At 42.7% G+C, this 282329-nt stretch overlaps 25 protein-coding genes, 2 long non-coding RNA genes and 1 pseudogene across 35 annotated transcripts in view; 13 read left to right on the forward strand and 15 right to left on the reverse strand.

The window, feature by feature from the left end:
- Positions 1–13217, forward strand: part of fscn1a (fascin actin-bundling protein 1a) — a 15800-nt gene extending 2583 nt beyond the window's left edge. The window contains 5 exon segments of the mRNA XM_068718764.1: positions 8137–8293; positions 9480–9601; positions 10399–10485; positions 10488–10565; positions 10966–13217. Coding sequence (XP_068574865.1) covers positions 8137–8293; positions 9480–9601; positions 10399–10485; positions 10488–10565; positions 10966–11174 — 653 coding nt within the window. The 3' untranslated portion in view covers positions 11175–13217.
- A 7171-nt stretch (positions 13218–20388) lies between these two features.
- rnf216 (ring finger protein 216) lies at positions 20389–36331 on the reverse strand. Of its 2 annotated transcripts, XM_068718450.1 has the most exons (17): positions 36244–36331; positions 35261–35388; positions 33998–34128; positions 32539–33864; positions 32297–32373; positions 31788–31896; positions 30973–31134; positions 30763–30874; positions 30402–30535; positions 29916–29966; positions 29208–29345; positions 28841–28989; positions 27953–28031; positions 23170–23267; positions 22205–22427; positions 21434–21503; positions 20389–21351 (listed from the first exon to the last, which is right to left on the reverse strand). In XM_068718450.1, the coding sequence occupies exons 2-17, from the start codon at positions 35325–35327 to the stop codon at positions 20954–20956; spliced, it is 3324 nt and encodes a 1107-aa protein (XP_068574551.1). In that variant the 5' UTR covers positions 35328–35388; positions 36244–36331; the 3' UTR covers positions 20389–20953. The 2 variants fall into 2 exon arrangements, with proteins under 2 accessions (XP_068574551.1, XP_068574552.1); XM_068718451.1 differs by lacking the exon at positions 36244–36331 and having other exon boundaries at positions 35261–36237.
- Positions 36332–37001: 670 nt separating this feature from the next.
- On the reverse strand, positions 37002–38589 carry LOC137878580 (uncharacterized). Its single transcript, XR_011103629.1, has 3 exons — positions 38347–38589; positions 37575–37705; positions 37002–37416 (listed from the first exon to the last, which is right to left on the reverse strand). It is a non-coding gene; the product is annotated as an uncharacterized lncRNA (long non-coding RNA).
- Positions 38590–39508: 919 nt separating this feature from the next.
- Positions 39509–54752, reverse strand: smurf1 (SMAD specific E3 ubiquitin protein ligase 1). Of its 2 annotated transcripts, none has more exons than XM_068718356.1 (18): positions 54501–54752; positions 48226–48264; positions 47687–47795; positions 47259–47392; positions 47082–47147; positions 46875–46950; positions 45706–45917; positions 45522–45606; positions 44839–44985; positions 44242–44470; positions 43786–43889; positions 43112–43226; positions 42747–42925; positions 42399–42536; positions 42096–42216; positions 41760–41961; positions 41273–41348; positions 39509–41176 (listed from the first exon to the last, which is right to left on the reverse strand). In XM_068718356.1, the coding sequence occupies exons 1-18, from the start codon at positions 54553–54555 to the stop codon at positions 41077–41079; spliced, it is 2187 nt and encodes a 728-aa protein (XP_068574457.1). In that variant the 5' UTR covers positions 54556–54752; the 3' UTR covers positions 39509–41076. The 2 variants fall into 2 exon arrangements, with proteins under 2 accessions (XP_068574457.1, XP_068574456.1); XM_068718355.1 differs by having other exon boundaries at positions 41273–41357.
- A 3701-nt stretch (positions 54753–58453) lies between these two features.
- On the forward strand, positions 58454–67241 carry LOC137878685 (myosin-16-like; annotated as a pseudogene).
- A 936-nt stretch (positions 67242–68177) lies between these two features.
- wipi2 (WD repeat domain, phosphoinositide interacting 2) lies at positions 68178–75343 on the reverse strand. Of its 2 annotated transcripts, none has more exons than XM_068718658.1 (12): positions 75113–75343; positions 74207–74289; positions 73321–73490; positions 73041–73137; positions 72409–72506; positions 72023–72115; positions 71799–71869; positions 71573–71680; positions 71182–71346; positions 70394–70501; positions 70124–70218; positions 68178–69673 (listed from the first exon to the last, which is right to left on the reverse strand). In XM_068718658.1, the coding sequence occupies exons 1-12, from the start codon at positions 75184–75186 to the stop codon at positions 69561–69563; spliced, it is 1275 nt and encodes a 424-aa protein (XP_068574759.1). In that variant the 5' UTR covers positions 75187–75343; the 3' UTR covers positions 68178–69560. The 2 variants fall into 2 exon arrangements, with proteins under 2 accessions (XP_068574759.1, XP_068574758.1); XM_068718657.1 differs by having other exon boundaries at positions 71567–71680.
- Positions 75344–79350: 4007 nt separating this feature from the next.
- On the forward strand, positions 79351–87503 carry mmd2a (monocyte to macrophage differentiation-associated 2a). The gene is made up of 7 exons (XM_068718933.1): positions 79351–79709; positions 82896–82977; positions 83640–83800; positions 84426–84500; positions 84582–84683; positions 84856–84925; positions 85768–87503. The coding sequence occupies exons 1-7, from the start codon at positions 79681–79683 to the stop codon at positions 85966–85968; spliced, it is 720 nt and encodes a 239-aa protein (XP_068575034.1). The 5' UTR covers positions 79351–79680; the 3' UTR covers positions 85969–87503.
- Positions 87504–87555: 52 nt separating this feature from the next.
- On the reverse strand, positions 87556–94695 carry ap5z1 (adaptor related protein complex 5 subunit zeta 1). Of its 2 annotated transcripts, XM_068718340.1 has the most exons (18): positions 94579–94695; positions 94001–94138; positions 93478–93658; positions 93110–93260; positions 92873–92985; positions 92596–92770; positions 92373–92426; positions 91456–91596; positions 91163–91200; positions 90448–90610; positions 90119–90297; positions 89821–89963; positions 89528–89646; positions 88937–89064; positions 88737–88834; positions 88512–88644; positions 88065–88279; positions 87556–87977 (listed from the first exon to the last, which is right to left on the reverse strand). In XM_068718340.1, exons 1-18 carry the CDS (start codon positions 94617–94619, stop codon positions 87725–87727), a joined length of 2463 nt encoding a protein of 820 aa, XP_068574441.1. In that variant the 5' UTR covers positions 94620–94695; the 3' UTR covers positions 87556–87724. The 2 variants fall into 2 exon arrangements, with proteins under 2 accessions (XP_068574441.1, XP_068574442.1); XM_068718341.1 differs by lacking the exon at positions 92373–92426.
- Positions 93685–114256, forward strand: card11 (caspase recruitment domain family, member 11). Of its 3 annotated transcripts, XM_068718338.1 has the most exons (26): positions 93685–93822; positions 96106–96301; positions 101327–101526; positions 101728–101865; positions 102360–102536; positions 103551–103699; positions 103875–104054; positions 104676–104822; positions 105830–105955; positions 106048–106242; positions 106394–106549; positions 107054–107117; positions 107219–107406; positions 107627–107733; positions 107884–107924; positions 108046–108169; positions 108282–108483; positions 108859–108985; positions 109073–109316; positions 109883–109964; positions 110201–110296; positions 110503–110620; positions 111196–111378; positions 112015–112136; positions 112656–112771; positions 113890–114256. In XM_068718338.1, the coding sequence occupies exons 3-26, from the start codon at positions 101337–101339 to the stop codon at positions 114092–114094; spliced, it is 3477 nt and encodes a 1158-aa protein (XP_068574439.1). In that variant the 5' UTR covers positions 93685–93822; positions 96106–96301; positions 101327–101336; the 3' UTR covers positions 114095–114256. The 3 variants fall into 3 exon arrangements, with proteins under 3 accessions (XP_068574439.1, XP_068574440.1, XP_068574438.1); XM_068718339.1 differs by lacking the exon at positions 93685–93822 and having other exon boundaries at positions 96062–96301; positions 113834–114031; XM_068718337.1 differs by lacking the exon at positions 93685–93822 and having other exon boundaries at positions 96064–96301.
- LOC137878172 (uncharacterized) lies at positions 103917–105570 on the reverse strand. Its single transcript, XR_011103593.1, has 3 exons — positions 105508–105570; positions 104689–104810; positions 103917–103994 (listed from the first exon to the last, which is right to left on the reverse strand). It is a non-coding gene; the product is annotated as an uncharacterized lncRNA (long non-coding RNA).
- Positions 114257–116478: 2222 nt separating the features above from the next.
- Positions 116479–124346, forward strand: chst12a (carbohydrate (chondroitin 4) sulfotransferase 12a). The gene is made up of 5 exons (XM_068718826.1): positions 116479–116540; positions 118909–119499; positions 120192–120344; positions 120481–120660; positions 121025–124346. The coding sequence occupies exons 2-5, from the start codon at positions 119125–119127 to the stop codon at positions 121571–121573; spliced, it is 1257 nt and encodes a 418-aa protein (XP_068574927.1). The 5' UTR covers positions 116479–116540; positions 118909–119124; the 3' UTR covers positions 121574–124346.
- Positions 124347–126446: 2100 nt separating this feature from the next.
- On the reverse strand, positions 126447–133181 carry c1qtnf6a (C1q and TNF related 6a). 2 transcript variants are annotated; one of them, XM_068719025.1, is made up of 3 exons: positions 132868–133181; positions 129202–129405; positions 126447–128855 (listed from the first exon to the last, which is right to left on the reverse strand). In XM_068719025.1, the coding sequence occupies exons 2-3, from the start codon at positions 129395–129397 to the stop codon at positions 128302–128304; spliced, it is 750 nt and encodes a 249-aa protein (XP_068575126.1). In that variant the 5' UTR covers positions 129398–129405; positions 132868–133181; the 3' UTR covers positions 126447–128301. The 2 variants fall into 2 exon arrangements, with proteins under 2 accessions (XP_068575126.1, XP_068575125.1); XM_068719024.1 differs by having other exon boundaries at positions 132883–133180.
- A 3004-nt stretch (positions 133182–136185) lies between these two features.
- Positions 136186–144514, reverse strand: il2rb (interleukin 2 receptor, beta). The gene is made up of 10 exons (XM_068718357.1): positions 144255–144514; positions 143279–143370; positions 142706–142859; positions 142522–142588; positions 142196–142289; positions 141685–141830; positions 140994–141174; positions 139885–139987; positions 139724–139802; positions 136186–138608 (listed from the first exon to the last, which is right to left on the reverse strand). The coding sequence occupies exons 2-10, from the start codon at positions 143355–143357 to the stop codon at positions 137847–137849; spliced, it is 1665 nt and encodes a 554-aa protein (XP_068574458.1). The 5' UTR covers positions 143358–143370; positions 144255–144514; the 3' UTR covers positions 136186–137846.
- Positions 144515–150021: 5507 nt separating this feature from the next.
- Positions 150022–154611, reverse strand: LOC137878181 (SUMO-conjugating enzyme UBC9). The gene is made up of 7 exons (XM_068718359.1): positions 154283–154611; positions 153935–154020; positions 153746–153829; positions 153191–153263; positions 152631–152740; positions 151650–151729; positions 150022–151430 (listed from the first exon to the last, which is right to left on the reverse strand). Exons 2-7 carry the CDS (start codon positions 153998–154000, stop codon positions 151367–151369), a joined length of 477 nt encoding a protein of 158 aa, XP_068574460.1. The 5' UTR covers positions 154001–154020; positions 154283–154611; the 3' UTR covers positions 150022–151366.
- A 1397-nt stretch (positions 154612–156008) lies between these two features.
- Positions 156009–158385, reverse strand: LOC137878603 (3-mercaptopyruvate sulfurtransferase-like). Its single transcript, XM_068718963.1, has 2 exons — positions 157713–158385; positions 156009–156765 (listed from the first exon to the last, which is right to left on the reverse strand). The coding sequence occupies exons 1-2, from the start codon at positions 158299–158301 to the stop codon at positions 156467–156469; spliced, it is 888 nt and encodes a 295-aa protein (XP_068575064.1). The 5' UTR covers positions 158302–158385; the 3' UTR covers positions 156009–156466.
- A 291-nt stretch (positions 158386–158676) lies between these two features.
- LOC137878212 (3-mercaptopyruvate sulfurtransferase-like) lies at positions 158677–160846 on the reverse strand. The gene is made up of 2 exons (XM_068718407.1): positions 160231–160846; positions 158677–159661 (listed from the first exon to the last, which is right to left on the reverse strand). Exons 1-2 carry the CDS (start codon positions 160817–160819, stop codon positions 159357–159359), a joined length of 894 nt encoding a protein of 297 aa, XP_068574508.1. The 5' UTR covers positions 160820–160846; the 3' UTR covers positions 158677–159356.
- A 3412-nt stretch (positions 160847–164258) lies between these two features.
- Positions 164259–174875, reverse strand: si:ch211-256m1.8 (uncharacterized). The gene is made up of 4 exons (XM_068718406.1): positions 174819–174875; positions 169422–169884; positions 168916–169317; positions 164259–168603 (listed from the first exon to the last, which is right to left on the reverse strand). Exons 2-4 carry the CDS (start codon positions 169866–169868, stop codon positions 164701–164703), a joined length of 4752 nt encoding a protein of 1583 aa, XP_068574507.1. The 5' UTR covers positions 169869–169884; positions 174819–174875; the 3' UTR covers positions 164259–164700.
- A 9160-nt stretch (positions 174876–184035) lies between these two features.
- LOC137878688 (uncharacterized) lies at positions 184036–189366 on the forward strand. Its single transcript, XM_068719069.1, has 4 exons — positions 184036–184479; positions 184587–184988; positions 185451–185548; positions 185771–189366. Exons 1-4 carry the CDS (start codon positions 184036–184038, stop codon positions 189354–189356), a joined length of 4530 nt encoding a protein of 1509 aa, XP_068575170.1. The 3' UTR covers positions 189357–189366.
- A 2402-nt stretch (positions 189367–191768) lies between these two features.
- Positions 191769–192926, forward strand: LOC137878117 (mitochondrial ribosome and complex I assembly factor AltMIEF1-like). The gene is made up of 2 exons (XM_068718235.1): positions 191769–191854; positions 192677–192926. The coding sequence occupies exon 2, from the start codon at positions 192714–192716 to the stop codon at positions 192924–192926; it is 213 nt and encodes a 70-aa protein (XP_068574336.1). The 5' UTR covers positions 191769–191854; positions 192677–192713.
- A 163-nt stretch (positions 192927–193089) lies between these two features.
- mief1 (mitochondrial elongation factor 1) lies at positions 193090–195809 on the forward strand. Its single transcript, XM_068718232.1, has 4 exons — positions 193090–193236; positions 193379–193559; positions 193879–194150; positions 194311–195809. Exons 1-4 carry the CDS (start codon positions 193090–193092, stop codon positions 195148–195150), a joined length of 1440 nt encoding a protein of 479 aa, XP_068574333.1. The 3' UTR covers positions 195151–195809.
- Positions 195810–197710: 1901 nt separating this feature from the next.
- On the reverse strand, positions 197711–202086 carry napsa (napsin A aspartic peptidase). Its single transcript, XM_068718234.1, has 9 exons — positions 201922–202086; positions 201413–201566; positions 201034–201157; positions 200565–200683; positions 200228–200427; positions 199858–199980; positions 199282–199426; positions 199039–199137; positions 197711–198389 (listed from the first exon to the last, which is right to left on the reverse strand). The coding sequence occupies exons 1-9, from the start codon at positions 201987–201989 to the stop codon at positions 198228–198230; spliced, it is 1194 nt and encodes a 397-aa protein (XP_068574335.1). The 5' UTR covers positions 201990–202086; the 3' UTR covers positions 197711–198227.
- Positions 202087–203974: 1888 nt separating this feature from the next.
- LOC137878114 (uncharacterized) lies at positions 203975–211730 on the forward strand. Its single transcript, XM_068718231.1, has 18 exons — positions 203975–204059; positions 204317–204497; positions 206361–206459; positions 206669–206818; positions 206910–207062; positions 207196–207306; positions 207414–207533; positions 207720–207806; positions 208475–208570; positions 208654–208728; positions 208884–208994; positions 209102–209221; positions 209408–209494; positions 209738–209875; positions 209959–210033; positions 210342–210381; positions 210600–210654; positions 210938–211730. Exons 2-18 carry the CDS (start codon positions 204492–204494, stop codon positions 211680–211682), a joined length of 2268 nt encoding a protein of 755 aa, XP_068574332.1. The 5' UTR covers positions 203975–204059; positions 204317–204491; the 3' UTR covers positions 211683–211730.
- Positions 211731–212128: 398 nt separating this feature from the next.
- On the forward strand, positions 212129–215310 carry atf4b (activating transcription factor 4b). Its single transcript, XM_068718693.1, has 3 exons — positions 212129–212291; positions 213383–213841; positions 213939–215310. The coding sequence occupies exons 2-3, from the start codon at positions 213487–213489 to the stop codon at positions 214928–214930; spliced, it is 1347 nt and encodes a 448-aa protein (XP_068574794.1). The 5' UTR covers positions 212129–212291; positions 213383–213486; the 3' UTR covers positions 214931–215310.
- A 1445-nt stretch (positions 215311–216755) lies between these two features.
- Positions 216756–223152, reverse strand: si:dkey-110g7.8 (GTPase IMAP family member 8). Its single transcript, XM_068718882.1, has 6 exons — positions 222860–223152; positions 221530–222085; positions 220764–220861; positions 220526–220657; positions 219114–219704; positions 216756–219026 (listed from the first exon to the last, which is right to left on the reverse strand). Exons 1-6 carry the CDS (start codon positions 222888–222890, stop codon positions 218953–218955), a joined length of 1482 nt encoding a protein of 493 aa, XP_068574983.1. The 5' UTR covers positions 222891–223152; the 3' UTR covers positions 216756–218952.
- A 1044-nt stretch (positions 223153–224196) lies between these two features.
- Positions 224197–229529, forward strand: adsl (adenylosuccinate lyase). The gene is made up of 12 exons (XM_068718965.1): positions 224197–224489; positions 226174–226377; positions 226577–226621; positions 226924–227003; positions 227139–227310; positions 227417–227463; positions 227676–227766; positions 228184–228253; positions 228353–228500; positions 228682–228862; positions 228952–229128; positions 229240–229529. Exons 1-12 carry the CDS (start codon positions 224346–224348, stop codon positions 229324–229326), a joined length of 1446 nt encoding a protein of 481 aa, XP_068575066.1. The 5' UTR covers positions 224197–224345; the 3' UTR covers positions 229327–229529.
- Positions 229530–230290: 761 nt separating this feature from the next.
- tmem150b (transmembrane protein 150B) lies at positions 230291–233307 on the forward strand. The gene is made up of 6 exons (XM_068718694.1): positions 230291–230481; positions 231002–231061; positions 231170–231237; positions 231521–231648; positions 231763–231940; positions 232840–233307. Exons 1-6 carry the CDS (start codon positions 230357–230359, stop codon positions 233049–233051), a joined length of 771 nt encoding a protein of 256 aa, XP_068574795.1. The 5' UTR covers positions 230291–230356; the 3' UTR covers positions 233052–233307.
- Positions 233308–252211: 18904 nt separating this feature from the next.
- Positions 252212–263907, forward strand: pdgfbb (platelet-derived growth factor beta polypeptide b). 2 transcript variants are annotated; one of them, XM_068718952.1, is made up of 8 exons: positions 252212–252972; positions 257644–257740; positions 258886–258942; positions 260349–260542; positions 260658–260840; positions 261332–262139; positions 262414–262564; positions 262708–263907. In XM_068718952.1, exons 1-7 carry the CDS (start codon positions 252907–252909, stop codon positions 262545–262547), a joined length of 1539 nt encoding a protein of 512 aa, XP_068575053.1. In that variant the 5' UTR covers positions 252212–252906; the 3' UTR covers positions 262548–262564; positions 262708–263907. The 2 variants fall into 2 exon arrangements, with proteins under 2 accessions (XP_068575053.1, XP_068575052.1); XM_068718951.1 differs by having other exon boundaries at positions 252213–252972; positions 261332–262184.
- A 5235-nt stretch (positions 263908–269142) lies between these two features.
- csf2rb (colony stimulating factor 2 receptor subunit beta) lies at positions 269143–278970 on the reverse strand. Its single transcript, XM_068718972.1, has 15 exons — positions 278899–278970; positions 276380–276572; positions 275695–275815; positions 275400–275581; positions 275116–275270; positions 274125–274269; positions 273689–273821; positions 273444–273598; positions 272689–272822; positions 272434–272608; positions 272109–272205; positions 271845–271911; positions 271672–271751; positions 271193–271364; positions 269143–270487 (listed from the first exon to the last, which is right to left on the reverse strand). The coding sequence occupies exons 2-15, from the start codon at positions 276483–276485 to the stop codon at positions 270089–270091; spliced, it is 2121 nt and encodes a 706-aa protein (XP_068575073.1). The 5' UTR covers positions 276486–276572; positions 278899–278970; the 3' UTR covers positions 269143–270088.
- Between the last annotated feature and the right edge of the window lie 3359 nt (positions 278971–282329).

Genomic DNA, 282329 nt, shown 5'->3' on the forward strand with positions numbered 1-282329 from the left:
GGCCCTGTGAACACACACTCGGCATCGTGTGCTCGTGTGCCATCATTCAAATGTAAAACAGCCTGAAACTGGCACAAAGCAGAACGGCTCCAGTCAGAGGAGGGGAAGGATGCATTGTGAATGCCTTAAAAAAACAGTAAAATGTTACTAAAATTATATGTAAAATCCTTTAATCCAGATGCTTTATAAGAATAGATACTTGGCTGCTTTAAAATAGTATTTTGAAGTGTGCATTTCCCTGCTCTCACTCGATTTAAAATGCAAAACCTTAGTCATACATACCAAACAGAATGTCTATAATCACTTTCAGTGGCACAGCCATGATGGCATGGCAACCCCAAATCCTCAGGGTCCTCTGAACCCTTCAGACACATTCATGGTTCCTCATATAGTTCAGATATTAACTGGTTAATAGTGTGTGTGTGTGTGTGTGTGTGTGTGTGTGTGTGTGTGTGTGTGTGTGCTAATTTTCTCCATGTGTGTCTGGTTGTCAGCTGTCAGAGTGGGCAGAGATACAAGCTTGTCCCTCCACCTCCTTCTTTCCTTCCTTTTCTTCCCTCCTAACTTTTTCCATATCTTCCTCGCCCTCACCTCCTTTCACCTTCGCTCACTTTGCCTCCCTTCTTTAAAACATTCTTCTTTTTTTTTCCATCTCTTTCGTCATTTCCTAATGCTGTCTCCTGTCCCCTCCTCTCTTATGTCTCCTCCCCCACTCCTCCACCCTTCAGCCCTGGCTGCTGCTGCTGCTGTGTACCGGTGGAATCAGTCATGTTGACGATTGAAAACAATCAAAAGCCCTTACATTATAGGTCCCAGTGATATTGTCTATCATGCTCTGAAAACGTCTTTGAGTGAGCACAGCTCTGACTGTTGGCTGCAATGCATGATGGGAATAATACACACTGATGCTCTCTAAATCTATGTTGAGTGTCTGGTGAAGGTTTAGTGGTTCTGCCTCCTCTTTTCACAAAGTATGAATCTTCTCTCCCTTTTTCTGCCCTCTGTCACACCCCGAGCATGGTTTTGTTCTGCCTCCCAGCTTTATTTACTTGTTGACGGGGCATTCGTCCACATGTCTCTCCATCAGCTGTTACTCCTTATTCCCCACACGCTCAGTCTCAGACACAAAATGGAGGCCAGTCTTGAAGCTGGAGGTTGAATAACGAGGGTCAAACCAATGAAAACGTTACAAATGCTGCCGATTATAAAATCGGATCCGTTTGAATTATACGATGACGTTCTCTGTACTGAGAGCATGAACTTCACTTTTAATAACACCCCAGTGAAATATTAGATTTCTGCCTGTGGGACGTTTTGCCAAAATCAGATTATGACTCGAGTGCCACGGCAACATCCTGATACGTAATACGAGCAATCTGTTGCATGTGCAACCTTGTGTGTGTGCATGATACAAGCAGAACTTGTTAAGACATCAGGGCTGATGTGTTGACTTGAAATATCAGAGCTGGTGTAAGAACATGTTATGTGGGTGCACCACTAATCAGAGGTCAGTAACCGTATATGATGCCTTGCTCAAGGACACTTCCTCTCTACCACTCTGCAGCTCAAACCTGTTTAAAACGAGCCGGTCTGAATCTTTAGAGGAAGACCACGTTCTCCCGTCCAACAACTGGATCATTGTGATGTGGATTAAATGTTGAGGGGAATTAAACTGGCTCCAGATGTTTTTTTTCAAACCGACAGCTGCTCTAAAGCTATTTTTCTGGCAGACCTCAGCCAAGATGGCAGCTGAAGCTGGAGCCGGCTTTCACTAGCGGCCGTAGGTTTGTGGGTCAGTCCCTAAAGCTGCAAAAAGACTTTATTTGGAAGTTTACGCCTCTCTGACAGCTGGTGGTGTTCTCATTGACTTCACTGAACCTCTTCTGCGTCCCAACACCTCGACAATGAAGCTAGTAAATAAAAGGATATAAAATACAATCCTAACAGATGGGAAGGATTGCCAAACTCTGTAATAAGACCCATGTTGCATTTTCCTTTAAGTAGCTCTAATTGACAATATTAACATGCCTCATTTAACAACCTCAGTTTGGAGTCCATCTGACCTAATTTGGTTGTAATATGTGGAAACTCTTAAACTCGTCAGTGTATTTTATTTCTCTGTTGTTCCACCAACATCTGTCATCATTGAGTTTGAACTCTGACTCACTAAAAACTACAAAGGAGGCTTTTAATAAGCCAACATGTTCACATCACGTGTCATGTGATGCGATGCTATGAATTGGGATTCTGTTATGAATTTCAACCAAGACCTTTCAATTATTATGGTATTTATTGAAGCATGTAGGGAACATCGTGTGTGTGTGTGTGTGTGTGTGTGTGTGTGTGTGTGTGTGTGTGTGTGTGTGTGTGTGTGTGTGTGTGTGTGTGTGTGTGTGTGTGTGTGTGTGTGTGTGTGTGTGTGTGTGTGTGGAGAAATGAGTGTAATTTTCCCATAGATTCCACATTACATCACTCCTCTTCTGCTGTTCCCACACTAGTCATTAGTCTGACTCTGAGCTGTTGCTCGTTTCCTCACCATTACATCCTCACTCCTCATCCTGGAACATGGATGGTCACAAACTCCCTGAGAGACTGTAACGGCCCTCATGTGGCCCCAGACACAATTATCAGTCCGTTAGCCTGCAGCTCAACGGCCTTTTAAGTGGCCTGTTCTGCCCCTAAAAGTGAGAGTGAGGCCTGAGCGTCGGTTAGTCAGTTAAAGGATGAGAGGCCATCGTAGATCCTGTCGGCTGCTGGTGTGACCGCTGAGTGCTGACTGCTCTTGGTAAACGAGGGTCCTCTCTGCCTCTGCATGCACAGAAGCAACGGGGAGGAGATGAAAATCCTGTGGTGACGAAAACTAGGTGCTTTAGTTTTTAATTGCTGTATTAGTTAAATCTAAATATCTCTATATCCTGTTAGTCAGAACTGGAACCAGACAACACTGTCTTGGTGCGTTCGCTTGCATGTGCACAGGCGTCGTTTTAGAGACGATGGCGGCAAAGCAAATTCCAATTCTTGACTGGGGGGTGAAAGGTTCTACTAACTTGTCAAACGAATGTGTTAATTTATTCAACAACCAAATGAACCTGGACGAATAAACAAGATGGGGAATTTATGAAGTCTTGGAAAGTGAAGAGACCCGGGCATCTTTGAGCTAGACGGGAAATGTTCAACATATGTGAAATGTATACACGTCACATTTTCATTATTAAGCTGACGTATAACTGCATAGTTTCTCAATTACTCAAAATATCAGCTGATTTAGAAATGGCAACCGTACGTTCAGTTTCGGCAACCAAAAGCTGATCCCTAGTTGCCAATCTGGCAACCACTTTTAGAAGTTAGTGGCTAGAACGGGCTGCTGGCTGTAGCTTGAACAGTAAAGAGAATGAGATAATTTCCCGAAATGTCAAACTACTCTTTAACAACTGACCTTTGCAAGTTTCAGTTAAAACAACCGCTATTTGTTCAGATTACTGCTGGAAACCGTGTGTGTGTGTGTGTGTGTGTGTGTGTGTGTGTGTGTGTGTGTGTGTGTGTGTGTGTGTGTGTGTGTGTGTGTGTGTGTGTGTGTGTGTGTGTGTGTGTGTGTGTGTGTGGTGAGAGCAGGAGACAGAAACTGAGGATTCAGCCCTGACACCCTCTCTGTGTCCTTCACCCCCCCGCTGGCAGGAAATGAGATGCTCGACCTTGGCTGGTGTGTGTGTGTGTGTGTGTGTTAATCCCTGCAGGGTAGAGGGCGACGATTTGCTCCATCAACACACACATTCACCCAAGAGGGACGCAATCAGTCCATGCATCCTTGGTAATGTTGACTGTCTGCGACAGCATGTGCATGTTGATGCTTTAATGTGTTTATAGGCCCTCAGAGTGTGTGTGTGTGTGTGTGTGTGTGTTGGGAGCGTGCCAGGGGAGCTGCCTCATGTCGACAGCACCGTGGAGCCTCTCCTCCTTAATGTCGTCTACTTTATTATAGGTTAGACTTCAGTGTGTCGCTCTGGGTGTGTCTCCACATTATTCTCCTCTAACTCACAGTCCAACTGTTCTTCAGTCCAGTTTTTGTGTTTGCTACACACTGAACACAGAATGAGGTTGAAATCAATTTACCAAAAGATTTGGGGCATCCTCGGGCACAATACTGTATCTCACATGTCTGACCCCATTATTTATTTTTTGCATTTTGTTGGAGGAAGTGGGAGTATTACAGTGGTGTGTGTGTGTGTGTGTGTGTGTGTGTGTGTGTGTGTGTGTGTGTGTGTGTGTGTGTGTGTGTGTGTGTGTGTGTGTGTGTGTGTGTGTGTGTGTGTGTGTGTGTGTGTGTGTGTGTGTGTGTGTGTGTGTGTGTGTGTGTGTGTGTGGAGATCAGAACAAAGGCTGATGATCTGTCTCCCTGTTTGTGCCCCAGCTGGTCGCCTCCTCAGTCCGGCCTGCTGAACAATAGGACAGACACACACACAACTGCACTTGATACAATCGCGTCCGTTCACAGCAGGCCTCCAATACTGCCTCACAGTAACAGAGGCCAACAATCTGTGCCTACCGCCATCAGGCAGAATGTGGTGGGTGGGGTGGACAGAAAGATAGAGGGCTTGTTTTGCGAGCGTGTGTGTGTGTGTGTGTGTTGGGCTCTGTTTGGTGTGGTTAGGGTGGATTCTGGATGTGTGGTCACTTCTTCTGATGTGGTTTTCTGAAGAGGGATGCTGAGCGTGTGTGTGTAAGTGACCCTCTTCCCTCTGCCTCCGTTAACCCTGTGAGCTGCTCAAAGTGATCATCATGGACATATCTAGGCAACACACACACACACACACACACACACACACACACACACACACACACACACACACACACACACACACACACACACACACACACACACACACACACACACACAACCTGACAGGCAGCCTTGGTCTCTGGGTCACTGAGGCTCTACAGGCCTTGGGGTGAGTGTTTTGTCTCCGTCAGTCTTGTATTTTCATGTTGTGTGTACCCGCCAGTGTTTTTCTTGTGTGTGTGTGTGTGTGTGTGTGTGTGTGTGTGTGTGTGTGTGTGTGTGTGTGTGTGTGTGTGTGTGTGTGTGTGTGTGTGTGTGTGTGTGTGTGTGTGGATCAGACGCTAAGCCTTTGACTGAAGTGGAAAGAGACGAACACTTCCTCCTATCCACCGACAGACTAGTCAAATATCGTCCTAAATTCTTCAAAACATTCAGGCATGTAAATGGTGTTGACATGTTGAGTAAAAGCCTCTTTGACAGCACTAAAAAGACTCACTCACATGAATTCAAATAAAATAATTTTTGTGGAATAGTTTATTCAAACCAGCTCGGTGGAGGAAACGGTGATAATCACTTCACAGTACAGCATGTAAAACGTGTCTTTTGTTAGTTTCCTGGTTTATTTTCATATAGTGAAATGTTTTTTTTCCCTTCATCTCATGTAAGAGAAACGTCAGGATGATAACTGACTTCATTGTGTGTGTGTGTGTGTGTGTGTGTGTGTGTGTGTGTGTGTGTGTGTGTGTGTGTTCCAAAAGGATAAAGATTGATACTCTCTAATGTCTGTACGATGATAATAATAAGCTCCGACCAGCAGCCAGTTAGCTTAGCATAAAGAGTAAATACGATAAAAATGTAATGATTCCTCTAATAGATTCTATTAATATTGTACAATACTGTACGTTTTTCTTCAAATCTTAATTTCTGAGTCAAACTGGTTGATTAATAGACTGCTAACATCTAAAGAACGGATCCTTTAATTACAGGTTTAGAATCATGAATAGAACATCAGAGCTTATTGTTCCTCAGACTTTATGTAGCATTAAGGATTAAAGTAACTTGAGGCGTGGGTGAGTCAGTGGAGGTGTAACATCATCAGATGTTTACTCTCCGTCCTCCACAGCAGTAAACGTCTCCGGTGCTTCTGTTCTGAGTGGACGTGTTGGACGATTAGAGGAGAGTTCAGTTATGTGACTGATGACCCTCTTTTCTCCTCATTTGTCCTCCTCTGCTCCTCTAATGCGTTCCTCTAGTCTAAACGCTCCTTGTCTGCTGCAGCTTAACTTACATTTCATCTTGTTTCACTCCCCCTCCGCACCATGTGGTTCTCATTATGGTCACTTATATTTTCCTTCTCGTGTGTGTGTGTGTGTGTGTGTGTGTGTGTGTGTGTTCATACGTGTGCAGCCCCACATATTTCTGCAGAAACTCAATCCTTCCACTGAGGCCGGCGTTAGTTGACTTTAGCGAACGCTCGACAGGAGAGAAGTTTTATGTTTTTCTTTCTTTTTCTTTTGGGACGAACACCTTGCGTAACACTTTTCTGTGACTGTGATCTTACTTTTAATATAAAGCACATCTTTGGCTTGAGTTTGAGATGAACAGTGTACAGCTTGTATTGAGACACCATGTGTTGGGAAGGATGTTGTGAAACTATTGTGTGACTCTCTGAACGTTATCGGACTGGAGAGCAGGGCTGAACTTTATGTTTACATTTGTTAAAAACAAGGCCCTCCTCAGAGTCTTTCATATTTACTTTGGACCTTCATTTGATTTAGAAAAACACTGCAACAAACAACATGTTAAACATGTCGACGCTATCTCTGTTGGTACAAATGTTTGATAACTTGCATTCATGTTTTTCACTGACATATTAGCACTAAGAGCAACCATTTCATAATATCTGAAAAAAAATGAAATCTGTAAACACTCCCTTGCTATCCTCCCAAAATTACACTGTTTTAAGCAAAAGTAAAAAGTCCCATCAGCTGAAAAATATCATAACCAAATAACCTGCTTCCAATTTTGACACACATGATGACATCGTTCATCATCTTGAGCATTTGAGGGCAGATTTTTTCTTTTAATGTATTCAACATTTGAGCCGGTCGTGAGGCTGTAGCAGAACAAGAGAACACTGGGGGAGGGAGTCACACATGAAGAGAGAGACGGACGGAGAACACATGAGCGCTGGTTTGTTTTCTCAAACACATCTTTCTTTCTTTCTCCCTCTGCACACATTTACACAGCAGTCCAACAGACAGTCCATGTTTCTCTCTATTCAGCCTCGAGCTATAAGTCCATCCACGCCATGACCTCATCATATACAATAGCACACTGTGTGTGTGTGTGTGTGTGTGTGTGTGTGTGTGTGTGTGTGTGTGTGTGTGTGTGTGTGTGTGTGTGTGTGTGTGTGTGTGTGTGTGTGTGTGTGTGTGTGTGTGTGTGTTACATCTGTATGTATCTGTGTATGTCTGCATTAGTTGATTCATGTTTGTTTACCTCTTTGTTGCTCTTAAGTGCTTTAGTGGGGTTGATGAGATTTTAATGAGGTCTGCTGTTCTGTATACATGCAGTCGGGTACACACACACACACACACACACACACACACACACACACACACACACACACACACACACACACACACACACACACACACAGGCCTCTTTGACTACAGATTTAGTATCATTAGCTCGAGCTGCAACTCACATTTGTAGCAATTATTTTCATTATTTAAAGATCTATTCATTCATTCATGGTCCATTAACTCCAATGAAAGAAGTGAGTGTAAACCCGGATTATGACCGATTCTTTCACTCCAAATTCACCAAATCATATCTCTACTAGCTTTCTAATTTTCGTAATGCAGAACACGACATTCACAACAATTCCAGATCAGGTGGAGAACAAGCGATGACAACAAGCACACGCAGAGCTGCTAGCATGTTGCTTAATAATAATCTAATTAATTGATTATCTAAATAGTTTAAGATTAATTTTCTGTTGACTGTTTCAGCTCTATCTGATGCCAGTGAAGATTATTGTGACCTTGTGTTTTTTTTCTGTGTTTAGTGATCGTCCACCATGACGTCTAATACTTTGAAGTGTGTGTGCGTGTGTGCGTGTGTGCGTGCGTGCGTGCGTAGCTGTGTGAAATCCTTCACTAATCCAAGCCCGTCTGATGTTGCTCATTTAGTATGTCTGATCCCGACCAGAGGATGTGTGTTTGGCATCTGGACTGTTAATGGTCATCCTCTGCGTCTATTTGCAGCCCTCACATGTGCGTTGAGCTAATGTCTGACCCACTAGCCTGTATTTTAACTAAATCCCTCCCTTCCAACTGTCTGACCCCTCTCAGGTATGGACCTGTCAGCCAATCAGGACGAGGAGGGCGACCAGGAAGTGTTCCAGGTGGAGATCTGTCGCGAAAACCGCAAGTGTGCGTTCCGCACCGCCGCTGGGAAATACTGGACCCTGACTGCTAACGGCGGCCTGCAGTGCACCGCCTCCAGCAAGTACGCATCACACACATCACCGCCATGTTGCACGTCTGAAACCTTACGACTCGCCACACCTGCTCCAATCTGTCCGCTCACTAACCTCTCAGCACCAGTGATTGTGTGTTAGAACCTGATACTGGGCCGTCACAGTCTGTAGTCCCCTCCCCAGTAATGTGAGCAGTGCTATGATGTGTGTGTGTGTGTGTGTGTGTGTGTGTGTGTGTGTGTGTGTGTGTGTGTGTGTGTGTGTGTGTGTGTGTGTGTGTGTGTGTGTGTGTGTGTGTGTGTGTGTGTGAGAGAGAGATTGGGGGTGGATGATGTGTGTGGGAGGTGAAGAGTGAGTGAACTCATCTCATGGTTGTGGGAGACTAAGTGCATGTGTGAGCAACATCAACCTGTAGAGGCCATTTTCTGTTGTGTGCAGCGCTCGGCCAGAGTGCTGGCTGTTAACCCCTGACCTCTGACCCCTCACCCTGTGCTCCCTGTGAGGCCCCGGACACATTCAGAAGTGGAAGCTTAGACTTTTACGACGTCCTTAAGCACTAAGTAGAGCACTTAGCTCCTTTTTTGTTGTTTAAAAAAAAAGGTCTTTTATTTGAAAGTCTGAGTGTCTTTAAAGATAGAAGCTGCAGATGTGCAGCAGTGAGAAACATACAGTATACAGAGGTGATACAGAGAACAACAAATACCTGATCCAGCATGAGATTAGTCAGAGGGCCATGTGTCCTGAGTTAACGCTCCATTTTTTAAAGATAAAACAGAGCAGAGCGCTCTGCAGGAAGTCTACCAAACTCCTCCATAACCTCACAGATTAGACCACAAACATCTTCTCTTTCACATTGTTCTCTTTCAGTGCCTTGAGGGAACATTTTGTAGAGTGTTTTAGGGCTTCTCTCATAAAAGATACAGGCCGTATGTGGCAGCTACCTGAGAAAATAAAACCCTGCTCTGTGCCAAGTGAAAGGATTAACAAGCTACTTGATTCAACTTACCCAACAACAACAAGAGGCGCTTATCCCTCTACCTTGAGCCGACCGATCCAATTACCCGGCAGTTACTTAAGTTCTGGATTAAACAGCTGGGTGTAGTTTTCTCAGGAAGGTTACACCCGACACTCACGCAAGTGTGCTACTGGATATCTACCTGCCGTGTCCATTTAATTATACTCCTCCTCTCCCGTGCCTCTACTTTCTCTCTGCAGGTCAGCTAACTGCTACTTTGACATTGAGTGGCGTGGGAAGAGGCTGACTCTCCGGGCCGCTAACGGGAAATACGTCGCTGCCAAGAAAAACGGCCAGCTAGCGGCCACCATCGACTCTGCCGGTCGGTGAGATTTGTTGATTCAGCCGCTCAGACAATGACTGACTAACTGATTTACCTTTCAGCAGTGGTGGGGGGGTTCAGTACAGTACAGTGCAGGAGTTAAATCACGGCTGAATGTTCCAGTTGATTCTGGGCCTCAAAGGCTCCAGAACAGAATGGAACCGTTTACTCTTTTGACATGTTGATGCTGAGTTTCTTTTTAAGTTAATCATTTAATTGGAAGCATCATGGGTGAACTCCTGTGCAGAGATTTAACGTGTTAATTAGTGATCTTTAGAAGACTTACATTTAATGGACAGATTGATGAGATTGGTATTTATCGTCTCATCAAACTCTCAGCTAAAAGGCAAATATACGTACAACTCAAAATTACTCAAACTACTCCTTAACAACACCAGCTCATACAGATGTTACGAACAGTTAATGTGAACACGGTGCACCGTTTGCGAGACTCGGGCATCACGTCAGCAATAAGAGGAGAAGACGAAGTGCTGGCTATGCTGGATCAAAGCTGAAGCTTTCACTTTGTGCTGCAGTTTCTGATGAGGGAGCCGTTTGCTAGCACAGCTCTTTTTAGGGCACTTTTGAAGCCAAGATGCTTTGCATACATTTTTAATGAGATGCATGAAAACTCTGCTCTCAGCTCAAAACTGAGCTGCAATACAGTGCTGGTAGTTTAATTATTAGGGCCGAAGTGTTGTATTTAAGTCACTAAGCATATAGTGAAATAATCTGTCGGTGTTGTTGCGTCTTCAGTCGTTTTTTTACACACGTTGTGCCCTTTCGTTTGTCTCCAGGCGAGTCCGAGGAGTTTCTCATGAAGCTGATTAACCGCCCGATCATCGTGCTGCGCGGGGACCACGGCTTCATCGGCTGCAGGAAGGTGACGGGACGCTGGACTCCAACCGCTCCTCCTACGACTACTTCACCCTGGAGTTCAGAGACGGAGCGTACAGCCTGCAAGGTCAGTTCAGGCGCTCAAACTATCGGCGTCTTGCTGAAGGACACGTTGGCTCTACTGTGGGACGTAAACCTGTGTGCAGCAGCATTACGGAGCCAGCAGAGAGGGACCTCCTGCAGGCATACAAGGGATTAAATCATTATGGATTTATGTTTGGGCCAAAAAGAGGGATTAGATTTGGATAATTTCCTCGCCTTCACATTACGCAATTCAAACAAAGCAATTTTAAGCCGCATCTTTTGTTGTTGGCTCCTCCTTTCTTTCACACAATTCCCCCCCCCCCCCCCCCCCCCCCCCCCCCCACACACACACACACACACACACACACACACACACACACACACACACACACACACTAATTTCCCTTTTTCCTGTCTCAAATCCATCTGCTCTCCTCCCTCAGACTCCACGGGTAAATACTGGATGATCGGTAACGAGCAGTCGGTGGTGAGCAGCAGCGACGCGCCCGTCGACTTCCTGTTTGAGTTCTGCGACTACAACAAGCTGGCGATCCGCCACGCCGCCGACAGCAAGTACCTCCGCGGGGACCACGCCGGCGTGCTGAAGGCCAACGCCGACGACCTGGAGACCGCCACGCTCTGGGAGTACTGAGGGAAGCTGATGAGTAAAGTGTGGCGACGCAGCACAACCCGTCCATACATCCCCCACTCCCCCTCCTCATATTATATCCTTATGACTTTATATGTTGATGAACTGCACAGAGAGAACAGGACGGATAGGAGACCCTCCTTTCCGTCCGTCTATCCCTCCATCTTTTTCCCAGCTCTGCTCTGCAGCGTCGACCTTTATCTGTTGCCATAGTTAGCGTGGGGCTGTGCACTTTTTTTCTGCTCCGATCTGGTTGGCTGCTCGACCTGTCACTCACTCTCTCCCTCCTCGCCTTAGGATTGGGCCGTCTCCCTCTCCCAGAGCAGAGCAGAGCCACGTTTTAAGAGCCCCCCCCCCCCCCCCCCTGTCTCTATTGTCTGTGTGAGCAGCACACGGTGGCAGTGTTTATGCTATCTGACCTGGTCTGCTAGATCTGCTTCTACCTGATCTAATCTCCCAAAAACAGATCCACCACCGGATAAAAATCTGCTTCAGCTGCTTCCTGTTAGCTGGACGCCCAACATGGAGACGGTGGGTCTGTTTTTGGAGCGTTTGCATCACGTAGACCAGGCCGAGTATGTTTGTGTTCATGAGCTGTGTGATGACTCTGTGATATAACTGGATCTGATGATAAAGAATATAGAAAATGATGTAACTTACGGGTTTAACCCCCCCCACGCCTAATCATCTCACCTGTAACATACTCTAATGTAACCCCCCGTTTCCTGTGTTGTTCTCTAGCTGTGTTCTCATTGGACCAAACAGGAAGTAGGAAGTTAAAACACCTACACCCCCCCCCCCCCCCCCCCCACGTGCTAAACCTATTGTCCTGAGAACAGTTTAAAGAAATTTAAAAATAGAAACGGTGCGGTCACTGTATGTTTACTGCACTCACTCGTCGTACTGGAAGAGAAGCAGCCCTCCCTGAAACAGTTGGATTTCTTTTTCTACGTCCAAGGCACAGACATTATCATGGGTACAGTAGGTAGTGACATGATTTATAGACCCTTTTTGAATCCTTCAACCAAACCTAGACCTCAGCCTTTATCTCGACCAAACCTTTGATACTGGATTAACAAACCGTCATCTCACACACACACACACACACACACACACACACACACAGAACTGAGAAAACTGGAACCTGGTGCTACTAACTCATAACATGTTAAGAAATGTTACGGTCGAGCATCTCGCACTGTCTGGACTAACAGATGGTGATTTTCGGCTGCGTCTCTGCACATGAAGGGGCTGAAAGAGTTCCCCTCAATAACCTTAATCTGCTGCTTCTTTAGTTTTACTTTCTGTTTACGTATCACAGTGAGATGTGACCAAATTGTTTTTGCTTTTGTTGGATTTTTTTTGCCGTTCCTGACTCGTCCTTTAAGGTCGGACGAGTTTAACTTAACTTTTTAAAAAGGCAAAGAAGCAGACTTTGAATTAGTTGTATTGTTTATCTGCTATGCAGCACAAAGCACTCTTTGGTTCCCGACCCTTCAGCTTTCTCCATAGCACACCGCAGCAGTGGTTTATGTCTACTTTTACAACACAGCAAACATTACCTTGGCGCTTGGCCCTAAACTATTGGGCTCTTCCACCCACCACCACCATCATCATCGTCATCATCATCAAGCATTCCTCTGTTGTGAAACCTACGTGTGGTTGTAGCCCCGTGGAATGATACATGATTGTAGCCAGCTCCTCAACAAGTCTGTCCAATTTTCCCTCTGAAGTTTCGATGAAGGGTTGAGAATGTCGAGAATAAAAGGAGCTGTTGTCTCCGTGGAGACCGAGGCTGAGACAAACGGATGTGGAAGAGTAAACATGTGGTAATGACTGTGCCTTACTCTCCAGTTTTTGGGCAGTAGGAAAATGAAAGATTTAAAAAAGAAAAAAAAAAAGAATCCACATCTTTGCTTTGTATAACTGGAACTTCTTTTTGTATTATTATTTTGTATCATTTTTTTGATATTGTGGATTAACCTCTCTTGTGCCATTGGTTCACCTGAAATCCAACGACCAATAAAACTGGGATTTGGAACGCTACTCGTCTTTTATTGTTTCTTTCCCTCTTTGCTTGATGATCGTTTCCTTTATTAAACTACCAAGTAGCCATTTTGTTGGCTGAAGTGAGAACTGTGACTAGCAGATATTATTAGCTGTAGCTAATTAAGATAACATTAGCTCCATGAGTTAAAATCTTTCGTCTCAAGCAGGCTTATTATTTTTAACTGTTCCCGTTTATAAAACGAGAACTCTTTAAAGAGCTCTTAAATATGTGCTTGATTGGTACACACACATTATATGGCACTAAAAGATTGAAGCTAAAGCTACATGTCCCAAACACAAAGTTAGCATCCTCACTACAGCTGATTATCTTTGTAGAAGATGTTGAATAAAGACGCAGCATTGATCTTGTATTGCAGTGTAGAACTACCGCCGTGGCTAATCTTTGATGGCACAAGTTTTTTCATGAAGGCGTTTAGCGAACCATCAACTGAAAAAATAAATATATTTTGTGCATCACTGCACATTTTTCCTTGAATACAACAGGACAAGGAGGCCAATGAATAGAATTTAAAATAAAACTTTTGACTCTGCAAAGCGTCTGAGCTGGACGAGCTTCAGGATCTCAGGCTAAATTATTTTTGTTCTTGCGTGATGATTTTACAAAACACAATGATCGTCATAGTTCAGCCTTCTCTTGCCCTGCACATTTTCTCATTTAATCCTGGTGCTCCACACTTGGTCTCCTGCCAGTTTCTGACCACAGCGGCTCCATGTGCTGTCCCACTTACACACACACACACACACACACACACACACACACACACACACACACACACACACACACACACACACACACACATATGGAAACACGCACATTTTTCCTGTCTCCTGAATAGACCCTTTGTGTTGAAACATTTACTCTAGTGCAGTGAAAGGGCAACCCCCCTAAAGATTCTCACACACACACATGCATACATTCAGGGCGGTAATGTAATGATGGAGCCTCTAGAGCAGGTCTCTAATCCAACTCCCACCACCCGTCAGGCTTGCAGATCCCAGAGGAACACCCAACATGGCAAAACAAACAGCCCCCCTCCTTCCATATAACCTCCTCCCCTCTGCTGCCTCATGTCCCCTTCCCACCTAATCTCTCTCTCTCTCTCTCTCTCTCTCTCTCTCTCTCTCTCTCTCTCTCTCTCTCTCTCTCTCTCTCCTCTTCTGAACAACTTCTGCTAAAAAGATGAGTCACTCAAAATATGACCCAGATCCCAGAAATGGGTGCAGTGGTTTGTGGGTAAAGTGTGAGGCTGCAGGCAGTGTTGGCTGCTTGGCCCGTTTTCAGAACAAATGAACGAGGGACTGGGGGGTGTGGGTGGAGGGGGGGGGGTGGTTAAGGGAGGAAGGCTGTGTGCGAAATGGCCGCCATCTCCTCTCCACCCATATCTGAGTCCGCCTACACCTCAACCGACCACCTTGTTACCATGGAAACAGCAGCTGCAAGAAGCCGTCTGAATCAAAGAGGCGAGCGAGTGTGTGTGGCGTCGTCAGGGTGCCAGAAATGTCAAAAACATTAATTACATCCAAAATGTGGGCTGATGGAGGCCTAGTGAGGCTTGTGTGGTTTGAGTGGGTGGGGGTGTGTGCAGAGTTTACGGGGGTTAGGATGAGGAGCCTAGGGAGCAGGAGGAGGAGGAGGAGGAGGAGGAGCAGAAGCAGAAGGAGGAGGAGGGCGGGGGGCGTCTGCCTTTGATCAGAAAAGACCTCATCATCGAGGAAACAGCACAAGGCCAAACTCTGCTGAACTACTCCCAGTCCTTGTTCCTCTGATATTCCTCCCATCTACTCAACTGCAGAGTGTGTGTGTGTGTGTGTGTGTGTGTGTGTGTGTCGTCTCTTCTATCTTTCATCTCCCCGCCTTTCTACCGGCTTCCCTCACTCTAATCAAATCTACGTCCACCAGTGTTTTCCCTCACGTGGCCGGGCAGTGAGTCAGTGGGTCAGTGGGTCGGTCAGTAATCTCTTTAGAGGACGTGAAGGAGCAACGTGAGTCTGTGCCGGATGAGCAGCAGGTTGACCCAGTATGACAGATGAGCCATCATTTCACATCCACAGTGTATGTTGTGTCAGTTCTAGGTAAGTTCTAAGTAGTAACAATGCACCAGTGCTGTTGGGCTGTATTTAGGGACAGCGGTGCTTTGAGCTAACGTGCTCACAATGACAATGTGGCAGCCATGTGCCAATGTGTGAGACCAGGTTCAGGCAAATGATTAGGAATTTGGTGGTGATCCAGATGTTAGGTTTTCCACCGTGAGATGTGATGATTGCTTTTCAGCCAGATCAGTGAAGCTAAGGGTGATAAAGACTTCATTTCAAAACCTTTAGCATTGTTTTTTCTTTCATGTAACCAGGCAGTTTTATTGAGTGTTGATGGGGAGGAGTGTAGCGTTGTAAGAAACACAAGGCCAACAATGTGAGAGCATTTTAGTGTTATAAGACCGTAGTGAAGCAGCCTACATGTGAGCAGCTGTGCTGAGCGGCGCAGCTGCATGAAAAAATCATTAGAAATATACACACTCATTAAAGAAACACACAAACAATAACAAACACAAACAGTGCCGGCGGAGGTGGAGCAGCAAAAATCGTCTGGGGAGCAAATGCTGCCAGACACCAGCGGTCCTCGTGGACGAGGCAGCAGAGGGCTTTAATATGCATGTGTACACACACACACACACACACACACACACACACACACACACACACAATGTGTGACTCTTGGGGGTGTGAAGGTTGTCTCGGTCACCGCAGATGATGCAAAAATATGTGTGTGTGTGTGTGTGTGTGTGTGTGTGTGTGTGTGTGTGTGTGTGTGTGTGGACATTGGTACTGTTACAGTCACACTAGCTCTCACAGAAACAGGAAGCAGCAGCAGAGGTGTGTGTGTGTGTGTGTGTGTGTTTGTCCCTCTCAGGTTCCCCAGGAGATATGCAGGTCATGTCTGGTTCATATTTTCGTCTCTACAGACAGAACTGCAGCTCAAATGTGTCTCATAAAAAGCCATTCTAGGCATCAGCTACACCAGCTATTCAGTGAAAGGGCTGACCATGTATTTCCAGTGGTTTCAATAGAGAACAGTGTTATTTTACACTATTCATATCTCGACAAGGCAGTTTAAGGTCAAGGCTGATAAGGTCCGCTTCATACACAATTACAATTAAAGGTGCTTTACTTATTGTATGAAAGATATGCAGCTGAATAACAGAGATAAGACAAAAGACCAACAGTAGAAAAACAACATAAGTTAGGAGTGGGCGATACAGATAAAATCCCATTTTAAATCGTAAATATTTTGTTGAATTTTTTACATATAAAGGAATGTCAGGTTCTGAACTGGCATAATTATCAGACAAATCAACATACTTCAGCACTTTGATTCAAAGCCTGCTCATTGATCTGCAACATGCTGGTATACAATGCTAGCATGTTGATGTTTAGCATGTATGTTTAACATGCTCACCATCTTAGTTTAGCTTGTTAGCATGCTAATATTTATAAATCAGCACTTAACACAAAGACAGATGAAGCTGATGAGGATGTTATTCATTTTGCAGGTATCTAGTCATCAACCGAATAATTCTTCTTTTTGCCAGTCATTAGGATTCATCCTCTGTGTGCCATGAATCTGTGGTGAAGGATACTCAAGTTGACGGCAACTACGCTTGTTACTGTACGTGCAATAAAAAAATTGCGAGTAAAAAGCCAATACTTTATCAATACATCTGTGAACATGTAAACGAAAGTGAAACCTAATTCAATCAGCCATCGCCGCAATGTTTACAAAAGCACAGCACGCACGATCAGCAAAAACCTTCTCTGCCGACTAAGACAAAGCAGCCAAGAGGACAGGAGGACAGAGGACAGGAGGAATGACTGATACTGACAGATGTCTGTGTCAGAAGTGTTATTTATTTTACTAACATTGGTTTAAAGTGAGATATTAATGACTTCATACAGTGACTTTGTTGTTGTAAACATTACTGTTTCTGCTCTATAAACAATATTTAGATATATGTTAAATATAAATTCTAATCCTGTTCAGAATGTATTTGTTCTTAAAATTCTATTTATTTATCTATAAAGAGTATTGATAAAAGTAGCTCCAAGTTGTACTAAAATACCAAAATAACTCCTTTACCTGAAGGCCACCGTAGTTCTCCAACACGTTTAGAAAGGGAGGGGTGAGCAGAGGTGGTTGTAGTCTGCAACACACCAGTAGATTCCACTAAATCTTACACACTGTCCCTTTAAGACCCTACAAATGATGTGCATCTCCAGCGAGTGAGCTACAGGTTTCTAACTATAATCTATATCCATCTAACTGTATAATACATGTCATTAGTTTGAGCGACAGCATTGCCAGAAACCTCCTTCATTGAGCCTTTATCACGTCAGTTAAGACAGTCCTTTGTTCTTTCAATTAAACGAGTCATTAGCAGATAATACTCTATAATACTATCCGACTGTAATCCATGACCCACACGCCCGTCTGGAGGGCCATGGGGGGGTTCCTCAAGGACTAGAGAAGAATAAAACTGCGCTGGCTTATTGAGAAAGGCATTATTGTTTTCGGGGCTCCAGGCTCATTACGGCGCGTCCTCCTCATGTCGCCGGAGAGCAGCAGTGACAGTGAGGGCGAAGGGTCACAGGCCGAGGTCAGCGCTTACAGAGGGTGATTACAGTCGGCTGAGCAGCCAGCGTGTTTACGACGGTCATGGGAATCACACTCACACACACACTGATACAAACTCTAATGTGAACCTATTTTACACTTTAGGATAATTGTATTGGGCCCTTTAAACCACAGAGAGCTTTCCTTTAAAGCTTGGTTTCATGATCACCTTTGTGGGATTTCTCCAAAGTTTTTAAGTAACTTCCAAGTCAGCGTCTGATGACGGCAGGTCATTGGTCAAAGTCAACTGTTTAAGTTCAGATCAGATGGAGGTCTGGTATGTCCCAGATGCTCTCTAAGTACATTGTGTGTTTGAGTTGGTACCAATTCGGGTGAGTGGTACGATCCTACCGCAGAGCAGGTAGTTCATCCAGCTGTGTGAGAGGGATGTAGATCCGGGACTTAGCCAATATCTGAGTAAGCAATAAAACACTTACACATTAAATCTACAAACCTTAATCTTTCAGTAAAGCAAAATTGTATTTTTGTAGAAACACGTGACTTTTTTCATTAATTAACGTTAAGTAAACACAATCATTTTTGACAAATACGCTTATAGCAGTAACAGTAAAACTACTTAGTTCACTATTTCTTTCTTTTTTTTAAACTCACTAGCATCATGAGTAACATTAGCTAAGTGCTCAACATTAGCATGTTTTGTCCTTTAGTAAGATGCTGAATATTACCATGAAACTTATACTTTGAACATGAAAAACACATTTACATATAGGTGCTTCATATTCACAAACCACTAGAACTAATCTTTACATGTGCCTTAAATAACTTCATCGCTAACACACAACATAGCTAACGTTAGCACAGTAGCAGTGAGAAGCTAACGTTAGATTACCGAGGAGATGAAATTAAATTATTCTGGTGGACTCCTGGCTTCTGCTGTGAAACGGTTTCATGTTCATCTGATAACGACTTTAATAACTGTTTAGTTCCTTTTCTTACTGTTTCTCAACTTTAGTGAAGCTCAATGTTGTTACGTGGAGCCAATACTTCCGGCTCAAGATGGCGACCCGGACACACGACCACGCAGACTCCCTCTCGCGCTCCGAAACTGCACTGCAAAACTTCCGGTTAGTTTTAATAAGGTGGGAATAAATGAAACAAAATATACATCATATACTAAGTTATCACACCTGTAGTGTATCACAACAGAAATACAAGCATTCAGTTAAAACCTAGGTTAATAATTCAATTGTTTATAACTGTATTTATTTATAATTTAACCGGTTGTTCTTATATAGAGTCTGATGTGGTTATATCTGTTATGCTTGCATGGAAACATTAATTCTTGTAACAGTGTTCACCAGGCAGCGAGGTTATGAAAGACACATTTGTGTTGCACTATGGGAAGTGTTGGGTCCAGGGTTTGAGGAGGACTAAAGAAAAAGGTCAAGATATCAGCCTTTGACTGTCAGCTGACATTAACATCTGCTTAAAGCACTGCTGTGCCTAAGTAAAGCATCACACAGACTCTTGTTAAATTTGACTGTATGAACGAGCACCGCTAGACCTCTGGAGTACTGCTGGTGTCTAGTCTGCCCACTAAAATAATTTCTTCTAGTGTCATTGTAGTTGGAGGAATAAGCACCCATTTTCTATATTCAGAGGCCATTAACTGTCTTTTTATTTCCACAACTTTCCGTCACGTAGCTTCAGTTAACGCTGTGCATGGATTTAGAATTGATTTTAGAATACAGACGTTCACAGTAATAAACTGCTATGGACTCTATAGAAGCCCCAACATGTCCTTGTGTGTCTTTGTTAAATACAACACACATCATTTCATCCATGACGGCTTGGCTGGTGTTAGAAGATGCTGAATACGATTAAAGTCTAATTCTGGCTCTCATACAAACACAGTCTGTCTCTCACCGCCCATGACTAAAACCATTAGGACCCCTGGGTTATAACGGGGGTTCACCGTGCTACTTTTATAGTCTGCATGCAGAAACAAGAGGCTGCGAGAGTGTGTGTGTGTGTGTGTGTGTGTGTGTGTGTGTGTGTGTGTGTGTGTGTGTGTGTGTGTGTGTGTGTGTGGCAAAATGATTCGTCACGCTCACAGCACACTTGGCTGAACAAAGAAGTCCACTCTCTAGGTAACATCACAAAGCCCGGATGTTGCAACGCCACGATTGGTGGAAAGCACCCCCTCTGTCATGTGATTGGTGCATAGCCCGGGGGCTCAGTTATCATGAGTCAGCCCCTTTTTCTGCATGAGACAAGGGAGGAGGGAGGGGGAGGGAGAGATAGAAAGAGAAAGACAGAGAGAGAGAAACATAGAGAGAGATAGAGAGAGAGACAGAGAAACAGATAGAAAGAGAGAGACAGACAGAAAGTGAGGGACAGAGAGAGACAGAGTGAGAGAAAGAGAGAGGAAGAGAGACAGAGAGAAAGAGAGAGAGACAGAGAGAGACCTTTAATGGAGGCAAAGTTGAAACTTGTATGAAGCGAAAACTCATAGCAATGTGAATGCGATGCTATGTGTTCATAGCATGAAACTTTATTAAAAAATGGTGTGGTCTCACACCTGTTACACAAAAGATACAGAAGGGAATGCTAACTTTTTTTTTCTTCTTTCAATTATGTACTCAAAAATATCAGTATAAACTGGAAATAAATTGTCTCAAGATTCTAGACCGTTCGTGAGTTCAACCCAGATGTATAAACAGAAGAAGATGAACGAAGAACATGTAACGTGGGGATCCTCTTCGTTATTGAAGCTCAGCGAGAGAAGGCAAAGTGTCCTCACGAGTGTGTGTCATTTCCACAGATGCACTTTATCATTTCAGTGCGTTTCATCAGCTCGACGCGTTCTTCTGCGTCGAGTCCCAAAAAATCTGCACGAGCACACGAGCTGTGAGAAATGATGCGAGTAGAAAATGGTGACGCACACTGAAAGAGATACAAAATAACATCAGATCTCCAAAAAAATAAACAGCACTGAAATGAAAAGTAGAACTGCAGAGAGCGAGGTTTGTAATTCTGAGGACGAGCCGATCCCGCCGGGGGAGGGAACCCGGTCGCCACAGAGCTAGAAGCGTCTGTAGTAGCGGTGCGGGGGTCCGTAGTGCATGGGCAGGTCCATCATGTCCATGTTGTGGTGATGAGGGTTGACGGGAGGGATGTGGTGGTGATGGTGGTTGTTGTTGTTATTGTTCAGGGGGGGCAGGTGTTGTAAGGGGGGCACGTAGGGGGCCGGAGGCAGCCGGGGTATCATCACCTGGTGGTACATCCCGGCCTGGGGCGGAGCCGGTGGGTAGCGGCCGCGCGGAGGCACGAACAAGGGAGCTTGCACCGCCTGCGGGTGAGGAGGGGGGGCCGCCGGGTTCGGGTTCGGGTTCTGCAGGTTTTCGTGCGGAGGACCCACACGGGGCCGCTTGGCTTCGGTGATGGGCTCCGGAGGAGGGCCGACCCGCTTCCCTGAATTATCTGGAGAGAAGAAATAAAGGTAAGTCGTCGATGAAAGAATAAAGCACCAGAGAAGCTGAACAGAGGGACACTCGGTACTGACCTGCAGACTTCTTGTTCAGCTCTGCCTCTCCTTCCTTCTGAATATCCTGAATGATTCGCTCGTCGTCTTGCTGTAGAAACAAACGCACACACAGAAGTTGTTAGCATTGCCAATAAGATGAAGACAGAAACTGTTTTATCAAAGTGAAATTAACTCTTGCAATGTGACAACCTAAAATAAAACCTCTAGCCTTAGTTTAAACACGAGCTATGCCTGTACCTCGTATGCATAAGTATAAATCAGCTTTAGCCAACATAGCGCTTAATTAGCTGCAGGCAGAGAGGTCAGTGCTGCTGTGGAGGGCGGGACTAAGTGATCATAAAGGTGAACTGTGTATATTTGTTTGGTCAGAACTTCCTTTACTTATTCTTGACGAGGACAACCCTAGATTAGATAATGATGAGGCAGCAGTGGGCCCCTTTCTCCAGCCCTCTGTTGGCCCTCTGGTTACCAGTAAATATCCTTTATTTTTGGCAAAGCCTTGGAGACTAGCAGTTGGCCGGCTGTGGAGCCTCTCTAGAGCCGCTGGAGCAGCTCCAGCTCATTAACTGCTCGGGGACTAATTGTTGCTTCAGGTTGCCAGTGATACTGTGGCCAGGTCACTGTGGGCCCCCACAGAGTCAGCTGCTCGGGGTCAAAGTGCAGCGAGAGTTAGCGAACATGTTTGTGAGTGTAACCGAACAGCTGGTGTCATAACAGTGTCTTCCCGCTAAGATTTACCAGGCCAGACGAAAGAAAAAAGGCTCAAGTTCCTCAAAACAAAGCGGTTACCGTGGGGTCCGTCCAGAGGGAGCACTTGCGGCAGTGTCGGCAGGGAGCTCCAGGAGAGCGTGCGTGCTGGCAGAAGTGGTTGTAGCCCGTGATGGGCTCTCTGCAGAGGTAGCACATGAAGCTGCCGCAGCGGCACGACATCCGGTTGCAGCCCTCGGACTTCACCAGACCCGTCCCGCACTTCACGCACTTCCTCACCCGAGCTGCCGTCATACGCTCCTCACTGCAACATGTGGACGGACAGACGGAGAAACAAACAGACAAACAGGGCAGTGAGAGACAGAAGAAGTGAAATTCAACAAAGAGAAAAAAATAATGTCAAAGAGAGACATGACAGCGCTGCAAAAAGCTCATCTGACTCTGTGCAGATAGTTTAATGAACTTTCTTCTTTGTGTTTTTTAATGTTAAAGTGAAATGAGAAAATTTGTCTGAAAAACTAAACGCCATCATGATTCTTTTCGTTACGTCCTGTTAGAATCATCAGGTCAGCGCTGCTCAGACCTGCTCCACTGATCTCTCTACTGGGCCACTTCCTGCCTCGTTCAGCACCAGGAAGTAAGAAGCTCTGTGTACCGCTCAAAACAGGAAGTACTGCCTGTGGACCTGCTGGGCCACAGGAAGCAGCTGGCCTCTCCACTTCCTGGAGTGTTGTCCGGGAAAACTGAACTGTTTACCCAGCATCCTCTCCGAGGGAGGAGGGGAAAATTGCCCGCTAACATGAGCTCATGGGTTGAAAACATTGTGGATAATTAGGAGTAATGCTGTTTGAGTTTTACGTTGTTTAAATGTATTCTGTGTCCTGCGTTTCTGATCAGAAAAATGTACTGTTGTAACAGCACCAACTACATTATTATTATTATCGTTTATTAAGATTCTCAGACCCAATCCCATCAAAGGACATACATTAAGTCGGTTGAGTGGTGGAGAGTTGATAAAGGGATTTTGTTTCTATCAGACCACTTACAAGAGCACCCTCATGCGGATCTCGTCCCTCTCCAGGACCTGCTCACACGTCTTCCCCACATGCTGCTTCCACTGGACGTGGCACTTTCTACAACTCTCCTGAAGAAGAACACGAGAAAAGAATCAGACAAATGTCGCATGTAGGGATTACGTAGAAGGAAAGAAAGAAAGAATCAGAAAGCAAAAGAGTGAATCGTTTCATTAGAATCTCCCTGTAACATTTATTCACTTGTAGGTTTTTGTTTCTTCTAATATATCATCAAATACCAAGAGATTAACCCACATTTCCACACCCACCCTCTTTTCTGACACTATTCCAGTTAGTGCTGAATAAGAGGAGCCTCCACACTCTGCTCTATATGCTGCTGGTGCTGCCACTGCAGGATTTAGACAGACACAGCTACTAGGTGTGGCTCTCTCTGCAAATGTGTGTGTGTGTGTGACTGCAGCAAGAGTGTGATTTGATCGCTGCTGACTGCTTGGTTGCCTAGAAACAGCAACTCCATCCTCCAACCTCCTTCGTCGTGTCAGCCCGAGACGTTCAGCTAAAGGACGTGCTCTCTCTCACTCTCTCACACACACACACACACACACACACACACACACACACACACACACACACACACACACACACACACACACACACACACACACACACACACACACACACACACACACACACAGCTAGGGGATGCCTCCTTGCTTAACCCATGGCTAAGTGGTGTCACCATAAATATTTGAACCGCTCATCTAATATTGAAGAGCGTGGCATATGACAGCTGATGCAGCACCAGTATGATCCATCGCTCCACGTCAACCTCCAGTCTGACCCTTAACCTGCGAAGGAAATCTGCATCGGTCATAAACGCACACCTTAAGTCCTGTGACCTCTTTACACATCCTTCAATCCCTGTGTGTGTGTGTGTGTGTGTGTGTTATTTTGTCATTTCAGCTACCACGGGCTTAGAGCTCTATTCACTGAGACAGCTCTCTGTGTGTGTGTGTGTGTGTGTGTGTGTGTGTGTGTGTGTGTGTGTGTGTGTATATAAGGTCAGCTAGAGGGTGGGGAGCTGAGTTGGAAAACCCAGATTTTCGTTGGCAATTGGAGGAGCGGTTTGGTTGCAAACACTAAAAGACGTTGGTGGAAAAAGACAAGGACCTTTAAAGCCAGAACGTGGCAGCTTCAAGCAGAGGAAGAGCCCTTTAACAAACCACGAGACAGATGATGAGTAGACCAACTGTGTTCACATTTTTGCGGCGCTTCTGATTTTTAGGGAGTGCCCAAGCAGTGACATCCATGAAGCGTAGTCGTGAAGCATGGAAACAAGTGTGACCAGGATCAAGCATAGTGAGAAAACTCTCTCTGGTCTCTGATACCAGTCAAACGTGGGTCTTTAGAGGCCGGGCAGGAGGGGGTAATGTGAAGGCCGAAGGGCGCAGCACTGGACTCAAGTGTCTGGAAAAGAAGCCGGATCACACAAAGACCGGGAGACGGGGAGGAGGACAGAAAGCAGAGCGGTGAAAGATCACCCCCTGGTGGTAAACCTACAGACCAGGAAGAGGGACGGCGTGAGAGTGACGGAGAGAGTGAGTGTGTGTGTGTGTGTGTGTGTGTGTGTGTGTGTGTGAGACCCGTTTGGCAAGTTGTTGAAAAGCAGGAACACACCTGAGTTCTTATAGAGCGGCTAAAAATACAGCCAGTGACGTCGCAGTCGACCCTTGCACGGGGCGTGTCTCCACACACCCGGTGGCTGATTTGAATACAAGTGAGTGTGGCTGAAGTGTGACGAAGGTTGTACACACACACACACACACACACACACACACACACACACACACACACACACACACACACACACACACACACACACACACACACACAAGTACGCAACTTCATGATGTACACATGGCAGCAATGTGAGCAACTTGAATCTGGGAAATTACATGTTTCGCTGTTTTACTTGAGTCTGCATCCATTCATTCACTCCAACTTGTCCCCCACCTCGATCCACTCCACTCTCTTGGGTCCTACCCTCCTTCCTCCCCTCCCACCCAGTAACACCTTCCTCCAGCTTCATTCATACTTTGCCTCTCCTCCTCCTCCTCCTCAGGATCTCTTTCTCTAATTCCCCTCTCGCGGTGCGGGCTGCAGCAGCCCTTATAAGGCAGTGCAAGCAGCTTGCTTCTGATTGGGGGGGGCTGCGTCGAGGGTGCGGTGGGGTGGCTTTTACTGCAATCATCAAATCTGAGTGCAGATTTGAGAACGCAGCTACTCGCAGACACACAGAGAGACACACACCGATTCGGCTCTTCTTGTTTGCACTGCGACGGCCTTCCAGCGGCCTTACATTTCACATTCCTCCACTTTCATGAAGTAATCACTCGCAGGCCGGGAACGAGCCTGACCAAATGTCCTCATAAAGCACATGTGGGAAACGTTAGGAGGGGGAGCCAGGGGAGAGGAGAAGAGAAGGGAGGAGAATCTGGGTCAAACTTGACCTGAACCACATTTGAAACAGAAGAGGAAGTGTGTCCAACCAGTAAGGATCCAGTGTGAGGGGAGTGGAGAGTGCAGCCAGCCAATGAGGCGGCAAGGTGGGAGAAAGGCGGGTGGGCTCACGGATGTGTGTCAGTTACATAATGAAGCCCCTCCCTGCTCGTAGACCGAGCGGGCTGTGAGGCCGACTGTACAACAACCGTCTTCTCAAAAAAAAAAATCAAAACAAATAAATATAAAAAAACAGAGATGCAGTAAAGCTAGTCGATGTAATTCTGATATTCTTGTGACCATCTCTGAGTTTGCGAGGTGGAAGTGTGGGGGGGGGACCCAGACTCTCCTCACAACACTCACCACAGCAGCTACAGATTCACATCCTGATTCCTACACAAACTAAAGAGGAAGCACGTTGTGTTAACTTTCTGTAGCACTTGACTTACTTAACAAAAAGTCGTTTCCTTCATAACTCTAAAGTGTCCATGTCAGACCGCTGAGTATGATACTGTAAACATATTCTAACAGCCGGTCTACATCCGCAACTGTTGCCGTCTACACCGCAGAAGAAAAATATTCAGAACAAGGATCAGCCCAAAAGATATCTGGAGCACGTCTAACTTTCTTGTATCTTCGGTTGGGTGTGTGTGTGTGTGTGTGTGTGTGTGTGTGTGTGTGTGTGTAATGGGATGCAGCTGTACAGGCACACTGCAGGGCAGCCACTATAAACCTCTGGCTCCACCTACAGGTTAGTGGAGGGAGCAGCAGGAGAAAGGATCAACATATCTGTATCTGGGTTTATTTGATTATCAGGGCTGTCCTCAAACAAAGAAACTCTTAGTCAACCAACACTCATACAATGTTGTTGACTAATGGATAGGTTGATTTAATCGAGTTTCTCCACAAAGAATCACACAAGAAACTCATCGACTAAAGAAATCTAAAGAAGTCGACCGCAGCCCTGATGAGTATATTTAAGGTTAGGGTCAGGCCCTGTTTGTCTTCCAGCAATGACTGAAATGACGACATACAACTTATACAGATATTATCTCATAATCTAGTTGTTCATAGAGAAGCCACTGCAAAGAAATTGGTTTTAGGAAATAGATGACTAGTGTGTTGCCAGAGGAACTAAAGGAGCCTTGAGCAAAGTCAGCAGATGTGAAATAACACTTTATAGTCTGACCAGAGACAAAAGATCTCTGTGTGCTGCCAGAGCGTTATGTAAACGGGTCATTCAAACACTAACAAGCTTAAAGGGGGAACACATAAAACTGTGTTTTTTAAATAATTTTTTTAAAAAGGTCTTGGGGAGTACTCGAGGCTACGCTAGCCGCAACTAGCATAGCACAATCGAACCTCTGTCAACGGTCGAGTTGCATCGCGGCTTAGAAAAGGCGCAAGATTTTAACAAGGAAGAAGAATGCTTGTAATATAAAAAGACGATTTCTCTGGTTTTATGTTAATAAACACAAGAAATGGAAACCCTTTGTCCTAATATCGATTCTAGTTAGTTCACATATACTGGAGAACTGGTGCCAAGAGGTGAATATACACATTGACTATGTTGGAGGTGTTGATCTCCCTGTGTGTGTGTGTGTGTGTGTGTGTGTGTGTGTGTGTGTGTGTTTTGAGTCATGTTGTGGTGTGGCAGAAACGAGTGTGAGACACAAGAACAGAAACAAAAAGAGACAAAAGAAGCACTGAGAGAATGAAGGGAGGGTTGCGTTTGTGTGGTGTGGGTGAGAATATGAGTGTGTTTGCGCATCTCTTTGCCAAATAATGGAAAAATTTCAGACTGGAATCCATGTGACAGCCTTGGCAGACACAAAGCAGCGCCGCCCCCTGCATTCCTCAGACAGAGGGAGGAGGCCCGGAGATAAACACAGAGGGAGGGTGGCGACCTCGCCAGATGGAACCGTTTCATCGTCGGCAGAGACGCGTTCATCAATCTTCTTGATCTGGACAGACTTGATCTCCGTCTCGTGGCCGTCACCGAGATGATTTATGCCGAGGTGGATGCTGCACACCGAGCTTTCCGGTTTCGCCGTCACGACGGACTGAATTATTCATGAGGTTGAATTCAAATCCAGGTTCAGGCTCCCTTTTGTACAGTATAATTTGATCCGGACAAACGGCCATATATGATGCACGTATTGTGCATGAGAGTGTTAACCTACATATTCCTTTACAGTTACGGTCTGTAGAGGAGGAGCAGCAGCAATACAACAGCCTGGCCTCCCCAGAACCTCAAAGTGTTTAATAAACTAAATAAATACTGAGTGGGACTGACCTTGCGGCACCGAGGGTTGGGACAGCTGAATAGAGACCTGTCTTTGTCCAACAGGGCTGGGAAATTGCAAAACGGGCATCTGAGAAGGAAAAGGAGGGTTAAGGAGTGAAATGTATGATGCAGCTGTAAGCGACACACACAAAAGAACAGATAAACAAATCCCACTGTGAGCAAACAAACTTATTTAAGGTCTTTCATGAGATCGCCATGAAATAACATGCGTCCTTACTGACTAGATTGAAAGTTCAAAATGCTTTAAAAGCCAGAGACAAACATTAAAAATAAAGTATTAATATGACTCATCAAAATACAGCGACTGGGTGAACCAAACCTCACTGCGTGGAGACATAAGATTGACAAATGAAGCTGAACAAGCAGCTGGAATATTAATGTACTGGTCCAGGTACAAGTGAGACTAAGTCCGAAAGGATTAGGGATGCAACTAACAACTATTTCCATTGTTTTCTTGACTTGTCAAGGTTTAAAGCTTTAAAATGTTGGAATATATTGAAAAACGCCATCACAGCAGAAGAAACGCAGCACATCATCACATTCATCACTCACTGTGGGAACTTTGACCATTTTGCTCCTAAATTGACTTTTTTTTATTGATTATCAAAATTGCTGCCAATTCATTTTTGGTTAACTAATCGATTGATTCTTCACACTGATTGATTGCGTCTGTTCTATAAAGGGTGCAAACATCATGGAACAAAACACATATGAAGCAATGCATACATTTACAAAGTGGAATCCAGCTAAACCACATGTAGACAGTTCAGTTACAAGACAAACGTCTCACACACACACACACACACACACACACACACACACACACACACACACACACACACACACACACACACACACACACACACACACACTTACCGCACAAGCTCATCAGCACAGGTGGCAGCGACGGCCTCCTCCGCCTGCCTCTCGTAGTATTTACACAGTATGTTCTCTGGGAGGACTTTCTCCAGCTCACACACTGGGTAGGAGCACAGGCAGCCGCCCTCCATGCAGCTCAACTCCGACTGCAACACGCACAAAGTTATTAGAAATACAGCCAGGTACGTTCACAACCACCTTCAGCCAACACACACATGAAAAAAAAAAAAAAAAACATTCATTATAATGCAATCCAGTCTGAGATTGTTCTAAAGATGAACCAGCACCAGAGAGGATGTATTATAAAGCTGTTTTTTTGCATTGGATCCTAAATAATATTTATTGTGTGTGTGAGTGTCCGTACATTTCCAGAGCCAAATACTGCCTCCTGAGCGTATTTGACGAGGCACTCTTGACAGAACAGGTGTCCGTCTGAACACTGCGTCATCTTCTCAAACGCAAACTCCCCGAAGCAGCAGCCGCACTCGATCAGCTGGCCGTCCTGCACAAAGAGTCACACACAGAGATACTTTATGAAGCTCTGAGCTTTTCAGGGATCGTCTTTTGAGAGTTAACGGATTGATTTCATTCACGTATTATCAAATACAGAAACTAGAATCCAAGTATGTTAGAGTACAAGTACAAGTGGTACTAAAACCTACAAAGCAACTAGTCTACAATATATTCTACAAGTAAACGGCTTTTCAGGCACTTTAAGAAAACCTCTGACTTTCAGCTGTTTGCCTTTGAGGGAAATACTGGAGGATCCATTCTAAAACCGGTCTCAAATGCAGTGTCGAGTGTAGCCACAATAATAACAAGGTAGCCGTCCTAAACATACATTCAGCAGCAACCATGTGACCAACACTATCCTGAACAAGCTCACCAAAAGCCTATGAAAGTATGGCCTTTGGTCTTCACACAACATTCATTTGTACTGTATTGTGATAGGATAGTTCTTTTTGCAAATTCAATTGAGAAACCTTTTTTTTTTTTTATTTAAAACAATGATACGTTACGAGCCACAGTGAAGGTTACATCCGTTTAGCTGAGGTGTGTGTGTGCTTCCTACCTTCTTGTACTCGTCCTCATTGACCTGCAGAGCCAGGAGGAAGTCCTCGTGCTGAGGAGAGAGAGAGCACTTCAGGAAACTGGGAGATGTGAGAGCACTTTTTCTGAGCTCCTAGAGAAGAGTGCTACAACTGAAAGCAGCCACGTCTGGATAAGAGGCGAGGCCTGTGATATTTAGCTCTTTGTACAAGCAGCAAGATTCATTTCATATTCCCCTTCATTTAGAAATCGTTACAATATGAATCCAATATTCCCTTTGATAATATTACTTTGATGAAAAATAAAATATGCCGAAAGCAAAATACCCTTAACTCAATGTTCTATATAGCATAAAAAAGAACTTATGACTGTATATGCACAATAATATAAAGACAAAAATATGAAGTTGGATGAAGTCTGAAGGCATGAATGTAATACTGGGTGACGTGTGTGTGTGTGTGTGTGTGTGTGTGTGTGTGTGTGTGTGTGTGTGTGTGTGTGTGTGTACCTCTGCCCATTCCTTAGCCTTCTGCTGATAGAATGAAAGCTCCTTCTGCACGGAGGCTTCCAGAGTGCTGTACGTCCGGCAGTAGCGACGGTCGTTCTCCAAGAAGTACATCCTCTTGTCAAACTTCACTGATCCTGTGGGACAAAAAGGAACCCAGTGAGTGAGACACCCACAGCAAAAAATAACATCAGTACACCAAAACAGATTTTATTGGAACCTTGGAGATCTCCGTCCTCCCATGATGCACCTGCAGACCCGTGGTCAAGCTCCGTTACTGAAGCTCTTCCAAATGAATGAATAGCTGCACGAGGTATTCACATGCAAGTGTGCAAAAGTGGAGAAAAAAAAAAAGTTTGTTCACCGTGCTCGAAATGAAAGTTGACGCAGCAGCGCTCAGAGGAGGTTCTGCTCCGTCGTCTCTTTCCTGAGGGGTCGCCTGAATCTTGCCACTTCTTCAGCGCTTCACATAAGGCCTGCGAGTCAAAGAGACACTTAAAGACCGCGTTCGTAAAAGTAGAGAAAGGGTAGAATGGTGACTGCGTTCCTCGGTGTGCTATGGGACGACGGGTACCTTGCGTGTGATTGCATAGTGTCCCTTCAGAGCATTGAGGGCCCATTTGATGTCCTGACAACTGAGCATCCGGAAATCTGCCATGAGCAGGTCAGCGGCCTGCATCACAACCTCGGGTCCCAGCGTGCCCAGTTTGGTATAGTCAAACAGGTCCTCGGTCACCTGAAACGACCCGTGACAGACGCATGAACACAGGGGCCAACACACTGAGATATCGGATTCTGAGGCGTTGATGGAGCGGTAAACAAAGCGACGAAACAAAAAATACATTTAGTAACTGCGATTTTAAGACTTTTGATTTTTTTTCTAACTGTACGCTGGGGGCAGGAGAGACTAAAGGTCTGTTTCTGCTTTTTTGTGTGAACAAGTCAGAGGTGAGATTCTTTCCTGCTCTATGCTTTCATATGTGTGTGTGTGTGTGTGTGTGGTACTTTGCGCATAATGCAGAAGTTTTTTCAGTATATTCACTCTCTTCCCCACTACAGTACGTAGTCATAATCTACTCACACCAAGAAAAGCTCTGTTGCGAAACTGATTTAAGCTTGATTGACGTAATAATGAGGAACGATCTATCCTTCCTTGTTTTTCCAAACCGTCATACTGGTGAGGATGTTAACCGCTGACTTACATTGACCCACATCACTACAACCTACCTTAGAATAACTCAAGTTGGGTGTTTAAAAATCAGCCTTTTTACTTTTTACTTATCAGTAATGTCTTTTACAGGTTTTCATTCTCTTGTAGTATTGACAGACAGACAGACAGACAGACACACACACACACACACACACACACACACACACACACACACACACCTCTGTCTCGGTGTCCCCACACTCCAGTAGGATGCTGGTGGGAGCTGCTGTGGCTGCTGCAGTACCTCCCCTCGGATACTCGGGGTTCTCCAACAGCAGGTTACAGATACTGGAAACAGCAGAGGGGGGGGGCTGCGTGTGAACAAAGCTTACACCGACAAACACACAGTTACAGGTGGGATGGTGCTTCAATACCTGTCCACCAACACACAACTGTGCCCTACTGCATATGCGGCAATCAAGTGTACACCTAAATAATTGTTCTGAGAAGAAAAAAAACACCAATATATACTGTATATATAAAATATTATAGTTTGATTGATCAGTCAAAATGCCTCCAGTAGAAAGAAGTATCATTGAGAATTTAGAAATGCTTAACTGAATATTAATAAAGAAAAGTCACCTGCATCTGAATAAATCACGGCAGTAAATCTAGAAACCTCATCAGGTACCTATTTCCTCATGATTTGATATGAAGTAGTGGGAGAAAAAAGGCAGATGCTTCTTACACATTCAAGTCTTTCACATTATTCTTTTGGATCAGTTCTGCTACATAGGCTTCGTGGACATCTGGGAAGAGATCCAACTGTAGAGTCGAAACAGGCGGAATGTAGTTGGGACAGAGGAGGTGAGAGACAAAGTTACACCACAATTCAAATTTAACTTGATATTAACCAACTGATGAGCTCAAAAGACAGACAGCAGACAATGCAGACCACAGCGATGCATGGATCACTTGTGTGATACTCACAACACCAGTGATGAGGGCTCTGACGTGGGGCTGCTGCTCCGCTCTCCCTTGTGACGCAGAGGGACCGGGCCTCGCGTCCTCTATTCGGGGAATGTCCTCAGGTACAGGAGGGACAGCCACCAGACCAGGGGCGGGATTGACTCTTTCTGGGTTTGGAGCCGGAGCCGGAAATCGACGAGCCTCTCCGCTGTTGTGGAGGACTGAAGCAGTGGGAGCGTGAGGGACGGGAAGGTTAGCGTTCACCCTGACGTGGAGGCTGCGGGCCGGTGGGACCCCGCCAGAGGCCCCGGCCTGTGGCGGAGGATTGGGAACAGCTTCCCCAGGCGCCTGGCTCCCCAGGATGATCCGGTGACCTGCCTCCGGAGGTCCGAGTCTCTCCGGGGCCGCAGCTATTAGCACTGCGGGGGGGGCCACCTGTATCACCTGAGGATGCTGCGGGGCCTGGACCGGAGGCTGGGCCGGGGCCTGGGCCAGGAGCTGTGGTTGAATCTGAATGAGATTGCCCTGCATTAGATGGAACGACAGGGGGTTCTGGGGCCTGAGCAGCAGCTGGGGTTGGGCTATGAGAGTGGAGGCCTGGATGCTCGGCTGCTGGGGCAGAACGACTAGTTTCACCTCCTTCGCCAGGGCGAGGCGGGGCTGCGGGACGCCGGTCCCGCCGGTCTGGAGCTGTGTCGATGTACCGGGCTGAGACGCCGTCCGTGTGCGAGACTGGGACTGTGCAGACGAAGTGCTGGCCTGAGGATTGTCTTGTGACTGAGTGTTTGTACCGGCCTGTTCTTGAGTCTTGGTAGAAGAACTAGACGCAGTCGCACAAGAATAGTGTGTGGCACTTTTAGAGGTGCTAACCGTCGCGAGTTCTGAAGGGCCGGCTTGTGGCTGCACAGGCCCAGATGTGCTGGGCTGAGGCTGACTAAGTACAGGTATAGGTGCTCTGGATGTGTTGGCATTTGTGGAGGTAGATGGGGTTTGGATGGAAACTGCATGGAGTTCCTCTTTTGTATGCGCTGACGTACCGGCCTGTTGCTGAGAGTTTGTGTGAAGTTTTGGCTGAGACAATGTGTGCGATGAAGAGCCGGGTTGTTGTTGCTGCTGCTGTGCGTGTCCTGAAGTGCCGGACTGCACCGGTGTCTGTGTCCGTATGGCTGTCCTCACTGCAGAGGAGTTGGCCTTGGCATCTCTGGAGGTAGGGAGGGCGGAACCGGGGTCCGCTGTGGGAACCCCAGAGGTTGCGCTACTGTGACCCACAACTTGAATTAGGTTGTGCGAGGCCCCGCTCCATTTTGCTGCTGGGCGAATCACGTGTCTGCGTGCAGGAGTCAGCGGCTGCAGGAAAACACAGGAGGAGATGATTGGTATGCAATTTCTGATAACAGTAAAACAAAACGATAAAACGTTCACCTTTTTTTGTACAAAGTAAAATGCACTATAAAATCTAAGAGCAGGGTTCATCAGTCACCTCCAATATGCTGATGTCGTCATCATCTGCATCGTCCGGGACTAACACAGGGCTGCCAGGTATCAGAGTCACAGGCTCCTCGTCCGAATCATCGGAAATGGTGATGAGCTCCCTCTTACGGGAACGGGAGCCTACACGGACACCATGTCAAGTAAATATTACACATGTGTATAATGTGTGAGGCTATTTGTGTCTGTGTGGTAAAGTGCGTTAGAGAGAAGGGAAAACAAACTGAACAGCAGCAAAAATTCTTTAATCAAAGTTATTTCATAAATTCTTCCAATAGAAAGTGTTATGGAGCCTTTGCCACGCTGAGATGGACATGACATCCTCTAGTTTGAATAATAAGTACAAACAAAAAGCAAATTTGTTTTAGCATAATCTGGTACCTTCCTGTCAAAAATATATGAAAGTAGGTATTGTAGCTCAACCAGTACTGGATGTTTGAAAGTAAAAAAATTATAAAAATAATAATGATATGTTGGCCTATGTCAATTCTCTTTACACAACCCAAAATATAAATACATATTTTTGATAAGACTCCCTTAAATTTGTATTTATTTGTGTGCAAGGATTACAACCCTGAAAGCAGGACATTTTACAGTTAAAAAATAAACTTGTCGCTACTCTCTAGTGGACAAACTACAGAATAGTGATACTCTTAAAAAACATATCTTTGTCTTTTCTTGTAACTTATCAGCTGCAGATACTGACATGTCTGCAGTGAACTAATATCGGACTAGAGGCCTTCTTTTTACAAGGTTATATATTACATGTCAATGCAAGTGCCTTTGGATAAAATGCCTAGATGGTGATTGTGCCTTACACTGACTAACATTTCACATGTACAATTTGATCTTTGCAATACAAAGAGGGCTAGTTTACCACGCTTTGGTATAAAGTTTAGATTTTTCATTCATACTGTACTTAACCGAATGTACTGATATGTTCTGTTCATTAAAAGTCAAAGTGAGAAAAGCATTATTATACTGTAAATTGTTGACTTCTTTGAAGTCGAAGCCTGAACAAATCTGTGATTTTTGAAAACATTACATTATCATGATACATTCATGTCAATGTCTGTGATGTAAAACTAAAAAGGGACATTGATGCCAAGCTTTTTGTTATACTTGTTATAAACCAGGGCCAAAATGACAAGTGTGTCAGCCTCATGTAGAAGCTACACAGTGCAAGATGTCATGTCACACAAACTGGCACTAAGATACAATGCTGTGGACACTGACTCATACAAGTGTGTCTTACCTTGGCTGCGGTGGACATTGAAGCTTGCCAGGTGAATGACATCATCATCACTGCCTCCATCTGCCATTGTGAAACTAAGCTTACCCTGAATCAGCCCACACACAGAGTCACTGCTCAATCAATACCATCTACACGCACACGCAGACACACACACACACACACACACACACACACACACACACACACACACACACACACACACAGTTAAAGTTCTGGTATTCCCCTTGAATTTCGACAGATGATTGCACTTCAAAATGTGTGACTTGTTATAACATTTACCAAACACGAGGAAGGTTGGACTCCACCCTGTTACCGTAAATCACCTTATCACGCAGCGCTAATAAATAATTTATATGCGACTATCCAATGGCCTGCTCACCTGCCATGTTAGCAAGAGAGAACTAAACAATGAGGAAGCTTAACATCAAACATAAATCTAAAGCATGGGGACCAGGGTAAAGGGGTTATGGTCACCATCTACAGACAACATTAGCTATCTTGTATGCGTTAGCCAACCCAATAGGAATGTGTAGAAATATCCACTCCGTCATCTTCACTTGCTAACCCAGCCCTAGTTAGATCTGATCAAAGTTGGCATGAAATCAATGTAAATCTTCAATGTTGTTAAAACAGCAGACGCTAACACTGCGAGGAGCTGTCAATGTTGCAATGCAAGCTACATAAACTCACATTTTACCCATCATCTTGACATCACTCGTGACACTGTAACGTTAGCTTAACACCCGAGTTACTGTTGTTAAAAACAAACATGTCAGAACAGCATTGGATCATTTCCGCGAGGACACACAGAACAAACTGCTCTCCGCTAAGCTAATGTTAATTAGCTTGGCTTGCTAGCTAGCTAGTAGGTTAAGTAGTTAGCTCACTTCTGCCGTGATTTCTGTCCATAACATTGCTTCAAACAAACCGCATACAGTCTAATATCCAGGTATGAATAACACACATGCAGACATGTACATTACCGCAGCTTCGTGTTGGATAGCCAATACAAAACGTCTTCTTTGGGGCGACTGACAAACCGTGAATATCGAAACAAACTGCCAAAACAAGAACAGCAGCGACGTCACGCGTACGGTAACAAGTCGCTACGTACAGGCGCGGGGCTTCTGGGAAAGGTAGTCCCTTAAGGTTGAGGGTCTCTTCGGCATTGTAGGCACCGCGGACAGAGGACAGATTATATTTACATGTACACACATTTTGAATCGCTATGGTCCCACGCGAAGGAGAAAGAAAACAACATATATAATATAATTTATTATATTATTTTTCAGTTCCATTATATTGTGTATATATACAACATATACAATTATATTGTATATATACACAATATAATTGTTTAACTGAAAAATAATATAGAGTAGTCATTTCAAATATCAAAATCACAAAGGGACAAAACATCACCAAAGGCCATAAAATCTTTATTTCCAAATTTGATAGGCCTACATTATATTTATAATTAAATCTATCAAAAATGATGTTGAAATTATAACTGCACACTAATTCTTTGGTACAGATTTTGTCTCTTTGGACAGCAGGAAAGGTTGTCCCAGAATAGTATGTAAATGATACACGAAGGTTTATTAAATGCATTCATATACAGATATTTTTGTTGCTTGATTTAGATCATATATACAGAGCGAGAATAACGCACACAACACATGGAAGGTATTTTCAATTTAATTTTCTTTTAATATAATCTTATTTACATTGTTTGTTTTCATAAACGTTTAGTACATAGTAAGTTACAATACTCTTGCATCCATTACACAGTGAACTCAGAACCTAGAAAATGCAGATTGAAATGGTACTGCTTAACAGTCTTCAATAATCAACCTCCCAACACATTTAGACGTCTTCCACATTGCTCGCTCATCATTTAGATATTTGATTTCATTCACTTTGTTGGAGGATCAATGGCTGCAAAGAGACTTTGTTCATTCACGGTGGCCGGCCTGCACTGGTGTCCGTATGGCTGGCCTCACTGCGGAGGAGTTGGCATCTCTGGAGGTAGAGGGGGCAGAACCGGGGTCCGCTGTGGGAACCCCAGAAGTTGCGCTTCTGTGAATCACAACTTCAATTTGGATGTGCGAGGCCCGTTCTGGGCGAATCACGTGTCTGCGTGCCGGAATCAACGGCTGCAGGAAAACACAGGAGACGCAAGTTGAAAGATGATTGGTATGCAATTTCTGATAACAGTATAACAAAACACATAAGACTAAACAATAAAACGTTCACCTTTTTTTGTACAAAGTAAAATGCACTATACAATCTAAGAGCAGGGTTCATCAGTCACCTCCAATATGCTGATGTCGTCATCATCTGCATCGTCCGGGACTAACACAGGGCTGCCAGGTATCAGAGTCACAGGCTCCTCGTCCGAATCATCAGAAATGGTGATGAGCTCCCTCTTACGGGAACGGGAGCCTACACGGACACAATGTCAAGTAAATATTACAAATGTGTATAATGTGAACTGAACAGAACACTTTTCATGACGTCATTATTATGTTGATTCAAAACATTCTTGTTTATACTGTTTATGTTGGTCCCATCCAAACTGTTGGGGGGGGGGGGCCAGTGGGACAGCCACAGAGTCAAGAGCCATGGCAGGAGATTCAGAGACTACAGACTTTCATTGACTTGAATTTAAAATTTTTGACTTCTTTGACGCTGAAGCCTGAAAAAATCTGTCATTTTGGAAAACATTACATTATCATGATACATTCACCTTGATGTCTGTGATGTAAAACTTAAAACTGACATTGATGCCATGCTTTTTGTTATACTTATTTAATCAATTTTGTTGCATGTCAAACAGCAATGTTGCTTGGAATTAGCAACTCCAACCCTGACACTATGTCTAGTAGGACTGGTATATAAACACACAACCAGGAACCAGGGTTAGGTGTAGTTTGAAATGTTGTAAAACCAGGACCAAAATAACAAGGAAAGTGTGTCAGCCTCATGCAGAAGCTACAGTGGCCGCACAGTGCAGGATGTCATGTCACACAAACTGGCACTAAGATCTACTGCTGTGGACATTGACTCATACAAGTGTGTCTTACCGTGGAGGTTGAAGCTTACCAGGTGAATGACATCATCGTCACTGCCTCCATCTGACATCGTGACACTAAGCTTACCCTGAATCAGCCCACACACACGCACACGCACGCGCGCGCGCACGCACACACACACACACACACACACAGTGTCACTGCTCAATCTATGAGCTCGATCGAGATAAACCAGGCGTGTGCAGAATCGATCACCGGCGATCGGCGCACAATGCATGCCGGTTAAATTTGTGTCCGACTTGATCCCGACTTGCTCTGACGTCATGCAGACGTTGGCAACGATAACCTCACGAGAACGCAGAACTTTGCTCTCCTCTGACCGCATGACCCCAATGCATGATGGGAAACTTCTGGCTGTCTTCCGATCAAAGAGCTGATTGGCTCTTAGATTTGACAACAAACAACACGTTAAGTAGAAACGATAGATTGTTGGCTATTAGTCTCATGTTGTGCAATGCTGTGGCTGCTAATAATAATAACATCTAAGTTTGTTTATTTAGCATCTGTAAATAAAGATATTTATTGAGAAAGCCTACATCCAACTTGATGTCAACATGTTTTCTGTCAGAGCCTTGGAATGTGTCCATCGATTAACGATTGTGAAGCATCAGAAGACGTATTAAAAGAAAAGCACAATTGTCAGTGATGGAAACTTGCAGTGTTGCTTTTCCTCCGTGTGTAGCCTATTTATGTAGCTGTGATGTTTGGACTGTTGGTTCAGTTTTTAAATTTCTTAAATTTACGGTTGTATGATTTAGAAATGACACTATCTTCACATATATTTATTTATATACATCTTTAAATAAATATGACATCCAAGAACTAAAATATGCCCAATATTATATTCCCAATTATAATAACATAGTTAAATAAATAAAAAAACATCCAAACTTAAAGACCACTGTGAAAAGTAGATTTGTTTTGGAAACTCCCATTTGTGTGACCTCAACATATTGAAAATACATTTGTTACATTTGTGAGATTAAATATAAAATATCATAAACATCTCACATCACAGATTTGCTTCCAACGCCCCAGAATAGTATGTAATTAATACATGAAGGTTCATTAAATGCATTCATATACAGATATTTATTTTTATTTGGATAGTAATATATACAGAGCGAGAATAACGCACACAACACAAGGAAGGTATTTTCAATTTAATTTTCTTTTAATATAATCTTATTTACATTGTATTTTTTCATAAATGTTTAGTACATAGTAAGTTACAATACTCTTGCATCCATTACACAGTGAACTCAGAACCTAGAAAATGCAGATTGAAATGGTACTGCTTAACAGTCTTCAATAATCAACCTACAACATATTTAGACGTCTTCCACATTGCTCGCTCATCATTTAGATATTTGATTTCATTCACTTTGTTGGAGGATCAATGGCTGCAAAGAGACTTTGTTCATTCATGGTGGTCTTGAGGACAGGGACTACTTTCTTCTAACATCCAGGCTATGGAGAATAAGAGATGGGCAGAGAGACCTCAGGGCCACAAAGAAAAAAAGGGTGAAATGGATGGTGAAACATGTACGAAAAGCTTATGAGATTTTATTATACATGTAACATGAAACCAAAAGAATTCCTGAAGCCGAGTCCTTCTCTCCATCCTCGTGGCTCATTTAGTTAAATATCCAGGTCATGCCCTCTGACCTCTCCATAACATCAGTAGAGTTAAGATATGAAAATTAGGGCCGGGACGATCTTTCCCTTTCACGTCGAATAAATGTAACATGGCATTTAAAACACCAACACACTTATCATACACTGACAAAAGTATTTCTTCCCAATGATATGAAAAAAAAAAAAAAAATAAAAAATTCAATAAAACCCACTTTGTGGATTACTTGAATTGCAAGTGAATTGACCCTTCAACTCTGGTAGAGGGGGTGATCAAGAGATTAGTGTGTGCTCTTTGCAGAGCAAATAGCAGCTTGGTCAGTAATCACTTAGTAATAAATAATAAAATATCAGAGTGGATCAGAGTGGTAGCAGATACAAACGGAAGAGACAAAAGGTTACCAAAACAGAAGAGCAGGCTCATTTGATCATTTTTACAGCGTAACCGGGTGCTATGCCTGACACACACACACACACACACACACACACACACACACACACACACACACACACACACACACACACACACACACACACACACACACACACGTTCTGGTACACGACAGTGGTTAAACATGAAGCATGAATACTACTCAATCAGCTCGTCAGACAGACAGACAGACAGACAATCAGTCTCCGCCTTGTTCTTCACACGTCTGAATTCAAGGTCTCTGTTCCCAGGCTCGCACGTGATTGGCCGATTCTGTCCTTTTTGACTCAAGTCAAATTTGCTGTGACGGTAGACATTCTGAAGAATGACATCATAGCTTGTTAAAACTGAAGGATAAAAATGCTGCTTCAAAACATCTGAAAATTTTTAAAATACTTTATTTTTTTGTCTGTTGTTTTTTCTTCTTCTTTTTAATCCTTTCCTCTCCCGCTGTGCTTCCTCCTTTAACCCCCAACAGTTCGGTGGTGAAGAGGTGGCAGGAGGCCGCGTGTTCCTTGTGATGCTCGGCCGCTCCGTATACTCCGTGTATACTTGATATTCTGCTGATGTCTGTGTGTATATATGTAAAAAGTCAAATAGTTTGTGTGCAAGTGCAAGCGCAAGTGTGACCGTGTGTACGTTGGTTTGTGGATCGGTCACTCCACAGCGAAGCCGCAGGTCTCCTCCACAGCCGTCAGCAGTTTCTCGTAGAGCTTCTCGTAAGACTCGTAGGGAGGGACGTCTATCCGGTTAAAACTAGGGACGGAAAAGGAAAAAATAGTTACATCAAAGCTGACTCTCCTGCTAATATGAAAAGAGAAACCTGCATCCTCTTCTGTTACGTGTCCTCACCATGTGTGAGCCTTGGGCAGGTTGTCTGTGTTGGCGTCTATCAAGTGGATGGTGAAGAGCCTTGGTCCTGCAGAACCTGTAGAACCTTACACACATACATTCTAGTTATCACTGCTCTACTCTGGTACACAGAACACTCTTCAGTCAACAAATAGTAAACGATCACATAAATTAGGTGATGCCTTCAATGTCATGCTAATGACACAACAGCACATTAAACTGTGTCTTCTAAAAAAGTGTGGATTAGCATTTGTACTTCTGCATTTTGTTGTTGTTGAGAATTAATTGAAAAAGATTTGAAAAATCAAAAAAAAAGAAAAAAAGAATGTTCTGCTTCTAGCACTCAAACTTCATGTTTGTCACACTGGTAGAATATATATCCCCACACTTAAATCTATGCAGAGAACATGTACATGAACATAGTCATTGATGTGAGTACAGTGTGTGTGTGTGTGTGTGTGTGTGTCTGAGTCAGTGCATGTCCCACCCTGCAGCGCTTTGAACCCTTGTAAAGGGACTCTGGTGGAGCCCGTGACGAACTGCAGGAGGCGTCCTCTCCTCTCCTCGCTGAAGGCCTCCACCGCCTGCCAGAACCACCGCACCACGTTGCTTTCACTTGTGCAGTGCTTCAGCCGCGTGTTCGTCTTCCAGTCCGCAAGATCGATCTTCCCCAGTCCACCGATGATCAACTGGAGGCGAGAGGTTTGAGGAAAGCGGGGCGGGAGGGTTGAGGGTGAAGAGGAATAAATTAAGAAGAAGCAAATGCTGGCATGGCAAACATAATGAATTAGGACTTAAAATAATAATATGGCAAGTGATGTACCTCAAGTTCTTTATGGTCGAAAGGTTTGAGGAGGTGCTGGGGGATGAGCTCACTGAATCCCTTCTGTAGAGCCAGAAACTGGGCTTCAATTCCACGCATAAACCTCCAGTTCACATAAAGCCTGAGGGAAAAAACACACACATCGTGCAGGCTAAATAACTACACTGTAATAAACTGGCAACAGCATTGTGCACAGTGGCTCTTTCTGCTGACAAGGCAGTATATCGTTTACCCTCTGTATCAAGGGCATAGTTCGGACAACACCCATATCTACGACGGCGCAACACTGTCTCACTCTCTCACCTGACGTATTCTTTTTTGTTGTCCTCAGTGACGGGGATATTGCGGCCATTAGGTTTGAGTTCATGTTGTAAGAACTTCCCAAAGGCATTGTGCTCCACGCAGAATGTGTGGTCGAGGACCGAAGTGATGTCGTTCTCTCTGCACGAAAAGCATGAGAACAAGTTAACACACACACACACACACACACACACACACACACACACACACACACACACACACACACACACACACACACACACACACACACACACACACAAAGCGCAGGAAAAAAAATATGAAAAGATCTAGTTCATGGTGTAAAAGCACTCTGCTGTCAGACTCGACTTGTGTGCCGGTGCGTTTGCTCACAATATCCACACGAGGCTCTTGTGCAACTCCGGGTCGGTGGTCTCCAGGTCGTTGAGCTGGATGGGTTTGCCTAGCAGCTGTTTGTAGAAGGGAAGCGTGAAGCTCCCGTTGATGTAGTGACCGTGAAAAACAGCCAGGCCCATCACGCGGCCCACAAAGTGGAAATATGACAGGTGGTCCTGAAAGAAGAGTCACACAGCCGGAGAGACATTCAGAGGCGGTCACATCGGATCACCTCACTCAGGTTGAGCGTGGAGTGCCGTGTGTGTGTGTGTGTGTGTGTGTGTGTGTGTGTGTGTGTGTGTGTGTGTGTGTGTGTGTGTGTGTGTGTGTGTGTGTGTGTGTGTGTGTGTGTATACACTCACAGGGTTGATGGAGGAGTCGGGGTTGATCTGTAGTGTGTAGATATTGTCTGTGGAGTACTGGAACAGGCCGTAATAGGGGTTCAACATTTCATGACACAGCAGGTACAGCCACTCCCTACAGACAACCACCACATTATTAACACATGTTAAAAACTCTCAGAGACACATTAATTAATCATTGAACAATGAGCAAAACTGCAAAATATATGATGTAGTCCCTGGGTCCGCTGAATTCCCCCCTTTTTTTTTTTTTTAAACCAGCAGCTCTAATGAACAGATGTAGCACTTTAACACATAGAGTTGCTTTACGTTGAATATTTCCTCCCTTGAGGAGACTCTGCAGCTGCAGGTTAAGTCCACTAACTGGACGTTAAGGAAATAAAACGTTCAAATTGACACAACCAAAAACAATGGCAGAAAAATAGGCTGTGGGAATTAGTCCATAACACTCCCTAAATTCTTGTTAAAGTATTTTTTAGCGATATGGCGTATTTTTGAGAAGCTGTAAATGAAGTGGGAATTTCATGTATAAAAATATAGACTTATGAATGTATACTTGAACTCTACTTAACAGGGGGATGGACTCATGGGATGTGGCTTATGAAAAAGCAATGCTTGGAAAAGTTTGCTGACAAACATGGATGTGTGCTCAGAGATGTGAGGTAGCATATTACCTGGCCACACCCCCATAGTCGAGGCCCTCCTCTCCTCTGAACTTCACCATCAGACGCTTCTTCAGGTCTTTGGGCCTCATCTTCATTATTTGCCGATATGACTCCTGATAGATAGATAGATAGATAGATAGATAGATAGATAGATAGATAGATAGATAGATAGATAGATAGAGATACACACACACACATTATCAGAAACCAAAAGGGACCCACAACACAGGCCCCTGATATCAGAGATGTTCTATTAAGCAGTTTATTATTATGCACATCAGTGCAGCTTTTGAGCTATTCAGAGAAAGACAATTTCTGGTTGTTGTGACTGGTGTATGAGTCGGGAGGAGTGTGTCTGCACCAATGTTTATTTTCTCAGGAGCTACCCACTCTATCCACACTGCTTTCATAGATCTATCTGCGTGAGCGAGACGGCAGCATGGTCTGGTTTTTGGAGAGACCCACCTCAAAGATCTCCTCCCGGGACACCTCTATGCGACAGTGTCCTGCTTGAGGCTGCTGCAAGGACAGCTCGTGGCGGAGCAGCTTTAACTTATGGACCAAGTCCCTCTCGTAGCGCGCCGCCACGTCTCCGTCTCCTCCGACTCCTCCGCCGACTCCTCCGCCTACCCCTTCCTCACCCCCCACATCCATCAGGGGAGCTTGTGAGGACTCCTTCGCTTGGGACTGCTGGCTGGAGGGGGGGAAGAAGAAGAGGAGGAGGAGGAGGAGGAGGAGGAGGAGGAGGAGGAGGAGGAGGAGGACAGGGAAGAGACAACATGACAGACTGTCAGTTGACAAAGACAGCAAAGAAAAAAAAGAGCAGTCCTAATCTAATTACAGACATTCGCTCAGAGCAGCTAAATCTACTACGATTCAGTGTAATCAGCAGCGCTGATGACTGTTAGTAGGTCATGTTCAGAAGCAGTCCGACTTCAGCATCACATCCGTGAGAGATTAGATTAACGACAGATTAGTCTTGAAACCACTTCTTTGGTATGCGTCATGGATGTCTGCCACCCAGGTGTTGATTGACTTTGCCATGAGTATGCGTGCGTGTACCTGATAATGGTGTGTAGGCGCGGGTCTGTGAACTGCGTGGTTCGGTTGTTGTGGTCCACAAAGTAGATCCGGCCCGACACCGTGCTCCGGACCTCCCAGCCCACTGGCAGCGGGCCAAGCTCCTCACAGCTCACACTGGCCAGGTCCCTGCACCGGTAACAAGTGAAGCAGACCGAGACTTCAACATGGGGAGGCCGCAGCCGTCAACCAGACCGGTCTCAGTATTGACCCCACATACTGTACGTTCTTAACCCCTCATACTGATCTGAGCCCAGGCGCCAGAGGACGAGGGAAACAACATGAGACTCTCTCTAAATCCTAAATCTGTTGGTGTGATTAGTGTAGAACAGAGTCAGGAGAGCATGGAGCAGGAGAACGGTGCATCAGGGAACAGCATGTAGTAAGCAAGTGGGGGCTTATTTTCATAAATTGCTGAATATATATTCAAATATGTAATTTCCCAGTCCCAATAGAATAACCCTTTAAATTGCAAAGCTTTACAAAGATGCAGTATAGTTGCTGAATAATCTAGAACGCATCCCATGTGTGGTGATTTCTCCTGTTCTTTCATTCTCTTATATTCTCAGCGTCTGCAGCTGCAACGACCTAGTTTGTCGGAGGGGTTTATTCAAAGTTCATTTTGTGTTTGGACTTGACTCGAGTGAAGTGAGGTGTGATCGTACCGCGGTATCCGAGGGTCGTGCCAGGTGCTGACGCCCGTCTGTGTGTGAAGGAAGTACACCTGGCCCTGCACTGTCGTACGTTGCTCTGTTTTAAAACAAAGAAGAAAGATGTCACGTGACTTTATAAATGCAACATGACATATTTAGAGATGTCTGAAAACGTCAAGAGGAGTGTGTGACTGACCATATCCCTCTGGCAGGTCAGGCGGTTGGTGCCCATGCGGTCTGTTCTGAGGGGTGTGGCCATGGCCTCTTGAGTCCTGCCCTCTGATTCGCTGCGTCTGAAGGCGGCCCTCCTGACCGGGTGAGTCGAGTCGACAGTTCCCGCCCCCCGCCGCCCCAGTGGGGTCAGAGTAGGGCAGCGGCTCTTCACTGAAACATCCCTCAAACACAGGCCTACAAAACACACAAGCACACATGCCACTGAAGTCACATATTCTCTGTTTTACTGAAGCAGCAACATCTGGCTCTGAAAAGTGAAGTGCCTTAAATATACACATTCTCTCTACTGGCCAGCAGGGGGCGACTCCTCTGGTTGTATAGAAATCTATGAGAAAATGACTACTTCTCACTTGATTTATCACCTCAGTAAACATTGTAAACATGGGTGTATGGTCTCAATCGCTAGATTCAAGTCTTCTTCAATACAACATTATGTTGATTTAGCAAATTATGGTTCAATTTAGAGATAAATCAGGGTATGCTTTAGGTCGTGGCTGCCTTGGGATTGACAGATTGGGAAAGAATCAAACAAATGGTTACTACGACTAAAGTGATCTTGCAACATGACAAAGCACCCAAAACAGGTCTCAGTCAAACTCCGCATGGGATCCCAACATGGCGAAGAAGAGCTGTATTAGCATCAGACTGAATTTAATCAGTTAACACAATTTTCACACCTGGTTTGCGTTACCTGCGATCGACAGTTGTCTCTACATTATACAGACGGATAAAACCTGAAACTAAATGAATAAATGCAACGACTGAATAGTGAATTGTATGCTAAGGACTTCACAGTCACCAGATCTTAACCCACTTATGAGCCAAATGTGGGAATATCTTTAATAATGTTAGCGATAAAGCCGTCAAGAAAATATCAACCAAAGTATTTCGAATTTTACTACATTTGAGGCTGATATTTGCAAAAGTATTTTAGTTTATTTTGTTGCTTCATTCAGAAAGCACAGACTTTGATGTTACCAGTAACTAAAACAAGACCATGGCTTTTCCTCATCTCTCTCTAAATGTTACAACTGAGAAAGCGATGCAGAATAATAATAATAATAATAATAACAGTTTCTCTTAGAGTTACTTTATAGCGCTGGCAGCACACACATCTGTCGACACACTCACCCATCGTTTTCTAACAGTCCTCTACAGTCCACCACGGGACCTCCGCTGCCGATGCGGTCTCTCGTCTGTAAGCTCACTGGAAACAAGCAGGTGGTAAAGGTCAGAGAGACGATGGGGCGACGCACGTGGTGAGACAAAGGTGACGCGTGGAGAGAGGCGACGGGGGTCATTTGCACCCATAATACATCTGCGTGTGTCCGGCCTTACCTACTATCTGCCCCCGCACCGCGTCACTGTCCGACGGGTTCAGCTTACATAGATCTAGACGCTGGTCTGGAAGAAGAGGGAAAAGGAAACGTGAACCAAAAGCTTTTCTTCTTTGATTAACGTCTGTGATTTGCATTTATGTGGGCGGAGACAAAAAAAGAAAAAGACAAGACTTACATCCTGTGTCTTTTAGCCTGCTGATGGCGTTGGAGAGCAGTCGTATGCAGCCCAGGAAGCCCGCCCCTTGTCGTTTATGGATCTTCTTGTGGTTCCATATGCTGATGGTGATGGAGTCTGTCTTTCCGATGTAGCTGAAAAACAGATGGAACATCCTCATGCGTCTACTCCATGTCTTTCAACGCAGTCTGGTATCAGTGTGAGCAATCTGAATTAATCTTTTATCACCCAACCACGAGATGAATAAAATAAACTTTGTGAGCTCAAACATAAAGTGTCCCTTACTGTAAGACGAGCCCTCATTTCTGTTTGAAGATAAAGGACCAAATCTTTTACTTGTATTGTATATAACCTTCTATTGAAAGAAAGCCAGTAAGAAAACATTCAAAAGGTGATGTCGTGCATCAGTGGTGGTGCGGGAGACTCACAGGTCATAGTGCTGATTCCATTTGGGGTCCAGTGTGCTCTTGACTGTGTCTGTAGAGTGGCATTGACCCGATCCGTCCACCACAACCTTGGCAAATGGATCTGGCAGGCCTGCAAATGAATTGTTCACATCCATCACATTGAATCGCAAAGAAGACGATATCTAAGTATTAGAAATATTGGCTTAAGCACTGTGTATAACATATCTCCATAAAAAAAGCTAAGCTTCTGCAGACATTTAGCAGATTTCTCTTCTTATCTGCACCATCACTGAGACCGGCCTGCTATTTGAAAAAGCTCTAACCCAATAACGGCATATTGTATTTGGTTGTTGGTGCATAATGTAATCATGTCATGGGGATGGACATGAAGACTTTTATCCTGGAGGTCTTAGGAATGTTATCGAGTGACAACAGGGCCAGTTTGCTTACAGTGTTGGTTTTGATGGCGCACACAGACCCCCATTGACACACATCATCTCATCATGTAAACCAATCGTCATAACGGAAGATTAATGCGCAATAATAAAAAAGGTACTTACGAAAGAAGTCTTTCTTAGCGAGGTTCTTGGCACATAATACTGCAAAAGAAACAATCATTATGAACAAAACTGCCACACACACAGATATGAAAATGATCCGGCTGTGTAGGCTGGTATAAATGTATGCTGGGGCACAATAAACTGTGTAGAGGAAGAATGCCCGTTTGGATTTAATATATGAATGCCAGAGGATGGTAATGAGCAGCACAAACTGATGTGACGTGCAGAGAATGAGCAGTAAAGTATAGGCTAGTGTCAGACACACACACACACACACACACACACACACACACACACACACACACACACAGAGACAGAGAGAGAGAGAGAGAGAGAGACAGAGAGAGAGAGAGAGAGAGAGAGAGAGAGAGAGAGAGAGAGAGAGAGAGAGAGAGAGAGAGAGAGAGAGAGAGAGAGAGAGAGAGGCAGGATGCCTTCTCTGCCACATCATCTATGTGGATCCAGGGAGCAAAGCTCACACTGACCCAGACCTCAAGAGTTTGTAAGTGTGTGATAAGTATTTAGTTTATTGTGTGTGTGCGCAAGTCCTCGCTAGTTATTTGCCAGGCGGCCTGTTTGGTGCGAGAGCTAGCAGATGTCATTCTAGGTCAGCTCAGGAAACACGGCTGTAAAACAAAACAAAAAAAAAAAAAACCACAAAAAAAAATAACCACACAACTCCAATAAACTAATTCTTAAAAACACAATCACAAAGCGTCTGTCACTAGTACAGGTCTGGATTATAGGGGCAGTGTAGACTGCTGTGTGTTTGTATTCAACGCTGAGGTAATGCACTCAAAGAGTGACTGCACCGTACGGTGTGATTGACGTGAAAACCACAATAATATTTACACTGCATGTCCAAATGAGCTCTAAATATCAGCTTTTAAGCCCACTGTTGGGGACCGTATGTGGCCGAAGAACGTGGACACAACATGAATTCACTCCAGGTGAAAGTAAGAAACTTAAATGGTTCTTGTTCAGCATCTTAAACCCCTTCCAGGCCACACTGATGAAGACCATTCTAAACCACTCTGTCTAAAGCAGATGGTTTGTTCTTTACACAATAGATTTGATAAGATATTGGAGGGAGGAAATCTATAAAATATTAGACAAACTTCCTCCTTGGTGTTTATGTGTGGGCGACAGAGCTATGGTACCGCCACGAGCTGGAGAAGAAGACACTTCTTGTGGCTGCAACAAACGGTGAACTACGGCTACCTTCTTTGGATAAAACATTATTCCATCGAACGTCACGGTACGGTTGTTGAACGTCAGTTTAGTGAGTCTATAAAAACAATGCCTAGGCTGGTTCCAACTGTTTAACTTCAATCTCTAATACAGCAGAACTCATTTCTAGAGCAGCAATGTAAAACCCGCATCATGTAACCCATGTTGGGTGAGGTAACAGCATGTTTTTTATGAATATCTTTGGCCCTATTTATCTGACATTCTCTTTCAAAATAACATGCTGACTAATGAGGGGGAATGTGTAACTATATCATGTCAATCAACTTCCTCAGTTAGATGGGAAAGAGGAGTGTTATCCAGAGCGTTAAGATTGGGTTTCATGCACTACAATTACAGCGGAATCAACTAGTCGTGGTAAATTACTCTGTTTTGATTATCAATGAGTCATCTGGTTATTTATTTTCAAGCCACACATTCCAACAGTTAATTGCTTTTTACTGTTTTAAATCATTCTAAATTAAATATCTTTATTTTCATTATTTATTACATGTTGATCAAATAAAGCAAGATATTTAAATGTCAACTAAGACTCAGGACAATTTTATTTATTCATTTTTTAATAAGATGATAGCCAGATTAATCAAGACAGTGATATGCTGACTAATCAATACTGAAAACCATTGTTAACTGCAGCCCTAAATATATAATCTATGCTAGGGTTGTATTGACAGGGATGAAGACTGGTGCTATTGTCTTGGCTCAGAGAAAACAAAAAGGCATCTATTGAAACGGGTCCCGACCGATTCGCTGCACCACCTGATCGTGGCTCTGAGGTCCACTTAAAAATCTGGCATGATCTGGTTTGGCCCAGACAGCCATCGAGGAAGTTAGTCAGCCAGTCAGCAGTTTAGGATGTGGTGACTGTGTGGTGGTGGAGATGTGTCTGGCGTGCCGCGGTTTCTTTCCTGTGATTAACCCGTGGAGAATGGCTGCAGGATATCCTTCCCTCTTCCTCATCGACCTCATCCATTCCTCCTCCTCCTGACTCAAACATTCCACACTGAGACTTCAGTTTTTCTACACACACACACACACACACACACACACACACACACACACACACACACACACACACACACACAAAGAAACACAGCTGGAGTGGGAGAGAATCAGGTTTCTAATTTGCCCCTGCTTCCTCTTTCAGACAGGCAGTAGAGGAAGAGCTTCTCTGTCACTGTCACAGCTCTGCTATCCCCCTCCCCTCTCATCCTCCAATCTAGACAAGGGACACTCCATTTTTCACCCCATCGATCTCTTTTTTTCTTTTTTTTACGCCTTTTGACCGGCTCTTCTGACGGACACTTTTTTTCTATGCATCTCAGGAAATTCCTCATTCTGCCAAGGTCACGGATGGTAAAGACACACACACAGCCACAGCTCAGCTGGTTCTCAATTTCCCCACTGCCGCTTTCTTTTTTGGCCTTTATGTCCTTTCTTTCTTTCTTTTTTTTTAAAAACCTGAGAGCTGGAGAGAGCCAGCGGGGGAAGAATTCTATTCATTCAATCTTGAGGGAACACAGTAGAAACAGAGCGAGGTAGATGGTGAGAAAGGGAGCTACCTCTGTGCAGCAGCTCCTCTAGCAATTTGAAGCACAACAGGTTTTAGCCCAATCAACCAAAAATGTAATTTAGCTGTACTCTTGCACCTTAAGCGCAGAGAGCACTTGCTGTTCTTCAGGTAATGACAGGAGCCATAAAACTGTAGACTAGGCTTAGAAGCTTGTTAAAGCTTCTTAAATCAAACATAATGGTCCCGTTCTGTGGATCCATTCATTGCCACGGTGCAACTATCTGTTCATTGAAATCAATAGAAAAAGGAGCGTTCCAGAGGGAACTCACAGGTTTACAAGTGAAGTAGATCTGACCCATGTGAGATTACAACGATGTCACTTCCTGTGTAACCTTCTCCTCCTCTCAGCAAAACAAAAGCAGCAAATATCTCACCTACTTAATAACACGTCGTGCACCGGCATCTAAACACACACACGCACACAGGACCTTCAGCCAACTGCCACACAGATACACAAAAGTAGTTTTGTATTTTTTAAATGCACTGTATATATCTCTCTCGGCGATCGCTTGTTTGAGCAGTGGAGTCCCGTTTACAGTCTCTGCATTCTCAATTCCTGCATTTATTTTGTGTGCGCTTTTGTAAGTGTGTGTTTCTGCACAAGCTGCCGGCTCAATAAGTGAGAGGATTAGGAGTGCTTATGCTGCTTTCTAAGTAAGCATGATTTCTCCTCCCCTTTCCTCCCTCACTCTCTTTTAAACTTGAGCTGCCTTTTGTGTTCCTTCTTTTTTTATTGCGTTCCCCCCCCTTAGTTATTTCTCATTCTTCCACTCCTCGGCCCTGTCATCAGCTCCCTCCCTCCCTCTCTTGAGTCTCTTAAGTCACCTGCTGCCCTGATGCAGCCCTGTACTGCCACTGTGTTTAATCAGACTACCTGGCAACAAAATCTGATTAGCACGTATCGCTTCTGTGGGGAAATTGACATTATGCTGAATCACTGATTCTTTCATTCATTAGAAGGTGGTTGTTTTTTTTCGCAATAAAGCTCATTCATTGCCGAACAATAACACTATTTTTTCTACTATTTGACAACCCAAATTAAAACAAGCAAACCTTTATCAAATGATGAAGAGACAATATTTCCAGCACGTGACAGCGTTTTATATACTTCAAAAAGGAATTAGGTTCAATAGACAGACCCAAACCAGACGAGGAAAAAGCAAAGGCTTCTTCATAAAGTCAAACAGTATCCATCCACATCTCATTAGATCGTGAAACCTAAAGCTAATGCAACATGTTTCTTAGAGCACTTCCACTACAGCTAACTTAAGCGTACCCACAGAATCCCCTCTTGGCTAACTAAAACACGTCTATATAAACCCAACGCAGTCTCTGAAATCTAAGCTTGTCTGGTCTTCGTCCGTCTCCCGGCCACAGAGACACAGAGGCCTCTCTGGTGTGGCCCAAACAACCCCTCTCTCTCTCTCTGACAGACCAAACACACTGCGGGCCAGACAGGCAGCATTGCTCTCCCATTGGCTCATTGCACATTCCTCACCCAATTAGAATTCCACTCATACCTGTGGGGGCGGGGCACAGTCAGGGGCAAAAAAACCTCTGTTTGCATCTAAGCTGAAGTAACGAGTGTCTGGTTCACACAAAAACAAAAACACACCCTCCACAGTCTAACACACCCATACACACGTTCACTACTGTCTGATTGCATGTCGATTTTCACCAAAATCATGCGTTACTGTTATTCTACCAGATTACTTATAATGGATTTACTATGTTAGTACTGAATTACACTGATGGATGGTAGAACTTTAACTGCATTTCTTTTAACTAACGATTACTTTCAAAGTCAATGTATCTATCAATTATTGTCTGGTTTAATCCATTAATTGATTGGTCTATAAAATGTCAGCAGATAATGAATCAGACCGAGCAAATTGTGACGTCCGGACATGTGTTGTTGTGTCTGTCAAACAGTCCAAAGATTTTCAGTTTATTATCATAGAAGACTAAGAAATCCAAACAATGTTCACATCTGAGAAGCTGTAGCCAGTCCATATTGTCCACGTTCGTTAGAGGAAAGGACCCTTTTGAATTTTGTCTTATTGATGTCTGTATAATATCTTTTTAATGTTGTGTTTTTGGGAAGAGTTTTTCATAGAGGGCTTGGAACTGGACCAGGAACTGTTGCGAGTCTGGATCACCAAGTACGACACTGTACGTGATACCGGCCGGTGAAGATAAACTTACACTGAAATGGGGCAAAACAAAGGTGATAAGCGAAGAAGTGTGTCCGATCTGTGAGCGCTGTCTCGCCCAAAATGATAAATGCTCTCCTCTCTTGAAATCCATTTTCAGAAAAAATAAAGGACAGAGTAGGAAAAAATAAACAGACAGCAAGTGACACGGCATAGCAATTAAGAAAGCACTTTTACATCCATCACAACCATACACTCGCTGTGCACTCCTGTGTGAATACAAAACCACGAGAAGTCTTTAGTCTACCAGCAAGCAACATTCTGGTGTGTGTTTTGCTCAACTTTGAACCAGAAGAAGGACCAGGCGTCTGCCCAGCGGCACAGAGTGGTCATTTCCATTTGAATGGAGGCCCCTGGGTGCACAGTGGGGTTACATTAGCTACAGTAAAAACCATTGTTCCAGCTGTGTGTGTGTGTGTGTATGTGTGTGTGTGTGTGTGTGTGTGTGAGTGAGAGAGAGAGAGAGAGAGAAAGAAAGACTCATGTGTGCCCTACAGAGGAAAGCCTGACCCCCAAAAACGAACAAAAATATTTGAGTTGAGTAGCGTTACAGGATGTCCCAAAAAAGAGCAAACGTGTCAAGCTTTTCTGGGTAAGGATAAGTTTAACGAGCCAGACATTTGTCTTGCTACAGCTGACACAGCAGCGAAATGCCACTCATTGGTCGTGGGTAACCTCAGCTAGCATTGTCAAATCTACCGAGATGGTTTTCAGAGAGGCTGCGGTTCGACAGTAGCTTTCATCCCGGGTACAGAGCGATGGATTCGGCTGGTCAACTCAAAAAAATGGGTGTAGCTAGCAAGCGTTAGCGGTCAACGTTGACTACAATGTTACTAGAAGCTAACGCTATAGCTGGCTAGGAAACAAGTGTTAGCAATGGATAAAGTTTATAAACGTAGGTTTTAAAAGAGTCATGTTTCCATTGACCAGTTAGCAGCCGACTAGCCGGTTGTCTTCACTGTAAAAAAAACCCACATGATAGTGAATAGCTTCTCGACTGTCCTCTCGGTGATGTGGTTAGCACCTAAGCTAACAAGCTAGCACTTGTGCCGCTGTGTTTGCCACACAAAAACCGGATGTTTGGGCAAACAGCAGAGCCGAGAGCCCCAGAGACACTTCGTTGAGTCGTGTTAGGTTCGCTAACAGCAACACGTTATAAAACGCGGTTCATAGATGAAACATTTAGCTTCAGTTAAAACATGCACCGTAAGCGCTTTCTTTTCGGTGTCGTTTTTTTTTACCTGTCAGTCGGATTTTGATGCTGGACCCGTTCCTCCGAGTCCCAGGATTCGACATCACTCCGGGAAAAAACGATCACACAAACTTCCCGTCGGAGCCCCCCCAAAAAACACCGTTTCACCACTTAATGGGAACGCGAATAACTTAAGTTTAAAAACATGCGGTTTGCCTTTGTTTTCCTCACAGGTAAAAATGTATTATTTCATCGCAAAGTCCAGCTCTCTTTCGAAATCCAACAACACGGGAGAGCATTTTCGGGCAGGCTCAAGCACGTACTGACGTCACGTCCTTAACGGGTATTACGTTACGAGCTCGCGTCCGAGAAGCGTGGGCGTGCCCGTAAATATCAGATTATTTTATATTCAGACCTTCAGTTTTGCTTTTATTTTAGCTAGGCTACTGTAGCCTACATTAAAGAACGACCCCCCCCCCCCCCGATTGTTTATGCTTATTTGCAGAAGTTAACCATGTCTATTATGTCTTAATGATTTACAAACAAGAAATGCAATGTGATAATAAACAGAGAAATCAATAATCATATTTTGTTTCTTTGACATGTACTATGAGTGTTTTCTGCTTTCTTCCATCCCCCCAAAACGTCTTTAATAACACCAGCCCCTGGTTAGATATTAATCTGTCTGATATTAAACATCACTATTACATAGAAAATAAAAGGATGTCCATGAGATAAGAAAGAAGATGTTATGCATCCTTTTATGGTTATTCTATTTTTTTCCACATGATCTCTTGCAATCTCACAACCCTCCCAAGCCTCTGATTTCCATTTCTTATTTATATTCAGAGTTTTCGATTATTTAACTGCTCCATGAAAATAAGCCCATAATAGCAATACAATTGTAGGCATAATCAGAACCAACATTTAATCAGCAAGTATAGTAGTCCTGCTGTTAGCAAAGGGAATTAATTTGATAACTCAATCAACATAGCGTCTGCAGAAAGCTCCAACATACAGAATCACTTTTGAAATGGCAGAGAACTCACAAGCTTCATCCAACAGGTTTGTGATCAGAAAGATCAAAGATGAGCAACAATAAGACCACATGAAAGTGGTTTTAGTGGCCTGTTGGATTAAAAACATTGGTGTTTGACAGAGTCTTGATTTAAATTAAATGAGGGCACACGGTAGATGTGCCTGCACCCAAAAAGAGTTCATTCATCTCACAGGCTGAGTCTTTGTTCCAAAATCTGTGTTGAAAGTTGATTATTACTGACTTCTCAAGTTAAAAAATTCAACGCTGTTTTGAAGCTCCTTGACTCAGGAGCCGACTCACAACAGTGGACAGCAAAATTGGTCAACTCAGCGGTACATTTGGGGTTTATTCCCAGCACACAGTTTACAGATCTTAATTTAGTAGATCAACAGTCTAATGAAAAATCTGCAGCACTGACACGCTGCAGTCAAGCTATCGGCGCTGTGAGGCTGTGCTTCAGAACAACAAGTCCTCAAGCAGAATGCTAACATTCTAACAGTTACAACGGTGACCGTGGCTAGGTGGAGAGCAGGGCCGCCTTTCAGTCAGAGGGTCGGTAGTTCGACCCCCTGCTCTGCTAGTCTCATGTCAATGTGTCCTTGTGCAAAACACTTAACCCCAAAATGTCTCCCGTAGCTGCGTCTACGGTGTAGATAGATACTGAATTGTAAGTTGCTTTGGATGAAAGTGTCTGCTAAATGAATGTAATATGATGTCTTTTGTTAATTAACACAAAGGGGTGGCTGATGGGAGTTACACTAGTTTGGCAGCTATTTGGTCACATAGCAAAGTATTTGAAAATAAAAAAAATGTGACCGATCCATCCAATAGTTGTTGCATGGCTAAAAAAAATCAATGCGTGGATAATAATACAGGTGCACTGTTGACCTGAATAACTAACTACTCTTACAGGTAGTTAGTTCTTAATTGTTGTAGTTTTCAACAAGCATTTAAATACAACATCATTGAGTAGTCTGTAGTTTAAACTGCAATTATGCACAATTACAATTATGGTGATAATGAAGATGAGGCTATCACCCAAGAATGCAGATGTGACATCAATTCAAGATGAAGTTAATGCCTTAATTTATCTGCAATGATATGCTGCGCTTCACAAAATGTGTGTCAGGATTGTAAAGTACAGTCTGCTGAAGGCTGAGGGAGAGCTGGGTGGGCAGGGATAATGGCTGGAGGGATTTGGCTGCATGGCTGCAGTATTAGCTGGTGGAACAATGGACCCTCTCACCAGCCTGTTTACAAGACACAGTAAATCCACATAAGCAGTGAAACGGCTCATGGGACACCACTCACTTCCAGAAGCTAGGCTCTCACACACACACACACACACACACACACACACACACACACACACACACACACACACACACACACGCTCATAAAGGCAAGGGATACAGGTGGAAGGGATGATTTGAAGATCTTTCAGTCTTATTTTTTAGTTTTAGTCTCTTCTTCCCACTTTCTTGTCATTTTTTTATATCTACAACCGCACTGCATATGTCTAACTCCCACTGGTGGTTGTTTGTATCATGTGTGTGTCAACGCTCCACAGGTGCAGAAACAGATTGGCAGACACACACACACACACACACACACACACACACACACACACACACACACATAAATTAGTCTATCCCTCTGAAATGGTCATGTACAGCTGTTATTATGATTATGGGATCATATGTGTGTGTCTATATAGTGTGTGTGTGTGTGTGTGTGTGTGTGTGTGTGTGTGTGTGTGTCTATATAGTGTGTGTTTTAGTCATCTCCAGAGACTAGCTGAGTGTGTTCACAACTACTTAAATAATTCCTATCATGGAGACTAACTTAGTTATAGACTCACACAGTTAATGAAGATGAAGTCATTCATTGCGCAAAACAGTTGGGAAATCCCACCGGGTGGCCAAATGTGAGTTTGTTCTCGCAAAATGAAATAGAAATAGGAAAAGAAGAAATACAAAGGGTAAAAGAAATAGTTACATTCAGCTATAAGAAGAAGGTAAAGAGGATCAGTGGGAGGGAGTTTATATACATGTTTGGATATTTTTGTTCCTGAGAGTCTCCATATCATTTCAAACGATAACATTGTTGCTTTTTAGAAAGCTGAGAAATATGTGTCCATCAGAGCCTCCTTTGGGAAACAAGAGCAACAGCTGCTTCCGTTCTGAGGAATCTAGTGGAGATTGAGGAGAAATTCTGGATACGATCAAGACAGCGAAGCTCAAACGAGTGAAGTTTCCTCGAAAGTGTCCCAACAAGCTGAGATGGACAAAATCATTTTCTTCTCATCATGGGAGTTGGTTGGGTAAAACTCTTTCCTATTTGGCCAAGAATCGTACCCTCTCTGTCTCTCTACACGGGTTTCAAAAGGAAACGCATAACCTGCCATATAGAGCTGGTCACATTAAAGTTGCTTCGTATCAATGGTTTGGAGTCAGTGGTTTGAAAGTGGGCACTATATAGAGCAACAGAATGAAGACAACTGTAAAACTGAAAAATATGAGGAAAATGGCCCACTCTGTCTCTACGCGTCAATGGTTTTAATTTAAGCGGCCTTACTCATCCCAGTTTTTCACCGGGCGCACGGAGAAGAAGCAACAGACAGTTAAGAGCAGAGTCACGGTGGGTTGAAAATCAAGGTGTGGTGGAGCGGAGAGAGGTGGAGAAGATATAGCTCCAGTGATGGGGTGAGGAAAGGAGATGGTTTCAGCCTGAGTGATAGCTTTCCAGGGAAGCCCTAAATGGACGGAGGCAGACTGAAGGATTCCCAGATCCGGCGTTGCCAGGCAGACAGGAGGGATGAGACCTCAGGGTGGCGGCTGGTTTTGGAGTTGTGACCATATCAGGGAGAAGAAAGCCTGATATAAGACAGCGTGGCCTCCAGCTCACACATCCATATTCCTCCTGAGCGTACCTCCACCTCCTGCATTGGTGATGTTCAGCAGATGAACCCTGCTAAGTTCTACCAAGCCAACGACATGGTCAACCTCACTTTCCTCAACAAGGCCAGCGTCCTGGAAAACCTGTGCAGCCGCTACGTCAGCATGAGGATCTATGTAAGCTTGTTACAGCACCATGAAAAGACCTATTCAAACCAAGTCCACATGACACCTCGAAGACAGTAGAACAACTTTGTGTTGTTCCCCAAAGAGCTTGTTCACTATGTCATTTTGGCTCTTTTAATCAAAAGCTGAATGGAGCAAGTTCAGCCCCCATTTTACTCATAAATGTCACATTGTTCATCATGGGGAGTACTACTCATAGTATTATATCTTCTGTGGCTCTGAAGGAGCTTTGTCAAGTCTTAGAAATAACCCTGATGTCATCACACATTTTGTAAGAGCCGCAGTTACAAAATGGGGAAGTGGAGTTTTCTTTTTAACTCTCTATCAAAATGGAAAGCGGATGTAACAAAAATCAAAATTACAGTATTTTTTTTACAAAACAACACCTCAACTGAATTAAACTAGGAGGTTGAGGGGGTTGAGTTGGCAAAGAGGAGAAGCACGCAAGTGGTATGTGGTGATTTGGGATAACCCCCCCCGAGGCGAGTTGCTTGAAAGTCATTACACTGTTCTTTATGTGGAAAGAGGGAGCGGGGCAGTTGCTGTGTAATCAGCGTGGCGTGTGATGATTTGTTCAGGGAGCAGAACAATATTTGAAGCCATTATATGGCATCAGGGGAGAGCTGACAGCTGTCTGTGTTGTTGGTAATGCTGACAGAAAACATCAGCTGTCCTCTGATCTGCTCAGAGGGAAATCAGCAGCAATTACTCTCGTCTCCCTCACAGTCTCTGTTTCTCTCCTGCCCTCTTCATGTCCCATCATTGCAGAGCAAGAAAACTAGTCTGATGACGTGAGGACAATGTTTTTTTTCTTGTTTGCACGTAAAAAATATAAGGTGTAGCCAACATGTGTTACTGTTACAAACTCCCTATTTGTTTCCCTTCCTCCAGTGGAGAATCTGGTGCTGGCAAGACTGAAAACACCAAGAAGGTCATCCAGTACTTGCCAATGTTGGAGCTTCTGGGAGCAAAGCCTCTGACTCCAAAGCAAGCCTGTGTTTGTGTATGCATAGACATGATATGCTTTCCCTATATGACAAACCCATGCAAATTCATCTCACATTCATCTTTTCCTCTCCTCTCCTCTCCTCTCAGGGCTCGCTGGAGGACCAGATCATTCAGGCCCAGTGCTGGAGGCATTTGGCAACTCTAAGACCATCAGGAACAACAACTCCTCACGCTTTGTAGGGACACATATACACAAATCATCATCAGATAATTTTTTTACATCATCAAATTAAATAATGAATGTCCATGAGATGGCAACAGTACAATCAGAAAATATGTGAGAATAACATATATTTATTGTTTTAGGGAAAGTTTATTCACATCCACTTTGGGCCAACAGCTAAGCTGGCTGGTGCCGACATTGAGAGCTGTGAGTGGGTTTCATTCATTTGTTCTTTTATTACCCGGTCAAATACCAAAGTCTAGGTTTTTACATGCTATGATTCATGAAATAAAGATCTCATCCTGCCAAAAAAACAACTGTAAGCTGCGAAAGGAATATAATAAGTATCCTTAAAACCAATTGTCTTGCTTCAGATCTGCTGGAGAAATCAAGAGTGATTTCCCAGCAGGCTGCTGAGAGAGGATAAAACATCTTTTACCAACTCCTGTCTGGAAGGAAACCAGAACTCATAGCTGGGAAAATGAAAGCTGCGATGCCATCAGATATGGAATGAAAGTATATGTAAGCAGAAAATACAAACTAGAGATCCTCTTCACTGCTGCACACATGCACCTTTTTCTCAGCTCCATGAATGCTAAAGGTTGAACAATTTGAGTTCTTTCTAACAGTCAAAATAGTCTCTCACATCTGTATTTGACAGAGGAATCAAATTGGCAATGGACAATTTACAAATAAATGTTTTACAGATGAAGAGCAGAATAGAATAACTATATAACTGCTGTAAATGTGATGGATAAACAGTTTAAATAGTTGTTGTTAGAAAAAAGGAATGGATACATGTTTTAAACAAAGTTAGCTAGAAGTATGAAAAACTGTTGCAACAAAAAAGTAAAAAAAGTAAAGGATAATCAGTTGAAAAAGCTAAAAGTAATGGATACAAGTTTGAAACAGCATTACCTAAAAGTAACGTTATGTAAGACATGTTAGCTAAATCACTAGTTAGCTAAAAGTAACATGTATTAAACAATTAACTGTTAGCTAAAAGTAACAGATTAGCGTTAACAGTTGAAAAAGTGAGCTAAAGGTAATGGATTAACAGTTGCAATAGTTAAATGTAACATTAGCTTACAATAGTCCAGCCTCTGTCATTATCAGTATGAAAGCAAACTTCACCAAACCCACCTAAATACTAACAGTTGAATTGTGTGAAAAACTAGTGAACTATATCATCATTGGAATAAAATAGCATCCAGTTTAAAGTCAATGTTGCGTTGATGAAGGGGTACATCTAACAGGGCTGTGGGGGTTTGAGTGTCTCACTAAAAAGCTTGAGAACCACTGGGAGAAATGTTACTTTCTGCCTGAATGAATAATTAAATCCAGTATTAAACATTGTGACGTGCTTTTGAGGTAACACATTATTATGTTCTCATTATAATGTTTGATATATGTCTTCCAGAGGCTCTGCTGCTGAAGCCAGACCCCAAACAGTATGAGTGGGTGTGTCAGGGAGTCACTGTGGTGGATAACATGGACGATGGGGAAGAACTGCAGCTCACTGACATGAGTTCAGGGTTTTTCTGTGAGAGCTGAGAAATTCATGCTGTGCTTTGATTAATATTAAATATTAAAAATTAAATTTGTATTAAAGACTGACATACATACGACCAATGAGAAATTATATAAATGAGCTTGTTGATGGTACTATTGCCTCTGTGTAAGTGTTGTGCAGCAGTGGTACTGTGCATCTTGTCCTCTCTTTCTGTATCCCTGTGTGTCCACAGGAAGCCTTTGATGTCCTGGGCTTCACTCTCGAGGAGAAGATGAGTGTGTACAAGTTGACTGGAGGCATAATGCACTTCGGCAACATGAAGTTCAAACAGAAAGCCAGAGAGGAACAAGCTGATGTTGATTCCACTGAGGGTATAAAAAGTCCACCATGTTCGCCCTCTCTGGCCTTTTTCTCTCTATTTCTCCTTTCATCAGTCTCAATCTCATGTGTATTTTATAGATCTCAACCCATTTTTTCAGCATGTGCAACAAGACATTGTTGGAATAAATTTAATTAATTCCTTGTCCCCTGTCTCCATTCCTCCCTGAAGTGGCTGACAAAGTCGCCCACCTCACAGCCATCGACTCTGAGGAGCTGCAGAAGGGCGTAACGCGCCCCAGGGTCAAGGTTGGCAATGAGTTTGTGACCAAAGGTATTGCAAAGACATTATTTAGTTGTTGCAATTTATTTTCTTGCAAAGAAAGTACTCGGTTACAATACTTGAACTTGAAATGTCAGGTCAGAACCAGGACCAGTGTGTGTACTCCATCGGTGCTCTGGCAAAGGCCGTCTACGACCGCATGTTCAAGTGGATGGTGACCCGCATCAACAAGACCCTGGACACCAAGATGCAGCGCCAGTACTTCATAGGAGTGCTGGACATCGCCGGGTTCGAGATCTTTGAGGTGAGATTTGAATAGATGCATTGGGTGGGATCACGTCCTGTCCACTACTGTATTTGTCAGGTCATCTCAGCTCATCCTCTCATCGTCACGTGATCCAACTCTGTCTGTCATCTCCAGTTTGAGCAGCTGTGCATCAACTTAACCAAAGAGAAGCTGCAGCAGCTCTTCAACCACCACATGTTTGTGCTGGAGCAGGAAGAGTACAAGAAGGAGGGCATCGACTGGATCTTCATCGACTTCGGCCTGGACCTGCAGGTCTGCATCGACTTGCTGGAGAGAGTGAGACACGCTCATGCACACACAGGCAGCATGAAGTGCACCAACACGGACATAAAGCATTGTATTGAGTATTTTCTCTGTCCACCTCCCTCTCCAGCCCATGGGGATTGTCTGCTTCCTGGAGGAGCAGTGTGTGTTTCCAAAGGCGACAGACGCTACCTTCAAAGCAGCTCTGTATGAGAATCACCTGGGCAAGTCCTCCAACTACCTCAAGCCGAAAGGGGGGAAGAAAGGACCAGAGGCCCACTTTGAACTGATGCATTATGCCGGCACTTTGACTGCATTGTTGAAGCATTTGACGTGAAGATGTTAGTGGCTAGACTGTTTAACTGCATCCACATCTGTCATCAAAGTCATTGATGTAACTGTCTGTACATAGGTCCATTAAAGCTCTTTGCGTCTCTCGCAGGTGGGCTACAACATCACCGGCTAGCCCCACTTTGTCCGCTGCATCGTGCCCAATGAGTTCAAGAAGTCAGGTCGGTGGGTGAAGAGTGCCGATGTTTTATCAGATTCAGTGTATTTTTTAGTCACATTGTAAAGGACACAGTTTGTCCCAAACTCTGTCGCCCGGCTGCAGAAGGAGAAGAGAGCTCTGGAGGAACTGCAACAGGTAGACAAACAAACACATGGCAGCATGCCTGCACATAGAACCCTATTTTAAACACCTTTTTTATGCTTATGAGATTAACTGTGACCAAGACATACATTATTATAATTTAATCAGAAAACTCTGGAGGATCTCCAAACAGAAGAAGACAAAGTTAACCATCTGACCAAGACCAACAGCAAGCTCAACTCCCAAGTGAATGAGGTACGAACCTTCACGGTGTGTCCTCGTGACTTATTGAAACTCTTATCTGCAGACTGCCAGCATGTGTGTGTGCGCGTGTAGCTGGAGGACAGCTGAGAGCGGGAGAAGAGGATCAGGGTGGAGGTGGAGAAGGTGAGGAGGAAAGCATAGAGACCATAGAGAACCTGAATGAGATGGAGAACGCTAAGCTCAACCTGGAGGAGGTCATCAAGAAGTGAGAGAAACAAAGCCTAAACTCTCTCTCTCTCTCTCTCTCTCTCTCTCTCTCTCACTCACACACACACACACACACACACACACACACACACACACACACACACACACACACACACACACACACACACACACACACAGCTGACAAGTTCGTTACAGCTTTAGCTTTGTCTGACTTCCTCTCTACATGTAACATACAAAATCAATTTGGTAAAACGTTATATGAGGGTCATATAGTATGTATACGGCGTTATGAAGCTCTTTATTAATGTTCAGAATCATGCACGGCTACTTATAACAGGTTTTATAAAGTATTCTAATTAGTGTACATAATTAGACATCACCACGTAACTACAAATATCCCTATAGGAGAGAAGTTGAGTTTTGGGAAATAAAGACTTGACATGGCTTTGATAATAACATTTTTCTTGTGTCTTACACTTTATTTGCAGCCAGTAAATACTGTCCATAAATCCTCATAAGTGTGTCATAGTTGGTGGTCAATTACTAATAATCTCACACAGCGCTGTCACTTTACTTAAAGCTCACAAAGTGACAATACAGTATAGTGTGTTATTGATATTCATAATTTGATATGATGAGGATGAGGAGAACAAGGAACAAGTTACCACAAGCGTATTCAGCTTTCTCTGACATTTAGGTGACTATCTGTCCTCTTTTTGTTGCCTTCCAAACAATAACTCCAATAACACCTACTGCTACTGCTGCTCCCCCCCTCCACCACTGCAGGGTCGTAACACAGCGGTGGTGGGCCCGGCCAATGGCCGCCACGACCTCTCCCTGCTGAAGGAGCAGCTGGAGGAGGAGTCGGAAGCCCGAGGGGAGCTGCAGCGCCTCGTCTCCAAGTTCAACGCTGACTTCACCTCCTGGAGGAGCAAGTATGAGACGGACGCCACCCACCACACCGAGGAGCTGGAGGAGACCAAGTGGGTTGAACAGAGCTGAAAACAAAATACAGTGAATCAAAGTGGAGCCAAAAGTTTTGTGTATGAACGAACCCGCGGTCGATACTTTTTAATTTAATCCCACAATCGCCTCTTTCCCACCACCCACTCTCCTCCAGGAGAAAACTCACAGTGCGTCTCCAGGAGGCTGAGGAGGCAGCGGAGGGGGAGGTGGAGGACCTCACCATAGACCCGGAGAGGGTACACACACACACACACACACACACACACACACACACACACACTTGCATGCACACAAATTAATGTAACAACACATAGGAGAAACGCAGGAGTTCAGGTTTGTGCCTTGACTCAGAAATCATTTCTTAAAATACTTAGTGTAAATCTGATCAGCTATCCAATATTGATTCTTCAGCATTACATCTTTAACCACTCCTTTTTCCTGATAATATGAAACTATCAAAGTCCCTGTGTGTAGAAATAATGTTCCCAAAAAGGGACATTCATGCGCTTTGTGCCTGTGTGACCAGTCCAACGCAGCCTGTTTTCGACAAGCTGGCGGTCGAGTGGAGCCAGAAGAACGAGGAGCTTCAGCTTGAGCTGGACAACGCTCAGAGGGAGAGCCGCTCCTACATGATGGAGCTCTACAAGCTGAAGACGGCTTACGAGGAAAGTCAGGACCACATCGAGACCGTCCGCAAGGAAAACAAAACCCTCTCAGGTAGCTTCTAACTGCTGCAGATGCTGTGGTACAGTCGAACCGAAGATGGACGAGGACGCCCGTCAGCACAACGAGCTGAGGGAGAAGTACGGCCTCCAGGAGCGCCATCTGTGCCTCGTGCAGGGGGAGCTGAGAGGAGGCCTGGAGGCCTCCTAGAGGGCCCGCAAACTAATCGAGCAGGAGCTGGTGGAGAGGTTCAGTGAGATCAGCTTGCAGGTAGGTGGCTGCACAGGAGGGCCAGGCAGCCCCATACAGAGGCTCACACACAGACAGAAGTACACATGTGTAAGGGCATGGGAATTGATTCTTAATTAGTTCTTTTGACTTGTTGGTACTGTCGTTTTCTCTAATGGAGCACCATTTCCATCCATGTCTCCTGCTCTAGAACCAAAGCCTGACTATCCTGAAGAGAAAACTGGAGACCGACCTCACCCAACTGTCCAGTGAGAATGAAGAGCTGATCTCAGAGTTCCGCTCTGCCGATGAGAGAGCCAAGAAGGCCGTAACTGATGTAAGCTGCACGACTACATATACAACCATAGAAAGGTCATAGCCAAGGCATGACATGCATGAAACAGACAAGATTTAAAAGTGATGAGTTCAGTTCACGTCTGATTTTTCAAGCCGACAATTGAGCATTTGTTTCACGTGTCTTCCTCCAGGCAACGCGACTGTGTGAGGAGCTTCGGCAGGAGCAGGACCAGAGCTCCCACCTGGAGAAGGTCAAGAAGAACCAGGAGCAGAACCTCCGAGACCTCACACTGAGGCTGGAGGAGGCTGAGCTGCTGGCTCTGAAGGCCGGGAAGCGCACCATCTAGAAACTGGAAACCAGGGTGAGGAGCTGGGTTGATTAGCAGAGAAATAGCATTACCATAAAAAGTGAATAAAATGGGAACAGGTCAGACACCCATGCAGACACCACATATTGTGTTGATTCTCCCCTTAGATCAGGGAGGTGGAGAACGAGCTGGACCAGGAGTAGAAGCGCCACGTGGAGACGGTGAAAAATCTTGTTTGCTTTCCCCGTAAGGGAGAGCGTCGACTCAAGGAGTTGGTGTTCCAGACGGAGGAAGACCACAAGACCAATCAGCGCATGCAGGAGCTGGTGGAGAAACTCCAGAACAAGCTCAAGTCCTACAAACGGAGGACCGTAGAACCGTACCGGTGATTCTGGATTCAAAAGTCTTATTTTTATTTATTTATAATGAATGATTTGAATTTTCAGTGATGCGTTAATGAACTAGGTTTTTCCATAGGGTTTTTATTTTTAGCTAGTTAATTGGCTGCTGGCGGTAGCCTTATATTCAACAAAAGTTGCATCAATCCTTTTTGTCCTAACTCTCCGCCAGAAAGTAAATAAGCATGTTTCACAGAGTGTTGAACAATTCCTTTAAATTGTGTCACTTTTAATTATGATACTTAGATCCCATTAGAGCCTCAAACATAAAAAATGTGTCAATCAAAAAATGGGCCACGTTCTTGTAATTCTTCAAAAGCAGACAAATTAGAGAGACGTTGTGCAAGACGTTTTGTGACGTAACAAACCTCTTTTCTGTGTTTCTGCAGAAGGAGCAGGCCAACAGCAGTCTGTCGAAATACAGGAAGATCAGAAGTGAGCTGGATGACGCAGATCACGAAGCCCGCCAGCGGAGGGCAGGACGAGTAGAGGGGAGAAGACACACACACAGATACACACACACACACACACACACCGCTAGCAGGTAGGCAATTAAACATCTCCCTGAGCACATCATCGTTGACACAAACAATATTGTTCAGTCTTGTCTCGTCTTTGTGCTCCCACAGAGTGACACACGGCCATTCAGCCCTCCAGAGGACGCTCGACTGAGAAGGTATGACCTCAGGATCCCCCGGGGAACGTGGAAACAAAAGGGCCCAGACAGAAGTCCTCAGAAAGTCTTAAATAATTAAGAGTCTTCAACATCACCTATAGTCTTTATGGATGCAGTCTTAGGATTGCTTACTTCACCTGTGCTGATCGATTTTAGCTGGCACTCCGAGTATCATTTACTGGTAGTATGCCTTGAATGTACTGTGTGTGTGTGTGTGTGTGTGTCTGCAGGCTTTACATGGACAATGTGTTTTTATGTGGAACTGTCAGGTAAGGCTTTGGATCCCACATTGTTTAGAAGTATGTGTGTTAGTGTGTGTGTCTTGCATGATCTCAGTGAGTGTCTTGAAGTGGAGAGGGAGTGGGTGAAGCTGTGCTCTCACGTCAACGATAGAGAGCCCACCTGTGTGTGTGAGTCGCTCCTGCATGTGTGTTAAAAGTGTGTGTGTGTGTGTGTGTGTAGTGGCCGGCTGCAAAGTCTTAATAAACTACAAGCAAATGAGCAGAAGGGTCTGTGCCTTATTGGGGGGGTTAGGGGGGGGTCACACTTAATGAAGCAGCCGGCAACAACAAATGGAGTGTGAGTGTGTGTGTGTGTGTGTGTGTGTGTGTGTGTGCGCGCTGATCAATGAGCAACAAAATCGATCAAATGCACAAGTGCACGAGGTCACCGGTACTTTCTCACCGCCCTGCTGATCTGTTGAGCTTCTCTCAGCTCACTGCTCCTTCTTATCGACCGTGTTTTTCTCCAGCAGGACAGCTCAGTTAAACCCACTCAGAGAAATGCGAGCTGCACAGACCCAAACGGCAGCATAGAGCAGCTCCAGAGACAGGTAGTTGGTGGAGATAACACCAGAGCTAAGAGTAGAGAGCATACTGGACTCACATTCATCAGGAGTGCAGACGTGAACGCTCATGTAGCTGTGTTCGCTGGATGAGATGAGCACTTTCGGCGATAATAGCCGCTTTCATAGCTCGCTGCACCGCCCCCACGTGGAACAAATCAGTTCATGCAGGTTTAAGTGTTTCACCTATTCCATGAGAACATTGTAACATTAAATCTGTGGTGAAGTAAAATAACGTTTTGTAGACAAAATAAATTGTAAATAGTAATTGTTCTCTCTAAATGATTATAGACCTTTTCAAACTGGACCACACAATGAGTCTATAAGCAAGTCGCCAAAGAGTAACAAGAACAAAAGGCACCTGGTCTCATACATCAACATGGAATTTATTTTTCATTTTAGTTTCAGATGAACGTTTCACATTTTGTACAAAATCATTATAAAATGCCTGACAGTCTCATGGCTGATCCTAGTTCAGCGGCTTCAGACACCAAAGGATTAATGGGGGGGGGGGGGGGATCATGCAGTATCCTGGAACCGGTCGATGAGGCTCAGCCTGAGCTCCAGATCAATCGAACTAAAAATCCACGGTTCACCCCTCTGTCCCAGAGAGCGTAAACATGGTGCGGCGATATCGTGCCATGTGTAGTAATGTACAGAGTAGCGTTACAGTGAGGAGGCTGTCAATGAAGACGCATCACTGACAGCTTCCCGCCTTTCTCCAACTGATCCTCACCGCCCCAAATGTCTTTGATGTATGGACTAAGTACCACGTCAACAACACCATGCATGTTTTCTTACGCATGACACACCGTTGGCTATGATCAGTTAAGTAGATTTAAGAAAAGATCATCAATATCAGAGTTTAAAATCAACCAATGATTTTGGGCCGGGGGGGTGGGGGGGGCGGGGGAGAACAAGTGGAGGCTAATTACTCAGTGTTTTGCTAATGTACATGCCCAGAACACACACACTCAGGCACGCACGCGCACACACACACACACACACACACACACACACACACACACACACACACACACACACACACACACACACACACACACACACACACACACACTTAAACGCACACACATTCGCCTCATGCCAAAGGCTTCTAAATCATTCTTTGGAGGTTAAACTTGAGCCGGACTCCTGTACGTGAGGAAGAGGAAAGGGTTAAAAAAAAAAAAAAAAAAAAAAAAAAAAGATTGGTACACACCGTCGATTAAGATCCCACAACTGAAAATAGATTTTATTAAGCCAATGCAAAGAGATGCCCCTCTCAAGCACGACGCCGGGGCAGAGAGGCACTTACACAAACACTTTCATTTTACACAGCGCTTGCGTCCGTGTGTCTTGAGTGAAGACACGGCTACATTTGTTTTCTTTTATCAAACGTCCAACACACACACACACACACACACACACACACGCGCGCGCGCGCGCGCTCACAGATACTCGTTTTCACATTGGAGCATGTTTTTAGCAGTTGGCACATGTACATGCAAAGCGTCAAGTTTGGCCTGCGCAGGCAAACTGAGAAAAAAAGGGGAGTCCAAAGAGGGAGGGAGGGAGAAAAGATAGACATGTATGTGAACGGACAAATGCACAAACAGACTGACAGACAGGCTCTCGAACACCTTTGAGCGTTTAAAAACACTCCCGTCTCTGATCCTGCCCCCGCCCCCCCCCCTGTGTCACACGTTCATAGCAGCACCAGAGGAGCCCTCTGATTGGTGGGTACTAAGTCAGTCAGTTTCGAGGATCAGTGGCGGTTGCTCGTTCTCTTCCTCTAGGCGCAAGTCGTTGAGGTCATCGTCTAGCCCCGCCCCTCCCACGGCACCCTGCTCTTCACAGTAACCTAGGAAAAAACAAGCGGTCGAAGGTCCTTTATGCAAACAAACTTTGTACATGTCGTTCTGTAACAAAGGCAAATGTCACAAAGAAACAAAGATTTTTCTTGATTTCCTTCTTGAAATTACTTACTTATATAATAATAAAAGGTACAAATCCTCTGGATATATATATATATATATATATTTTTTTATTTTATTTTTAGTTGTATTCAGTAATTGTGGACTTTTTTTGTTTTACTTAGCTGATATTCTTTACTGTTTATTACTATTTATAATACTTGCTGCTCTTGTTTTTACCATGTACCTTGTGACTAATAAAGGATTGATTTTTATATATATATATATATATATATATATATGTATATATGCGCTTATTTACTCAACATAACTAATTACCTGCAATTACCAAAAGACATCATCCTTTCCAACAAACTTTGGGTAAAAGAGTGACATACCTTTGGTGACAGCAGCACTGTAGGTTTGGGCCACAAGTGGGCGGTCATGTGACTGCTCAAGGATCTCATTGGCTGGCTCAGCACTGCCGTCCAACCTGAGGAGGTTGACAAGTAGAAACTCTCAGTACAACTCTCAAAACTTCAGCCTGTTGGTTGTGCAAAAACTTCAGATTATGGTGTTCAGCGACCCGTTCATCGGCCACATTCGCTCTGTATTTACTGTGTGTGTGTGTGTGTGTGTGTGTGTGTGTGTGTGTGTGTGTGTGTTACCTGTGCTGCTTCATAAGTGTGCACTCCCCTCCCTCTTGTGGATCCAGGTTGTACAGATACAAGTAACCATCAGCCGCTGCCACCAACAACCTAGGAATCTTCTGAATCCTGATTTTAAACAACAAAAAACAAAGTTTCACAAGTATGTTAGTTCCATTTAACGATGAAGTGCCTTCAGCTACCGCGGCTTGCATGCTGCTGTCGTTATGCAACTGCTGAAACTGTGGATCACAGTTATCTTTGGCTGAAGTAATGATCTGCAGCATTCTCTCATCAAATGGCTCCATTACAGCCTGATATAACACAAAATGATGAGGACTGCTTTAAGTTCATTATAAATGTGTCGCTCTAAACCGTGTTGGTGAACATCTAGTTGGTTAAACCTCAGGGCCACAGGAGGTTAAGGGATTCATATCTTACAGAAGCTGCTAAACTGGTAGTTAGCATGACTGAGTGAGAATGCATTAGTTAACAGCATCAGCTGGATTTCAAACATCACAGAGGATTGATTCGACCAACATCTCAGGAGTGTCCGGGGACAAAATGATCTCAGTGCCCCAAACAAGAAGAACACGTCACATGTGACCATGATGTTCTTCATATTTTTCAATAATAAATGAAGAGCAGACTGGCACTGAGTCATGCATATTACTTCTGATTCCACTTTCATGGCATGTTTTAAAGGCAGGACCCATACAACAACAACAAACAAAAACACAACAATAGTGCTGTGTGTGTGTGTGTGTGTGTGTGTGTGTGTGTGTGTGTGTGTGTGTGTGTATACTCACACAGCTAAGGCGCAGATGTTCTTATGTCCACAGAAAGGCAGACGTACGGTAGCGAAGGCTCGCCCCTGGGTGAACATTTCCGTAACCTGAGAAGGCAGGTAGGTGGTGGACGCCATCAGGACCTTGCCCAGGTACCCTCCCCATGTGGTGGGCTCCTCCGCTGGCCTACACACACACACACACACACACACACACACACACACACACACACACACACACACACACACACACACACACACACACACACACACACACACACACACACACAGAATGTGAGAAGCCTCTGTTACTCTGAGGAACATGAAGCATAAGTCAATGGGCAGGACTCCTCCCCAGAATCCCTCAGAAGTCTGATGTAATAGGACAGAAACCGAAAGGTACGTACACATACTTCTCCTTCTGCGTCTCTAATTTGAAGATGTGGACCGTCTCTGTGTTGCTGGAGGCCGACAGGTACAGGCCTTCCATGCTGAATGCCAACGAGCAGATGCTCACACACCTAAGATGAGAAACCCAAGCAGGTGAACACAAATAAACAGCACGAACGAACATGCACACAAACATCACAGTACAACAGCTTTCGTTTCTGAAGTGTAGTCAAAGATCAAACCATCTACCTCTTGACTCCTCTCCGAAACTCAAAGAGCTTCTGTCCCTCTGGGATTGAGAAGACACGAATGACTGTGCCCTGGGAGGAAGTGAGAGAACACAAGACACGTTTGAGGATGACAAAGCTACGACAGCGACCCGTAATCTGCTCAGGCGGAAAGAACCCTTCAAAAGCACACACGAATAATCCACACAGTCATCGGGTCAGTGCACTGTACAGTCAGTGGCTCACCTTCTCCGAGGCCGTGGCCAGTTTGACTCCACTGGCGTCGAAAGCCAGAGCCGCTAATGGGCTGTCGTGGGCTGGAATCATGTTAGCCGCACGCTGGAAAACACACACAGACACTAGTTAGAGATGCGCTTCTTCAGAGAGGACAAAAAAATCAGAGGATCAGCTGTGATTAATGAAAGGAAGCACTGGATGACGAGGACAGAGTCTCACAGGAGAACTCACATTTCATTTCAGATTTGGGTCTTTTACATAATGACATACAATAAACACTACACAATCTAATAAGAAACAGCACCTCAGCTATATACATCCAACAAGTATTTGTGTGCACATAAGAGCTTTGTATTGAAGGGCAGAGGCCTTTACAGTGTTTGCTGTTCACCTACCAGGTTGACTGTGTCAAACACCTGAACTTCTCCTATCGTAGCACTGCCTGGGTAAGCCAGATAACAGTTATCATTGCTGATGGAAAGGGCGCACAACCCTGGAGAAACGAGAGCACAAATACAGACGGATTAACAAAAAGAAGACAAAGAAAGAAAGAAAGAAAGATGAATCAGACTCCAACAGAACCACATTCATGTCAACGGGACAATCAGTGAGACTGAAAGAACGACTCAAGTACACGGTGACACCACAATCATCTAGATGTTTGTAATAGTTCTGACAGCATGAGCGGGTTTTTGTTCAGTGGTTGTATTAAACAGACAAATATCACAGAAGTAACTCAGACTGCGGTGACAGTTTTTTTTTTTTAGCCGTTAAGGCAACAGGAAACAAAATGGTGTTAATTGTTAAGTAAAAATAAACTTGTAAATATGAAAGACAAACCAAATCCTGAGGAAAGTCACGCCCCTGGTTTCAGTTTGAGCACATAGTATACTGAGAAGGAAAAACCCTCTCCTCCAGTATTTGAAAGTATTTTTCACCCAACGACCATTTTTTTTCTGCAGCGTACCACTTACTATACCGACTATACACACACTGTACCACGTTGCTCGTCATGCTTCACACTCACCTGAAGGGTTGGGTGGAGTTTCTCTGATCGTGTGCAGCACCTTCATGTCTCGGATGTTGTGAATGTAAAGGGACTCCTCCAGACACACTATCAGCCTCTGCAGAGGAACCACACAAAATCAACATCAGCGTCACAGGCGCACACTAAGTAGACACCGATATATTAGCCAACGAGGGGATCTGCACGAGATGAATCCTGTTGTTTGAGGAAATGCGTGAGACAGAATGTGTTTAACAGACAGGTATTTCTTCTTCTTCGCGCCCCCCCCCAATCCTCCTACCTGTCTGTTGAGCTTGACAGCCAGTATGGTGTTGGAATAGGAGTAGTTGCAGATCTCGGTTCCCTTCTTAAAGTGACAGACTTTGAGCTTCCTGGGCGCCTTGAGGCTGACGATGGCCACCAGGCTGCTGGAGAACAGACGCTCCACAATGCACACATCCTCCGTGTCCGCTGCGTGGACAAACAAACACAAACACACACACACACACACACACACACACACACACACACACACACACACACACACACACAAATCATCACCGCGTTCGCTCGGTGGCATGCCGTCATCTTTTATGAGCTGCCTCTCTGTGAGCCGAACAATTGTGCAAATGACAGCATTGCATGTTACACCACGTTTGGGCAATGAGCCGATTCACAGACATTTCGGTGCTCCTGAACACACCGGCCAAACTTTCAGCGCCGTACGTATGTTCAGTAAACATATCGAGCAAAAGCCGGGTTCATGAATTATGGATTATAGCACTTACGGGCTCAAAACACTCATCGTCTGACTACACAACTTGAGTCTCCAGGTTAGCTCACTGCACATGGGTAGTTCACATGCACAATAAGACTGCTGTAGATAATAGATCATATTGTAAATTATGTAAGTCCAATAACGAGGAGGCTTGATGTATGTGTGTGGGGAAAGTTAAAACTTTATGAATAATTAAAGTGACAGCATTGCTCTAATAGTGGAGTGATTGTGTCTAAACTGAGCCTGCATTCAAAAACATTGAATTAAATATATGACTGAACAATATTATAACACAATAGTGATAGTCAGTGTAGAACAAGTAGCTTCAAACTCACTACACAAGGATTTTGTACTCAGTCTGATCCCTGACAGACTAAAGAGGGGATAAAAGTAGGTAGACAATACTTACTACATTCATATATCTGCTCCAATTTGTCCACAGAGGACAGGGAGAAAAACTTGTATCCTGATTTGGTGCCAACAGCTAAGGACCTACACAAACAGACACAACAGCAGCATTGAACAACCATTATCATATCAGCACGCCACCACAGCTGTACACACACACGCACACGCACACACACACACACACACACAGGATATTGACTGACGTGTGAGACTTTTTAAACTGGACACCACCGGGATCAGCGTCACTGGATGAACCGTTACTGGTCACACATTGTGACAGTCGTCACACGACTGCAGCGGTTTTGCAATAGAGCCACAGGCCTCTGCGGTGTGGAGCGAACCAGCAGGACATTTAGCAGAGTTACTGCACTACAAAAGGCACACATCTAGCTAACGTTACTTATCTCGTTTAGAATAAATACAGTGACACAGTGTGTGACCGTTACAGCGCTATCAAACAGTCACGAACTGTAGCGTCAGTCCTACAAAAAAAAGGACGCTAGCGCCTCAAAAACATACAAAAACTACACAGACTTCAGTCTGTCTTCTACAAGTCTGTATAGTAATCATAACAACCGTCACCACAGCCAACCGACAAGTTGCATGAAACCTAGCCTACATGTGTATTGTGGCTAAAGTTAGCCTCGGACAACACAGCTTCACGTTAGCTTAAAAAGGGCTATGCTAGTGACGGGTGAAATAAGACGTAACGTCATGCTAGCGTCCACTGGACAGTGCATACAGTTAGCTAAAGTTGGCGTGTATTGGTAGTCATTTCTCTTGTGAGACATCGCCTCCAGACTAATTCACATCGAGCCCTGTCACCCCGTCCACACCCGGCCACATTGAGCTAGCTAGCGTCACCTATATAACAGCACAGGCCGTCGGACCCCCGGCCCTGTCTTACGTGTTGTCCTGGTTGAAGTTGGCGAAGAGAAGCTGGCTTCCGCCAGCATCCCCGCTTTGACTGGCTAAGTTCATGGGCTCGACACCATCGACATATAACGCTCCGGTAGAAATAGCAGCTGGGCTGGGATTAGTACTGCGATAAGGCCCAGGAGTGTTGCGCTTCAAGGAGCCATCTCTTTTTCCTGGCCCCGCTGTAGTGATTGTTGTTGTTTTTCACAAGGGGCTGTTGCTCCCCCTTACTGCGCATGCGCCGAGCACGCAGCGTGCAGTGCCTTTTAAAGAGCCAGGACAGTTTTGTCAAGTGGTCAGTGCTGATGATAATTAATGTAATCATACACGGTATGACCGAGAATACATTTTTATTGTCCGGTGTCTCGGCTCCACAGGCGACAGAGACAGCAGGAGCAAACACGGCTCTCGTGGAAACACTCCACTGTACAGTAACTATTTGTGATTTGATGCAACAGCGCCACCCATCGTCAATATGTGCAAACAACATCTGAAAAGAAGGGGCGAGATACACAGTCTACTTTGATTGGTAGGCTATATTAATTATATTTATTCATCATGTCATCGACAATACACACTAGCGCCTATCTTCTCTTAACCCCATACTAAAATAGAATATTAATGTTGTATCTAGTTTTCATCACACTGTTTGTAAAGCGGCTATTCACTTCAATGGCTCTACCATAGTTGATTAGAAATTATTATCTTTATTCAAAAACATTTCTTACCTTTCCTAAACATGTTGTATATGTTCCATGTTTGAACAAAACACTCAATATTAAACAATAACGCTGTGCAGCTCAACATGGTACATTTAGCCTACTGTTTTTATATGAATTGACAAAACTGTACTGTAAATTTGCTTCATTCTTTTTGTGTCACTGCAAAGAACAACAGTTGGACACTTTGTCACTCATGTCCTTCTGTTGTACTGTTCTGGTATAAGGAGTTACAAACAGCACCTCCTCCTGCTTTTTAAATGTACTGATATTCTATTAAACAAGGGTAAATTACATTTACAAATCACACACACACACACACACACACACACACACACACACACACACACACACGTACACAGAGGTGTGGGATGAAGCGTGGGATGATGAGAAGGAAACTGTTTTAATGTTGATCTGATGTGTGTCGATTGTGTAATTTTGGGTGTGAGTCACAGTTTCTCTGTCTCCCTGTGCTTGTTTTATTGCAGTTTCAGGTGTAAGTCTGAGCATGTTAGAGAGTGATTGTGAGCGATACAAATTATTCAATGGATAACATCATAAAGCCAGAGACAGACTCCACAGACAGCTGCTCACCCTGTGTGAGGATCTCACCGCACTAAAGACGGATGTAGAGTATCACTATCAGCTAGTTGGCACAAGTATAAATAAAAAGGAAAGAAAGCCAGACAAAAAATTGACAAAGGTGAGAAAACCACAAACGTTCAACTGCCCCAGGAGAAGAAAGCCAATCCACCATGATCAACTTTTAGCCAGTGGTGGAGCTGCTGCTGCTAAAGATGGGGCCAATTTAAGGTACTTTATACTGCTGGGCAGCTTAATCCATAATTATACATCATAACTTATTAGTTGATTTTTTTATTTGTATTTAAATCTGCAGAGTAACTAATGTTGTCACATAAATATATTGGAGAAAAAAGTAAAATATTTGTCTCCAAAGGCAGTGGAGTAGAAGTATAAAGTAGCATGAAATTGTATACTGACAGTACTTGAGTGATGGTACTTCGTTACGTTCAACCACTGCTTTTAGCCTAATGAATGCCTCTGTTGTCCTTCACAGCCATGATGTTAATTAAACCAAATGTTGCATATGTTCAGTACCTCAATGTCAAAGTAGAGAATTATCTGAATGATAAACCTGAGTGTACATGATCCTTTATTAAAGCACTATTAAACAGAACAGAGGTCTCCTAAAGAGCATCACAGACACATTCATTATGACATTTCCTCTGTGGAAAGACCACAGTGACTCCCTCCGTTTAGTTAATCAGGAGGTTCTTTGTTTGCTCCTGTGTGGTCGTGATTCTGTGGCAGCTGTGTCCTTTGGCCCAGTTTACTGCTTTCAGGGGCCGCGTGTCGGCCTCTCCAATAGAGATCCGTCAGCAGAGGCAGAGCTCCAACACACTGTGTGCTGGCCTTTGGTTTACACAAGCTGTAGCCCCCAAACAAACATGGTGGACGGAGAGACAGAGGCGGGGTTTGTCAAATAGAAAGCAAAGCTGCATATCCAACTTGTAGGGAAAAAAAGGAGTCACTTTATTGATAATGACATGATGCTACGATGGTAACACACATCAAATATACCACAAAATATACTACAAGTCCAAACAGGAATATATGGATTTTATGTTTGGTTCATGGCTTTAATATGAAGTCAATCTACCTGCTCACTTTCTTGAATGTAATCACTCTAATCTATATTTTTCACATGTACAGTGTTAGCTGTATACCCACAGTGTGTGAACTGTGTGTACAGTGTGTTGGGAATAACCTGTGCTGTACAAATATGCTTGTCTGGCCACTGTCAATGGTGTTTTGAATCTTATCTGTAAACACAGTAACACATTTCTGTTGGAAACTTGTTTGGATGTGTGTGTGTATGTGTGTGTGTGTGTGTGTGTGTGTGTGTGTGTGTGTGTGTGTGTTTGTTTGCATAATGTATCTGTTCTGTCTCACACAGCTGCTGCACAGTGCAACAAAGAGCCTCTGCTGGCCACAGTTATTGTTGGGTAATATTTAATTTTCCATTCAGTCTGAGCGTGTGTGTGTTATGTGAAAGGGCGGCATGAGTGGATCTCCCATATAAATTTAGCCAGAGAGAACATAACGCTGCTACAAAGATGAACCATATTAGTTGAGTACCAATAAACAACATTTGTCTTTTATCCCCACTGGTCCTCTGTCGTCATGTATCTGCATCAGCTATGTTTGAGACTGAACCCTTTGACACATTAAATCATTTACTTTTTAGGTTTAGGCTTTAGCTGCATTATTTGATGCATTGGTGTGAGAATGTGTTGGATTGAAAGACCAGACATTTTTTTTTTTATGGGCCAATATTAGACTGTTAAGAACCTTGGATGCAGCTTTCACTCTACAAGAAAACACAAACCCTTTGAGGGGATTTTAAAGGCTGAATCATATGTTTTTTGACACAAAATATTTACATTTTACCACTGTATGGCAAATTAATAAATACAGGACTCCACCTGTTTATTCCTGGCAGTGTGTAGTAGGCAGGGAATTTAGGAAATTCAAATCAGTGGTGGAAAAAGTGTACTTATTTAAAAGTATGTGAATGTAAAAAAAAGCATCTCAAAACAAGTGGTAGTCCTTCGTTCCTCTGAAGTACATTATCAACAAAATATACCAAAGTAAAAAGAAAAGACTTGTTCTGCAGAAACATGCCCTCTGTGACTGCTATATTACACATTAATAGACTGTTACGCATTATTGTGTATGCAGCATTTTATTGTTGTAGCAGAGTCACAAGAGGTGAAATCACTCCAACACCCCATAAACAATAATGTTGAGAACCACTGGTTTAATCTTAAACAAGGTGTCGTATTCCATAAACTTATCATAATCTTATGACACATTAAGTCTAAATCTAAAAAGTAACTAGTAACTAAACTGTCAGATGAATAGCGAAGTAAAAAGCACATATCTACTGTACTTCTGAATTACAGCGGAGTAAAAGTAATGTAAATACCCAAGAAATATCAAGTACCTAAAAAATGATCTTTTAGTGCAGTATTTGAACAAATGTACAGTCAATGTTTAGAATACATCATTGAACAGTTGACAGCAAAATAAAAAATGAAGAATAATGAGAGAACACATTTGTGTGTGTTCTTTGAGCGGGTCAGCGGTGCGTTTCGGGAACCTTGGACTTCTAAAATCTTGGCCAGGCTGCAGCTGACAAATTGTGCTTTTTTACCCGTCAGTGTGTTTACATTATTTTCTCACCCACTACAACATCAATGACTTCCTCAAATTATTTATAATTGATTGGTCAAGTTCCACCCCTGTGTCCCATTCTCTGTATTTCCCTGTATATTGTGTCTCAACAACATATAAAACGGAGGCAGGGGAGGGAGTTGTTGTGTTGTGGGGAGCTGTTTCTGTTTGCTGGTGTGTTATCATCAGCCTGGATAGGGGAAATGGGAGGGGAGGAGAGGGGAGGAGTGGTTACAAACCCAGTCCCGCGGAACATCCTGCGAACACATCTGAGACTCGGAACAAAACTCTGCACAGTTTCCCCTCACGCGTCGCCTCCGCGTCCTCCAGCGGGATGGCTCGTCGTTGTCCCGCGGGAGGAGTCCCGACACTTTAGATAAAGTCGCGAGCTTGTTGTTGTGGAGTTGACTCCTTGGGGTCGATGTTCCTGTCGGACTTTTTTGTGTTTATGTTTGGACGCGCGGCGGTGGGACATCCGGAATGGGGGATCCGTAGGAGGAGACGACGCTCGCTGGTGTGCTGTTGGTAAATAGAGCGCACCAACGCGCGCGCGCGCGCGCACAGAGGCCAAACGCACGAGATGGACTTTAAGAGGACAAAATTTGGAAGGTATCTTTTTATATATATATATTTATATATATATAATCACAGGAAAGTTTGACTGCGAATATCTTGCAGCACGTTTTTTTATGTGTGACATCCTGTGCATCCATGCGAACGGACGCGCTGGCACAGTGACACGGGATGTTATCGATTCATTTGTGTGTGCGTGTGTGTGTGTGTGTGTGTGTGTGTGTGTGTGTGTGTGTTTGTGTGTGTCATCAAGAGATCCAGAGAGAAGCAACAAGCTTGGAGACCATTACTTTTATTACCGCTGAGTTACCCAAACAGGCTAAAAGGAGCATGATTTAATTTTCAGTTTCACCATCAAATCACTGTATTTCCATCAATGTTCCCAACCGTCTCTCTGAAGTCCAGGTTCCTTCATTGGCTTGAGCTCAGCAGTAGCTACCTTTTTGATGTCATCACGTACCCAGCAGTTTACGGTATCTCATGTTGAAGTCTGTGTGAGTGCATTCATCTGTCAGTTAGCCTCCATGTCTGTGTGTCTTCCTGTGTGTGTGTGTGTGTGTGTGTGTGTGTGTGTGTGTGTGTGTGTGTATGTGTGCGTGGGAGATGGCGATCATCGTGAGAACAAGAGTTTGAGTCCCAGAGGAGATGAATTTAATCTTTGCTGTAAAAGGAATAGCCCGGGAGTTACAGAGTGTGTACACACAAACATTCCAATAGTGTACACCATCCCACCATGATCCAAAAGTTCTGATCCTCTTAGATGCAAGCGAACCTATTAATGTATGGAATGTGCTGTAATGGGCTTTCATAACACACACTCGCTTTGTGAGGTGAAAACACGCCACACACATGAAGAACATATATATTGAAACCATATGACACACACGTGTGGAGAATCTCAGAACATGAAAGAGAGAATAAGAGAAAGAATAGTGTGCTGACGAGGGCAACAATGCTCTCTCTGATCAGAGCCTGCGAATCTCTATCCCCTCCTTTCAGTTCATTACACACACACACACGCACGCACACACACACACACACACACACACACACACACACACACACACACACACACACAGTTCTGTCATAACCGATTAGAGGACATCAGAGTGCTACATTCAGGTCCATTGATATCCCTACAATACCGCAACAGTGCTCAGAAAAAACCCTGCTCTCTTGTTGTGCACTTGGCACGGCTGTGGAACTGCAGGGGAAAACTAAAGGAATGGCTGCCAAACAATAGTCTAATGTTACTAAATGTTTTCTTCATGTGAATTACATCTAGAGAATGATAGAGCATGTGACTCAAGTTTATTTAAGGATTCTTGCAGCAGAAATCATGCAGACATTCACATGTGAGCAGAACTTTAAAGCTGCTAAATTTGAAATTCAAAGCATTAATATAACAGTAAAAACCTATTAGCTATGTACAGATTTAGTGGAGTAATGTCCAGCTGAGCAGAGAATTAAGTCCCTTTCCCTCTCTGTGTTATAATCTGAGATTTTCTGTGCTTTGTTTATGTAGGCGGGCCGGCTAGTGTGTCGCCGTGTTGAGAGCCGCGTGGAGACAACAGATATGCTCTGAATTTGAATTTAGCACTTTTAAACTAAGTGAAAAGAGTCTGCATTACAATACTTAAGTGATGGCAAGTCGAGAAAAGTATATTCAAAGCAGTAACGTGAGTTAGACTGATAAATAAATCCGTTATATTAGTGCTGGTAAGCAAAAAAACAAAAACAAACGAGAGATACGGAAGAAAGTGTGTGTGTGTTTGTGGAGGTTGTGCATTAGAGAGCCCTGATGCCTCGACCCACAACAGGAAAACACACCGACATTCTTGTTATGAGGGTTCTGGTGGTGAGTGCACAAACACACAAACACACACGCCTCAAGCTCTAATGTAAAATAAGACGACCAATACATTTTACTTTCTCATTCTCGTCCTGTCCACCAAACCGCAGGCACACGTGACATTTTGTAAAAGATGAAATTGGTGATCAAGATATCCCGAGAGCAGCACCAAAAAATACAGTAGCGTCTTCTCTGAATGTAGAAAGAGTGACTTTTATCACTTCCTATTCTTTTTATTTGCAGATAAAAATTATCTTGTGATCTCACAGGATATTTGAAGTTGTTTCTAGTCAATAAAATCACTCTTTTACTAAAATGTGTGCAGCTTGCAAGGTTAGGACAGCAACATTAACTAGGAGTGTTTTGGTAATCAGCTGTTTTATAGACTTTAAGGTGAGAGTTGTGGCAAGTGATCGCGTCCCTTTGTCTGGTTTTTCTTTTGCTGATTCACTTTCTCCTCCCCTGTGCAGAATTAACAGACTATTAAAACAAACCGCTACGGGACGTGTGTGTGTGTGTGTGTGTTGGAAATAAGGCGTGATGTCTGTGTGTGCGTGTGATGAGGCATCGGCCTAAATGTGTAATCACACAACACAGCTGACCAACGTAGACACACCTGTGGCCCTGCACGAGAGGCTGCGTTCAAATTACTGTGCGTGTGTTCATTTGTGTGTGTGTGTGTGTGTGTGTGTGTGCATCTAGTTGTATAAAATGTGGTTTCGTAACATCTCCAGATGTGTTTTTCCCTGTAAGCTGGGATTGAGAGATTTACTGCTGATTAAATAGACTACACAACACACACACACACACACACACACACACACACACACACACACACACGCACAAACACACACACACACACACACACACACACACACACACACACACACACACACACACACACACACTCAAAGTATCTTTCTCAGTAGTATGTGGCAACAAAACAAATAATGCAAATAAAGTTTATAGTTAGTGGTCAGTGGTATCCTGTTGTTGCAGTACAGCCACTGACATCACTGGTGACCATAGCGACGCGGACAGTTGCCCCAGCAACGATGAGGCACACTAAAATTCAGACAACGTGATGTGGATTAGAGACCTGTAAATCCTTCAAGAATGACCATCATACACACACACACACACACGCACGCACGCGCGCGCGCGCACACACACACACACACACACACACACACACACACACACACACACACACACACCATTGGGTTCAGCTCACAGTAACTTATTAACTAATAAAGCAGAACTTTGTTTTGCCCTCTAGATCTGCATTCATTACCTGAACACCCCCCCCTCCTCTTCCCGTCTTTCTGTCTCTCTCTCACTCTCACTCTCCTCCCTCACCTCTCTCTCAGGTTCATGAACTGCAGGGTCCCAGCCAGTAAGAGATACCAGCCCACTGAATATGAACATGCTGCAAACTGTGCCACACATGGGGTGAGCCAAACAGACACACAGAAACACACTTTCAAAGTGAGTTCTTCTTCAGTTTCAGTTTACTCCCTCGCGTGGGATCGAGTCGAATGTTTGGTTAGACTGTCTCTCTGAAGATGGAGACGATTGCGAGGAATGACGTGGAATATGGAGGATTTTGGGCCGTGCCATAGAGGCTATAATCTGTGATTCAGCCTGTAGCTTTCTCTAATCTGCTGTAATCCCTGTGCGCTTCCGCCAACCGTCAGAAAGTGAATGAAACAGACGGACAGACATGGAAGGAAACAGAGAGAAAACGTGGCCGTAATGACTGTAAAGCCTCAAATGCACCGGAGTTTTCTGATTCTTCATTCCATTCATTCATTCATTCATTCATTCATTCATTCAAACAGTGCCATTTCGCAGGGCAGCGTATCCCATAAACATCAAGTATCATCTTCACCATTGCTAGATTCAGAATCAATAAAAGGAGTATTTTGATGTTTTGGGTTGGATGAGGACATTGATCCCACTCTGTCTCCTGTGTGTGAACGGTGAATGTGAAGCTAGAGCCAGCGGACAGATAGCTTAGCTTAGCATCAAGTCTGGAAACAGCTAACGTTTCAGGACAAATGTAGAATAATTCTGCCACAAGAAGTAAAATGTGTCTTTCGGATCTTTTCCAGTTGTGGATCCTTCCCAGTCTGGTGGGTGGCTCTGTGCTCTACTTCCTGTCTGTGGACCAATGGCATCTTGTGGCAGCCTGGCTATATGGGAGCGGTCTCACCGGCCTGTTTGTCACCTCAACACTCTTCCACACCGCTGCCTGGAAAATCAGCCACCTTCGGTGTGTGTATGTGTGTGTGTGTGTGTGTGTAGCAGAAAAACGCTGGTAGGGATTTGGCAGATGTACATGTGTGTGTTTATGTGCTGCTCCGGTAGACATTTACATCACACTCAGACATACAGTTTGTTAATTAGGACAGAGCCAGAAGGGCAGGGAGCAAACGACAGATGTGGCGTGGTAATGAACATACTTCACATGAACTTCACTTCACACCCTCTATAAAAGCATTCACTCACATACTGTATATGACAGTCAAACACACACTCACATTATGGAACTAAGAATGTGGGGAATAGATACGCACTCTTAAGCAACTCCTCTGGCATATCACACATAGTAGTCCAAAAAGACACAACAAGCCCTGTTTTATACGTTATACGACAGGGTCATGGGATGTTTGCATCTGTGCATGTGGGTGTTTTCACAACAACCAAATATGTCTTCTAAAATGTGACACCTGCCATGTACTGAAACAAACTTTAGTTCCTAGGTAACTCAATCCTGTCCTTACGAATGTGTTTTTTTTTAGCAGACTGTGTCCTGTGTAGTTAGAGATTATGGATTAAACTGCATAAAGGTTGTCATGATTTAGAAACAAGCTCTCCCTCTCTTTGTCTCTGTGTAGGAAGGTGGAGCAGCGCTTCCACATGTGCGACAGAATGGCCATCTACTTCTTCATAGCGGCCTCCTACTCTCCCTGGTGGGTCAAGGAGCTACATACGCAGTCTGCGTGGATAACGTACTCGGCTCAGATAGTGACCGTCCCGCTGTGTCTCCTCAGGTTGATGCTGAGGGAGCTGGGGCCCTGGACGTGCCACATGCGCTGGCTGATATGGGTCATGGCTTGTGTAGGATCCATGTACGTCTTCTTCTTCCACGAGAGGTAACGTAGCCTGCCTCTGTGTCTCTCCCGTGTCCCGGGTTTGACACAATTAACCTGAGACCAAACTCCCGTCCCCGAGTGTTTACAGCAAACACTGGGCTGCTGTTTGAAGCAGAAACAATTACATAGAAGATTAGTTAGTGTTTTCACGTCGTCTGTTTTCTACCTGCAGGTACAAGCTGGTCGAGTTGTTTGGATATGTGGCCATGGGGGTCGTTCCTGCTTTGGTCATCCTGTCTATGGTAGGCACAAAACACAAACCTGCTTTTGAGAAAAAAAAGAGCTTTCTTCTGTGAGCCGTCTTCCGCTGCAGCAGGCTTCCTGCTATTGTGTTGGAATCACACACTGTCAGTATTTAAAGAACCGAACAGGTGGTTTGTTTGAGCCCATTACCTTCAAATCACATCTAGTTACTGTAACAAAGTGTGTGTTTTAGATTCACTTTGTCCCGGGTTTAAGATTGTATTATATTATAATATTTTAGATTACAAAAGTTATATATATTCTTTATATTTTTTACAAATCCCATGAAAAGACCAAAGTCAATAAACCTTTAGTCTGTCTCTTAATACTTTTCTATCTTGTCTGTGGTTCTCATCCTCAAGCCCATTCATTCCTGTAAAAGTGGATTAGAAACATATAATTGTTTAGTTATTCTTTCTGTCAAAAATATAATTTACTAAAGCTGATGGGCTCTGAATTTTCTTTTTCGCAAACCTCATTGAAACAGGTGTAAAGAGAGTAACGATTTTGTTGGGGACTATTTTCTACAGCAGATTAATTCACATTTTGGCAAAAATGTAAAACAGAAAGTATTAACAATTTCAAATGTCTGGGTTAAACACGTCCAGACACTAAAACAACTTCCACCACACCATAGCTCCTCTTCTTTTGTATTTATTAGGTTCCAAACATCAACAGTGTTGGAACGCTATTGTTGTATCGTTATTACATGTATTTTTTTACTTTTTTTTTTTGCAATAGTAAAGCACATTAAAATTAATTTAGCTGAACGTGCTCTTTATTTGTTTATATTCGTTACTCTACCGACTCTTCGCTCATGTGACTGTTTGAACTGTTACAGGTGGAGCGTACAGGTGTGTGTGAACTGGCGGTGGGAGGGGTCTTCTATGTGGTGGGCACGGTCTTCTTTAAGAGCGACGGCCTTGTCCCGTTCGCCCACGCCATCTGGCATCTTTTCGTCGCAGCAGGAGCGTGCATTCATTATTACGCCATCTGGAGGTACCTGTACTTACCCGGGCCACTGCTGCAGACATCGAGATGACCAGCCGCTCTCACCTGAGATCATCACACGGCTGCCTGAGAGAAGGAAATGTTTTGACAACAGCTAACCTGACTCATGAGGCTACACCTGGAGGGACGGTGACGACATGATCTGACCGTCAGCACTGACAGCTGCAGGCCAGATGAAATTCTCCAACTGTTGGGGCCAAAATTCTGGGACCAAACACTCTTACTGTCGAACTACAAGTCATTTCAACATGCCAATTATAGAACGGACTGATGCGTGAACACTCAGCCTGACGGGACCAAACATACACCTGTTCAGTGAAAAGAATAGTTTGACAATTTGCTAAAGCCTATAAAAATGTCAAACTATTCACTTAATCAAACATCTCAGTAACAGAACTTACCATATACAGTCTGTGACTACACCTGCTAAACTAGCAGAGGCTAGTTGAATCCACCCTTTACATATTCCTACCACAAAGGCATTCCTTCACATTGGTACTAACCCCGACTTTATTTTAGTTTTGTCCATTTTGCACAGCGGCAAAGTATGAAAATATAAGAGTTGGCACTCAACACAGCACGCTTGCTTCCACTGGTTTCATAAACAAACAAACTCTTAGGTTGACTAAGTACTGCATCCCCCTCCCCTGAATGCTGTACACTGGCCCTTTAAGGCAAGTTCAAATTATGAAATATTTTAGCGTTAAACGTGTTTTCTACAGAACATTACGTCAACTGTAGCCTTCATTTGTAATCATTTTATCAAACGGTTCAGTTTGTGAACAGTCTGAAGATGCATTTTGGGGCGGTTGAGTTTGTCCAATAAGCTCACGCCTCACACTCTGCTCATGTACACACACACACACATGGGCATTTCTCACGATCACAAAATCCACACACTATGCAGTTGGAAGGTACCACATTCATCAAACTAAGTTGTCGCATTAAGCAACCTGCAGACAGACTTGAGGTCACTGTATATCAGCTGGGTGACGCACTGATATGTTTAAGCTGCTTTTATTCCAGATAAACGTTGACGGTTGAGGATAACTGGTCCATTTGTGATTCTGTTGTGATTTACATTTGTCTTGAATCCACCTAAAAATCAAGTCTCATAATTTACTGTCATGTTATTTGAAAGATAAAAAAGTCTAATCTAGAGCTAGTGTAACACTGTGTTCTGGGTCACATGTTAAATCCACAAAGAGTGTCAAGCCTGCATGCTTTGATTATCTTGTTTAGAAGACGATGATTGCGACTCTTACCCTTGAGCACTTTTCTATCAGCAACAGAAGAATTTCCTAAAAGCCTCAGAATATGACAGAATTAACACACAGGCATGTTATACACTATTTCTTCTTTTTACAGTCTTCATTTTTATACTTCATCCACTGCATAGACCACATTTGCAGGTTCTCCTAACCTCTAGAAGTTAAACTGTTTTTACAGAAAAATGGAGCACTTACTCAGGAAGTGAGCTTTTTTCTTTTTGTTTGTTTTTTAAAATCAGATGATCTATTTTGTAAAATTGTATTTTCACTGAATTAAAGAAGAAACACTATATTACTCTGGGAGGGGTCTGTGTATTTTGTGGTTGCCAAAAATATGTTTCATCACATCAAGTGTCAATCAAATAATGTCATTTATTAACAAAAACAATGTGCAAATTTCACACCAGATACATCAGCATGTCCATTTCATGAGGGTGAAGTGTGAATTCAATATGATGATGTGTGGTGTGAATGTCAGTGTGTGTGTGTGTGTGTGTGTGTGTGTGTGTGTGTGTGTCACTGTGAGTGTGTGAGGTTGGTGAGGGCCCGCAGTCGGAGGGGCATGGCCACGTTGGTGTCTCTGTGCCACTGGGGTGTGGTGACGAGTGGGGGAGGGGTCAGGACGCTCTGAGCCACACCAGGAGCCTTCAGCAGCGACCACAACTCTTCACCTCGAGTTACTATGGCAACAAGGTCCTCTTCATCCGAGCACCAGGCAACTGGCCCCCCTCTGGTTACCGTTCTTAGCTTGGAGAGGAACAGAGACACCCTGAAATAGAAAAAAACACAATTACATGACATTACATGTGCCTGTAGTAAAACAAATATATAAAAAATGTGTGTGTGTGGCGGTCACCTGGGTATGAGGTCATGTGATCGTGACGCCAGCTTAGCCAGAGCGCTCATTAGAGAGGTGACGACTCTCGGGACGGGGCAATCCGCTCCAGGGGGCGGGGCGGACGAAGTGATCTCGAACAGCACCGCCTCCAACGTCTCAAAACAGGAAGTGATGAGCCTCACGGAGCAGCGAGAGTCACACGACGCCGAGAGGTACTCTCCCAACACCCACACCTGAACGCCAAACAAGTTCAACATTATCTCAGCGTCAGTTTTGTTTTTTTTTGCACTTTTTATTTGTTGGGATATTTTACCACATTCCAATACACTGGAAAGGATGCTGAGATGTGACAAAAAGCTTGAGATTTGAACAAGATCAAAAACATACACAAAGGAAAAAGTCTGATCCTTAAGTCAGCACGGTCCTCCTCTCTGCCACCCTCTGTGCCACATACAGTATCTTTACCACGTGTGTGTAGATTTCCTCTTTGCTGTAGACCTTGGCTGTGGCTCCAGCGAACTCCAGCAGCTCGTGAGACTGGTCCACTACCAGAGACGGGTGGAGCTTGCACAACCTCAGCAGGTGGCAGCTGAACACTCTGCAGAAAGAGAGAGGAAGCAAGTGAGGACATCAGAGTGAAGACAGACAGCAGAGTAACACTTTAGCTCTACCGAGTACATTTTGGTGTACCTGTGTATCTCTTTGTTGTATTTCGGGATGTTGAGGAGGAGGCTGCTTCTCTCCAGCATCACTTGAACCAAGTGGGCTAACAGCTTCTCATCAGCTACCTACACATACATAAGATGGTTTTCATAAGATGGAACTAAACATCAAGCATTTCAGTGTGCAGTAGTTGCACTTGTAATGAATTGAACATTTAATCTCTTCACCGCAATGACTGTGTCGAAAAAAATGTGCAACAGCACGGGGACAGTCTGTGCACACTGAACGACCCTCGGCCAATCAGCAGTCTCAGCCAGCAGCTCGTGGAGCGTGCTCAGTCGGTCTATTGTGTCACCTGTGGAGCGAGAGAGAAAAGAGCAAAGACCGACATTTCCCAGCAGCCAGTGTTACAATAGAGTCTTAAAGACACAGTCAATATCTCTTGAGAATTAAAATACACTATCTATTCTCATAGCTATCTGCAGCGGATTCATGCAATTTGTTATAAATATTCACAATATTATATATATATTAATATAATATTCATTTCCAAATGTTTCATAAATCGCTGTCTTTTAAAAGGAATAGTTCCGAATTTTAGGGAAATAAGCTTATTTGTGTATACAGTAAATATGAAGCTACAACCAGCAGCCGGTTAGCCTAGCTTAGCATAAAGACGGTGAGACAGCTGGCCTGGCTCTGTCCAAAGGGAACAACATCTGCACCTCACAAGATCATTGATTAACAAGTTATATCAGGAGAAAAAAGGAAATTCCCAAAACATCAAACTACTCCTTTAATTGTGTGACTGTGATTACCTGAGCCCGCCTCCCCTCGAAGCAGGAAGAGGAAAAGCCCTCGGAAAGATTGGCTACGAAATGCATCAAGTGACAGGAGGCCACGCCCCCCTGGCTCAGAGATGGGCAAACAAGTTGACCTGCAGAGCACACGCACGCACACGCACACGCACGCACACGCACACGCACACGCACACGCACACACACACACACACACACACACACACACACACACACACACAGTAAAGATGGTGGTAAAAGGGATATAGTAAAGTCAGTCTGTTAGGTAGTTTTGCTCTGATGTGTGGCTGCACCTGACTTGCAAGACCAGTGTGGCAGAGAGACAGGGCAGGTCCAGAAGAGTGTGGAGAAGCTCCACTGCAGTTCCAGCTGTCACCAGAGAAGGAAGCAGATCCACAAAGTCATCCACCACGGCCGGGCTGTCCCACGCTAAGAACTACAGCAACAGACAGACAAAGAGCAGAAGGCTTGTGTATCCCTCACGTGGTGTGACATGTACGCCTCAGCAGCCTACAGAAGGCATGTGTAGAGCGTACAACAGTTAAAAAGATCTCTACATCTCCGTATGGATGCGTTTTCTAAGGTTTTTACCTTCAGCAGGTTTGGGAAGGAGTGCGAGTACTGTGGGACTCGGAGCTGTAGGCTCTCAAGGTTCAGTCGAAGGAAGCGTAGAAACTCGTGTGCCAGGAATGGGCTGTTGAACAGCTCAGCGGGGAACCGTCCGAACACCAGCGTCCACACACTCTCACAATCCACCGCAGCCATCTCGCCTGGACAGGTCCAAGAACACCGTTTTTCAAATTCAAATGCTTTTGTTGTTAGTGAATCAAGCTGCTGAACTGTCGACGTGAAAGTACTTATATGCATGAATCCACACGTGCTTGTGTATACTGTATATGTGAATGGATGTGAACACACACCATGGTTGAGGTAGAACTGAGCTATGGGCAGCAGGACTCTGGCAAACGACAGGTCTGAGCTGAGCCGACCAAAGAGCGCCTTAATGCACGGGAACGTTCGGAAGACCAGCGAGGCGTCCTCCCCACAAACACAGTCGAGGATACACACTGCCTCCACCAGACACTAAGAGAGGAAACAGGATGGATGCATTAAAGGCACCAGTATAAAATCCTGTTTCCAATGTTGTTGGAAAAATGTGAAGTCTGTGTTTTGTTTTTTTCCCCTGTGTTGATCATTCTTTAAGAAGTCTCATCTTTTTACTCTATTTTGACATTATTTCCTGCATTTCCCGCAAAAGCTTTCTGCTCGCGGATAGATGAGATGAAATTGTATTCAGCCGTTACATGTGTAGATGTGCACTGAATCGGTAATAGCAGACAGAAGAGAATGCAATATTGAGACACTACACAATTTTACATTACTGATGGTTATTATTGCTGATGTACTGGAAGGGAGAAAAACTATTTACAGTGTTTTTTCCCCCCTTTATATAAGGAAAGTTCAGCTTGTCTCAATACAAGGTGTTTGAAATGGATCAGCGCCCACACACAGGAGGAAGAGGACACGTGTGATGCTGAGGTGGAGGTTTGTTTGTACCACAAACTGAACCAGTATGTGTGTATTATTCAAGTACTATCTATTCCAATAGTGCTAATAATTGATACACAGACTCACCGCTTTCTGCAGGTCTGTATCGGTCCTTTTGTGTGCCTCTGAGACAAAAAGAAGAATAAACATTACATCTGTTCACACTTACAGTGAGTAAAATATATAATGTACTGACACAAAATAATACAAGACAACCTTATCTGTAAGCTTTTGATTCAAAATCTGAATTTAAAACTATGCAACCTACTTTTCTCCCACACACACACACACACACACACACACACACACACACACACACACACACACACACACACACACACACACACACACACAACACAGTTTAACGGGCACAAACTCACTGCGATCGCTCTGCTCGATGAGGCGCTGGCAGTACTGGAAGGCCTTCTCTCTCAGACGCTCCTTTGGAGGCAGCAGTCGGCTGGAGGAGGAGGTCGCTGAAACCATGGAAACCACCGACCCGTCCACCTCCGACCGGTCATCTGCAACACGGGAGGTCAGGGGTGAGAGGTCACGATTCAAAACCTTCTGAGAGGAATGAGGATTTATCGTCATCATGGTGTACTTTCAAACTGCTTGTTGCCGAATGGGAACAAGAGTTATGATGATTCGAAAGGTTTTCAATGCCTTGATTTACAGAAAACTAGAATTTCAATCAAGAGGGACTTCTCATTTTAGCCATCAGAACTACGTGATTTAGTGACAAGTTTTGTAATATAACCAGAAACTCCACCAGGCACCGTTAAGCCTAAACCTTTAAGATTAAGCTGGCTGTTGAGGTTTAGATCAGAGATAATTAGAAAGGTTTAAAGACAGTTTGGTTAATCATTGAAGCATCCTTCTAGAAAGACGAGAAAGTAACAGTTGGAAATATAACACAGCATAGAAAAAAGCCCCAAATCAACCAGACTTAATATGAATTAGATATCTATATGGATACACTGTACTTTGATTGAATTATTATGATGATTGAAGACCAAGAAAACTCACATAAGTGTTGAGAGCAAACAATCAAATTCATAAAAAGTCGTTCGTCGGCGTGATTCATCCATGATTGTAAACCAGGCGATTAAAGGAAGAGTAAAAGGTGCACGGGTAGTTAAGAAGTCACAGATCAGGACGGTTTGTTAGATCAAGTGTGAGTCACGATCATGTCGAGAGTCGTGAGTTGACCCCGAGGTTAAAAGAGTTTAGTTTACGTGCAGCTTCTTAGAAGCACGCGCATGCAGGGACGGTCCACGAACCTCGCATGTCTTACCATTACAAAAGGAGTGGGAGTGGGAGAGGGAGAGGCTGAGCTGCAGCTTGTTTGCTGGAGATGATGACAACACAGAGCATGTCATCGGAGACGAGTGGTATGAAAGGTACTTTGAGACGGATGTTCCTTGCATGTTCTCTATAGCTGTGACACGAAGCAATGAGCCTCTATAGCATTGGGAGGCAAACGGTTGTGTGGTTTTTATTGGTGGGAAAGGTCATACCAGTGTCAGCTGTATTGTTGCCGTTGGCAACCGAGTGGTAGGTGAGGAGCCAATGGCGGAGCATGGAAAAGGAGTAGACGTTCATCCACTGGTCCTCAGTGAAGCCCTGGCCCACACACAGCACAGTGAAGAAATCCCCCGACACCGTCCCATCCAGCTCTGCTATCGGTACCGGCTGACAGAAAAACACAGATACAAAGAAAAACATGAAAGCAGAAAGTCATTTTCTCCACTTTTTACATCAGTGAAAGACTGAAAATGAAAGTGGATTGCGTACCTGACGTGACCTGGGCCCCGTGAAGAACCCTCCTGAGGGAGCACCGCCTCCCTGAGTGATGCTCGCGTAACGCAACCAATCCACAAGCTTTTTACTCAGGAGGGTCACGTGATCTGCAAGTCAGGTGGAGGGAAGGACAAAGGATGCTGATTTGTGTGCATGTGGAATTCGCTCGATCACTGATTGGATGTCTTTTAAATTTTCTATTTCAACTTTGCCCCACTCTCTGTCTGCTACCTTCAGTGAGGCACTCTGGGCTGTGTGTGAGGACGGTGTTGAGGATCGGCAGGGTGTGTGCGAGCGAGTTGGCCTGCCCTTCCGACTGTCGGCTGTCCAGACTGCAGAGGAGATGAGCGCAGAGTGACGACACATCAGCCCTGGATCCAGCCTGTCAGGGTTTAAGTTTGCAGGACAGAATTTAGGTCACCTGACAACAACACAAGCTCCTTTATGTGTTAATGTGAACTGAATCCATGAACAGTGTTTGTGTGCGTCTTATGTATTTTCACTGCGTCCAAATATTCTAAAATGATTTACCTTAACACACACAAAAACAACCTATGGTACGTTTTACTCTTGTAACTTATAAAAGCATTACTGCACACCTGTGAGAGCAGCAGGGCAGCGGCATGACTGTTGAGCTGAATGAAGTTCTCCTGGTTGTAGTTCACTTCCTGACCAGAGAGGGGCAGTGTCTCTCTGAGCACAGCTGAGCTCAGCACCTGAAACTGCTCCGCAGGTGACGAGAGGAGGGATTGAAGTCTCTTCTGAAGCTCTGGGGGCAACCTTTGGTCGGCGATAACAGAGGAGACATGCGGCGGATATGTTATGAATCAAAGCTCACACTGAATATTAAAGAGTTTGGAGCCGAAATAGAAGATTGATGACTGGGGAAGTTGAAGCTCAACATTGTGGCAATTTGTGTCTGTGCTTGCTGACTGAGAGGGCAGGTGAGATCACCACAGACAGTAAATGGGGGAGAGGGAGTGAGGGAAGGAAGGAGTTGGATAATGGAGCAGGTTGAAAGGAATGAGGACAGGAAGAGGACCGGACAGAGGGCTTGTGCATGGTGCATGGTGCATGGTGCATGGTGCATGGTGCATGGCAGGTGTCGGTGAGAGCCCTTACGTCCTGGTGTACTTGGTGGCAGAGAGGATGAGGTGCAGCCTCTGCAGGGAGTCGACAGCCTCATGGCCGAGCTCCTTCCCCTGGAGCAGCTTCACCAATCTGCTGTGAAACTTCTGCAGCTCAGACTCCTGAATCTCTCTGGAAACGACACACAGAGCACCTGGTTTTGCCTCTGAAAAGTCCTTCTAGACGTACTGCTTAAATATTTCACCACCTAATTATTGGCACATTAATCAACTCCATATTTGATCACTAATCAACCCTTAGACACGAAAGCAACGGTTTTAAGCAAAACAATTTACAGTAAATTACGTTTAAATAGTAACAAAAACATTGCCGCGATAACAAAAATAATTGTTGGCAGTCCTACTGGTGATACAAAGTTGTTAAAGTAACGCTAAATAAACTAAAACATTAAAAGTTTAAGTAATATGACAAAGCGTAGTGGGGTTTTGTCAGGCTACCTAGCTTTAGCATTGTTAGCTTAGTAGAGGAGAAGCTAACTCGACGTGTGTGAACCAGCTGAAGAGAGGAACTGAAGGTGGCGGAGGAAGTTCTTCTTGTATGTTTTTCCTTACCTTGCCTGTTTAATTAAACTTTCCGAACCGTGAGAGTACATTATGAAAGAAAGTCTGTCATTCCTCTGCTGTCTGACAGCAGCGAAAGGTAAACAGTGCGGTCGCTAATCATGTCCTGACTGGAATCACATGACCGTCACGTTAGTTCCGTCTTCACTGAGGGGTAGTTATGGAGGTCCGACTGGTAACTCACTTACGCTTAATATAATACGCCATAAATGGTTTACACAATACGCCATAAATAGTTTATGGCGTATTGTATTAAGCGCGAGTGTGCACGTAAAACCATAATCTCCAGTCAATTATTGTTTTTTCCATTTCTGTTTCACAGTCTTAACTTATTTTTTTTCAACAGTTTGATTGTCTAAAAATTGTATTAAACACGTGCATTTTACTGTTATACAAGTGATCCCCCAAATAACATTTATTTCATCCTATGAAGACCAAACAGAAACAGAAACCCGTGTTTTACAGCAGGCGGCTTTGGTATGTCTACCCTCACTGATACTGGAGGAACAACACATGTACAGAAACAGGTTATTTTTAGGCAAATTATACTTACATGTTTTTTTTAAAGTGATTGCACATTACTCTTTTCCTTTGTGATATAATCCTAAAATTCTACATTTCAGATATAATATGGTACAGGTTACCCACTGTTTACTCCTCTAATCCCTGTACTTTAAGTAAAAAACTTAAAGGATCTCTATCCACCACTGAAATATATCAGATTTTTACTTAGACGTTTTATTCACAGAATAGCAATGTCATTTTCTTACTAAGTTATACTAAAATATCAAAATAACCCATTACATTTAAAAATCCTATTGACAATGTCACTTCAGTAAAAGTAAGCAACTGGCCTATCAGTTAAATGTACTTGATTTAATTTAATTAAACTTACTCATACTGCTTATAAAAATGGACCCTGTGATTGTCATAGCCCACTATTGGTGTAGTTTCATAATCTATAAGTACAACATATTTGATAATGTCATACTGTTTTGTATATAAAACTGTAAAGTCACTGCAGGAGTAAAAATCTGCATATATATTTGCTTTGACAAAAACAATTAGTGTAGTATAATTGTGGGCTACTTTAATTTATTTTAATATTATTAGGATTAATTCCATGTTGCAAGAAGCTGACGCTGATATCACGCATCTGAAGGAGAAAACAATGATGTTAGATGGAAACCTGTATCATCCATCGGAACGAGAGACCCACAATATGACGTAGCCTACTGACCAATTATGAACTTACAAGCAGCCCTTGTGCGACTGAAAGAATGTGCGTCCATACGGCCACCGTACCTGTTGACAGACGCGGAGCACAAAAGTGAGACAGGTTACTGAAGCTGAGGGTGTGCTCTTCCTCACCTCTCTGCACTAAACTTGTTATTTCCATCCGAGCTCACACCGCCCACCTCCGCTCTCTCTCTCTCTCTCTCTCTCTCTCTCTCTCTCTCTCTCTCTCTCTCTCTCTCTCTCTTTCATATTCTCTCTGTCTGTCTTTCTGCCACACAGTGAGTCGGTGCCACGGTTCCCATGCGCTCCCCTTTCATTTGAATACATGGAGACAACCTGAGCCTCTGGGATTCATGGTTAATCAACCGTTTTAAGACAATCAATCAAGAAAACAACAATAACAAAACAGGCTACCACACCTCGGCCAAGTTTGACTTCCCTTCAACTCTTTGGACAACTCTCCGCCGCATCTCAGGTAGGCAAAACACCTCTAATACATATAATATAACTCTCTTATTTTGCGCATGTAAGTGAAATGTTGATCAGTTCATAAATAAGGGAATATATATTAGAAAAGGGCCGAACAGGCTCGTAAACGTGCGCTGGTTTGAACGGAAAAACCGAGAAGCTGAGAAGTGATATTCGCAACATCTCGTGTCACCGCAGCGGTGACAGCTTGTCACAGTGTGTGTGTCATCCACATCAACTCACTTTGACTTTCACGATAACTTTGTCCCTGAACAGATGCCCAAATAACTTATTGATGCTCGGATGCAAACTATGAATTAAGACGTGAGTAAATTCTGGAATTCACTGTTGCACCTCTGTTTATCTGGATGTTGTTTATTCGCAGTTAATTGAAGCATTCACTGACATCTTCTTGGCTCGTAAATTAAGGTGTTTATTAGTTCGGCAACACAATAGCTGAAGTTCTGTCATCATCGAGCCATTATCTGCCATCATCAAAATATTTGGGATTCCAATAGCAGATGCAGAAGACAATGGGATCCAGTGAGGGAGATGCAGAGGGACACACAGGTTATGGGCAGTGCATTCACACTGATGGGACTGCATTCTGCTTATTCATTGGGCTTGAATTGATCTCAACTTTTTAAATCTCTTGCTGAAATATGTTTTATTATGGATGTTTAGTGATATGTTTAGAAAGATCCCCTTCCTTTTAGAATTGTGCACAGGAAAAACATTTATTTCCATTCCACCTTGTGACCAACGTGTATTAACCTTTCAAACATCACTTTATTTAGCAGAAAGCTCTTCATAGGAAGATATAATTGAGTTACTCTTGGACATCAATGCAACTTCTAAACAATGTCCTAACTGGAACATGAACACATCACACCTATATTAAAGTAAGCTGACTGTGTCCTTGTTATAAAGAATGAATACAACTCTCTGCACAGACAGAACCCACATATCAAATTCTTATAAGCGCCAGCTATTTAGCCAGACAATGGAGCCTTTATGATGGTGTGTACACCTGAACCAATCATATCTGCCTATCAGCCAGCTGGCAAGCCAATCCCAAGTCTGGTGCACCAACAGTAAACCATGCGACATTCTATAGAGCACTGAGCCATGTTTCACTCAAACATAGAGAGCTCAAAGCACCAGTTTCCACCCTGATCAACATGATCATGTATGTCCTGCAGACATTTACAACATCATCAACAGTGCAAAGAAAAACATTCTTCATCTTCAGTGAATTTGGTACACTCTTTGACATTGGATTGGATTGCACAATAATCTTAACTCACTTACCAGTGTGTCAGTGGGACATTTACTTTCTTCAGTTTGTGTTTGTGTGTGCAAAAAAAATACCTGTGGTTGACGGAGAGTTTACGCAATCTGGGCGACAACGATGCTCACTTTCTCAAACAAGTTCATGCAGCTTTGGCAGCTTAAAGAAAACAATGTGAACATTACTGACAGGAATCACTGCAGAATTACTGAATTACTGCATTTGGCAATTAAAAGAAAAACAAAGGAAACAAAGTGGACATTACTGATGTATGTGTCATAGTGACTCCTCACAGATCATTAAGTATTAAACACAGTTAGTTAAAGTGACATCGTCAAATTAATTGAGTCATCACAAGAAAATGTGTCTAAAGGTGTAATAAGAAATTTAGATTATCTAAAGAAAATGGTATCAGCATAACGGAAAGTCAGTGGAAATCGATTTGCATTTCCACTAAACCCTTAACAAAATGGCTGCTCATTCATCATCACCAGAGAGAAGCAAACCTTTAAATCTACTTTAATGCCTCTTCTAACACCACTGAACCAACGATGCAAAGGTTTTGACTTGTTTTAAGGCTGCTAAGTTATTGTAGCAGCAAAAGCATGAAAGACGATCAAAATATATAAGAAATTAAAAGCAAATAAATAATTTAATGTGAATATAAGTAATAACATGCAGGGACTGTCTTTTTAGAAAGAAATGTAGGTATTAACGTAAATATGTTATGCTGCTAAATTGTGGAAACATTAGGAAAGAAGATATAAAAACTACAAACTACTACTTGTTTGTGGCTTCTTTTTTTTTTGGCTTCATCTTTAAAAGGGTTAACCTCAGCAGCCATTGACTCTCATTCATTAAATGTTAAAATGCACAGATTTGATTTAGATTTTTGTAAATCCAGTGTGTGGTCCCAACAAACTGATATGCACTAAAATGAGCACTTCTATGTATTTCATTATACTCTCAAAACTGTTTGCTGCAAGTTGTTTTAATTCAATTCAATTCCTTTTGTAAAGCCCAAAATCACACATTTGCCTCAGAGGGCTTTACAATCTGTACACATACGTCATCCTCTGTCCCAGGAGCCTTTAACAGGGAGCGCAACAGTGGAGGGATCCCTCTACAGTGCAATAGATGTGCAATAGATGTCATGTGTACAGAATGAACAACATAACAGAGCTACAACACATTCAATGCATAGGATATAAAGGATTCATATAATGAGAGTAGTAAGCAGAATAATGACGGAAAAATGACACTTACTAATAATAACAGCAGCAGTGGATACAGTAAAATAGTAATGATAATAAAAGCAGTAACGGTATCGGTAATAATAATAATAGTAATGTGACTAAGAGAGAGAAGAGGAGCTCAGGTTATCATAGCAGCATATCTAGGGGCTGGACCAAGGCAAGTCTGAGCCAGGCCTGACTGTCAGCGTTATCAAAAAGGAAAGTACTCTTAAATGTGGTGAGTGTGTCGGAGCCCCGCTATTTTTTTACAGTTGTTTTACAGTCTCTATTTTCAGATCACTTCACTGCTTTCCAGTACAGATTTTTTAATCCTTTTGTATCAAGCTTGGTGACTGATAATCTGGGGTGAGAGCACATTATTAAATTGACTGTAATTATAAACTTTCAGACATTGTGCTGCAAAAGTCAAGAAATGTCTTTTAGTCAATGTCAATCATTATAGCTAATTTAATTTCCAGCTTCTTATATATCTGCATACTGTATGATGTAGGCAACATATATTTCACCCTCAGTTTCAATTGAAATGGCTCAGCTATGCTTTTGAGTACATTGCAAATGATATGTCTGTCTCAGTTTGATTTTAGCAATAATGATGCATTTTCAAACACGGGATCAGTCTAACTTAAATGACATCATACTGCACATTATGTGCTCTCATGATATATGAAACTAAAGCATAGTTTGTTTGAATAATGTTGGTAGGCTACTGTACGTCCTTTATTGACAAAACGGTGGTCTACAACACCGAGTATTTCACATTGAGTATGATTTTCCACTTGCATTGCAGGGTAACTGATATTCAGAGTGCTAATGTCATCAGTTGGTTGTTGTGATGTATAAGAGACATAAAGGCAGAGCAGGGCGAGGTGGTAAACACTTCAAATACTGAGTGTTAGAAAACGATGGAAACAACCACGCTGCTCTCTGATGCACCACAGTGTGTAGTTGTGTTTGTGTGTCTGCCTCTTAAATCTGCAGTTGCTGAAAAAAAAAAAGGGAAAATGCAAGGTTTAGCGCGACACACACACACACACACACACACACACACACACACACACACACAGCTCTAAAAAGCCATTCAACTCCCCTGACCACAATACTATAAAGAAAGGTGGCGGACTGAGAGGACTAAAGCAGAGAGGAAGAGAGCTACGACTCGCATCTGGTCTGAAAAGAAGGAAGCAAGGATTAGCTTTCTCAGTAATGATCTCCAAAATAAGAGAAGAGAGAAGAGGAAACATGTATGTGGTTACTGAAGGAGTCAGTGTGTGTGTGAGTGTTCAATGTGTGTCTGCAGTGTACTTCTGCATGAGTGCATGGGTGTGTGTTGGTGTGAGCGCTTGTGGTTTCATCATCTGCAGTGACTGTGGCAGTATATACACACACACTGTAGAGAGAAATAATAGCTTCAAGTAAGGGTGTGATATTTCTGTCTGCCTCAGACTGCATTTGAAAAAGCAGCTTATCATTAATGTTCATTGACCATCTGAGGGTCAAAATATCTGAAAATGTATAAAATGTATAGAGAAAGAGCTGAATTTACATAAAAATGCAGTCATGTTGAAACTTGTGAAGCTGACGTTGCTGATTCATCCGTTCCCTGCAGCGTAACTAGCATGTGTCTGCAAGTGTATGGGGTCTGCAGAAGGCATGAAAGAACAAGCACACACTTTCCCATTCAGGGTTCTGATGACAGCTATATGCAAAGGTGTTGTGTTGATTCTGTGTGTTTACATGAGTAATGGCATCAGATAGCAGAGATAACTGAGAACTGTAGGCTGCAAGTCACAAAGCAGGATTGTTGGATAACACCCACTCGGTCAGATGGCATGCAAATCCCTGAGATGCATGGACAGCGTTTGTGTGTTTTGTGAGTGAAATGATAAGAGAGAGGAAATCAAGTGGGAGTGAGAGGAAGGTAAAGAAAGTCGAAATGTGTCTCTAGAAAAGTAAAAAAAAAAAAAAAGGAGTGGTAAATGGAAAGACGTCAGTGGATTAAAGTTGATGTTGTTTATAAGGGAAACGGGTGAAGTGCAGAATGTGTGGAACCAAATGAGCAAAGCTTCACTTTGGGTCTGTGTCGTTAAATTTCATGAAAAGTCACATGCTTCTGCAGATAATTATTGGTGATCACATTACAAGAGGTCAGTTATAGATAATGCTAATGCTAGTCGATGTTAGCTTGTTGCAGATTGTGTATCAGGGCCCATTTTTCTGATTCGGTTTATCTCCCTAAGTCTTTCGGATAACTAACCACAGGTAAACTAAGACATTGTGTCTTAAAGATTGTTGCGCCTCAAAACCCAAAAGAAGTCACGTCTTTGTTCCTGCTCTCTTTTAATTCACCACTTTGTACCAACTTTGAATATGATACAGGAGAAATAAGTCTGACAACAACCACAGGTGGCAATTTCTCCACCAACACTTGTCATTGATACGAATAAATATGAATAAAATGACAAAAGAATGTTTTACCACTTTTCAGGGTGTAAGAGATGGAAAACGGGACATGTGATGACGTGGAGGCGCTGTGGGAGAGGGTGGAGTGCAAACGTTACGAGCTGTGTCGCACCATCTCTCCGTCAAAGCTGACCCCCTACCTCCGCCAGTGCAAAGTCCTGGATGAGCAGGATGAGGATGAGATCCTCAACTCCATGCTGCTGGTCTCCAAAGCAAACCGTACAAGTGGGTACATGTTTGTGTGCTTTGGTCGTCATTGTAGCATTTCTATGATTGTATATTGTATTTTTTCTTATGTATTAGTCGTGTTGTCTTTCACCTGATAGTTTTCTCATCCTCTGAACAGGATGTTCAATGTGTGCAATGAAAGTGGGTACTTTTGTGTTTCTGCATGTTGAACTTAAAGTATGTCAATCGATCCTTCAGGCCGTCTACTTGACATCCTCCACACTAAAGGAGAGCGGGGGTATGTGGCATTTTTGGAAAGTCTGGAGTTTTACTACCCTGAGCTGTACAAGCTGGTCACAGGGAAGGATCCCACACGACGCTTCTCCACCATCGTAGGTGAGATGCACTTTCGGGTGCAGACACACCCACCTGTGTGCATGGACACGCAGCTTTTGCAGACTGCGCACACACCTCATTACAGTATGATTGGTATGGGCTATGATTGACAATGTAGTTCTGAACTGAAGCAACCAGTGTACTGTGAAGCTGTTTGCCTCAAACTCAGTGCCAAAAAGTGAAAAAAAAGATCTGATTATTTTAGGAAACCTTGAATCTTTTTTAAAAATAAAAAGATATAGCCATGGGAAAAGACTTAAAGATTTACCTGCCAGATGCAGAGCTGGTTTTGTAGCTCTGTTCAGGGAGGAACAGACATATCAATGAGACATAGATCTTGTTCCGCAGGTTTGACATTTATTTAAATCAGTTTATAGTGCAGTCCTGTTACATTTGTATTTCGAGTAGATGATTTTTATATACAAGATATACTATACCCAATCATGTGTATTTTTCCTTCTCCTTTCTAACTGCCGTCCATTTCCTCTTTGCAGTGGAAGAGGGTCACGAGGGGGTGACCCAGTTCCTGATGAACGAAGTGATGAAGCTGCAGCAGCAGTCCAAAGTCAAGACCCTGCAGACGGCTGAGCTGAGCAGGAAGAACTGCACCCTGGAGGACGAGCAGAAGAAGCTACGGCTGGCCAATCAGGAGCTTCAGGCCTTCCAACAGAGTAAAAACACACGCTATTATTTTAGATATGTTCCCATCATGTCGCGCATGTCTTTATGTTTTAACTGGTGAGCAGTAAATCCAAACCAAAAACCTACCACCATTTATACTGAAACTCCTACCCACCTCACATGATTGGTTTACCCTGCTTGGTGCACCACAGTTGGGTTTTATTCAGGCTAAGTTGCCAATCACATTGTCTACCAAAGTCTATTCATAAAAGTAGGACACTCGCATGTGTTATCATGTCCTGTGTAGTTAAAAGCTCTAGCTGGAACAACAAGCAACGTTTCACAAATGCCAAAAATAACAAGTGTCAACCAAAGCCCTTTGGTGTAGGCCTAGATGAGAAAGAGGCAGACTGAATGGCATCTATATTGCAAATTTCCTGGCAAAATCTTATCCAATAACAAAAAACACACCCGTCCCTCCTGAAACTTGGAATTTTATGTTATCGTCTTTCTTTTTCCAAGTGTCTGTATTCGTTTAATTTAACAATTCATGATGAATTTTGTTCTGTATATCAGAAAAAAATCATTAGAAATAGCTGATGTGCAGCCATTTATTAAATTACTGAAGGCTTGAAATAAAGATCCAAAAGGCAGAAAGTGTATTTTTCAGCTCAAGTCAGCAGGAGCTAGCTAACCCTGCTAACAGTGCTTAGCAAGGTTAGCGAGGTAGAATGAGGAGCCTTGTTAAGCTAAAGAAGGTTAGTTTACTGTGTATGTGTTTATTTACAGCAGTTTGTGCAGAATTACTTTGACATTGTTGCTCTAGCTAACAGAAGCTAGCTGGCTAAATTCAGTAGCAGTTGTTAAGCTTGTGTAATCATATGATTATTTATTTCATAATGCATTTATTTAAAATATAATTTTCTTTAGATATCTATATTCACCTCAGCGTATGTTTTTATACATTTTTCAATGATTGCTAAAACATGACAGCACTGTTACCACCCAATAGTCCGGGACAACACACTCATGTATTGTATAAATGACTGCGCTTGGTTCTCCAGGGTACAACAAGTTGAAAGAAGAGAGGAACACCTACATTGACGAGCTGCTGCGAGTGAAGGATGAAAACTACAAACTGGCCATGAGGTACGCCACGCTGAGTGAGGAGAAGAACATGGCTGTGATGAGGAGCCGAGACCTGCAGCTAGAGGTACTGATGGACACCTGAATGCATGAAAACATTGTTAAACGTGTGTCAGAAATATTCTAAAACAAAAAGAATGCGTGTGACTTATAAATGTGGTTGTAAACGACTCACTCTTTCCTCCATGCTAGTATCTATAGCTCACTATTCACTCAGCATCCTCACTGCATGTACAATGTAGGTTGATCAGCTGAAGCACAGGCTGAACAAGTTGGAGGAAGAGTGCAAGATGGAGAGGAGGCAGAGTCTCAAGCTGAAGAACGACATCGAGAACCGGCCGAAGAGAGAGCAGATCTTTGAGCTGGAAAGAGAGAATGAAATGCTCAAGATCAAACTACAGGACCTACAGTCCATCATACAGGTATACACGATATTGATAAGCAATAGAAGAAGTTGTCCAGTGGGCAAGTAACAAGCCACCCTACACAACAGTGCATGGACACTACAGGGCGATCACTTCTCAGTTTCAGACACTGAGATCTGAGTGACATGTTCCACAAATAGCAGATCTGGTACAAGAGCACCTCCTCTGATGCTTCAGACTTTATTTTATAAAGATTTGCAGGAACAAGACTGGCAAATGACGTTGTACAATGAATTCTTGCATAATAGCATACAGCACGTAGCTACTTGGAACATGTTCCAGTCCTCTCTCAACTTAAACCTGCATAAATACATGTTTTGGGCCACTTAGGGGCACTGCAACAAACTGTACACATGTTGATATGCTAACGTGTTAGCAAACAATCACCAATTATTTTAAATTTAGCAATATATAGATAATAGAATTCATTTGGAGACGTGTTTCTTGCTAGCAAAGGATGAACTCTCTTTTTAGCTCTGTTTTTGGTCTCCACCATCTCGCATGACAAAATATCTGGCCCTTTAGCTGCTAAATACTCCTCTGTGTTCAATGCATATTATTAAGCAGCCAGTAATACATAGTTCATACCCAACAATGTGTGTGTTTCTAAATACACAGCCTGGTCCACTACCTGCATCAGACAAGGCCATCCTTGACATTTTGGAACATGACAGGCAGGAAGCACTAGAAGACAGACAGGATCTGGTGAACCGCCTCTACAACCTCCACGAAGAAGTCCGACAGGCAGAGGAGCTACGAGATAAGGTAACAAGCAGACAAGCAAACAGTACATTTACCCAAACAAGTACAAACTTGTACTTTACTTGAGTATTTCCATTTTGGGCAACTTTATATTTGTACTTCAACCGATTTTAGAGAGACGTATTGCACTTTTTACTCCATTTAGCTGATCTCTATAGTTACTTTTCAGATTAAGATTTAGCAGAAGAAAACATAATGATAAACTCTATAAATACATTGTTAGATATGAAATCTGTCAAACCACTTTGACATGTGCAAATGTACGTGTGCAAAACAGTGTCCAGCTGGAGCCTGCTCTCACAGATGTCTGTTAGCAGTTCCACTAAAGACCAACTTTCCCTCTATATCTCTTTTTTTTCTCTTATCTTTAAATAACAGCAGCTATTACAAATTTCAAAACAAAATCAAACATGAGAGAGTCCAAAGAAATTTAAATAAACATTTCTTTTTTCCCGTCCCATTAATCATCTCACAACCCATCAGATGTATCTGGTAACTGATTGGAGAAGTTGCCCGTATGAGACCCAGTAAACTAAACTATTTAACTAAAAATACAGTAGTTATTGTCACCAGCTACAACAGAAAAAATGCTGTTTACACATTGTTGATCAGTATTAATAAGATATATAATAACGCATTAGTCACAGGGGACATTTCACTGCAGAACAAGTATTTTTTACTTGCTTACCATCAGAGGAACGCTACGTGGAAGTGATCTTGGTTGCTTGTTTGAATCTTTGTTCGAGTGGGAACAAACAACGGTTAGCAAGAAACGCACCCTAGAAACACATGACCAGAGAGCCTAATGCCCATGAGGCCATCTGTGAAACACACCCTGTGCAAAACCCCCATCTCAGGCCTTTCTTTACGTAATCTGGTCTTTCTTCTTTCTCCCTCTGTGTTTCTCTTCCTGTACTTGCTTTTGTCTGATAAACAATAATAACCTTGCTCGTGGTGTGTGTGTGTGTGTGTGTGTGTGTGTGTGTGTGTGTGTGTGTGTGTGTGTGTAGTACCTGGAGGAGAAGGAGGATCTGGAGCTGAAGTCCTCCACGCTGCAAAAGGACTGTGAGATGTATCGCAACCGCATGGACACCATCACAGTACAGCTAGAGGAAGTGGAGAAGGAAAGGGACCAGGTGAAAACACACAGACACAGATTGAGTACGATTGTTTAGTTGTTGTTGTCGTCGTTGTCGTGTTGCTTACTTCCACTCCCCCACTGCTGCAGGCTTTTCGTTCCAGAGACGAGGCCCAGCACCAGTTCTCCCAGAGTCTCATTGACAAAGACAAATATCGCAAGCAGATCAGGGAGCTGGAGGAGAAGAGCGATGAACTCCATATCGAGATTGTGCGCAAAGAAGCCAAGCTGGTCACCCTGGAGTGTCGACTACGACGGCTGTCCAAGGACATTGTTTTGGACCAGGTTAGACTTGGTAGAAAAATGTGTTTACACGGTTAACATGCATGATAAAGGCTCCCATTGCATCTCTGAAACTTAGAGTATTTCCAATAAATCGAAAATTGGTTAACAAATAAATGGCGTTTTCCAAATTGTTTTCTCTCTGCTTTTGCAGAGTCTGCCAAGGGACCTGCCTCCGACCATCATCTCTCAACCGGGGGACTATAAACCCATCCAGGACCAATCAGAATGGTCCAGCGATGAGTCGCCAGGGGAGAAGTTCTCATCTGAGGAGCCACGTCTCAAACGCAGACCCAACCTCAAAGCAGTGGTCAGCTACTGTCCCACACTCACATCTACTTACTTACTTCTTAGACATTATGGCAAAGGACTTGGCCAGTATTGAGCAAACTTGTAAGAATTATACTTAAGAACCAATTTAGGAGTAAAAAAGGTCTTACATACCACCATACCACACATTAAGCCACTTACTCTCCAAATTCCTCTTACAAGAGATTACGTTTAAGAGTGAGAGATCATATGATTGATCACATGTATGAGCAGGAACAGCCAATTAATCATAGATTTACGTTACATCTGCAAAAACTTATCTGATTTTCTTTAGAAGTAGATTTAATTTGTGTGAAATCCTTAATATCTTTAGTAAAAATGACCATGTAAAATTACCAATCAAATATATTGAGCTGAAATAACAGGAAATACAAATTAAATGGAATTAAAAAGAAAACTTTCTGCTGCTGGTATACAGATGAAATATACTTGAAAGCTTTAAGTGAGATGTTTGTAACAGTAACTTTAATGTTTTGTATTTTAGATCAGAGTTAAGTCTCCAGTCTGTTTACCCAGAGAAGTCAACTTCGAGTCCGCTCAATCTGCTGGTAACACACCATCATATAGTTCATTCATACGTTATATTCCACCATTACAGTGACATTTCTTTTATGCAAGCTTATCCACATTTGTCTCCAACGCTTGTCAGTCAACGGTGGAGATTTACTGGAAATCCAGATGAGGAACTCGCACTTCAGCAGCATCTCGCTCCCTCCCTCCCCCAGCATCCTGATGTCCCCCACGTATCCCCCCTTCTCAGGTCCCCCCCTCTCCTCCTCCCCGTCTCCCTCCCAACTCCCCTTAAATATGGCGGACCAGTCCAACAGGCCAAATATGGTGAGGTTTTAAACCCTTGCTATAGTTCAGAGTAATGCAAAGAAATGCTGCAGTGCCGTGTTTAGTAAAAAATGTATATCTGATAGATTTTACCCATAAAAGCAATAGATTCAACAGAACTTTCTTAAGTCCTAATACATTGTTAACTCAAGTTAACATAGTTGAGTTTACAAGTCTGTATTTGACACTTCTGCTTTGTTCACTTGTGAAATTTCTCTAGCTGCGTTACCGTAACGACAGCATCCTGTCCACACTGCCTGAGCCACCAGAGAAAGCGTCGCTTTACCGCAGAGAGAGGGAGAAGGAACACGACTTCCACCCCCGCAGGTAGTCACAGCCCCCAAACCAGACTATACGTGTCAGTTAATCTATTCTACTCGATAGTTGTAGATCGTTATGTGCAACACTAGTTTCATCCATTTCTATAATCCTGGGCTGGTTTGTGTTTAATTTCCTGGTGTGAATGTTCTCTTTCAGCCTCTCGGACTTTGATAGTGACAACATGGAAATGGAGTTTGGTAAAGTGTACTTTTACATTTTGCACATCACAAATATGTTTCTGACCTGAATGACCGTGTTCTTCTTCTGTCTACTGTTTTTTAAAGTAATCTCTCTTCTGTCTGCCCGTCCCATCCTTAGAGGACGAAGTACACCGTGGTCCACCTTCTGTCCACTCGTCTTCCTCGTCCTATCAGTCAGAAGGGATGGACACTTACGACCTGGAGCAGGTCAACAACATCTTCAGGAAACTCTCTCTGGAGCGGTACAGTACAGTTAACCAATGCACTCGCATGCACAAGAATCATTGCAAGTCAAGCTCACTGATAAACACCATCTTCTTCTTCTTCTTCTTCTTCTTCTTCTTCTGTGTGCAGGCCGTTCCGCCCGTCTCTGTCCTCCTTCTCCAGGATCAGCGCTTCCCTGAAGCCGGTGCAGGAGCTGTCGCTGCTAGGCGACAACCTGCTGAAGGACATCACTCTGGTTGGCGGCAACGACAGCGGGATTTTCATCTCAGCGGTCCAGCCGGGCTCCAGCGCTGAGAAGGCGGGGCTTCGAGAGGGCCACCACCTCCTATTGGTACGTAGTCTACTCGCTGGCTACTGCATGGTGCTGTAAACTCAATTTATGTCAAATTAATTCCACTGGCTGCAGAAATGGAAAAGAACAAGCACGAACCTAGACATCTGACAAACATACATAAACATGACCAGAAGAAAGATTAACAAGATTAAAATTCTGAGAAAAAAATTACATTTCTACCATTTTAACAGCTCTTTATTTTTCATATTTTCATATGGCTGCTGTTTTTGAGTTCCCTAATCTAATGATCATTATCTATAATTGAGGGACTAATTTGCTAAAGTGCCAAAATTAGGTAGAAAACACCAAAAATATTAATGCTTTAATTTGTCATTAATTTGTCTAACGATTTGTCTGCGTTTTGCTGACCAGCTTGAGGGATGCGTACGTGAGGAGAACCAAAGCATTTCATTGGATACCAGCACTCAGGAAGAGGCCTATTGGACGCTGCAGCACTGCTCTGGACCAATCAAGCTGCACTATCGAGCCAACTTTGACTGTAAGTGTTGTTTGTGTTGGGCTTGTACGAATGTGTTTCTGTTGTACACATATACTATGTATGTAAACACAAATGTGTACGCTCTAGCTTACCGCCGCCTTCAGAGGGACGTGGCGGATGGCCCGCTGGTTTCTGGCGACTCCTTCTACATACGGGTCAACCTCAACATCTCCGGCCAATCAGACTGCTGCTCTCTGAGCGTGCACTGTGATGAGGTGGTGCACGTGCTGGACACCAGGCACCAGGGCCGCAGCGAGTGGCTGTGCGCACGCGTCGACTCCTACAACGGCTACGACCTGGCTGACCGTGGCACCATACCCAGCAACTCACGGTATAAAGAAGTTGTTGAAACTAAAAAAACTTGGACATTAAGAGTGAGAGTTGGATGAAACCTTTTTTTCTCGTATATGAAGCCTGTACATTTAAAGGACATATTGCAAACCAGCGTGGAGTAAAAGACAATTTCAGTGCTGGAAGTAACTGAGTATCATGCATCTGTTCCTGAGCGTGATACAAAAGTGCAGTAACAGTTGAGCAACCATGCAAAGTTGAGCAGGGGGTCTTTAGGTGTCTACATCTGCTTTCAGAATGTAAAGTTTCACTCCCCAACGCAGCAGCAAGACGCAGATACACACACACACACACACACACACACACACACACACACACACACACACACACACACACACACACACACACTTAATTTTCACACTTGAGTCCCACAACCTGTTGTTGTCACCAAGAAGCAACGGAAGCAGCTTGTAGGAGGACAGCCTCTTAAATGATAATACATGTCGTTTTAACTTTTTCCAATTGTGTCAGAAATATGGGTTTGACAATCTTATGTTTATGTGTGTGTAAATGTGTGTAAATGTGTGTGAATGTTTGTGAATTTAGGGCCCAGCAGCTGCTCCTGGTAAAGATTCAGAAGTTGGTAACTCGAGGGGGGAAAGAAGAGAATGAGACCAACCGCAATAGGGTAAGAAACTTCCTGGACTAAGTTAAAAAATCATACACGTATATTGGAAAATTTGGCATTAATACATTCACATTTGACTAAAGCAAAGCTGCTTGAACAACTCCTCTGTGACATCTGGAGGCAGTTTGTTTGCGGTTCTTTCTTACAATGTTTTCTCTTTCCACCCAAGTCAGGATTGCGCAATGCTTCAGAAAAACAAATCTCAGATCTATAAACGTGTGTATGTGTCTGTGCAGAACCATTTACAGCCAGAAGAAGCCGGCTCGTCTCCTGATCCTAAAGCCAGCCCACGCATGTCTCGAGCCAGCATCTTCCTCACTCAGATACTACAGGTAATGAAGTGTAAACTAAACATCCTGCTGTAGAACAAGACTTTAGTCCCCTCAGTGCAATGGTGCACCTGCAACTGGAATTATTAACATGAAAGTAATCTCACAAACTTTTTTTTTCTAAAATGACAATGTGCAGCATTACTGACAAAATAATTAGCTCTTACTGCCTCCATTCATACTTTTTCACTGTCTGTTTTGATTTGTAGTTTGTCAGCAGGGTGGATATCAAGTACAAGCGGATGAACAGCAATGAGCGCGTTAGGATCATCAATTCCGGCAGCACATTACTACCCAGACAAGGTCCCGAAACGCTTAGACCAGAAGGTGAGTACAAAGTGATGCATGAGGAACAAAACTCACCATGAGCAACCGGAAAAAAACACTGGAAAGGGGCAACATATTCTGAAAACAAAATAAATATATATAATATATATATATATATATATATATATTATATATAAAAATCCACATTTGTAACATTTGAAACAGTGAAATGCTGAAACATTTTATTGTAAAGTGGCAACCGAAATATAAACACTGAAAGGAGTTGAAATGTCAAAGGATAGATGATAAATAAAGCAGAAAGTGTCAATTGAAGTGAAAGTCTTGTATAAACCTGTTTTTATTGTTCAAAACCTGACAGCTGAAAGGGTGTGAAGGGTCAGTTGAATTATAAGCATTGAAAGTTGAAATGTTAGTTGAAGACGAAGATGAAAGCAGTTAAAATGTCAGTCGACGTGTAAGTGGTGAAAAATGTTGAAACTCCCATTGAAGTGGAAGCGCTGAAGCATGTCCACTGTTGAAATATATGACAAAACCTTGTGGATCTTTAGCCCATCTTGTGCGTATCATTGTGTGTAACTCTTTTTGTGCGTGTGTGTCGTCTCGGCTGTAAACAGACGCTGCTGACCCAGACAAAGAGCTGAGCAGGAGCTTGAGCCTGATCCCCTACAGTACCGTCACCCTCCAGCGAACCCAGAGGAGAAGACCGGTCCTATTCACTCCCACTGCTCTAGCCAAAACCATCATCCAGAAAATACTCAACATGGGGGCAGCCATGGACTTTGATATCTGCAAACCAGGTCAGCGCATGATGGGGGAAAAGTAACGCTCACTGTAAAACATGTCATGTTAATGTGTGCACAAGGAATATTTCCATCTGATTGGCAGATTCTCAATGTGTTCACGTTTTGTGAATGAAAGAGGGAGGAGGTAGTGGGTAAGAAGTAGTTAAGAGAGGAGAAGGAGAGAGAAGGAAGCTCTTATTGGGATTCAGGTCAGGTATTGTTTGGCACTGTGGTGTAAATGTTGAGGAGTGTAACCAGAGAGGTGGCGGACTCCGGCTGGAAGATGGCCTAGTTGATAGATAGGATGATGATGATGCATGATGATGTCGACGATGACATAGAGGAGTTTAGATCACCATTTAGGGATACAGAGAATTAACACTCCAGTCTCATGACGAACTAACTCCCAGGACAGTGTGGCCGGACACAGAGCTGAACATCTGGCAAGCCAAGAGGCTGTGTGTTGTCTTGGTTAAGTGCAGATTCTCCCCAGGGAGAAACAAACCCTCAAAGTTTCTGTTCCTTTGGCATTAAATGTTCTGTGATGATCATGAACAAACGAAACAGTTTCTGAACATTTCCTTTTTCAAATGTATTATTTATTTTCTTTCCATACGGTTGTATTTGACTCTATTCTGTTCCATTGTTTAGACACCCTGTCCAAAGATGAGTTTCATCTGAAACAGAATGTGGAGCCTTTCATTCACTACAAAGAGAAACACACCACTTTTGACTGCATCACCCGAGAAAACATAGAGGCTGTCGCTTCTAAGGTAGGCCATTGTTGACTAGTGTGTGTGTGTGTGTGTGTGTGTGTGTGTGTGTGTGTGTGTGCCACCTGCATTTATCTGCTTATGTGTTTATTCTTAACTGAATATTTTGAAATACCACTTTTCAATCTGTATGATAAATATGTAGATGGAGCCAGCAGCCGGTTAGCTTAGCATAAAGACTGGTGACGGGGGCAAACAGATCGTTTTAGTTTTAATTAGTTCGCTGCAAAGGTGCTGGTAGATTTTAATACTGCAGGACGAAGCCAGGCTTTCCTGAGTTTCCCCAGTCCTTGTGCTAAGCTAAGCTAACCGACTGCTGGCTTTTGCTTCATATTCACTGTGCAGATTTAAGAGTGGTAACAATCAATCAGGCAGAATATCTTCTGAAAAAGATTATTCGTTGTGTTTTGAGAGGTGTTGTGTGCATATCTGTGCATCCACTCATGTACCCACGTGTTCGCATTACTTAGTATAGATCTGCGTTTATCTGTAAAACCCCTTTTTTCCACCCGTCACCAGGGCAAACACTGCTTGCTCGAGGCCGAGCTGAGCTGCGTCAAAGACCTTCTGCGGCGAGAAATCTACCCAATCATCATCTACGTCAAGATTTGTGAGAAGAATGTAAAGAAGCTACGGTAGGCCTGAAAAAGAACCCTCCCTCACTTTCACACATCTCCCCACAGCTGCAAACCACAACCCTTTTTTCCAAATGCCAATACGTCAATCCTTGCATGACATTTTGGCTCCAAGCAGGAGGTGAGATTGAACCAGCCAAAGGAAAAGTCTCTGTTTTGACTCTCTTAGACTAAGCGGTTTACTACACAATAACATCAATAGCTGTGAACTTGAAACAGTGACAGGAAAAGCTAAACATAGCTTGTTCCTGTCCACAAAAGGTGAGAATTCGACACCTCACTCAAAATACAATATGACCTGTGTCATTTCAGTCTGCTGTAATGTCAGTGGAGATACATGAGTAAGCGGCAACAAAATCTGACATCTGACGTTTATTCTGGTGGATTTTAAATAGTCAAATAATAAAAGTAAATTATTTTGCACAGCATATTTCATGCAAAGATGAAGCCCAAAGTGCTTAAAACCCCACAAAACAACAAAAACACAACAATTCCATTGCAATACAACAAAACATAAACAATGATACCATTTAGGTTAACCAAAATTAAATTCCAACTAAAAAAAAGTTAGGTCTTTAAATTTATTTGCAAAAATTCAAAGGCTGTTTTAGGATCCAAGGGGAGACAGAAAGCTGCTTCATCGGATTTATTGTGGGACACTTTAGGAACTTCTAAAAGAAAGGCAGTGAAAGATTGGAGCGGCAATGTTGACGACAGTCGCTGATATATGAAGGTGCTAGACTATGTAAAGCTTTGTAGATTAGTAAAATAACTTTAAGATCAATTCTAAAAGATACAGGTAGCCAGTTTGGTGATGTGAGCAGAGGGCTAATGTAAAATCCTGCAGCGTTTTCCTAAAGACTTTTTAGGGAGACCAATAAAAAGAGAGTTGCAATAATCCAAGCGGCTGGTGATAAAAGCATGTGTCGGCATTACAGCAATATTAAAAATAGTAAAGAGTAAGTGTGAACCCATTATTGTCTACCTGTCTGAGAATTAAAACAAAGTACACTAACCACTGTTGCAAAGTGTCTACAGGATCACTGATATTTTGGGTTCCAGACATTACCACACTCACCACCGCAGCGCTGCTTCCTTCCTGTTTCCTGTCCACACAGGAAGTTGCCTCTGCGCGTGGAGCCGGAGGACGAGTTCATGAAGTTGTGTCGGGCAAAATTAAAGGAGCTGGAGGGAATTCCCTGCCTCTATGCCAGCGTGGAGCCCGAGGCCTGGGCAGGGACGGACGACCTCATCAGGGTGGTCAAAGACCGAATCCTGGAGGAGCAGAAGAAGACGGTCTGGGTGGAGCAGGACCTCCTGTAGACACACGGACACACACATGGAAATAGACACCTGTAGCTGAGCACCATAAAACGCTCTTCAACAACATGCTCTTGTGCATATTCATGCTAAGACTCAAAAATGCACTTGTGGACACTTGCACTGCTAAAGATTTTAAAATAAATGCATTATATATTTTGTAAAGGAGTGTGTTTACTTTGATTTAGACAAATAAACAGATGGAAAACATCAAAAAGGGACATTTTTCACAGTTGAGCATTTAAAGGGAACAAAGTGCACTTCTGTGAGCAGTACTTTCTATTTCAGTCTGATGTGACTTAACTTTGATTATACTGTCCTCTTGTGGCTACCGTCAGGCTCTCCACTGTAACGACTCAAGTCAAATCGGATCAAATCACATCAGCCTTTTATTTATTTATTTAGGACATTTTTTGTTGCAAATTTGTTACGCAGTGCTTCTTCTAAAAATGTTACAGAAATAGAAATATTACATAAACCAATAAACCGATAAACCGCTGCTATTTGAATAGAATAAAGTAGAATAGAACTGAATGCGTACAATAATAGATAACACATTACAAGTTCACACAGGACACTGTGACAGACAGCTTTACATGGACACAAGGGTTTCATAGGAACACAGGCCAATTGTTCTGCACCTTTTTCTTCCTTACTATGAAGCAATATCTCATTGTGACCCCTCGTCACCAGTGGAATGTCTACAAGTTGTAAGCAGTTTGGTCAAAAAGTGAGTTTCTCCTCTCAGATTTCCTTTGAGTAATTTTCAGAGGCCTTAAAGAGGCAAAACTGTGCAGCATTTCACAAGAAACAATGAAAGATTGGAAAATAGACTGATAAAGAACAGTTCTGTGTTTTAGAAACCGCGATCTTTGTACATAAACTTGAGATGAACTCAGGTTTTATCTGTTGGCTGGCGTCAGTGTGTGTTTTAAGAGGCCTGCTATTCAATTTTGGAAGCGGTAGCAGGTTCCAATCATGTGATTTGAGTTTTTGGTGGTGCTGCTCTTTTGTTTTTATTACATTATGAATTGTGCATTGAAGCCCATGTCTGCGTATTACTCTTTGCACCAATGCTGTGGATTGCCAACACTGTATGTCATGCAAATATGCATTATATCAATATTTTTTAAATAGGCTAATCATCAACAAACTATCACTACTTTAATCAGTGCGCTGCTTTACTCTGCTGAGTCACTCATGTAGAAAGACAACTTCTGGGTTTATTCAGCAATATTATCCATAACTCCCTAAACCTGCATGTTTGTTGATTTCTACAGCTCATAAGTCTGTGTTTAGAGTTTTTTTTTTTTTCAAAGGCCACCAGACGTTACAATTTGACAAAAACAGACAGGCCAGAGGGGATTTAGAGTAACCTGTTTCATAAGGGTTCTAGATAATCTCCTCTTCTGAGAGGAAAGCCATGCATCCAGCACTATGCAGCATTCCCAAAAATGATCACATCAGACGCATTCTGTGTGTAAGAAACCAAAAACACAATATGTCAGCCTTCTTTAAGTCAATACTGCATTAGTGCTCCATGTAGTGAAATACCAAGGCTAATCTTTACACGACTTTGACTGTAAGCTACTCACCGATTTGTATTGTAAGATGTAATTATATTGAAAAGTAATCAAATATACAAAAGTAATAAACATGATGAAATAATATGGTTATATACATGATGTAAACAAGTCTCTCAGTGCTAGGAAATGATGTTCTTGATCGCACCTTTCCCTTCTATTCAGAATGTTTTGTTCTTTGGTGTGTTCATTCTCGGTGTGTGTGTGTGTGTGTGTGTGTGTGTGTGTGTGTGTGTGTGTGTGTGTGTGTGTGTGTTCAAAGTAGAATGACTGCCAAGATACAAATTTATATAAAGCAGATTCATGAGAGCACAGTGCTGCGAGTAAAATCAGGAGTGAGTAGAGGTGAAATGTGTGACGCTGATTGAAAGCAGATAAGTGTGTGTGTGTGTGTGTGTGTCCGTCCGTGGGGGCTCCTTGCTATGTTTGATGTCACAGGATGAAAAGAGTTCACAAATAACATGCTTTTAACCGCATCAGCCGGAGGCAACAGAAATAGACACAGATCCCCCACAGCCACATTTCCTTATCATCATTCTTTTGGTCTGTTTTTTTTTCTGTCGATGACATTTGTTTTTGCAGGTACAGCAGGTTATTTTCAGCACGCGGAGGGAGGGAGGGAGGGAGGGAGGGGGAGGAGGGACTGTCTACATAAATCATCCCTGAGCAGAGAGACATGTTGTGCTGGAGCTGACCCAGAAAAAAAAAAGTGAAACATTTTCCCCTCATCTGGAGAAACTTTCAACTACAAACTCTCGCGGTGCTTTGCGTGTTCACGCTCCATCTCTCTCCGTGAAAAAAAGAGAAAGACTCGCATCACAGGCTCAGCTGACGCGACGCTGGGAGCTCGCGGGCACAAAAAAGAGGTGAGCAATTGTCGTTTTTTCTTTACTCGTCTTTAACATTATTAACAAGAAATCTATGAAGTAACCTAACACGTCTCTCCTCCGCGGTAGCAACGTGTTTCTGCACGCACCTTTGCTCAATGCGGTGCATTTGACACCTAGACCCCGCTGTCCACTGATAGCGTCTATTGATAAATCCACGGGCTGCGCGGAAGCTCGCTCTTTTTTTGTTTTGTTGCTGCTCTGCGTTTGTCTCCACGTAAAATTTAAACGGCTTCACGCGACGCTTTAAATGAACCGAGCCGCGTGCCCCCCAAAAAAGCCTCCCGGTGTGAAGGAACAGCCCGTTCACGCGGCGCCGCTCTCCCAGTCAAAGGCGACATTGTGTTCGGTCTGGCATCTGCTGGCGGCTGCTGCGGACAGGACGGTGTGATTCATCCTCGGTCGGGTCAGCAGAGACGGCTCGGCTGCCTCCGCTGTAGGTCTGACAGCGACACGCTGATGTGGCGCTAAACTAACTAACCAGGTATACGATATTTTCATTTAGAGCTCGCAGCGGGACGTTTAATCACATTGAGACTTGTTGACGCGATGCTGGCGCTGCGAGTGGAAAAGTCCAAAAATATTCATGTCAAAAAAAAAAGTCGCGTGTTAAGCATTTCCTCTATATCCCCAGATATTGATCTAATGCTTCAAACTACCGTCCATATATCTGCCGTAGACAGAGGAAGTGGTCTTTAAAAAAAACTCTGCATTTAAATAGCTAAATAGCTCCATGCGTAAACGTGTTATTATAATAAATACATTATTTTATTATAGGTGGTCGAGGTGTTTCTATACTGTAGTTGAGTATTTACATTTCTATCAATGCATCACAGTTTTTAAAATCATCACGCCTTGTAGAAGACACAATCTTAATTTCTAAGGGTCTCTGTTTAGTTGAGGTGGAGTTGCAGTTTAACCTGAAGTAGAAATACTTAAGTAAACGACCTCTAAATTGTAGGCTACTCTGAACTAGAGTGCTTTCTTTTCTCCCGACTCTTATTGGAATAAATTCACTTCTCACATCCCACCGAGGACAGACCGTTTGAATGTTTTCTGCCCCCGGTATGCCCGATTTATTGTTCTTTATAGCACAGCAGTGGATTCGTTGGTGTGCAGAGAGGAAGAGGAAGTGTGTGTGTGTGTGTGTGTGTGTGTGTGTGTGTGTGTGTGTGTGTGTGTGTGTGTGTGTGTAGCCTGCCGCCTCCCGCCTCTGGAGAGGCCAGTGATGACTTTCCATGTCAATGGTCCCCTCTCAGCTCCAGGAAAGAGGAAATAATGTGAGCACTGCTGCAGGAGAGCTGCACATTTAGAAGAGTGTCGGAATGAAAACAGTGACGCCCTGCGACTTTTAAAGTGCAGCGGAAGGAGATGATAGAGTGGAGACAGAGTGGAATTAAGAAACATGAATTATGATTGAGGTAAGGCAGAGGTAGAAAAAGACACGGGCCATCTTCCTGCAGCTCTCTGTAGAGCTATTTAGTGCATTGCATGAGCACAGTGAGCTTCACTGTCTTTTTTTCTACATGCAGAACGTATCTTCTTGGTTAGTTTTGGGATTTGGCCCTCTTTCAAAGACCGCTAACATTGAGGCTTTTATTACTTGCTCGGTATTAAAGTTTGCCGATGCCGTACCGTAATCCATAGGAAGCCTGGTATGGGTACAGCGGGATACTTGTGCAATGCAAAAAGTTATTACTTCACGGTATGCAGAGCCCCCTGGCATGCACACATTTGACAACCACTTGTGATTTTACTGCCGGGAGGGAGTGGGAGTTAAGTCAACGCAGAGAGGTGAAGGAGAAATGCAGTAGAAGCCAATAAACTGTCAAACTTGCTCTTATTGCTCTTGTTTTCAGGCTCTTAACAGAAAAGCAAGAATACCACATAACATCTTTCTACTTATCTGTATGCTGTTGTAAGTGTGAAACTCTACCTCGAAAAATGAGAAACAAGGAATTTGATTTAGCAACGCTTAAATGATCTCCGAAGCGTTGGTCCGCAGCCTTTGTCTATTATTCTACTTGATGTGTAAGTTGGTTTGTCATTTTAAGTGCATTTGTTCTCTTCTCTGCGTTTCTGTGTTAAGTGTGCTTACAAGCTTACCAAAAAAAAAAAATCCAATTTAAAAGGAATAATGTCTGTTTTTAAAGTGCTTTTGGTGTTGAAATGCTAGCCGGTGATTAGACCAGCCCATATTTGGTTATCTAACAGTGAGAGAGATTGAATGTGTAACGGTGGTTCTCTCTCTGTGTGTGTGTGTGTGTGTGTGTGTGTGTGTGTGTGTGTGTGTGTGTGTGTGTGTGTGTGTGTGTGTGTGTGTGTGTGTGTGTGTGTGTGCGCGCAGGTTGCAGCAGGCATGGAGCAGAGGTGAGGGTTCATTCACGGATGGCCAGTTCCACTCCTGAAGAGCACATTCCTGCAGCACAGCGGCGTCACGATGAGCCCACCCGCCTCCGCTTCAGTCGCCATCTATCTACCCATCTATCGCCATGGTGAGAGAGAGAGCTGCCGGACCCTGACTCTGTTGCTGTGGTGATCCTGTAGCAGAGCAACAGTCACTATGGGAACGTCCAGGATGTTCCGTATTTTCGTGGTCCTGGGCTCGGCCTTCATGATCCTTCTGATCATCATCTACTGGGACGACGTGGGAGCCTCCCACCTGTACTTGCACACTCCCGTCTCGCCGGGCCCCAAAATCCCACACCCCCCTCCTCCTCCTCATCATCATCAGCCTCAAACCTCCCGGACCCCGTCCTTCCTGTCCGACATCGACGCCTTCGTGAACCAGTTCCTGGAGCCGGGAACCGGCGAGCCCACAGACCCCGCCCCCGCTGACACAAGCAACCAATCGGAGAAAGCAGAGGAGCGGTATGTACCGCGGCGGGAGTGGAAGATCCACCTGACTCCAGTGGCAGCCGAGCTCCGTGAGAGACAGGTGACTATCTGAAGTTATCATCATTACCTTTAATAGTACTGTTAGGAGTCAATGTTTATTGAATGCCTAAGCCTTTTTCACATAGCAAGAAAATCACAGGCGTAAATAATACAATTCATGAATAATATTTAAGTATGCCAGTGAGCGAGCTGCATGCTGGCTCACATAAGTTGAAACTAAACTGAACCAAATATTTTTTTATGTTGTGTTTTCTATATTGGTGACAATGCAATAATTGTGTTTCACTATAAATACAAAAAATGTTATACCTTACTTTGAGATGGATGATCCTGTTTTGCCTACATAAGTTAAATTCTCAAATGCCGAATCTGTCTTAACACGAGCAGACTTACACGAAATTACCAAATTTCCATTTAAAGACCCACGGCCAACACCCACACAGGTGTTTTCACTTATTTGACCTAATTTGACCCGTTCTCTGGACACTGTTTGATTGACATCTCTCCGACTCATTTGAATCCTTCTTATTGGCTCGTGTAGTTTTGTGACTTCATGTAAGTCCAACAGAGCTCCACCCAATGTTCAGGTCTGATCAGTCAGAATACGTGAAACCCCCTGCGCGGCTGTACGGGGCCTTAAAGTCAGGAACTATCCAAAGAAGAAGTGAACAAAGATATTGTTTTAATTGCTAATAATTCATGCGTCTGTGCTTGACCAAATGGTACGACCAGGATCAGCGGCGGAGGTTACTTCAGGAGATGTGCGCCAATGACAGCGTGGTGTTTCCTGGCAAAAACCGCTCCTTTGACGACATTCCCAACAGGGAGCTGGACCACCTGATCGTGGACGACAGGCACGGTGTCATCTACTGCTATGTTCCCAAGGTAAGCGGACACATTTAACACAGGGTTTTAGTTTTGATAAGTATGTTTTTGTCCAATCCATACAACACACACACACACACACACACACAACTATAATGAATAGTGACTAGACCTTTACACATGCTCCCCCTCTTAGGTCGCGTGCAGTAACTGGAAGCGCATCATGATAGTTCTCAGTGAAAGCCTGCTGCGGGACGGCGTCCCCCAGAGAGACCCGCTGGCCATCCCCAGGGACCTGGTCCACAACAGCAGCATGCACTTTACCTTCAACAAGTTCTGGAAACGATACGGCAAGTTTGCGAGGCACCTCATGAAGGTTTGTATAATTACTATTCCATATATCACATCTGCTAGCTTTAATTCAGTCTTAGTGATTCTGTACATCCCACACAAGGACATCAGTTTTAGGTTTAGTGGAAGTGAAACCCAACCTGTCGCGGTGTGCTTGTTGCTACAATAATAATAATAATAATAATAATAATAATAATAGTAAAAAAGTGAACATTCACCACACAGTGATCCGTTGTTTCTTTAAGCTATAGAGTCCTCTGTCATCTCTTTAAGCCTGTTAGTAGTTGCTCTATTTATTATTTCCAATTGCCTCCATCTCAATAAATTGTCGATTATGTGTGTGATGATAATATGTTATGTGTTAATATACGTTTTATTCACTTTTGAAGGTGAAGCTGAAGAAATACACCAAGTTCATTTTTGTGCGGGACCCCTTTGTGCGCCTCATCTCCGCCTACCGGAATAAATTTGAGCTGCGCAACGAGGACTTCTATCGGCGCTTCGCACAGGTCATGCTGCGCCGCTACGCCAACCAGCCGACGCCTCCGGCCTCCGTGGACGAGGCGTTCGGCGGGGGCATCCACCCCTCCTTCTCCAACTTCCTCCAGTACCTCCTGGACCCTCAGACGGAGAAGGAGATGCCCTTCAACGAGCACTGGCGGCAGGTGTACCGGCTGTGCCACCCGTGCCAGATTCAGTACGACTTTGTGGGCCACCTGGAGACGGCGGAGGAGGACGCCGAGCACCTCCTGCGCCAGCTGCGGGTGGACAACGTGGTGGAGTTCCCCACCTCCCACAGGAACCTCACGGCCAGCACCTGGGAGTCCGATTGGTTCAGCACGGTGTCTGCCGAGGCTCGGAGAGAACTCTACAAGCTGTACGAACCCGACTTCAGGCTCTTTGGCTACGACAGACCAGACTCCATCCTCAATGAGTGACCCACGTTTCTACCAAACTCACCCAGACACACACACACACACACACACACACACACACACACACACACACACACACACACACACACACACACCTTTTTTATGTAATGAAATAATGCTACACTCCAACAACAGTGACACCTCCCCTTGTTCTGGGGTTTGCAGATGTATCCTCCAGTCTTGTGTGTGTGTGTGTGTGTGTGTGTGTGTGTGTGTCCTACACTGAATGTGCACATCGTTAAGGACACTCGCTGCTCTAAAGAAGCACACTAACGAGGTGAATCCAGGTTAATAGCCATTATCAACCGTTTTCTTTATAAATCACAAAGATAACAAGAAGCACACGAGTCGGAGTGAGTCGGTTGACATCGTGCAAACAGCGTGTGTCCCTAACGCGTCGTACATTCAAATGTAGTCCTCATCCCAAAACTCCACTCCCAACGTTGATGTCACGCCGCGCCCGTCACTCGTGACGTCACGGTTGAGTCGTGACGCACTGCGACGGCGACGCAGGCTTTTGTAGCAGGACGGCGAGTTGATGTCACAGAGCCATACATGTTGGCGATGTCACGCAAACCCTTTTGGTCGTGACGCCGACACGGATGCAATGAACAGGGAAATGTGGGCGCCGAGCGAAAGCGAGGTGTTTGTAGGTTAGTTTTTAGAGCGTTAGCGGTCGTGTAATTATTTCACATTGTGTAAGTGCAATGTTTAGGTGGAGGACGAAAGGGATTTTTTTTTTTAATGTGTGTTTTAAAAAGACGAAGATCTATTGACATCAGAGACAGGTAGACTTCTTTTATACACACAGACGAAGCGGATACTCGTATGTTACATGACACGTTTCGCACCACCTTATTACATTAATAGATTCATTTCAGACAACATGTTAGCAGCTTGCTCCGTTTGACCGGCTTTCAAAGCATGATATCATCTCATCGTATCGAAGCACAGCAGTTCCAGTGAACGTTGGCCTGCACGTCTGGATTTGTCTCAGCTCGTCTAATGAGGCAGAAAACTGGAGTTTCTACATTCAATTCATTTCATCTCAGCTGGATGTGCAGAGGTGAGCCTCTGTGCATTTTCCAAAGGGAACATGATCTTTTAATGCTTGTTGTGTTGCCATGACGCCGTTATCATCAGTGTTTGATCACACTGCAGTTATTAACGCTGGCCTACATCGGGTAACCCTGGAGACTGCAGCAGTGTGGTTTCACGGGCAGCGCTTTCGTGGGACGCACAGTATGTTGGAGCGAGGAGCCGTGCACATAATGTGAAGCCAACACGGAGTGTTTTTTTTTTAGTATTTGCCGTGGAGATCCATCACTCCAAGTTGTGTTGATGCAAAATGAGGCTATGCCAGTATTAATGTCAGACTTAGTGAAGGGGGTTAAGAGTGGGGATCGGGCTGCATGTTTTCTATGAGGAGATAAGACAGTGCCTTTTGGTTGCAAAAGTTTACACAGCAAAAAAAAAAAAAAAAAAAAGTATTTTTGTAGAAGGACTTAATTTTTACTTTGAACACGATGCAGTGAGAACTGTATGAAGCCACACGGTATATTTGATATACCGGGCCTTGTTTATCTCGTTATTCTTTGGAGAGAATAGGAAACAGCAGAAATGCTGAACTGTCTTCATGGGAATTTGTACAATTAAATGATTCTGCGAGGACTCTCTCTGTGTGCTTGTGTCCAGTGGATTGCGTTCTTTGTGTCATTTAACACGGGATTACTGTGTGGTTTGTACTGTATGTGATTATTCTGCATTCACTAAGCTGTATGTGTCCACACTATGGACTCATCGTCGTCTCAATGCCTTCTGGTTTATTTGTTTCGTTAGTTTGGGGCTGTTTTGACTCCTGAATGACTCGGTTCAGTGAGTTCTGGATAGGATGGAATTCATTCAGAGTCAATGAGTGGTTTTCCCAAAAGTCTGCCATCGTCGTTGTGTGTGTGTGTGTGTGTGTGTGTGTGTGTGTGTGTGTGTGTGTGTGTGTGTGTGTGTGTGTGTGTGTGTGTGTGTGTGTGTGTGTGTGTGTGTGTGTGTGTGTGTTTTTTCCCATGTAGGTCTAAATATTCACACAGAAAAGCAGGTCAATGCTCGGCACAACAAAATAAAGAAGAAAAGAAAACAGACCTAGTCGTCACACACTCCCACCTCACCAGTGTTTGGATTGTCAGGTTTTTATATCTCTTTTGTATTGTCGTTATGCTCTTTTTGTCGTATTTTCTTGTTTTACAGTCCTGATGTCAGACTTTTTGCTCTTGGCTGTATTTTCTGTAAAAGTGCGAACACAGTGAGATGGAATCATTTTGTAAAGGGAAAAGAAAACGGTTTATTTATCAGCAGAATAAAACCTGAATACATGCTGCTTTTGAAATGGGGAAAAATCAATCTTTGGGTGGTAAGAGATCTTTATGAAGATTACTTTGACTGGCGGCATGTTTTTTTTTTTTTTTATTGGTCCCCAGTGATCTGACGCTTCAACAGCCTGGATGCTGTGAAACGGCTTAAAGGTCTGTTGAAGCTGCAGTGCCACATCTTGTCCTACATTTTGACCTCATGCCAAATCCTACATTAATTAGTGTCCCTGACCAAAACAATAATCTATTTTTGTGATTCCTCTTTTTGCTAAACATGTGTTAATATTTCATAAAGTTCCCTCTCTCATGTTTGGGGAAAATGCAAAGTGTTCATTCAGTTTCATCAGTGTTATGGTGTCATGCATCATCTGGTCTTCGTTAAAGAGAAATAAAGGTTGTGGGGCATGATGGGATATGTATGAATCTATTCTTATGAATTAGGATTTCTATCTCAGCACGTTATATGATATAGATTTGACATTAATATAATAATGTGATAATATAATATATTAAAGATAATAATGGCACAAGGATGTCCCCTAAAATAATTAGTTTTATTATTGTCTCGACACCATGAAGCAGGATTGTCCCTTTGTGTAGCGAGGACTGACATGAAAGCCCTGTGGAAATGGGGGAGGGTAATATTCCTTATCAGTGCAACAGGAAAGGAAAACTGCACCCACAGAAATGCAAACAGGAAATGTGGAAAATGTTATCGAAATCAAGGCAAGTTTATTTGTATAGCACATTTCAAAAACAAGGCAATTCAAAGTGCTTCACATAAAACCATTAAAAGCATCAAAACATAATGCAAAAGAAAAGGAGATTTAAAAACAAGAACATTCATTGAAACATTAAAAACAGTCATTAAAACACTAAAAAGCTAAAAACAGTGCAGTTTAAGAAATAAAATACAGTAGTTGTAAAATGCAGAAATTGATTAAAATCCTTGAATCTGGTTCAATCAAAGGCAGCAGCAAACAGAAAAGTCTTCAGTCTGGATTTAAAGGAGCTGAGGGTCTCAGCAGACCTGCAGCTTTCTGGGACTTTGTTCCAGATATGTGGAGCAGAAGAACTGAACGCTGTTTCTCCATGTTTAGTCCTGACTCTGGGAACAGAAAGTAGACCGGTCCCAGACGACCTAAGGGGTCGGGATGGTTCATAAGGTAGCAGCAGATCAGAGATGTATTTTGGCCCTAAAGCATTCAGTGCTTTATAAACCAACAGCAGGATCAAGGAAACCTCTAGATGTTTATGCCTGAAACGTTAACATGCCAACCTTCCACGCACATACCGTCTTCACCACACATTCCTGACGGTATATGTGCACAATGTGTTTCACATGTGAAACAGCCGCCATCACAAACCTGATGGATCAAAGAGAACTTGGGATAACTCAAAAACACAGAATCTGAGGAGAGGAACCAGTTAGTTACTACACAATTGTCCATGGCGTCCTCGAGGTTGGAGCGTTGGTATTACTTCCAAATCTTCAAGGAATGAGTTGAGCGCCAGACAGCAGAATACTCGTACTTCTACCCGGTCGCTTTAAGAACATTTTGAGTCAGTTGGAGAGATAGCCTGCTACACAATGCACAACATAAGCAAAACCCAAACAATTTATCAAGTTTCATCAGCTGTATTTTACACAAATATAAGTAATCAAATCCAAAGTGTATGTTTCATACTAAAATACACACAAAATGTCCATTAAATCAAAAGAAACACAATTTCAGATGTGAAAATCAAATGTACCTTGAGTAATTAAATTAAATGAATAATAAATAAATGCGTGCGTGCGTGCCCTTTCCAATCGAAATGAATATAATTCAGTTAAAGGTTTGTGGGTATGAAGAAAGGCAGTTAATTAACATCCCATGCAGTTCAGTGTGTGTGTGTGTGTGTGTGTGTGTGTGTGTGTGTGTGTAAATGAAAGCAGTTCATAACAATTCAGTTCAGTGCGTGTGGTTTTTGAGGGAAAAGAAGGAGAAGCCTGCAGAGTTGCATTAGAGGGAACTTTGCCAAACGAAGGCTAGGGGCCCACAGTTGCATCCAAGCAGGTCCAAGCTGTAGCTGAACCAGATTCTTTGTAAACCACCTGCTCCCGGGATCAGCACACCTCCACCAAGGCCTTGTCATCCAAGAAAGTTCACGAAACCCAGCCGGTTCTTGCTTCTCAGTTTAGTTTTGTATACATCAACTATTTCGTTTTTTAAGCAAAAGATGTCCAGAAACTGAATAATACTTCAATTATCTCCTCCTTTAGATGATTTCCCCTTCCCCCGGCTCACAGGTGTGTCTCATTTATCTCCTCTTTTTCCATTTTCTGTACCTTTAATTCAGCCTGGACTGACACAAACGTGTATCTCAAACTATCAGAAAATGAATTTGTACAACTAAATGAAATCACATTAAACACACTGAAAACCAGCATCATAACAAGAAGACAGCTACCATCCTCAGTGATGCTGTTAACAGCAATGTTAAGTCTTCACATAAACAGAAACACGTGGTCAGTTTTGCCTGTTTTATTTATTTTAAAGTTTTTACTGAAGGTGAGGTTGACATGAGAGCACTTAAAATCATCCCTCCAGTGGTCACAGTGAGGAACTGCATTACATTTGTGGCTAAAACACAATGTTAATATCAGTACAAACATTATTAGTAAAACCAATTAGTGTGATTACTACAAATAAGAGTATTATACAATTGGAATTCCTGCACTAATGCTTTTATAGTCATCATGTTAGTACCAGAGTTAATAATACATGTATTAATTGCAGGTATTTGTGTCACAGCTGACATGAGTCAATTTAATAGAATTAACTCTTGACTTACAAGAGACAACAGATGACCTATTGCTGCGTTATGTTGGGCCTCCAGTTTATTTTCATTCACATGATACTATAGTAATAAGGGAGGGAGACACACTTTCAAGTACACTTTAAAAGCAAAACATAGTTCAGTCAATAAAAAAGAAATTAAAATGAATCCAATACATATTTCTGTGACATCCAGACATTGTACTTCATGCAGTTTCACAACTATAGTTCAGTTAGCACCATGTTTTAGCACCACATATGAAACTCAACAACAGTCCACGATATTCTGTGAACTCACTAAGTGAAGTTTTCTTACCAGAGCCGGTTACATAAAACACTGCTTAGTTTCTTCATTACCGAGCGAGAGTACGGAATATTCAACTTCTCTCAATTTAAATGTTTCTCTCACTGATTGTAAACATATTGCAAATTCTGCATGACAAAACTGATTTGAATTGATTTACAAAGGAACATTAAGAGCCCATGTTTGGAAATAGACCTAATAGCTTTTTGGTTGAGAATTAGATGAGAGAATTGATGCGCTATCTATACTAGTATGCTAAATATGAAGTTAGAGGTAACTGTTAGTTACCAGCTGCGACAGTGTGTAGCTAGTGTTGTTTTCACCGTGTGAGTCTGTGTGTTTGTGTCATCATGGCAAATTGTGGTCCTGGAGACGCTGACTGAGGCGGTTTTGAGTACTTTTTATATATGCGTCTGTCTGTGAACAGATTTTGTCATCGTGATAATACCTTCACGACCGTGCAAGATGCTGTCACAAAACTTTACAGGTGTGTAATTAAGATAGAAATGGGTTTGAAGATGGGTGTAGGTAGTAGGGGGGTAGGAAGTAAGGAAGGCCCCCCCACCTGGCCCAATTTGGCATCGCGACTGGTGTGATCCCATCGCAAGATGTTCTCTACTTCAGCTTAGCATTAAGACTGGAAACAGGAGGAAACAACATGCCTGGCTCGATCTGAAGGCTGCAAACCTACTTGCATCTGCACGAATTCAATATCTATATCTTTTTTGTTTAATTCCTGCAAAACCAAAAAGTAAATGTCAAGTTGTCTCTGTTCCGGGGCAAGAACTACAAATGAATTAGTGAGCTTTAGAGGTGCTGGTAGATTTTGTTACCCGTGGACAGATCCAGGCTAGCTGTTTGGTGATTTCCAGGTATTATGCTGAGCTAAGCTAACTGGCTGCTGGTTACCAGTAGATGTGAGAGTGGTATCAATCTCGTCATCTAACTCTCGGCAAGAGAAGAAATGATTATATTTCAAAAATGTTGAACTATTACATTTTCTATTAGGTTGATGAGCGTTTCTTCACATTTTCTCAAAGAGGTATTGCTTGTTCTCCGGTAACCATTTTGATTCTAGCACCACTGTGGAGCAAGCTGAAACGCTTTTTTAAAATCTAAATATAGAATATAGAAACTATTTTACATTGAATTGCATTCTGCTGCCATGTCAGTTCACTTTGTTTGCTTTCCATCCAACTGAGCTCGACAGTCTCATCCTCGGCCGTGCCCTCCCTCTCTCACTCAGTTTCCCTCTAGGCTACCTTTGATGAGGTATCCATTGAAGGTGATGTAGACGTCTACGTCATCACTGTAAATCGCGTTCTCTCTCTCCCTCTTGTACAGACGGATCCACACCTCGTCCTTCAGCTTCAGCTCCAGCATCAGGCTCTGACTCTGCATGATGGAGCGGTCACTGGGCTGGGCGTACACGATGGCCTGCTCCGTGTCGTTGTGCATGATGTGCAGATACGTCTCTTTGAAGTTCCATGTGTGGATGTTGACGTTGAAGAAGTAGATCCCCGGGACTTGGCAGAGGAATTTCCCATCGAACATGTTGAAGTGGTCGTCAAGGTTGACGAAGACTGTGTCAAACACAAGCGCCTGGTAGGACTCCAGGCTGTGGAGGGATTTGCGACGGCCGACGGAGAAGGCAGAGTACTGGACTTTGCAGGGGTCTCCTGGGAGACCCGCCTGGCCCTTAGAGCCCTTTGAGCCCATGGCACCTCTGGAGCCTGGAGGGCCTTCTTGTCCAGCTTTACCTGGAGTTCCTCTGTCGCCACGTTCACCTTTGTCACCTGCGCAGAGAGATGTTAGTCAAACTGCTGTCAGAAATAAAGCCACATTTCCTTCCCTGGTTTAGTTCAATTCAAGATAAACATGTCTAGAAAAGGAGGTGAGTCCAATAAATTCCACTTAAAGAGAATCCGTGGGAGCTACTTTGACAAGCATACTCCAAGAACCCTGAAGTAGGCCCCTAAATCTTCCAAAAGCTCTGTCTGTTAGCATATGTGAACTATTAAAGCAGCAAAAGACAGGCTATTTGGCCATATATGGTGGGCAAACTGCATCAACCAAGACAAAAAGTGGTCTCAAGTACATGTACACGTATAGTATTTGGGGGCCTGCTAATGTATATAGTACCTTTGAGGATGGTCATGTTGATGTAGGTGCGGACCTCTGGCACATTGTTGAACCCTGCTGTGGGAGACTGCTCTCCGCTGCCCTCTGCTGGCTCCAGGTGATCACAGCAGTGCCTGCAGAGGACAGGAGGAACGTTTGGAGGAGGCACCAGGGCCACCAGGGAGCTGAGGGACAGGAGGGTGAGGACACCCAACATAGCTGTGCCTGCAGTAAGAACAGAGGAACATATCAGATGAATGGAAGTTTCAGTTACTCTTTAGCTTTGAAATCATTTCTGCTGGTGGATGTGGAAACACTGTGAATGATCTGGTTCAGTGTTTTCGTAAACTTAAATCTCACAATGACAATGCAAACAGGCTGATGTTTAGCATTGTTTAGCAGTATAACGTTATCCATGTTTACCATCTTAGTTTAGCATGCTAGCATGCTGACATTTGCTAAGTAGCACAAAAACACAGAGCAGCTGAAGCTGATGGTAATTGGTCATAAAGCAAACCACTGGACAGATTTAGATTTTGACCTGATGATGGCACTGGATGAAAAGTTAAGCGACCAACCCACATTGTCATCCATAGATCCATGCCTGGGTTGGGGCTTGAACAGTAAATTGAGTTGGAACTGCAGAGCTTTCAAAGGCCTTTGGTTAACAGATGTAAGTGGTCTTGGTGCAGAATATGGAGTTAAAAAGGTCTGAATACTGTATAAGACGAGGCAAAACAACGAAGAGCTTTAAAAGCAATTAAAATGTTTTTAAGTTAAAATTTTAAAAAGGAGAGTGGAGTTATAGATGAGGTACTGCTATGTTTTCAGGCACCACCGGTCTGATTTTGATTGATTGTTGATCAAACACAACTGAAAGACTTAATTCACTGAATAAGAATCATGCAGAATTTTACCTTTTCAATACATTTGAATGATTTAAGAGAAAATAAAAGAATCAGAAGTTCACATGGGGAAAGAGGAAATTCACCAGAAGCAAAGACTATTCCTCTCTATTTAGGAAACACTAGTACTAGTCAAAATATCAGTTGTTCAGCAGCTGCTCAGAAAATAAAACATGATGTGTCCTGGATGTCATTCCCAGAGCAGTGGAAAAGAGAAAGAGGAATCTTCAACCTTGAGCCAGAAAAAACATTTATCAACTTACAGAAAAGAAGAAAGTCAGGAATTGAGTGGGAACAAACTGATAAAGTGAAGCATTCTTACAAAAGAATAAACATATTTCTTCATGAGTTGAGCATGCATTCACACAGATTTTAAAATGCCAAGAGGTTTACTACTCTCATACATCCACAGGCACTCAAAATGTGCCTCAAAGACTCATTAATGCGCTTCTCATCCAAATCCCACAAGTGAGGAAAATGTCCAAATACAAAATAATGGGAGCGGGCATGGCTACAAGGACCATAAATCACATGAACAATTACCCTGCAGGCAGCCCATAATGTATCACCTTTTAGCTGAGGAAAGGTTGACTCATCACAACGCCTTATTTTATCCAGACAAAGTCAGTGGAGTGGCTTTTCTCATACAGAGGGCCAAGCTGAGGAGTTTTCAATGGTGATGGCTGTCTGCCAGACTCTCAGTGATCAGCCCGTTTTTGTGTACTGTAAGTAGAACATTGTGTACTGCTGTGTTTATACAGGACAGCTGTATCCATACTAACTATGGCCGACTCAGGAAAAGACCACAAACACAGATATTCTGAGTATTCAAAAACTTCATTGTCTGTTGTAATTTTTCTGTGACCAACAGACAAAACACAACTTATACCAATGCTGTTGTCTCGCACTGGAATTCTACAAGTGGACCAAAGGGTATTTGTGCTCTGTTACAGTGAGTTACCAGTTTATTAGGTACATACTTACACTCAATACAAGAGACACAAAATGACCACATAGAGACTCAAAATGACTACAAAGAGACACAAAATGACTACAAAGAGACACAAAATGACTACAAAGAGACTCAAAACGACTACAAAGTGGCACAAAAATGGCACTAAAAGATGCAAAACGACCACATAGAGACGCAAAATGACCACAGAGAGACACAAAATCTGTTAAGAGGAAAAGTGGGACTGAGTATACAGGGCCCTCATGTGAGGAGGAACCACAAAGATACTAGAATGAATAGCTGTGAATGCGGTATAGGACTGTCAACGAATATTCTAAATTTCAATATATATTCAAATATCAACAATCAATGGTTCAACAACAACCGTAATGATGGCAGAGAAGAGAGACACTGTGTCCTACCAGCAAGCGCTACGCTACGTCATGTAAACGAACCGCGTACCTATCAGCTGTACGCTGGAGACATGACCACTTTAAAGATGGCTGAGTAGTACTTGCTGTCTTCTGACGTTTGCGCATTCCAAACACAAGACACACGTTTTATATTGTGATATTTACTGGAAATGACATACAACATAACCAACAGCAAGTAGGAATCTTTGAGGCGATTTATTTAGTTGTTTTTTTATCGGATAGAGAACTCCTCATTTCCCTTCACAAATCAGTCATTCCTCCACTATTGTGGCCTTTAAAGAGAGCATCAGTAATACATAGAAACAGGGCGTCCAACAGAAGTTCCGCGCTGCGTCACTCGCGGCCAGTTAGGACGCAGCCTCTTGGAAATCATGTGCAAAAATACACATTCGAATAGTTAGAACCTCTGTGTTTTATCAGAACAATTATTAGAATGTCAGCGTTGGCAAATTTCGACAGTCCTAGGATGCGGGGAGGGGCCCATGGAGAATGCCTCACAGGGTCCAGAATTTTGTGCTACGCCCCTGAGACACATTAAACAACTCAGAGATGGACGACTATAAAGAGACACAAGACGACTGACAAAAAGATACAAAACAAGCACAGAGAGACACAAAGAGACAAACAAACAACGTAGCTGCGTTGTTTGTACGTGTTGTGTGTCTTTTTCAGTCTCGTGGGGCCCATTGTCTCGTAATTTGTCCATGCACACTTGCTGCAGCTCCACTTGCTCTCCTTGTAGGATGATTGTTTAGAAGACCGGTTTAGTGCTGTTGCATTCGTCGTAATTCAGATGACACAGTGTCATCCGTCCACATTTACTCACACTCACACTCACGATGGTGTGTCTCTGTGTTTCCAGCTGCTATAGTGCACTTTCAATCAAAACTGTTATTGTTGGTCCTAATGATGTTTTATCTGCTGTCATTCATCTTGCAGTGGAAACCTGATGCTTGAGATTCTGTTGGGACTTCCCGACTGAACCACAGATGGTCATTCAGGTTCACACACTGAACAGGGATACAGGCATTTATTACATAACTGGTTTTCTTGGAAACCACTTGAAATGGAAACTTGAGCATGAAATATAGGTTCCAAAAGGCTGGATTCTCATATATTTAGCTGTTGCCTAACTTAGCCTGCATCTTGATGTTTTTGATTTCTCTTGCTTTTCTCATTTTATATGAACACATGTATTGTATTAATCAAGTATACGCTTAAAATATGGCTTGAATCCTGTGTTTCTCTTTGTGGTCTCGTGCAGCCCGGCGTGCGGATTGCACGAGACCACCGCTCGAGCGCAAACGGACGCGCAACCAGACGTTCGTCGTTAAATCCCCGCAATGTTCCCGTTCGGCGCTCGTGCAAGCACACGACTGATAAGTGAGAAGTTTACCTGAATGAATCTCACCTCGTTCACGTCTCTGCAGCCGCTTCAGTCCGCCGGGGGAGTCAAGTCCTGAGTCAGCAGCCCTCTCTCTCTCTCTCTGTGAGATGTGCCATATAGATCCCTCCTAGTTTCATGCAGACTAAGGCAACAAGTGTCTGCCCATTTAGCCTATCTGACAATAACATCTGGGGTATGATAGTTGCAGCCTGCAAAAGATGGCCCGGTGACTTTAAACTGAAGACAGAAAACGGATTCTACTGTTGAAGATGATGCATTTTCTGTTATCTCAAATGAATAACGCCATCAGAAACTCTAGACCACCCTCCAGGATTCTAAAGTCTCTAAACTCCTGGTTGTTCCCCCCTGGGACTGCATTTCCTCTGTGCTGAATTCCTCCATTCCTCATTCCTTCCTATCTGCTGCAGCTGCAAATAGAGAGAGAGGGGGGAGGCTGCAATTTATATTTCCAGACCTGAATTAAGACTAATGTTCCGCCTAAGGTTTGATTTGGGGAGATGCAGGGAAATGTGATTATAGGGAGTATAAAGGATACATTGAGAGAGAAAGTTGGGAAGAGAAACATGCAGTTAAAGAGTAATGCATGAGAGGGGGAATCCCTGGGCCTCAAGGGTGTGTGTGTTTCAGGATACAACGGGCTTATCCTTTGATAATGAATCACTCACATAAACTCCAAAGGTAATCTCCATAATCCCAGATCAACTTCAGATGCAACACCAGTGATCCTGCTTCTTGGCGGATGAAAAGACTAAGTGTTGTTTGCTGTAGATCGAACATTATTAAAAATGGACGAATGAGAAACGCCTTGTTTGTTGGACTTGCTACCACTCGGCTTCATAGATGCTTCTATCATCCAACCTAGAGCACAACATGCTGAAGTTATGGACCAAAAGGCCAAGCAAATGAAAGGATTTTTTGTTTCTTGTGGTGTACATTTTTTTTTTTTATCTGTGGAATTTCTTAGTCTAATCTAAACAGGCCGTATTTTGAATGTTGTTTTTTAAGGCAGTGACTCCCAACCTTTTTACATTGTGGCCCTTTAAAGGAATAATTTAGAGGAAATACACTTATTTGTTTTCTCTTGTCTGGTAATATAGGCCTAGAGTTTAGCATAAAGGGTCGAAACAGCATCTGTTTGTCATCACACTTAGTTTTTTCTACTGATCAAAGTTGAACTTCACGCGAGATGCTAAGATGCTAAGATGCTAAAATGCTAAGATGCAAATATGAATTCGCCACTGTTAATTTTGCTCATCTGTGACCGTGCCCTTTTTTAAACCTTTGGACAGAGTCAAGCTAGCGGTTTCGGCCTGTTTCCAGTCTTTGTGCAAAGCTAAGCTAACTGCAGCTACTAATAGCTGCCAGCTATAGCTTCATATTTAGCGTAACGGTATCATTCTCAGCGAGTAAGGGTATGCTTCAGGAAAAATAACCCTAAATATACACACATACACATCCATTGACCCCATGTTGCAGTTGTTTGCAGTCCTGTCAGAGAACAAGAGGAGGATGAGGCAGAATGTGTGCACACGTGTAACATGAGCACAGCTGTTGAACATTACTGAGTTTGGGTCCCGAGGGTTGAGGTCTCATAGGCTGTTCTGCAGTTATATCAGGAGAACATTCCTCTGGTTTTCCGGCTGATGTAAACTAAGAGACTCGTCTGAAACCACCTGATGCTATCTTTCTGTAAACATTCGCTATCTGTTGTCTTTGGGAATCAGACGCTCATTTCCCAGTGGAGCTCATAAGTCAGCTGTCTCTCTATGTCTGTCTGACCCCAGTAATCCTCCTATTTCAGGTTGTGTTTTATTTGAAAGCATTGCAGTTGTGAATCAAATTGTCATCTATCTCTCTGTTTGGCATCTATTTTATGAGCGCCAGCAGCAGCACATAAACTTCTTCCTCTTTCTAACCTCAGAGTAATTCAAAAGTCACACATCCATTGACAGATATTTGTGACTTGTGGAATCGTTTTTGTCCCCCAATAAAACCTCACCCTGATTTTTTTCCCTAAAAAATAAAAAATGTTTGTGGCTGACATAATTATGGGGCATTGCATTCAAAGTTGAAAACCAGAGCTGGTTTCAAAACATTCTTGTGGTTCAGCTCAGGAACAAAACAAAGACGATAGGCAGTTGGTAAGCAAGCACACTGCAGCAGTTCAGAATCCGACAAATGTGATGCTCACATCATGAGCAAACGAGAGAATGGAAGTGAGAATAATTTAAAAACTAAAAGGAATTAAAAAATCTGAATAAATTCTTAAAAAGTGCTAACAGTATCTATTATTGTGGAGCTTGAAGTGTCTAGTTTAATACATTTTAAAATCTTGAGCACCACAGGGTTTAATGGAGTTAAAATTCTATTTTTGATGTATCTTTAAAAGTATAAAAGTGATAGAACAGTTTATTTTTGCACACTTTGTTACATATTAATATGAAAAAAAAGCATTTTATTCCACACTTTACACATTTTCCTTTACTGCACTACCTTTATTGTTTTCGTAAAAGGTTTCCTGACTTCTTTAAAAAGGTGTCTGTGTGAAAACGTTGTATTTGAAAGCCTCTATGTGCTAGTTTTATGTTAAATACATATTATAGTGGTATTTCAAAAAACAAAAGCGCTTTTGAAGATTTGTTTTTTGCCTGTGACGGTGTAAATATAACAGTTTTTATATGACTGTTGTGTTATTTACCCAAACTAGATATGGTGTGGCTGCAATGTGTTCTACTCTACTCAAGCTCTTTATAAACTCACATGTCATATTTTGTGACTGATATGTTAACTCACAATGCATTTATGAAAAAAGGTCAAACTAGCTTGTTGTGTCTAACACTGGGTCATAATAACCCATTGTCTTGCATTCGATTGGTGACCCAGAAAGATGCCAGCTTTACACTAAACAGAGAGATGCCAGCTCTAACTTTATTGCATAATTTTTCCATTTGGGTCAGCAAAAAAAGACTGAGTACTGAGACACTCAGCAGAAAGTGCTCCATTTAGTACCATTTATGAACACTGATGAAAAGCGACATCTGTGTTGTTTCTTACTGACGCGGCTAAATACCGCATATTCTCTGTGAGGAGAACGGATGTCGCTGGTTCTATCAGAGTTAAATGTCAAACCACACTCTAATACACATTCTCACTCTCACACACACCACCAGGACCACCTGACAGGACATGTCAACACTCAAAACTACACGCACACAACCCATTCTGCCTCTCACACTCTTTCACACACCGGCACACACATGCCCACCCCTCAGCCCTCATTCCACAACGACACAGGAAGTCAAAGGGTGACCCATTTCTACTAGCAGCTTTATTTTGTTTGGTCGCTGCACAGACGTCACAACAGTGTGCATCGGAAATATATTGCATGTGTAGAAACAAGAGCAGCAACATTTACCACTGGCCTCAATGATTTACATGAATCTAGAAATAGCAATCTAATACACATTATTCTAATACTTAAGAGTATACTTACAATAAGCCAACTGTTTATTACACTTTATCATGTATTAAGTTGAACAAACACATGAGATTGACTACAAAAACATCAGTGGCAAACCAGTTGCCTTTCTATTAACAGCAGATCAGTATAAACTAAAATCAATTCATTAAATGCTTAAATGTTGGTCAGTTTCATACCCTTAACCGCCAGCTCGGTTCATGCGAGCGATAACAGACATCATGTATTGCATTAGATTAGATTTAACTCAGCAATGCTCATATGTTCTCTATTATATGTAATGTATCACTATTCACATAATCAAAACACATTTAAATCATGTTTCACTGCTTTCAAAATCCCAAATCTGCCTGCAGGAATGAAGATTTTTTATTTTTATTTTTTACGATGATATTTTATAGTTTTAAAGAGCTCTCACAACATATGTCTTTGTAAGATTTCAGTTAAAGTAATTAAAAACAAACCACAAAACTGTATTTTGTGTATTTATAACTAGCATTTAGTTTAAAGTAATGTCAACTTTCATGCTTTGATACACTTAAGAAAATGCAGCGTACTGACTTAGGAGTCCTACAGTATTGTACACATTCAACAATGAGGTATTGTACATCGTTCTCCATATGTAGCGGCTAAATAATGACACAGCAGTATGTCTATAAACAATATACACAACTGGTTGACTTTTAGTCTCCCTCACAAGTCTGACTCCATCCCTTTTATTAAGGGTCAGGTTATTCTTTAACCGTGTCAGACTGTACATTAAAACTCTGTTCTCACTTACAGGCCTAATTGTCTTTCACCAATCTCATGAGGACAAATTACTGTACAATTACTGTTCTTAGTAAGCAAAGTAAATCAAATGTTGATTTGGAGTAAATATAGCAACATAATACCAGAACAGAATTATCACCCAGCGCTGCAGTAACCATCAGCTCCAAAGAGCGGTTTAGCGAGATTCGCTTATTGTTTTGGAATTCCACCCACAACTTTACTGTTTTGGTTCACTCTCACCGCTCTTATTAACCTTGTTCGAAGCAGCAGCAGGCAGCTGGTGTTTTTTTTAGCCAAAACGTCCTCTGTAACAACAGACAGCTGGAGGTTAGCTGGAGAACATAGTGGAACATTTAGCAGCTAAGGAGCCAGATATTTCCCTCAGTAGCTGGTGGATTTACATTCATCAATTAGTCAGAAAAATGACTTAATATAAATGGTAATATAGCTCAGCGTCTGTTGGAGGCAACTGTTTGATAAGACGTCAGATGTCAGTTGTGTGCTTGTTCTGGTGTCCCTAAGTGACTAAAAACTGAATCAAGCATAAAAATCATGGAATTTGTAAAAGAAATCCTTATTTTTCCTTGTCAAAACTGCACAAACACACTCCACATATTCTATCAGAGATGCTTGCTTCTACAATTAGATTACAATACACAATCAGTCAGGTTGCTTGTGATGTAAACACACTAATTGTTTTCGGTACACTACTGATTTTTCAGATGGATTTATTGCTGAATGTAGTCTGCAGCTCTTTGAGGGTCAGATACCCTGTTTTACAAGGCTCCACAGGCATCGAGGAAGACCTGCACATGGCACCAGCCATAGGCCAGGCCGCGTAGTTGCCACAAGCAGCTGCATCAGGTACCTCCGCCTGCTGGCTATCAGAGGATATCAGAATTAGAGTGGGAGCGTTAGGAGGGCGTGGAGCAGAGGAGGTTGGGCACATCTGGGAAGGAAGTTGAAGAGGGAGAATGAGAAGAGGAGGGCTCGGATCGTCATCTGAATCCTTCTCCTCTTCTACATTAGCATCTTCCATGCCTTCTTCGTCTTCCTTTTCGATGCCAAAGCCGGAGTCTGGGCTCTGCGGCTCCCTCTTCAAGCTCTCATAGGTCGGAGAGGTAAGGGAAGGGTGGAGGAAGAGGCGAAGGTTGAGGCTGTTGTGGAAATCATCCTGATAGGTGAAGTAAGCAGGATTGGGGTCGGTTCGTGCCGAGCTGCCGGAGGAGCTGGACATGAAGTAGCCCATGTTGGAGAAGCAGGATGAAGAGGAGGAGGAGGAGGAATTGTCAACAACCCCGCTGGTGTCTGAGCCGGCCGAGGGGTCGCTCCTGAAGTGAAGCAGGGCGCTGGTGGAGCTGGAGGAGGGAGAGGTGGAGGGGACCACATCCCAGCTTTCGCATATCTCAACCGGGGAGATGCTGTCGCATGGCTGGGCTGTGAAGAATGACTCGGAAGCTGACAGAGGATTCAGCCATTTCTAAGTAAAAAGAAAGAGAGATTTAGAGTAGAAAACACAGGTGCAGAAAGACACGATAGTAGTGTTTCTGGAATTTGTAGACAAAAAAGTTTCAGAAAGTTTTCTTTGTGTGTGAGTTTGAGTCCTCAGTCTTGACAAAGTTTCTCGAAGCCCCAAAATATATTATACTGTTTTCACAGGCCAGTTAGTACTCATGACTAATAAACAGATTTGTGAATGCAGATGAATAAGGATCTTTCTTTTACCATCATTTTAATAAATAGAAATTTGACATTAAATTCTCATTTATTAGACAATTTGTAACACTGAGTAGTTGGAAATCACGTAAATCCAGTACTTAGTTACTTAAAGGCAACTTAAATGTGATTTCAAGTTACTAAAGAATTTACACTTGATGCTAATTTATACTTTTACTTCACTACATTTTGAAGGGAAATATTGTATTTTGTTTACCCACTAAATTAGTTTGACAGCTATAGTTACTAGTTATTTACAGAAAACTAATCATTCTACTAATGAATTTACCAAAGTAAGACTTTGAATGCAGGACTTTCAATTAAGGTTGAGTATCTTTATAGTGAGGTATTACTGCTTTCACATAACAAAGTAGTGTCAGTACTCTTTCCACCACTGGAGCGTTTGAAGGGTTGTACTTGTATAGTGTAGCCATGACTGACTGTAAACAGTGAGAATAAAATTGGTCCCAGCATTGATCCCTGGGAGAGGGGAGACATTAGAAACAAAAAATCTTTCCGGCGACCCAGCTGTCCCAACCCAATGCCACAGCCTGTTGTATTAATTGTGGTGAATACCTGAAGAAATTTGATGTGGCTGTGAATCACAGTGAATCGAGCTGCTTAGTTCTTGTGAGCAGACTAAAAAGCCAACAATGAATCAATTGAATCAATGTCGTCGAACGAAGAACAAGTTTCTTCATTCAGCATTTGGAAAGAAATTTAAGAAGAAATCCAAATAAGGAAATTCATACTTGAATTTTGCAAGCCATGTGAGTATTACAGAGTTATGTTACCTGTGTGTGTAAATAGTTCATGTGATTTCTGGGTAAAGCCGACAGTCAGCGACGGTAAGGACATAGTGGTAAAAACAATTTTTACCTTCAGATTTCCTCCGTGTACAGAGTGGAGCGAGTGGAAATATTTAGAAGGGTTTGGTACTGGCTTCCCTTTGAGGAGCCTGAAACGGCAAAAAGGGAGCCATTAGATAAGACATAGTGCATGCCAACACACACACACACACAAGCCAACATTATACTCACCCTCTGCTCGCACAACCCCAGTAGATGACGAGCGTTACAATGAGGACACCCAAGCTGAACATCACTCCCCGTGCTACCAGGAAAGTCTGACCCAGAAACCACTCTGAAACAGAGAGCTGACATTACAATGTGCAAAAATGCATGTACAAGTCAATCATTTTATATTCTCCCTCAGATCTATCATGTAGTCATTCATTAACAGGCTCTCGTCATTACAACCCAAACCTTCCTTTGCTGCCCGTGGGCTTCTTTAGGGGAAGATGTTGTGTATAAATGGTTCTCCAATCTATTTCATGGGTAGGATGTTCCAGCGGCTTGGAGCATTAAAGCTAAAGGTAGTTTCACCAGTTTTCGTGGAGACAAAAAAAAGGCTCCTTACCTTCGCAATATTACTTAAATTATAAAAGACGGTTTTAACTATTCTGTTAATTTGGCTCAGCGACCAGGACCAAGGTCTCTGACCTGTTTGATGCTTTTCATAGACAGTTGTAACAGTTTAAAAGAGATTTCTTGTCTGTAAGCCTTTGCCCTGATAACCAGGATTTCCATCTTGTCCCTGTTAAGCTGTCCTGATAGTGTGTTAATAGGGCTCAGATCATTGAGAAACATGGAATTATATAGTTGCATGTCATCAGCATAGTTACTTTTGACGCAACATAATAAGTTAAAAAACACTTTTTAAGAAGTAGGTGAGGATGGGACATTGGAACATTTGAGGCTCTGAACCACCGCTCTAAGATCAATAGCATTGACTGGTGCAACATTTGCTTAAATGGTAGTGAATTGAGAAGGAGGCAGGATAGGAGCATCACTGTGATTATTGGAACATTTGCCTCAATAGTCATTATTTTGTTGTGAAAGAAGGCTGCCAAGGTACAACACCAGACCCCTAATAGCGCCTACAAGGAAGCAAATACAAATGTAACTCTGGTTGTTGGTGCTTGGTGTTGACTCTGAACCAGAATGGATGACTAGAATTCCCAGCAGGTCTGGGATCCATTTGGGATCCCAGAAAGAAGATATCTATTTCCTCGTTAAAATGACAGCTGTAAGCCTGTGAGCTGTTTTAGTCGTCATTCAAAGAACATGGAAATGCAAAACTTTGTTACCTTGATCCTGTGATGTTGTCACCATGTCTGTCGCACCCAACCAGGATGTTGTTGGACTCCAGTTGCTCCAGTGACTGTCGGGAACTTCTGGTTTGACTCTCACCCTGCCCTGGCAGTGCCCCTTTAGTTTCCAAGCAGGTATGCTTAGCTCTTGTTCTTGTGTGAACAGAGTGCTGGCCTCCTGATAACGGGACAGTTCAGTGCAATATTCAAATTGGGTTTTAGAATTGATTTCTCAAAGGGATTTAAATCACAAACAACATCAGTTCTGTTGCAAAAGTAAATATGAACGTGCAACATAAAGAACAAACTATAGTGGACATGAAATACCTGCAAAACCAGTGGGCTTCCCATCAGCCTCAACTGTACTTCGTGTTTAGTGCTAATTAGCAAATGTTTGCATGCTAACATGCTAAATTAAAACAGTGGGCATGGTAAACATTGCTAAACATGATCATGTTAGCATTGGCATTGTGAGTATGTTAGCATGATGACATCAGCATTAACTTGCAGCACCTGTGCCTGATCTGCAGCCTCACATAGCTGCTGGGATGGCTATAGGGTCTTGATCTTCTTCTTTTATGCATGTACTATTATGCTTAAATAGCATGTTACAAAAAAGAGTGTAGTAAATATGAGTTGTATTTTTTATAAAATGCCCATTCATGCATGCATGTGCATAGGCACTTACATTCCATGACTTGTTTTTCTGTTTGATCTGAACTTGGAAGTCAAAGGATGTGAGGAAGACAGAGGAAGGACCGCCTAGGCTCCATGATATCCTCGTCTCGTTAGCAGTGCTGCTGACATTGGGGACACCTGGAGGATGCATTTTGACTGTACACAGACACGCACACACACACACACGCACACGCACACACACACACACACACACACGCACACGCACACACGTATAGAAAAGCATGCAATATATTAATTCCTGATGTTTAAAAAGGTTGGCAAATTATTTGAACACTTGAAAAATCACCCAAAAAAGATAATTTTGTTTTGGTCATAATGTGTTTCAGATGGCCTCCTAAACATGTTATCCTGTTAAAGACTTTTTTGTTGTTGACTTTTTCGGCATTCTTTCGTAATGAATGAGAGATTATGTTAAATGATTTTTAGAACCAGATTTGTGAATTACTTTACAGAAGCAACTAAAAAGGTCACAGCTTACTGGAGAAGTAAGAGCCACTTACTGTGAGTGTATGGTGTATAGTTTGTGATGTTCTCCACCATCGTCCCGTTACACTCCACTCTTATGTAAGGCATCGGTTTAGAAGGGTTGAACAGCTGGAGGGACCCATAATAAAACCAATTACAGTGAAGACAGAAATCATATGAATCATTTAGCTTTGCAGCGAGACTGTTGATTATTCTCATGGATTTGTATTTTATTTCAGTGTAACATCTTTTCTACGATGGCTGATCTGAACATTCAAAAATCAGACAGTGATTCAACAGGGTCAAATAGAGACATCCATTAGATGTTTACATTTTCTTATGGATGATATTAGTGACTTACTTCCTTTTCATATACAAAACTGCAGCCTGAAGGAGCGTTTCGGTGTTGTTTCAGCTTGCAGCTTCGACTAAGTGAGGAAATGGACAAAAATTACCACAAACTGCTGAAAATTCGGACCAACTGCCGTTACCATGTTTTTATCTCCAAAGCCCAACATGACATCAATGCATCTCTAACAACTTACATAATCATTCCCCGACGTCTGCTGTGGTTCTTGGCGATCCAGGTTGTCTTCATACCAAAGATCCAGCAGTCCACACCAGGAGCCACGGCAGAGCTGTCCCATGTACAGCTGACATTGTTGATGAAGTCGTTCACGCAGGAGAGTCCTTGAATGACTGAGACATAACAAAAAAGAGAGATTAGGACGGTGTCACTTTATCTGTGCCATTGGACTTGTCCTTTATGCAGGACATTCCAATAAACCAGTGGTCTCTTTTCACTTCTCGAGTGGCAGTTGGCATGGATAAAGTGTAATCAGTAAAATTCACTCTTGAGGAACTATAAATGGTCATGTTTCAGTTGATCTACTGTAATTCATAAATGTATGAATTATGAATTATGAAGTATCTTGTATCTTCTTCGACTTGAAGAAAAGAGACAGAGGCGCTTCACTTTGCTTCAAAAACAACAAATTCACTCGGAAGACAAAAAAAAAAAAAATCAATGTAAAAAACTTTGTGTTATTTTCTATCCCTTGTGCTGAAAGGACAGTAACATAGAGACAGATACAGTTGCAGGTGAGACTCAGTTATACCTTGCAAGCCTTTGTGAGAGTGTGCTGCATGCACTGACAACAGACCCACTAGGACATATAAGGACACCAGGATCTCCATGGCCACAATGTAACTGTGAACAGAGGAGATCAGTACATAATGTGCATTAGAATGAGAATCTGAATCGATACTGTTAAATACATTCACATAGTTGGCAGAAAAGTGGAACTGGAAGAGTGGAACTTAAATGGCAAAGAGGGTTGTATACATGTTGAACCCAAAAGCGAGGCTTTGGAATATGTGTCTCGTAATTGTACCTCGTTCTTTATAATCTCATTATTATTTGACGCTATTGTCCTTGTTACATTCATGTCAATAAAGCATATTCAATTGAAACTGGTCGGATTGAGAACAGTTACCCAAACAAGTGTCTACCTCTACGATCATTTCTTCATTATGTAGAGAAACTCATTTCTGGAACCGTCATCGGTTCAGTTTTCGGTAGTTTTGAGAGTGAGAAAACAATACTAGATCCACACTGAGCAAAATACTCATCCTGAGCAGGCGGCAACAAGCAGTTATAAGTGAAACTTGACTGAGAATACTGGCACCTTATTATATTACAGTAACAGTGTGCTATGAAGAAAGAGTTTCTAATCGGTCATACTGATAATCATTAAGAGGTTTTTTTAAGTCAACGGTCGTGACTGTGTTTTTCCGTCAAAGCCTGAGGTGAACATGACCGTAAATGACTTTATGGAAAGTGCAGATGTGTCATCGTATATGATATTATAACATAATGTACAGGGGAAACAAAAAACACCTGATCCTGACAACAAAAGCAGGTCAGGAAAGTGACATAATATCGTCTAAATGCAATCGAACAGTAAGAGCCAGAGTGAGAAGACGCTGTGAAAAAATGAAAGTAGCAGAATATATAGACTCAAGTTGTTACAACTTGCCCATTATTCTTGTATGATTTTTGAGAGCAACAGTGAGAAGAAAGTGATACAGTACCTGATGAGCCTCAGTCAGTAAGAGTAGCAGGGGGTCCCTGAGAGGAAACACATTGCAGTCTCCTCTGCTGGACTGACGAGTTCAGAAGACTTCCTTCTCTTCTGTCTCTTTCTGTCCCTCTGTCTGTCTACTCACACATCACTCTATCTCAATGTCCCTCCCTCTCTCTCTCTCTCTGTCGCTCATCCCTCTGTCTCCTCATTCTTGCCCCTTTGTCTTTTTTAAAGTGCCCAGTGACATTTTCCACTTGTAACCACATAGCCTGTGTCAGGGGCTTACAGGAAGCCTCATGAAGCTGTGTGTGATGGTGTGAGAGGACGGGGGGGAGGAGGGGGGGCAGAGCAGAGCACCTCCTCCTGCTCACCAGCAACAGGCTACCTGGACGCCGTTAAGATAATAATTGCACTGAAAACAAGAAATACAAAGCACGCCACATCCTGTTTCAATCACAACGTAAAGTGGGTTTGCACAAAAGGGAAACTTGCACGTTGTCCTATGAAGTGGTTGATGTCAGTGAAACTCAGCTTAAACTGAAGATTCAGAGGATTAAAGTGGCTAAAGCTACCAGATTTAGAACCATGGGGGTTATTTAAATTACAACACACACACACACACACACACACACACACACACACACACACACACACACACATTCAAGAGTTGTACGGTGTCAAAACCACTGCTGTTACAGCCGCAACCACTGCAGACGCATACATACACCTCTCATGTGCTTCTATAGCGGCAAAGAGGAAAGTCAAAGCAGCAGCCTGCTCCTCGCTCAAAGGTCACTGAACATTTCATTTCCTCCGATTGTTAGTTTGCTCATCCATTGCAATCTTTTACTGGCCTCAAATGTAAGAAAGCTGTCCGTGAGAGGGGACTAACATGTATGGGGACTGTATACAAGTAGTTAGGAAGGAGGAGGGTTATAAAATCAAGAGAGGTTTAAAAAGAAATGTTTTATTTGACCCTTTTCTGTTAGGGTTGCTGTGAATAAAATAAAAGGTTGAATAGTTGTGTGATTGCACCATTTGTTATGTTTACCATAATTTGTAGTGATTCCACTACTAGTGTGAGAGTTATTGTTCTATTAGCATATCAAGTATGAAATCAGGGAGGGGTTGATGAATAAGGGGGTATTATGCTTGTTGTATTGTGGCTCTTTGTGTCTTATACATAAACTCTCTAATAAAGGGTGCAGCATATCTGGACATCTGATTGCTTATCTACTTTGGATGCAATTTTTGTTCCAAGTCAAGGGGAGCGTTCAAACCACAAATGAATATGCCAGGTGAGGATTTTTCACGACATGTCAAATATAAAGTTCAGCCCCCTCTTCCACCCCAATGACTTTCGTACAGTCCCTAATTATCTACAACGTGCTTTGTTCATCATGCCAGGGCCTCCGCAATGCAACAATATATGATATAAGACTAATGCGAGCTGCCTGGAGATTTTGATGAACAAAAAGTATTTGTCAATCAAACTAAATATGGACAATAAAGCCGTGTTGCAGATGAAGATTGAAGAAAAGGGGATGGTGAAACAGAGAAACGTTTGTAAGAGTGTAGCAGTAAGTAAGGCGCAGAATAGCTAAGGTCAATGTCAGTATCTACAAGTGCTCATCTCAGTCTTAAAGTTCAATGAAGGGCCATTGTGCAACGCTCATCCACGCTGTACACAGCCGTACAAACCACATAGCATTCACGCATACAACAAAAACTGTTGCAACACATTGTGTTTGAAATCAGAAGGCAGCAGCCGCCTTGTTTGGGTGCCTGAGTGGGTTTCAGGCCTGCAGTGGGCCAGAGGTTGATCAGATGCACTCACTTAGGTGTCAGCATCAGCTTGCAGCGGTAACAGGAGAGACAAAGGCAGCGGACGGTTGAAGCGTGCAGAGAAGGGGCAACAGGAAGAAGAGCGCATCTCTCGCCGAAAGGTCAGAGTCAGCCGAGCCTGAGTCGGGAAGCTGCAGAGATGGCCATAGCGGTGTTTGTGCTCATATGCAACAAGAAAACAGTCTCCATCAACAGACCACAAAAAAAAAGGGGGGGGGGGGGGGGGGGGTTGTGTGGGTGAGAAGGTGAGAAAAATAACAAGGGAGGGCACACTCATATTGAAAATCCTGTAAGTCGAAAAAAGAAAAGGTGCTACTCTCACATTTTATATGTTGCTGATTTAAAGACACTATCTGCTTTGTCCAATTAACAGTTTGACTCATAGCGGAGAAGTCAAACACTTTTGTATGTTCGATTCCTGCAAGTGAGGGCCGGAGTTGACAAAGCTCTATATCCTGTGAGGCTGTACTTGTGGTTGCACAGTGGTGCTTTGAGCTACATGTCAATGCTAACATGCTCCCAGTGACATGCCAATGTTCATCAGGTATAATGTTTAACAAAACACAAGTAGGCCTGCAGTTGAGCCTGATGGGAGGGAAGGCCTAATTATAGTTTTGCAACCATAGAGTCATAAACTAAGACTTAAGCTTATAATTCTGATGATATAACGGCAAAAAATTTAGAATTATCCCACTATCATTATATCTGTTAACTGTCTTTGCTAAACTGAGGAAGACATGAGGAAATCATAACATGTAGCTCAAATAAACTAACCTACAGAAAAAGATGATGAAACTGGATTCTATGTAAGAGTGAGAAGGGTTTTGTCTCCTAAAATTAAAAAGGAATGAATGTAATGCAGTGTAGAAACACACTGTAACAGGCAAATTACCCCCAATACCTCTTAAAAGATCATCTGAACTGACATGTGAAGTGCTTTGAACTGACTTCACCCATAACATTAGCTTCATGTGAGTAACAGATGAGTTTCATCTATCCATGTAGATCAGAGCTGACCTAATCAGTTTACTGTGCGTTGTTGAGTCACCGCGTCAACCATTTCTCTCAACCTGCTTTTCTCTGTGTAGTAAAGAAGCGATCAGATTACGGCTACAGATACCCATCTTCTGGGTCCGTCTTGGTAGGAGAGGCAGCAGTTTGTGACAAAAGGCAAGTTTCAGTGGTTTTTAGTGAAACCACCTCCATCCTGCTGCCTTTACACATCACACAGAGAGACAAGTAACCCCTTCAGCTGCTGCTAGCACTCAGCGGTTTAGGTACTTTTGTTTTAGTCCGAGGTAGGGACTTCTTTGTGTTTTATGTTCCCTAAATTTTAGACAACACTTATCAATATCTCATCTTGAGGTATGAGAAGAAAAAGGATTTCAAAAAACAATGAAAGTTTGATTTTCCTTAACACTTTTTACATTTTATCTGAATAAAAGCACAATATAACTGTAGCACACAACTGATTAGAGTTTAGTTAAGCCTAAAGGAAAGGTTTATCACAGATATCTTTTGTCAAACCTATAATCTTTCTTTCACCTCTAACATAACCCTCCTCTTGTTTGTTTATTGTCAAGCTACCAGCACGTATGTTTGCAAATCACATAGTTTTACTTTATTATATGTAACCCAAAGTGTGAATCACAAGGAACCAGTGTGTGATGTGGTCTCCACGACCTCACTTTGCGTCTTTGCTCCTTTTTTTCATTTCCGTCAGCGTCTTGTCGAGCTTCTGGCTCATGATGTTCCTCTCTGTCCACTGGACTGCAGGACGAGCCACAGAAACGAATGTTAGGAACAATGAAAGATAAAATGCAGCACATCAGAAACAAACAAGACCAGAACAACAGAAGAAACAAATAAATAGAGACGGGCAGGATGAATAAACGTTCTACCGACCCATTTCATCCGTCTTGTGGCCGTACCAGAGGTGGGGCTCGGCAGGCCAGGCGGATGGAGGGTGGCTGATGTAGGAGTCCCTGGAGAGGGACTTCCATGTTAAAGGAGCACCTAGAGACAGAGGGTTCAGTGGGGTGAATTAAAGGGGAATACATTGTACCACCATACAGGTCAATCTATGAGTCTGTACTTTAGCGATAGCCTACTTTGATCTAAATGCTAACGTCAGCATGCTAACATGCTCAATATGTCAAAGTTAACATGCTGATGTTTAGCAGGTATCACTTTTGACCATTTTGACTGTAGTTTGACAGCATTGGGGCAATGTTTTGCACGTCATATTGGACAAATTCATATTTTGACCTGATAGTGCTAAATAAAAAAATAAATAAAGGTTGTTAAACCTTAACCTGTAAGGTTTAACAACCCCAAACATGAGTGTTTGAAACAGTTCATTAAGGTCACAAATTTAAGATATGGCATGAGACGTCGGTTCAGCCACTTAAGGTACTTAAGGGATATCTGAACTATGTTGCAACCTTAGGATAGTCTTGTGTTTTATTTGCCAACACAGTTTTTAATGTGAGATTATGTAGTTTAACGTTTGCTTAACAGTTATGAGATTGTGTTCAATGCTTAATTGTAGAGTTACTCAGTTGTATCAGTTATATGGCAGGACCTGTCTAAAGCTTGCTAACATTAGCCACCATAAGCTAGTGGTCATTCCAGACCAAGTAATCTATAGCAACAAAACCTCTCTGTGTATTTAATTGAGAATGGTAGCTGTTGTTTTTTAGCTAATTCAACTGTTTATTTGTAGGAGGAATGTGTAATTTCCACTTTTAGAAGTTAAAATTGTCTTGATTTAGCCAAACTACAACTTACCACAGCTGGCATACAACTAGAGTGAGAGTAAGTTAGCTGGTCACATGGTGCACATGGCAACATCCACAGCTGAATAATTCAGCAGGATGATGCAGATCATGTTTCAAACTTCTCAGGATTCCCTTGATTTACTATCAGTGTTGCCCATGTGGCCACTGCCTGTAAAGTGTAATGTTTGTCAGGTTAGTGCAACAACAGAGTATTGAACAATAACTGGTTAATGTCACAGAAGCTGCACTTCCTATTGAAGACATATTGTGAAACCCAGTAACACGAATGGTTATTTGCATGTTAAAGGAGGCCATTCACATAATTAAAACATACAAATAATGTACAGACCTGGAAACATGTTGGCGCGAAGACAGTGGCCCAAGCTGTGATAGCTGTGTGGGTACGAACAGGCTGCTGATCCAGGATCAGCATAGTGAGGCAGCGACAGGGACGGCACCTGAGGGCTTTCTACTGCCCTCACCTACGGCACAGCATGTTCAGAGGAAATCATAACTAGAACAAGAACACATTGTTAACGCGCAGCAGCCAAAAAAAGAGAGAAAAACAATTTCCTCACCTGTGTCTTTGCTGGTTTTGTGTCTTTTTGGTCAACTGAGCTCATACTGAGACAATAAACCGCAGGAGCGGTGAGTCAAAACAAAAGGTGTTATATTTCTTAAGAATGTCATGCAAGAAACCCGAGAACATTACGTCAGGTTACATCTCTGGACAAGAAAAAAACCCCTGACATTTTAAGAGAAATGATCAGCTAAAAAAAACAACCTGTAAACTGCATATATATTTACTTTTTGCACAATTATTAGTGTTATTTGCTATTCAGAGCCATAGACTTACTGGTTTGACGACAATGGCGAGCGCAGGAATCAAGGAACCATTTGGATCAATGGTTGGTCAGATGATGTGCAGGCTGAAATATAATAAACCTCTTTAACTGCAAACTTTCAAGTCCACAAGATAAAATGGCTTCTTTCAATAAACTACGAGAGAAAACAGAGAAGTCAAGAGTTTGTAAAGGCTCACACTATCATAAGACAAGCGATGTGAGGACTGCATCTTAATTAATTTATTATATCGTTCATATTTGAAATGCTGATTGTTATTTCTGTTTTCGAGACTCAAAAACAAAACATTTTTTATTTCTTTTATTTAACTTTATTTCACAATTTTATGCCATTTATTGTGTTCTTTGTTATAATACCACACACAAATGTCAACTGGCTAAAACAATATAAAACATAACTTCCACAATTTGTCATTATTTATATTATGTACATGCACTCATATATTTAGAGGCAAAAAAACTCTCAGGCCTTTGCTTTCTCTCAAGTGCACTTCCAATCCGTCTTCCCTGCTGGTTGAGAGGCCATTCCAATGAGGATCCTTCAGCTTCTGTTCACCAGATGGACTTCAAGATGTAACAGCGTTTTGGTTTATACAGGTTTGTATTTGTTACGTGAGCATTGTGGGAGAAAATAACCGAAGTGATGGAATGCTATTTATAACCAATCAAGAGCCGAAACGAACACATCCAGCAACACTTTTTGTTACTGTTACAATGCAACGTCTCATCTCATCCTGCAGCAGTTTGGGAAGCAGAAGACAAACTAGAGTTCAATGTGAGTGAACTTCAACACCGTGTCTGACAAATAGTTTCAGTCCCAGGTGGATTCACCAAAAAGAGAATCTGAAAACTAATGTAATCTTAGCTCCACTGCAATAAAAGATGGTTTTAGCTCGTTGGTGGAAGAAACGCCCTGACCCACTTTCCTCCCGTCACTCTTCCATATTCTCCGAGGTGTACAGAGCATCACTTCCTGCCAACGTCACTGCCAGAGTTTAGCTTACAACCAATATACAAGTGCCGGGATTGTCTTTTACCTAAATTGAACGTATTCTTGTGATGTTTTTCTGGGAACTGCGAGATGTGAGGGATGCGTGGCAGGAACGAAACAAGGGATCAGGAGCACAATGGGAGGAGCGGCTTCCATTGTGCATCCGACTGCTTTATCTCAGTTCAGGCCGCTAATCATGAACTATCTACAATACTTCTGGGTTTGATAAAGAAAAACAGAAAAAAAACTGGAAGTTTAAGAATAAACAAAATCCTCTCCTCTGCCACAGCTACACACAGAGTGGTTTGGACATCTTATTTCTACAGCTCTGTTGATAACATTACTATGATTCACGGTATTAATGGAGGCATGAAGGAGCTCATGACAAAGTCGTTCTAGGGTCATCAGCTACGCATTAAAAATGCAGAAATATTTCTTGAAGAAGATCAAATTGGGATCTTACTGAACATTTGTTGTTTAAAAGAAAAAGAGAAAGGAAGAAAAGAGAAACAGGCTCTTTTGCCACCTGTGTAATAGTTTGACAAAACATTTGGATTCTTATTGGAGTGGTCCGTCAGGTGCTGTTTGTAACCTCCATCAGCTGAGGTGGCTCCGGCGGGATCGGGCCCAGTGCTCCGCTCTATGTGGGGGCAAACTTCTTGGCCTGTGCTCTTACCCGCTTCTCATAATCCATCCTGTTCTGACTGAAACACAAAGAGGGAGACATTTAGAACCATGCTGATAATACTCACACGTTCCTTTAGAGGTAGTATGTCATAACATATCAGTGTACAAAGTACTGAAAGAACAGGAATCGTGTGTTTCAGGCACACTGAAGTATTCACATTGCAAATGTCAAAAACAACTTTCATTCAGGCTTCAATTGTAGGCTATTGGGAGGGTTGGGTCATCGCAGCAGTTACCAGTAAATCGTGTAAGCTTCTGCTTGTGCGGGGTCTTGAATGTTGGGCTCGTTCAGCAGCTCCTGGATTCCCAACAGGATCTGAAAACACAGGCGACAATCTTGAGGTCAGACGGTTTCGTCACAGCAGTTACTCCTCCTGGTTCTACGGCCGTGTTCCTGTCACAGTGACCGTCACGACGACGATGTCATGAGCGTAGGAGAAGATCATCTGTGCAGATGTATAATAAACCGAACCTTCAGTGTGTAGTTGGATTATATCTGCACTATCGTATCACCTGTTTGTAGGTGAGTGTACAGTGTGCGGCTTCATTGGGCTTTAAAATGTGTGAGAATCAGAGGCGTCTGCTCTATTAGGCATTATTATCCGAGTACACAGTTGTTGCTGAACGCATTTTAAACATTTGATTTCTGTTTCTCCAATTTTATTTATTTAAGTAATGCTATTTAAAAAAAAAATGACTGTAACATTGTCTTAACATTTCTTTACAGGTTTCTATGCATTTCAATTGATCTACGAAGGATTCTTATCTCATTTAGATCAAGGAATTCAAAGTCTTGCTTAATTTCCTGTATGAATATAAATGTAAAATATTAAGTTTTACTGGTATTATCAAGTTTAAATAATATTAAGCATACATAATTGTTTAATGTATTTATGCTATGATTCATTGTATTTTAAACCATATTTTTAAATTCCCAGTTATTTACTGAAGATTGAACACATATTTAACTCAGCGTGTATATGACAATTCATCTCCCTTGTATTTCTAAATGAATACTGAAATGTGAGCATGGAGGAAGCCAGGAAAGAGGAAGATACTGACCATCAACCACACTGAAGAGAGCAGTACAGTGTACAGTGCAATATATTGTGTAATACTACATAGTGAAATATATGCTGTAATTGCCCTGGCTCCGCACAATAAAAATAATAATAAAAACTCCACCGCTGATAAGAGAGACTGTTGAGTGTTCAGACCTGTTTGATGGTGATGGCGGGCCTCCAGTCCTTGTCCTCCTCCAGGATGGACAGACAAACGGTGCCGGATGGGTAAACATTTGGGTGGAATATCGGTGGCTCAAACTTGCCTGAGCGGAAGTCATGAGAAGAGAGAGAGAGAAAACTTTAAAGCTTGAATCAAGACTTGATCCACATGTGATCTGAATATCTTCCACCTTAGTAACAGGAACATTACAATAAATAAAGCTTTCATTAAGAGGTTCTCTGTATGATATTCAGAGCATTAATATATCAGCAAACAACTTGCTCTGTAAAGACAGTGGAGGAATAGCTGAGCAGAGAATGAAATCGCTCTCTAATTTGTAAAAATAGATTTCCTCATTCACAAATATAGAGACTGTATATTTAAACAGTCATCTTTTGTTCACTGCTTACACAAGGCGGTGTCCCGACTAAACCAGATATAAAGACTGTGTGTTCTGAGCCTCTCCTCTTGAGTGTTGAATAGACAGCTGGATGTACACGTCTGCCCTTTAACAGTGAATGGAACTATGAACCAGGTGTGCAGTGACACTCACATTTTGGCGGTGAGGAAGGGTAGTCATCTTTGAAGAGCATTCTGAGTTTATAGAGTCCTCCCTCCCACAAGGTCTAGTGAAAGAAGAAGGAAAGAATTGACCTGTAAATACGACAGGATATTAAACTGCAAAGCACGAAGCAAAAGTAAAGATACAAGAATGACCTTTAAAAAAAAAAACTTTGTACGACAACCAAAGCTTTTTCTCTTTTGCAAAGAGTCCCGACACTCGTCTTTCAAACTCTGGCCTTTAGATGCCGCTACTATTATTTCTAAAACTTTAAAACTAATTTTAAATGGTAAACCATGACCATGTGTTATAATTTCTTGCTCTGTTATTTGAGCTGCATATTTCTATGTTGATATTGGGTAGATCTAAACAGGACGCAGTAAGCTGGCTCCATCACTTACAGTAGATCAACATGTGATCTGGTGACAGATCAGATACTAAAGAACTGGTTGTAGTGCGAGTTGTTGAAGGTGACGTATTACACCCTGACTTCTAACGTATAGAAAGGGTTTACTGCTGGTCCACTTCAACGTGTAGCTAACTTACTCCTTTCTTCCCTGGAATCGCACACTCCCAGTTCATCAGATTCATGGTTCCATCGGGATTCTTAGTGGGCACAGCAACAAATCCCTGTGTGGTGTACAAGACACACAACGTCGGTGGCCGTTAGGAAACAAACGTAAGAGCCGGGTGAAAGCGTTGCTATTGAATGAGGATCAACGTGTTGCTGCTTACAAACGGGTGGTCTTTCCTCCAGGCTTTGCGCTCCTGAGACAGTCTGCTAAGAGCGATGCCAGACATTGCTGCTCATCAACGCCTCCCTGTGGAAAAACAACCCCCAAAACAGATTAATTATTCAATTAAAATGTGCCCACGTACTAGTAGTATAGCCCCAAATTGCTTCTTCCGAGGATAGCAGTTACACGTTGGGCAATTTACGATATCGTCGACATGTATTTACGTAGTTTATGAGACTGGTAGATATCACAAGGTACATCTGGACATTGTAGAGTTAAACCCATATAAGGGCAAACATCTACAACGGTAACAAACGACGAACGGCTTCATTTCAACGGGACTTACCTCTTGTTTTATTTGACTAACGTTAAACACTAAAATGACGTAGGCTTGAGAACGTTAGCGTAACGAGCTAACGTTACTGTTGCGTGAACGACGGCCGAAAAAAAAACACACCCTTCGACGTTCAAAAACCAAACTAGTGGGCCAGTTAGGACGTAAAGAACCAAACCGAAAGAAACTTAGATGTTACCGACATTCCCCCAAACACCCTTATCGACATATATTGGTGTTATTTTTTACAATTTACCACAGATGTGTAAAACAATGTGACTCGCGACACCGTTTCGACAGCTAGCCTATCGCAAGAAAGGACCCCAATTTGTTTATTTCGTCAGGACCTTCAGGCAGTTTACGGGATGGCCGAGTGACACACGTCAGAGAAGAGCGGCCATCTTTGTTGTGGCATTCGATGCATGCTGGGAAGTTCACTCCTTTGAACGATTCGATCATTTTGAGTCATGCCGCCCGCTCCTAAACGAATCACCTTTCACTCCCCATTCTTTATTTGTGTATCATTTTTTTTCACATCAACTTGTCATGTATTCATAATACTTGGGTTACTAAATGAACATTATGATGTACTGCGCTAGACTTGAAACTAGCGATTGAGACCATGAACTCATGTTTACAATGTTTACTGAGGTAATTAATCAAGTAAGAAATAGGGTGATTTTCACATAGACTTCCATACAATCAGACTTATTTTTGCAACCGGAGGAGGCCAGTAGAGAGAATGCAAGTTTAAGGCACTTACGCATTGGCTTCACTTTTCAGAAGCAGAGGTTGCCACCTGGAAGCAATACATACCTCTGCAAACACAGTAAGCAAAGTCCACGACTCAAGAAGAATTGTTCAAAAAATAATGATCGTTCTCCTTTGCCCAGTGTTAATGCTCTTTTGTTCTTCTCTTTTTACCCCAATGGCACATAGCAACAGCTGACATCATACACATATACAGTAACTCATTACATGCTATGTTTAACAGTTCAGAGGTGCCAATGGCATTTTGCCTGTAATAAAAGACAATGACGCAGGTTAGAACAAGGGCACAGCTTTCACTGCAATCTTCTAAACAACTCTCAAAATATAACTCTTACTCAGCCATTTTTTTCACATTAGAAGAAATTTCTAGTCCCATATGAGTTATATACTGTACATTGTACAGTTGCACATAATAGCTTACTACCATGGTGTAAAAAAAGCTAAAATACATCAACTACTTTGTTGTTAAGATCGGGCATATTGCCAGACACCTCAAATCAAGCACAGGAACCGGTCTGAACTGGTTTTGATTTCCTCTGCGTCAGCATCCCAAAATTTTTTTTTCTTTTCTTTTTATGTGTTGTATCCTGCAGCCTTTTCATGGGCCTCATCATCTGCTTCATTATTTTTTCATTTGCTGGGTTCACAACAAGTTGTATATTAGTAACTTTGTAAGGATTTAAAATGTTATGAAGTGAAAACAATACAAATATAATATTTTGACGTACAATAAAATTAGCATTAGACTGAAAAAAACGAAAATAATTTACTATAATCCCATGAATTGCGAGGAAGACTTGGTCAATGTCTATTTCCTCCATCTACAGTATTTTGCCCTTTGGTCTTCCATTGCCTTCTAACAAAGCTAATATTTATTTTTCTGGTTACTGAATAATCAAGTTTTCCCTCCATGTCATGAGCTAGACATGTTGAAAGGGGAAGAAAGATATGACACTGTACCCATGTATAGCATAACAAAACAACGGCCTCGCCATTTATTTAATTTCAATTTGTAAATAAATTCATCATCAAGAAATCAAGAAAATGCACTTCTTCCAAGAACCCAACATCCCTTATCTTAGTACCCTCTTGGAGATTTCCTTATCTCTACCATCATTAACATGACGAGATGTATTAATGACAACCAAAACCATCATGTTATTGTACAATATTGTAAATCATTCTGCAATACGCAACTATTGTCAGATTGAGGAAAGTCAGATAATTTGCACAAGTAGAGGAGATTACAAGCTCACTGTGCGTTATGCATGAACTATCTCCTCAGTATTAGTAGAAGGTACACTATGACACTAGAGTTATAGTCGTGATCTATCAATCTAGTTGGCAGCACAAACACTGCTTTCCCTTGTAAAAGTAACATCACACCCTTGCTTGTAGTATAATCTACTGCGTTTCCTCTTTCCTTCACAATTTCTTTCCCTCTCCCTCTGACACGATATGTTCCGGCGATGCCCTTTTAAACCATTCGGACCAGGAGCCGTCATAAACACACACCCCAGGGTGCCCGAGCAGGTGAGCTGCCAGAACAACATGGCAGGCTGTGACACCGGACCCGCAGGTAGCCCAGAGTGGTTGCTCCAGGTCCACCCCCGCCTCCCGGAACAGTTTGGACAGGCCCTCAGCTCCCAGCTCCTTGCCAGAGGCATCCAGGAAAGAAGTGAAGGGCATGTTGATCGTACCAGGGAAATGTCCCGGCAGTGTGTCTGTGAGGGTGAGACAGAGGAGTGAGAAACATGGTGGAAATTTGGGGCAATAATGACAACAACAACAACAAAAAACCCCTCAAGGTCTATTTATTGGATTTCTTAAAGAGCTTTCAGCCACATGTCATGGTCTTCATCTGCAGACAGAGTTTGCTAACAGATGGTTCAGTTGTCATCCATGCCAGTTAAAGATGAAGACCATGAGATGTGGCTGAAAGTCTGATACATAAGAAAACAATCATGTTGGCCTATAATAAAGAAAATATGTGATAAAAAATTGCTTAATTCATTGCTTAAACCTGCAGAATATAAAGTATTGTTTTCATGCAAGAGACACTTTTTTTCCCTAAACAGTCTCGACATTGCATGAAAGCTGAGACTCTTGTGGATCCAATGAGCCCGATTGTATTCATGTGTGGTGACGTTAGTCCGCAGAGTATTGCACATTTTTTAGAAACTTGATGTCACTGCATAAAATGACCTGTTGTGACCTGTAGGATAATCACAGCCTCATGCAACTTAACAAACACAAACTACAGATACGGACAGCATTCACAAGACTATTGGCTTATAGGTATATTGACAATAAGATGGTTTCTGAGCACTTTTCATAACAGAAGCGCTGAAAATGCAGTTTTTGCAGAAACCTCCAAACATCAAACTTTTTTGATAGCGAATCACAGCATGACTTTTTCCTCTATGGTGTTGCTCAAGGTCTTGGTGTATTAATGTGGTATTTTGGAGGAGTTTGATTATTTTTGAGTGGTACATTTTTTAAATGTTGCACCAAATCTGTGTAACAAATGGTATGAACCCCAAAAAACACCTTAAGAGACATGATAGAGCAAATCCTCCCATCATTATGTCCGAAGCCCTTTTAAGTTTTCACAATTTGTATGTACACCACGTCAATGGGTCATCTACTGTTGACCTGCTAACCAGCTCACCGTCTCTGGGCTCCGGCTCGGTTCCCCTGAACCTCCCTGCAGACCTGGTATCCACCACCTGGACCTTCTTGGTCCCGATGTTCTCCAACATGTCCTCGTAGCTCTTCACCCACGACGGGTTCACAGTCGCCCGGAACTCCCTGCACTCCGGCTCGGAGCGGTCAGACGTGACCGGGTGGCCGTCAGCCAGCCAGTTCCTCATGCCCCCGTCCAGCACCGACACCGAGCTGTGTCCGAACAGCCGGAACATCCACCACACCCGGGGCGCGCCGAACGACCCGAAGTCGCTGGTGTCATACACAACTACGTGCGTGTCGTTGCCGATGCCCAGACCCCCCACGTACTTAGAGAAGTGGCTGGAAGTTGGCAGCATGTGGTCCAGCTCGGAGCTCTTGTCGCTGCAGTCGTCGATGTCGAAGAACGAGGCGCCCGGGATGTGCTTCTGCGCAAATTCAGCTCTCGGGTTCCGCTTCGTTTTCGGCAGGTACCACGACGAGTCGAGAACGCGAAGTTTGGGCCCGACGAGGTTGTTTCTGACAGCATCTGCCAGCCACTGAGCCGACACCAGAGCCCGGGTCTGCGCCGCCATGACGAGCCGCGTAGATAATAACACAAGCTCCGTGCGCGAGAGGGAAAGGCTCGTGACTGTGTTCTTTAAAGGCCAACACGGAAAAGAAACATGAGAAGTCACGGCTACGTGTTTAACTTTTCATATTACAGTCATTTAGCAGACGCTTTTATCCAAAGCGACTTACAGTTCAGTATCTATCTACTGTAGGCACAGCTACGGGAGCAATTTTTGGGGTTAAGTGTGTTGCTCAAGGACACATTGACATGAGGCTAGTGGAGCAGAAGCCGGGGATCGAACAGCCCTGCTCTCCACTTAGCCACGGTCACCCCCGACACCCCAACACCAACTAGTTTGAACAACCAGACATTTAAAAAAAATAAGAAAAGACGAAAACATTCTTAAATGTTTCTTTAATAAGAAGTCAATGTGGATATAAAAATAGATTACATTTAAATCACATATCAAAAGTGCATCTACCTGCTAAAGTGATTGTTAGTTTATATCTAAAGTAGAGGACATGCCCATCTTTATTAAAGTGCACTTCTTATAAAGCACCAGCAGGTTGTGCCATGTGGATACACATGCCCACCGAGGGCAGAAAGCTTATCAGATACAAGATTTAGTAGGAATTATGTACAAGTATTAACAAGTATTCTTTCATCCGTCAGTAACAGGTCTGTAACGGAAGTCTGACAGCAGCAACACTCATTTCTTTTCACATGTTGCAACATGACATTCAATCCAACTAAAGTCAAACTGAATTCAGACTTACTTCCAAACTGCAAACAGATCAATCAGCCTTGTTTCACAATCAAGTGTAGAATGTGTGTTGAATCCACATTTAACTCCTCAATAACAAGCACACACAGCATATTTAAGGTTTATATCTTTGCTCATTTCTGGATATAAAAATATTTGTGATTGAGCTTAATGTGCGATAAAATCGGCGAAAATGTCAATCGGTAACATATAATGTAACATGCTATTATATATATATATATATATATATATATATATATATATATATATATATATATATATATTTTAAATGCTGATTTGTCAGTGAGACTTTGTCACGCCTTCGTGAGCTTGCGTTTGACCTCAGAGACCACGTGCTCTGGCGGAGCCTTGGTGAACCACTCATACCAGGAGCCGTCATACACGGACACCCCAGGGGCGCCGCACAGATGGGCGGCCAGCACCATGTGACAGGCGGTCACACCGGAGCCACAGGATCCACAGATTGGCTTGTTCAGGTCCACATCGGACTCCTCGAAGAACTTCTTCAGCTTCTCCGTGGACAGCATCATGCCGTCATCCTCGAGAAACTCAAGAAAAGGCATGCATTTGGAGCCGGGGATGTGACCCGGGTCGACACCTGTGGGGCAATGACATATTAGTTGCAACGGTTTTGGTCATTTCACGAGAGATTTCGGCAGGATATATTATATCATAATAACATAACTATAACTATAACATAATATACTGTATGTCATTATAAAAATATGAAATTAACCTTATCAGATGGAAGATATGGGACATAATCGCTTGCCCTAGCTGCAAAAATCGAGAAGGTGGCAGTAAAGTAAGAGTTTATTTCCATACAATCCTAATACATTACATATTTAAGGTATCCGTGTAAGCCAACACAAACACCTTATTTGAGCATGCAACCGCCCTGGTATTTACCAAAAGCCTATTTAACTTTGAAATCACATTAAGCAGCCTTGTTAACGCCATAAGAAATGTTACTTATGAAGTTCACGGGTTCATAACAAAACATAAGACCAAATGTCAATAAACAAATGAGCTCCCATAAGTTCACAAAAGGTCTTAAAAATTAAAAAAATACTTGGGTTCAAATATTAGGCTACACACACACACACACACGCACACGCACGCACACACACACACGCACACACACGCACACACACAAACTAAACGTACCCTCTCTTGGTTCTGGTTCTCTCCCACGGAACCTTTCATGGGGCCTCACATCCACCACCTGGAACCGCTGAGTCGCAATGTTCTCTGAAATGTCCTCAAACGACTTCACCCAGGAGCGGTTCATCGTGGCGGTGAAGCGCGCTGCGTCCGGCCGGGTGTAGGTGCTCGAGACCGGATAGCCCTCCCTCACCCAGTCCCTGAAACCCCCGTTAAGCACCGACACTTGAGGATGTCCATACAACCGGAACATCCACCAAACCCTGGTGCAAGAAAATGCCCCAAAGTCACTGGCGTCGTAAACAACCACATGACTGTCATCTCCGATACCCAAGTTCCCCACGTAGTCGGCGAAAAACTGCTCGGTGGGGAGCGTGTGGTCGAACTTTGAGTTCTTGTCCGTGCAATCGTCTATGTCAAAAAAAGACGCTCCCGGGATGTGAGATCGGGTAAATTCCTTCTTGCCGTCTCGTTTCATCATCGGTAGATACCAGGACGTGTCCAGGACCCGCAGACGCGGTCCGACAAGATTGCGGTTGACCATGTTTGCAAGCCATTTTGCAGAAACAAGGGCTTGAGTTTGCAACCCCATGTTTGCACGAGAGTCTGGGGCTTTGGTCGAAAAGTCTTTTTTGCTTAGGGAGGTTCCTACGTGAGTGAAATGAACTGGAGATATCTAATTGGCTGGCACGATAAGAGTTGTTCGAATCATATAAATAGGCTCTTCCTTCAAAGAATAAACAGAAAGTCTCAGAAACAGTTACTTCTTGTTAGATCCGATCTGTAGGCTTCTTGTAGTTTGCAGACCTCTTTGAATTTATTAATGGTTCTTTGTAAATATATATTTATGTGGAAATATGAATGTATCTGCATTGCATGCTATCTTTTGTTCTTTTTATGTCTGCCTGTGAAACACTTTGATGCTCGCTTTGATATGTGTTGTATAAATAAGCTTTATTATTATCAATCACACAATATATGTTTTTAGATTAAACCTTCGTCACACAACATGCGACTAATAGCCACGCTTGGCTTATCTCGAACGAGCCTATTGCTAAGAAAAGGTGTTTCAATGTTTCCTTTCTTATATCCTTTAGCATAGGAAACGCTGGACCTTCCTTTACCAAAGGAAATAAGATAATACCGCCCCACAATTTCTTGTGGGGGCAACAATTATAGTGACGCACAATTCGGCCGTCCATGAAAACAAACTATATGCTTATCTTGCACAGGTTTAACAATTGTTTTCATGGAGTCATCAACTAATGGGATTCATGTTGATGAATATGAATAGACAGTGACAATCCTTTCGTTTAAGTTTATATGTATTTATTCACTTTGAACATGTAACAAATAAGTAAAAAAACAACAAAACAAACCTAAATAAAATGAACTGTAAATATAGCAAACTGTCAATGAACAAATTCTCATTCTCAATAACAAGAAGCATGAGTAAAAAACAAAACGAGGTAGGACTATGTTAGATTATTAAACTGTTAAAAAGCTAAATATAACCGAACCATTGAATCTACATTATTGCACAAAGGAAATATTGATATTGAACAGTTTCATTGATATTGCACAAGTGAATTGTCAGTTTCTACTGCAGCAGCTGTTGATTGTAGATTATAGTGATTGTGATTGTGATTGACAGAAGCAGGACAGAAGCAAGAAGGAAGGAGCTCCGGTTTCTCTCCTTCACACACAAGTGAAGCAGCCTCTCACAAAAGAAGCTCTTTGTATTGCCTGCATGCACCAGTAGAACAGATTTAAGTTTGTAATGTTTTAGTTGTGTGTTTTGTAGTCCTTTGTTGTAGTTTGCCATGGCAGACCTACATCAGTGACATCCGCCTCATCCGCATCATAATTGCGTAGCTTGGTGAAAGTGTAGTTGGATACTCTATGGCCCAATCCCAATGTCACCCCTAAGGCCTTAAACCCTGAACCCTCAAGGACTTAGACATCGCCATGATAAATGGTTTAGTGTAAGAGACTATAAGGGCTTTGGATAAAAGCGTCTGCTAAAAAAAAATGACTGTAATGGCTAACATCACATTGACGTCAAAAATGATGTACAATTGTAGGTATTTATTTTATACTTTTTACTCCCTGATTTGAACGTCATCCATCGCTCTTTCCTCACGAGGTAATTCAAAATAATATATTTACTCTGTCAAAATGGCTTCAATGACAAAATTAAATATTTGATGAATAAATAAATATTCTCTGATTTCATGTGTTTTTTTAGTTTTGTCTTTAATCTGTAATATTTGTGTAAATTTAATATGACAGGCTGAACACACCTATGCCGTCCTGTTTCCCCCTTTTTTTAACGTCTCCATGCTTCCACTGGTTACCTTGTGTTTAACATCACATTGCAAGGAATTGTGGGCAATTCCCTTGGGCAAAGTCTGCATCTAATGCCGATTTCCGGAATGTGTTCCTAAAGGGCCCAAAATGTCTGCGAGAGCGCCCTCAAACACTCTATTTGACAATGGGACAGCCCTAAACCTTAACGGACTTTAGACCTCAAAGTCTGTATGTCTGAGTGTGGAGATTGGGCCTAAGCACCACAGTTGTCTTTTCCTAACTCCTCATGAATTCTCCTTTAAAAATGTCCTTGACCCCATGACGTTTTCCATAGAGGTCAAGGAAAAGTGGTTAAGAATAGATGTTAGGAGGTAATTTTTTGACTTTTCGACCTCAGCCCAGGTCAAACTGCATCATGCTCTACCTTTTATTGGTTGACAAACAAATCGGTGCATTTCCTCTTGAGTGTGGAAAATGACCTAATTAAAAAAAAACATTGAAACAAATAATACATTACCAAATATGTAAATCATTGATATATTTTCGTCTCTTTTCCCAACATCACATCTTGGATGGATAAGCATTGGGCCTACATAGTGTAATATATTTTCATGTTCACAGAAGTCACATTACTGTACGATGTCTTAACCTCAAGATAATCCTGCTTCTGTCTCTGCATCATTTTAACCCATCTTTTCTTTAAGCCCTCTTTCTGTTTGCCACCTTTCCATCAATATTTTCTGCCGAAATAGTATGAATGATTCAGGCTGACATTTTAGTCTCCAGGCTGTGAGGGACTGTTACAGCAATTAACCAAGCCACACAACGGCAAAATTTAGTCCTATGACTAAAATAATGCCCTCTGGTACTGCTGGCTCACTGTCATGATTTACACTTTAACAGAACAGAGCCCTCGTTAATGTTCATCCCTGTAGATTTCAATACTGTGACAAGCAAAAATGTCTGCTGTAAAAAAAGGGCAAGTGGAAATTAGTTTAAAAACTTACATTTTCTTTGTAATATGAAATTGACCCACTTAATTACTTTCACAATAGACACATTTGGTATTAGGAGGGCAAAACTAAGACATTTTATGTCCAATAAGGGGAAAGCCAATGTTTCCCTTCATATATTAATGATGAAACTTTGAAAACATGCTGCAGGTTGCATGCATGTTGGGAGATATTTTTGTATTTTTTTGTGAACATTAAACCTTTGCTTCTTTGTAAATCAAAGAAAACTGTCCAATAGGACACATTTATTGATTGTAGAATGTGATAAACCATGGATACGTTTTCAGAGTTGACATTTGTTTCTTTATAAAAATTTAGGAAGTTGACTGGTGTTAAAACTGCATAGAGGGGTTACAAGTCTGTTTAGTAAGACAATAGATTTCTATCATTAAATGTTTACATTTCTTTTAATATTCAAGAGATTTAAGAAGCTCAGACTGCACCCTCCCACGAGATAAAAGGAATGGAAGTGTGATAAGGCTGAAATTTAGATTACCAAAAATTACGAGTAGATAGGGCCTGCAAACATCAGATCCCTTATGGGAGCCCGAACCACATCCTTCTGGCCTTTAAACAATTAAAGAGTTAGTGAGTTCACTTCTACAGATGGGCTGTCTATTAGTCCGATTTATATATAAAAAATAAAAAGTTCAAGTTTTCCAATTTAAAAAAAATAAAAAAAATGGCTCCATATAGCAGTGACAAAAATTTGATTAATTCATCGATTTTTATTGATGATTTCATTACAGTTCTACCAACACAAGAAAACATACATTATCCATCAATTAACAGGGATCAATATTTAACAACTGCTTGGGTAAGAAAGAAGTTAGTTTTGAATTTGCACACAGATCATTCATCTGATGTAATTGCCGATGTAATAAAGTGCATTTATCAAAGCATATACCACAATATTTTGACAGTTGTTAAGCTACAAATGATTTACCTCAGATTGGTGTTTGATTTGATTAGCATCACCAAAAAAGGCATATATCTGAAGATAGATCAGAAAACAATCCCTATTCACCATTAATTGTTTCTTGTAAAATTGATTCAAACCATTTCTTTTGTGATGACATCTCTAGTTTGAACTTCTCAAAACTAAACTTGTATATCATATCACATCCTAGGGCCTGTAGACTACTTTTGATCAGGGCATGTACTTCATTCCTTTCATCCTAGGAATGATATGTATATCTCTGATGTCATCATGCTGAAGCAGCCAACACAAGTAGCGCTCCGTCCCCATGCCCCATCCACTGGTGTGGAGTGGTTTCACTTGCCGCATGTCAATGTACCATTTGTAGGACTGCTCTGGTACTGCATGGTGCCTGAGGGCCTCCTTTACCATCTCTGGGGAGGAATGACGTTCACCGAGACCCAGAGTCTCACCCAGCCCCAGGAGAAGGTCAGCGGCTTTTGCTTTGCACCGCCCAGTGCCCTCCACATAGGCCTGGTAGAAGGGAACCCCTAGATGGTCCATCTCAGTCAGCCAAACAGCACCATCATATTTCTCTATCAAAACCCGCTCTCCTTTGCGTGTCAGCTTTCTGCCAAACTGTGGCTGGCCATCTTGTACCCAGTCAAAGCAGTCAGCAGAGGGCATCATGGGAATGGCCAGGTCCAAAGGGACTCTTGGGAGAGGAGTTTTTCCATCCAGCTTACTCAGCATGGCTTTGACATGCGTAAGGGTGCCAGCAGTTTTGAGGATCATATCAGAGTGTTTCTTCAACATGGACTTTGTGAGATGAGCCAAGTATCCTTCTGCTGTAGAAATGGCTTTGTCCATGTCACCCAACAGTTCACACTCCACATGGTAGAACTGGTTCAAGTGAGTGGCATCAGGATCTTCCCCTCTGAAGCTGGGAGATATGTAGTACGTCCCCAGCAGGTTCTCCTGGAAGCGAAGGAAGTATTCAAGGACGAATTGCATTGAGTCAGCCAAGTAGGTGTCCTGGCCCAGCAGATGAACAGAAACTGGTTCTGAGTCCGATCCCAAGCCCATTGGTGAGGAGATGGTGTCTGTGGTCAGAGGGGTTAGAGCGTAGGAGTACTGGCAGGAAGAGTGGAAATATTCCACTGTGCTGTGGAAGAGAGTGTTTTGAATCTGGAACAGGTTGCGATACCACTGGCTCTTGATGGCAAGTGTGGAGTGAGACTGTGGGTCTTGCCATGAGTGAGAAGGCCTGCAGCGGGTGATTTTTGAGTGGATCCCTTTAAGGGCCTCGGGGTCAGCAGCTGGGCCATCCAGTGATGACACATATCCAGGGTAGCTGTGGAAGAACTCTGGTTGCAGAGCAGCAGGCGTAGTGCCATCTGGTGAGGGTAACAGAGGGATTAGTTTGACATGGGCATAATCAATCTCAAGGCCCTCAAAGATCAATGCAACTCCTTGAGCTCTCATCCCCTCTTCCAGTAGTCCGGCAACTTTATAAGTGGCCAAGATCAGTGCTTTGTAGTCAGCTTCCTCCAGTTTGAAGATGTCACTGGGTAGTTGTTTGCGTGGCACCACAACTGTTAGTCCAGGAGTGTTTGGGTACGGTGTCAGGAAGGCAACATGCTCACTGTCCTCCCACACTCTCCACTGTTGCTGCTCTCCACGTACAACACGACTGAACAGGTTATCATTGGGAGGGTCCCCACAGAAGTCAAAGCAAGACGGTGCATTTGGTGTTGGCAGTCCGTTTCTAATCTTGGCTTGAACCTGAGCCAGTGCCTCATCATCCCAGCGTGGGCCACTTTTTGAGGTGCAGTAGCCAGGATTGTGAGATTGGAATTCCTCTTCATTTGCAAGATGGGGCTGCCAGTTTGGCTTTAGGCCATGAAGAGGAAGCAGTCTGATTTGTGCTGGCTGATCAGGGGTTGGATTGAAGACCAAGGCACAGCGCTGCACTCCCAATCTCTCACATAGCAAGCTTGACACAGCTCTTGCTCCTTGTAGCATAGCCACAAAATCAGGTGTAGCCAACTGGAAGATGCTTCTTGCCCCACTAAGAGTTTTTCTGGTCAGAATGGTTGACCCAGGGATCCAGGGGTTGGGATCCAGGTAGGCAACCAGATCATCAGTTTCCCAGATCACATGAGAGAAGCTGTTGAGGGGCCTGAGGACCTCTACACGTGAAATGCCGTCAATCATCGAGGCCACAAACATCACTCCAGCATTTGTTTCAATGATGGCATCACCGTTAGTGTCCAAAGCAATGATTCCTGCACAGATCCCATCTAGATTTTCAGCTATCACTTCTCTACATGCCTGCCTAAGACTATAGCCAGTGTGCTGATAGAGACTGGCTATTTTCTGTGCAACTGTGTGCCTCAGAAATACATCTCCATCTCCAGAGCAGGTAATAGCCAATTTGTCATCAGCATATATTCCTGCCCCTACCACTGCTGTATCCCCAACTCGCCCTTTCAGCTTTCCGACCACCCCACCTGTGGAAGATGCAGCAGCCAACCCACTCCAGCGATCCAAGGCCACAGCTCCAACTGTCTGAGGGTGATTGTTTTTTGAGGCCTTTCCATCAGTGAGCTTTGCAGTTAACTGTCTGTGACGCATGTCAGTGTAGAAATACTCAGCCCCAATAGGCTTCTCTTTCTCCTCCAACCCTTGCAGAAACTCCTCAGCCCCATCTCCCACAATGAGTGAATGTGAGCTCTTCTCCATGACACATCTTGCTGCTTTTATGGGGTTCTTCACACTTTGCACACAAGCAACGGATCCTGACCTCATTGCATTGCCATCCACAATGGTTGCTTCCATTTCAATTTTGCCATCTTTGTTGAATACTGAGCCTTTACCTGCATTGAACAAGAAGCAGTCCTCCAGAGCTTCTACCGACTTCTGAACTGCGTCCACACTCCTTCCACCCTGTTGAAGCACTTGAGATCCAAGGGTTAAAGCAGTCTGTAGAGCAAACTCAATAACCCCAATCACATCAGTGTTCAGCATCATCTCCTCTCCAGCACCACCATGGATCACCAGAGTGTAGTCTGTGCTCATGCCAGAGGTGGAGTCAACACAGGTTTTGTCCTTGTCCTGGCTCCCTGGGCAGTTGTTTGTCTCTCCATTCATATTCTCAGTTGGACTCTGATTCAGTGGATGCTCCAGGGCTCCCATTTGGTATGCAATGGCATATCTAACAGCTAGAAGCATCACTAACTTCAGGTTTATCTTCAGGCTTTCTTGAAGCATCTCCAATCCCAAAGCAAAGCTCCCTTTCCCATTAAGCACAAAGCGAACCTTTTCTCTCTTCCCAAGGTAGGTTACAGCTAGCTGATCTTGGGCATAAACATTCCCTACTGCACACTCCACAGCCTCCATCAGATCTGTACCTGTGAGGTACACAGATGGACATCCAAAGTGGTCCAGGTACTTCTTCAGTGGGTTGTCAGATGACAACGACCGACGCAAGACGGCTACGTGGGGACCAACTCCTTTACCACTTTTGGTGTTTTTGATGAGGCCCTTATGCTCCAAAAATGCAACATGGAACAATCGTAGGAGTTCAGGCGTGTATTGGATTGTGTTATCTGAGCCAATGCAAGACTCCAAGGCGCCTACTAACTTGTGGGAATGCATGGTGATGGAGTATGTAGGATCACAACGGCCATGTTCGTAGTGACGCATATGGGTAGGTGTGACAAGTATATGCTTGGCAGCAGATTCCCCAAGAGTCTTCCTCAGGGAAAGCTGCAAAGAGAAGTTAATCCAAGCATCATAGAGGCCTCTCTGCCCTCTGAGAGTAGAAAAGACATCAGGATAGGCCGACACATCAAAAGTGAGAACTGGATGTGTTGCTTTCAAGTCAGGACTCATCTTAGGTGTATTTACTCCTTGCAAGGGGAATGGTAGGGAAGTTGGGCAAACAGAATTGGCATTTTTTACAGCGACAGACTTATTCACATTTATGTCAGTACAGACTATATTCAAGTCAGCAGTCTCAGACAGATTGTACACATGCTCAGTTATGAGCCCTGCCACCATCCCATCCACAGCACTGTGCTCAAACAGCATCCCAGCTGTGCTGTCCTTGAACACCACCAGATTCACTACCTGTCAACAAAATAAAACATTAATTTGATAGTGATAAAAGGAGCTTTGTCTAGTTCTAAAAAACATTTTCCTTTGTCTTCACTTGAGATTTTACACCTATTGTAAGTGTTATTGCTGATAAATTTAGTTGCTTTTTACATGTTTGTATTGTATTTTTATACCAATCAATTACTACATTGCTTTCCAATATTACTGGTATTAAATTTGTTTTGATGAAATTGAAGACAAAAAAAGAGCTCTACATGCAACATTAAAATGGAAATTAAAGCCAATAGTGTGCACATGCAGTCTTTATCAAGTATTATCCAATACCTTGTCATAGTATCTCAGACATGGACAGTCTCCTCCTCCTCCCAGCCTCACTGCATTGAGGATATCAGCCAGTTCAGAGGGAGCGTTACAGTCTTCCAGACAGAGCGTCAGCACGGCACTCTCCATCAGCCCCAGGGATGCCGCTGCGTCCCCTCCTTGACCCAGGATCTCTTCCCTGGTGGCAGCCCAGACTTTGCGCTCCAGAGCCGAGAGGCTGCAAATGGCAGAGGGATCATTCTGTTTTCCTGCACTGGGTTGGTCCATCACCTGAACCAGCTGGTTGTAGATGTCAATGAACTGTCGAGCAGAAACCGGCCCACCAGTGCTGGAACGCCCCAGTATGTCAATAGGGAACACTCCTCCAACACAGGTGACGATAGCGTGGAGGCTATGTGGGTAGACCTGGAGTTAAAGTTTCATATTAGAAATGGAGCAGACCTGGCATATTTACAATTAATTTATTAATTTAGCATCAATCTACCCAGTTATCTCACCAGTAATCTTACCTTAATCTCATCTCTACTCTTTCCAGGAATCCGGCTGGCTGCGAATACCTCTGACTGCTGTGTGCGCTCCATGGGCACATTGCCCTCCAATAACATGGGCTCACTGTACAGCTTTGCTGCAGCCCAAAGCAGAGCGGCTGCCCTTCCCACCTGGGTACATGTCTTTTCTTTTGAAGGAAGAAGAACAACAGGGAGGGCAGTGGAGGTGGGCAGGGGTTCAACGCAAGACAGCAGACCTCTCTTGAACTGATCAGTCACCCAATTCTCTTGGCCTGAAGCAACAGCGGACAATTTTTGCTGGGCCTCTTGTAGGAGCTCCCTCTGCTGGTCCAGCGTACTTTTGAACTCTGGGTAAACGTCAGGACCTAAAGTGAGCTGCAGGACACGGGTCACTTCTTGCAAGGTGACATCCAAGTCTGGAACAGGGTAGTTGAGAAGGGTCATCATGTTGCTATGGAGGAGGCTTGAGTGAGAGAAAGAGAAAGATAGTGAGAGAGAGCTTGTCTCATAAAAAAAGGTATCCACTTGTATTACCTGGGTTGGACTGTCATGAAAGTGCTTGGCAATAGATTTTACAAAATAGCGAGAGGATTGACTCATGCCGCATTTAACATATCGGAGGCCAATTAGTAACTCTACATAGTAGCAGGTAGGAGGGACGAGTCAGTGAATGAGTTATTGAGAAGGACTTGTGACTCCAGAGTCAGTAAATAGAGTAGTTTGTTTCAAATGATTCAGTCATGACTCCCACATTACCATTACAAAATAATTTTGTCCAATTGCACTTCAGTGCAAGCAGTATTAAAACATTCGGACACCAGCACAGTAACAATGTAGAGCCAGTCACATAGGCACTGCCTGGTTGCTGTTGGCTGAGCACTGGTCTGATTCAAATAAGCCAAGCAGCAAAGATTAATTTACATAAGTCTGCCAGTTTAGAGAAACCATACACTATGCACTTAATCGCTTAATTTGTGTTCAACTATATAATTTGTGATATCATCAGTAGACAAATCTCCAAAAGCTTTGACACCACCTGGGAAGACAGATGTAACAGATAACTTTAAATAGAAACTAATAAACACAGGAATATAGCAACTCAGAAAGGTTAGTGTCACAGTGTACCATATCAAACTTAATTGTTAAGTGTCTAACTGTTAAGTGACCCACTGACTGTAGTAACGATCATTAAGTTAGATACTGCATTTTTTATATTTCTTTAATGTTCCCTTTACTACTATGGGTCTTACAAAGTACAAAAGAGAGAAAAGGCAGATTTACTACTTTAAATACATTATAATAACTACAGTTCTGACTTTTATAACTATGCTATGGGTATTTTCTTTGCATTTGCTCTCTTTAGTAGTGTCGCGAGAAGGCAAAAAAGACAACAGGAGATGTACCCAACTGCTGCTAGACACGGTAGAACATACATACACACACACACACACACACACACACACACACACACACACACACACACACACACACACACACACACACACACACACATCGTTCAAAGCTTTGTGATCTCCAGCCACAGGCTTGATTCGTTTCAGTCAGAAGTCTGACATGACTATTCTATAATTTTTTATTTTCTTTTTTGGGGACAAAACTATTTCACTTGTAAATAATATATTCAGTGTCTGAATTATACTATTTTTGTCACTGTTAAAGTAGTCATTATTGAAGGAAAAGAATAAAAACATCAATAGTGGCTACATATATATATATATATATATATATATATATATATATATATATATATATATATATATATATATAAGACGTACATAGTATTAGTAACGAAAAAGATGGAATAAAAGAATATACAACATATAGAAAAAAAATCAATAAACTCACGTTTTTTCTGGTATATGACTTCCCTGTGTACATTCCTCTGATGTATTCCCAAGCCTTTATATAGGCTACAGATTACAGACTAGATGGTCTCTCTCACACACACACATTTCCACAATCTTGTCATGTTGTTTTCTTTATTTTTTATTTTTCTTTATGACATAAAATGTTCCTTATTTATGACAAAATGTTATTTCTGACATAAATATCATAAACATAGAACTATAAACGTGCTGCCAACAAGAAGCTCTCAGGACATCGTAATGGAAGCAGTGTGCATTCTGTCTGTACATTAATAAGCCAAAATAGAAAATGCATTTCCTGCTGAAAATGCGTTGGAATGCTAAAAGCTGAAATGAATTGCAAAAAAATTGCCGAAAATACAGAAATGGGAGACTACCTGTCTGAAAAATGTTGATGCCCGAAAACATTAAACTGCACTGCTGAAAACCTTTCTAGTTGAAATGTCTAACTGGCAGACTTGGAAGCTAAACTGTATTAACGAAAGAAGCTAAGAGCTGAATTACAATGCAGGAAAAGCTTGAAACTTAACGATTTTACTGTCAAAGTAACAGTAGTGAAAGTAGTAGTAGTAGTAGTGGTAGTGGTAGCAATAGTAGTAGAAGTAGTAGAACTATTCAAAGGAGTAGTAGTAATAGTAGTAATAGCAGTAGAAATAGTTGTAGAAGTAGTTGAAGTAGTAGAGCTATTTGTAGGAGTAGTAGTAATAGTAGTAATAGCAGTAGCAGTGATCACAGTATTAGTTAAAATAACAGCAGTATTAGTAGAAGTATTAATAGAAGTAGTAGTAGTATTGGTAGTAGCAGTAATAACAGCAGTAGCAGTAGTAATAATAGTAGTCATAGTTGTAGTAATAGCTGCAGTAGTGGCTGTAGTAGTAGTTGATATAAAAGTAGTATTTGTAGAAGAACTTTTAGTAGTAATAGCATTTCTAGTAGTAGTAGTTGTAGTAGTTGTAGAAGTGGTAGTTGTACTGTCAATATTTTTCGTAAAAGTATTAGTAGCATTAGAATAAGTACTAGTAGTAGCAGTAGTGATATTTGTAGTAGTAGTAGTAGTAGTAGTAGTAGTAGTAGAAGTTGTAGTTGTAGTAGAAGTATTATTAGTAGTAGAAGTATTAGTAGCATTAGAAGAAGTAGTAGAAGTAGTCGTATCAGTAGTCGTAGTAATAGCTGTAGTAGTGGTCATAGAAGTTTAAATAACAAAAGTATTAGTAGAAAAAGTACTAGTAGTAGTAAAAGTAATAGCAGATTTGAAGTAGTAGTAATAGCAGTAGTAGTACTAGTAGTAGTCATACAAATGGCTGTAGTAGTATTATTATTGGTAGTAGCAGTAATAGCAGTAGTAGTTGTAGTAGTCTTAGTAACAGTAGCAACAGCAGAATGAAAGGGGAAAAGTCCTCTAAAAATCTCTAAGACCTGAATGACAGTATGAGAGAGACACATACAGAGAGAGAGAGATGCAGACAGAAAGATAGAGAGAGAGGAGAGAGAGAGACTGAGTCAGTGAGTGAGTCAGTGAGTGAGGGAGGGAGAGAGAGAGAAGGAGAAAGAGAAAGAGAGACAGGCAGACATATATAGACAGAAAGAGAGAAAAAGGGAGAGAGAAAGAGAGCCTAAGACAGACAGAGAGAGAGAGAGCAAGATTGAGTGTGGGAGAGGGATGTGGTGGAAAATATTCCTATACCCGCTTTGCATGAGTCTTTTAATGCTGAAATACATAATACCAAAAACCAGGTTGTCTTTTAAGTATTTATTCTCTGCGCAAAGAAGGTTCAATCATCACAACAGAATGCGTACAATCTCAGTGAGGAAGAACCTCGAAAAAAGTGAACAAGCTTTCTTTAAAACGTTAACTCCCTGTAATGGGAGTAAGAGGGAGAGGGAGAAAGACAGAGAGGGAGACAGACAGACAGGCAGACAGACAGTTAAATTGACTGAGTGAGTGAGAGGGAGATAGGGAGAAAGACAGACAGGCAGACAGACAGATAGATGACTGAGTGAGTGAGACACACAGACAGACAGACAGGAAGTCTAACGATCTTTCCCTGAATATCTCCTAGTCATTTGTGTGTGTGTGTGTGTGTGTGTGTGTGTGTGTGTGTGTGTGTGTGCCTGCAGCCTTTACATTGAGATAAAGCTGTGAAACACCTGTCAAACAAATCCTCAAAACCTCCATAACCGTAGCTCCTATTGCTTCGATATTAGACCTGTCTTGAAGAACAGATCATGTAAAAATTGTGTCTGTAGTGTAAAAAATGTGGCTTCACTGGTGATTTAGAAATGTTGTATGGTTGTCTGTGCAAGATTATTTTGAAGTAAGAATTAACATTGGTCTCTATGTAGCAGATAGTTGGTTTTCCTCTCAATGAGAGGCTGTTGTGCCAAATGTATAAATCTGTTGAATTCCACAGTCATTTGTCTACAACAAGGACACGATTAGCTACTTTTCTACCAAAAAGTATGCATGAAGAGTGAAAATTGTGGAATCCGTGGCAATATAGAAATATTTTTTTCACAAGATTCTGAACCTCCTCTTCACTCTAGCGATGACATCACGCACTCTGAGCTGCGCAATACACACCCATTATAAAGTCAGAAAAGGACTGAAAAACTCTTAAAAGTTCAAATGAGACAGTTCAAAAAGTGTAAAAGATATCAACAATTATTGTGACGTGTATTTTTCTTGTATTTTTCTTTTTCTTTTTTCTTTATATATAATATTAAGATTTTTATACCTGTAACCTATTGCTGCTCTGGAACCTATTGCTGCTTGTAACGAAATAATTTCCCCTTGCGGGATCAATAAAGTTACTATCTATCTATCTATCTATCTATCTATCTATCTATCTATCTATCTATCTATCTATCTATCTATCTATCTATCTATCTATCTATCTATCTATCTATCTATCTATCTATCTATCTAACAAGCTGAATCATGCAGCAATAGTTCAGGGTTTTCTCAACATTTTAAAGTTGAAATGGTATCTGTAGCTGAAAGTATGAGGAAGAAGAAGGCTTTGAAAGTTGAAGAAGTTTAAGAGGATTTAATAATTCAAAAAGTTTAAAGATTAAAAATATGAAAAGTAACAGCAAACATGTCCTGAAAGGGCTGAACATTTTGATATTTGAACGGTTTCTGTAGCTTAAAAAATGTGGAAGGAGATACGTACTGAAGCAGCATTCCAACAATATGCTTACTAATTGAACACGCATGCGCAGATTCTTTGGCTCAGACTGCTACTACAACTTTGAAAGTAGCACCGGTCCGGAGACTCGGCACCGGTGTTGCACCCCAACCGGTTTTCAAACAGTTTGAAAAACGTTTATAAAAACTTCTAAGAAAAAACGGGCTCTTAAGTGGCGACGTTCGTTTCCATTGTGACCACAGTGGCGACTTTTTAATCAAAGTATTATCATGACAAAATCCAATTTTAAGTATACATAATTCCAAAAGAAAAAAAAATCTAAGATTTAAAAATTATACATCAAAGCAACAAAAAAAACAACTTACTTTTTTCTTCTGTGTCACCGTGTAGCTTTGCCTGATCACAATGCCTTGTGGACAACGTTCTCTAATAATATTACCAGCCTTTATATACAGATCACGGACATGGTCTGCCCTCCTCTCTCTCAAACACACACACACACACACACACACACACACACACACACACACACACTGTGTGTGTGTGTGTGTGTGTGTTTGTGTTTGTGTCAGGATGTACAAGATGTTTGTGTCAGGATATGCACTTCCCTCTTACAGGGTCAAATTCTTCATTTCGAAAGTTGCTTACAAAATTCATGGAAAATGACCAGAACTTGCAATTAAGTGAGTCAAAATGAAACTGTCCTCTAACTTCTCAGCCGACAGTTACTATTCATTCCAACAATTTATTGATACTCACATAGAATACAATAGATCTGCATTTGATGTGTGTGTTAATGTTTGGTATGTGTTTGTGTATGTCATGGTTTCTTTATATAAGGTTTATACACTGCCTGGCCAAAAAAAAAGTCGCCACCAAAAAAAAAGGTCACACACTCTAATATTTTGTTGGACTGCCTTTAGCTTTGATTATGGCACGCATTCGCTGTGGCATTGTTTCCATAAGCTTCTGCAATATCACAAGATTTATTTCCATCCAGTGTTGCATTAATTTCTCATCAAGATCTTGTATTGATGATAGTAGTCTGACCGCTGCGCAAAGCCTTCTCCAGCACATCCCAAAGATCCTCAATGGGGTTAAGGTCTGGACTCTGTGGTGGCCAATCCATGTGTGAAAATGATGTCTCATGCTCCCTGAACCACTCTTTCACAATTTGAGCCCGATGAATCCTGGCATTGTCATCTTGGAATATGCCCGTGCCATCAGGGAAGAAAAAATTCATTGATGGAATAACCTGGTCATTCAGTATATTCAGGTAGTCAGCTGACCTCATTCTTTGAGCACATACTGTTGCTGAACCTAGACCTGACCAACTGCAGCAACCCCACATCATAGCACTGTCCCCACAGGCTTGTACTTTAACTACTAGGCATGATGATCCAGGTGGTGACTTTTTTTTTGGCCAGGCAGTGTATAAGCCGACAGCTTCAACACGTCACCTCTTTGCCTCCCTCCTGCTGAGGCTGCACTGCACTGGGAGTGGTACAAGAGTAGGGGGCTGTCGTGGAAAAAACCTGCTTCGAGTGAACCTTTTAATGCTGAAATAAGGAATAGGCTATGTGGTTACAAGTGGAAAATGTCACTGGGCACTTTAAAGAAGACAAAGGGGCGAGAATGAGGAGACGGAGGGATGAGCGATAGAGAGAGAGAGAGAGAGAGGGACATTGAGATATAGTGATGTGTGAGTAGACAGACAGAGGGACAGAAAGAGACAGAAGAGAAGGAAGTCTCTTTTCTCTGAATATCAGTATGTAAATATTTGATATTCAACAATTAGTAATTGTACAAATATTTACATACTGATATTCAGAGAAATTTGAAACAGAAAAAAGACAAAATATATCAATGCAAAAATTCTCCTAGTTAAACGGCAAATATATTCAAAAAATGTTTCACTAGGCAAACATTTTGGCTTTTTCCCCGTGTGAAATTGAAGCAATATTGTTTAATGTTGCAAATAAGCATCCACATAAGACATCCCACCTTTACAATATTAGGATATCCACATACATTTAAAAAAAAAGAAGTCAACTTTTAAGAAAAGAAGGTAAATACCTCATACCAGTAATGGGAGTATCGATCATGAAAAATATGAAAAAGATAAAGATAAGACTTTTATCTTGAAAATATCCTATTTCTTTGCTGACATCATTAATGGCCTTTTCTAAAAGTATATTAATTTGACTCGATGTAGTCAAATACAACGGAGGCGAACAATTCATTGGAGAAATCAATCTGATTAAAATATAATCAACAACAGTAAGAGTTACAGTTGTAGGAACACAGTGGAAAGCACATGCTGAGGCTGCACTGCAAAGGGAGTGGTACAAGAGCAGGGGTCAGTAAGAGTAGCAGGGGGTCCCTGAGAAGAAACACATTGCAGTCTCCTCTGCTGGACTGACGAGTTCAGAAGACTTCCTTCTCTTCTGTCCCTCCCTCTCTCTCTCTCTCTGTCGCTCATCCCTCCGTCTCCTCATTCTCGCCCCTTTGTCTTCTTTAAAGTGCCCAGTGACATTTTCCACTTGTAACCACATAGCCTGTTCCTTATTTCAGCATTAAAAGGTTCACTCGAAGCAGGTTTTTTCCACGACAGCCCCCTACTCTTGTACCACTCCCAGTGCAGTGCAGCCTCAGCAGGAGGGAGGCAAAGAGGTGACGTGTTGAAGCTGTCGGCTTATATAAACCTTTATATAGGAGCAAAGGTGGGGGGCGATGTTACCGATATTTTGGTCTCAGACTGATAGAAACAACAATGAACAACAAACAACCAGCAACCAAAACAAGCGGCAGGACGGCCTTGGCGCTGGAACATTCTCATACAACACAGTTACAGTTATCTAAGGCGCAGGCAAGGGTGAATTCTTCTTCTGCACAACAGAGACACGGTGAAGTTCAACAAAATTCAGAACAAAATTACTTATGCATGAATACGATATACTGAGTAGAAATATATACTAAGTAAGTAGAAATACATACTACGTAAAAATGCACCATTACAGGGCCGACTAACAAAAAGAAAAACTCAACATCACATGATTGGCGGAAAATGAACGGTTTTAGTTTCAATTTGACTTTTCTTCACTGATGTAAGGGGTGACCAATTTCATCACAGGTGTGATTGTCTTTGTGTGTGCGTGTGTGTGTGTGTGTGTGTGTGTGTGTGTGTGTGTGAGTGAGAGATGGTGCCAATTTAATTTATATGTTGTTCTTTTTAGACGTAACTTGTATCGCTTAACTCTGAACATCGTGTGCATGCAGACGGCTCGTCTTGACTTCACAAAGTCTGCGCCATCCGAACTCACCACAGAAAAAAAGCCCCGGGCCCAAGAGTGGCCTCAAACACTCATCTAACAGGTTTGGACTTTTCTACACCATGATAGAAAAAAAAACCATTTGTCATCTACATAATACATACCTGGACAACTGCCCATCCTGCCTCTGTCAGTTGGATGTATAAAAGTAAATGTTGCATATTTCAGTGTAGTACATCGATGTAGTTGACACAGAGAGATACTACTATGTTGCAGCCTTAATATATATACAGCAGCTATTGGATCTCCCGACACATTTTTGTTGCTCAAAAATAAGAATACATCTTGCATTACTTTTATGGCCATGCATCTTTTTAACTGCATGTTTCTAGCTTCCCCTTGTCAGGTTTTCATTATGTTCTGTAAACAGCAGTCTTTTCCTCATTTGCTTTTCTTTTTGTCTAAATTTTAGTCAACTTTCTGTGATGTTGTAACTATTTATATGTGGCTACTTGTGTTACTTGCTACTGAAGACATTCAATATTTCACACATGTAAACATATATGTGAGAGTGTGACACTCAGATTTTGTTTTGAACTCAATGACCAACTGGGCATATATTCACAGGTATAGTTAGCTGATTGATGAATTTTATTCAATCTTCCAGCAAAAAAACTGTATTACTCCCATGTTCGCCCTCAGGAGTAAAGGTTTATATGAGAGAGTGTTTTATCTGTATTTTGCTATACATTTTGTTATCACATAAACTGGTGATTTTCCTGTTGCTAGTGTAATGGTAAAATATGTATTTGCTTATGTGTTGCCACATATCATGGAGATAGATGCAGCGCTGTCGTCATTTTGATCCTGAAACTGTTTTGCAACATGTTCATGTGCTTGAACTTAAACCCTTTCACCCTGTGTCCCGAGAAGCGTCTGCCAACGGCTTAGTTCCACATCTTGTTGTCTAGTTCCACACCCTGTTTCCATAACCTTTTGACAGCTCGTAACAAAGACTCTCTGATGGAGCATAGGGGAAGTAAGCCATATTGCAAAAACGTATGACTTAGGCGTCTGCACACAAAGGGTGCGTTTTGAACTGTATAAATATCCTCCACTCTGTATGTATCATTTGAAGATCACTTATGCAGACGCTGTAACACATCTCTGCATAACTGTCCTCCGCTTGCAAGCAATAAATTGATTCACATCATTTGAATCATTCATCACAGTATTGTCTTTATTGGAAATTCTTCTTTACCCCGTTCCACCCAGAAAATTCCACAACACTAGTAAGAGTTTGAAATGTAGAAGTCCCCCCAGAAACACCATCAAAAGCTCAGGCTTAATGTTAATATGGAGGACAGGAGATTTTGGTCAAGTTGGTGAGGAAGAAGTCTCAGGCCTCATTGCTCCAGAGTCTGAGGTAATCCTTCTCCATGAGGTTGTGGGGAGTTGTCACGTCTTCAGAAAGGGAGAAGTAATTTTAACCTCTCTGCTTTGTGTGATTCATGCCTTATCTGACGTGTAACCTGAGATTTACAGAACCTCGTGTTGTGACAGAGCTGAGAGTAATTCCTGCCAGTAATGTCTGTGTCCCTCCTTGGTGGTGTGGTAGTCCATGACAACAGCTTTCTGATTAATACAGTGGTGGAAAGTAATTTTACATTCACTTATGTACAGTTTTGAGGTACTTATACTTTACTTGAGTAACTGCTGTTTCTGTACTATATATTCTACTTCACTATATTTCCAAGGGGAATATTACACTTTGTACTCCACTACATTTATGAAACAGTTTTATTTACTTTGCATATTAAGATTATCAATACATAATATATTCAACAAATATATCACGATACATTATCATAGATTTATCAACCTAGCTGACATTAAAATGATGTGCCCATTGATGCATCAGTAGCCTAATTATAATCCAAAAGTATGATCTAAATTATTCTAAATGGGCCATTCTTTTACTTTGGTACTTGAAGTATAATTTGATGATAATACTACTGTGTTTTTACACAAGACATGAAGGACATATACTTGAATGTCAACTGTGCGTACCAGTGTATCTATAGCAGACACAGACAGTACATACATGTGTAATGTTGAGATTAAATAAAGAAAAACTTATTAAGTTTAATACTTGACACCTTTCAATGTTGTGGTTCTCAGCTCCATGTTCAGTTGTGGAGGTTCACCGAGGGGACACACACATAAAGACTACAACATAAAATAGAGGATAAAAACAGAAGATTGACCACAGAACTAAAAGTTAATTTTTTTTCTGAAACATGCTGGTAGAATTACCTTAAACCAACCTAAAATATTGAGCTGCATATCAAAGCTAAGTTGTGGGTGCTCCGAGATAGTGTTTTGAGAGTGGGTATCTCAAAGATATGAAATGAATTTGCCTGAACACAAGACACCTTATTCAATTTGTTTGAGCTTTGTGGGAGCTGGCCTTTGGGAGATAAAATTGGGAGCACACTGCCTGCAGATTGAAGCACTGATGTCAGACAAACTGTAACAATATAGCAACAATTCCGAAACTTTTAGTTTTTAAAAGAGGATTGGTGCTTTTGCCAGCACTCCCTGTATATGTCTACATTTTTCCATAAATATGATAATGGGGCTGTGGTATAGTTAGATTGGGTAACAGACATTGTACGATTTATGAAACACACAAACAAACAGGAGAGAGAGAGAGAGACAGAGAGAGAGAGAGAGAGAGAGAGAGAGAGAGAGAGAGAGAGAGAGAGAGAGAGAGAGAGAGAGAGGATGCAATAAACTTAATTGCTTAATTGGAGTCACTGCTTCTATATTATAGGCAAACCCTTGTTTTTGTAGTCCAACCAAGTTTCCCACTGACTGTTCGTCCACCCTACCGACTGGCCAGATCTTAGAGAAATTTCCATATTGAGGTAAGCTGATTTTCACTCTTAAATAAAAAAAACATGTGAATAATGTAGAAAAGAGATTTATAATGACATACTCACATGTGAAGTATGTGTATCAGTATACGTTTGAAAAGTCTTGTTTTTACACAGAAGGTGTAAAAAGTAAAACAAAAAGAAATCTTAAGAAATACCTTCTTGGGATATATTACTAAATTAAAGGACAAAAATACTTTTTGGTGATTTATTGTCTTGAGAGTATAGTTTTAAAATGGAAGAATAAATAAGTCCTCAAACACAAAAAGTTGCGACACAAATAATATGTTTCATTAAGATTGAAATGAATAGGAGACCAGAATGAACCCTTATGTACTAATATAGCATATTGACATTTTGAAGAGTACAATGTCTTTCCAGAAACTATAATAATAATAATATTTTTATTTGTACAGCACTTTTCAAGCTGGGAGCACAACGTGCTTTCCATAGACAGCAGATCATTACCAATACACAATATCAAGAAATAAAAAAAGCAAAATAAAAGCACACAGTTAAAAGGCCGTATAAAATACATTTGCAGATGAATCATCCAAAAATATATGAGGTAGGACAGGTGAAACTATTAAAAATAAACTAATCAAGTGGTTGCACAACAGAGTTATATTTAAAAAAATAAATAAATACAATTAATTGTCAGGCGAAAAGCAAAGTCGGTAAAAATGTGTCATGGGACAGCAGAAATACTAACTGGAAGACTGTTCCAGAGCAGAGGTGTCATTACAGCAACATCCTGTTAATCCACGCAGTCTAAACTGTTTTCATCCGGACTACTTCCCTTTTTTTCTCAAATGTAAACTGTTGACAGGTGACTGTTTTTGTGACTTATCCTGAGTGATTGTGTTGCTGTTCCAGGAAAGAAATGTAAAGTTTTCTAAATTATTTTTAGTGCTTTGAGCAGTAGAAACTAAATTCTATTTACTGTACCTTGATTGTACCAGGGTAATGAGAAATAGGTTAGTGATGGTTATCATTGTATTTCAAATAGAAATGATCTTGTGTTAAATGAGAAAATCTGTTCATGAAATTTGGGTGAACTGGCCCTTTAAAGAAAGAGAATTGTAAATGAAGAGAAACATTTCACATTTTTAAATTCATTTTCTGTGCTTTGTTCATTTTGCCTGGTTTGAAAGAATGATTAAAACCCATTTAATGTCCATAAAATCTGATAATTTATGGAATATAAGTCAGATGACCGTTAGTGTTACATTGAAAAATATATTATGTAATACATGGTAGTAGTAGTGCTGGTAGTACTGCTTGTATTCAGTAAATGAGCTATTGGAATCACAAGACCTGTATCCTTGCAGAACCTGAATCCACCCTCAGATAGAATACAGACAGCCAGCATTGTGTGGAGAACTTGATGAGATAAATCAGGAGAAATCTAATTTTCCAACAGTCATACTGCGAGAGATGCATTCCCTTGACAACCGGCAACCAAAAATGCTGGCAAAAAGGGAGTAAGTGCTTTCACGTGAGAGCAGATGCAATTAATTATCGGTCAATACTTGGGTCCATATAGTTACTGGATTTAGGGGGTATTATCTTACACAGAAGTAAAATCTGGATAGATATCATTCATGTTTACAACATTAACACACAAAGAGACCTCTGTTAGACTCAGCTGTCCCTTACCAAAAATCAGATAATTGAATAACAGGTTCCACTAATGTGGAAAAGGTTGGACATCATGTGAAGGAAATGAAAAGGGAAATGAGAAGTCACAGTTTGTGTGTGTGTGTGTGTGTGTGTGTGTGTGTGTGTGTGTGTGTGTGTGTGTGTGTGTGTGTGTGTGTCTATGTGTGTACTGTATACCAGTAAACCTGAATCTAGCTTTACAACAGCCATGCTAGCAACTCTGTAGGCACAATGATGCTTTAAGCTAAATGCGTCCACATGCTAACATGCTCACAATGGCAATGCTAACATGATGATGTTTAGCAGGTATAATGTTTACCATGTTCATCGTTAGTCACTACTACTACTACAACATTAGTACTTTCGAATGCTAATAAGCACTGATTGAATACAATGCACAGTTGATGCTGATGGCAATGTGATTAGTTTTGCAGGTATTTAGTCAAAAGTATTGTGCAGAATATTTCTTTGATTTGATGATGATGCTAGATGAAAGACTTAGACTTCACCAAAGTTGTTAAAACTCACCCTGAGAGGAACCGAAATGTCTGTACCAAATTTCATGGCAATGTCCTAAAGTCAACCTCATGATGGCGCCAGACGAAATATCAGGGAGTCACCAAAATCATGAGGTGTCCTTAGTGGACCGACCGGCAGACTGAATGATTGGCATTGCCTTTCCTAATGCCCAGTCTCAAGGCAGTTCTTAAAATAGTCACAAAATGTAAACGTTTGATTTGTGTACATGGATTATTTTTGTGTGTGTCACTAAGCACGAAAACAATGCCATTGGAAAGTCAATTAGAATCCTGTTTCGTCGTAGGCACACAAATCAAGCACATCCATGGACCTATGCAACAGTCAGAGCTGGTGACAGTACTAAATATTGAGAGAGACCACTTACAGTGGGTGGGTAGGTGTATGGGTCAAACAAACACAGGACCTTCAACCACGAGACTGGTGTTTAAGATCACATGTCCTAACGTGTGATTGTGAAGTGATGTGTATCTGACAGTTTTCCTAAAAAGAATGGATTTAGAGCTCTAGGCTCTAAGGTCATGTGAGTGAAGACAGTTTAATATCTATTCTTCGCTTTCTCTCATATAGATTTTTGGTTAATGCTTGAGAGATTTAACATTTTGTTCTGCAATATAAAATATGTCCGTAAATATCTCCTTTGTGAATTTTGAAGCTTTTACATGTCTTATAAAACTAGGTTGCTAAATGAGGCTAAATGAGACTGCTAAACATCATAAAGCTGACTAGTCCACCTTCACAGCCTCCTTGTGAATACTCCGTATTGTGGTGTATAACCGTGGTGTAGTTTGTTTGTAGCCTAACATTAGCATTTTACTTCTGCCGATTGAATTCAAGCTTTAAAAACAGAAAGGAGGTGTTCATTTGTAATGATAATCTTGCTGAACAAAACTTGTAAGTGCCATAAACTTGTGTTTGCCACAGAGTTTTTTTTTCTGCAGTAAAAAAAATCCCTTTGGCTTTTTGTCAAGGGAACCAATACGATGCTAACTTCCTGGGTTGGCCTACAAAATTACATTATCCCTGCAGCACTCTATATGTTATACACTTAACATGTAAGTGTATGGTTTTCCTTTTCTGTGTTCTTCATTTCTCATTCTGTTGCAGCTACAATGCATTCATTATTTCACTCTTTTTCTCCTTCTCTATTAAGCCTCCTCCATATCAACAGGATGACCCTTCTCAACTACCCTGTTCCAGAGTTGGATGTCACCTTGCAAGAAGTGAGCCGCGTTCTGCAGCTCACTTTATGTCCTGACCTTTATCTAAAGTTCAAAAGTACGCTGGAACAGCAGAGGGAGCTCCTTCAGGAGGCCCAGCAAAACTTGTCCGCTATTGCTTCAGGCCAAGAGAATTGGGTGACGGAGCAGTTTAAGAGAGGTCTGCTGTCTTGCATTGATCCCCTGCCCACCTCCACTGCCCTTCCTGTTGTTCTTCTTCCTTCAAAGGCAAATAAATGTACCCAGCTGGGGAGGGCAGCCGCTTTGCTTTGGGCTGCAGCAAAGCTGTACAGTGAGCCCATGTTATTGGAGGGCAATGTGCCCATGGAGCGCACACAGCAGTCGGAGGTATTCGCAGCCAGCCGGATTCCTGGAAAGAGTAGAGATGAGATTAAGGTAAGATTACTGGTGAGATAACTGGGTAGATTGATGCTAAATTAATAAATTGTTAATTGTAAATATGCCAGGTCTGCTCCATTTCTAATATGAAACTTTAACTCCAGGTCTACCCAGATAGCCTCCACGCTATCGTCACCTGTGTTGGAGGAGTGTTCCCTATTGACATACTGGGGCGTTCCAGCACTGGTGGGCCGGTTTCTGCTCGACAGTTCATTGACATCTACAACCAGCTGGTTCAGGTGATGGACCAACCCAGTGCAGGAAAACAGAATGATCCCTCTGCCATTTGCAGCCTCTCGGCTCTGGAGCGCAAAGTCTGGGCTGCCACCAGGGAAGAGATCCTGGGTCAAGGAGGGGACGCAGCGGCATCCCTGGGGCTGATGGAGAGTGCCGTGCTGACGCTCTGTCTGGAAGACTGTAACGCTCCCTCTGAACTGGCTGATATCCTCAATGCAGTGAGGCTGGGAGGAGGAGGAGACCGTCCATGTCTGAGATACTATGACAAGGTATTGGGTAGAATCTGGACAACAATTTTAAACCAAGCTAAAGTTAGATTCCTCGTCCTCAAACTTGTTTTGTTCTGTGGTCAAATTAGGCAATACACACAAAATATCACATGATTTGTACCAGGGTTCACGTATACACTACCAAAGTACCACTTTATTCAAAACAATTCAGTTACACTTTTCAGAGAAAAGCTCAGTTCTTTCACAATCATTCATTTACAACCAGATATTTAATTGCAGCTCATCAAAAGTGAATACAGGTCAGCATATCTGCCACTGGGACATCCAGTCTCAAAAGTGGACATTGACAAGCTAAGCTAGTAAAATGTTTTGATTTTTAAAAGTGCTAAAGTTTTAAAGTAAAGAAACGATTAAACTAAATGTGGTCAGAGGTTGCAGTGCTCAATGATTTTCAATGGACTAAAAGAATCAACCGATCTTTATTTCTATATTTTTTGACAGGTGGTGAACCTGGTTGTATTCAACGACAGCACAGCTGGGATGGTGTTTGAGCACAGTGCTGTGGATGGGATGGTGGCAGGGCTCATAACTGAGCATGTGTACAATCTGTCTGAGACTGCTGACTTAAACCTTGTCCAAAAGGACAAAGAAAATGTTAATAGTTCTGTCGCGGTAAACAATGTAAATTCTGTTTGCCCAACTTCCCTACCATTCCCCTTGCAAGGAGTAAATACACCCAAGATGAGTCCTGACTTAAAAGCAACACATCCAGTTCTCACTTTTGATGTGTCGGCCTATCCTGATGTCTTTTCTACTCTCAGAGGGCAGAGAGGCCTTTATGATGCTTGGATTAACTTCTCTTTGCAGCTTTCCCTGAGGAAGACTCTTGGGGAATCTGCTGCCAAGCATATACTTGTCACACCTACCCATATGCGTCACTACGAACATGGCCGTTGTGATCCTACATACTCCATCACCATGCATTCCGACAAGTTAGTAGGCGCCTTGGAGTCTTGCATTGGCTCAGATAACACAAGCCGATACACGCCTGAACTCCTACGATTGTTCCATGTTGCATTTTTGGAGCATAAGAGCCTCATCAAAAACACCAAAAGTGGTAAAGGAGTTGGTCCCCACGTAGCTGCCTTGCGTCGGTCGTTGTCATCTGACAACCCACTGAAGAAGTACCTGGACCCCTTTGGATGTCCATCTGTGTACCTCACAGGTACAGATCTAATGGAGGGCGCGGAGTGTGGAGTAGGGAATGTTTATGCCCAAGATCAGCTAGCTGTAACCTACCTTGGGAAGAGAGACAAGGTTCGCATAGTACTTAATGGGAAAGGGAGCTTTGCTTTGGGATTGGAGAAGCTCCAAGAAAGCCTGAAGATAAACCTGAAGTTAGTGATGCTTCTAGCTGTTAGATATGCCATTGCATACCAAATGGGAGCCCTGGAGCATCCACTGAATCAGAGTCCAACTGAGAATATGAATGGAGAGACAAACAACTGCCCAGGGAGCCAGGACAAGGACAAAACATGTGTTGACTCCACCTCTGGCATGAGCACAGACTACACTCTGGTGATCCATGGTGGTGCTGGAGAGGAGATGATGCTGAACACTGACGTGATTGGGGTTATTGAGTTTGCTCTACAGACTGCTTTAACCCTTGGATCTCAAGTGCTTCAACAAGGTGGAAGGAGTGTGGACGCAGTTCAGAAGTCGGTAGAAGCTCTGGAGGACTGCTTCTTGTTCAATGCAGGTAAAGGCTCAGTATTCAACAAAGATGGCAAAATTGAAATGGAAGCAACTATTGTGGATGGCAATGCAATGAGGTCAGGATCCGTTGCTTGTGTGCAAAGTGTGAAGAACCCCATAAAAGCAGCAAGATGTGTCATGGAGAAGAGCTCACATTCACTCATTGTGGGAGATGGGGCTGAGGAGTTTCTGCAAGGGTTGGAGGAGAAAGAGAAGCCTATTGGGGCTGAGTATTTCTACACTGACATGCGTCACAGACAGTTAACTGCAAAGCTCACTGATGGAAAGGCCTCAAAAAACAATCACCCTCAGACAGTTGGAGCTGTGGCCTTGGATCGCTGGAGTGGGTTGGCTGCTGCATCTTCCACAGGTGGGGTGGTTGGAAAGCTGAAAGGGCGAGTTGGGGATACAGCAGTGGTAGGGGCAGGAATATATGCTGATGACAAATTGGCTATTACCTGCTCTGGAGATGGAGATGTATTTCTGAGGCACACAGTTGCACAGAAAATAGCCAGTCTCTATCAGCACACTGGCTATAGTCTTAGGCAGGCATGTAGAGAAGTGATAGCTGAAAATCTAGATGGGATCTGTGCAGGAATCATTGCTTTGGACACTAACGGTGATGCCATCATTGAAACAAATGCTGGAGTGATGTTTGTGGCCTCAATGATTGATGGCATATCTCGTGTAGAGGTCCTCAGGCCCCTCAACAGCTTCTCTCATGTGATCTGGGGAACAGATGATCTGGTTGCCTACCTGGATCCCAACCCCTGGATCCCTGGTTCAACCATTCTGACCAGAAAAACTCTTAGTGGGGCAAGAAGCATCTTCCAGTTGGCTACACCTGATTTTGTGGCTATGCTACAAGGAGCAAGAGCTGTGTCAAGCTTGCTATGTGAGAGATTGGGAGTGCAGCGCTGTGCCTTGGTTTTCAATCCAACCCCTGACCAGCCAGCACAAATCAGACTGCTTCCTCTTCATGGCCTAAAGCCAAACTGGCAGCCCCATCTTGCAAATGAAGAGGAATTCCAATCTCACAATCCTGGCTACTGCACCTCAAAAAGTGGCCCACGCTGGGATGATGAGGCACTGGCTCAGGTTCAAGCCAAGATTAGAAACGGACTGCCAACACCAAATGCACCGTCTTGCTTTGACTTCTGTGGGGACCCTCCCAATGATAACCTGTTCAGTCGTGTTGTACGTGGAGAGCAGCAACAGTGGAGAGTGTGGGAGGACAGTGAGCATGTTGCCTTCCTGACACCGTACCCAAACACTCCTGGACTAACAGTTGTGGTGCCACGCAAACAACTGCCCAGTGACATCTTCAAACTGGAGGAAGCTGACTACAAAGCACTGATCTTAGCCACTTATAAAGTTGCCGGACTACTGGAAGAGGGGATGAGAGCTCGAGGAGTTGCACTGATCTTTGAGGGCCTTGAGATTGATTATGCCCATGTCAAACTAATCCCTCTGTTACCCTCACCAGATGGCACTAAGCCTGCTGCTCTGCAACCAGAGTTCTTCCACAGCTACCCTGGATATGTGTCATCACTGGATGGCCCAGCTGCTGACCCCGAGGCCCTCAAAGGGATCCACTCAAAAATCACCTGCTGCAGGCCTTCTCACTCATGGCAAGACCCTCAGTCTCACTCCACACTTGCCATCAAGAGCCAGTGGTATCGCAACCTGTTCCAGATTCAAAACACTCTCTTCCACAGCACAGTGGAATATTTCCACTCTTCCTGCCAGTACTCCTACGCTCTAACCCCTCTGACCACAGACACCATCTCTTCACCAATGGGCTTGGGATCAGACTCAGAACCAGTTTCTGTTAACCTGCTGGGCCAAGACATCTACCTGGCTGACTCAATGCAATTTGTACTTGAATACTTCCTTCGCTTCCAGGAGAACCTGCTGGGGACGTACTACATATCTCCCAGCTTCAGAGGGGAAGATCCTGATGCCACTCACTTGAACCAGTTCTACCATGTGGAGTGTGAACTGTTGGGTGACATGGACAAAGCCATTTCTACAGCAGAAGGATACTTGGCTCATCTCACCAAGTCCATGTTGAAGAAACACTCTCATATGATCCTCAACACTGCCAGGACCCTTACGCATGTCAAAGCCATGCTGAGTAAGCTGGATGGAAAAACTCCTCTCCCAAGAGTCCCTTTGGACCAGGCCATTCCCATGATGCCCTCCGCTGACTGCTTAGAGTGGGTTCAAGATGGCCAGCCACAGTTTGGCAGAAAGCTGACACGCAAAGGAGAACGGGTTTTGATAGAGAAATATGAAGGTGCTGTTTGGCTGACTGAGATGGACCATCTAGGGGTTCCCTTCTACCAGGCCTATGTGGAGGGCACTGGGCGGTGCAAAGCAAAAGCCGCTGACCTTCTTCTGGGGCTGGGTGAGACTGTGGGTCTCGGTGAACGTCATTCCACCCCAGAGATGGTAAAGGAGGCCCTCAGGCACCATGCAGTACCAGAGCAGTCCTACAAATGGTACATTGACATGCGGCAAGTGAAACCACTCCACACCAGTGGATGGGGCATGGGGACGGAGCGCTACTTGTGTTGGCTGCTTCAGCATGATGACATCAGAGATATACATATCATTCCTAGGATGAAAGGAATGAAGTACATGCCCTGATCAAAAGTACTCCACAGGTCTACAGGCCCTAGGGTGTGGTATACTTGTAATAATGGGGCCATCGAGAAAATTACCCTCTGGATTTTAACCATAAAATGCATCATTGATCCAGATTTTTTGACTTTTATCTAGCTATTAGTGTCTTATAATCATCACCAGTGATATTTATTGTATTGTCCAGTCCTAGGGAAAACTTTCCACAGTCCTTAATCTTATCTAAACCCTGTACCCGTGTTTCTAAAAAAATGGAGGTATTAGAGGAGTTGAATTTGAGGTTACAGGAAGGAAATAATAATAATAATAAGTTGTTTCTTAAATGTTAACATTGAAGAGTTGGTTTCATTTCATAGTGTTAAAGCTTTTGCATCGATGTAACTGCAAATTGATCATTTTTCTAACTATGTACTGACAACATGAAAGAAAATATTTGTTTAAGTTCTTACATGGTGTACTATCATTAATGCAATCAAATTCTTTGCATTGTTTTATAACAGTCTTTGTATATAAAGGATTTCTGTGAAAGTCATATGCAATATGTTTCAGTCCTCTTCTTATTGATGATTTGCAGCTATCAGGCACCATCTGGATGAATTACTGACAAGGTCAATGAGACCTGCTCCATAAAGCCTCCGATCATGGTGGTCTCAGACCGTCATAGGTCCCTAGGCACAGGGAGAAATATCACAGAGCTAAAATATTTGTGTGTGTGTGTGTGTGTGTGTGTGTGTACGTGTGTAAGTGTGTGTAAATATACCATTTTAATTTGATGATAATGAATGACAGGATAGTGTGACATTGGTAAAGAGATTTATGGTTGTTTCTTGGCACCAGATTTCAAAGACAACAAGCTCATCTTTACCAATTCAAGGGCACTTTTTACCACACCCAACCCCACCCATCAGGGATTCTGGTCTGGTCAGAGATGAAACAGGCATAACATTTTCGATGAGAGAAAGCATTGAAACACAGCATTTCAGTCTAATGTTAAGCAATTATTTTAAATGACTTCAGATCTGATTGGTCAATACCATTTCACAACAACTTATCAGTGTGTCACTGTTGCATGCATGACCAATATGCTGAAAGTGCTGGAACTCTGCATTGATCTGCAAAGTCGGGTCACCATTACCACCAACACTCTGATGTTACAGAATGTTCAGATCATAATTAAAACTTAAAAGATGATCATTTCTATTTTTGCTTAAACTGTATGATATTTGCATAGAAATATAATGCTATGGGCCAATTTTTTTCACTAATTAAGAATGCACACACAATTTTGCTCAAACACACTAATACCAATGTTAACACTCATAAATACCCCGTAAAGCAGGTTTCTGGTCAAAAGTGAAACAATATTTTGGTGAGAAGGGTGAGAAATGCTCATAATAATACAAGTTTAACATGAATATTGCTATTTCATCAAAACATGGCCAGTGAACTCCAGAAATTGGCTCAGCAGCATTGGTCCTTTTACCTCTTGAAGAATGTTTGAAGCTCTGAAGATGTCGCTCTTCCCAAACACATCGTGCCTCTTCAAGGAAACATTACAAAGGCTTCCACTGAACCTGAAATTCAACTTTTGCATAAGGTTGGTTCCCTATATTCCATCAAATATCAAGACAATGTTTTAAAAAAAAAAAATCCAACATAGCAAGTCCAACAGTATGGGCACTACAGGTTCGAACCTCTCTGGCCAGTGATTTGCATGTGGCCGTCTGATATAAAATAAACACCATAAGAGCCAACACTGCAAATGAGTTTGATTGCTATGACGGCTATTCGTTGAAATGCAGTATGCTACCAGGAAATATTTAGGTGTATTAGACTATTATACCAAACACATTTTGTACTGTAAACCATCATCGTTGGCAGAGTGAAGTTGTAACTTTAAGCATTAATCACCTGATATGACATCTGAACAGTAACACCATCTGGCAACGTTTGTGTGGTGAAAATAGAAAAACTGTGCAGGATGCTCAGTTGTGTAGCTCTTTATCTTGTATAGACTGTAATTTGTTGTAATTAACTTAATTTCCTGTTGGATGTAATAGATATTTCAGGTGAACCATGAAGTATTTTTTTCCATCCATTTTCTAAAAAAAATACCTTAACACTCTCAGTCTATGTCACAGTCTCACTTTATATGAATTGATCATAGCAACAACCAGAAGTAATTATTATATCATAAAAGGTCTATGATACACATAGAGACACACAAACATGATTTTCACAATTCTTGAATGCTTCATGTAAAATCTATCAGATGCGGTAAACAGATAATTAGTAACGAATAGGACAGGAGTAAAGTAATAATAAATCAATTATATCAAATTGTAAAATGTATTGTTATAAAATAAAAATAACCCGGATGTAGTATGTGAGTAGTCAACTATCCGCTTCCGGTTGTCACTGTCGAATCTGACCCCCGGCTTGAGATGAGCCCTACCGCTGTCTGAAGCTGAAGACATAATCATCGCTGGTCTAATTTCTGAAACGTAGGTTTCTGCGTTTGTTTTTTTAATAGTTTGTGTACTTGTGTTCTTGCTTCCACTTTATTTTCCGCACTTTTTCTGTGAGTGTGTCTTGTCAATAAGGCTGGCTAAAGGTAAGGTCAGCGCTTTCGTAGCCTTACAGCTAGTTAGCGTGTTAAGCTAACAAGCTAATCAAGAGTGAGTGAATGTGTGACTCTCCGCTAAAACAGCCATTTTCTAAAGACTAAATTAACCTTGGTAGATTACAATGCCATTATTTCACGGCGGGTAGAGTCAATAGTCACATAACAGTAGTTAGAAATAAGGGTGATAGAGAGCCACGATGTTAAGCTAGGTGGTCACATTTAGGTGGTTGCTAACATTAACCAGCATTACAGTCTCTGCTAGCTGACAGTGTGAACCGTTGGTGCTGCCCAACAGACGACATACAAACTGTCAAAGGAGCAGGTCGTTTTAAACCTTATGTTAAAAAGGTGGCTTAAATACAAATTTAATAAATTACCTGCTTTTCTCCAAAGGCAGAGACGGATTGAACAAAATATTTGCTGCATTAGTCATGGATGAATTTTGGGATAATGCTTTTCTTTTTGTATACCTACATACTAATATTTATAACAGAGTGATAACCAACCAAGAGTGAAAGATAACTTAAGGTAACTTAACCTGTGCCTTCTGTATGATTTCTAAGTGCTTTCTATGAACTTTCTCACATTATAGATAAGGTTGCTGTGTTCTTTTCGCACATTGCATCCAAAAAAATGATGCAGCTTTGCTATCTCTCCTGTCGGTTCCTTCATCACATGACTTCTGCTCTCCTTTCCCCAGGAGCCAGGGTGTCCCCCCTCTCCATGTGTAGTCCCTAATGGGCGGCTGGTCTCGCAGTGCCGTGCTGGAGCTGTACCGGGCGCTGCTCCGCGCAGGCCGTCACCTTCAGTACACCGACCGCAATTACTATCGCCGTGCCGTGGCTCGCGAGTTTCGCCGCTGCCAAGCCCTGACGATACCTGAAGATAAGGAGGACGCGCTGAGGAGGGGCCAGTTCTTCCTCAACAGCCGATTGGGTGGGCTTATGTAGGGGGGGAAGGGGTCCCGGGTCATCTGCAGGTGGTTTAAAGATCATCTGGAGGTGTATCACCCAGGTGGGTTTCAATATTCAATCAGTGTCTCTGAGCTAAGCAACAGAACAAAGTCCTTCTGTCTTACTCTCTGTCCTTGTCTCCTCTGTTTTCAGTGGTAAGATGGCGGGGGTGAACGGAGACCGCAAAGGGAAGAAAGATGACAATGGGATTGGCACAGCCATTGACTTCATGCTTTCCAATGCCAAGCTTGTGCTGGGAGTGGGAGGAGCGGCCATGCTCGGCATTGCGACGCTTGCTGTCAAAAGAGTAAGTGAGAGGTGATTTATCTCCAACGTTTCTTTATCTTCTCACCCTTCCACTCCCATGTGTGATGACGGGGGAGTAAAACGCTCTTACTTCAGCGTCCATACCGACGTGAACGATGTGCTCACAAGTCTTTGTTGTGCAGATGTATGACCGTGCCATAAGCGCGCCCACCAGCCCCACCAATATCGAGCCGACGGGAAAGAGAAGCTGGGAGGAGCCCGCCTGGATGGGTTCGTCACCACGGGTACTCAACCATGACATGAAGTCCACGGTTAGCAGGTCTCTACAGTCTCTGCCCACTTCCTCACATGCTTTTGAACCAGGTGAGGAAACATGTTTTTACCATGTTGTATCATGCAGTATTGACATGCCTGTTTTGTGGTTTCGACTTTCAGCCAGCTGTCATTTTAATTTGTTGACAGACAACCTATCTGGAGGATTCTTGCTCTTCCTTTACAGTGGGTGTCGGCTCCTTGTAGCACAGTTGTTAGTCAGCTAGATGTTATACTTTCTCAAATACTGTAGAAGCCCCTTAATTTAGTATTTGACAAACAACAACAAACCCATGCCTCTCATGTCTTTTTTCAACTTTGCCCACTACCTCCTTTTTCAAAAACTTTCAATCGCTTCTAATCTCCTCAGACTGTCTGCGGAGGGCTGTGGGTCGAGCTGCTGTGGGAGGCAGCGGCGCCACTCAGTCAGACCTGCAGCGGGCCCGAATGCGTCTGTCCCTGCAGGAACATCTGTGGGTGTTCTACCAAAATAACGTTAACATCCCGACCGAGGAGCAGGCTGTGGCACGGAGGGCTGCTTTGGACATCTGTGCCGAACTCAGAGTGTTCCTCCACGCCAAACTGCCCGACATGCCTCTCAGAGAGATGTACCTGAGTGGCAGTCTGTATGATGACCTGCAGGTAAGAGGCTACTTACATTTGATCCTACTTTTTAGACAAAAGAATCTTAATTTCAACTGTCATTTGATAGTTGCGTCACTTTGAGAAAGCATTTGGTTTGTAAAAATCTTCAGCCGCCCATGCTTTTCTCTGCTTTATCCCCTTTCTTCCATCCTCTTAGGTGGTGACAGCAGACCACGCCCAGCTCATGGTGCCTCTCATCTTGGAGAAGAACCTGTGGTCGTCCATCCCCGGGGAGGACACCATCATGAATGTTCCGGGTTTCTGGCTCGTCCGCAGGGAGAATCTGGAGTATTTCCCGCGGAGCAGCAGCTACTGGGACCGATGCATGGTCGGAGGCTACCTCTCCCCTAAATCGGTCCTCGAGGTCTTTGACAAGCTTGTGGCCGGCTCCATCAACTGGCCAGCTATAGGGAGTGTCCTTGACTACATCATTCGTCCTGTGGTTCCCTCAGAAACACTGACCCTGGAGGTGCAGTACGAGACGGACCGAAAACTGTACGTGGACTTCCTACCGTTACTCGTGATGGAGGACGGAACCTCGCTGATCGCTAAACCGCACCGACTTGCCGCAGAGCGGCACGAAAACCTGTGGCGGCAGAGCTTCCGCGTGGCTGAGACGGCGAGACTCAGGGCCCTGGACCAGGAGGACGGAGGCTGCCGATGCGCCTGCCTGAAGCTGGCGAAGGCCGTGTGCAAGCTCAACCCCGCCCTGAACCGGCTCAACGCCAGCCAGCTCACCAACGCCATCTTGTTGCTTTGCGAAAAAGAAGGCGACTGGACCCAGGAGGCGCTGGCCGACCGCTTCATGCAGCTACTCCGAGCACTAGTGGGACATCTAGAGTCGGGGAGGCTGCTGTGCGCCCTCAGCCCTAAAGTTAACTTATTCTGTGAGCTGACTGAACAGGAAGTGGACGAGCTGGGGTACACGCTCTACTGCGCCCTCTCGGATCCCGAGGGGCTGCTGAGAACTGCCGTGGCCCAGCCGCCCCATCCCTGACAACCTTGTGCAAGAACGGCACTACACAGCAACGCGGCTTTGAAACGTCAACCACTGTTTTGTGGGCAATCGTGACCTCGAGCCATAATGAGGTTTCTGGGGAGAAAAAAAACAACAACAACAGCAGCAGCATGGAATCATCCTCGGCCTCTTCAGTCTTAAATGCCGTCAGTGAGAAAGTGTGACATACACACACACACACACACACACACACACACACACACACACACACACACACACACACAGAGAGTAGCAGTTACTTAGTCTTGAGATTCGCGTGAGCCTTGACTTAAAAGCTACATGTGGTGTGATCATGCAAATACTATTTTAATCTTTTGAAAGTGAAGGCCCATGGGACTTCGTGGCTCTCACTAAAGCCATTGTATTAATGAAGTTAAGGTTAGACGTGCTGTCGGGTTCTAAAGAGCTGCATTGGTTGGTCCGTATCCAAATGTACGCCTGCATCATCTCTGAGCTCTTTTTAACCTGTTGGAGAGGGTTTGCAGGACAGACATGTCCAATGCAGTTAAATGTCTTTTACTCTGTTTTGAGATGGGTCCAAGCCACTGTGTCGAGGGATAGGGTGTGACGTTGATTGTGTGTATGCCAACCTAAAAGCTAATAAATTGTTGATCAGCCCAAAGAGACACGTTAACTGTCTTTTCATGCTCCTTTTTTGTTACCACACTTAATATGAAATACTGCTAGAGTTCAGTTTGAAATGAAGCTGTCTGAATAACTTCATTAATACAGTGGCTGCGTGCAGAATGTACGCTGCCCATGTTTCCAGGGATCTTTTGAAAACAAACGGGCTGTGATGGGAATGTGTGCGGCTTGCATGTGTTATCTACCTGATCTAGAAATCAAACCGGTGGATATACAATGAGTTGTATGTTGTGTATTTGTAATATTTCTCACCGTTCAACTATGTATCGGATGTAGAGTTCGGAACGTGCTACCATTTATGGAAACGTCAAATGTCTGATTTGTCCGTGATCATGACATTTGAACAATACAGACAGCGCCACCATTTTCTCGCACACTTATTTTGTCGAGAACGGAAAAAGATCTTCATGTGACTGTCCATCTAATACAGAGCTGCTCTTTGTTTATGAAAAAGAGGTTCTTCAGTCTCACATTTGTTGCTTTGGTGCACGGGTCTAATATGCTTTATCTTGTTTAAAGAAAAAATCTTTTACGACCTCCGTCACGGGTTATTTTGCACTGTCAAATGTTCGTAAGTTTAAAAATTGTCTCAGTAGGACCTTCTGAAAGTGCTTTTGTCTCCTGGTTTTTGCTTTAATTTCAATGTTAGTTCCTCTCTTTCCCTCAAGGTCATTTCTTTCAGTATTGACGGGACACTTCATTTTTTTAGTGTCTGTCTCTCACAGCGGTTACCAACAACACACTTCTGTAACCATGGTAATAACTCAGTATTCCTCTCAATATTAACTTCCTGGCCTGATTGCAGTGAGAGCACGGAGCTCGTTACCTCTGTAGTTTGTTACCTGTGTCTCTGTGTGCACACCTGTTCCCGTCCACATTAAACTTGAGTCATGCATAGGTGCCCTGTCTGTCTGGAGCAGGTACCCAGACACGGATTAGTGCCGTAAGCGAGGCCTCGACACACAGGACGTTGTGGCCCTGCACATTAAGTGCTTGGCACCAACAACATGAGCCGTGGTGGTGATCACTACGTGTATTCTTAGATTACAGGTGCTAACCTCTCTGAGGATCTGTGAGTAGATCCCTCTCAATCAGATCACGATCTCAGTTATATAAAAGCAGCTTCGGTGCAGGAGACAATAGGTGGAGTCACTTCAACAATAGCTGCCAGACTGTCTCTTTAAATGAATAACCCGAAACATGTCCAGAATAACCACGCGGTTGCTCTTTGTTCTCACCTCTAGCCTTAGAATGAAAATGAAATGCAGTGATATGGAGCAAGTGTCCCCTCAGTTTGTGTAGTGTTCAATACGGAGGGATTTGTTTATAGTCCTGTTGTACATTCAGTTAAACAATAATCATCCAGATAACGGAGAAGCGGGTGACTATTTTTGTATTTATTGTACATTTGTAACCAAAATAAGAGCAGACTATTTATTTGCATACATTCAACATGTAAAGCGTCACTTATTGTGCTTTATTAAGTGCTTTGTTGTGGATGTACTAATCTAAAGTGAATCCACAGAAGCTCTTTGTTTGCATGAACTAGGTCTTCCTCTGCAGACCTAGTTTATGCTACAAATCACTGCTGTGCTGAAGGGAGGACATTCACTGTGCCACATTTCTGTTGTAAGACAAAAACCCAAAGTAGATCACTACCTCTACCTTGTGGGCTTCATACTAGCCATAGTCTGTTGCATGCTGTGTATTCTTCCCCAGCTTTTTTTTTTTTTTTTTCCCAGTTCAGCTCTGGAGTTGAACCTTGCAGCACTTTGTTTACTTCATTAAATGTTAAGTTACATTCTGTAGGTTTATCTGTGCTTGATTTCATTTATAAGGATTGAGTGTGAAAGACTTACTGTTACATGATGAAAGATCAGTCTAAACAAATCCATTCAAAGTTTGACAAATCAAGTTTTATTCAGGGTTATTTGGTATAAAATGCACATAGTTGAGATATCACCAATGTACAAAAGCAACCCCAATTATATCCATCATTAGACATCGGCAACTGGAAATGTGGGACTGTTAGGAATGAAACAAAACTCCATCCCAAAACTTAAATTGCATTTGTTCTGCTCAAGCATCTACATCACAAAAAGTAAAAACGGCACAAATACGTCGAAATGCATCAGTCTGATTAAATCAAAAGCAGCTTCAGAGGAGTGCAAGAAATGAGTTAAGCAGTTCAATAAGAACTCTGTTCACAGAACATCCTCCCTCCTTGCTAAATGTGTGGAGATGAATATTATTGTAGCATCCATACTTCATCCAGCAGACGAAGCCAGGTTCTTCAGTGATCAACAGAAACCATTCAATGCTTTAAATTGCTGGAAATGAAATAACGTTTATGAAAATCAAATACTGCTAGAAACGAGAACTGCAACATATTTCACACGGTGTTCAGTGAACTACTTGGCCGGGGCAAACCCCACACGATCGGCGGCCCTGTCGAACACGGTGTAGTACTTCCCGATGAACACGTCTCCCAGGATCCACAGGGGCCCGGCGGGGGGCGGGATGTCCATGGCCATGAAGCCTGACAGACAGATCGGTGAACCCATCTGAGACTCCTGCAGCAAAGAGGAGAAAGACATTCGTTTCATTTTTACAAAAGTAAAAGATTGGGTCACACGTTTAACCCAAGTCTGTCTCAATACACCAAGGAGATATATATAATGCAGATCAATACATCAAGCTCATGCCCTAAAACTTAATTATATAATGAGACAAACAAAACATTTAAAAAAGCAAAGGCTGGCAATGTTCTATAGCTGTTATCAAATCCCATGAAGTGCTTTAACCCGTCTAAAAATACTGTACAACTTCCCCATCCCGTGTCAGCCCCAACCCAAATGTGTTCCTACTGAAGTAACTTTTAAAATGTGTCAAACAGGAGTAAATAACTTTTGTTGGGGACTAATTGTAGCTACAGATTTGTGCGCTAGCGTCTGTTGAATTGTCTCACAATGAAGTACAACTCCCATGTTCGTCAATTAAGGGACACATCACACTGTAACGCTGTGACTCATTGACGTGTTTTGCAATAAACAGTGGACGTCTATGGCTCAGAAGAATAAGCCGTCGTCTTTCGCTACACAACCACTTGTTGTAAAAGGATCAATGAATGTATTGTTGGTTTTAGTAACTAAACACCTTTTAATTGGTTTAAATAACCGGCAGTGACTAAATTTAAAAAAGGTCATCCGTGAGTGAATCTACCTTCATGATATAATCCTCTCCAGTCAGGTTAAACATCTTCCCTCCAATGTTGAAGGTGATGGCGGGGAGGGATGGGATCCTCTTACAGTCGATCCAGTACTAGAGCAGAGGGAGAGGACAACATGCTGGAATGATCTCAAGAGGCCCAAAAAACCCCAAAGTGAGCGAGAGCTCCACTGACGGTTTCTAAAAGTCACATCTGGGATACAAGAACATCATAGCTTTGTTATGCGTCAGCTCTACCTCTCCCATCAGCAGGGGCAGAGCTCCGATGGCTTTGTGCAGCGCTCTGACTTCCTCCACAGGACCTACAATTAAAGATGTTCCCGTGTCGACAATAGCCTGGCAACCGGCTTTGCAGACAGTCAGCTGGTCGCCAACATCAACTCTGCAAGGCAGGGCGGGGCAGACGGACAAAATGTACAAGTTGTTTACAACACCTGCTAAGAAATATGTTGCCGTGCAGCTTGTAAGAGCAAGAGAACACTCATTTAAACTATATTATAATAAGTGAACATTTTCATGCGTCATGACTGCAGTAGAAAAGTATTAGACATTAAAGAATATATGACAGGAGCCTTTCATGGTGTGGTAGTTTGAGAGGCCTCACAGTCATTCACACTGGGCATGCTTTATGTGAGGAGGCTCCCAGTTAGAATACTATTTTCAGTTACAAGTTACTTCATTACTCCAGTTCCCTATTATTATTATTATTATTATTATTATTATTATTATTATTATTATTATTATTATCATCATCATCATCATAAACAACAACAACAACAACAACAACAACAACAACAACGGGTTCTTTCTCACCCGCTCACTTGGATCTGCCAGTAGGCCTTTCGGGTGACGTTGACATAGTGCAGGTCTCCGGTGTAGTACTGGGGGTCTGTCCCACCCAGCACCAGCTCTCCTCCTACTGCTGCTTTTGGGTCTCTAAGAGACGGGGGTGGACATACATGACTTCCTGCGTAAACAACAAACACCCTCATGTGCCAACTAGTTTCACATCTGTGAAAAAACCCACAGTTGTTGAATTAACAACTGGCGGCAGCCGTGACGCACCACAAGGTCTCTCTGACCAACAGTTAAACCAAAACACAAGGCAGCGATTACAATATTATTATTATTATTAATATAATTTCGAGCCTGTTCTTCCGTGCTGCTTCTGTCGGACACCAACCTGCTGATGTAGAAAGAGAAAATGTTCTGGGGCAGCAGCTTGGCTGCCATGGCCGTGTCAAACACCGGGGTGACTTTAGCTACTGATATGGAGGGGTAGGCCATGCCCAAGACCCCGTCGAACCGGGCCACTGCGAATGTGATGCCAGGCTGCTTCACCGCTTCACCAAACTGCTGGCTAGGAACAGACATCCCTGCAATCTGCAAGGAGAGACGCCAATGCGAATGGCAAAAAAACAGAAGTCTTTTAATGAACTGATAGGAACGGCGTGACCGCTATAATTGAGGAATGCCGTTAAACAGAAGAGGTCATGTGAGTGAGTGTTTTTCAAACTCACAGAGACGGTGTCTCCACTGATGAAGCCAGACAAGCTGCCTCGGCCGTACCGGATGGAGAACGCTGTGCCGTTCTTGACGAATGTGTTTGACTTCTTGGAGTTGTAGCGATGGTGAATCCCTAACGAGAGAGGACAATCGGTCAACAATTATATTCTACAGCATTTGTGGATTCAGTACACAAAATTTTTTACCTTTTACATGTATTTGGGGTTACAACTTTTTATTTACATCAGAATGTTTAAAGTTTAAAAGTTTTAAAGTCTATTTGTTAAGTCTATTTGTTACACTGAATAATCAATTCAGCTATAAATAATGCAGTTAATTATCATTAATAGAACTCTAAAGGAATTAAAAAGAAGAAGTAGTGTGATATTTTAGTCACTACTTCTTGGTAAATACAGCAAGCATCTTCCAGGGGGCGTGGCCAACAGATACTCCGATAGCTGTCAGGCTGAAAGAGTCACTCACAGCAGGCCAAGTCAAAGAAGGAGCAGTGGATGGAGGGCACCCAGAGGTTGGAGGAGCCGGTGTCAAACAGCACAGTGAAGTCCTGCGGGGGGGTGCCGATGCTGATCACCCCGTAGTACTGGGCCTGAGGAGACAGTGGATAAACGCTGAGATCTGCAGCAGAAGACATTCAACCAAAAGCATGCACAGCTGTAACTAATACAAAGTTTTTGATCCGTGTTGTCCACTCTGTTATTTAAAGTCAGAGGCATGATGGAAACCTACGATACCGGGGATGTCTAAATCTAATACCTCCATCATTCCCACTCGCTCACTATGAACCTCAGTGACGTTCTGCTGACATCAGGGCTTTATCTGCTATTTCAAGTAGAAGACATACGTCCATGAAGTTGGTCAGCCTCTCTGCGGGCACAGCGGGGGAGGTGGAGGTGTCCGGCGCTCCGGTGCTCCTCGCTGAAGCCCGGAGCTCCTCCACAGACATCCCATTGTCGCTCATCAGGCGGCGCAGGCTCCTGGTTTTATGAAGTGGCACTCTGCAGATGAGGAAAAGGTAATTATTTAATTAAATACTTCGGGCGCGACCACGCGCGCGCGTGTGTGTGTGTGTGTAAGAGTGCTTCCTGGTACAAGAGCGCGACCGCTTTTAATTTCACGCGAAGTTTGTAACGGTTTAAACTGCAGAGCCGACATCATCTCACGTGCACTAGAGCCATTATTGCAGGTGAATACTTATAAAACGTAATTGGAAACACGTGGGGCTAACGTTACCAGAGAACACAACAAGGAAGTTATCACACGCGCGCGCAAACATTAACTTGCATTCAACGAAGACCGCTTGTCTGCTGCTATGAAATGTTGCCAAAATATCAGCTGATAAAAGGTATTTACCTGAATATGGCGGCGCTTTGTGTTATCAGCAGCGCCCCGATTAAACTAAATATCCTCAGGCGTGTCATTTCTGTCCTCGTAGAAATAACACACACTTTTGTAATGTTTCTGGCACTAACGAGCGCACCAACTCACAGGTCTCAGCTGACGCAGAACGCTAAGTGAAAGCCCTTCGGCAAAGTCCGCCTTTACTCGGTTTCCTCCGTTTTGTGGCGCAGCGATTGGAGGAAAAATAATCAGTGAGGCGCTCCTATTGGTGGAACAAGATGGACATCATCCCGCATTACAGACCGGTGGACTAGGGCTCTAGTGGTCACGAGTTGACTGTGAAACGACTGATAGGGCACATACTAGCACATTGTGTTCAACCGCGGCCGAGAAAACGTTTCATATAATAGAAAACTTTATTTTAACAGTTCACAGAAATACCTTTCCACAGAGAATCTATAAAACTAACCACACAGACTAAATCCTACAGATAAGTAAGGAAGTAAGTATGCTGTTGGCCTCGACTTTATCAAATCTTGCACTCTGGTAAAGAATTTCGTGGGTTTGGGACGCCTAATGAATGGCAATGCCACCTCTCCTTATGACATAGATACTCCAGTTGTATAAAATTGCAATTCGGTAGAAAAAGAAAAAGATTACACAATTTTGGTTAACACTTTTAGTGGATTAAGCTTCAAGATCACCAGATCCTACACATCCCATAATGCAGCCCAATGGCATCTTTTGTTACACCTCGACAAGCTCCATGTCCACAGTTTGCAACACATACTCTTTATTGAAGGGGCCCTCCACTGAGAGTCAGAGAAGGTCCAATGTAAAATGCTTCTGAGTCCAGTGCTTTTGGAGTCTGAACCCTACGAGGGAGTCAAAAGTCAAGACATGTCTGCCTGCGCTGCTTCAATTCAAGCTATTCTTTTTCATATCTGTCTCTTGCAGATCCCCCAATTGAAGTATTTCTTTAAAAATAAATTGTCTCCAACCCTAAACTGAGGTTAAACTAACGTCATCACAGTTTATTTTTTTAGACATAGGAGAGTTCCTCCAGGGGGCGTCCTGGCTGCCTTTGGCTTTAAGATGCATACCACTATATTAATATGTCCCTGCATGGTATAATATATGTATATATATATATATATATATATATATATATATATATATTATATACTTATATTGTACAATGTTAAATGTTAAATTGTTAAATGTTTATACCTACATCTGTTCTACTTTTTATTTTTTGTGGCCCTTGTTTTATTTTATCTCAGAGTCACATGAAAAGATTGATAGCTGCCTCTCATGCTTGCAGCTGGCTAGCTTAGCATAGCACAAAGACTGGAAACAGTGGGAAACAGCTGAGTTACCCCTTTAGCACCTCTAAAGCTCACAAATTAATTTATATCTTTTTTGTATAATCCATACAAAAACACAGGGTAAAAATTACAATTCTCTGTTTTACAGGGGGTTGTCTGCATTAAGATACAGCTCCTACTGGTAACGTCTACATAAGTTCAGTTGTAGTGCATATGTAAAAAAAAAAAAGAGGGGCTCTAATGAACATTAGAGGTGCTTGTGAACTGTTTATGTTACCTTTGGACAGAACCATGCATCCTATAGCTTTTCCCCCCATTTCCCTTCTTTATGCTAAGCTAAGCTAACCCTCTGCTGGCTCCACCTGCACAGTTACCGTACAGCCACGGGAGTGGTATCAATCTCCTCCTCTAACTCTCGGCAAGAAAGCGAATGAGCACAATTCCCAGAAAACTCTTATTTTAAGGTCAAACTAAATATGTCACTCAGTTGCATGCAATTATGACTGATAAAAGAATAGTTTAAAATCCAAACCACATATAATAACAATTCAGGATGAGTCATCCAAGCCACCATTCAACCCTTGCCCTTTCTGACAAAGCCTGAAAGCATTCGCAGACATCATCTCAAAGCAGACACTCCCTTGGCCTGTTGAACAAGTTTTTAAATTCCACAGAAAACAGAACTACATTGACATAAAGACTGGCATACGCACAATAAATCAACACACACACACACACACACACACACACACACACACCCACACACCGTCCATCATCTTCAATCAGACTTCGAGCTGTTCAGAAAAGCAGGTCCTCCAAAAGGTAAACCATTAAACTTTGGGGTTATTTTTGAGTTAAGGGTGGGGTTTGGCATGTAGTGCTGATGGTTAACGTTAGGGTAAGCCTTCAGGTAATGACTGGACGTCTATGAGACATCCTCATAGCTGACGATGTCAAGTTTGTGTCCGTGTAGATGTTAGACAAAATGTAGCCTTCTTTCCACTTGTTGTTTATGTAAATGTGGACATTTTTCAAAAAGTGTCCTCCCCCACATTCTTTTCTCGTTTGTGACATCGCAGGTAAATCACACCTTTGACGGGACGACAGAGAGGAAAAGGCATCGATGGCATCTATGGCCTGAAGAGAGTAAAGGCATGTAAAGGCATGGGGAAATCGTCTGACCATTTCTTACTGGAGCCGTAACTATAGAATCAAAGGGAACAGTGAAATAAAGAGGCCTGATAACTGATAAACATGATGGTAAGAATCAACTCTTTCTATTGCATATGAATAGTCAAATATGTCTTTTAGGTTGGGCCTAAATGATACAGATTCTAACTTTGGAGGGTGTATCTGGTTCCACCTTTTTTCTCCCTCCACTTACATTCAGAGATTCAGAAACTCACATGTGAGGTGCATGCAGTGGTAGAATGTAACTATATATATATATTTACTTAAGTAGTGTACTTAAGTATAACTTTGAGCTACTTTAACTTTACTTCCGTAAAAAATATAAATTAACAAATCAATTCTGATGTATCTTTAAGGATTAAGATACCCGGCACTGTATAGGAGCCCCATATTTAAATGTATATAAAGATCTGAGTGTTTCTCCCACCCCTGATTAAATGCATTACCAATTCACTGAAAAAAATACTATTTGTTATTGGATATTATATCTGGAGGTCTGTACATTAATAAGTTACATCAGACATTTTGACTTGTCATGAGGGAAAGCGCAGCCAGTTAGCCGGTAAGATTTCGGGCCAGGCATTGACACATGAGCTCAAACTGAAACAGCAGCATCAACCAAAGCACCAATGGGAAAATGCTGGAGTCCAGTTTAACGTAACAAACCAGTGATGTGAGCTCATGAAAACATGATTGCACCAGCGCTGCAATCCTGCTGTTGAAACAAATGTCCAACTGTTGTACTAGTAAGATGCTTTTAGACACAAAATGTCTATTGCAATGTAGAGGTCAACAGTGAGAAGCAACAATTACAATGCAAAGGGAAATAGCAGTGTTGCAGGAAGGCTTATATTGCTCTTGTGAACAATGCAGATCTCAACTCAGCTGTTGTTTTTCTTTTACAACGCATTGCAAACATATTTTTTTCTTTGGCGGATAGACAGAGCTTGGATCTCATCACATAATTGCACAGTGCTTATTAACTTGTCTGCCAACAGTCTGTCAGAAAAAAAATGGATCTACAGTAAGTCACCGTGAATGTGATTACTTCCTTGAAGGGTGTGATACAATGCATATGTATATATATATATATATATATATATATATATATATATATATATATATATATATATATATATATAATGTTTTTATTGTACTGTGCTCTGGATTCAGAAAAAGTTTGTCTGAAATCATCAAAATTGATAAACCGGAACGGCAACAGTTACCATGAGCATTTTTAGTTTTTAGTTTTTTACAGCAGACATTTTGACTTGGAAAACACAGGTGTTACTAATAACATGAACGGTGGCTCTGTTCTGTTCAAGGGTCCCAGTAAGTCATGGTAGTGTGACAGTGATGCGACACGCACACCTGTGCTTTTCATACTATGACATCAAAATGCCCTCGATTATTCTTCATGACAAACAGCATTTAGCTTCAAACACAAATTATGAACATCTGTCTCCTGTAAAAAGTATGGCAATCAAGACTTTTAACCGGGAAAAGACGGTCCCAGAAAGCCCCACGGACAATGTGTGTCAACTGATTTGGGGTAATTTCATTGACTAAAAGAATGAAGAAATACGTACCACTAAAGCACAACATCAACTGACATTATAAAGGCCTTTAGGTCTGTTCTGTGTCTTAAAGAGGGCGCCAGTGTCAGAATCTAATTCTTCATTATACCAAAATCCCAAATCCATAAATGAAATGAGGGATATGTGTGGTGATCATTCACTTAAATGTGTTGAGGGGTTTGAGTTGCTGAAGAGCAAATATACAGTGTATTATTTAAAAAATGTAATCATGTACAAAGAGAAGGACAACACAGCGATACAGTGCACGCGTCGCAATCTTAAACCAAGATTGTTTGGTAGCCTTTGCTCTGATCTCAATAGTTGAAGTACCAGACCATTCATTTCTACCCCATAGACGCCCAAACCCCCCAGGACAAAGTGCCCAATGAAGTCTACTATCACCAGCTCCTTTGATGTCGGACAGTTGGCCTACGAAGACCGGGATGAACCAGTGGTAAACATGAGTTCCTGTTCAAAGTGGTTCATCTGAATGCATTAATCGTTGAATGGTGTTTGATGTGTCGTGTTTCATCTTTTGAGGAAGCGGAGAAAAATAGAAATCCTTGAGCTTGAACTTCTTGGTATAGACTTGATGATTATTGAGCAATATGTTCTCATGCACTACTAGACATTTTGCTTCACTTAAGTTGTTTTTTTTGTCAGCCTGCTGTCACAGATGGAAGCCAGTCAGAGGTTAAAGTCAAGCCTGTGCCTCGTCCCAGGTCTCGAATACAACCAAAGTCCCAGTGTAACAACAACAACAACGACACTGTTGACTATGCAGACACGACTAGCAATACAACCAGTGTGGTGGTGAGTGGTGATATTGTCTCTAAGATTAAGTCATAATAGTGTGTATGAATTAGCATGCATTCATTTTTTTGTCATTTCTCTATGTCATCAGAGCTCCCAACTCAGTGAATATCCTGCAGACTATAAGACGCCTCTGCCTGTACGCCCTCCTCCTCCCAGACCACCTCGAAGCAAATGTTTGATCTCCAGGAAACCCACAATCGACAGAGGCAATCACTATATGACTTCAGTTTCTGAGCCAACTGTGAGGGCATAACGAGCTTCATTTTATTCCTTAAAACCGTGCTATGTGTGTTTTTACTAGAAATATTACTTAAATGATACAAAGGCAACTGTAGAGCTACAGCTTACTTCCTCCTTCTTAATTTCTCTGCTAGAATCCAGCTGTCAATTCTGAGAGAACACAATCTCCAGCACCACGGCCTGAACGGCCCCCTCCTCCCTCCATCTCTTACAGTTCAAGCTCTACAATGACGCTAAAATCTGAGGTAAGGGCTAACATGTTTCACCTCATCCCAACCTTTATGTATGATATGTACCACCTGTAATGTGTTCAATAATGGGGTTTTTTCTGTCTTTTTAATATCACGGATAGAGCGACAGTGATGAGGGTCTGCAATCCAGTAGTCCCCACATCAGCTTTGTGCCACAATCTCCAGTGTCACCAGCTCTCTCTAACGAGGAGGTGAACCTCTGCGGGACTTATAGTACAACGGTAAATTACAGGCTAAAAGTTATGCATTATGGACTCAGTGTTTTCTGTGAGTGTGGGTAAGGAGTAAATATTCCAACTCTACAATCAACATCAAGAAAGCTCAGCAACCGTGTTGGAATACGTTCAACGTTTTGGTCACCTTCAACCGCGTTATGTAACCACGGTGTGAATGTCTTTGGTTTTCAGGCCACAGAGAGACCTGCAGTTCCGCCTCGACCCGGGCAGTCCTCCCTCGTCCGCTCTGACTCCTTGGGCGGAACCTCGTCTCCACAGGTATGAGAGCTCCTGCAGAATTCAGGTGATGAAGGGGCCAAAACACAGACACAAAAGGTGCAGAGAGACGTGTGCTTTTTCCTCATGCTCTAATAGAAAATATGACTTCTACAAAGGGCTTCTCTATTTCAGACTGTTCTGTCAGTCAGCCTGAAATGCAGATTTCGGGAGGGGCGGCCCAAGTGCTGTTTGTACTGAAAGTGGCATCCAAGTTGATTCAAAAACAAGTAATTTCCCCTATAAATCGAAGAGTCTCCTAGATCGAGAAGAAGAGAAGGCACCAACAGAGTATCCTTTGAAAGGCTCACTTTTTAGTTAGTTTAGGAGATTATCAAAGATAATGACCTGCCATTCTCATGTTAGTTGGAATATTACTTACTTAACTCCCTCCATTATTTCATTCAAAATCCATAATGTCAATCTAATGGTGAAGTTTACAGAAAAGTCAGTAGAAATCATTGTCTTTCCCAGTCAAACCACGTCATAGCTCTAGTGCAAAGCTGCAAACATGGCTTAATATTTGTATCTCCATAGAAAGACCATGTTCCTGGAAGTGTGAAAAAGACCCCAAACCATGTATTAATGGTATGCTCTGGAGAAACCCTGTTGTTGTATCTTTGAGCAGCAGAGTTGAGCCACAACGTCATTTTCTTTGTTTATTATTACAGACCAGACCACCACCACCGTCCTTCTTCCCACCTCCACCTCCTGAACTGGAGGAACCAGAGGATACGGACGTTCTGCCAGAAGACGTAGATAAGATGGTGAGATACAGATCACGTCATTGACAATAGTATGCTCTTAATCAATTCTGATCCATTAATCTGTGTCCTTTAAACACTACCAGTCACTAGGGAGGCCAACAGCAGGCTACCAGACTGGGCACTACTCTCCTCATCAACAGACGACTGAGGATGCAGAGGTACAGCTTTTTATTAACATTTGAACCAAAATAGCGAGCTTCATTTTATTCCTTAAAAGACTGCTATGTGTGTTTTTACTAGAAATATTACTTAAATGATACAAAGGCAACTGTAGAGCTACAGCTTACTTCCTCCTTCTTAATTTCTCTGCTAGAATCCAGCTGTCAATTCTGAGAGAACACAATCTCCAGCACCACGGCCTGAACGGCCCCCTCCTCCCTCCATCTCTTACAGTTCAAGCTCTACAATGACGCTAAAATCTGAGGTAAGGGCTAACATGTTTCACCTCATCCCAACCTTTATGTATGATATGTACCACCTGTAATGTGTTCAATAATGGGGTTTTTTCTGTCTTTTTAATATCACGGATAGAGCGACAGTGATGAGGGTCTGCAATCCAGTAGTCCCCACATCAGCTTTGTGCCACAATCTCCAGTGTCACCAGCTCTCTCTAACGAGGAGGTGAACCTCTGCGGGACTTATAGTACAACGGTAAATTACAGGCTAAAAGTTATGCATTATGGACTCAGTGTTTTCTGTGAGTGTGGGTAAGGAGTAAATATTCCAACTCTACAATCAACATCAAGAAAGCTCAGCAACCGTGTTGGAATACGTTCAACGTTTTGGTCACCTTCAACCGTGTTATGTAACCACGGTGTGAATGTCTTTGGTTTTCAGGCCACAGAGAGACCTGCAGTTCCGCCTCGACCCGGGCAGTCCTCCCTCGTCCGCTCTGACTCCTTGGGCGGAACCTCGTCTCCACAGGTATGAGAGCTCCTGCAGAATTCAGGTGATGAAGGGGCCAAAACACAGACACAAAAGGTGCAGAGAGACGTGTGCTTTTTCCTCATGCTCTAATAGAAAATATGACTTCTACAAAGGGCTTCTCTATTTCAGACTGTTCTGTCAGTCAGCCTGAAATGCAGATTTCGGGAGGGGCGGCCCAAGTGCTGTTTGTACTGAAAGTGACATCCAAGTTGATTCAAAATTACAGTTTTATTATTACAGACCAGACCACCACCACCGTCCTTCTCCCCACCTCCACCTCCTGAACCGGAGGAACCAGAGGAACCTTCGGATACGATGTACAGTGAAATAGAGCACCGTCCCTACCTGGACGTTCTGCCAGAAGACGTAGATAAGATGGTGAGATACAGATCACGTCATTGACAATAGTATGCTCTTATTCAATTCTGATCCATCAATCTGTGTCCTTTAAACACTACCAGTCACTAGGGAGGCCAACAGCAGGCTACCAGACTGGGCACTACTCTCCTCATCAACAGACCACTGAGGATGCAGAGGTACAGCTTTTTATTAATTTTAATTAAGTTTGAGGAAGTTTCATGAATGAAATGTATTGTCTCTCTACAACCAATGTCTTTTAAAACAAAACTCTCCACATGAGAGGTATACGACATAATAATAATAATAATCTGTGTCATATAATACAAATGTACAGTTCACAGAAGATGGCATTGTCTAACCAACAGAAACAAATAAAGCAATGGAAATAAAAAAGAATGATGAATAAATGATACAAAATAAAATGAATAAAAAGGGGGGGATTGTGCGACAGATTTTTGATAAGAATATAACCTGTTTTATTCAGGACATCAATGGGCTGTTGAGATGGTTGAAAAGAGTATCAAGTAAGTAAGACATTTTGTTTTCTAGATAGATATTGCGTCATTTTCTTGAAGCCTAAAGAAGCATCAAACGTTATTGTATTGACTGCCAATAATTTGTCATTTTAAATGTGCGATAAATCAATAAATCAGTCACCATGCAAAAAGGAGCATCCCAAGTAACAAAGAGCAGGATCAAAGTGTACTTCAGCTAATCCAGCTCTGTGCTGTCACTCCAACAGAATATGATGGCATGGCTTCATCAGTGTATGGCCTCAGTATAGAGGAGGAAATCAGGTAACCACAAAGAAACTATCATATGAATTCCTTCTTGTGCACAAACTGTGTCATTTTGGTGCCATTAGTTCTGTGTTACAACATGTCTAGAGGAAAAAAACTGCTTCAGAGTATGCAAAGTAGATAGTTACAGTTTTCTGTTGAAGAGTTCGAGATATCTAATTGCAACATGGCTTTTTGCGTAGCAAAACTTGAATGTCAATGAAACTTAATTGGCTAAACAATTTCAGAAGTGAATGAGCCAGATAAAGAAACAGGTTTTCTTGTCACTGACCCTATGCAGATCGTTAAGCCAGAGAGCGGTGAATGTGAGAAAGGCCCTGCGTCTCTACAACCTCCTCATGATGAAACGCAAGGAAAGCCTGCGAGACCTCGTCACGGAGTTCAGCTCCATCTCCGACAGCCTGGACAAGATGAAGAAGAAGGGCAAAAGCATGGACATTGCTGGGGGCACCACAGGTGCTATCGGAGGGGTGACCGCAGTCTTGGGTATCGCCTTCGCTCCAGCGACCTTAGGTGCCTCGCTGATTGCTACAGCCGTTGGTGTTGGTATGGTAGCGTCCGCTGGGGGCATTGGCGCCCGCTCTGCCATGGCCAAAAAGAAGATTGTGAATAGGATGACAGTTGAGAAACTGGTATACGATTATAAGGGGAACGTTGTCGATCTGGAACACTGCCTGGGCTTTATCCTCAGTGGGATGAATGAGCTTCAAAGGCACGACATTGCCAGGTTACAGAGGGCAGGAGCCCAGCCGGATTCACTGAAGATGGCACACCTGTCACAGTTTGTGTTAAAGAATAACACAACCAAGGATAGGGGAACTTCTCTTACACACACGTGTGGGCTGTCGTCAGAGAGACTGCTTCTGGCTTTTGCGAAGGAAATGGATCAGTATTTTACGGAAAATGATGGTCAGACACTGAAGAAGTCGAGTAAAAGCAAGTTTTCGGGTAGAGTTCGCCTGCTGTCTAAAAATCTGCAGGAAGAACTATTTCACCTGAATCGTATGTGGGAAATGTTTGGTTGAATCAAAGAGCTTTTTGTTGGTTTGTGTGTGTGAGTGAGAGAGACTGGAGAATAAATGCCTTATTTACAACTTATATATTTAATCAACATTTTATATTAATATATATATATATATATATATATATATATATATATATATATATATATATATATATATATATATATATGTATTTGTAATAATATGTGACTACTTACAATATCTACTTTTTAAAGAAAGTTCCAAGATTGTAGTTCTACTACTATTCATGGCTGTGATAAATAAAACCGCAGAGTTAATGAAAATATCTCTTTTTCTAAATAACACCATTAGTACCAGTGGTTACTTTTTAGGACGACAGTAGCGTATGCATGGAATGCGGAACATAAACAATGGCGGAGTGATAATGTGGGCACTGCGGAAGGATACCTCCTGTCCTTGCTTGAACTATATCAGGACCGTGCCACAACACGCGCCATCTTCTTTTCCGAGAAACAACAAACGAAGGAACATCATTGTCGAACATCGCTCTGTTGGCCGAAATGGCAGTGTAAAAGTGCGCCGCGACCCAGCCGCCAACCAAACAGTGCATCCAACCAGTGCACTGAGTCACTTCCAAATCAGAAACATGTCGTAAGTATTATTATTATTTTTTAACATTTTGTCGATGACAGCTGGGCGGCCTACTGTGGCCGCGTGTCTCGGCCTGACGTCACCGAGAGCACGACGCTGCATCGTATTCAATTCCAGTTAAAATTCGTTTGACGTTCACATTTCTTTTGACTTTCTCTGAACCGTTGTATAGTTTGATATAGGGACGTGGGGTTTTATTATAGTTATGGGTTAGCTACTGAGATGACGTAATACGTGCCGTTAATATGAAATGTAACAGTTTGTATTTAATTCAACGTACCGAGACCCTTTAAACCTAATTTAGTCGTTAAGGACTATTTCTACATGTGTATAAACCGTTAGTGTCAGTGTCACGAGTGTCTGTGTGGCGGCCAGAAAATGTTTCGTTAATTCTTTGTGTCAAAATGGCGGCTTCGTGTAGGCGTATTGAGGACAAAAGAGGTAGCTGTTTTTTTATAGTGAGGGAGGAAGGCGTAGGCTCGTGACGTCTGTCTGGAGGCAGACTAACGTCAGAGTCACAAGACTGGGAGCTGGGTGGAAACACGTGACGTGAGCAGGTGCACTGCAGTGACGGGGGCAGTGTTGCGCCAAAATGTGATTTGCCTGGAGGCATTATTTTCATACTAACATTGTATTAGGGCTGAGTGACTATTATCTTCATTATTATCTTCTCGATAAATTGATAAGTTCTGGTCTATAAAATGATGTCATCAAATGTCTTGTTTTGTCAACTACTCGAATATATTCAGTTTACTGTCATAGAGGAGTAAAGAAACCAGAACATATTAATTTAAGAAGCTGCAATAAGAGCATTTTCACTGAATGGCTCAAACTGACTAATTGATCATCAAAATGTGGCCAATTAATTTAATTGTTGATAACTAATTGATTCATTGTTGTAGCTCTATACCTGATTATTATTATTATGATTTACCCACACAAGTTCTTTGTGCACACAGCACAAGTATGAATGACTAATTAAAGGCTAAACCATTAAATATGTATATAGCCTTTATTAAAATAAGTATATTTCTACAATATTGATGTTTAGATTTTCACCACAACTTTCTTATTTCTTCCCTTATTCTCAGGTCCTTTGTGGAAACCCTCACTGCTGCTGCATCCGACAGCATAAAAGAGTTCGAAACTGTCCTACCCTCGTCACACACTCCCTTTGTGACCAACAACAGCCACTATGACCATGATGATGACAAACTCACAGTTTGGCCTGGAAGACATGGAGGCCCTTCTCTGGGGACCTTCCTCTCCCATGGCTGACGCCACAAGCTTCTCGACTTCGCGCCCTGACCAAGAAAAACAACAGAAAGGAGGAGGGACCATGTTGGAGGGCGATGCTTCCCCTGTGTCGCCCCTCGCCTCCTCATCGCCGTCCTCTTCCTCCTCTCCTCCTCCCTTCTACTCTCCACCTCCCTCGCCGCTGGCCGTCCTCCTCCAGGGGGACAAAGCTGGGATGGAGTCTGACCTGCTCTCCCTCCCCTGGTTGGGCCACCCTGGTCCTCTGAGACAGGCCGTCTCAGATGACAGCAAAGGTAATGACGGCCATCTTTAAAGCACCCATATCAACATATTTGAAGCACTTTTTGAGCACCATCTCTCATTAATATACTGCCTCATTTGCCTCCACAGCGGATATGTTCGGTGACCTGGACTGGATGGCTGAGAGGGTGGATCTGTCTGAGTTTGACCTGGACTCTCTGATTGGCTCCTGTAGTCCTACTGAAGAGTCCCCCAGTTGTCCAGAAGACCTCCTAGCCGCCCTAGATTGCCCCATGGAGCTTGACTCCCTTCCAATGCCCACTCTCTTAAGCCCTGCACTCTCGAGTCTTCCCTCTGCTTGTCTTCCAAGTATACCTCCCCCTACCCCCCCCACGGTCTGCGCAGATCCTTGTGTCATTACAGTGGATGAGCCTGAATCGTACATTGAAGAACAGGAGGGCTTCCTGCCCCTGTGTGTCCCGGAGCCCCAACAGGAGCTGGAAATCAAATCTGAGCCGGCGTCTCCAGACCCCCCTTCCCCCTTGGTGGATTCTCCCTCCTCCCCAGCCTACACCCTGGACCTGGGCAGTGAAGTGGACGTCACGGAGAGTGAGGTGAAGCCAGTGGTAGCTTCTGTCGTCTCCCAAGTCCCGAGGCTCGTGTTCTCCCTCTCACCGACCCGCATTGTCCTCGTGCTGGCCCCCAAAGATGAAATCGGGATCACCACCACCACTGTAACTACCACGTCACAGATCGTTCATTCCTCCCCTCCTCCAAAGCCCTCCAGAAGCAGACCATACCCCGAGCCCACATACAAAGCTAGTCCGCCATCTCCCAGTGCCACCACTGTCAAAGTCAAGTCCCCCCGGGAGGCAGATGGAGATGAAAGGGCAACTTTGAAGACCCCAAAATCCAAGAAACTGAAGAAGATGGCGCAGAATAAGACGGCCGCCACACGTTACAGGCAGAAGAAGAAAGTCGAGCAGGATACGCTTCTTGACGAGCATTCTCTGCTGGAGAGGAAGAACCTGGAGCTGAATGAGAAGGCTGAATCCTTGGCCCGGGAGATCGAGTACCTGAAAGAGTTGATGGAAGAGGTCAGCCAGGCCAAGACCAACAAAGGTCTCGGTGCTGACCCCTAGTGGTTGGACCTAACAATGACATAATGACGTGTGAGAAGAGAGTAGGTTCAGCAGATTTTATTTCTTTTACACAAGCAAGTATCAGTAAAGTGTTTAGTCCACACAGCAAGTCTTGGATCCACAATCCAGTATAACTGGTGTTTTTCAGAGTACCTCCTTTTTTAAATATCTAACACTGGTACTTTTATCATGTTTAGAGTGGTTAAACGGAAGCAAGTATTTTCCATTCAGTATATAAACTTGTGTTTTTTGTAATGTATCTCAATGTTTCCCATATCTGGACCTCAGTAACCTGCCAGTAGGATGTATTTAAACCATGTTTATTATAGTACAATGGACCATCTGTATTATGAATCTCTTAATAAAGAGTCTTAAATGAATGAATCATTTGGTGTAATTCCTTCTGGGGCGTCTGTAATGGATATTAGCATCACTTAACACATGAGCACCATCTGACTTATAGTTACAGTGTACATAATCATTCACGTTCATGAACACTATTATTATGGCATATGGACACTACTGATCATATCTCCGGTTTAAATGTAGAGTTAAGTTTACATCGTAAAGCGTGACCGGTTTTGAGAGTTTTCCGTCTGGTCAGAGTGTGACCTCATCCTGCACAAAGACTCTTTGTTCCCGGTCCGATGATGCTAATGAACCTGCAGATGTTCAGCTGACTGGAGCCTCTTTCAAACAAACAAACTGGGAAGAGGATAATGGAGCCGCCTGACCAGCAGCGTGCTGCAGACACAAGGGAAATCAGTTTCAGATAAAACTGACTTGTTTTAGTGTCTTCTGTCCCTCTGTGTGCATCAAATCCTCCACATGTACGTGTGATAGGAGTCTGGGTGAGTAGAAGAGCATGAGAGAGGGATAAAGAGAGTGCTGACCTCGGCACGGCTTGAATAATATTACCAACAAAAATGCGTGTGTTCAGCCTACAACTGTCTCTGGCTGTGCACCCTGTAATTGGTCCAGGCTTTGGTCCAGATAGCTTAGGGACGATCTTTATCTGGAGGCACGCCAAAGTCAAGATGGTGCAGAGCTACTTACAATAGGACAAACATTTACTCCAGACCCCCCCCCCCCCCCCCCCCCCCCCCCCCCCCAAAAAAAAAAAACAACAAACTTGGCTAACTGCAGACGCCTTCATTTTTCAAGGGACACATTTGGTTTCAGTTGACCTAGAACATTGTAATTACAACTGTAGGAATGATATTAAACATGCGCTGTAAGAGTATAGTGAAGCACGGGGCTATATTAAGATGAAACGTGGAGAGCAAAGAGGCAGAATCAAGATTAATACTTTCTGAACAGCATATTCACAGAAGGCCAGACTTCCTTTTCAACGTAGTGATGATGAGTATGAGGCCCCCTACAGAGTACAGCACAGAAATCCTACAGTTTGTACCAACATTTCTTTGGCAACGGTATTAAAAGGTTAAACTTTTATTTTACTGGCCATGAGGTACTTTGTACTGCCTGAGCCTTAATTTAAGTTTTTTTGTTCTGCGATTGCATAAAAACTTAATACTCTAGAATCTAGAGTATTAACTCATTATGCTACTAGAGTCTAAATTATTATATTATTTCACATTGTTTTTAGAAATGTTTTCACTCTGTAATTATCCTCATGGTTATTATTCTGCGGGTTATGTTCTGCTCAGTGACACCTAGTGACGAACCCGCACATCTACTACCTCCACCACAGAGCGTGCCGCGTACATGGAAGCAGTTATTATTGCACTACATCAATGGGAACAAAGCACATGGCAGATACAAAAAACAAACAGTAGTTCAATAATAAGACGAACGCCACAAATACACAACAATATATCCATATCTTTTATTGTTGTCTGAGGATGAGCAAAGTACTGATGACACAATCACCACTTAGGAAGGACCACACAGGAAGTAACATCACTTTGGCCACAGAGAAGTGGGAGAACTTACACAGTGCAAAACGCTTCGCTAAAAAGCATACGACGTGACATGTTTTACACTGTAAATATACACGGCTTATACAATATATTCACAGGTGAAGTGGGACTCTAAGACTCCGAACGAATGTTTGAAACATTCTCATATCAAATTGTAAAGTCATGCTGGTCACATAAGGTGCTGCGGTAGCCTACGTCACTATGGAGCACAGAGTCGGTAAAGCACAGGGGAAGCAGTGTCAGGGTTTCTTTCATAGGCTACATCATTTGTAGAAAACAAGGTTTTACAGCATGGCAGTGGTATCGGTCACATATTATATATGCTTTTATTTGTACCTTTCAGAGTGTACATTTTATCTTGTCCATTTTTTTTCTTTTTCCTTTTTTTTTTTTGCCATCGTAAAAGTGTGATGTCATACCAGAAATCCACACGGAGCTGCTCAAGCAGGCGTCAGAGCAATAGGAAGTGAGGTTGCCTTCAACTCTATAGGCACTCATTTATCTGCATGCGCTGTTTTAACATGCCTCAGAGAGCTGAATGTGTGTATATATATATATATATATATATATATATATATATATATATTTATTTATTTATTTATTTATTTTCAAAACATCGCAATTGAACAGATGTCTCACTGATGTAGAAAAAGGTAGTAAAAGCCCTATGTGAGCTCGAATGGTTCATGAGGTTATGTTGTTTCAGTAGCATGCTAAAAGCTTGATGTAGCCTATAGGATACTGCCCTGCCGCAGGGCTGCACAGTACTCCCACTCTCACGCTTTGATGCTGAGGCACGTAGCTGAATCTACCTTGTCGATAAATGCACTGGATGCGTGACCGCGGACAGCGAAGCAGAGCCAGCCCGAGCCGCTCCGCAGGGATCTGACGCGGCACACAGTTTCAATACGGCCAATTTCCTGCAGCTGTCCCGAGCTCCTCGTGAGCATGAATGACCACAGCGGAGGCGGGCTCAGATGGACTAGATTTACCTCTGTAGATGGATACAATTTAGTTTTTCAGCACGCGAGAACCAAAGGAACCAATTACAACCAAAAGTGCAAACACTGACTCTCTTCTACTTCCAGCAAACTAGAGCAAATACTCACAGGACAACTCCACTCTGAATTAATATGTGACTTACGTCTGCAGTTTAGCAATCAGCATTAATCAGCGTTTCTGTAAATGTAGCAGATTTTGCCCTGGAGGAAGCAATTCAACCCTGACTCCCTGAGCAGAAACGAATCAAATGTTAACGCAGAGAATTGAACTATCACTTGTGTCTCAACGCATACTTTTATGATTCTGAGATGCACAAAGAACTCAGGACGCTCCTCTCTTTTTTTCTTTTTCTTTTACGTTCGTGCACGCACATGATTATTGTTTGTCACACTGTCCATGTTTCGGTTTGGTATTCGGTCGCTTTCACTCAAACCATTTCCTTTGAATGCTTTTTGATTCAAACTAATTCGAAGCGAATGACAGAAATGGCACTTGATGTAGAAGGGGGATGACTGCGTCGTAAAGTCCAGTCCAAATTCATGACACAAGTCATCAGTCTTGGTCTTCCAATAACCAAGACTGACAAACTAACTGCAGACAAATCTGACTGGTCATGATAACATTGTCTTCTTTTGGTTTTGATTTTATGCTTTCTTTTTGTATCGGTTAGTCTAATAGACATAGTTACAATGACGAGTAATTCTTTACTCTGCAGTGTTGAAGCGGGGTCTCTTTAGCAGCAGTTGATATCTGTGTACATGCTCATGGACAGGGATCCAGCTCCGGTCCCTTGAAGCAGAAGCAGAATTTTTCTCCTCCTCTTGGGGCTGGAGGAGAGTTTGCGCTTTCAGTCCTGGTCGAGTTTTTTTTCTCAGTGATCAGTTCGGTTCGGTTCTAACACAGAGCTCCTCGGGACGAGACTCCCCGTTTCAAGTCGTTTGTTTTCCCTAAAAACTCTTCGGAGTCGGAGCGGGGATGTCTAGATGAGGTTTAAGTTACGTGAGGTGGTGTTTGGGCCTGTTGAAGACCGGGAACAAGGACAGAAAACGGGAACGCTTTGCTTTTAGTGTGATCGTGTCACTGTAGCTGGCATCCTCGACAGTCGTCCTCAGGCTCGGTGTTGTCAGAAGAGTAAGAGCTCTCCTCGCTCACTGTCAAACGCAACACAGGTATATTAGACAGATGTATAATATGACATATAAGGGATTATTAGTATAATGCAAACTTGTGTGACTTACACCACTCGGTCTGTATGGGCAGGAAGGCCTTGTCCCCGTTCTCTCTGATCATCTCCTCCATCTTATCCAGCAGGACTGACACACTCCTGTCCTTGCCAGGGATCTTACTGTCCAGGACGTGGTAATAGTTCCCACAGAACTCCAGTAGTCTTTGCAGCTCTCTCCCACCTCTGAGAATGTGCTCCTCGATGGGCGTGCGGCCCAGCCAATCACCACAGCTGAACAGCACCATGGTGTGGAGACACGCACTGTCACCAAACAGAGTCTCTATGTGAGACAGGAGCGTCCTCCTCTTCCTGGCTGTGAGAGACGAGACGACGGGGAGGACCAGCAGCAGGGTGTGGGGTCCAGGTCGAAGGAGGGCAGCTCCGCGCTGGGACTCTTGGCGGATGCGCTTCGGGGTTCGCCTCACCGAGAACCAATCCCAGCCTGGCGTGTCGACGATTGTGATCCGCCGGCCGGATACGAGTGCTTGCCTCCTTAGACACAACTCCGTCTCCTGGCCCGACTCAAAGTACCGACGGCCCAGAATGGAGTTCCCCACCGAGCTCTTTCCAACCCCCTTCCACCCTAACAAGAGCAGTCTCAACTCTAAACCCAGAGAGACAGACAAAGACAGAGCGAGATATGGAGAGGAAGTTGGTGAGAGAATGAGAAACCATTTGGAATATGGATGGCCCGCCTTAGTCGACTAGATCTCTTTAGTCGATTAATCGGTTGGTTTGGTTCTAAGTCGACTAAGAACTCTTTAGTCGATTAATCGGTTGGTTTGGTTCTAAGTCGACTAAGAACTCTTTAGTCGATTAATCGGTTGGTTTGGTTCTAAGTCGACTAAGAACTCTTTAGTCACTTAATCAGTTGGTTTGGTTCTAAGTCGACTAAGAACTCTTTAGTCACTTAATCGGTTGGTTTGGTTCTAAGTCGACTAAGAACTCTTTAGTCACTTAATCAGTTGGTTTGGTTCTAAGTCGACTAAGATCTTTTTCGTTGATTAATTATTCTTTATGCTGTTTTTCATGCTGAATGACTTCACTGTCCAAGAAACTTATGAGCACATCTCTGGTAAACACAAGATTCAAAGTGGTGCTTTAGTGTGATTCTTTGAGGAGAAACGCATTTTTTACAGATCAATCGTTCAAATCGACTAATCGATTTGTCACCAAAATCGTATGAGTGTTAGTCTACAAGGACAGCCCTATTAGGAACATGGAAAAAAAACGATTGACTAGAATGAGTAAGCTGTTTCCTAAAACATAAATTATGGAGTGTTTTTTTCTCTGGAGAAGCGTTATGACAATCATCTCTCTTCTGTACCTTATGACGCACTCACTTACACACACACACACACACACACACACACACACACACACACACACACACACACACACACAAACACACACAAACACACACACCTCTGGGAGGTCCTCCGATCATCTGATCCCTCTGTCTGACGTGCTCCTCCATCCTCATCCTCTCCTCCTCCAGAGCTCTCCTGGCCTGCTCTTCCTCCAGTAAAATCAACTCGTTCACCTCAAAGTACCAGCCTGTGTGACAGCAACAATAACTAATCCATTGTTTTCAATCGGTGCATTCATTAATAATGCAATAATATGACTTCATATTACATATCACTGAATGTGAAAAACAAACCTTGGTTGTCAGTGATCATTTCCTCCACCTTTTCCATCAGCTCGGGTACCTGTGTGTTGTCCTCTGTGTCTTTCCGAGTGTTATCGAAGGCATGGTACCTGCAAGTGGATGAAAAACACATTTTTAAAGGGGCACTCCAGTTGTATAAAAACAGTTGTATAATCTTAGTGATGTCATCAGGGTTAGTGAGTCAGGATATCTCGGCCTCTGCTGCATTGTTATTTTTTGAATCCGTCTTTCGTCAGTCCCCTGACTTTACAAAAATTCAATACTAAATCACTGGAGTGCCCCTTTAATCAATGCAAACCAAATGTTATGGTTTAAACAATTAGATAATTACAGATGCAGAAGTCAGTCGTGAAAAGAGTACTCCACCACCCACAATGCAACTTGACTGCCAACAGTTCAGTGGGAGTTTTGGGTGTTATGCTGGTAGCGGCTAATATTGCTCCAGATTTTATTCATTTTTCAAACTTGTAGTCATCAGCCCCATTGGACGCTGACTCAAGTGACATCACATGAGGCCATTTATCAGATTTTGAGCAGGTCCTTCTGGAGCCGCAGAAGGCTTATTACAACATTTTTCACATATGCACTAGTAGCCTATACTCTCCATACAGTTCCCCTTCAGCTGCCTATTTAACCACAAGATACTGTAACTATTTGTGATTGTTTTGCTTGCATTAACAAAGACTTGACACAGACTGTTTAGAGATTGATTTTCTGTGAACTCAAAGAGAGAGGGAGAGAAAGAGAAACACTGTACCTGCTTCCACATCTCTCCACCAGCCACTGCAGGGACTCGCCAGTGTTCGCTATGTGCTCCTCAATGAAGACCCCTTTGGGCAGCTTGTCCACTCCGGTGAAGACCACCATGGAGTACCTCCAGGTCCCTCCACCCAGGGCCCCCAGCTGCTCCTCTGCGGCCCTCCTCTCCGTGTCAGTGAAAGGCTGGGTGACCGACACCACCAGCAGGATGGCGTGGGGTCCGGGAGGGCAGAGAATGGCCCCCATGCACGGCCCCTCGCAGTCCAGGCTCGGCGGGGGCCGCGTCGGGTTGTCCGACTCTGCGCCGGCGTTGTCGTTGCTGTCAGCTTCGGGGTTGTCCTCCGGGTCGCTGGGGATGGCCCATGGCGGGGTGTCCACCACGGTGACCCGTCGGCCGTAGATCTCCGTCTGTCCAACGTTGCTGTGAGTAGTCTCAGTCCCAACGTCGAAGACCTCATCCCCCAGGATGCTGTTGGCGGTGGAGGTCTTACCAGACTGTGGCCCCCCAAGGATCAGCAGTCTGCGCTCAGGGGGGTGTCGGCCCCTGGGGTCCCCTGTTCGAACACCGAGAGATTAGACTGGAGGTTCCTCACAATGATGGGTTTGTTAATTCTGATTTCTAATGATCTTTATCCTTTATTTTGTTCTATCTCTAAAGTGGGGTTTTGCCACAAAGTGCTTTTTGGAGAAGCGTCTGCATTGTTTCCACAACAACACACAGCCTTATCCCCTCTCCTACTAATGCACTCATTTCTGTCCTCGCTCCTTACATTTCCTCTATATGCCCCTCTTATCTGAGCTCCTTGTTACCTTATACCCTCTTTCACTCTTGTCCTTATCCCCCTAACCTCCCTCCCAGCATGCCTCCTTTTTGTTTTCCTCTGTCCTTTGGAGAAATTGGGTCGGAGTGGAGGAGCCTTGGACTCCGTCCAGAGAGAATGACATGTTGAGTGAACGTGATTCAGTGAAAGTTAAATGAAGGGGATAAATGTTTTGATGAACGGCATCACAGACGAATATGAATATTCGGAGGATGGCAACAGGAACGACGCCTGCTCTGTCTGACAAGAGGGGAGAACATGGGAGGAGAGGGAGGTTTATTGATTCTGTTACTCACTACTGCTGACACACTTTCCCTGTGAGCTGCTAAACACAGGAAGTTGACACAAGCAACAGTTTCCGAGTATGTTTTGGTCCAAACGTGAAACGGCTCTGAGGGGCTTTTACCCCGAATGCTGTGACTGAGTGAATGGTGATGTGATGGTGGTGGTGGGGGGGGGGGAGAAACCTGCAGCGAGGTGTGCAGCAAAGGATGAAAGCCCACTTACCAGTGTCAGAGGCAGAGGACACCGCAGCCATCTTGTGTGTAGAACCTCTGGCTTCCTCCTCCTCAGCCCCCCTCCTCCTTCTCCTTCTCGCCTCCACGGTGGATTCCTCTTCTAGCCTCTTCAGAAAGCGACGGATCCTGTGTGGCGTGCGAAAGGCTGGCAGCTCAAATGCTTCTTTGCTCTCTCTTTCACTCTAACCCTCATTCTACTGCAGTGTAGCTCACTCTACCCTCTGTTCCCTGTGTCTACTCCTGCCTCCCTTTCTCTCCTCATACCTCCTCTGCCATTCAACCTCTCCCCCCCCCCACCCCTTTTTTTTAATCTATTATCCCTCCACACCCCCTCGCCCCACTATGGCTCTTTACCGTCCTTCCCTCTGTAGCTTCTCTCCCCGCTCCGTCTTTTGTCTTATTTATCTGTCCAAGCAGAGGGGACAGATTGTGCAATGCAGGAGAGAGGAAGCCAAATCCAGCCCTGCAGCAGCAGCTCCAGAAAGAAGTCTCGTCATTTTTTTCAGGCAAAAACAGAGGAAGCTGTTCCTCCCACTTGCTCGTATCACACAGCAGCAGCAGCAGCAGCAGCAGCAGCGTGGCACTGTATGCAGACTGCAGTCAGGAGGACAGATAGAAAGATGGATAGACAGAGAGAGAGAGAGAGAGAGAGAGAGAGAGCGAGAGAGAAGGAGAGAGAGGGATACAGAGAGAGAGAGGGATAAAGGGAGAGAGGGAGCACTCTGTTCTCTGTTTACAGCTGGATGTATTCCCCAGCTGCTGCATCATGCACAAACACAACTATTTATATGATTCCCGCAGATCTAGAAACACTGCGAGGCAGGGAGGGGATGTATGCTGCATGAATACATTTAAATATTGATATAAGACATGCAACCACCGCTTACATAATACACAAAAGCTCCCATAAATAGCAGATGACTGTAAGAGTGATATCTACGTTAATTGCATTAAATTCAAATCACTGCCACCTTAGTGTGAGTCATTTCTGGAGGATGTTCTGAAAAATTAAATGAAGGAGCTCATGCTTGGCTCCTTAACAGCTTAATTATGCACGCTACATTGCGAGATACATTCACGGACCCACGCGAAATGATGTAGAAAAGACGGTTAAAAAAGCATTAGTTGTATGTAGTTATAAGACAGTAATAACCATGTTGATACATTTTCTAACATGTGCTGACGTAACGTTACTTGCACGCGTTTTTGTTTACTCTGTTGCGTCGCAGCTGTTTTGAACAAAACCAATTGAAGAGTAATTAGGCGGTGACCTCAGTCGAGCCTCCCCGTGACAAGTGTCGCACGCAGACCTCGCCGTACACCGACTCGTAGTGTCGTAAAACTACGCTCCTCCCTGTCCATGTGATGCTACAAGCTCCGAAAGCGGCGCGGCTACTTGGGAAAGCTAGCGTGTGTAGGTGAAGCTGCGAGGCAGACTTTTGTAGTTTTAGCGGACACCAAGTCGTCTCACAAACATGGAAGGAGCTGACGAGTTCATGAAGTACCGTTCCCCGCTGGTGTCGAGATATGCCAGCAAGGAAATGGCCTACAACTTCAGTGACAGGAAGAAGTTCACAACCTGGAGGAAGCTGTGGATCTACCTGGCCAAGGCTGAGAAGGTTTGACACATTGTAGCTTGCAGAATAGCAACCGTAACCTGTGTCCCTGCAAGAGTTTTGTGTATATATGCGCACTATTCTTCATGCTTCATGCACTTAAGTGTGCGACCTTCAGAGAGCCCTATCAAGTTCCCTGCCCTAAATATAGTTTTATGAAAGACCCCCTTTAGGAGCTCCCTGCGGGGTTGTCAGCAGAGTTATGTGTACTCCACGTATCATACAATAAGAAGAATAACAAACGGAGGGAAATCATTTATTATAATTCAAGTCTTTTCAATTTTATCAGGTTTGATTTACACAGAAAATTACAGAATTAATAAATTTGAATGAATGACATTTACAAATGTTTGCAGTTACAGCTGCAAACATACATTTGTATTCTAGGATACCAAATATTTTTTTTATTTTTTACCATGGACTGTTTGTCCTGCATTTAGACACCAAATACGGTGCCTGTGTTCTTTACTTTAATAACCAGAGACAGAAAACCTTCACTGTCAGACAGTATCACACCTATATTCTGAATCAGTACATTTACATACTCAAACCCAATACTCTGAACGCATTTGGATTCTTTGGAAACTTTTTATTTTCAAAATGTAGGATAAATGAACGTGGGTTTGAACAATGCTTGGTATCACAGAGTGAGTCTGTGCTGATGGCTTCAGGGCTTATTAGAAAGTACCCTCCGAAACATCTCGACATTTAGCTCCATGTGACCCCTTTAAGGTCCCTCAGCTCATGTTTAGCATGCCGGCAATCAAGGTTCATCCAAAACACCCACGCTAAATTGAACCAATATGCTGGTGATTTAAAAATGCATATTGACATAATTCTGTGGGCATCACAACTACTCAAACACTAACTCTGCCGAGCTTATAATTCCTCAGAGTGAATTCTGCGTTTGTCATATCAAAACAAAGCAGGGTGGGGTGTGTGTAACTGGTGACAGACCCTCTCTCACATGCATCACCTCACATGACCACTGACTAATTAGGACTGATCAGAGTCCATCTTTTCTACATTTCCAGTGTCTTTGAGATGCTCTTCAGGGGGTTTAGCTTCGCCACATTTTGCCTGTGCAGAGTTAGCCTGAGTTAGAGGCCTGTGGCTGCCGCTGTGTGGCCTGTGAGTGGAAATAGCATGCAGTGAATGTCACAGTAACAGGAGACCCCCTCCCTGAGGGGGCTGCATGTTAATAGTCCAACAGCCTAACCGCCGCAGCCTTTTTGTAGTGTTTTTTTTTGTCATTTTCTTATGTTGGGTCACTGTTTGCTTTTGACCTGGCAGGGTTTGAAGTTGTGACATAGAGGGAAAGAAGTACTTTCAGGGGTTGGGCTCAATTTCTCAATTAACCCATTCTGTAGTCCCATCACATGACTGCTCAATCACTATAGAAAAAAACCCCCTTCAATCTAATCTAATCAGGATCTCACGAGGAGAGCACATGCCTGTCAAGACTGTAGAAAAGAACATCTGTCTCCTGTTCAAACGTCTTAAAGTGACATGTTCTTTTCTTTTTTCATATCTGCAAAGAATGAGAAAAAAAATTAAAGTAACAGGTGCTAATATAATCCATTCTCTAAATAGATTCCCTGTACACTACTAGCAGCAAAGTCCTCCCCTTTTTTCACTGTGTCTGTGTCTCCCTCCTCTCCCCGTCTCCCTCGTTCTCCTCCTTCAGGCTTTGGGTCTTCCCATCACGGACGCCCAGATTCTGGAGATGGAGAGCCACGAAGTGGACATTGACTTCGCCATGGCGGCCGAGGAGGAGCGTAAGCTCAGGCACGACGTCATGGCCCATGTCCACACCTTCGCACACTGCTGCCCCGCTGCTGCTCCCATCATCCACCTCGGTGCCACCTCCTGCTACGTGGGAGACAATACTGTAATTATGATGCACCGCTTTCTATCGATTACGTGTAATAATTCCTATTTTCTCTCCCACTTATCTCGTTGTGATGAAACAACTTCAACATGGATCAGTTGCTATGTGCACTTGAAAAAAAAAAAAAAAATTCCTATTTATAAAATATTGCACTGCATTGTTCTTATGTTCTCTAAGTGGTTCTGTGTTTCCTCCTCAGGATCTGATTATGCTGCGTGATGGATTTGACATTCTCTTGCCTAAGGTGAGGCTCAGCTGTTTGCCAGAAATCAAACAGACACACACACACACACACACACACACACACACACACACACACACACACACACATATTCAGTTGTGCATCTAATTGTGATAAGCCTCAGCTGTTCAGTAAACGAGTCAACAATGTAGACATAATCACTGCAGTAATTCTTCCTTTGCAGTGTTTTCTTACACCACACGTGGAATACATAAATAAGCTAAACGTGTGTGTATGGGCCTGAGTAACATCGGTGTGTTACGCAATAAATCAGCACTAAAAGCCGTTGCTCTTTTTTTCCACAGCTGGCCAGAGTCATTGACAGACTGTCAAACTTTGCAGAGAAATACGCTGACCTCCCCACGCTCGGCTTCACACACTACCAGTGAGTCCGAATACGGCTGCGGGTCGTCTCGTCAGACGCGTCCCGTTTGCAATGTTCCCCTTGGCTGTAATTTCTCTGACCAAGAACATGCAGCGTTTACATATTTCCTTCCTCCTCCTCTTCCTCTGCCTGCAGGCCTGCCCAGCTGACCACGGTAGGAAAGCGAGCCTGTCTCTGGCTGCAGGACTTGGCCATGGACATGCGGAACCTGCAGCGAGCCCGCGACGACCTGCGTTTCCGGGGAGTCAAGGGGACCACCGGCACCCAGGCCAGCTTCCTGCAGCTCTTTCAGGGGGACCATGACAAGGTGCACATCGTCACTGAATCACATGTGGACAATGATGGAGATTTCTAATATCAGAAAACATTTTGTTTTGTCATGGATTATAAATGTAATATTTTTTCTTCATCAGGTGGAAGATCTTGACAGAATGGTGACAGAGATGGCTGGCTTCAAAAAGTAAGTTCTCAAATAAAATAAATTCAATTCACAGTCCTCCGCCTCTAACACTGAGTCCTTTCTGTTCTCTCAGGGATGTGATTATTATGACACAAAACCAGCAGACATGGATATGATATACAGTTATTGTGTAAACTGTTAAATACCACGCCCACGATAAGGTTGGTGTTATGTGTTATTAGCCCTGATGGTGCTGTTCCCATGCTTCACAGAGCCTACCTGGTAACAGGACAGACTTACAGCCGTAAGGTGGACGTGGACTGTCTGTCCAGCCTGGCCAGTTTGGGAGCTACTGTTCACAAGGTAAGCTGCAGGATCCGGAGACGAGTAGAGAAACGTTGCCATCTAGTGGTGATTAACGGAAATCTGCATGCGCTCTTATGGACTTGCTCTTTTTTTTTACCTGACGTTTAAAGTATGAATTTGACATGAGGGAAGCACAGAGCTGACTTTTTCAGTCTCGATACCAATACCTGGGATCAACTTTTAACGCGTAAGGCAACATCAGGCTTGACTTAAACATTTCTTTCTTAGCTTTGTAAAACAAAATCAAACTGAAAAATACATAGATATGGATGTGCTGAATTGTTCTTTATTAAAACGATAGTGTCTGATACCAGATTGGCCCAGTGTCACCAACAACCAATTCCAGATTTGAATCCGTATCTGAGCGATATTAGCATCGGTGCGTCTCATCTTCCATCCGTCTGTTTGCTGCAGATCTGTACAGACATCCGTCTGCTCGCCAACCTGAAGGAGATCGAGGAGCCTTTTGAGAAGGAGCAGATTGGTACGGCCACTCATTACTCGCCTCACACGGTCACATTCTCACGCATTGTCCTGTAATGCAGGCATCAGTCAACCTGAAGTTGTCCTCCTGCTCCTCCAGGCTCCAGCGCCATGCCCTACAAGAGGAACCCCATGCGCGCTGAGCGTTGCTGCAGCTTGGCCCGACACCTGGTGGCGCTGTTGGCCGACCCGCTGCAGACCGCGTCGGTCCAGTGGCTGGAGAGGACGCTGGACGACAGCGCCAACAGGTCGACACCCCAGACACACTTATGCACTGAGATATACTGATATGCTTATGGGACGACCCACAGTGTTACTGAATCAGCTAGAAGTAACCGGCCTCTGATTTGGTCCTGGGTCATTCAGAGGCTTCTCTCTCTCTTGCTTCCTCTACATATTTACTCATTTCTCCCCCTTGCTTGTGTGCAGGAGGATCTCCCTGCCTGAGTCCTTCCTGACAGCTGACATCATCCTCAGCACCCTGCAGAACATCACAGAGGGACTGGTGGTCTACCCCAAAGTCATCGAGAGACACATCCGCCACGAGCTGCCTTTCATGGCCACAGAGAACATCATCATGGCCATGGTGCAGGCTGGAGGAAACAGACAGGTATTGGTTTGTTTATACTACAAGTAAGTTTGTAATCCTTTATGTGGTCAACTTTAGGGCTTTAAATAACATCTGTCTACATCCTTCAGGACTGCCACGAGAAGATTCGTGTTCTGTCCCAGGAGGCAGCAGCCGTGGTCAAGCAGGAGGGTGGTGATAACGACCTGCTGGCCAGAGTCCAGCGAGACCCTTACTTCGCCCCCGTCCTGGGGCAGCTGGACGCCATACTGGACCCCAAGACCTTTATCGGCCGCGCTCCCCAGCAGGTACGACATGAGCCGCCCCCTCGTCTCTACTTTAGCTGGCATCCTGACCGCTCCTCTGGCATTACAGGAGTATCCGTTTACTAATGAGGTGCAATGTGTCCTCTCGTCCAGGTGACCAGGTTCCTGTCTGAAGAAGTACGCCCCATGCTGGAGCCGTACAGGGCTAAGATGGATGTCAAGATCGAGCTTGAGCTGTGACACACACACACACACACACACACACACACACACACACACACACACACACACACACACACACACACACACACACACACACACACACACACACACACTGATACGGTGATACACAAGCCGAGAAAAGGAGACTTCATGATGGTGTGTGGCCATGCTGAACGCTTCACCTCAATAAAGAACAATCACTGGATGAATCATCTTAATAATAGTGTTTTCATTTTTGCATGCTGCATTTTAAATAGTTAAAAAAAAGATGTGATATACTCAAAATCATACTTTAATCACCAAACAGATGGTGATTAATGATAATGTGGTCATAAATGATGTGAGTAATGTTTCTATTGACCGAAACCAAAGGTCTTATGTGCTGCAAGGACGTTTATAACCTGCGCCGTCATTAAAAAAAAAGCAGCTAATTAAATACTAAAGTGAATTATTAATCCGCTACTTTATTTCTTAAAGATCGTTCCTCACCACCAAAGCCTGAATATGGCTAATGAGACTGCGTTTCACTCATTACTATTTATACTGTTCACGATGAGTGTTTAGACTTTCAGCTAACGGAAAGGAGAAGGTAAACTTTGGAGGAGAGGAAACCCTCTGTTAGAATTGGGAGGGACTTGTTCAAGAGGTTGTAAATCAAAAAAAAAAAAAAAAAAACCTGGGTCAAAGTCCAGCACAACCCCTACATAGAAACGGTTACCGTACCTAACAGTGTAGTGTGGCACTTGATAATTCCCAGAGCAGAGAATAAAGTGAGCTGCTTTTTGGTTTGTTAAGAATCTCAACATTTCCAAATGTGATATTTATATATTTTTTCATCTGCTCAATGTACACCCGTCCTCCAGCAGCAACCACAAACATACACAACCATTGTGATCATATTGATGGTAAACTGCTGACGCGAACTTATCACTCCGTGTGTGAGACATCAGGGCGAAGTGCAGCAATGTCCAAGCTCCCACCATCTGTTAGTGTCATTATGGTAAAGGTGAAGATAGAATGAGCAGCTTTGTGTGTTTTTACCCAACCTATGACCACTGTGTTGTGTGGGAGAGGTGGTGGTGAAGGTTTCCCTTTCAGCCGAAGCAACATGTGGCTGTGGGCATTGCTCCCTGTCTGCCTGGCTGTCTTTGGCACTGTGGGCATTTGGACTGTGTGAGTATTTAGCTCCTTTTATTAACACTTTCTTACTTTTGTTTTTGAGACCTTCTGTCCTGAGTGTAACATAATGAGGATTACGACTTCGCTAAAGCGCAGTAAGACATTGTGGGTACAGACTGCTTTCTTAATTTAATGATTGATGACCTCCACGGCAAGCTGCAAACTATGGCACTGCAAATGTAAATGTGAACACCTGCACCTTCTCCTCCTGCCAGATCACTGGGGAAAAGAGAAGGGAGCAAAAAAAACATGTATTTATATTATATATTAATATGGTAATGCTTCAAATGAAAGTTTAACAAGGTTAGGTTATCAATAAAGTACTTCCCTACCAGTTGGTAGGAAGGAGGAAGTACAGGGGTAACACATGTGCATTAAGGAGGGACCTAGCAATACGTTACACTGTAAAAATGTTATCAAATAATGACTATTTACAGTTTCTAATGATGTTGGGTTCACAAGCCTATCCAATAACATAAATAAAATAAACCAGTGGTTGTTTTCTCCCTGTTAGGTTTGCTGTAGCTGTATCTAATGGATCAGTCAACCTCACTGAAGGAGTCCCTTACATCAGGTTGGTTTGATTCCACTGAGAGATGATGGAAAATCATTAAAGCGATACAGCTACGTTGAGCCAAATTAACATTGAATGATAATGATTGTATTCTCATCCTCCCGTTAGTCAGTGTGGCACTTACCACCCTCAGAGCTGCCTCTTCTCCCAGACCTGCAGCATCTGCTCTGTTTTAGGTAATGCTGCATATATTCTAACATTCTAGGTATTATAAAAAGTCCTCTCCATCATATGCTCCAGTCCTCAAAATTGATTTCCCATCAATCAGGGCTGTAGTAGTGAGGTCTTGGACATGTTTTTCTTTCATTTTAATATCCTTTTCATCCCAACATACGGACCAGGGGTCGTTCAATTTAAAGTTGACTCTGTTTTTCCTGAAATATTCCTTTAATCAATTCATCTGAAGTGACTTCTCGACCATCTTCTGCCCTCGTCTCTGTCCGTGTCGGTGTCTCTCAGCCCTGTGGATCGTGGCGATCCGTTTCCAGCAGGTTAGGGACTGTGGTGACCACGGGAAGGCCAACGTAGCCAGCATTGTTTTGGGATTCATCTCCGCCGTAGGAATCTCTATCATTGGCAACTTCCAGGTAACAACTTCCAAAAAGAAATGAAAAGAACAATGTAGGATTTTGATTCCTCTTTCACTAACACCCATAAATAATCACTCAGTGCTCACTAAAATCTCTTCTCCCCCTGTCTAGCAATCCGTCTTAAAGAGTATTCACCTCTTGGGAGCGTTCCTGTCTTTCTTCCTTGGCCTGGCCTACTTCTGGGTACAGCTGTTTCTAACCTACAGAGCTCAGCCGTCTCAGGACAGATGCTGGGTCGGGCCCGCCCGGGCCACCTGCTGCAGCCTCTGCACCATCCTGGTCATCGCTAGTATCCTTCCAAACGTAAATATAAAAAACAAGCGAAGTTGATACTTGTGTCCTTGTGAAGAATAATAGGATTATTAGGAATACAAGGATTATTAAAAAGGAATGTGTGCTTATTGTTGCAACCACAGTTGTAATGCACAGCTATTCATTGTCTATAGTGGTTTTGTCTTCATCAACACCACTATGAACCAAATGTGTTAATTTGAACTGATGTTAAACTGGATGTTATTTAACATTATTAATTATGTTACGTTTCAACCTGTATCCATACGTTTTAACCATTTTAAATCAACTATTAACCAACCAAATGCTAACTATTTAGATAATTTATCCACTTTTTTATAATTTATTATAACTATTTAAAATGTTTATAAAATACTGTTAGCTACATTAGCTATTATTCATTCTTTTTAGCTGTACAAACAATTCATCACTTTTAGCTAACTGTTTAGTGGGCTAGGGTGTAATAAGTTGTTGCCACAATTAAGTCTTAAAATATCTTAAAAAGATGTGATGTATATCGCATCTTTTCTATATATATATATATATATATATATATATATATGTCTGTGTGTATATGCTGTATTTATTTTTTAAAGATGTATATTTTTAAATACAGATTTAGCTCATGTTGAATGGCATGTATGAAGTGTTTTTTGAAAGGTCCCTCACATTGTTTGCGACCATAAACCAGGACAGGAAACTGCAGACAGAGAGGCACAAGAGGAAGGGGCTGAGAATTCAAACACAAACTACGTCTTGTGGGTCACACAGACGTAACACACTCCCAAGTGCAGATTTTGTCAATAAACCTGCAAGTCCAAATCACATTTTTTTTTAACAACTATTTTATTTGCATTTATTTTGTTACACTCCTTGACCGCTCTTTCCCTCCTTCAGTGGTTGTTCTCCACAACAAAGGCTCTCCCTCTGGGGCTGCTGTGTGTGAGTGGGCCTTGGTCATGTTGTTCTTCTGCCTGTTTGGCCTTTTTGCAGCCGAGTTCAGACACATCGACTGCCACCGCCTCGCTGTACAGAAACAAGCTCTTGCGAACGACCGCAGCCCTGCCTCAGTAGAAGTCAATGGTTATGTCGCAAATGCACTCAGCTGAACGCACACAAGTGCCTGTGGCTCAATCTTAACTGCAGTTGCCATTTTGTCTTTAATGTATCACAATGACTGTGCATTAGTTTCACAATGTACACGTACCATGTTCTGTATTTGATATACCAAACTGTATAGTATATTTTTCTATTTGCTATTTTGAATGATTGAATATCAGGTTTGAAAGCTGCATATCTGACGTTTAACTGATTAGTCGTTTGAGTTTGTAGAACTTAAATCTGCAATAAATGTGCACTAACACATGATGGCACCATTCAGCTATCATTCAATCTGCACATAATCACCCTTTAAAGGTAACTATTTGGGATACATTTTTCCACAGATCCATCACATATACATATGTCGTTATCTAGTATTCCTTCCCAAATGAACCTCCTCTTCCCTCTCTCAACACTGTATTTCATACTCTATAACAACGTCTGTTATTAGTGCATAGACAGAGAATACCAGGAAAAGTCTGGTCTTTTTCTCCCTCGCTCTCCACCTGTCAGCTGGATGTAATACAATAGAGGACGGGGAATTGAAACAGAGGATGGAGTTATGCAGGAAAGGTTTTGTTAGCAAGAGTTTCCTTATGACATAATGAGAACTGTAACTTATTCAATACATTCAAGCTTTTATTTTGAACTAATCAAAGACCTGCAATACTAACCAAAATGCCTGTTAGTCTGTAATAGAAATCTTTTCTGCACATTGAAGTTGCCCTTCACAGCCGCATTAACAGCACTGACCAGCAGGGGTGCTGTGGAGCGATGCCGGCTGACGATCATTAATCCGGATGGGAAAATAGAGCTCTGGCGCCGTGCCAGCATGTTTTTGGAAGATGCCTTTAGTTTAGACAGAGGTTCGACATTCAGCACAATTGGTCAGGGCTATTTGAGATGGACAAAACAATGAAGCTCTCACAGCCACTTCGATAGTGGGAGAGGTCCTCCTCTTGGCTCCGGCACTCGAACTATGTCTCTCATCCAACTTCTCTGTTTATTTACACATATTGTCTCGGGGTCTGTTGGCACGGGCTCTGGTTGTACTTCATGATCACATGTTTCACTTTTATTTGTATCTTTTTATTGATGTCATTTAAAAAAATCACTGGGGGCATGTTGGGATGCTTGTGCTGGGAATACATGGGCCCCCTGTGTCCTGCTGTGTCCCGACAGCATTCTTTCACATACTCCGTGCTGTGTGATCACCAGAGGGGGGCTTTGACGAGCGGGCACAGGGATCAGACGGACAGCTCGGAATTCTATGGGAATTTCTCAAGTGCTGTTGGTTACCAGTGTTTCTGCTGCAGACAGCATGCAGATTCGCTACTTACACTTGTGGTTAAACAATGCCGTCTCGGGTCTCTGATAAACTTGTTTAATGCAGCTGATTGGCAACCTGAACTTCAGGTCGCTCTTGTGACGCCTGTATTTACTCCAAAATGCAGAGCAGCGCTGGGAAGAAAAGTTTAGAGAACTTTTGAGCCCATTGAGGCATCGGACATACAAGTTCACCTCAGATGGCGTGAATATTTGTTTTTGAAAGTGCAATCTATCTTCGCTAGGTCTGCTGAAATACGATATGTTCTTGAATTATACAGCAGGTCCTACAGAGGAATTCAGAGGGAAAGCGTTGGCGCCAAAATACTCTTAGCCCTGCTGTTTTCATTAGTGAGTATAAAAGGCGTCTGATAAAGTAATAAAACTCATAAAATCACCTGTAGCGATGTGCAAAGACTGGGAGGCCCTTGATGTAAATGTCAGAAAAAAGGTCTGGATCCTCTATTGTTGTGTAGGAGAACATGGTTTATGTGACGCCCGCCTTGTTGCTTTTGACTTTGATTCAAGAAAAGAGGTGCATGCTTTCGAGGCCTATACTGTAATCTCTCCCAACACCTGCTCGCGCTCTAGTCCCTCTTATCCCCTCAACAGCTCTCCACCAGAAACAATAGCAGGGCCTTCCTATCATGCGGCGGAGCAGTCGCCTCCGAGTTCGCTATCAGACATCGCCGCTCGGCTTCTCCGAAACAGTCTGTCAGCTCTTATCATCGGAGAGCCAAATCCTGGGCATTCCATCTCGAAAGGCCACTTCATCTGCAAGACAGCTGGATCTGCCAAACGTGAAGGTCTGGAGAGGAGTTAAGTGTTGGGCAGAATAGTTAATGAGAAGGAGATGAAGAGGATAAGGGGGGGACAGATACAGAAGAGAGATGGGATTGTCCAGAAGTGAGAGAATTAGATCCAGAGACTGATTTAGAGAAGCAAGAGAAAGATTGACTGAGTGATAGAGTCATGAAAGAGAGAAAGAGAGAAAAAAGAAGAGTGGGCACCAGCAGCCGTGATCTCACCCTCCTCTATACTCTCCTCTGGCAGCGGCATCCAGAAAGCTGCCCTTTCGCTGAAAAATGCCAAGCGCACCGCATTCCACCGCCACACAAAGGCCCTCCCTCGTCTCAGCTGCACGGGCACAATCAGACAAGGGATAATTATATAATTAGGCTGGCTGGTGCAGACAGGGGACCGTCAGATGGTGTGTTGGTGTGTCATATTTATGTTACCAGACAATGAAGAGAGTCTGGTCTTATCAGAGGAGGCAGCAGAGTGTGTGGGGGGGCTCCAGCTGTGGCACTTAGGAACAGATTGTCGTGAGAGAGAATAACGGGTCGATAGAACGACCTTCAGCATGTGGCCCGGCCGTCATCAGGGCCCGTATTGTGGTCGAGCCTTGGTGTGTGTGTGTGTGTGTGTGTGTGTGTGTGTGTGTGTGTGTGTGTGTGTGTGTGTGTGTGTCTGTGTGTGTGTGTGTGTGTGTGTGTTTTGGATCCATTACTTTTATATTTTAGCTAACTAGCTAATTTAGCTAATTTCAGAAAATTTACCTTTTGCCATTCAAACCATTGGTTCACTACCTTTAGCCTTTTCAACTTGTATCCATTACTTTTAGTCAACTGTTTATCCAGTGCTCAATCTATTTGACAGTTTGTAATCATTATTCTAAGCTGTCTACTTAAACATGTATCCAATAGATTACTTGTTCTGTTTTAGCTTTCTAGCTAATTTAGCTAATTTCAACCATTTGTCCACTTCTTTTATCTGTTTCAATTATTATCCCTTACATTTAGCTGCTTGATCTAGTTTAACAAAGTATCCATACTTTTAGCCAACAGTTTCAACGTCTCTGCTTGCTTGCCAATAAGTTTGCATGCCCTCTGAACACATGGTGGTGTTCAGGTGTTACAGCTGACTCATTACATGTATATATATTTTAAAAAAGTCATAATATATACATTTTTTCAAATGGATTCAGTTACTCCCCACTCTGTCCATGTACACTTGGTAACATGCTGCAGTGGGCCTACCCATCGCTGCAGTACATGACCACTAAAATTGCCGAACAGACCACCTCTTCCCTCTTGTCGAGGCAGGATCCACGCTCCCAGACGAGAATTGAGCCAGTGTCCCGCTCAGTTGGCCACCACCCAACAATCTCCCCTCGCACCGTGGCCTTGGCTTTGGGTGTGTCTCCACTCGCACGGGACAGCACAGAATAGACTATTGTTGATCGCACAAGACAGCGAGCCAGGGGAAGAGGGAGGGGGGTGGTGTTGGGCAAGGGAGATGGTGGGGGGGGGGGGAATTAGCTTTTAACGAGCGAGCAAAAAGCACATGGACAATGCAGCATATGGCTCCCCTCCCACTTACATGCGTGTGCACTGATGCAGAGCCACTGGACATTTATTCACGTGCACACACACACACACACACACACACACACACACACAGTGCCCAGTTTTTCAAACACCAGGCATCTGATATGTCATCAGGCCCTGAAGCTAACAAGGCCATGCATGTGCACAATGATGTGTATCAAGATAACGCACAACAATGCTCATCAACAACATCAAGTAGCTTTAAAGAAAAACTTCAGCGTTTTAGGAAATAAGTTTCTTTATTCTTTATTCACTATCTTGCTACAGGGTTAGGGTTCTTGCAGCCCGTTAGCTTAGCTTAGCACAAAAACTGTAAACTGGTAAACAGCTTGCCTGGCTCTGTCCATAGGTAACAAAATCCGCCTTCCAGTGACTCTAAAGTTAGCTAATTAACACGTCATGGCTCATTTGTTTAATCACTACATAAATTAAGGTGTAAGAACGACAGGTTGTTATGTGCAGCACCGTCTCAATGACTTCCTTGACTTCCTGGTTGCCTGGTAACCTCACAGTGACCACAAGACTGCGGTGCCCAGCTAAGAAGTAGTCCTGGATTATTTTGTGAGTGGATTTTGTTACCTTTGGACAGAGCCAGGCTAACATGTTTCCAGTGTTTTACTGGTGCAAAACATAGGTGCAACACAGGTATTTTGTGCCAAAATACAGTCTGCAAAGCTTTAGTTAATATCCCCCTCGTACTTATTTAGAAACTAATATTGATGTACAGTTTAGGAGAAATGTCTTCTTGAAAACTGCCATGTTATTAAAGTTTGAAAATAGAATAGAAAAGACCGCTGAAGGGTATATCTGTTGACTCAGTGAACTGTCATCTATCCTCATCATCCTTAAGAGAACGAAACATAATGTGTTGCGTTCAAGAGTCACTCAGCTTAGTCAAAATACAACTCTAACTTATTTAAATTTATTTTCTGGAAATTGAAATGAACCATGTGGGTGGTTAGCCATTTAGCTTTACATTTCCTCACTTAATTTACATTAGTTCTGACCGTTTTTCAAAGCACAGCATAGATCTTTAGATTGATTTTTAGCTTCTGGGCAACCTTCCATTTTCTAGAGGGTAGAAAATCAATGTGAAACGCATGGTTTGCTTTGGAAAAGTAATGTGAACCATTGTAGCTAATGAGCTGAAACATGCAGAACCAATATATGGTACATTCCATTTACTATACATATGGTACTTTCTGCCTTGATGCTTTCTGTCTGACACGCACAAGAAACGGTGAAGAATTTCTTTGTCTCACATAACCGCAGGCGACTGTTTGCCTGAAACATCAGCAAACAGTCATTATCACTTACAAGGCTCCAATTGTCTGTGTCTTTGGTGAGATTACTGCTTTTGAACACGTGGAAAAACAGATCTTCATACAGTAGAAAGTATCACTCTCATGGCAACAAAAACAACCACCTTCAATTACAGATTCTCATCCAGCTTGGAGAAGATATTCACATGTAACCCTCTGTAGCAGAACTATATTTGGGCTTCAGACATTTTTGAGATGGTGACATACTGCCTATGTAGAAATGAGTGCCATCACCAAGGCCTTCTGTTTTTAATCATGCTGCTTTTAGATGTTGGCAGCAATGTCTTAAGCTTTGTTTGTCCCAGGAGGTTTGCCTTTCTTTGGAGCTTTGGTAAACGTTTTCCAGGGGAAAAAGAAAGTGATTGGGCAGAGGTCAGATTTATTGGCATGGAACATGAATTACAAACAAAATTAAACTTTTTTTCTTTTCTTTTCATGGCATGCCAAGTCAATTTGACTGATGACACAAAGAAGTAAACTATAGAATCCATGACTTGTGTTCAGTTTCACCATTAACAGTGACTGATGATGATGATGATGATGATGATGATGATGATTTGTCACTTAGTATGCCACCCTCTGAGCTCTTCAAATGTCCACTTGCTCCCTCACCACACCAGTTTAACAAAGCCAGCCTTGAAAGCAGAGCTTCATAGGTCACTTACCCACAATAACTGTGACATAATCAATAAGTCAGCATCAAGGTCAGAGAGAGTGGGTCATGGTCATTCTCTAATTGTCCAAATTCCCACTCTGCATGTTAACCTTTTGCATGATGCTAGGCGTGCATGCCAGAGCCATTCTCCTCTCTCTAATGTCCTGACCTTTTTGTCTTGTTGGAGGACCTCAGAGCGGGCAGAGGGTATAGCTGGTGTGTCCCGACAGAGAAAATACATGCAGGCAGGGATTGTGTAATGGCATTTCGGAGTGGGCTGTGACCTGCTCTGCTCCTTCACTGCTTTGAAGGATCAGTCAGACGTTCGCTCAGACGGACCCGAGAGGTCGGCGCCACTCGTGGGCTGAATTGATGTCTTGATGCAGCATCAGCAGTTCCAGCAGAGAGGTTCGTCACAGGCTCATTCTATGCGATGTGAGGCGACAAAGATGTCACTATCGATGCCACGCGGTAGCTAATCTGTCAAATTTGCAAAGTATTCGGCCCGTATGAAGCTTAAAGTCGTCCTCCGCTCAAGGATGTGCTTTGTTACTTTGCTTGAATGTTTGACCGTCACTGTGCAGTTGCAACACTAGAAGGCTGTGTACACGTCTATTAAAGGTGGAAAGTCTTTCTGTGCTTTAAGACTTTATCACATCACAGGCTGGGACTTATTGGGCAAATCAAATTATTTTTTGTTAAATATATTCTAAGACCAAATATTATACACTTTTTGTCTAATGGAGCAGAAATTAGTAGATTTCTCCGCATATAAAGGATATAGGAAGAAAGTTGTTTTTTTTATCCCTGTTTCACATATTATGAAAATGATCTTGCCGATATGGAGGCATCATTTTACAGTTTTTAGGTTGCAGAAATATAAGAAAGGTGACGACAAAATTAGGGATATTTGTTGAGAATTGAGATTAATATGTTATGCGTGTATACTGGAAGAAATACACACAATGAAGTTATTTTTTCTGTAGTTTGAAGGTGCACAAATTCTCAAGGAGCAGCTTTAAAGTATATTTGAATCTTACACATGTTAACATTTTGTCAGTTAGTCCCTGCATATGTTTTGAAGCCACACAGGTGTTTTGAGTTTAGTCTGGCTGATTGGCCCTCTTCTCAATACTGCGGACGTCTACAGACTAATTGAGTGACATCTTCCTGACTCTCCTGTTAGCTTGTTGCACCCGTTAAGGCGGGACTAATGACACCTTTACCATTGTTATTGGTAGATGATGAATTATGACCTAATGAATTCTTATCAAAGCCTGAGCAGAGGTCTCAGCCACCAGAGTAACTGACAACACCGGTGCGGGTGTACAGAGGCTTTAACACATTCAGCAAACAGTACCTTCACTATCATGACAGGAGTTATTGTCTGTTGTGTGGATAAAAACAGATGTGCATTCAATTGGCTCCTCACCAGAGAGCTCAGATGAACCTGAAGTCCGATCCAAGGCTGGGCCGGGCCGGGCCGGGCCATGGGAAACTTGACGTCAAAGAAGTTCACCCTCCAGCATAAGTAAACTTTTTTCCTCTTCGCTGGTCCGGCCTGCGTTTTCATATTTCATTGGTATTTCCGGATGGCTCCCACATTTGCAAAATAAAGGCCATCAGAGTAATCATTATAATGTTGGAACAATAATAACTGGGGGAACTGAATGAAAGCTTGGAGAGGTTTGTTGACCTTTCAGAGCTAAACTGGTCCTGGCTTCTGTCTGTGCACTGCTGAGCCCATTGTGTTCCCAGACCTTATCATTGTGCTGCAGTTTCCTCTCCCTGCTGCGTGTGCGCACACGTGCATGTGAGCGTATGAGTTGATGTGCGTGAGGGCCCTGTCCTTGTGTATAAATGTGTGTGTGCTTGTGTTTTAGTGAACTGGGCCGGCGTACAACAAAGTACAGAGGCTTGAAGAGTGATGCATGCTGTTTCACACCTACTGGACACCCCCCCCCCCCCTCCCCCACACACACACACACACACACACACACACACACACACACACACACACACACACACACACACACACACACACACACACACACACACGCTCAGGGCTGCTGATTTCAATATTTGAATCCAAAGTTTACTACACTCTTGAAATCACCAGTTGCGCCCATGTGTGACGTTGTTTAACGCTAAAAACAGATGCAACAGTATGACATGTAGCAGCATGGCATGTGCCTTTTTAAATAAATGTATTAATGACCTACATAATGCAATAATTTAGAAAACAAATACTGGACATTTTAATTATATGTACTACTTAATTATATGTACTACTAATAAGTTAGGTGGTATTTGTGTTGTCAACAAAAAAAACCCCCAAAACAACAAAGTAATAGAATTAAAACACATTCAACAAATTGTTTTATTAACGCATATGAATGATATCATCATTGAATGAATAGATATGATCTCACATATATGTCAACTCTAACATAAGTGCACAGAAAAGCACCCAGATCCAACAGAAATATAATAATAATTGTCTTCCTTCGACATCACTTCTCAATCAATGCTTTCGCTAAATCCTCCTGAAAAAAAAAACTAGACTCTTAACAGTGAGGCTCATTCATAAAAGTTAATAGTTGATGAAAGCTGCAGTTATCAAAGTATTAGTACAACTCAGGAATGAGTGACAGATTCTGCTCTCACCAGTCTGTCCCTAACGTTAAGAAAGAAAAAAGAAAAAAAGCACTGCCTCCACCTGTTCCCCCCCCGGTCCTCGTCCCCCCTCTTCCCTGAACTTCTCCCCCGACTGGTGTGGGAGCGAGACGTCCTATGATGTCACGGTCAGCTCTGTTCTCCCTGACAATACACCCACACCTCCGGGGCTTCCCCTGCCCCGGCAACAGGGGGAGCTGTTGTGTCCTGCTGGTATGTGTGTTATGACTCATCGCCTCCTTTCTCCCACGCAGTCGTTCTCACACACACACACACACACACACACACACACACACACACACACACACACACACAAACACACATGCTTAAACAGCCGTACACAGCTGCTGTCAGCCTGAGCTCCATAGTGATACACACACATACACAAACACACGGTGCATCATTGGGTATACAGTGCAGCGCATGGACAAAAGGGACGGGGGCTTCATGTAGGATGTGGGGGCGGACCGATGGAGATGTTGCCCTGGGCAACTGATATCCCAACACAGCTCTGACCCCGGTAACGCCTGTGGCTCATTGAATCAATGGTAGTATTGATACACATGGAGACAGTGAGACAACAGAGGAGAGAAATGAGAGAAAGACAGTGAGTGTGTGTGTGTGTGTGTGTGTGTGTGTGTGTGTGTGTGTGTGATTAGTTGCAGAGTACATGCTGTACGTATTGCTGAAGTTTGTCTTTATGTACTTTCATTCTTTTTACCTATACTGAAACTCAGAGCCCTGTATGATGCAAGTGTATTGATCTGTGTGTGTGTGTGTGTGTGTGTGTGTGTGTGTGTGTGTGTGTGTGTGTGTGTGTTTGTCAATGTCCCACATACCCCTGTATGTATTCTCTAACCTTGTTAGGACGTGTGTGTTATTATTGGACAAATATGTGCCAGTGTGGTGTATTTATTAACTCGGGGATTAACTGCATCTAATACAGGACTATAAGATAGAGTTATATCCATTAAATACAACAATAACAATATTAGATTTTCACAACAGCTCTTAAGAGAAGCTGTAAACACAACACTGGCACAATATCAATGTTAAGTTGTTGATAGTATTAATAACAGTTGCCTAATTACACGTCCAGGAAACTGAGAAAAAACAATTTACAGTTGTGTTTCTGGCCATCCAACAAATGGAAATCCAATATTTACTTTCCTTTAGCTCTGTTTTGGTCTCCACCAACTCCAGATGGAAATAACTTGCTCTTTAGGTGCTAAATGCTCCACTATGTTCATCAATTAGTTGCTCTTTGCTAAAACAGCTGCCGGCTGCTGGAAAGATAGCTGATGAAAAAGATGAAACTAAACTAAAACAGTGAAGTTGTTGACTATAACACAACCCCCCCCCCCCCCCTCTCCAAAAAATAGCTGAAAGGCACTAAAAAGTTCCTCGTGCTGTGGGAATGGGTTGGATGCTAATTCTCTGTTTGTTCATCACGACACAAAACCCTATCACCTCATATTAATTGGATCAATTGGTAAATATTCATTAGCACAGCTTTAATTACAACTGATAATTTGTAATGTGGTGCAAGTACCTCATATAACATACATAGGCTTTTAAATCAGGCATGTAACACATGCACATAATCTGCTGGTAAGGAGGAAGTAAACTGTAAATGACACAAAGTCAAAACTATGGAATTAAAATAAACTGTTGCACACGTAGTCAATATTTTGCACAAAGGAACGGTTCATTTTCTACAAAATCACATTACATAACTGGCCAGCATGGGCATATTCACAATAATACACATACACTCTTCAAATCACCTGATGCACACAGGACAACACTTGCAACAACAAGCCATTTTTTTAGGTGCTGTCTGTTAATGCAGCGGCACGTCGTCCATACATCCTGACATCCTGACATCGGTTAAGCGATAAAGCTGTTCCACACACTACGATGCTGACAGGATCTATAGCTGATCTGCTGATGTTGGGGCCGATAAGGGAGTATCTACCACAAACCACCTCTGGCCATCAAAGCTATCCCACTATTGTTCCCCCACGCACAGGAAGCAAGGTTTGTTGTGTTATTGTTGGATGAGGGACAAAGAGGGAGGGAGCTGCAATAAGGCTGTGTGTGTGTGTGTGTGTGTGTGTGTGTGTTGCCTACTACAGTATGTGTGTTTGATTTATGTCTCTGTTTCAATATGTGACCAGTGTGTCACACGTGTGTGTGTGTGTGTGTGTGTGTGTGTGTGTATATTGATCAGTGTGTTGTGTCGCAGTAAGGGGAAGCGGTACGCTGTACCTGAGTCAGAGCGGAAGAGGAGTCTCAAGCGGCACCTCTGCTCAGCGGAACATGGAGCCATGCAGGAAAACACCTGGGAGCTGAGGGAGAACAAACAAACCCAGAGAAGGGAAGAGGAAGACGAGGGAGAGGAGAGGCAGGATGAGGAGGGAAATTAAACAGAGAGAGAGAGAGAGAGAGAGAGTAGCTGCCGTTGAAGTCATGTGGAGTCCAGGAAGAGAGAGTTCCGGTTTATACGTCAGTGTGGCATCATTGAGATTGAGCTACTGTAGAAGAAGTTGGTCTGTGAGGGACCAGAGTTGTTTTAAATGAGAGAACAGTATGTATTGTATGTCTAGAAACTCTGGCAGCTGACATCATGAGACCATTGCTGTCATTTCCCTTTTCCCCCCCAATTCATTTTAGCTGAACGTCACAAGTCCCCTGAGTTGATTGGAGGAATATTCAGATCACCTGCTGAGCAGAGTGAGACGCTGGCTTCTAATTAAGTATTGAGAGCAGCTTGGTGTATTTCACCTCTTGGCCAATCAGAGTGTGAAGACGCCCTTTCTTTAGGGTTTAAGAGAGGTGGAGAATTTAACACTAGGGGCATTGTGGTCCTTCCATGACTTCATTCAGACCTCACTTTAGAAGATGCAGCCAGGAAGTCCAAGTACTGAATATTGCATGCAGTACAGGAAAGAGAGCCAACTAGCTAACATTATCTGGACATATTGTGAATTTAGTCACAACCAGCTGTCGGAGGAGGACCTCAGCATGTGTTAGTGTCGTTAAGGTGGTGGTATGCTCAAAAAGAAAATGGGTTCCCACGACATATTTGGAAACAAAAGTTTTTATAGCTGAGAGACGGGTGGGAAGCAGTAATGGTAGAAAATATGGGGATGCTCACATTTTATCCTGGAAGATGTTCACATGTTGCTCTCAAACAGTGATGAATGAAGTAGCTGGTTAATTAAGGGTTAAGGAATGAAAACGGAGAACTTGAGACAGAAGCATACTGACGCCTTTGAGAATACAGGTTTGTTGCAGGACACAAACAATACTATACAAGAATAAAAAAAAGATTTTTGTTCCCTTTATTTATGTAGAAATACCCCAAATCAGACTTACTGACTGAAAGTAACACAGACACACACACCATAGACTGGCCCTGCCTAAGAAACGAGGCACACAGAGGCTCTGCTCAGTTGTCCAGACATCACATCCTTGACACAGTTCCCTGGCTGCCATGCAGCTGAACTGGGCCACTCCAAAGTTTCTTCCCACTCCGTCTCTGCAGATGGCATTGTTTGCAGACACAATTTTCATTGTATCTGGAGTAGGAGGGGACGGAGATCACTGCTGCAGTAGACGCCGAGCGCTTGTGTACTCAACGACCCTCACTGGCATTGAGAGTCGGTTGCAGCTCCCAGCCCCCCCCCCCCCCCCCCCCCCCGCTCCCCTTTTCCACCCCTCCTGCCACTGACTTCTGGGAGGTAAAGCCTGGATTTCCCCGTTTCCACTCTCCCTAGCTCTTTAACAACTAACGCCTCGTTCTCACCCTCTCATTTAGCACCACTCCTCTCATTTCCTCTCCTCCCCTGTTAAACCATTATGTCCTTTTATTCAAAAGCTGCCCCCACTCCCACCTCCTCCTGCTCTGTGCCTACCTGCTCTGAACCTGTCCTCATGGCTTTATATGTAAGATACTTCCAGCAGCAAATTTCTCATTGGACCAATTTTGTTTTAAAGTTGTGGTATCAGATAAATAAGTTTATGCCCGTGTGAGAGTAAATCATCCTCACCCTTTATCTTTGCTTACCCACAATACCCGTTTTTCTACCTCCAGTCACCTAGACAGAAAGTGGCAACATTGCTCGCTATTTTCCTTCTCCCCTCTCCCCTCGTCAAATCCATTGGATAAGTAATTACCTTCATAATTTAATAAGCAGGTACAGCAGAGATATTTAAGGCATTTTCGGATGCAGTTTGGTATTCACTGTGCACCACTCCTGTGCTGTTTGGACCTGTCTGATTGTTCGCTTTGATTACAGGGTCTTCGGCTCAACCAAAGTATTAAAACGTCCTGCTGAGTATGTGTGAGCTACCGTAGAAGGACAGAGCCTTTGCAGTGTGTGTGGACTGCAGTGATGGTGTGCCTGCGCATACAGTATCAATGCGTGTGCACATGCACGTCTGTGCAGCACATTATGCATGTGGCTGTGAATGCAGGTGTGCACACGCTCACCGTATAAAAGCCGTCCAAGAATCTGTGCGGAGGACTTGACATCTGTGTAATTTACGGCGCTCTAAGGATCTTAAACTTTCGGTGAAGCAGCTGCATGGCAAAGCAACAAAGAGCAGCGCTGCCAAATTACAAAGGTGTCAAGCGTGGGCGTGTCACATTAATTACCTGCCGCCTCCTGACCTTTTTTTTTATTTCATGTCTTTTTCAGTGGATCTTTGGAGTCTTTATTTTCCATTTAAGAGACTTAACACAGATGCATATGGCCCACTAAGGTGCTTATTGGTTAATAGTTACTAACGAGTAGGTTTGTAGACTGTTATGGTGCTTAAATGGAGAAAAAGAGCTTTACCCCTCTGACTCTCATGCAGAGTTAATACCAAGTTTTTATGCCTCTAAAAAGGGCAATAGCAGTGTCAGAATGTCTACTGTGTAATGATAGAATTATGTCTATGGATAAAATGAAGGCAAATTCAATAAATGAACATCCATCAGTAAATTTCACATGTTTTTTTTCGCCTTAAAATATAAATCAAGAAATACAAGTGAAGGACCATATGACAGCAGACATTTCAGACAGCCATGCAGATGTGATAACAATAGATACAAAAACAGCAACAACGGCACAATTTAACACATTTAATCCAATAAACAGTGTCCGTCAAGTTATTTGATAAATGTGATCAATTACTCACTAAAGACCTTCACACCGTATTTGTACAGTCAGCTTGTTTGTACCTGAGCATTTCATCTTCCCCGAAAAAGTGATTACACTACTTTACTAATTATTCAGTGAGCTGCTCTAGTCGTTACTTTACTTTCATTACTCCATTGAAGGTGCCTTTAAACAAAACCTCCACACCACACGTCACATATTCTGTATTCAACACATGCCAAAGCACTTCTTCACTCCTATTGCAACCTTTACACTTCTCAACTAAATTTCCTTTCTTAGTCTATTTCCTTTATCAAAATAGAAACTTTAAATTTGCTGGCATTTCCATGTCCACTTCCCATTTTTGTTTTGGCCCCAGGGGTCAGGTTATGACAGCTAGATCAACAATTTCAAACTTGTCATTTCATGAAGTCAGAGAACAATGTCATGTCCTCTGTTCCAGGATGTGTAACCTACAAACAGCACGGCTGAGGCCCACAGGTTTAGAAAAGCTATCATGCCACCAAAGGGTTGATGTTAGGAATCCTCAATCAGAGGAAGGAAAGAGTGGAGTCTATATGAAAACTATGTAAAAAGCTCAGGATCAATAAGGACAGGATCAATCAATAAACACACACACAGCACACGGTGCCGCTCTCTGAGAGGAATACCAGATGACGGACCATGACACACTCAGCACAACGTCATCAGGAAGCAACCTTGTAAACAGGAATGACTGGGAGGAGGCTCAGCAACTTAGCAGAAAAAAGCCCCGGAGAGAAACAAAGATCATGGAGGCATTTTTAGATTGACCGTTACAAATACACCTGTAATCCTGTCTCCCCTCCTCCCTCTCTTATTCTGTTTCCCCATCTATTTCTGTTACGAGGTGAATCCCGGCCACCTTTTTGTCTGTCTGACACGCCGAAAAGTTGTGGGATCGCCTAAGTGTTTGTCAGTATGAAGTTTAGAGGTTCAATTCAATAGTTGTTGAGACATTTCAGTCTGGACAGAAGTGGTGGAGCCACTAGCTTGGCTAAAAACAAATTTGTAAATATATGGTTGAAACTCATCATAAAATTTGATTTGCGAGACACTTTGATGCATTTTGCAAACATCCTTTTGCTTGTTAGGTTTGCGCTGATGCGTGCATTTTTAATCTATTACTGCAATGGGGCCTTTGGAATAGAGGGACTAGCCAATAAGTGGGCTCAGTGCTGAGATGTGTCTTATGATTGACAGGACAGTATGTTTGAGAATAAAGGATCAGACTCATGCACACATCATAAGGACCCTGTGCATGGTGTTTATTAATGACACAGATATTATTGTTATTATAACGGTAGACCTACATGGAATTCATCACGGTAGTTTCAGTACAGTAGAGAGCAGGGAAGTCCCTGTGAACAAGGACAGGGAGGGGAGGCTGGCAGAAGAATGCTGATGTATACAGCCTCTTGGAGCTGAACAAAACCAGGCATTCCTCATGGAGGTGTTTATGCTCTGCAGCGTGGTGTGGTCCATCCTCACTGTTATCTGTTAGTGTCAGCAGTATGCTCATCCAACAGAAATAAAATCTAATTTAGAAGAGAGTTAACGTCATACTCCCAATTTTGGCAAAGCTTGAAGAAAGCATAAAGAATTAGTCGGTTACATTGAGAAAATTAGACTCAGAATCTACCCCCATAAACCTGCCATTGGAGAAATACATCAGAAAATCAAAAAATCGCCCCAAACTATTTTTTTGCTCTGCATCCTTTAGAGTTATGTAACATGCATTACAGGACAAGCTTTGGCTATTTTCTTTGATCAATCCAGCCAGAAAAACATGTCCTGACTAATGCTATTTAGGCTCAGTTTTGACACTAATTAAAAGTCAGTGCTGCATATGCTTGTGCACGAATGAGTTACTGAAGGTTAGGTATCCCGTTTGATCCACTTTAAACATGATGGTACAGTGTGTGGGGTCAATGCATGAAGAGTACAGACTGGTAGAGGATGCAGCCTGATCGAGTCCATATCAGCTGTGAGACTTGCATGGCTGTAAATCAGCCTTGGTTGCAACAGCAGGGCTACAAACATCCGAGGGACTGCTGTTAGCTCTCGTCCAGAAGCACTCTGAGACAAACCGACTAATCTGTGAGTTCTGCTCTCAGACATGCACCCCAATGTAAAGTTTTTCCCATAGATTCGCTGTGTGTCCTCAGTGTGTCTCTCTCTGTGTCTGTCTTTCTTTTCTCCATGCCGTCCTCTCTCTCCGTCCTCGTCTCAGTAGAGTGCATTCCAACAATTCCTCACTGTCAGTCTCTCTCATTCAGACCCATTCGTTAGATGCTGGTGACAGATCCCTGCTGAGACACGAAGGCCTTCAGCTGCTTTAACTCTGACGAACTGATCATTGGTTGATCACTATAAAAGTCCCTCATCTAAGACGGATTATTATGTTTTGTTTTATGTGTGCGTATGCTGTTGCTGAATGCGAATAAATCAGCCACGGGTCTCTTGCACCTGAATCTACTCGTTTCGTCTTTTGATCTGATTCAGTCACATTCCTCCTCCTGGGATTGGGGAAACCTGAGAGCCGGGGTGAGCGGTCATACTCAAGGCTCGTGGGGCCAGCTAATGACTTCCCATTAGTCCATTTGGTCTACACGATCCTCTGTTATCTCTGAGACACACGCGCCGGAGAGAGTCTATCCCCGCGACTAATCGAGGGTCAATTGACTCCCCTCTCAACTCTGATGCGTGTGACAGCAGCCAGAAGTGCACCTCTGCACCCACATGTTGCACAAAAACCCATGGAGCTTTTGTGCAACACGAATACAGTACATTCATGTTTTTTATCCAGAGAAGCCGACCATGGGGGAGAGCACCCAACTATGCGATTACTGCGTCAAATTAACCGCTGGAGCTTCTGAGCCAACGACGGAAAAAACGCATGAAATCAAATGGCATCTTTGTTCAACAGGAGATTAGTTCAGGGTGCTGTGACCCTCTCCGGATCTTCTGAAAAGCTCTTAAATATTTCAGCGAGTGCTGTCATTTCTCACTCAATTGTTAGGCATAGAGAGCCCTCTGTCCTCCTGAAATTGGTTGTCAGCTCGGGACAGTGAGCGTGTGTGTGTGTGTGTGTGTGTGTGTGTGTGTGTGTGTTGAGGGGGTGTGATGTGTTCCACACAACAGTGCATTAACGTGTGTGAATGCTTTTCATGTGCGATTTCAATGAGTCTGTGTGTATTTTGTGTGTGCATTTGGGTGCATGTGTGTGTGTGTGTGCACACGCAAGAGTGTATTTCCATGCATGCATAAGAATGTTACTTTCCTAAGATACATGTGTGCACACACACTACTGAGCTTTAAGTACGGGTGCATGTACAGTATTTCTATGAATGTTTCTTGTTAAGCTGTCGCCTCTGTAGAACATGATGGATGGCCTTCTCTCTTTGCGGTTGTGGTGAGATGTTACAGTCGCAGGTGTGAGCGTGTGTGTGTGTGTGTGTGTGTGTGTGTGTGTGTGTGTGTGTATGCGTGTGTGTGTGTGTGTGTGCCTGTGAGAGCGAGTCCGCTGTAGTGTGAGACGGATGACGCTCCTGGTTGGAAAATCCCTACCTCTAGTCAAGAACCTGTTCCTCCTCCTCTTCCTCCTCTTCCTCCTCGTCCTCCTCGTCCTCCTCTTCCTCCTCGTATCTCCTTAGAAACCCAACCACACCACACACTCATGTGGTGGCGTAATATAATGTACATTTTGAGGTGTACAGGGTCGCAAAACTGGTAACACTGATAGCATCGGTAAGAGGAAGAACATTAACAAAACCCCTTAACTGTAGCTGTTTTACCCTGGTATACATTATAATATCAAGCCCATATTTCACTCACCGTGATCATGTCTACAGACTTCCATTAGTAAAAAAAAAAAGTGCTTTAGTAAAAGAGAGTAATGTTTCAAAAATTGGAAATATCTTTGGTACTTTAGGCTGAGAACGAAAGGCAAAATAAGCTATATTTGATATCTACATACAAAAAGATTTGTTGTACAATTTGACCGTTTCACTTCACATCGCCACCGTTTCCTCAGCGCTGCATTACACCGGTATCCTAAGTCACAATTGTTACCCCATACTGCCAGTGGCCTTGGCTAAATGTGCAAATATGAAACGGAGTGTAAATATAGCTCATAGCTCATGCTGTTTCCTCCATCCACTCTTGTTAGAAAAACAATGGCATCCTATTATTCACCGGACCATGATTGAACTGGAAGAAAAGACTTTTTACTGACCGTTGGGACTTTGTTCATAGCTGCTGCACAGTGGTGTCTGAGGGTCCGTCTCAAACGCCTTCAGTCAGAAACCATGTGTGAAGTTATTGAGCAGTTTTGTTCTCTACTGCGCTTCACCTTTTCAGATGTTTGTGTCTGATGATAAAACACGTTCTTGCTCTTTCCCCCCTGTCACGTATCATTTCAGGTCCACGGGGTTGGCAGGCTGATATACTATTTTGGGGCCTGGGTCGGCTGAGTTTAAACGTGCACAGTCACCGTCGGGCATTGTTTAAAAATGTTCCCTAAACATGGGTGACCGTCAAAGGTCAGGACTCTGAGAATAACCCCTGTGATATTTAGAAACACCTTTTGTTTCCTGAAAGCCCGGCTCGCCGTGATGCTGAGGTAACAAGAGGAGTCAGTTGGCATGGCAACTATCCCTGTGACCTCTCCAGCAATAGTAGCTGCATAAAGGTCCGTTATGCAATAGGCTGAATTTAGGGTCATGGGTTATTCATAAGTGAGGACTCTGCTTAAAGCATCTTTTGTATAAAGTCATTCATGAATTAAAACAGTGGCTCATACATCTGTAACTTTGAAGTGAAAAGTCACTTAAACACTAAAGGGTCAACATGGCAAAGTGTCTCACTGTTCATAAATGAGAGAAATTAGACATGGAAGATTATTTCAAGACAGTTATTCAAAGTTAACCTTTACCCATTGTTGTTTTGAATCATTGTGTCATCTGTTATGAGCTCTAGAATACATTATAACATGGGGTTTGTGCACTCAAACTGTGGAGGAAGTATTTAGATCCTTTACTTCAGCATTAGAAACAGTAGTAGCACAATGGGAACGTGTAGCACTCAAAATCTTACTCAAGTAAAACTACATAAATGTGCTTACGGTAGTATACATAAAGTAGCTGGCCTGCAGACACATGACTGAGTGTTACATTATGACATATTGTTGGATTACTAATACTAGTTCCTTAGTACAAAAAGGAAAGTATTCAAGTTCACTACCTCAAACTATATAGTACTTCATATAATGGCTGAGAAGACCACTGCAGTGTTACTTTAGGACCACTGCTCAAACGCTCTGACACTACGTTGATATTTTTACACCCTCAGAGTTAATAATACTAACATTTCGAACCAGATCATGTGGCAGAAACAGAATTCAGATCAACAGACGAACCCGGTCCGTTGGATCTGCATAAATGATTCACGACAGAGGAAACGTTGCTCAGAGGGGCTGCTGTGAGGCGGACGTTTGTGGACTGATGTCGCTTCTTTGTGCGTAGATTATCACCCATTCTTCAGGCAGGGGGCGGGAGAGAGACTCTTGGAAACGTGCTCTTCCCCTCACCACCACCACCACCACCACCACCGCTGCGTAATCAGGCAGGTCCAGGGCTGAGGGGCACCGAGCCACACGGGGCTTTGCTTAGTGATAAGACTCCTTGGAAGAAGAGGACCGCAAACCAGCGAGCTGACCTGCGACGTTATTTCAGACGTTTAGCGTGTGAGCTTTTTTTTTTTAATGACGCGTCACGGTTAAAGAGACCCTTGACAAGATAAGTCAATTGGATATATTGTATTTTAAAGAAAGCTGGACATCCTTGGAGTAATTGAAACTTTCCTCACTTTCTGAGAGTCCTGGATAGAGTTTGTGACTTGGACATTTCGTTTGGTCTTTTGGTAACTAAATGTAACCTCTTGTGCTTTTAGCCGTAAAACGCGCACTTGTGCGCAAGGTGGACTAAAAAAGAGAAGGCTGGACATCACGTTGAAGACAAAGCGCCTGAATTAAAACTTGGAGGTTTATTAGTCGCTTTTGAAGATCCCTTTTGTCCTTTACGGGGACTTAAAGGTGCGTGCCGCTGACCGAGCACGGGCGCTTTCTTCTCCCTCCTCCTCGGATACCTCTACCGGAGAAACAAACAGTGGGGACAGACCGTCTACGCGCGCGCAGTTCCGCAGTGCGAGACGCTGTCCTCCCGCGCGCAGTGCTGAGGAGAGAGGGACTCTCGCGCTTCCATAAATGCCCGGTCCGTCGAAGAGGCTCGAGGCTGGGCAGCAAGATGAGCTCGTGGGTACAGCTGCTGCTCGCGTTGCTGGCGGCGTGTCTGCGGTTTGGCGTAGCCGAGGTGAGTCTGCAGCTTTTCACAGTTTGAGGGACTTTTGGAGATGCTATTAGTGTCCAAGTCCTTCTATCATACCATACCAATTATTATTGTAACGTGAAGCACCATGTGAGTTTTAATGGAAATTGTTACACGAGCCATAAAAGTATGCTGGCAAATAACGACCTACGATGGCCTACTGTTAAAACCCCTAACTTATGTGGGAGTGTCGCAACTATTTCATAATAATTATTTCAAAATTGACTGTAATATATGCTTGTTGTTTTACATTTTATGTCATATAATTCTGTTGTTGGCTATTTTATTCTCCTTTGGAGCTAAATTAGAGTAAAATATGTCAAGCATAGTGTTTTTCCTCATAAACACAAGACACAGACCAACATTACAACCAAATCCAGGAGTTTCTTGTTTTATACTTTGGAGTTAGTGCACCTGCTCCAGTCTGGTCTTATAATAAAATCCAGTCTTTCCCTTATTGCTTCTTTCGAGGGGTGGGATCCTCGCAGTAAATAACTGTTATTCCTCCCATTAAATGGCGCTATATGAATGGATGCCCATAGGGCCACTCGCGCAGAGGTGGGTGACGAGCCTCGTTAGCCACGATAAGGCTTTTTTTTTTTACAGCTGGATGCCCCACGTGGTGAAGGGATGCATTCATGGATGCTCTTCCAGATGTTGAGTCCATAAATTAGTCAGTGAGCAGCATCACACTGTGACATGCTGCTGTAGAGGCCAGATGTTAGTTCAGGAGAACACGGTTGCAGTGACACATTTTTTCCCCTCTCTCTGACTTTGACACCCACAGTGGAATATAACTTGGAGGCAAAATGATGTGTTGAGGTGTGAAATATTTGTCATGTATAAAACACATTGAAACAAATGCAGAACCCCATCACGTTTTCAGCTGACAATTATACTTAGTGTTTTTTCCAATGCCAGTTATTTACTTCTGCACTGCTGCTCAGTTTTCATAGAAATCTACTGTGTAATATTTTCTTCAAGAAGGAACAGGCAATAGTGACATAAGGATAAATGGGCAAAGTCTGACCGTCTGCTGAGGTCAAACAGGAAGACAAAACTTAACCGAGGGTCCTGTCGAGGTCAAGTGAGGCTTAACTGACATTATGGTAGTTAAAAGACATCTTTGCCCAGATAAATAGCTAAAGAAGAAGGTTGAGTTGCACATTGAATCAGATTTAATATGCATTTCTGCCTCCATTCAGATTCCATCTGTGTTTGCGACCCAGGAAATGAACCTCGACAGTGAAACACCAGTGTCTGCCACTTGTAAAACTAAATGGGGTCAAAACACACACAGTTAACAAGTCAGTCATGGGAAATGGATATTTAAACAAGTCAAACAAGAGGGCCCAACTGAGTTTTCCTTTTTTTCATCCAGACAGAAGGAGGGGTTTGGTGTTGGATATTGCACCCAGGACTGAGTAACTTCTGCACGTGTTGGAAACGATTAGCTTTTAATGAAAGTAAAAACAATATAAAAGAAGGGGAAAATACCAGCAGGTTTTCCTGCAGAATGTGAACTGGCGTCTTAAGTGCGTTCATTCCTCCTTTCATTCACTAAACCTATACAATTTGGTGTTTGCATGTAATCTACCATCACCGTGATTACTTCACATACAGTAAAGGTAGATTAAGGGTGAAACACAATGATGGATGACTTTAAATTCCTGTCATCAATCCGTCTTTTCATTTTATGGCCTGTGAAGGCACCACATGTAAAAGAGAAGTCAAATTTGACAGGACAAGTGTTTTAGAGGGAGAAAGTTACAAAGGCTTTGAGGTATACAGCCAGGAATTCCCCGTGTCTAATTTTAAAGTTATGGTATGGCAGCTGTGAAATGATGGAGTCTGTAGGCAAGGTTCAATCACATCCTTTATAAAAAAGAGCATCATCGGGAGAGAATGAAGACACATTTAGTCTTGAGAGTGAGTGATAATTTAAAAGTGTGTCTATATATGAAGTGCATCTTCATTCAACTGTAGACCACCCGAGAGGAATCCAGACATTTACTCTTAGCTAACACAAAATCGTCATTATCTTTAATTGCATCCGGCGCCTTTTTAACTCAGATTTAAATGCTGACAAAGGAATTAATTAAAGTCACATTTATACACACATTCCAGGGTTGTGCACGTGCAGGCGCCGTTTCAGTGACGACATGTGAAACACATGTGCCGCCGCTGTGCCGGCAGCAAACTCGACCCCCTAATTATGTACGATTAGACGTTCCCTCTCCTCCCCTGGCCACTGCAGCTGCTGCCTGTACCTGGCATCCCTCAATGTGTCCAACAGACCTTCAGGGGATGGGAGCTTGCTTCAGGCGATGCGTTGCCGGGTTATGTTGATAATTTGTTTTCTGAACCATGTGAAATTGCAAAGCGTATACATGACAACCGGAATTCTCATGACAATAAAAGAGGAACATTATGGTTCGACCATCGTGGGGGCAGTTCGGTTATCAAGCTCTTAAAAGGGCACTAAACAAATTCAAATGACTTAACCTTATCTAAGAATCTAAGAAATAAACAAACATCTTAAATATCTTGAGTAAAAAAAAATATTAATTAGGGTGATCTTAAAAAAAACAACTAAAAACATTGTGTGATTACGTGATAATGTCTGCATTTAAAAAACAAAATCAAGCTCTATTTCTTACTTCTCTACCGTGATAGAGAGCTAGAAAGATTTTTCAAGTCTTGAGGGTATTCACAATTAGCCCGAGAACGAAATTCACCACCATCAACTTATTGTGAGTGTTTTTTTATCGCATATCGTCACATCCTTAGTTTCTAAGAAGTGGTACCGCTGAAGGTCCTCTGTGTTAGATTGACAGTAGGCCAACATTTGTCTGACAGCTGTCTCCTTCATAATGAATAGAGTTCTGCTGTTGCTCACTGATATCATCCCTTCATACTCATACTCATACTTAACTACAGGTCATATGAAATTCCCCTATAAGCAGCGTTTTTATTATCTTGCTATATTGAACGTATCATAATCCTCCTCCCATAGTTGGACGTTGAACATTATCGTTTACACACTCTGTCCGTGGATTTTCAATCTGTTTACATCTGTTCTGTTTATCGGAACCAAAGTGTTTATTTAGTATTTCCTGCTCAAACACAAATCGTCATGACAGCAGGCACCACTGTTAACAAAGGCACACATCCTATAATTAACATCACACACAATTAGCCAAGCAGGCGGATTCGCTACGTTTGGCAAAGGGAAGAAATCATCATCATTATGGCTCCTTAGGGGCATCGACTGCTCTGCAGCAGAGATGTAAGTGTAATACAGCAGGCATTTCCCCCCCGCTGTATGATTTAACTCTGAAAAGCCAACCAACAATGGGGGAAAGTCAATGGCGTATAGTACGGACAGGATGGGAATACATGTCCATGCATGGATGGCTGCTTCCTTTGGCTAAGACCTGCTTCCCATAGGGATTCATTATACTCTCCAGAACCTGAGTGGCAGTGCGCACACAGTTTACTGGACTGGACTTGCATTATAACATCAAACTGTATTTTAACCACGTTTGCTCCCTTGAGATCATCTTCACTGCTTCCATCTCACCGTGTGATGACAAAGCAAATGAAGCACGTCCGCAGCATTTAAACCAATGTGAGGAAGTGTCCCGACCCATGTCTGATCCTTGTCAACGTTAACCCGTCTTTTATTCATCTATTATCCCTCTTTTCTTTTTTCCAGATGCACCTCCCTTCTCTCCTCCTCTCCATATCACTCCTTCCCCCACTTCCTGACTCCTTCCTGGCTCCTTTGACCCCTAAATGTTAGCAGATGAGAAGACACAACGCCAATAGTCATTCACCCTGCTCTTAGTGACCATTGTGTGTCTGCTTTGGTTAATACCCCCTCACCCTCTCAGCTCTCTTGCCCAGTAATGACCGGGGGGGTTAAACCCACAGTCAGTCCATAGAATCACAATGTAGAGCTGTTGCTTGGTTTCTGGTGTGGTGGTATGGAAATATCTAATCAAATGCATGATGCTTACGTATAAGGCTAGTGTTATCTTATCCTTTTGTTATTATCATCAAAGAAAAACTAAACCAGAAATGAATTCCTGCAGAGCAGAAAGCTGATATTTGTTATAGCCTCCATGCTATAAAACCCTATTGTCTTCCAAAAACTATTAGCAACACATTAAAGAGACATCCGCTGCACAAAGTTTTCTATAAAAAGAACAAGTCAGCGTAGACAATGTTCAAAGGCCCAATCGGTAATTTTGGATAATTACGATTTGAAGTGTAATCGCATACAAAAAAAAAAAAATGTGTTTCTCTCAAACTATTAGTATATATTAGTCTTTGTATTTAAAAACTCAAATTGAGACCTATTGTGCCTCAGTCAAGCAGACACACACTGAAACACTTGTGAAGTGGATGTTGCAGACGTGCTGCTCTGTGACTCCATTTCCTCAGAGGAATTGTTTGGGAAAGTCTGTAATGTCTGATGCAGGATGAATACAGGGTGGGAAAGTAGCTATTCTTATAGTCATGTGCACCACTGAAAAAAATGTCCAAATGCTTTTGTGTCTTTTCCCATAGTCATGTTCTAAAACAGTCCAGAGTAGTGTATCTGGTTTCTATGGTCTGTTATATGAATTTGTAAATACTTGTGTGTTTCAGGGGGAGCCTCTGCCTGCAGCGCTGGTGGAGCTGGTTAGAAACAGCCCCATCTCCTCCATAGAGGACCTTCAGCTGCTGCTGCTCACTGACTCCGTAGGTAAAGACCAGCGCATTCTGATATCACTGTTGATGATACGCTCAAACCAGACTCAGATTTGGGGATGTTATTATGGATCCTAGCACTGTTACATTCTGTTCACATCTTATTTTAACCTTAACAACATCTTAAATTTTCATGTAAACAGAACCATTTTCATTACATGAGCTATAATTAAATCTTTCCTCAACGATTTTTAACCGTATGTCTAAACTCAACCGTATAGTTTGGCAGACCAATGACAATTTCTAACAATAACACTGGTGGGATTCTTCATTTTTCTGCCTTATACAAATAAAATGTTGGCAACATTGTTTAGAATGCAAAGATACTAAGGCAGAAAGTACCAGATATGTAGGCAACAATTTCATGAGAAATGCATTCAGGGCATAGTGAGTTATCATTATGTATTATTACATAAGATTATATGTGTCTGTATGAGTGCACGAGAGCGTTGCACAGCCTTTGTGCTTATTATCCTTTCAAAATAAAGTGCAAAATGCTTTGAAATCAAGCAAAGGCGGCACTCTACAACACATGAATAATAATGATGAATGATGCACAGACAACAAAAATCAATATACTGACTTATGTAACGATATTTTCCCATAAATGCAGACTTTGTCATTTGTAGTTTGCGATGAAAAACCCCCTTAATCAGGTAAAAAACTTAAAAAGACATAGTAAGGGGCTACATTTCTACCCTGATTGTGATAAGTAAACATCATGAGTGATAAAACTACTTTGGACAAATGGAGTTATAGGAGCAGAGAGGATGCTTGATCTTAGCAACACACATGAAAATAAACAGAGTACGAATTATAACAACAATGGCAACAATGACTTAGGTCTCTCTCTCTCTCTCTCTCTCTCTCTCTCTCTCTCTCTCTCTCTCTCTCTCTCTCTCTCTCTCTCCCTCTCTGCATGTGCATGATCATCAGCACACACACATTAGCCACCCCCACACCCTCTTTGTTTCTCCCTCCCCTGTCCACATGCAAAGACTGTTTTATCTCTATACATGCAGAGGGCGCTAGAGGGCCTTAGAATAAAACATACACCACATGGCGAAAACGGACCATTCATAAATCAGTTGCCGTGTTTACATAAGTCAAATGCTGTGTTTGTTTATTGTTTTGTCTCAGATGAGGAGGACGGGACTTCTGCAGCCAATGGAGGTCATAGACTACCAAGGAGCCTTGGTGAGCTAACCCCCCCCCCCCCACAGTGTCATTTGAAAGACTGGTTTCTTGTTGTAATCAAGGTGTACATTTTTTGTACATCACAAAAGATTAAGCCATCACTGCTATTGCTCTTCTTCGGCTCTCAAAATGATCATTCTCATGGTACGGCTGAGGATACATCTGTGTGTATTCATATGTATTAATGGGTTAATAGGAGGTTGTAGTGCTGACATGGAGGATTCCTGATTTTCCTCATGAATGTAAAAGTACTCCATCCTCATTAGTGGAGGGCTGCGGGTGTTTTCAGTCCACCTTCCTGTGAGTTGATTAATGTGACAAGTATGGCTTTAGTGACATGGTAAAATTCCACCCATTAACCTTTTTTTCTCTCGCTATCATGATAAAGCAGATGTCTGAATTACTGGACCCCAATCTACAACAGTCTGGGTGACTTTGTTGGATTCCCTCTAGCATGAGGAGATACTAATGGCCTTACATTAATCATCGTGTAAACTATGCCAAATATCTTCTTTATGTGGCCTTGTCTCATTGAACGGTGAACCTTTGTGGAATGAAATTCCCTCGTGTTTCTCCGTAATTGACCAAACACAATGCAATATTAACAATAAGTCTGATTAGAAGAAGCTGTGACATATCTACTCTTTTGAAATGCATGAGTTTCATTTTCACCTGCTTGTTTCTGTTCAACAACAGCTAGAAATAAAGTCATCCCATAAATACACATGCAAACAAGCTAGGTGAGTCACTACGGATGAATGAGTCCGCACAAAGGGATTGAAAGTAATTAGGCCGCTCATATTTGCCACAAGCTCAGCTCCTAGCAACTTGGGAGGGTTTAGATTTCTTTAGCAAATCATGAGAAGTCCCATGTGCATGTAGATGTTTTACTTATCGGTAAAACAAACACTCACATAAAAGGAGGGGGTTTGCCAAAGTCAGTGGTTAGTTGTCTTAACAGTCAAATAGATTAAAATCACAATTTTAACAATATCGAATGATAATGCTAACACAAGTGCAAACAGTCATACATGTTGGACTCATGGATGGATTACTGAACAGGCCTACGGGGCAGAGGCCCAGGGGCCAAGGGGTCAGGGGCCCCCTGAGTTTTGCCTGCAAAATGTCACAGAAAGAGACGCCAAATAACCACAAAGACACACAGAGCGACTACAAAGAGATGCAAGATGACCAAAAGACCAGCAAAACAAGTATGAAGAGACACATTAGTGACCACATAAAGACACAAAATGACCACATAGAGACGGAAAACGGCCACAAAGAGATGCAGAATTACCATAAAGAGAAGCAAAATGCCTTAGACAGATGCATCTGAATCTGTGCTCAGGAGCCCATTGTTTCTTAATCCCTCCATGCTCAAACTCAATCCATATCTCGTCCCGCAGATGCCCAGCCAGCTCAGCAGGCTCTGTGCAAAGTTCGTACAGAGGTGGTTGAGGTCACCAGGGCGATGTTGGACCGCAGCAATGCTAACTTCCTGTTATGGCCGCCATGCGTTGAGGTGCAGCGCTGCTCTGGTTGCTGCAACACCAAGAGCCTGCAGTGCGTCCCTGTCGTCACGCACACCAGATACTTGCAGGTAAACAACCACAAACGCACAGAAACATACAGCACACAAAAGTCTAAACACACACGTAAGGCTGAACTATGTTTGTGTTGTACTCAGAACTATCCACTATTACCAACCTCTGCAGGTCATGAAGATTGAGTACATCAACAAAAGACCCACTTACGCTAAAGCTGTGGTGTCAGTTGTCGATCATGTGGAGTGCCGATGTCAGCCGGCTCTACGGCCTCCTGTGCCCAAGAAAAAATCATTGCGCAGACAGCATAACCACCAGCATCGAAACCACACACTCAGCCAAGGACACGGACAGGTACATTATGAATGCTATTTTGCATGCTAATCTGCTGCTGGGTGAATGCTTTAGAAGTAATATTTGTGTATATGTAAATGTGTATATAGACCAAACTCTAACCTTAGTTAAAACCTGAGTATTCTAAGCATGTACACACTGTTACGATACCTCAACACTTTTTGCACCTGCTTCAAGATAAAAGGCATAATCATGTTTTCTTTGTGGATAACTTTCTATGTCCAACACCTACCAGAAGAGCTTAGTTTATATGGTTTGCATGGCGTTATTGTTGTTTAATGTAGTAATAATCCAAAGGGTTGATTTTAATGTATAGATTTGATTCATATTTTACCGTTGGATAATAACTATATTGAAAAATCATAAAAATGTCTAGAAGACATACTTTATATTTTCTAGCTACTCTCTTTGTGACTGATACATTGAATTTGTAGGATTAATGAACTGAATTGAGATTTAGCTGAATTGTATATTTTGTTTTATTGTGAAAGGTCAAGGTGCACTCCAAGGATGAACTCCATCAGTGGGATGATCTGAAGCAGAACCAGAGGGCCAACCTGGAGGACCTCCTGGAGCAGCACTGGAGCCCCAGAGGAGACACCTTCACTCAGCCTGAAGAAGGGTACAGCCTGGCTGGGAAAGACACATCTCACACTGGAGAGACTGTTCTTTTTGCTCCACATTGGGCGCATAATGCCACCAGACTTCTTGGGACTAAAGACCAAACTGAAAATCTGGAGGATGTGGAGAAGAAAAATGGAAGGATCTCAGATGGCAACAAGACTGTTTCCTCAGTGGATAATGTCGGCGTGGAGGTAAAGAACGAGTTGGTAGAAGGTGGGGAGGGATTGCTGCTCCTCAGCACTGAAGGGAAGGTTAACGAGGGAAACGGTAGCAGGGACGAAGGCACGCAAACACACAGTCCATTATGGCAAGACGACAAATCCAAACTTTCAAAGAGCCACGCGAGTGGATCTTCTCACCCTGGTGATCAGAATCCTGAAGCCAAGTACAGTCCTACTGAGGCGCCCAGTGAGAGAGTTGGGAGCAGGTTAAGAGCGACTAAAGAGCCAAATCCGGAGCCTCGAGAGCAGGCGAGACGGAGAGGCAATGACACTCCTGAGGAGGTGAGGATATTACAGATTGAGGAGGAAAAACTGGAGCAGGAGAGAAAAGAACTTCTACTTCTCCACAAGAGGCTGGACCAAGAGAAGGAGATACTGAGACAGCAGCAGATGAAACGAGAAGAGGAGGAAAGGCAGAAAGAAAAGGAAACGGATAGCCAACATCACCTGCATGGTAAACATCATCATCATCATCTGCAAACAACAACACAGTATCCAGGTACGACACATTATTTGATACTTTGGGTTAACAGAAAGAACAGAAATAAGAATACTAGCATTTAGATACATGTCAGAGTAAAATGATGTCCTAGAAGAACAATAATTCTTGTTTTCTCGGTTGTTCCATTGTACATCTTTAACTCAAGTATTTTCACAATAAAACGACGCAAGAAAAAAAGTAATATATTTTTGGTAATATTAATAACACGTAAATCCTATTTTAACAGCGACAACATCTACGACTACCACACGGCAGCCATCAGCTCCAGCAGGCCCCAGACCCCCAGCCCGTCCAAGGAAAAGAATGAGGAAGAATCGCAAACGAATCAGCAAGGCAGCTATGAGAGCAATGCTAATGTAGAGCTAAAATAAAGCCAAGTGAGTTCAACGAATATATACATAATAAAGAAAAACATACTGAAATCATTTATAAACCATTTAAGTTGCAATGACTGAGTGTAATATTTCTATTTTCTGATTATTACGTATTTAAAGTACGTCTTCCTATGTTTTCCCCTCAGGACACCAAGTGAACTTGGTGTATTTCGTGGATGTAGAGGTGAAGCAGAGTGACTCCCTTCATATAAGTACTTATTCACTCCGTAACACTACTAATGACTGTCTGGTGAACCTGTAACTACACCTGTGTGGAGTAAGACGAGGGTAAAAAGAAAATGGAGGTGGACCTTGTCAAGAAAACTTGTTTGCCTCTACAACGACAGTTGCTGGTATGAACACTCACAAATTGTGTCCAAGCACAGAACCTGTGGGGGACTGAAACGGCATCGCTGTGGAACTGTGGACAATAGTGCAATTTCAAAACTCTTCTTGGAAACCTTGTTTTGATATCAACAGAGAGAAACTGCACTTAGATAATGACAGAACCAAGTCTATATGGGGTTTAAATGACAAAGTCTGTTGCTGAAAGACTTTTTTGATTGCCACAATCAGATGGACGACAAAGGACATTTGGTGGAAAAATGGACATAAAAATGAACATTACTTTTTTGTGTCATTGAAGATTCTGTTTTATTTTAATCAGATAATCTTAGAGACAATCATCTGCAACAAAAAGTGATGTTGACTAAAATGAGCAGTGTCTCCACATACTGAGGGGCTCAGTGTTGGGAAGATAAGGCTGTGTAGATTTACCATACCAAGGCCTGATATCATTTATTAGCTCTGTAAAACAGCGATGGTCTCTCATTAACCATATTTAATTATATTTAACTCATTGCAAACACTGGAATAACACAGATGTGATAAGAGAACAAAAACATACATTGTTGCATTTCAAAATCTCATCACAGGTGTGAAGAAAAAGGTGCTATCTGAATACGAGGTGATAGCGTTACACCTGTGACTTGACGTCGCGCTATGTTTCTTATTTATTTATGTCTGCCATTTTCTTTGGATTCACTTTTTTTATACAACATACTACAAACAAGATGTGGTTCATGATGGCTGGGTGGTTCAAACAGAAATATAAGACAGCAAGATTAAAACAAGATCAAACACTTCTGTGTCCTCCCAGGATCATGCAGTGTTTAACTTCTATGTACAAAAAAGTGTTTGTTTTGTATGACTAAGAGTGTGGTGTTGTGTGTGTAAGGGCTTGGGCCCACACCTACACTGCTGTCATGTATCTCAATACTCATGTAGAAGAACTAATCTGTTTGTCTCTGTCTCTTTCTCTCTTTGATAAAGACATGTCTCTCATCCACTGAAACAATCATATTCATTTAAACTCTGGGAGGAGGGGAAAGAAACCCCTACCTACACATGTTTCTTTACGTTCCACCAATGCATTTGTTTTATCAATCAATTACAGGAAATGAGAAGGGTCAAAACAAGAAAATCAAGAGTCACTTAAAAGAACAGCAAAAAACTAAACATTGCAAATTTAGACACTGTTTTTGTGTCCTTTATATTTCCATTAGTAACAAAATGTGGAAACATGCTGGTGATGCTATTTGTGTACAATAACCCATAATCGGCCAAACATCTTAAGTTATTGAAAACATGACCCGCACGTACTTTATGCCAACTTATAACTGTTACTGTTTTTGTCTGTTTTATTATGACAAAAAAAACTAAATGTTTGCAATAATGAATGCTATTTTCATATGGGTATAAGAAGCTAATGTGCTTGAATCTACTTTGTTTTGTGTTTTTATTCCATTTTCACCAGTTTCTCTTCTACATGCTATTCAGAGAAACTCTCACTGGGCCATAAATATCAACACGTGATGAGCAACAGACGCATTAGAACGAAGCTTATTACGTTATTTTAAGAGTCCATAGTCATGCTAGCTGCTCTGCGAGGTTGTACTTATGCACAGCGATGCTTCGAGCTAAATGCTAACATCAGCATGCTAACATGCTGACGTTAAGCAGGTATAATTTTCACCATGTTTTGCATCTAAGTTTAGCATGTTAGCAGGTATTTAGTCATAAACAAAAGATGTTGACAAATTTAAACGTTGACCTGATGATTGTACTAGAGGAAGTGAAGGTATCACCAAAGTGATTGAAATTCATCCTTTTGTGGCACATTCATGGAAACCCATCTAATAGTTGTCAAGACATTTAATTATTGTGCAAAAATGACAAGCTCATTGTGTTGCTAGAGCTAAAGTCAGGGGATCACCAACGTTAGTAGGATGCTCCCTCTAAACGCTATGGATGTCTGCATCAAATTTCATGGCAATCAATCCAATTACTTTGGTATTTTGGTCTGAACCAAAGCAGAAAACTCTAAACTCTTGAAAGAAGGATAAAACCTTTTTATGACACCATGAACTCTCTGACTTTCCTACCACCTCGTGAACCCAGGTGGATTTATTTAGTAAGCCTGTTGTGTCTACACAGTGCATCTGCAGCCTCCAGAGACGTTATTGGCGCCCTAAATTCAGAGTTCAACACTGCCTTGTATTGAGCGTTAATTTGTTCAATCTAACAAAAGAGAGAGGGAGAAAAGAAAGAGTGGGGGTTGCTGTACTGTAGGTGAACTCTGGCACACGCTCTCTTTGTGGTTTGCTTTTCATATTTACCCACTTGACTCTTGGCTGCAAAAACTCCCTAACTCAGCAGCCTGCTGCACAGTTTGTCTGCTAATTATCTAGTCAAGAAGACATCTGCTCCGCCATCTAAATGAAATCATACGAGGAATGGCTTTCACAATAAATGTCCTCAGATTTAAACCTTCTTTAGAGTTAAGGGGACTTACTTACATGTATGTAATTACGGTCTTCATACATTTAGTACTTAAAGAGCTGCGTCCTTGGTCTTCACTTTATATTATGTGCATTAATCACTGGGTTTGATGTGTGTACCAAATGCCAATTTTGAAGACAGCTGTTAGTTAGTATCTGTCTCACCTTTAAACCTCCCTGTACGCAAATTCAGTGTGTATTCTGGTATTCATGCATTGCTTCTCGTTACCCCACTGTCAATCTCACACAGACGTACTACTTCTAAACAGCAGACCATCTCCAAATTCAGCATGGAGGTGGGATGCCTGTGTTTCCGCAGGTGTCCCAGCAGCTCCCCACCCCCCGCGGACTTCAAACAAGAGCGGGAAAGAGAAGTGCGTGGAGGCTTGTTGGCTGTGACAAACACACACAGGGGTCGACCACCATGACAGTGTGGGAGGGTCTCTGAGGGACCAGAGACCGTGACTAAAGACACAAGATGGTTCATAGCTCACTGATTGACCTTAAAGGACGATATGGCTTGTTGGGTCTAAACAACACCGTTACCTAACCAGCAAACAACCACTGGAACAATATAATGACCCATCAAGGCCAGTACCTTACAGACAATTTATGGAAGACCAACCCGCTTACAAACCATGACCCGACCATTATCATTAGTTAGTTCCAATCAAAGCCAGTTGCTTAATGTTATCTGTGTTGAGATTCATTGGTGGAGCACAGCTGGTGGTTTAACTCACGTCGTGGGGACATAAGTCTCTCAGTCACATTGTGGGGACTCATCCCACTGTCCCCAGTGTGTCCCAAAAGAGTTGGTTTTAAAGTTTGGTTTAGGTTAGGATAAAGGTTGGGTGAAGCGTAAAGTGGGGTATGGTTAAAGTCAGGGTAATGAATACAAGGTCCTCCTAAGTAATAGAAACAAGTTTGTGTGTGGGTGTGGGTGTGGGTGTGTGTGTGTGTGTGTGTGTGTGTGTGTGGGTGTGTGTGTGTGTGTGTGTGTGGGTGTGGGTGTGGGTGTGTGTGTGGGTGTGGGTGTGGGTGTGGGTGTGTGTGTGTGAAATCATGCATTGAAACATGTGGTGGGCCTCTGGGAGTGTGCATCCATTCAGAACAGGAGCAGCTTCAATTGTTATTTAAGTAAAAGCCTGTTTAGGTTCTATTGTTCTTCTTTTCTCCTATCTCGTTGATCGGAGGGCGGGGGACTCCCTTCATTTTTTTAAATGTCAAACTGCACATTTTCAAACATCAATGAGAAAGCATCGTTGTTATTTCTATAAACCACTGCCTCTTTTCCAGAGTTTCTCCATCAAAAAAGAGCTGTTTAGTCAGAGTAAGTAGTGAAAAGGTCATTAATCATACTTCTTTTAAACCTCCATGCTGTGAATGGTGGTTTCTACTTGTGTTACAGAGCATGCAACTTTATATTATAAGACTGCCTATTTCACACTGATTTCAGACAGACAGCAGAAAAAAGGGAAATGTATTTTCACATCAACAACAACAACATAGTATAGTGCCCTGACAGACTTCCTTTAAAGACATAACTGTCTGTGTTTTGGTATGACCTGGATTCCCTGATGTACGGTAGTTAGGAAACAGGAGGCCTTTGAACAGGAGGTTACACAAGCATCCGTGTGGAGCCACGCACTCCCTACACCTTCCAGCACTTTGATTTTCCTGTTTTTATGTACGACAAAGGAAAGGGACATGTTGTACACAGATGACCACACAACTACCCCGTCATCAAGTACATACACTCTTACTCTGGTCTTTCCGTTAACACACACCGTTGTCCTTTCTTTTCTTTTATCACTGATTCCGATCAATATGAATCCTTCACTTGTTCACTCACCCTCTCCTTAACAGGGAACAATAGCAGACTGACGGAGACTGTGAGGAATGTGAGCTGAGCATCTGAAAAAGCCCGGAATGCTGGGAAAACACATCAAATCGGTCAAGGCCAAACAGAGGAATGGGTGAGCGCCTTCGCGGGCATCATGACTCAGTTGGTGAGTGTCAAACTGCTCCTCGGCTTCATCGGACAGGAAGTTGTACCTAGCGATGGGCTGAAAACACAGGAAGTCGATATCAGCATGCCTGGAATTCCAGCATTGTGTTCTCTCCACAGAGACGAGAAAGACTTGTGCATCTCTTATGCACATGATATAAATGTGTTACAGCACTGCAACCTCGTACGTGCATGTACACCACACACTTGCTCCATAAACAGACAGACTCTGAATACTCTGCACAGCCCTGTCAGGCTAGACAGATGTGCAGTTAAACAGAGCAATAAATTAGATTACAATGTGTGTGTGCATGTTAGAGAAAGAGAGGGCCTAAACACAGTCAGTTCTGCAAAGGCCTTTAATCTCAAACTCAGCTGCCAAATTAGGCCCAGTCCACATGTATACTGGCATTTTAGCTTTTTCTATGTGTTTTGGCCTGTAGTCCACACCCAAATGTCGTTTTATGTCACTGAAAACTGAGCTTTTGTTAAACTCTGGCCAGGGTGAAGTTATTCAGAAACTACGAACCTAGACAGGGGAAACAGAATTTTTGGGACTGGACATTTTTGATAATAAAGGAGAAAAAATGCTGTTCACAGGCCTTATGGCCACTGTAGCCTACATACATGTCTAACCTGAAAATGTTCCACCTGTTCACATATAGACACACACTAGTGGGTAAATCCAGTCATGATGTAGAAAATATGACGGTCTTGCTCTTGGGTTCACAGTGAATGTGATTGGAGACAAGGAGAGAACAGTAGTTTACACCTGAAAACTCTGGCAGCTGACAGTTTGAGTCCCAACAAATGAGAATACTCATTTACAATGTACAGCTCAGTCACATTGTAGCAGTCCCTCATTCTTTGGTGCTTGCTGTCATTTCCATTTTCCCCAATTCATTTTAGCTGAATGCCACATTTCCCCTGAGTTGATTGGAGGGTTATTCAGATCACCTGTTGAGTAGAGTGTGATTACTGGCTCCTAATTAAGTATTGAGAGCAGCTTGGTGCGTTTCAGCTCTTGACCAATCAGAGTGTGACGACGCCCTTTCTTTTGGGCTTAAATGAGGTGGAAAATTGAACACATCAGGGCGTTCTGGTCCTTCCTCGACTTAATGCGGACCTTGTTTTAGCAGATACAGGCAGAAACTCTGGTCTTGAGACCCTTTTGAAGTTTTTCTGCTGTATTTTCTTTTTTTCCTATTGAGTTTTTTTTTTTAAGATTATGAAACCTAACCACTTTCCGCTTGGTTACCTGCATCTCGGCATATCTTATAGTGCTAATCATACAAGAGTTTCTACTTGCTTAACAATAACGCCTGCAGGCATTATTTAGAATTTTTGTGAATATTTTCATTGAAATCCTTTACATGCAAATTTCTTTTTCAAAGAGACATTTTATCATAATAGAAGAGGGACAGATATTTCTCTCCAAAGAGGGGGATGACGGACACAGTTTGAAAACCACTGATACAATTCAAGTTCTCTCTAAAACAGTTTCAACAAAAACTGAACATTACAACCTTTGTGGTGGTAGGAATTGTTGCAGGACAGTTCCATCGGACTGCATTAGTTTTAGCTTGTTTTACCTTTATAAACTAAGAGGCCGACACAGTTTGCCAGCCAGCCTGGAAACTTTAAGCCCTTGTTTATGTTTGGGTGTTTGTGATGAGAAGGCATTCTTAAAACATGGTTTAAGATATGAGCACAACACAAAAGTGCAGCAGACATTTTGAACTTGCATTATTTTATCAGCAATTATAAAGCCTGTACTATAAATAACATACCTGAAGAAGATGGCAAGTCTCACGTATTGACACTGAACATTTTCTATGTACATTGTCATTTAATTTAATGTCTCTGTAGGCCCCACACACAACATGGCAGCACATCGGCATGTAGATAACATTCTGTATATATATACATTCAGCAACACGTAGGCTACAACATTGACAACAAGGTCCTAACTCACACACCTTTGTGCAGACGTGCATACATGACCGCAGCGAACATGGCTGTCAGCAAACTTCCACACTTTTCCCATGAAATGCAGTTGACATAATTCTGCGTCTTCCACCTCAGCTGTGAGAGAGACAGGGAATTCAGGGAAAGAATAAAAAGGCACACAGCTCTTAAGAATCTCTGTGTGTTAGACATGTCCATACATTCTGTGAGTAACATATTTACATGTCTGGGAAAATATACCAGGAAGGAAGTGATGATAATGATGAATCTCTCTGACCAGGAAATGAAATAGTCTGAACTTCACAAAGGTATTTATTTTAAGGGGGGCAGTTGTATTGTACTATATCAGAGTGTAAGGTGCTTCTGTTATTTCATTCTGACCTGGAATGTGTGAGGAAGTTTAAAAAAAAAAAGAAGCTAAAAACAAATCCTGAAGACTTACTGAAGTCCATCCCGTAGATTTACTTGCATTCCACTCAAAAGGCTCAGCTCACTACTGCCCTCCATTGTCCAGACATCCAGCTCGATGTTTGGTCAGATATAACCATCAAAATGGTTCATTTCTAACATATAAAATCAAATTCAGTGAATGCATTTTTTCATATGGAAGCATATTTAAAAATAAAGTGGAAAGCTTCTATAAAAAAAACAAAATCACAGATTGAATAATTGCTATATCTGCTGAGAAAGCCACATAGGTCCTCCTTCAGTTCACTTTGCTGCTCTTATGAAAGCTGCGGGGAGGTGGCAGTACCCCGAGGCCAGTGCGGTGCCCCCCTGAGGCCAGGGGGTGAACGGCTCTAAGGTGTAGGCTGGAGGCTGCTGGCTGCTAGCGGCCTCGCTGGGGCCCGGCTGCACGTCCGTTTCGTCTGGACACTGTTGGTCCTGCTCGGCGCTGTCGTGCCTGTGTGTGTTTGCGCCGGCGCCGCTGTGAGATACAAGATCCTGTGTGGACCTGGAGACGCTGCGGCCGGGTAGACACACATAACCTTCCCTGTAAAGGGCGAAATTCACCGGCGAAGGGGATGAAGAGTCGTCTGATGGGGTTTCTTGTTTCCTCTCTTTCTCGTCACACCTAACAGCCGCTGACTTGCGGTTTGCCTCTGATGACTGTCAGATAGAAACAATGCTGTTCAGTGGGACACTTAAAGGTGGCAAAGTTTGCAAATTCATTTTTTTTTTTGATAACCTTTAAACATTTGCTAATCTATAAGCTGCTATACAGTATGTGCAAGTGGTGATCTTCTTTTTGTTTTTGTTCTCACTACATTTCCCCAGTACTCAAGTCATACTATAACATTGAATGTGATATCATTTTGATTAAAGGAAAAGTTGATAATTTTCACTTTATTACAGAGAATTAGATGAGAGGATTGATACCATATCCAGCAGCCGGTTAGCTTAGCTTAGCATAAAGACTTGAAACAGGGCGAGACAGCTAGCTGTAACAGCCCCTCTAAACCTCACTAATAAAGATGCTTTATCTTGTTTGTTTAATTTGTGCAATGTGTAAAAACGACACATTATATTTTTATGAGTGTTACGTGAGTGTCACTACTTCTTGTCCTGGAACGTGGACTTCAAATTACTGCAGTAAATAGTACATAACCCACCGTAAAACCACAACAATTTTACATGTTTACTATTTTTTAATTTTGTGTGAGAATTTGTTATTTTGCTAATATCAGTAGATACCTCAATAGCTAGAGGTAGCTGATTCCTTCTTCTGCATCTTTCAGCAGTTATTGCATAGTTGATTTAGAAATCCTCAGCACCTGGATACCTGACAAAAGACACTGGTTGTGAGTAACTAACCTTACAGAAGATGTACGGACCGCTGAAGCTCATGGAGGATCTGTCAGAGTGTTTATTCTTCTCAGCAGGGGGGGGCAGGTTATCACACTTCCAGCAGCCCTCGTCCTCCTCCAGACACTCCAGACGCTTTTGTTCCGTGTCCTTGGTTGGCCACAGCAAAGTGTCTGAGGAGCTGCAGAGAGAGAGAGAGAGAGAGAGAGAGAGAGAGAGAGAGAGAGAGAGAGAGAGAGAGAGAGAGAGAGAGAGAGAGAGAGAGAGAGAGAGAGAGAGAGAGAGAGAGAGAGAGAGAGAGAGAGAGAGAGAGAGAGAGATATTAATTAATTCATCCTTTCATGCTTTTCCTGAATTATTACAGCTGTATTTCACACATCTTTTCTTCCATGACAGCAACATTTGTTATTATTATTATTATTATTATTATTATTATTATTATTATTATTATTATTATTATTATCTGTCTCGAGTGTGAAATGCATTACCATGTCGACACACTGTCCAAACGCATCACTTTACAGATGGGCATGCTCTCACTCTGCATGAAGGTCCAGTTGGTGGAAGACTGGATCACAAAAAATGTTTTACACATTACAACATTCCTTGATGCACCAGAAATGGAGATAATTATATCAAACTGTAGAGTTATCAAGTTTACCTTGATCTCGGACAGGATTTTGCTTTTGCCTGGAGAAGGGACTGAGTCCACCCACAGAATCGCCCTTCTGTTTGTTCAAAATATACCATATAAAAAGAGTTTTATTAAAAACGACACAACCTTTCATTTATGAAACTTTATTTGGTATGTAGTAAAGCCTGTGTGCTACTTTAATGTTTTACAAGGCAATATATTTCCATAATGAAAACACCTGTAGGTTCAAAGTAATGTGAGGTATTGCTTGTATTAAAGTACATAAAGTACCTTTGACAAGCTGGAATGGTGCAGTAGAGTGTGAGGAAGACAGCGGCCACAAGCACACCGATGGTGAAATAGATCAGCGTTGTTGGGGACCAGATGGCTGTCAGGGGACAGAAAACAGAATTAATGATGATACTGATGATAATCTCTCATGGTCTGTATTATGATGGGTTTTGTTTTGGCCCCATGTTGTTTACCTTTGAATAAACTGGACATGAATGAAACACAATAATATAGTGTAAGTCCTGCAGAAAATAGGTGAAATCTGTTTCTTTATGTTTGAGATGTCCAATATCTTGGTACTGCCTGTGCTGCTACTGTAAAGTACCCTCTTGCGAGGTCCACTCCTCAGGATCGGTCCATTCAGAGGGGATTCCTTCATAGTGGGTGGGGACGACCAGCGACCTGACCTTGACCTGGTAGTGCTGGGACGGGGCCAGAGAGGCTCCCAGGATGCTCACGGACGTGGACCCCTCTGAAATGTTCAGCAGGACAGACGATCCCTGAAAAAAAATATATATAGAGTAAAATTGTCTGTTCATAGTTAGCATGAAGGAACTACAATACAGGGAAAAACACTCACCTGATCCTGTTTCCTGTAATAGCACACCTGATAAAACAGTCTGGGTTTTGAAGCTGTGCTTGGATTCGTCCATTCCACCATCCAGTTGGTGTCTTTCTGCCTCACCTTCACCTGCTGCGGTGGGCGGGGGCGAACTGTGCAACAAGAAAGTTTTGTAGCATACAGTCTTGATGGAAAATATTTTTTTTGGTTTTGAAACAACCAAATCATGTGTAGGACATTTTAGAGAGGGTTCAGTATTTAGCAGTAAGTCATGGTGAGTCCTAAATGGTGAGGCACCAGACTGTTGTGTTTGAGCACAACATAGACCAGCATAATAAAATGTCTCTTTTATATCAAGATCCTGTCAGTGTGTGGGGAACAGCATTCCAGATGATTCTCTGAATCTATTAGAGTTTTTGAACAGGCGTAAGAAAATTATTTTAATTTTTATAATTTCCTGGGAAGAATCTTTTTCTTTGTTTTGCGGTGAATATTTTGTGTGTTATCTGCAAGTTGTTTTGATGACATAATAAAACCGAAACAATCTGACCATATCTTATTGTCTGGTGATAAGCAGACATGGATGCAGTGGGGCCAATCAAACACTAGGTGGGGTCCCTCAATCACAGCTCTACCCAGCGCTGCGTATCTCTCTGCACAGCTCCCTGCAGTGTTACGGTGTGTCTTCAAATTAGCAGGACACATGATGTCAACTCCCTCCACCTCTCAAACTCTCTTAGAACGTATAACCCGTCCGTCTCCTGTCCACTCACTGTGTTTGTCGACCTCAAAGCTCTTGGTTCTGCGTGCTGGAATGAGCTCCACGAGCAGATGTGCGGGGTCTGCGACAGTCAGTGGGCAGCTGTACCGCAGCACAGCCCTGCCGAGGTCAGAGCTGACCGTTGGGTTCACACAGCATCTCTCGTACCTGAAGGCAGGGAGTAAAAGAAGAGGAATGAATGCATGATAATGGGATGCATTGTTTTTCAGCCTCAACCTTGTGGTATTGTCCACTCACCGCGCCGTCTGGTTGTGTCGACATGCCAGCTGGTAGGTGATGAACTGATCTACCTCTCTGCTCACCTCCCAGCTACACATCACCGCCTTCTCTCCATCCAGCACGCAATGCAAACTGGGAAACTGCCCAGTGTCTAGAATCAGAAAGAGAGCGAGCGAATAACGACAGCTGCAAAGCATCTGAGTACTCCCATGAAAGATGGACAGAGGGAGAAGATTAGAAATGTGAGGAGAGGAGATAAGGAGCAGGGTCTGTATCAGAGGGAAAGACCCGTCTGGAGTAAAATGATCCAGTACATTAAATATCCGAGCCAAATGGTTTCACTCAGAAATGTGAGTGAAAAAAAGAGCCGAAACTAATTTGTACGCATACAGAGAAGTATGCGCAGTTGGGTTAATGGGTTGCATTTAGGTTTTGAATGCATTCTTTGACTCACCTTCTTCAGTGCGCCAGGTCACCACAGGACTCCAGTCGCTCCACTGACCCACTCTGACCCGGGCCCTGACCCTGGCCTCATACCTGCGACCCGGGAGCAACAGTCGCTTCTCTAGTTTCACGCTGGTGTTTGTGACGTCCTCAGTCTGTAGAGAATGAAAAGAGACACGTGAGAGTTCCAGAAGCTGCTGTGCATTTATTTTGGCATTGTGAAGATGTGCTACACGGAAAAACACTCTCTTCTTACTCTTCATATTATAATGGCCAAACTCCATATAAATGAATGTACATTTACAGGAAAAACATTGCTTATTGCTTTTAGCATAGAGTTTAAATAATACATTCTTTCAATTCAACACTCTCCCAACCAAAAAGACATTTAACCCCAGCCCCATAACCCAAAGTAAAATGGAAACTGAAACTTAAGCAGTTTTTTTCTTCTTCTCTTTATTGTGTTCCCTTTTGTACATCTAACTAATAAGTTGTTGTTAGAAAGAGGAATCAAGGCCCATCTCTTGAAGTGGATTTGTTGGTAAAACCCCTTGAAAATGTAAGATGTCTTTACTACAAAAAATGAAGGACAAAAAAAATAATAAATTAAGTTAGTTTACAGAATATTCAATTCAACGTTTTAAAAATATTTTGAACAGTGCTTTTTTTTGTTTTGTTTCTGCTTCTGTGTGTGTTGATGATATATAATTAAGATCACTTCATATATTAGCATTATCAGTGAGCTAAAAGTCAACAATGCCTTTTGTTCAAAGCACCGCTGTGCCAGCTGCTACATCACTATAGAGTAGGCCTTTGCAGTGGATGCTATTTTACCGTTAGACAAATCCTAATTTCAGTTTAAATTTTTGTCATTTCACTCTATTTCCTGACCTTTTTAATTAAATACCCACTCCATGATTTCAAAAACGTTTGTCACTTCAGTAATGTGGCTCGTAGTCAAAGGCTGGCAGCAGATTGCGTTGAGTAAGACATATGCTAACCGTCCAGTTGTCCTGTCTGTCTGTCCTGTAGCTGAGCTGATAGGTGATGTGTTTGTTCAGGGAGGAGGAGGAGGGGTAGGGACTGGACCAACTGAGCCGTCTGCCTCCATCACCTGCACCACGTGTGGACAGGTTCACCGGTGGACGGGCTCTCACTGTACAACACAGACACGCATACCAGTTCAAGTGAAGCGCTGTCATTATTTCCTCATGAAACGTAATCATTGCTTTCCATTGTTATCCTCACAGTAAAAGTGACCGCTATGACGAGTGGGTAAACTCACAGTGCTCAGAAAGATCCAGGAGCTTGTGTGGGACAGATGAGCAGAAGGTCAGCGTTTTTTTCTTGAGGAAAAAGACGGTGTGTATGATGCCAATGGAAAATACACGGGTTTCATATCTACACTGGACAGTCCTGGGCTCACTTGCATCCTGTACTTCAGCACCGTAAGGCGTGCACTGCTTCCTGCGAGGACATGGACACAGAGCTGTGGGACGGAAGACGTTGATACCGCAATGACATGCTCCCCATAATCCCACATCCTCAACAAACTCTGTCCCCCCTGCTCTTGCTCTTACCTGTTGTTGTTTTCTTCCTTGAACCAGAGCTGCAGTGTTTCGTTTCCGTATTCCCTCCACTTGCAGTGGACATAAGACTTGTAGTCGTTGTGGCACTGTAAGGATTTCAGCAACGGAGACGCTGGTATAGGGAGAGAGACGAGTTGTTTTCAGGTGATTGCCCAGTAACTGGGTTAAATTACTCTTTGTGGCTTTTGTTTTGTGTAGAATAGGCATTGTAACAAAAAGTATGTAAAAATAAGTCTGTCAAAATAGTAAGTAAGAAGTAAGTATAAGTAAGTACATATACATATTTTATAGGATTAATGTGTCGTAATGTGTGAACAGCTTTGGGTGCAGGTAACTGCTTTAGTTTTGGGCAATTAAATCTTCAAAAAAACTTCAATCTTATAAAGGTATTCCTGTCCTAATAATCGTTGTGCAGTAAAAATACTTAAACCTGTTTTTAAATTAAATCAACATTTAATGATGTTTCTAGAAATGAGCTTCGGTATCTTAAAGCATTGGAGAAGAAGTAGCAGAAAATAGAAATTAAATGTATCTAACAAAAAACATCCCGAGATGTACAGAAGTAACTGATCAATGATCCAATTTAGAATCTGAAATATGATCAAACTGGGAAATGTTCAAGAATTTGATTCCTAAAAAATCCTGATGGAGCCAGAAGAATACTGTGGAGACTTACTTTTCTGCAACTCGCTGCTCTCATGGACGATACAACAGTCTGGACCACAGGAGAGAGCCAGAGGAGGGAGCATGGCCCAAAGCACAACCCAAAAAAGAGGCATCATTCCAGGGGACAGACAGGGTGGGGGCCGCTTGTTTTTTCGACTCTGTCTCTGGAAACGTTCCTGTGTGTATTCACATCATCCAGAAGTCTGTCGATGAGATGAGAAGTCGAGCGAATACAGATAGACGGAGGGGAGAGGAGTGAGAAAATTAGTGCATTTACTAGAAATAATGAAGAAATGAGTCATGACCACACTACCAGCACTCACTTCCGCTTTGAGAGTTTGCTTGTTGTGGGATGTCACCACACATCCGCCTGCTTCTTATCTCTCTCCCTCACATGTGACGGACCAAACACACATGCAGTCACTGAGGTCCAAACACATCAATAAATAAATAGAACCAATTACTGGTGACACACATGAGCGCTTTTACCACCCTGCTTTAATATACTGTACATGTTAACATATACAGCCTGGCACACTGTGGAGAAATGCTTACAACGTTCAAACTGCAGCATCTAGGGGTGACTGTGGCTAAGTGGAGAGCATGGCCGCCTTTCAATCAGAGGGTTGGCGGTTCGATCTGCAGTAGACCTGCTCTACTAGTCTCATGTCAATGTGTCCTTGAGCAAGACACTTAACCCCAAAATTGCTCCCGTAGCTGCGTCTACGGTGTGTAGATAGATCTTGAATTGTAAGTCGCTTTGGATAAAAGCGTCTGTTAAATGACTGTAATGTAATGTAAATGTAATCTAAGGCAGTTAATGGAAATCTCACCAGTGTTGATTCAACATAACAGACACAGTATGAAAACATAGTTTTGCCCAAATTTCGTGGACTACATGATATTGAATTAGATATTTTTCCAATATACTCTTTTTTAAATCTAATTATTCACCAGCATGATGCAAGTTTTATTTCCACTTAGTTATAAATGTCCTATTAATGGTTTTTGGTTATGTCCTATTAATATTTTCTTTAAAATGTTGTTATCTGCACCCAAAGGCACCCTTTATTTACATAAAGTAGTTTCTGAATTGAAATCCATCCTGCACCCTACAATTCACCAAAAAAAGATTATTTATTAGCTTCTAATAATCATAATACAATGATAACACTTTTTTTTCAACAAATAATATAATCTCCACAATTCAGAAACTGAATATGAAGAGAATTTAATTTAATTCTATAGCTTCCTAATAAAAACATTCTCTTACAATGATTTTAACATATATATATATATATATATATATATATATATATATATTGTATTCTATTGTAGATCCCAGGCACACAAATAATAAGAAATATTTAAATTCAACCTGTGCAAAATCTTAGTGTGTTTAGAACCTTTTTTAAAGATATAATACCATCAAATAAAGAGATAAATAAGCAATTTAAGAAAAATAACTTGAACATATAACAAGATTAAAGAAAAAGAAGAGCTAATCTCAGCGCTCTAGAATAATGATAAACCTAAGGCAGGATTTAAGGGTCACTCAGGCTTAACAGACTCCACTTCTGCTTTTCTGCAGTAGCTGTTGTTTACAGGAGCAGGTTTTGGGGGGACAGCCCCTTCTGGAGAATGTGGGACACCAACGCTGACTTTGAAACAAACAATGTAGTACAGCAGGTCGTACAACGGCAGGTGTGACATGTGAAAAACCACCAGACTGCTGAGATCAAAGGCAACCCTAAGAAACAAGCAGATACATGGACAACCTGCATATAGACGAATAGCAGCATGCATACAGCATCTGAGAAGATATGAAGAAATCACGTTGATGTATAATGATGTAACTGCAAGCTGATTTTGCTCTTTGCACACTTAATACCTACATTTCCTCTTGCGTCACTCTTACCACATTATTGTCTGATTAGGAAAATTCACTGTAAGTAAGTCATATCTGAGTCACAGGATGTCAACATGTAGGATTTCATGTTGTCACATGAACACATTCTAACATCAGTTCTAATGCAGGACCAGCTGCTTTTGACTTTCTCCTTTCAGATATACTAACATGATGGAAAATTAGTTCTGAGCATACATGAATATCACGACACATGAACTCTTTGATACATCAGGCCTGCCACAATATCAGATTTTCACTGAGAATTCACGATAGCAATATTACTGCGATATCTACAGAAAATAAAAAAAATGGAAATAATAATTAACTTTTTTTAACATGCGTTTTTTTTCCCCTTTTGTGGCAAATGTATGACACTTCAAATACGAGAGAGTTTGTAACCATAACTGTGTATAAAATGATTTTAGCGGTTTTACTCATTATTATTATTTACGTATTGTAAGTGTGTTACTATTTCCTTTTAAAATATCACCGTTATATTGAGACATCAGGTGATATTTACAGCATTCAGACAATTTTGAGCTGTGAAACGACACATTGGTTCAAAGTATAACAACCTTCACTAAAAGTCCTCTTGTGTGTCCAGTTAATCAGTCACATACCTCTCATAATGAAGACTTTCAACATTTTCTTTGTCCGTCTGTCTCCGCTGCTTCCTTCTTGTCAGCCGGCTCCTCATCAACACTGTCGAGAACTCTGTGGGAGTTTCCTATGTGACGACTTCAGTTTCCCCTTTCTGTCCACTCAGACACTTAATGTCAAGTTCACTTAAATGCGTTTCATTTTGTTACTGTATTCTGGAGATACAGCTAAACGCATATATTGGAAACTTATAAAAAGCAAAGACACATGATTAGGATGTGTTTCTGGCTCTGTTTGGCATAGAAGGTGGAAAACGATCAATTAAAACGTTGTAATAGTGGTTAATTGTTATGGTCTGCTGAACCAGGAAACCTGCTACAGCATGTTTTAACTGACTCAGGCCACTAACCTGCATGTTTTCTTACATTACTTTTACCCTTACTGTTGAAATGCAATAAAGCAAAACAATGTAGTTATCTGGTGTCACAAATGATTTTGGTTTCATAATACACCTACTGAAGGTTTGTTGTCTAAATACAAGTATCAGTGGTTAAGCGACTGCATGCTTGAGATAAGGTTGCACATTTCCTTAACGTATCTGGGCCACGTGCAGCTGTCACGCTCAGGATATTACATTTTACATTTCAAATTACATTGTTTACATTTTGAAACATTGTAATTTGATCAGTTATATATTATTGTTTGTAGCTACTGTGTCACTTAAACAGCGACTTTTCATTTCCCTACAAGTGACTTCAAACGTCCCACAGACCTGGCCTGCTGTCAGTCAAAGGTGGGTGAAGTGAAGAAAGTGTGATCATTTGCTGCGAGGTGCACCCACTTCTTCTGAGGGGGCACAGTCTCACAACTCTGTGTTTGTCAATGTGCAGTTGTGCCTCAATTCAGAATTTACTTGCAATCAAAGCACGAGTGGTTAGATTAGATTAGATGAGATTATTTTAGATTAGATTAGATAGATTAGATGATTAGACTATGATGTACTGTACTGTACTTTTCTACACCATTTAGTATCTGACAGTTATTTTTTTTTGCAGATTTTACACACAGAACATATGATCAGCTTCTAAAATAAGATTTATATTAATAAACAGGATATAAAATAGTTCAAATTAGCAGCTACAACATCAAATTGGTACTTGCATGTTTAAGCATCAATAATAATATTATGTTGGATATTGTAACACTCTAAAAAGCCATATTCTACACGAAAAGTACTTTTGATAATTTATTATAATATATTTGGCCGATAGTACTTCCGTATTTTTCCTTTATTTGAGATTTTGAACAATAACGTACATTTACACAGTTCTATTGCTGTTTTTACTGTGAGTAAAGAATCTGAATTCTTCCACCGCTGCATACAGAGAGGGAGAAGCTCAAACAGATTGAGATTTGATTTATATATTTAATAATGTGTTACCTCCATTCCATCATAAGTCCTGAAACAAATCTCAAGTTTAGCTATTTGACCCATTGTAGACTTGTTCTTTAACATATTAAATCAGTAATGTAATATTACAGCAGCAGTTAAATGTTGAGTATGTTCTTGAAAATACGAGTTAGAATTAAAATATAGCTAATAAGACATGTTTTATGTAATTGTGGGTTAATTAACCATTATTTTTTCAATAAGCGCTCTCTCAATGTTTCCCTGTTCTCCTGCTATGATACTGAGTCATTTGGGTTTGTACGCTTTCTAATCCACAAAAGTCATATTGGGTCAGAACACCTCAACCACAAGCCCACGTTGGTCACACGATCACTAAATCATTAAATACTTACCATCACGCTCATTCCCAATAGACACATTTATCACACACAGTACATCTTTACACCAAGAGAATACATTAAATACACATTTTCTCTCTTTACAGCTGTTTCGACCAGTTTATAATTTAAAAAAATGACTCATAAACTGCCTTTTCATAATAAAAAAACTCAGTTTGCATCAGCACTTGGAGCCCCTTTCACTTTCTCGTCATTGCAATAATTCCTCAAAACAAATTACAAACTGAACTCTGAGTCACACGTGCCTTTCAGATCTTCTTTATCTGAAGCAAGGTCTTTGAGGCTCGGTGTCTGGTCCCCACACTGCCCTGCCACATGGACCGTTACATAGCAGCACGCTATGCACACATTTATGCTACGGTTACACTTGTCCTTTCAAGAAGTCTGCATGTTGTCCGACAGATCCTGCAGTTTACTTCTCTCGGATCATGAGCCACGTCGCAGTCTGACGGCAGTTTTGGCTTGATGCCTTTTGAGGGAGAAAATAAAAAAAATGAAAACAAAGATGAAAAATGTAAAGGACATTTTAAGGCCATGTTGGGAAAGCCAACAAACATGCATGCACTGCATCAGATATTTATGACCAGAAAGAAATCTTTGTTTAAAAAGAAAAAAAGAAACCAGTCAGTTTAATGTTTATTCTTTCTGATCAAAAAGCCAGTTCATGTCAAGTCAACTTCTTTATTCACCCTACTTGTCATTCAAAGCTGACCCCCCCCCCCCCCCTCTCTCTCTCTCTCTCTCTCTGTCTGGCTCTTTGACTTCCTGCTAACAAACATCTTGAACGCCACAGCCTGAGAAAAGTTGATGATGAGTGAAGATGCAGCCCGACCAATTCCTCATTTCAGCTGTTGCCACTTTGCTGTGACTCAAACGATTCACATTTGCTCTACATTTTCATTTTAAACCTAATGGTCACTGCCGAGCAGTGTTAGCTGTACGGCGGTGTTGCAATCTCGTCATTAACTGTTCATTGAATCACAACATGTAAAACGTATTATTAGACGCCATATGCACAAGGGGCTCCAAACAATGAAACCTCCTCTGTTTCTCTCAACATGCACAGGTTGTCATTCTTTTTTTCCAAGTTCATACAGATATAGAACCAGGGGGAACTGTTGCTATACAGAGCTGTCAGTGTTCGCACTTCACAGTGGGTTTGGCTTGAGTCCAAGACAAGTTGGGGAGACGAGAATAGCTTCTTTCTCTAGAGACCTTTAAAAAAAAAGCAAAAATACTAACTTCCTCTGGTTCTCGGAAACGACGAGGAACTCACCAATCAGCTAGCTGATCTGTACACATCAGCTACTTGAGGTTTATTTGTGCCAAGATACGTCATATGGTCAAAACGGGGCACGGTCGAATGATGGCATGAAATGTTTCAGACTGTGGTATTTTTCAAAAGAAAAGCTCAACAAATGTTCTTTGCGCTGCACAAATAAACAATAGAACATGAGCTGATGAAGTCCATAAAAGTCAAGTGAATAGAGCCAATAGTGGTGTTGAGCTGTGAGTTTCCAATAACATGAAAGTATGTTACAGGTCATGTTACAGGTCATGTCACAGGTCATGTTACAGGTCATGTTGCAGGTCATTTTACAGGTCATGTTACAGGTCATGTTGCAGGTTTTATGTGGCACAT

This window comes from Cebidichthys violaceus, unplaced genomic scaffold (genome assembly GCF_023349555.1).
Source record: "Cebidichthys violaceus isolate CVI_PGR_0920_01 unplaced genomic scaffold, fCebVio1.0.p SCAF_23, whole genome shotgun sequence".
Taxonomy (NCBI): Eukaryota; Metazoa; Chordata; class Actinopteri; order Perciformes; family Stichaeidae; genus Cebidichthys; species Cebidichthys violaceus.

Coding starts and splice junctions, on each gene's coding strand:
- rnf216 (XM_068718450.1), bottom strand. CDS start 35,327: ATGGCAGATGGAGGCAGTGATGATGATGTCATTCACCTGGCAAGCTTC. Junction 31,135..31,787: donor GTGGGGACACCGAGACAGAG/GTGTGTGTGTGT, acceptor GGGTCGTTTCAG/GTGACCGAGGACCTGTTTGA. Junction 28,990..29,207: donor CAGTATTTGGCTCTGGAAAT/GTACGGACACTC, acceptor TGCGTGTTGCAG/TCGGAGTTGAGCTGCATGGA.
- smurf1 (XM_068718355.1), bottom strand. CDS start 54,555: ATGTCGAATCCTGGGACTCGGAGGAACGGGTCCAGCATCAAAATCCGA. Junction 46,951..47,081: donor GGTGCGGGGGCAGATAGTAG/GTAAGGCCGGAC, acceptor GCTTGTTTCCAG/TGAGCTTACAGACGAGAGAC. Junction 44,986..45,521: donor CACGACCCTCGGATACCGCG/GTACGATCACAC, acceptor TTACCGGTGCAG/GGACCTGGCCAGTGTGAGCT.
- wipi2 (XM_068718657.1), bottom strand. CDS start 75,186: ATGAACTTAGCCAGTCAAAGCGGGGATGCTGGCGGAAGCCAGCTTCTC. Junction 70,502..71,181: donor AACATCTGCGCCTTAGCTGT/GTGAGTATACAC, acceptor GTTTAAAATCAG/GATTCAGAAGATTCCTAGGT. Junction 70,219..70,393: donor ACACTTATGAAGCAGCACAG/GTAACACACACA, acceptor CAACCTCCTCAG/GTTGGACGGCAGTGCTGAGC.
- mmd2a (XM_068718933.1), top strand. CDS start 79,681: ATGGACTTTAAGAGGACAAAATTTGGAAG. Junction 79,710..82,895: donor AAGAGGACAAAATTTGGAAG/GTATCTTTTTAT, acceptor CCTCTCTCTCAG/GTTCATGAACTGCAGGGTCC. Junction 82,978..83,639: donor CAAACTGTGCCACACATGGG/GTGAGCCAAACA, acceptor GATCTTTTCCAG/TTGTGGATCCTTCCCAGTCT.
- ap5z1 (XM_068718340.1), bottom strand. CDS start 94,619: ATGTACTCTCACGGTTCGGAAAGTTTAATTAAACAGGCAAG. Junction 89,065..89,527: donor TCGAGGGGAGGCGGGCTCAG/GTAATCACAGTC, acceptor CTCGCTCCACAG/GTGACACAATAGACCGACTG. Junction 87,978..88,064: donor TCACATGACCTCATACCCAG/GTGACCGCCACA, acceptor TTTCTATTTCAG/GGTGTCTCTGTTCCTCTCCA.
- card11 (XM_068718338.1), top strand. CDS start 101,337: ATGGAAAACGGGACATGTGATGACGTGGAGGCGCTGTGGGAGAGGGTG. Junction 107,118..107,218: donor CGAGTCCGCTCAATCTGCTG/GTAACACACCAT, acceptor AACGCTTGTCAG/TCAACGGTGGAGATTTACTG. Junction 108,170..108,281: donor AGGAAACTCTCTCTGGAGCG/GTACAGTACAGT, acceptor TTCTGTGTGCAG/GCCGTTCCGCCCGTCTCTGT.
- chst12a (XM_068718826.1), top strand. CDS start 119,125: ATGGGAACGTCCAGGATGTTCCGTATTTTCGTGGTCCTGGGCTCGGCC. Junction 119,500..120,191: donor CCGAGCTCCGTGAGAGACAG/GTGACTATCTGA, acceptor TGGTACGACCAG/GATCAGCGGCGGAGGTTACT. Junction 120,345..120,480: donor TCTACTGCTATGTTCCCAAG/GTAAGCGGACAC, acceptor TCCCCCTCTTAG/GTCGCGTGCAGTAACTGGAA.
- c1qtnf6a (XM_068719025.1), bottom strand. CDS start 129,397: ATGTTGGGTGTCCTCACCCTCCTGTCCCTCAGCTCCCTGGTGGCCCTG. Junction 128,856..129,201: donor CAACATGACCATCCTCAAAG/GTACTATATACA, acceptor CTCTCTGCGCAG/GTGACAAAGGTGAACGTGGC.
- il2rb (XM_068718357.1), bottom strand. CDS start 143,357: ATGGAGATCCTGGTGTCCTTATATGTCCTAGTGGGTCTGTTGTCAGTG. Junction 142,589..142,705: donor AGACGTCGGGGAATGATTAT/GTAAGTTGTTAG, acceptor TTCCTCACTTAG/TCGAAGCTGCAAGCTGAAAC. Junction 139,988..140,993: donor GACAACATCACAGGATCAAG/GTAACAAAGTTT, acceptor TCTCTGTTTCAG/AGTGGTTTCTGGGTCAGACT.
- LOC137878181 (XM_068718359.1), bottom strand. CDS start 154,000: ATGTCTGGCATCGCTCTTAGCAGACTGTCTCAGGAGCGCAAAGCCTGG. Junction 151,730..152,630: donor CCGCCATCACCATCAAACAG/GTCTGAACACTC, acceptor CTGTGTTTTCAG/ATCCTGTTGGGAATCCAGGA. Junction 151,431..151,649: donor GAAGCTTACACGATTTACTG/GTAACTGCTGCG, acceptor TTTGTGTTTCAG/TCAGAACAGGATGGATTATG.
- LOC137878603 (XM_068718963.1), bottom strand. CDS start 158,301: ATGGCGGCGCAGACCCGGGCTCTGGTGTCGGCTCAGTGGCTGGCAGAT. Junction 156,766..157,712: donor CGAGCCGGAGCCCAGAGACG/GTGAGCTGGTTA, acceptor TCACCCTCACAG/ACACACTGCCGGGACATTTC.
- LOC137878212 (XM_068718407.1), bottom strand. CDS start 160,819: ATGGGGTTGCAAACTCAAGCCCTTGTTTCTGCAAAATGGCTTGCAAAC. Junction 159,662..160,230: donor AGAACCAGAACCAAGAGAGG/GTACGTTTAGTT, acceptor ATTGCCCCACAG/GTGTCGACCCGGGTCACATC.
- si:ch211-256m1.8 (XM_068718406.1), bottom strand. CDS start 169,868: ATGATGACCCTTCTCAACTACCCTGTTCCAGACTTGGATGTCACCTTG. Junction 169,318..169,421: donor AGAGTAGAGATGAGATTAAG/GTAAGATTACTG, acceptor CTTTAACTCCAG/GTCTACCCACATAGCCTCCA. Junction 168,604..168,915: donor GTCTGAGATACTATGACAAG/GTATTGGATAAT, acceptor TTTTGTTGACAG/GTAGTGAATCTGGTGGTGTT.
- LOC137878688 (XM_068719069.1), top strand. CDS start 184,036: ATGACCCTTCTCAACTACCCTGTTCCAGAGTTGGATGTCACCTTGCAA. Junction 184,480..184,586: donor AGAGTAGAGATGAGATTAAG/GTAAGATTACTG, acceptor CTTTAACTCCAG/GTCTACCCAGATAGCCTCCA. Junction 185,549..185,770: donor GGGCTCATAACTGAGCATGT/GTACAATCTGTC, acceptor TTCTACTCTCAG/AGGGCAGAGAGGCCTTTATG.
- LOC137878117 (XM_068718235.1), top strand. CDS start 192,714: ATGGGCGGCTGGTCTCGCAGTGCCGTGCTGGAGCTGTACCGGGCGCTG.
- mief1 (XM_068718232.1), top strand. CDS start 193,090: ATGGCGGGGGTGAACGGAGACCGCAAAGGGAAGAAAGATGACAATGGG. Junction 193,237..193,378: donor CGACGCTTGCTGTCAAAAGA/GTAAGTGAGAGG, acceptor TTTGTTGTGCAG/ATGTATGACCGTGCCATAAG. Junction 193,560..193,878: donor CTCACATGCTTTTGAACCAG/GTGAGGAAACAT, acceptor TAATCTCCTCAG/ACTGTCTGCGGAGGGCTGTG.
- napsa (XM_068718234.1), bottom strand. CDS start 201,989: ATGACACGCCTGAGGATATTTAGTTTAATCGGGGCGCTGCTGATAACA. Junction 200,684..201,033: donor CTTCTTTGACTTGGCCTGCT/GTGAGTGACTCT, acceptor CTCTCTCGTTAG/GGATTCACCATCGCTACAAC. Junction 199,981..200,227: donor TTCTCTTTCTACATCAGCAG/GTTGGTGTCCGA, acceptor CCCGTCTCTTAG/AGACCCAAAAGCAGCAGTAG.
- LOC137878114 (XM_068718231.1), top strand. Junction 209,222..209,407: donor GCGGGACTTATAGTACAACG/GTAAATTACAGG, acceptor TTTGGTTTTCAG/GCCACAGAGAGACCTGCAGT. Junction 209,876..209,958: donor CAGAAGACGTAGATAAGATG/GTGAGATACAGA, acceptor AAACACTACCAG/TCACTAGGGAGGCCAACAGC.
- atf4b (XM_068718693.1), top strand. CDS start 213,487: ATGACCATGATGATGACAAACTCACAGTTTGGCCTGGAAGACATGGAG. Junction 213,842..213,938: donor CGTCTCAGATGACAGCAAAG/GTAATGACGGCC, acceptor TTGCCTCCACAG/CGGATATGTTCGGTGACCTG.
- si:dkey-110g7.8 (XM_068718882.1), bottom strand. CDS start 222,890: ATGGCTGCGGTGTCCTCTGCCTCTGACACTG. Junction 220,658..220,763: donor AATGATCACTGACAACCAAG/GTTTGTTTTTCA, acceptor GCTGTCACACAG/GCTGGTACTTTGAGGTGAAC. Junction 219,027..219,113: donor GCCCATACAGACCGAGTGGT/GTAAGTCACACA, acceptor TGCGTTTGACAG/TGAGCGAGGAGAGCTCTTAC.
- adsl (XM_068718965.1), top strand. CDS start 224,346: ATGGAAGGAGCTGACGAGTTCATGAAGTACCGTTCCCCGCTGGTGTCG. Junction 226,378..226,576: donor GCTACGTGGGAGACAATACT/GTAATTATGATG, acceptor TTTCCTCCTCAG/GATCTGATTATGCTGCGTGA. Junction 228,254..228,352: donor TTTTGAGAAGGAGCAGATTG/GTACGGCCACTC, acceptor CTGCTCCTCCAG/GCTCCAGCGCCATGCCCTAC.
- tmem150b (XM_068718694.1), top strand. CDS start 230,357: ATGACCACTGTGTTGTGTGGGAGAGGTGGTGGTGAAGGTTTCCCTTTC. Junction 230,482..231,001: donor ACTGTGGGCATTTGGACTGT/GTGAGTATTTAG, acceptor TCTCCCTGTTAG/GTTTGCTGTAGCTGTATCTA. Junction 231,062..231,169: donor GAAGGAGTCCCTTACATCAG/GTTGGTTTGATT, acceptor TCCTCCCGTTAG/TCAGTGTGGCACTTACCACC.
- pdgfbb (XM_068718951.1), top strand. CDS start 252,907: ATGAGCTCGTGGGTACAGCTGCTGCTCGCGTTGCTGGCGGCGTGTCTG. Junction 260,543..260,657: donor CGCACACCAGATACTTGCAG/GTAAACAACCAC, acceptor CAACCTCTGCAG/GTCATGAAGATTGAGTACAT. Junction 262,185..262,413: donor AACAACAACACAGTATCCAG/GTACGACACATT, acceptor CTATTTTAACAG/CGACAACATCTACGACTACC.
- csf2rb (XM_068718972.1), bottom strand. CDS start 276,485: ATGATGCCTCTTTTTTGGGTTGTGCTTTGGGCCATGCTCCCTCCTCTG. Junction 275,271..275,399: donor CCTGGATCTTTCTGAGCACT/GTGAGTTTACCC, acceptor TGTGTTGTACAG/TGAGAGCCCGTCCACCGGTG. Junction 272,609..272,688: donor ATTACAGGAAACAGGATCAG/GTGAGTGTTTTT, acceptor ATTTTTTTTCAG/GGATCGTCTGTCCTGCTGAA.